This window comes from Ictidomys tridecemlineatus, chromosome 1 (assembly GCF_052094955.1).
Source record: "Ictidomys tridecemlineatus isolate mIctTri1 chromosome 1, mIctTri1.hap1, whole genome shotgun sequence".
NCBI lineage: Eukaryota > Metazoa > Chordata > Mammalia > Rodentia > Sciuridae > Ictidomys > Ictidomys tridecemlineatus.
In genome coordinates, this window is record NC_135477.1 from 1,659,486 (window position 1) to 1,942,310 (window position 282,825).

General features: G+C 55.5%; 1 protein-coding gene and 1 pseudogene across 6 annotated transcripts; both read left to right on the top strand.

Annotated features, from left to right (window-relative positions):
* Positions 1-5,842: 5,842 nt before the first annotated feature.
* Tcerg1l (transcription elongation regulator 1 like) lies at positions 5,843-173,778 on the top strand. 6 transcript variants are annotated; one of them, XM_078024099.1, is made up of 13 exons: positions 5,843-6,227; positions 8,166-8,312; positions 9,051-9,228; positions 43,107-43,304; positions 115,312-115,406; positions 118,373-118,461; positions 130,869-131,023; positions 141,406-141,475; positions 156,254-156,389; positions 164,631-164,720; positions 168,431-168,549; positions 169,255-169,349; positions 172,888-173,778. In XM_078024099.1, the coding sequence occupies exons 1-13, from the start codon at positions 5,901-5,903 to the stop codon at positions 172,989-172,991; spliced, it is 1,803 nt and encodes a 600-aa protein (XP_077880225.1). In that variant the 5' UTR covers positions 5,843-5,900; the 3' UTR covers positions 172,992-173,778. The 6 variants fall into 6 exon arrangements, with proteins under 6 accessions (XP_077880225.1, XP_021579066.3, XP_077880210.1 ...); XM_021723391.3 differs by lacking the exon at positions 169,255-169,349 and having other exon boundaries at positions 5,856-6,227; XM_078024084.1 differs by lacking the exon at positions 43,107-43,304 and having other exon boundaries at positions 5,856-6,227.
* A 54,183-nt stretch (positions 173,779-227,961) lies between these two features.
* LOC101968209 (thioredoxin, mitochondrial pseudogene) lies at positions 227,962-228,432 on the top strand (annotated as a pseudogene).
* Positions 228,433-282,825: the final 54,393 nt, after the last annotated feature.

Genomic DNA, 282,825 nt, shown 5'->3' on the forward strand with positions numbered 1-282,825 from the left:
GGCAATCTGAACTGGGTTGGAATTTGCCTCCTCTTTGCTTGAGGTTTGAGGGCGGAAAGGAAACTGAGCAAAGTGTAGCCCTGGACAGAGGGTGGTGGTTGGCCCAAGCTGCTGCCAAGGACTGGAACCTGCTCAAAGGAGGCACAGTGGGGCCTCTCCTTGGCTGCTCGTTATGCCTGGGAACAGGAAAACTGAGTTGGAACAGACTCATTAGTCTACACCTTCCCCCAGCTCAGACCAATCCACTTCTGAATTATTTCCACTTAGTGGGGTTGTTGTGAAGTATTTTCCAATTGTATCCCACAACTGCCAGCTGGTAGTACATGCCACTTGTCATTAAGCTGAGTGACAGTGGAATCCAAATGTGCCTCTCTACGGGGACTTGGGTGCTGGGAGGCCCCACCGCCTGCTCATCTCTAGTTAAGAAAGCGGGAAATCGTTCCTTTATGTCAGACAGATGGGAGCAGGGTTAACGCAGGTGCTTCCTTTGGTACGCCTCAACATGGTTTGGCATCAGGAAACTACATGTGAATATAAATGTTTGTGTCAAAATGGGAAGTTTCCCTGTTTGCTGACTGGCAAAAGGCCCACTTAACGGGAATCGTTATGGCTTCTAGTTGTTTGCTTGGGCTTTGAGGAGAAAATGCAGATCATTTTATGTCTCCCAAACCCACAAATCATGTCACCATATGTGTGCTGGGAACGAGGCGGAGAAATCACGCAGCCCGTGAGGACGGCAGCACCGTGTGCCCTTCTCTTCCTTCCCCGGTGTAAGTGCCCTGTAAATCATTGGATGATGAGATTAAGGACCCTTCCCCGTCCCCCGCAGCTGGTGCTGCCAGACAGTGGTGGGACCATAAAGGGCACAGGAGGCTGGGTGGCATGGGGGGGCGCTGTGAGCACCCTAGGTGCCAGGAGCCGTCGTCTGGACACCCCACACCTTTCCTCTTCTTACCTGCTTGACCACACTTCTCTGCCCAGATATTCCGGGTCTAAAGAAGCGAGTGAGTGGATGGGGGCAGGTGACGCTCAGCCAGGATCCTGGCACCCAGGCCCTGTGTGGATCTCAGGACAAAGCCCTGTGCCTGGCCTGTGGCTGGCAAATGGCCTTGCTGGGTCCCAGCCCCTTTCCCTCCTCACTGGACATCTTGTGGGGGTAGACAGATGGATAGATACGTGGGTGATAGACGAGCACAAGAACAGGAAAAGGATGGGAAAAGGAAAGTTGGGTTTTATGTTCAATCTGGGGAGAAGCGGCTCGGTTACTTCTCTGCCCTTTCTACAGAAGCATCAAGTTTACAGCCAGGTGAGAAATGAATGCAGTTTAGCTGGGCTGGGCAAGCCGGGGACCATGTCAGTGGTGCCTGGCCAGGGAAGGGGTCATTTTTATTTTCAGCACAAGGAAATTCAGGGTCTCTCTGCTCAACAGGAGCAGAAGTAGTTCTGGGGCCCCTTTCAGGACTGTCAAAGGAGGCGAAAGCAATGTGTTCAAAATGTCATGAGACTTGGGTGGCAGCATAAAGGAGCAGGCAGGGGTCTGAGACCCTGGCCAACGCTAGGGTCTGTCTGGGGAGCTGTCTTATCCAACCAGAATGGTCAGATGGGCCAGGGGTGGCCACAGGCAAAAGACTGACCAAGGGAAGAAAATCAGTCCCCTGTAGGACATACTCAGCTGCCTCCTCCTTCCTCAGTGCCGTAGATGCCCGCTGTTGACAGCTGGGAGGTGCTTGTGCTAAACCTCCGAGGGAAAATGAGATGTGCAGTTAGGTGTGGTACCTGCCGAAGGAAAGCTATTTACTAAACAGTGCAGTTTAATATAAAATGTGATATTACAAGATGCCATATGGATACACACACTGTATATATGGATACGTGTGTGGGGGGTATACATTCATTTCTACCTTATATGTAGAAAAAATATTGTGGAGAAAAGTCCTCCAAACGTTTCCATTACTTTTCCCTGAGTGCTTTTTTATATTTTCCCGATATTCTATACTAAGTGTTTATAATAATAATAACAATAATAATAATAATAATGCCCCTTATGAAACACGTAATGGGGTGCGAGGTGGCCCAAGGGCCTGGTGCATCTCCTCTTGCCCTGTGTGCTAGGGCGCCTCATCCCCGCTGCCTGACTCTGCGAACCGCCCCTCCTCTGCCCACGCTGTGCTTGCCTTGGGCACTGGATCCACATCTGTGATCTCCATGACTATGGACAGCTGTCACTCCTGATTCCAGCTCCATCCAAGCCCTCTCTCCTCAGCTTTGACTGGAGTTCCAGCCAGTGACCCAGAGCCTCCCAGGTGTCCAGGAGCCTTCAAAGTCAGCGTGGCTTGCTTCCTCCTCTCGGGGCAGGCTGGCTGGCACAGGCCCAGCCTCACGCCTCCTGGGACCTGTTTGGACCTCTCTCCACACCTCCCCTCCGTGTACCCCAGCTCAGGTGTCAACCTTCAGTCCCCTCCCAGGTCAGCCAGTCCCTGGTAGGGCACACTCAGCATCTTCCGTGGCTTTCACCCAGGGCCTCCTCCTGGTCAGTGGTGGGTCCTGTGGCGGGGGACTGGTCAGATCCCGGCTTGCTCTGGAAAGATGTCCTGGCATGTGGGTGGGCCAGGCAGGGCAGCTCAGAGGCCTCAGGTCTAGCCCTCCTCCTCCTGCCCTGGTGCTTGTTTTAACTCTGCAGGCTGGGGCGGAAGTGTTTCATCTTTCTCTTTTTTTTTAGATTCTTTCGATTTTACTTTGAAAAACAAAAGAAAATAAAATTTTAAAACTACCTTCTCCAGGCTACAAAATCTTATCCCACTGATCCTTCCCTAACATCCCCGTTATTTCTTCCCGAAAGGTGATACACAATTCAGAGCTCATTAGCAGGTGTAGATAATTCACATGTTCCCCCCTGCTGCGGATCGTCTGCCTAGGCGGTATTCTGTCTCACCTTAGCTGAAAATTTCTGCTGTTTTTCCTAAACCTAAGGACCGACTTCAGGTTGTTTTTTATCGGTTAGGATAGCTTGAGACTAAATTGTATATGAAACCCTTTATCAAGCAAATTTCTCACTGACTTTCACAGGGAGTGAAAGGGCCTATTTATGGGGTATCAGCCCTCCTCGTCCTGCCTAGGCAGGTGCCCTGGGGACACTGACCTATAAGATGTCCACTGGCAGCACACATCTCCAGACGGCAGCCTCAGCCCAGAGGTGGACTCCTGGTTTCTGGTGGGTGGGGAGGATGAGGCTCCTTGCTTTGTGAGGAGATGGTGACACCCACTTGTGCCACCTTTGCAGCTGCTCTGCCTTTGTCTTTGAAGCCACCCTCGTGATGCACAGTGACCTTTGCAGGACCGGGTCACCGAGATCATTCCTAAACAATCATCAAATGAGGATGTCTCCAAAGAAGGCACCTCTACCCAAGGGGAGCCGCTGGTCCTGGGTTCTGTGGGGCATAAGGCATGTCCTGCAGTGAATCCCACTGAGACAAAAGCCGGGAATAGAGAACGAGTCCTTTCCTGAATCCCCTCACAGCAAATAAACAGTGGACGTTGCTCTGTGTCATCTGGAATTTAGTATGGAGCATGGTACAGAAGGGGGCTCACAGCACTGTGATACAGGGACACAGCTGGCCTGTAGTAGGAGACAGCAAAAGCTTGTGGGCTACTTTGAGGCTCTTTGAAAGCCCAAATACCTGCGTTTCCAGCTTTTGTGCAAAGTTAAGAGTGGCCCAAGACATCAGGGCTTGGGACACATCTTTTGCCAAGCTGCCTATTACCAAGGATGGTGCGGGCAGCAGTGAAGCAAGACTCCCCTTGAAGGAAACAGGGAAGCACCCATACATCATGGCTTGCCCTCTCCCAGCCTGGGGCCCTACACAGAATGCTTTGCTTTTGCTGAGAGCTGCATGCAAGCTGGACATTGACACCAGGGGTCTTCTGTTTCCAGCCTCTAAAACAAAAAGGGACAAATAACTCCTACTCAAACATGATGATACCTTAGTGTGGCAGTGAGACTCAGGACCAAGATTGTCACGCTACATCACATGTGTGCACACAAATATATGCACATGAATTAAGGCTCAAGCCAATAGTACCAGCCTTCTAATCTGCAGAGCTTTCTGATTTTAGGTGAGGGAAAAAAATCTTGCCAGTACTTTTGCATCAAAGAGAGATATAAACTTGCTAATTGAAAAATGTTCACATGGAGGAAAATATGGAGATGCCAGCTATGTAAATTAGCATATGCCCAGATCCAAAAGAAATCATGCCAGGCCAGGAGGAAATTAAGCAGATCAGGGGAGTGAGGAAGCCACCTTAGAACAAGTGGAAAGCACTTGGGTGCTTTGGCTTAATCAGATGGGGCTGTCCAGAGCTGGAAGAGGGAGAACACTACAAGGAGACTCCGCCGGTCTGTGGGTGCGGGGGTGGGGGTGGGGTGGGGGCGTGTCCTCCCACCTGTCGGCTGGCTTTTCACGCTGAATCAGAAAGCATAGATCCTGAAGCCACCTTCTGCTTGATGCCCCTGGAAGGCCTTTCAGGGGCTCCCAGATAGTGCTGCTTCCGCGCCCTGGACTTCTCTGGTACCGGGATTTCCAGGGTTCATTTGCACATGGAAGTCTCTGCTCTGCTCTAGCAAGACTTGTCCCCGCTGCCGCCTTGTGCTGGAGGATCAGGAGGAGGAGACTGGGCATCCAAGGGACAGCGGTCCGCAGCAGGAGCAAGGACAGCCCAGCGGCTGGGATGGGCGCCTCCTGGCGGTGACTGCGTGTGACCAGAGCTCAGCTAGGCTCCCTTTGGCAGGCGCCCCGGGCTGTGTGAGCGCTGGGTGGAGTGAAGATACTTGGAGGAAGGGTCTGTTCTTGATTCCAGACAGTCGGGGGTGCAGAGGCAGCGGTCGCATGTGGCCAATATTGGAGGTGCACAGTCCTGTGACTGGGGGAATTCAGCAGGAGTTCACAGAGGATGATCCCTCCTGGCATGGGGAGGGTCTTGTGCAAAGGCCCTGAGGCCACCTGCCTGACATGTTGCACCATGGCGGGGGTGGGAGAGAGGAGTAGGGGGGCCGCCAAGGCAGAGGAGAGCCCTGAGGGCAGCAGACATCTGGATGCTAGATTTTAGACCTGGTGCTGAGAGCTCAATCTCTGAGTTACAAGAGGCTGATGGGGGCTTGGGAAAATGTTTGGCAGATTTGTCCCAGAGAGAGATCTACCTGTGCCCAATAGTGTCTGGTGTCCACCTGGCGTCCAGACCAGCAGTCCAGTATCTCCTAGGGCTGTGCACCCTAGACTAGAATGAAACCTGGTAGAGAGAGCCGGTGCCCCTAGCTCCGCCCGGGCGGTGGGACGTGCCGGCTCCGGCGCCACCACCTCAGCCTCTGTTCGCCATTGCATGCAGCGTCGGGAGCCTGGAGCCCGGAGCTGGTGCCCAGTCGTGCTTGCCTCTCCGGTGGTACGCACCGTCCGCGAGAGCCAGAGGCCACCAGCCGCTGCTCCGGAGCCCGCAGGAGGCGAAGGGTTGGGCTGGATCAGCGGGTCCCGGCCAGGCGCGCCCTCGGCCCTCGCCGCCCCGCGCGCCCTCGCCTCCCGGTGCCCACGACTCTCGCCGCTCCGCGCCTTCAGCGCTGGGCACCCTGCCGCTCTCCGCCGGTCCCCTCCTCCGGGTCCGCGTCTCCTCCCCGCGGCCTCGGGGTCCAGGGGTGCGGGGGCGGGGACTGGGGCCAGGCGGGCTGGGGGCGGCGGCGCAAGCGGCCAGCTCCGAGGGGAGGGCGCGGGCAGGGGGAGGGGCTCCCGGCGCGGGGCAGGGGCGGAGCGAGCGGCCGCGCCGCGGAACCAAGTGAGTTGGCTCCGGAGCCCGCGCCGCCGCCGGCCCGCACCTCGGCGCCCGCCGCCCCGCCGCCGCCCGCGCGGGGATGTAGGATGCGGGCGGGCGCCAGGCTCCCGCGGCGGCGGCAGCTGCAGCAGCCCCAGCAGCCCCGGCGGCGGCCGCCTCTCCTGTGGCCGATGAACGCGGACCCGCCGCCGCCCTGGGTCTGGATGGTTCCCGGCGCGGCCGGGCTGCTCCGGCTCGGCCCCGGGGTCGCGCCCCCGCCGCTGCTGATCGCCGCGGCCCAGCCCGCCGCGGCCCCGCTGCTGCCCGGGCTGCCCGGCTGGCCAGCCCCGGGCGAGCCCCTGCTGCCTCTGCTGCCTCTGCCCTCTGCGCCAGACCACGCCGCCGTGCACCACTATCCCCTGCTCCACGGACAGGTAAGACCCAGCCCGCTCGCTCCGCGGCCGCTCCCCCCGCCCCCGGGCGCGGCCCTCCCGGGCAGGGCGCTCTGGCCCCCGGCTCGCGCTCCCCCTGCCAGGGGTCTTCGCCTCCCGGACCCTCGGGACGCAGCCCGGCAGCCAGCATGGCCACAAAGTTCCAGCTCGACGTCCCGTTCCGCCGCTGGGCAGTTTCCCTGCTTTCTCCCGGGTCTCTGGGCCGAGCGGTTTAGACCCACACCCCAGGCCCGAGTCCGTCCGGCCACAACTTTCGCCCGGGCCCGGGTCGCTGTCCGGCGCGCGGTGCTGAAGCCGCCGCCGGAGCCCAGCGAGGCAGCCAGCGCCGGGCTGACGCCGCCTCCAAGTTGGTACTTTTACAGTCTCGGGCGGACTTGAAAGGCAGCTGAGGATCAATAGCCGATTCTGATTCTGGTCGGGTTCCCCCTTTCACATAGACCAGGGCAGCGCTGGGGAGAATCGGGACCGGGGGAAGCCAGCAGGGGAAGCCGGCTCGGGCGCCGCCAGCCCACGGCGGTTCCCCTCCTGCCCTAGGCCGGGTCCAGATTCCCTAAAGCCATATTTCACTTCAGGAGAGTTGGGCGTTTAAAGCTTGGAATCAAAAAGAAAAAGTGACTGTGCCTTTGATTAATGGTACAACAGACCAAGGCGGGCAGGTTTTGGCAGGGTCCGCTGTTTGCCATCTAACTATGCAGACGCATTTAAATCAGGGAACAACACGTATTTTATTCCAAAATCGACCTCATTAGCATATTCAAATGAGAGTTACGTTAGAATGCACCTTCTAATTAATTTGTCTTCAATAGTACCTTGTGAGCTTTCCTAAAAGCTGTGGTTAAACTCCTCCTAAATGGTCTTTAATGCTAACTGACACATCACATATGTGGTACTGGGCATGTATTTGATGTGTGATGCGGTTCATGCTGGGTTTTATTGGATAAATGCTGGTAGCTTTTGCCATATTTCGGAGGGTTGTTGTATCCGAATATCACCACTAGAGGTACATAATGTCAAGGAACTACAGTTTTTCCATATAGAAAACTGCATTTTTTTCTTTTATAAATTTAAAAAGAAAAATCCAGAAAAACTTAAATGTTTGTCTTTTAAATATTTTGTGCTATCCATATTCTGTCAAATAATATGTATTTGGAACGAGAGGGATATATTCGAATATCAGGAAAATAAAAATGCATGATGATTCTACAACAATAGATATTGAACCATTCCCCATCATTGAGCAGTGGAGGCTCTGTGGGTCCCCTGAGGAGGACTCCACTAGTTTGCTCCGGGAGACAGTCTCCTCTCCTGTCTGCTCTGTCAGTGTCTGCTGTTTTGTTCTGTGCACTGTGTTCTTCAGTTATGTGATGCTTACGTTTTCCTTACTGTAGGACCTATTTTTATTGACAAATCTTGGGAAACTTTGAGTCTTAAATCCTTAGCTATTTTCATTTTGAAAATATTTGCTAAGTGTTTTGTAAATGGTAGATATAATTAACATGACATGCACCGAGAGGAATGTCATAACATAGCTCTGTGCTTGCTTCTGAGACTAATTCAGGGACCCCAGTGGAACAGCCAGCAGCTCTGCCTTTCCCTGTGGCTCTTCCCTATCTCAGGGTGGGCACGTTTCTTACTGTGTCCTCCTGGTTTCCTACTTAGAAGTTCCCTTTCAGTATTGAAGAATGCAATGTTGGCAATGCCCTGTGGTGCTTCAGATATGAAAACTTGTATACGTTTCTATTTGATTTATAAACATCTACAATTTTTCTAGGCTGAGGAAAGAGGGGATTTTTCTTATACTCACATTATGTACATTTGAAAATTTCTTTTTTAAAGCAATTATTCTAACAACTTTTGGTACAAGTAGAGTTGGCCAGTGTGGGCTAATGAGTGGTCCCTTGTCTTTTGCTGTTGTTACAGTGGCTGATTGGTGGACATTCTCCACCGACAGGACTGTCCCCCTCTTCGACAGTGGAGTTGGTGCCCATTTTCCCACACGTCTGCCCTTCTGCTCTGCCAGCTCGTGTTGGGAGAAGTTGGATAGACAAAAGGATGCCTAACTGTAAGGTAAAAACGCAAGGGGTCTGCCTGGTCAGGTGGGCTTTTATTTGCTGAGTTGTTGCGTGTTGGTGTAGCAAAGGAAACACTATGTATTTTCTAATTCAATGATGGACCACGGAGGAATAGAGAGAAATCATTTCAGAATTAGATTGACCTGTTCAAAAAACATCACTGCAGGGGGGATGCGCATTTTACTGTAACTTGAAGTACTTGGATTTCACACCAAAAATGTGAGATGTTTTAATTGTCTGAATAATGATTTTTTAAAATCTAATTTTAAATTTTTTTCATTTTTAAAATCTATAACCATTGAATGAAATCTAGCATTAGGCATTATATGATGCAAGTTTAAATTGTAAGAGGGAGTTTTTCTTGTTATTACTGCTTTAAGTTTTCATCTTTCTGATGGCTTATTTTAGCTTTCAAATTCAAATTCACCCAATATGTTTTGCTGACCTGAATACTGACAAAGTGATGCATTGACTTGTTCTACACCACCAATTAGTAATCTCATTGGGGTGATTTTCCACCTGCAAACTAGCTGCTGGGTTGAACGGACCAGGCTAGCATTCGAGGACTAGCCCAGGACACTTCAGGCATCCGAGTCCTGCCCTTTAATTTTTAGAATGGTGATTTATAGTGTCCAATCAGAATGCCCAGTACTGACCAACATGAGACAACATGAATGTGTGGCCCTTCTCACATGCTTCGTGCTCAGTGTTCTGTTTGCATTGTTTCTGGCAGATTTTTGTGAATAACTCCTTTGCTCTGGACTCCACGTGGATACACCCTGGGGACTCGGGTCTGCTCCACCTGCTGGAGAAGCCTCCTGTGCTGGATCAAGTGGCTCTGACTCTGTCCAGGCCCATTGCTGCCTCCAGGCCTCGTCCTGCTGTGGTGCTAGGGCCTCAGCCAATGCCAGGTCGGTGCCCAAATCACAGTGGCAATGGGTTTCTGTTTGTTTCAGTCATGAGTTGGTATGGAAACGATATTTGTCATTCTAGTGACACACGTCTCTTAGTAAATCCTCTCATACTTCATTCATGGTGTGTGTATGTTTTTTAAAATTGATTGAGTCTTGAAAATGCCAGGAACTTTGATTGGGCAAAGGGAAGGGGAAGGGGTATGGGGGCAGGTAAGATGGTGGGAATAAATAAATAAAATTTTAAAAATTGATTGAATCTTGGGGAGCTCACCAAATTTTTTTTTTTTTAAGAACGTAGAGTTATTTTTAAGATGAAGAGATGATGGAGGGATTTGCACAGAGCGGTATTTGTGGTGCTCTGTTTTTAACATTGGACCATGTTGTCTGTTGAGAGCTCTTAATAGGGGCACTAATCCATCATCCCACGCATTGGAAAGTGTTGTCCTCTGGGCTGAGGCTGTGCACGGGTGCTTGCTGTCTGGGGGCTCGGGCATGTTCTCTGTAAGTTTTGTCTTCACATTGGGGTGATGGGGTGATGGGCTATAAATGCCCTGTTGGGAAGATGGATTTTGTTCTATCTTTGGAGTCTAGTGACCTGAAAGAACATTTGTCCCGCAACAGGCTCCATGAAACAATCCCTGGATGAAGGATTGTATAATAAACCCATATCATAACAGGAGAATAAAATCATCTTATGAATTTTTAAATTGATTTTTAAAATCACCTTAACATATGATCATATTATAAAAGCAAATGCTGCCAATGCCAGAATTGCCTTGCAGCCCCTTCCATTGTGGAATATTTTATGACTTCAGAATTACATTATCTTCCTGTAATTTCCTACCTACCAAGCTTATCTCAATATGTGTCTCTGAAATTTAGTAATAAGGAGATGTTCCTGTGGATAATGCAGTGCTGGTGTGGGAGATATATTTATTTTCTGCTCTGTTTGCCTACAAATTCATTCCAATTTGCGATGAATCTTGTTTAGCAGTGAGTCAGGAAGAACAATGCAACTCTGAGCTTCTCGCAGGACTTGAGGATTCCTGGCTGAACCTTGCCTTGCTCCTTGTGATTGAGCTTTGCTGATTAATCAAAGCCTGACTGAGCATCAAACACTTTGGAGCCCTTTACACTAAGATGATCGTGTTTCCTGTTTAATTTGATGGAGATGAAGGATGACTCAATGGCATGTGTGATACGAGGGTGTGCTGACTGTCAATCACTTTTCTAGCATATGAAGAATAATATTTTAATTTCCTAATGCATTGGCAATAACTGTCACCAAAACAACCAGCCAGCTTAGTTTAAAAAATGGAGCAAGTAAGATGAGTTCCCTGCGCCATTCTGAGTGGACTTCTGCACGCTACCCATCACTGAAGGTTACATAGACGCTTTCCCATGTGCTTGCTCCTCTCCCCAGGGACTGAGTCTGTGAATGTGCTGGCCATCCATCTGGTAGGAGCAGCCTATGGTAGCTTCCCACTGATTTTCTGTCATGTGGACTTTGACGCTTACTATCATGTAGCGAATATGTAATACTTGATTCAAATAGTATTCATTAATTTTACTTTTTAATTAATCTACTTTAAGGAATACAAAATATTTCTTACTACTGGGTACAGTGGTGCACCCCTATAATCCCAGCAGCTCCAGAGACTGAGGCAGGAGGATCCAGAGTTCAAAGCCAGCCTCAGTAAAAGTGAGGCGTTAAGCAACTCAGTGAGACCCTGTCTCTGAATCAAATACAAAATAGGGCTGGGGTCTATCTCCGTGGTCGAGTGGTCGAGTGCAATCCCTGATACCTCCCAAGAAATTGCTTACAAACACAATCGGTATTGGAATAACCTTGCATACCAACCTCATTCACCGTTTCTCAAACCCACGCTTTCCCCACTCCCATTTCTTGCTCTGCTTTAGACTTAAGAGCAATAACTGAACAGCACACTTATAGCTCTCCTTACCCTATGGGAAGGAGTGCACCTGTCCAAAGCATTTGTTTTGAGTTGAATATTTCAGAATTGCTTCACAATTTTCATTTTTTGATAAATTTCTGAATTCTTAGAAGTTATTTGCCTTTGAAGAGCATGGGTTAAATGTCCCTTCATCCAAAGGACATTTTTAAGGGGTTGTTTGTGTGCCATTAACTGCTTGACAAAGAGCTTGTATGGGAACCAAATAAAGATGGAAGTTAGGTTAAACTCTAAGCCAGTTAAAGAATCAAAGCACATCATTCCAATTTTACCATCCATAGAAATTACACCTCTATTAAATTTACATGTTAATTTTCAGACATTTTATCATTAAAATCCTATTAAATTTCTATATCCTATTGTAAATTGATAAATTTCTTTAATTATAAACAAATTATTATATAACTGTATAAATTAATAAATATATACATTTAAATCTAAAAGTAATATAAATAAAATATAAATATATTTAAAAATTTTTTTAGTTATATTTGGACACAGTACCTTTATTTTTTAAATTTATTTTTATGTGGTGCCTCGCATGTGCTAGGCGAGTGCTCTACCACTGAGCCAAAACCCCAGCCCCAAGATATAAATATATTTTATAATTGATATATGACATTCTTCAATCTTGTTATATACTTTTTTTTTTTTGGTACTAGGGATTGAACCTGGGGCACTCAGCCACTGAGCCACATCCCCAGCTCTTTTTATTTTTTATTTTGAGACAGGGTCTTGCTAAGTTGCTTAGGGCCTCCTTAAGTTGCTGAGGCTGGTTTGGACTTGCGATCCTCCTTCCTCGGCTGCCCGAGCCACCTGGGTGATCGGTGTGGGCCATGGTGGTGCCTGGGTTTGTTATACATTTTTATGTTCAGAAATAAGGGGCTTTAGAATCAGATGTATTTTATCGATCCCCTTTAAATTAAGAAGCATATTAAAAATTCCCAAGAACTGGGGAAGTAGTCAAGAGCCTTCATCTTAAACAGGCCTCGTGGGTAAGATCTTGTCTCGGTCCACAATAGTTTCTGTGTAATGGTTGTTTTGTAAGCGCTTTAGCACAATTTCAGGGATTGAGGCAGTTTAGACCACGGACTCAGCAGTGTACCCCTGGCCACTTGTGTCTGAGTAGGCACGCGCGACCGGAGTTGGAGGTGGCCTTGGGCAGACATGTTGAGTGATCTCTGGGGCTCAGATTACCATTGCGCCCCCTGGTGATGTTGAGTAAGGAGTAACTGCCCGGCATAGGGGCCAGAGGACGTGCGTGTGGCTTGAATGACCTTGGGAGCCATCTGAGATGGGTTAACTAGTACACAGGACTTCACTGTGCATGCCTACTGGGCTCATCCATGATGACAGTGATGATCATCTGCCTTAGCTCAGATCCAGGGGGGCTGCTGACCCCTGGGGAGAGCTGAGGAGTGACTAGTGGTCATTTTCTCTGTGTTCACCCAGCCCCCTGTCTTCTGGCATCTTCTTAGTGGTCATGGGGTGGGCAGCTGGACTGTCAAGGCTCCTCCCCTGCTCAGCTCGTGCTGCCGTGATGTGGAGGACAGAGCGGCCTGGGTTGCTTAGAGGACAGTTACGTCTCACGGTTCTGGAGTCTGGATGTCCTGGTGGGGCTCCGTGTGGCTGAGGCAGGAGGGTGGTCTTGCCTGGCCGACAGTGGCTGCCTTCTGTGTCCTGGTTTGTCAGAGGGGACAAGGGGCTCTCTGGGGCTCCTTGTCTAAAGAGTCCCGTCATGGACCATGCTCCTAGGCCTCCAGTCCCGAGGCCCTCTTCCTGGTGCCGTCACGGGGGTTGGATCTGGGGGCCACCTTCAGGTCTAGCCCTGCTCTGCTGAAGAGCTCAGCAGTAGGTAGCAGCACCTGGCCCATCCCTGCAGGGGTTTGGGGGAGGGCTCCTGGGCTAAGGCCCCTGAGGAGGAGGGGAGGGTGGAAGGCCAAGCCAAGGGAGTGCAACGTTCAGTCACAGAGGTGTGAGAGGGGAGCCACCAGGTGACCCGCAGCTGGGGTGGCACAGGGCGGAGAGGTGCAGCCAGGGCAGCTGAGCCTGGGTCTCTTCAGAGACGCTCTCCAGCTCCTCTGGGGCTGTCAAGGGATCCTCATGCCACCTTCCTGCTGAGGACCCACAGCCCTCCCAGGAAGTATGGAGAAGAGGGAGCCTTGTCACTGACCAGTGAATCCAAACATGCAAAAATACACAGTCTCAGCCACGTTAGGAACCAAGGTCTGCCATGACAACCTAGTGGCTTTTAAGGAATCCCTGTATTACGGCTGCCTCAGACACAGCCAGGCGGGAGGGAGGGAGCCAGCCTCTCAGGGCAGTGCCTGCTCCTGGAGAGCTCCACTTGCCTCTGGCTTCTGTCCCTCCTGCTCCCTGTGTGCATGTGGACACAGGCGGTGCTCCCAGGGGCTCTGTAGTCCACTCCCAGAACGAGAACTTCAGAGCCCTGTGTTCCTCAGAAATAGAGCTACTTAGGCGGAGAGTGTGGGGCGGGGAGGAGACCCCCCTCCACTCTGCCCAGTGAGACCCTGGAGCAGAGTCCCGCTGGAAACCAGGGACTCCTGGGAAAGCCGCCTGGGGGACACTGTGCGTCAGCTGAAGACCTAAGGGCTCACTGGGCTCAAAGATGAGTCAAGAGAGGCAGGGAGAAGGTGGAGCCGAGGAGGGCCACTGAGAGGCTCAGCCAGGCGCAGGGCATGCACTCCGCGAGGAGAGGAAGGCAGGTTTGAACAGGACCGAGGAGAGTTAGTATAAATCTACTTTTATCTGCCTTAACAGGCAAAAGGAAATGAATAAACAAAAGACCATAGAAAAGCAGTAAAAGATGACTGATCAGTAAAAATCAGTGATTAAGTGGGAGCTGCCCATCTGAAAAGATGATTTGAAGCAGTTGGAAAAGAATGCAAGGAAACTTCTGGAAACTAGCAATTAGAATATTCACAGAGAAGGACTAATTGTGACGTTAGTGAGAGAACACGGTACAGAAGCATTCATGAGCATAAATAGCTGTGGTTGTGAACATGAGATGATAATGGAAGGAGATAAATGTGTGAACCCAGAAGACGGGCGACAGAGCCACTTACCAGCAGAGTACTGGAGATGCCCAGGCGTCCGCTGGGAAATGGGGTTGATGGCCTGTGGCTTCAGCTCATCTCACAGAATTGGATGGGATCCGCTCCTGCAGAGAAGTTCAGAGGATCAGGACGAAGCAAGTTGGTCCGCAAAGAAATTCATGCCCCACAAAATGTGTGTGCAAATGCTCAGTCATGAATCCGTGTTGTCTAACACTGACAGTACCACCCCTCCATCTGCTCAGGAAAGGGTGTAAAAGCAGAATTGCTGTTTTTGCCTCTTAAAAATACAGCTTAGCTGTTTGACTTACTATCTTTTTAATTTTTCTGCCATTATTATATCCTGTTTTTATGTTCTCTGGTTTTTTCTTTGTTTTATTCTGTTTCTGCATTTGGGTGACATTTATATTTTGTTTACTTTTGTCTATATTATTATTTGGAATTTGTCCACACCGATCTTATTTTCTCAAGCAATTACCTGTAAGATTTTTTAAAAATAAACTGACTTGAGCATATGTTTTCTCAATTTTCAAATCATAACAACACTATTAGTTTAGAATTCGTTCATGAAACATGAGAAATTTGGGGAAATTTTTCATAGTAAAATTTTCTTTTTCTTTTTTATTTTTATTTATTCCTCAACTAAGACGTAAATCTAATACTAGAACTAAAAATGATGAAGTCACATTTCAAGCATCTGTAGTATCAGCAATTACTATTAATTGCTGAGAATATACGTAAATATTTGTTAATTTGATTACAGAAATAAGTGGAAAACTCCAAGCGATTTTCTTGGTGGAAAAGAGGTTGCTATAATAATTGTAATCTCAATAAACTCAGATTATGCTGGTAAAGGGAGGCAGGTGAGGGTGTAAACTCTCCCAAATCCCTCAGCTTTGTTGAAAGAAGGTGAAGCAGTCAGACACCCCAACCGGAGTCCAGGCTGATAAATAAGTCACCCAGGACTGAACCTGGGCCAGGTGTCTACCACCCAGCAGGGAAGGGGCGTAGGTTCATGGCCCATTGTGCAGGAATCGTGATGGCTGCAACTGGAGCGTGGATACCCAGAGAGTGTCAGACGCCCCAGAACTCGCCTTAAGCAAAAGCCATTGTTACAGGGATTTGAAGCCTGTGGGGCAGGGAATGCACCCATGATAACAAAAATCCCAATCCGGGGCAACTCCTGGATAGGCCAACTCAACTTCATGTACTTCATGTCATGCCTGACAGAAGAAAGAGTGGGCCTGATCCCTGGGGGGAGTCCTGCAATCACGTCCTCTATTGTCCCATTCTCAAGATCTGGCATTTGATAAAAAGTACAAGACACATGAGTCAAACGAGATGATAAACCACTGTCAAGATACAGAATCTGGACAGAACTAGACCCTAGGATGGTGCTGATATTGGCATTTAAGACCAGGACTTTAAATGAACTCTGATGAGTGCTAGATTGGTGTAATAGAAAGGAGAACATTTTGAACAAACAGTTGGGGAATCAGAGATAGAAATATGCAAAAGTCAAATTGCAATATTAGAAAAACAAGCATGCTTCCTCAGAATTGTGAGATAAGATCCAAAAGTTCAACACATACATAACTGAAGTCCCAGGAGGACAAGGAGAAAAACACTCAGAAAAAATATTTGAAGAGATAATTCAACAGGTGATAGGAATATAATCCATGTTGTCAAGCTACAGATCCAGGGCGCTCAGCAAACCCCATGAGGGAGATGTGGCAAAAACAGACAAAACATATGTTTTGACACGGAACACCAGACCAGCCATAGTCTAATCTGTGATTCAAAGATTAGAAGTAGATCTTGAAGGCAGACAAAGAGAAAGGACACATTAGGTATATAGAGACACAGGAGATTCATAGTGAGAACATGCACAAGCCGGGAGACCATGAAGTGACGGGTTCACCTACTGGAACAGAAGCTCTCCGTCCAGAACTCAACCAAGCAAAGATGCTAACGGCAGCAGTTACGGGACCAGCCCAGGTGCCCACCAACTGAGGAACGGATAAAGATGATGTGTGTGTGTGCACAGCGGAGTTCTACCCAGCTATGAAGAAGGAAACGATGGCATTCTCCAGCACAGGATGGACTTGGAGAACCTCAGCTACGTGAGCCAGACTCAGGGAGTCAAGGATTGAATATTCTCTCATGTGCAGAAGCTGGAACAAAATAAGGGTACAAAAAGGGGGGTGGGCACCTTGAACATGGAAGGGAGATGAGTGGAGTGCAGAAAGGGGTTGAGGGGAGGGAGGAGAGATGGAAAGGGAGGAGAGGCAGAAGGAAATTGGCCACCTTGGGCTGTGTGCATGTGTGAATGTACCGTGGTGAATCCCGCCTTTATGTATACCTAATCTTATAAGCCCAGTAAATAGTTGGGAAGCCAGTGGAGGAGAGGTAGGGAAGTCGGGAGGAGAGAACGGTAGGGAGAAGGAAAAGGAGAAGGGAGGAGGAAAACCGGCCAAGGTTTTCAGGTTTTCAGTCCCAGGCACAATATCAAGAAGATCCGACTCTCCCAGAGCCCATAACAGTGAACACAGGAGGCCTGGGCTGGAGGACATCCTACTCCATGCCTGTGTGATCCCGTCAGAGTGAGCCCCAGTACCATGTGTGGCCAGAGTGCATGAACAGAAACATAAAAATCCACAGTGAAGTGTTTTCCCCCAGAACTAAAACTGAATGGAATTTATTGCCTGGAGACCAGCAGTTCTAGAAATTACAGGAAGAAATGACATTATGGCAGAGAGAAACTTGCCTTGACTCAAGAAAACAGAGTGATAGAGATGGTGAAATATTTATTTTCCTTATTTGTGATTTCTCTAAGAATAATTGTATGAAGAACAAAGAACATGATGTAATCTGTGTGTGTACGTAAAACAGGAATGCATGTCAACAATTTCACAAAGCACTGGAGGGAAGGACTGAAGTATAGCACTGTGGCTATCACACCATGTGTGACGTGGGGTAGTGATATTCGAGGATCAATATCTTGATAGAGAGATGATATGCCTCATATATTTACATGAAAATACATGCATATGTATTTATAAAGACATATCTTTAGGCATAATATATATTACAATAAGACTTGCTATTATAATATTAATCTGGTGGAGCATAGAGCAGGCAGTTGGAATTGTGAAAGGAGTCATAATCGTGGAGATAAACATGGAATCATAACAGATACTCAGATCAGCTCCCAAACAGGCAGAAAACAAGAGCAAGAGATCAGGGCACAGATGGAACGACTATTTGTAGAACTGTAAAACGGCAGATTTAAATGGAAGGTCCACACTCCCTGCTTAACCGGCCAAGGTTTTCAGGTTTTCAGTCCCAGGCACAGCATCAAGGAGAACTGACTCTCACAGAGCCCATAACAGTGAACGCAAGGAGGACGAGAGATCCCTTGCCAATGCTCACCCAGAAAGAGCCGAGGGGCCGTGAGGCCACAGAGGAGTCAGAATTCAGGAGAGGTGACCTGGCGATGCGGCAGCACAGCTGGCCTGTGAGAAGCCAGGGCCCAGAGCTGCCAAGGGCAGGAAGCCAAGGCCGGCCCAGTGGCAGGAGGGAGGACCAGGGGCTTCAGCAGGAGACCAGCTCACCTGGGTGAGGGGCAGAGTGCAGAGCGCAGGGCTTTAGGGCCGGGAGGCCCTGACCCGCGTGGAGTGCTGACGGCTCCCACGGCCTCAGCTGTAACCAAGCCAACCCGTTTCGCAGGATTAGAAGCCTGCGCTGTTTGCTCTCAGGCCACCATAGGATTAGGTTAAAAATCAATAGTGAAAAAAATACCTAGCAGACCTTCAAATCTCTGAAATAGCCAATACGCTGAAGCCACAAATGATTCAAAGAGAGAAGATTCAAAAATGTTTTAAATTGAAGGAAAATGAAAACCAATATGAAATATCTCGTGGGATGTACCTTAAGCAATGCTAAATGGAAATTTATAGTATTAAAATGATGACATGGAAAAAGGATCTACGAAATTAGTTACCTAAGCTTCACCTTAGAAAACTAGAAAAGAGAAAGGCACAGAAATTAAAACATGGGCAGCAGAAATCAAAGAAATTAAAAACAGAAATATGAAACCATGACCCAGGGCGAGTGCTCTGTAGGACCAGCCCAGCTGCCACTCTCCTGCCCAGGCAGAGCGGGAGACCCAGGGACGTGGCCATCCACAGGGAGGGGCTCCCTGAGCGCTTGGTGGGAACGTGGTGGGAAGGCATCTGACACGCCGCGGCAGTGAGTCCCACGCTGCGGTGGGACCTAGGAACCCCGGGTGGGACCAGGTCTGCACAAGGCAGGCCCTCTGCGACCCTCCACCAGCCTTTCTAGAAGAAATCACACCCACATTTAGATAAACTGGTCCAGGAGAGGGAAGAAGATTCCCCAGCCATTTCCCGAGGTCAGTTCTTCCCTAAGACAGAAACCACGGGGATATGGTGGGGGTCACAGCCCCCGTGGGCTTCACTAGCAGAGACGCAAAGCTGCCCAGTGTGATCCTAACAAACCAGACCAGCGACCCAGAGAAACAATGGTCCATCTCGACCAAGTGGATCTTCTTTTTCTCTTGGAGTGTCATGCTGAATTGATATTAGAAAATCAATTGATCTTATTTATCAAAAGAACAAAGCAAAAAAAGAAGAAAAACGAAAGTATATATTTACCGAACTCAGCATCCATTCGGACAGAAAGCAAACACCCACCTGTATTCTGTATTCACGGCTGGACGACTCAATAAGGTTAAGATGCCAGTTGGCTCCAATTGATCTGTGTGTATTCAAGGGAACCCTAAACTAAACCCCAGTTTCAAAGAAATTGATAACTTAATTCAATAATCGATATGGAAAAGCAAAGAGTTTGAAGGAAGAAAACCAAATGTGAGCACTCCTGTGTGGCTGATGTGATCTCTTGATCAAGGACTGGGACGAGGCTCTTGTGGAATTGGAAAGGAGAACCCACGGATAAAGACCGACAGCACTCTGATGCAGACCATCAGAAGGGACAAGTTCTGGACGGCCAATCAATTTTTGAAAAGGTGCAAAGAAAATTCAGTCAATAGAAGGTTCTCTTTTCAACAAATGGTTTGGGGACAATTGAACATCCATCTTCAAAATAAACCTTGATCAATATCTTGTGCCACGGAAAAACTCAAAATGAAATACAGACTTATAGAAAACCCAAAGTCTAAAACTTCTGGAAGAAGACATAGAATGAAAATGTTGTGGTCTTGGTTCAGGCAAAGTTCCCTACATCTGGCACCAAAGACATGGACCACGAAAGAAATCACATCAATAAATTGGACTTCAGCAAAATTCCAAGCTGTCGTCCTTTCAAAGTGTCTTTACAAAATGAAAAGCTACATACTTGGAGGAAAGATTTGTAAAACAAAAATCTGATAAAGGGCCGGCATTCACATTATTCAGAGAACCCTTGTCAATGGGAAAACAAACAACCCAACAAAAATAAATAAGATTAGTGCAGACACATCAGCCACTACGAAGTACGGATTGGAAATAAGTACGTGGAAATGTGCTCCGCATCACGCATCACCAGGAAATGCAAACGCATGCGTTACATCGGGCCCCACATCCCTGTAGGAATGGCTGTAATTAAAAGAAGCCGGCAGGACGAGCTGTGGTTGGGACCAGAGCAGCTGGCATTTCCGTGACTTGCTGGAGGGGGTGCAGTGAACCAGGTGCTTTGCAGATGTGCTTGCAGAATCTTACCGACCCACCTCAGCCAGTATCTCACTCTTGTGTACTTACCCAAGAGCAGCCAAGAGACACCTCACCCTGTGGTGTGGATCTTGAGAGCCCCAGGGGCCTGCGGGCTGAAGGCTCCGTCCCTGAGCTGCGGCGCTGCGGGAGGTGGTGCAGCCTGCAGGAGGGGGCCCCTGGTGGAAGGGAGCTGGGTCCTGGGCGGGTGCCCTTGGAGGGGACGTTGGACCCAGCCCTTGCTCTTTCCCTGCTTCCTGGCCACAGCCTGTCGTTTGTGCTAGTGTTGAAATTTTTCATGATAAAATTTAAAAGAAGTATGAAAAAATGAAAGGGTGAAAGATGCACTCCCGAAACAATGAAGCCCCCCTCAGGAGGGGACAGCTGGAGCCCTGTGCACCCTACTGCAGACCACAGGCACTGCCCTGAGGTCTACCAGGCCGTTAAGGAGCGTCAGCAGCCCCGAAGGTGTGACGACCAAAATCAAAGGCAGCAAAAATCAGGGCTACAGAAACAACCGTCTCAAAGTAGCCCACTTCGAGCTGCACGCGTCAGAGACCCTATTTTTGCCTCCAAGATGGACTTAGGGGCAGCTCTGGAGCCCGAGAGGAGGAGGTGGCCTGATGCAGGAGCACAGCATGTCGGCCTGCGAGCCGAGACCTGGAAACTGGAGAAGAGAAACCAAGTGCAAAGGAGCAAGTGGTCAACAGGCTTCCACAGCAGGGAGCAGGGGACAGAGTGTGGAAGGTGCTGTCCCCAAACAGAGAACCTGAGGAGAAGAAGCTCGCTGTGGTCATCTCTGCCTGGCCTGTGTGGCCTCCCCTAACTGGAGGAGCTCTTCCCATGAGCCAGGCTGGGACAGGGGCAGGCGTCCACAGGCCTCCCGTCTCTCCTAACCGTAGCGCCACTCAGCGGCCTCCACCCTGTCCCTGCCCATGGTCAGGCCCTGCCCACCTGTGACTCTAGGGTGTTGCTAGTGAAATTGTCCAACTCCAAGGAGGCTCTCATGAGGGAGGGTTTGCTTCAGATCACAGGAAACAGTGAGACTCTGACAGATGTAAGGAAGGTAGCCACCCATTTTATCAACGATTTTTCAAAAACGAGAGAAAAATCAGCAGCAAATTATGTAGACACATCTCAGTTATAAATATAGTTGTGGAATTGTAAAAGTATTGAGGGTGTCCCGGGCAGCCATGACCGCTTCTGCTGGGCTCGATGGTGCATGGTTCGCAATAGCAGAGACTGTGTGGTAGACAGGTGTTTGTGACGACGTCATGGCCTGGTTTAATAAGATATGTCACGTCAACCAGGCCATGTGACAGGGCATCGTTTGATGGGATGCAAATCCAACAGCCATTTAGAAAAGCCAGAAAACTGAGGGGTCAGGTGGAACCTGATAGAATAGTGACCTAAAAGCTTCACGTGATGGCACAGCTTGGCATTTGTGGATCACCAGAATCACTCCTTATCACAGGCTTTAACTGTGTTCTGCAAGTTCTGGCCAGTGCAATAAGAATCCAAACAGAAATGAGAAATACCACCTCTCTGGGTGCAGGGGCTCATGACTGTAATCCCAGCAGCTCGAGTGGCTGAGGTAGGAGGATCACAAGTTCAAAGCCAGCCTCAACTTAGTGAGGCCATTAGCAACTTAGCAAGACCCTGTCTCAAAATAAAATATAAAACCAGCTGGGGGTGTGGCTCAGTGGTTAAGAGCCCCTGGGTCCAACCTGCCCCCCACAAAAAAGATAAGAAATACCACCTGAGGATTACATGCTTTTATATTTCAAAATCCACACTCTCAAAATTAGTTGCAATTCTGCAAAATGGGCTGATAAAATACCAAGAAGAGCACATTTCCTACACATTAACAATCACTTAGACATGTCACCAAAGAAGCTCTGTCACACAGCATGGGAAAGCGCACGGGTACCTGTGAACAGCCACCTGGGGTGTACGGGTTGTGACCTTTACCTGTCAAAGACAACTCTGAGCGCTATGGGGAGATGACACTCTCCAGGTGGTGAGGCTCCCTGGGGTCCTGGATGGGAAAGTGTACGTGAGAGGCCTCAGTGCTGCTGGGGTCACTCCATGACCACAGGCCTCTGTTCCCCATGAGTGTTTTGAAATGTGAGAAGAGTTGTGTGTTTGTGTATATGTGTGTACACCTACATATTTGTATATGCACATATACATACGTATACGCATGAGGGGCTGATTTATTAAAGTTACATCAGCTTATTTAGTGTGGTGCTGCTGCGGAAATCCACACAGAGGTCAGTAGAGGACATTTTAAAAGAATCCTTACATAGGACTATTTATTTTAATACCATAATAAAAAGAGATCAACAGGTGATTCAGAATGATTGTAAGTGGTCATATGAAATACACAGTATGCTCCCAAGTAATTCCAGGAATGCAGGTTTCAACCACCGGGTGCCTCTCCCTGTTGAAGGAGAACACACTCCACACTTTCAGAGGCACTGTCTGCCCCAGCGTCCGCCTCAGGGTGCCCTAGAGCTGCTGCGTCCTTGGGAGTCATGTGCAAGGGTCGTGCAGGGGACTTGCAGGCCTTTGGAAGAGTTCATATAATTTCACTGCCTCTGCAGCAGGTTAAACAGAGCACACGTGCACCACATCATGATGCAGTGTGTCGTCACTGTCACTAATGCCAGAAGGGAAAGTAAAGCCTCCGAGGTTTGTGGTCCATAATCAGGAGACCTATCAATACACCGGGTTGAAAACAGATGCTCTTCTGTGAAAATCACATTTAGGTTTCGGTCCTTTGGTTGCTGCTCCTGTATTTTGCAGGGCTGGGTGGAACCCGGGGGGCTCAGGCGTGCTAGGCAAGCGCTCTACCACTTCTGCTGCTCCATGGTAGAGCGCTTGCCTCTCGTTTTGTTCTAGGAGTCAGTTTTTAACAGTAGGTTGCAGACTCTGTGAGCAGTAGGGTCTTGATTTTGAGAGCACTCTGCCGAGTGTGTGCACACATACCCATTCACACAGGGGAATGTACACAACTCATACACACACACACTAAAGGAGCAGGGCCCACCCCGGCAGGGTGGGAGTGATCCATTCTGCGTGCCCTTGTTTCAGCTTGGTAGTATCCTTCATCTTCCACTCTTCATGAGCAGGCACTGCTTGTGTAATGAGAAAGTGCCACCAGCACATGGCCTTGACGATGAGAAGTCACTGCTGCCCAGCACAGGTGGGGAGCTGTCCTCCTGCTCCGCAAGGGCTGCCTGCGCTGGGCCTGCTTGACTTGTAAAGCCCGTCAAGCACGCTGCTGGCTCCCTGCTCTTGTTTCTATCTTGGTTTGCTTTTATCATGTAACTTGAGGAAACAGGCAGAGCTCTTTGGAGTTCAATACCCTGACTTCAGACATTCTGTCTCACCTTTGGTGTCCTCCAGGGTTTCCTAGGCCTGCTTACCTCAGGGCCACTGGCGGTGTGGTCCAGCTGGCAGTGTGGTCCAGCGGCAGACCTCTCGGCCTGGGGCTGGACGGTTGGAATCGAGGGCCTTCTGGAGCAGTGAGGGGATCCCCCGGCCCTCCTGGTTCCCCAGTCCCTGCAGTCCTGGGCGTTTTTTGGCCTGTGGACGTGTTGCTCTGAGGTCTGACTCCTCTGTCCCAGGGCCACCTCCCCTGGGGGTGTCTCTTTGCATCCCTGTTGAGAGCCACAGCCGAGTTGGGATGGCGCCTGGCATTTTGCCTGTACTTTTGAGTTCTTGCGGAGTTCCCGTTGAGTTCCGGTTGAGCTCTGGCGGGGATTCCTGGGGAGTTGGTGAAGTTAGTTGGTGAAGTTCCGGTGGAGGGAGTTCCCGGTGGTGTGTGGTGTGTCCCGGAGAAAGCCGCGTGGGTGGCGTTGGTGGGAGTTCGGAAATAAAGTTTGTTTCTGCTTGAGTGGCTCGTGATTTGTGCCCAGCCAGGTGGCGGCAGGTCCCTCTCTTTTGTGTAGTGAGGCAGCCTTTGGAGGCAGGGTGCACCTCATCCTGTGTGACTTCATCTTCACGATGGCATCCAAGGGCTGTGTCCACCTCAGGTCCCAGTCACAGACCCAGTCCCTGGAAGGACCTCAGGTGTGGCGGGTCCTGCACTTGCTCCATGGAGACACCACCCTGCTGGCCCTCAGGGGCCAGTGTGCACTGGGGCCCTGGCAGGTGGTGGCATCTGCCTTCCTGCGTGGGAGCATCTCCACTGAGCTGGCTTGGGCTCTGCCCTCACCCCTCTGAGATATTCACACTTGCCTTCAATTGCAGAGAAACTGTAGGGAAACAGATCCCAAAGTGAACCACACCATCTGGAGGAAGCAAAAAAATAAAATAAAACAATGTACTTGCATGTGAAAAATTTTGGCTCCTGAGTTGTGTGAGTGACGTTGTTTTTAGAAAAGCAGGTTGTTGCAGGAATTCGATGCATGACGATTGCAACATGAGTCGCGGACAGGAATGGCTCCTGCTCCCAGGCGTCTGTGATGCCATCCTCATCCCAAGCATCCCCAAGATGCTCCCTGAGCCAGGTGGGGCTGGAGTGAGCACTGTCCTGCCAGCCAGCCGCTCTTGGGTCTCTTTACCTGCACTCTCCCTGACTGTACTGCAAGGTGCCAGGCAGAGGAAACGTGGTTGGGCCCCCAGACCCAAAACATCAGCTAAAACTGAAGGAAGGAGGGCCTAGATAATTGAAATCAAATGCTATTTGTTTACAGTGGCAGAGTTTATGATTTTAAAGAACAATCTCCTGTTGATGGTTATTTTCCTTAACTTACAGGTCATCAATTCCACAGATTGAGTCAGGTTATCTAAAGAGGAGAGCCCGGCTCACAGATAGAATCAGTGTTGAGGGGCCCCCGAGAGAACAGCTGAGCAGAGGTCAGAAGTCGCCTGCAGGCTTCAGTCCCTAGACATTCTCACCCCCGCCTTTCTTCCCACCCGAGTTTCCAGACCCCTGTCCCCAGCCCCTATTCTGAAGCAGCATTTGCTGGTGGAAATAGAATACAAACTAGGTATGGAGTTAAAATGTTCGGCATTCATATTTTTTGAAAGTCTAGCAACAGCTAAAGTCTAATGATTTATTTTATTTGTCCAAAATATGTAGAGCATTATCTGAGCATGTAATCAATACAAAATCATTAATCTGTCTAATAATGGCTCGTTCTCTGGCATTTTCCCGGGAACGCAGGGTGTATTTCACACTTAGAACACACCCAGTTCAGACCAGCTACACTTCGAGTGCTCCAGAGCCACATGTGTCCCTGTGTCCCCTCAGGGACAAGACAGTACTGGAAGATGATACCCAAGTTCAATTGTGAAGGCCAAAACCCTATTGGTCAGTATATTTGAGAGAGACTTTCAGGAGGGTTCAAAGATATTCACTCTGTGAACAAATGAAACCCAGGTGTGACCTCTCTGTGTCCATGACTTTATGAGAAGGAAGGTCTCTTTTAATTCACACAAACAGCAGTTAAGTGGGGTAAGCTTGTACAATGGTCGTGTGCAAAAGTGATTCACTTTTTATTTTAACATATTTCACTTTTTTCCAATATAAGGATGATCCATATTTGTTAGATGTAAAATTTTGTAAATGAGTAAAATGTGGAAGGAAAGAATAAAATGGCCCACAGCTCGGGAAAGATTTACAAATATGGTGCATCACTATCAGGGCACAGCACGGTGCCCACAGTTTTGTGTTCTCCTCTGACAATGTGGTAATATTTATTCATCCATGATATTCAAATTTAGTTGACTTCACCTTTAACAGCTTTAACAAACCCAGCAGTAGATCAGAGTTCCCTTATCATAAACATTCCAGGGACCCCGCATACATGCTGCATAGGAATTGATCGTCACTTCTCTGTAATAACTTCCCCGTCTTCCTAAAGACCCCTCAATCCGAGTTGTCACAGTGTCTCCCCACCTGAAGGTCATCGGAAGGTGTCTGGCACGAGCTGAGTTCAGGGAACATCGGTTCTTCTTTCCATTCCCGTGCTTTGTGCGTTTAGATCTGCAAAGCCTGTTTTCACCTGTACGGCCTCACGTCTGAAGGCAGCGTCTCCGTTGAGGACAGGGACACCCCTGAGGGGTGGTCACACTCAGCGGCAGCCACCTGCCGGTCCTCTGATGCCCTCAGCCTTCCCCGCCCCCTGGCTCCCAGCTGCCGGTGTGTTGCTTCTGTCACCTTAATTCAGCGGGATTCTCCCTGCTCTGCTTTCTGTCTTCCTTCTAATTGGTCACTGCACAGCGTGGCATTTATGCGAACCGCGATGTGAAATCACTGCCGTTTCCGGTGGGCTCAGTCCCTCTCGTGAGTCGGGTGCTGGCTCCCTGCTGCCTGCTCGGGGTCTCTCCTCTGTGCTTGTGTGAAATTGCCCAATTTCGTCTTTCTTTTACTGTGCTCACCTGCATGGGGTGAAAATTACCCTGGCTTCCTAGAATACGTCGGGAAGGGACCCTCCTTTTTAACACTTTGAAGATCTTACAATACTAAAAGGAACATTCCTTGGAGATAATTTGTAGGATCTGCCTGTTACAATGTGAAAGCCTGGTCTTTGTTTTGTGGAAAGATGTCTAACCACTGACTTGATGCACTGAACTGTATGACTATCTGAACTTGGTGTTTTCATGCTGGTTGGGTTGGCAGGTTATACATACCTATTTTAGAATTCATACTTGCAACCCAGTTTGCAAACTGTCTTTGGAGCAAGATTGCTAAATATTTGCTCACCTTTTCAATATGTTATGTTAGTAGTTGTCTTGTTTAATGTATAGGAGTGTTTCCACCTCATCATTGAAAATATCTACTTGTTCAACATCATTGTAATTCTGTCCATTTTATCTGTTCTTCAAAGAGACAACTTTTGCAAACGTCCTAAGTCAGCAGGGAGTGGTGATGCACATCTGTAATCCTAGTGGCTTGGGAGGCTGAGGCTGGAGGATCATGTGTTCAAAGCCAGCCTCAGCAACTTAGGGAGACCTGTTTCAAAATAAAATATAAAAAAATAAGTAACAAGGGCTAGGGTTGTGGCTTAGTGATCAAATGCCACTATGTTCACCTTGGACACGCTCTCTCCTCCTCTTCCTCCCTCTCATTTGTTACTGAGGGCTGAACCCAGGGGTGCTTTACCACTGAGCCACATCCCCAGCCTTTTTATTTTTTATTTTGAGACAGGGCCTCACTAACTTGCTGAGGCAGACTTTAAATTTGCAATCCCTCTGCCTCAGCTTCCAGAGTCACTGGGATTGTAGGCGTGTGCCATTGTGCCTGGTTTCTGTCGTTTTGTTCTGATATATTTTTCTGGTACAGATTTAAAATTCTTTAAAATTTATGCCGCAAATATTTAACTTGAAAGTCTATAGAGTTAAATGTCATGCTGCTGCACCATCTTACTGAACAATACAAGGACATTGTCACAATATGATAGTGACAGCTGTTTCTTAAAAACATCCTTATTGTTATTCTATATTATTAGATATTTTATTTTCTCAGATGATTCTTCTGAAACCATTTTGTTATTAGATCCTTTAGAATTTCTCCTTATGAAGGTCAGCTACTATAAATCTATTTTTTTCTTTATCTAAAAATGCATATTTATTGTTGAGGTATAGATTTTTAGTTGGAAGTTACTTTTTAATCAGCTGTTTGATGACTTTTTCTTCATGTCTTAAGACGTCTGTTATTTTCTGCAGAGGTGTTCTACCAGTCAAAATGATTTTCCCATGTACGTCATCCATCTTTTCTCTATACATTCTTTAAAGAGTTCACCTTTGATTTTAGGATTTACAACTTCCTCGTGATGTATCTAGATGTGAGCCTTGTAAAAATCCACGTCTCTCGAGGGTTGTGCTTTTGTGGATGCGTGTCTTTCTTCATTTCCAGGGCATCTTTCAAATATTGCCTTTCTTTCTTTTGTTTTCCATTTGGCTTTCTAAAATGTTGGTAAGGGATTCATTAAAATTCATTATCCCAAATTTCGTTTCTCTTCCTTTCCCCTTCGTATTACTTATCTTTGTCCTCCATACTTACTTAGATGATTTCTTTAGTTGTATTTTTCATTTGCTAAATCTCTCTTCATGGATGTCTAATCTGCTATTTCAAGTCCCTAAGAAGTTTGTTATTCCAACAATTATGTTAATAATCTCTAGAAATTCCATGATTTTCTTTTTCAAATCTGCTCCATTCCTTACAGTGTCTTGATCTTGGCTCCTCTTGAAAACATTTCCCATGCAGTTGTTTCATATTCTGCACATGAGATTTTGATATCCCTGTTTTGGGTGCAGGTTTGCTGAGTGTTGACTTACCGGCTGTAGCTCATGGTGGCTTGCTCGTTGATTTATCTGGTGTTCTTATTTGGGAGCTTATCGTCGTACTTCTGTTTGTGAATCTTCTGCTGGCTAGGATGGTTATGCCTTCCTCTAAAGATCTACACCTGCACAGCTGAGGGGCACCATCAGCCCAGACCCATCCCCGGAACATCTCAGGTCCTGGAGTGGGCTACTGAAGACCTCTGCTGGCCTCTGCCTCTGCCCACGTGGGAGACCTGCCTTTCCTGTCTGCACCTGTGGGCCTAAGACACGAGTCTCCAGGGGAAGTGGAGAGAGGTGGACCTTGGAGACTGGCTCTCTCTTTGGCACAGACCTGCCTCCTACCCAGGGTTGGGGTCCCTCAAGGAAGTTGCTCGTAGCTCCTTTGAAAACCAAATTCAACTCAGCTGCTTTTGCTGAGAATACTGGTCAGCTCTGGGGTGTGCATGCACTTATTTTTTAAATTGTATAGTAAGAAATATTCTTCCAACAGAGGATACATTTTTGTCTCAAATTATACACCCTCAAATTATATACTCTGATAGCTGGGCAAAAAGCCAGATAAACTGGTGCACAGATTCCTCTGAATTACAGCTATCACCAGAGCTTTAATTCACCAGAAAGTTAGGTTCAAGACCTGCATGAAATGAACGTGTGGGAAGTGATGTTAGATAAAAATGGAATATTCCACTTAGCGGCCCATTATCGTCTTCCTTTGCAAACCAGGTGCGGAGTCTTGCAGGTAAGATCTGAGCTCCGGGAAGCAGAGCCCTGGGCTGTGTTGCCTCTCCTGAGTAGGCATAACCAGGGCTTGCAACGTCCTCTCCATACTCCACACCAGCGGGCCGAGCACCTGCCATGCACCCTGCTAGTGGAGGTGCCAGGGGCAGACCGTGAGCCAAACAGGGAGATGAAAGGGCTCTGCTCCGTGGGTCTTACAGACAAGTTTCTTTTCTCTTTGGGCAGATACTGCACTGTGTTAACTTGTGTTAGTAGATTAATAAACTTTGGGTGAAAGGTTCCCAGGTGGGGAGTCTGGTCTTCCTGCTGCTCTGGGAAGGCCGCCTTGGCCCGGCTCCGCGTGGAGAATCAGCTCCTTCTGCTCTCAGTGTGGCCCTCCACAGGTGCCTTTCAGGAACAGTGTGGGGTCCTTGAGGAGGTGGCCTCAGACAGGCTGCGAGGAATTTGAAAGGTTCGGGTGGGCAGACCTGGCTATGCTGTGCCCCTGGTGGAGATTGGGTCATTTCCTCCGTGGCTTAGTGGAAGCCGGGTGATCGTGGGGTGGTATCCATGGGCATGGGGTGGTCTTCACTTTAGGGCCGAAGGTGGGAGGCCAGGGCAGTCCAGGCTTGTGGACCCTGAATGTCTGTAGCTTCTGGGGAGGGTCTCTCTAGAACACACAGTGGAGACCTGAGCCTCTGGAGGTGCCTGGAGGTGGCGCCGCGGGAGCTTCTGGGGATCTGCCTTGGGGCCACAGAGAGGTGCCCTCCCCAGGGAGCCAGGGGGCGCCCCTTGTGCTCCTGAAGTGACAACCGGTGGCTTTGTCTTATCACAGCGGCCCTGTTCCTCAGGGGCACTAGAAATACCCTGGACACCAGCAGCGTTAGGCTCCCTCCTCTAAGGAAAGAAAGCCTCCCTCCAGGTAGCATGGTCTCAGACAGTGGATTTTTAAAACCTGGATTCACCTCGAATCTCCTTTGTTCTGATGAGCCTCTTTGCGTTCATTCTGCATGAGAGACGCAGCCAGATCCAGGCGAGCCTCGACCCACAGACCCACTCCCCTGCAAGGCCCAGACAGGATGGGCGTGCACAGACACCAGCGGCGTCTTGGGGGCGACCTGCTTCCTCTGGGCAGCAGAGGTGGGTTCTAGGATCTGCAGTAGACGTGGACATCAGTGGGGGTCAGTGGCGGCTGACTGAGATCGTGAAACAGAGGCACAGGAGAAAAAGAATTCTCACAGGGGCCCACAGCGATCACCTGAATAGTGACTTTTTAAAAAATGGCACGTGGAGAATGCTCCGAAGGTCAGGATTTGAATATGGACTCAGAAGGGGCAGGTGGGCCAGAGCCGGGCTCAGGCTTCCTGGAGAGCAAGACGTCTTACCTGGGGGTGAGCAGGCGGGTGGCTCCCAGGAGGGCCTGACTCAAGGATCCCCTGGCTGCCACTGGTGGGGTGGCTGGCACGTGGGCAGCAGGGCTCACCCTGCCCACCTGGAGCCCGTCATGGTGCCCCTCCAGGGGTGCCCACAAGTCTGTGTGGCTAAGCATGCACCACAAGGAGGATAGGTGTGTGGGCACCGTGCCTCTCCCCCACGCAGGTACAGATGCCCCTGAGCCTCAGAGGCAGCTAAGATGGCCTGGGGTGCCCGCTCGCTGGGCCAGGGCACAAGGAGAAGGCTGCCTACGACGCTCCCTGAGGGGGTCCCCCAGGGCAGCTGGCCTCAGCATCTGTCGTCTGAGACCTGCTCAGTCTCAGAACCCGTCCTCCATTCCTTCAGATTACTCAGGGGCCATTCCTTGGAGCTGTCTGGGGACAGGCGGGGAGTGGGTAAGGGAGAGAAAGAAGGCAGGGCGGGCGGGTGAAGGAGCCGAGAGGCTCAGCACCCAGGGCATGTCCCGCAGGTCCTTCCCGCCAGAGGGTTCTGGACATTGCTCAGCCTGGGTTCCCCAGGACTTGCGTGTCCCAGGAGGGGCCCCTGAAAACCCACCTCATTAGGAGCGAAGTGAGGGATCCCGGACAAAGTGACATTTGGCCAGACAGACTTACACCTTACCAGAAATGTGTCCAGATGGGAGAGAAGACCATGGGCCAAGTTAGCCTGGAACCCATGAAATTCCAGAGGAAGGAGAGAGAACTGAGCCTGGCCAGGGAATCAAGGCCCCCCAGCTGCCCTGCGAGAGTGGTCACACCTCAACAGACAGCCCCGACTGCTTCCTCCCTGTCAGTGCCCGCGCAGGAGACAGCAGGAGCCAACAGGCCCCGTGGCCACTCGGGAGGAGGCCCCAGCACCATGCAGAGGGGCGTGGGAGGACCCAGAGAGAGGGACCAGCTGCCTGGTCAGGTCGTGGTCCTGGGCAGGAAGCACGGCTCAGGCTGCATTTGAAAAGATGATGAGTCTTGAGAGTCGAGCTCAATGTGGTGGGGGACCCATGTGCTCTGGGGCAGGTTTGTCCCCATCTCACAGGTGAGAAACCCAAGGAGGGTCTAGGAGAGTGGCTCTGCCCCAGGCTGCTCGGCTCAGCTGGTCAGTGGTGGAGTCTGGCCAGGGCCTGCACTGGAGTGCTCAATCGGAGCTTTCCAGCTCCGGAAGGGACCATGAGCCCAGAGGACAGTGGGAGGCAGTGGTCACTGGTGAGCCCGCTGTGAACTCAGGTCCCCTGGGCTGCAATCTCAGCATCCTCCCACACCTTTCTCTGAGACTGACCAGACCCCCGTGTGGGCTGAAGCCCCCTGAGCCTCTGCTCTGTCCCTGAGCTTCCTGGGATCTGTTGGATTTCCCCTGGCTGGGAAGCTCCTGCCCCGTGGGCGTCTCCTGGAAAATGGAGATTCTCCAAGTGGCTACCTCAGGACCAGCGGTCCCTTGGGGATGTCCCTCCGCCCGGGACACTTTTACTCAGATGCTCATCCTGCTTTCTTAAGATCTCTGCTGAGCTGACCATGGGGGCTCACCTACCTGTGTCCCTTTACAAGGGGCACCTGGCCTCTGTGCTCCCACCACTTGTTCCAGCCATTGTCCCCTCGCCACCGACTGCTCCCCTGACTCCCCTGTTGGCTTGTCCACGGCTCCTCAGGCTGAACCTGAGCCCACACTTGGGAGGGCACCATGGCCACTTGTGAAGTGCCTGGGGATGGACGTTGGTGAGCCCTGGTGTGGCTGGGTCTGGCTGAGCCCCCCTCACTGGCCTGTAGGACGTTCTGTGACCGTCAGTCTGTGCAGATGCAGTGACTGGGCTCTTGCAGATTTGGAGCACGCAGCGCTGTGACCGGGAGGCCTTGGTGACTCAGGCTGGGCTTCCAACTGGGCTCAGACCCCCCTGTCCCTTCCAGTCTCTTCAGCGACTGGCCTGCCGGTGCTAAGCCCCTTTTGTCCACCGTGGTCCTTGCTCTCTCCTTGCACAGCTCTGTGCAAGGTCCTGGGACAGGTCTGCATGCACAAGGAGGGCTCTCCTGTCACGTGCAGCTGTGAGCTCAGCAAGGACACTCAGAGCCAGCCAGTGCCGCGATGCTGCCGGCTCAGGCTTCGGCTCGCTCATGGCTTCAGTGCTCAAGGACAGACCCCATCTAGCCCTGTCACGCCACACTGAAGCAGGAACTCAGTGAGACACAGCTCAGCAGCTGCAAACAATGAGAAATACTTTCTGACAACGTCGTTTTCGATTTTCGTTTTCAAACATTGTGTGTATTCGCTGGGGACAGGCGTGGAACCCTGGTCTGGAGGCTGTTTCCTGTGGAAGTGTTTGGGTTTGAGGAATGAAGTCACCCGAGTGGACACGTTCACCTGTGTCCTCCGTCCCCAAGTCTTGCCAGTGCCCAGCGCGTGCGCTCACCTGGGGCTCCGGCACCAGAGCCACTCAGGCAGGTGGCGAGGAGGAGAGCATGTCTGGTATCTCAATTACGAGGCGTTCAGTCATCTTAATTTCATAACGAAGATCGGCACAGCGAAGCAGCAACGTTCCTCAAAACCGTCAGCGGCTTGATTGCATCGCCGTCTGACTGCATCAGGAAGAGGAAGGCTGAGCATCATTTCCTGCACTTCATTACCGCCGTGGGGTATTAGGAGGCGGGTAAGAGGTGAGCGTGCAGCGTGTGAGTCGCACATGATGAAGGGGCTGGAAAGCAGCCCCCTGACGACGAGCCGCAGCACGGGGCTTCACGCATCAAGGAGCTCTCCACAGAACTTCTGTGTTGAGCAAAGGGGATCCTGTCGGGTTCAGGTCAATGAGAGCTAGCTTCCTGTTAGGAGTAGACTATGCCGGCTGCAGCTTTAGGGAGCAAGCACGGTTATTATTTAGGGCAAAGGGTTGACCTTCCTTAGTGCCACCGTGGTGCAGAGGTCGCTCTTCTTGGTGCCAGACTGGCCCGCTCTTTGCACCCTACGTGGAGGGTGCTGCTGGATCCCCGAGGGAAACCGTCTCAGGAGCACACTGAGAGGTCCAGGAGGCTTGGTCGGCCTCCTACCCCACTACAGCTTCTCACCGGGTGAGCACCATTCAGGAGACCATTGTTGTCTCCTCTTAACATGCATTTTAAGTGCCTTCTGTATGCACAGAATGGGTGTGGCTTTGAGCCCAGCACTGCCCCAGGGTATAGATGTGTGTGAGATGGATAGGCAAGTCTTGGGCTCTGGCAGGATGTGGTCTAGGGGACTCAGGGGCTCTTCCAAGCCAATACTGGTGTCCAGGTTGGCCAGGGTGCCCACACATTGCCATAGTCCTTGTCCCACCCAGGCACCTGAGCCTGGACTGCTGCACACTGGCTCCTTCCTTAGGGGCCTGATTCCTGGAAGCCTGGTCCTCTGCAGTGCTGGCCGGGTGACGGCGGGGCAGGCCGTGCGGGGCCAGGAGCTCCCGGAACCAGACTGTTTCTCCTGTGGGAAACTGCTTCCCTGCCTTCCTGCCCCTTGCCCCTGACTGGCTTCCTTGCAGCCATCAGGACGTCTGCTCTACCGAGTGTGCGGTGTGCGCGGCAATTGTTCTTTGGGGTAGTGTAATTAATCTCTAGTTTTAATAAAATGAATATTCAAACGATTGTGCAGTTACATGAAACCATAAAACTAACAGTGAATCAGCATTGCTAAGCTGACGAGCAGAGCAGAGTGCATCATCCCCCACCTTCCCAGCATGGGGAGCTCATGGGCCCTCGTCCTGTATCATCGACACCCGAAGGCTGGAGAGCAGGTCTCCATGTGGGCTCTCAGTCCCTGCCATGGACGTCACAGCTGCCATCCGTGTGGATGGGAGTGGGCACCTGTTCCTACTGGTGGGACCCCGGGGCCTCTGGGTCATGACATCAGGGTCCTGGCGAGACGAACGTCAGAACTGTGACTTTTAGCCTGTCAGCTCTGCAGAGGAGAGCTGGCTGAGAGCCCCCACACGCTGGGGAGAAGGGCAGGGATCCTGGCTGCACCACCCACGGTAGGGCTGGGCAGCAGAGCCCGTCCTCATGAGACAGGACAGGGACTGGGCAGGGAGCACCATTCACAGGTGGGGCCTCAGAGCTCCCCATGCGTCTCTCGGGCAGGCACCGCTCTGAGACCGCGAGCTCCACCGAGGCGGCAGTCCCGTCTGGGGAAACCTGGACTGTGGCTGGGGACAGGACTGAGCGGGTCCACACAGCACGGCCGGTGGGTGGCAAGCCCCACAGGTGGATCTCCCCTGGGAAAGCAGAGGGAGACAGGACATCCCGGGTCGGCGGGACCTCTAGTTCTGGGGCCTTGGGGAGCCTCGCCGTGACTGGAGCGAGCCAGCCGAACAGCGGGGCGTCAGGTGGAAAGCAAGACAGAGCCAGGTGTGGTGACGCACCTGTGGCCCCAGCTCCTGGGGACCTGAGGAAGGAGGACCCCTGGATTCCACAGGGTCAGGACCAGCCTGGGCCCACACTGGACCCCATCTCAGAGAGAGAGGAAGCCAGGTAGCCGCTCGCTGGGAGGAGCGGCCCTCCGAGGCCAGGAGCGTGGCAGGACTGACAGCAGCCCTGTGCAGATCATGTCCTGAGCACAGACAAGTGGCCCGCGAGTCAGTGAGGGCCAAGGGCTGCGCCCACCGCCCACAGGGCTTCAGAGAGGTCCAGCACCAGGACCAGCGAGTCCTCCCGTCTCAGCTTCATGGCGATGGGCTGCCTCGCGGAGCTGAGGCTTGCGGCGGGGACAGTGGACCACCTCACCCTGGGTGTCTCCGGGGGATGGCCGTCGCCTGGACTCCGTCAGTCCCTCTAGGCCCAGTTTTGGTACCATTTTGAAGAGACAGAGTGGTCTTTGCAGAAGGTAAACATGGGGCGATTCTCCACTTCTCCAGGCTCCTTCCTTCCCCGTGTCGGCTGTGTGGACCGGCTGCCTGCAGCTGCAGAACGGCAGCGGACACCCTCCTCACTGACCCTAGCAGAGGCCAGACAGTGGCCACTCTCCCAACACATGCCGGCAGGGGAGAGAAGGGGCTTTCTCCGGCACATTTATTGATGGACTGTTCCCTTTGTTCTGGGGGAGTTCCCCGGGGAGACACTTTCCTGGGTGGCACCTGACGTCACGTCCTTGTTTCCTGAAGGTCCTGAGCAGGGGCATTCCAGGCACTGCTGTGCCCAGGCCGTTGCTGGAAACCTGCTGCCTGAGCCTGAGGCTTCTCTGGGCCCTCTGTGGGGACGCACGGGGACTGGGAGCCGTGTTTAGAGGGAGGCTTGAATCTGCATCTTTGGGCTCACTGGGGTCTTGGGCTCAAAGGGCATCGACAGAGGTCCCCTGGGCAGCAGGCAGGGAGTGTGGGCTGCACCTTCGCTTTGTGGGACTCGGGAGCGTTTCGTGGGCATGGAGGAGAGTGGAGGTGCCTTCAGAAGGTGCTGCGAGGGAGCTGGTGTCCACTGTCTGGGAGCAGCTCCAGGAGGAGGGGCTGTCTTCCCTCATGGTTTATGGGAATGACTCGGGGCAGCTGGAGGCTGGAGGTCATGGACATGTGGTGAGCAGGTACCTGGGCTGGCAGTGACCAGGCTGTCACTGTGCGCCCCTGGTGGGGGGTCCCAGAGAGCAGGGACTCGGTTGTTCTCAGGTCTAGAGTCGGATCTGACCCCTGGTTCAGTGGGAAGCCAGTGTTAGGGTTTTTGATTCAAGGTCCCTGAAAGCTCATGATTAGATTGTGACAGTCACAGCCTAATCGGTGCCCGTGGTGTGTGCTCCATGTGCCTGAAGCCAGTGTCCTGTTCAAACAGTCTTCTGCAGAAATCATGACTGGTTGATAGAGGGAGGCCTGCAGGACTTCCCCTGGAGCCGGGCTCACTTGCTAAGCAGACACGGACAGCAGGCTGTCCATGTCCCTGTGCATGGAGAGTGTGATGGGGTGCTTGACAGATCCCGTTCTCTCCTCTGCGAGGACTCACCACATCCACTGTTTACCTGACTCTCTGCCACCTCGAGTCCTCGAGTCCTCCCCGACACGGTGTCCTCGCAGGCAGACGTGGCAAGCGGGGGGGGAGGGGGGCCCACGCAGTCTTCTGCAGATGTCCAGGCCCTAACCTCTCACCCGCTCTGCAACCTGCTGGGGGTGACTTTCCCAGCGTGGCGTCTGACGACTCCTCCAGGTGGTCCCAGGGCCCTGATGCTGGCATGCTCCTCCTGAGGCTGGTGGCTCTGGCAGTGACAGAGGCCTGGGTCATGTGAGTCCCGCCCGTCTTCTTCTGACACCTGCCTTCTTGCAGCAGAGAGCCAGGGGAGGCCTGGCTGCTCTCGGAGTGCCCAGAGAGGTGGGGAGCCCAGGATACTGCCCAGCACTCGGGGTGCCCTCAGTGGTGCAGTGCCAGCTTAGCTTGCTCAGCCTGACACTGAGGGTCTGGAGCGCCCACCCAGTTCTCTTGGACAGCGTCCCTCCCTTCCTTCCCTCTGCTGAATCCCATTCTAGATGGGTGGCAGGCTCCGGCAGCCGGTGCTGGAGCGGTCGGTGGCAGTGTGAATGGGTCAGAAGGTCCACTGCAGAGCCTGCTGCCCTCCGCACTGCTGAGGCCACAGGGTCTTAACCAGTCATACTGCCCGTGGCCAGACCCATCTGTGCATGCAGCCAGGGGGCTTTGGGGACACCAAGGAGCGTCTTTGAGAAGCACTTGTCTTCAGGTGTGTCAGACAGGGAAGGTGTGTCTTCAGACAGGGGGGCCAGCCGCAGGTCTGCAGAGGGGGACCTGGCCAGGTGGGCCTGACTAGGGGAGGCAGGTGCCACGGCTCACTGTGGCCTTTGTGTGGTTCTTGTGTCCCCAAGCCTCTCTCTCTCCCACTGCCAACAGGGTGGCTAGCAGCTGTCCTGCTCGCTGCTGGCTTACTGTAGATGAATGTGGATGGAGCTCCTTTGTCAGGTGGTAACTGGAGAAGCAGGTCGGTGGCAGCTACTCACATGGCCGAGGTGGCAGTGGTCGCCAAGGCTGGGCTGAGCGCAGGGTTCTGGAGCCCCGCCCCCGCCCTCTCCTCCAGCTCTCCACCGGGGACCTGCACGGTTAATGACTGTGTGGCTTTAAACATTGATTTCATAAGGGATGCTTATGGGGCGGCATTTCTGGTTTATCTCTTAGCTGGCTGAGCAGGGTTTTGGCTGGTCCTATCTTATCTCACTGTTTACCCAACTAAGGGGTTTTCTGCAGTCCTTTGGGGAAAGCAAGTTATTATCATTATTTATCAGTCGACCCAATTTATTGAGCTCTGCTGCTCCTCTTCCAAGTTGGCTTGAGACGCGCTCTCCCGGGAGCAGCTGGCGTGGGGCTCTCCTTGGCACCCTGCGCTTCCTGGCTGGTGTCTTCAGCAGCAGGTGCCCGAGGGCCTGGTGCCTCCTGCTCTGTGTCTCAGGCCCATCGCTGCCCAAGGCCTGGGGGCAGAAAGCCGGCTGCCTGACTAGCAGGTGCAGGAGGCAGAGGAAGGAAAGCAGGAGGGGGCCCCCCCGCCCTTCCTCCCTGCCGGCCCTGCCCGCCATGCAATGCTGTGCATTGTGAAAGTGCCCGAGCATCCAGGTGCACTGTGGCTTTAGGGTGCGTCTGGGGGCTCAGGGCCAGGCACCCTTGACCTTGACGGGCTGGGTGATGGCTTCAGGTTGAGGGTCCCCAAGACCAGAGCTCCAGGAAGCGTACAGTGAGACAGGACCTTGTCCTTCCTGCTCAGCCACCCGTCGGCTGACTTGGAGAGAATCAGGGAGTTCCATTCCATATGCAGCCCAGGGGCTCGGGCAGGTTAAGGGTGCTCCTTCCAAGCTTCGTGCCTGAGGGCGATTCAAAAGGTAGGCTTGCTTGTATGTTTAGTTGACAGAAGAGTTTTGGCAACAAAAATCACATAGTGATAAAAATATCTTCACACTTCCATCGACAAAACACTCTGACCTTAACATCTGTTTAAAACACTCTAGTTATTTTCCTGTTCATTGCTAAAGGTCATCTTCATTTTGAATGATGGATCAAATTTGTTTCAAAACATGCAAGGGTAGCGCATCACTGAGGTCCTGAGGCCGGGCCTGTCTTACAGCAGAAGCATGGAGCTCCGTGTCCACCCCAGGCCTGTCTCGTTGTAGCATGTTTTAAAAATTGTGTTCAAATAAGGTCTTGTTGGCTCAGTGCAGACCACGGCCAACCTCTGGGGAGTGGTTGGCAACGCAGGACGCAGGGGATGGAGCCCACCTGCAGGGCCTCCAGTCTCCCCTGCACCCTGGGGACTGGCCAACCATGTGGACACCTGGCCAATGGGAGGGGCTTCGAGTAGGAACTCAGCCCTTCAGGGGCTCCATGAGCCGTCAGAGGCGCCCATTGAAACACAAGCCCAGAGTGAAGGCCTGGCTTTACCCCGGGGGCGGGTGCAGGCCAGGGACCTGGAGGAGGCGCCCGCAGGCTCCCCACCTCCCTAGCCCATTCCCTCCCTCACGGAGCAGGGCAGGGTCCAGGCCACATGGACAGCACAGAGGTGGCCTCTCTTCTGAAGAGGGTCCTGCAGGTTTATGGACCTGCAGCAGGAGAGCCAAAGGGAAGAGCTCGGGAGGGCTCAGGTCCTGAGTCAGGGTGGGGTGTGTCCAGGTCCCCTGTCCCCATGAGGAGGAGGGTGGGGAGTGTCCAGGCCCCCGCCCCATGAGGAGGAGGGTGGGGAGTGTCCAGGTCCCCTGTCCCCATGAGGAGGAGGGTGGGGAGTGTCCAGGTCCCCCGCCCCATGAGGAGGAGTGTGGGGAGTGTCCAGGCCCCCGCCCCATGAGGAGGAGGGTGGGGAGTGTCCAGGTCCCCTGTCCCCATGAGGAGGAGGGTGGGGAGTGTCCAGGCCCCCGCCCCATGAGGAGGAGGGTGGGGAGTGTCCAGGTCCCCTGTCCCCATGAGGAGGAGGGTGGGGAGTGTCCAGGCCCCCGCCCCATGAGGAGGAGGGTGGGGAGTGTCCAGGTCCCCCGCCCCATGAGGAGGAGGGTGGGGTGTGTCCAGGTCCCCTGTCCCCATGAGGAGGAGGGTGGGGGGTGTGTCCAGGTCCCCCGCCCCGTGAGGACGCGTTGCAGAGTTGCCTGGATTTGCCCAGGGCCTGAGGCCTCTGGTGGACACCTAGGAGGGAAGGTGCCACCCCTGTTGGGTGCACTGCTGGGAGGGAGCCTGCCCCAGGCCCTGTCTGCTGCTGCTGTCTGGGAGCCCCCCAGGTGCCAGTCCTGCACCCCTCCTGGCATGGAGAGAAAGGGGTCCTGGCGGTTCGCCAGGCACAGCCCTTGCAATTGCCTGGTCAGGCCCCAGACATCACCTGGCTTTGGACTGGAGCTGCACCCTCCGGCCCCAGTCTGCACCCCGATCCCACCGGGCTGCTCTCTTAGCATGGTGACCTGCATTCGCCATGAAGACGTCAACCTCTCCTTGTGTGAGTGGGGGGCTTGCCGGCCCCTCCCCTGTCTGCAGCCCAGGTACCAGGCCTGGCGCCTCCCAGGCTCCCACAGCCTCAGTGCAGCTCTGAGCCTCCTGCAGAGAGGCAGGAAGAGAGGCCTGCTGCTGCTGGTCACTGCTGGGCCACACATGCGTCCTGCTGTGGGCCTGAGTCAGGTGTCCACACAGGGCCCGTCCCTAGGGCTGGTGCCTGGGGCTCTGGGCCGGGCAGGACATGGGTCCGGGGTGATGAAGGGCCAGCTCAGGGGGCCTGAGGGGCTTTGCTCTTGCTCCCACCCCTGGCCCTTCCTGGGGGCTTCCAGCAGCTCAGGACTGGGCGGTCCTCTGAGCCACCTCTTCCTGGGCAGCCCTTGAGGACTCCCCTTGCCATTGTCTCGGGAAGCACTGGGCAGGGCACCAGTGGCTAGAGCCAGCTGAGGAGAAGCAGTGGAGAAAGCACTTCTGGAGAGGGAGAAGCCACTTGGAATAAGAGACGCTCACATGGGACTTGGAAGTGTGGAGATTTTCCCCCAGTCAGTCATTCAACTGATGGCTGCAGGCCCCAGAGCTTGCAGAGGCTCCCCGCTGGCCTGGTCCTGGGTGAAACACGCAGGTGTCCACCTGGGGCCCAGTGGTCTCTGCCATGCTGCTCGCCTGGGCGTCATCTGGGACGCAGTGAGTGAGTGTGGCAGGTCCATGTGGCACTTGCACCCCCAGGAGCAGCGGGCCCTGGGCAGCAGCTGGCCTCTCAGTGGTAAAGGGGGTGTCTATCTGTGACATCTCATGGGAAAGCAGCCTGCAGTGTGACTGCGATGTGGTGCCAGCACAGAGGGGCCGTGCCAGCAGAGAACAGCAGCACAGTCAGGTGCTCAGGGGGGTCCGGGGGACGTTGACACTTATCTACGGGGTCTGCTGTGGGGTGGTCTGTTATTAAGCTGTAGGGTTTTGAGTGTTGCTTACGTTCTCTTTCGATCCCTGGTAATGATGGGATCCACTACACCCCAGTGGAACAGACGAGATCCAGAACTGGTCCAGCAAGTGTCACAAGCAGGACTCTGCGTGGCTGTTGGGAACAGAGCAGTCAGCCCCTCGGGAGGAGTCGGTGGTTTACAAAGCCACACCTACCTCTACTCTGTGATGCTGCAATTCCCCTCCTTGGTATTTACCCAGAGGAGTTGAAAACTCATGTCCACATTAGGATCTGGGCACAGCTGTTGTAGAAGTTTATTCATAGTCACCAACACTTGGAAGCTCCGGGGACGTCCTTCAGGGGGTGAGTGGGTAACTGCTGCATCCTTGGAGTGAAATACTACTCAGCCATAACCAGGAATGAGCTGTCGCTCAATGGAGACATGAAGGGAGCTCCCGTGCGCCTCGCTCAGTGGGGGATGGAGGGACGTTAAGTGCACATGGCCAAGGGCAGAAGCCAGTGGGTATGGCTGGGCAAGGCTTGGTTCTGATCACAGGGCATTCAGAGAAGACAAGGCCACAGTGGACAGGCCCGGGGCTGTGGGGGTGGGAGGAGGGGGGAAGTGCACTGTGGGCATTTCTGGGGCCACAGGACTCTGGGTGAGGCTGGGGTGGCAGAAACGTGTCAGTGTGCGTTTGTCAAAACCCGTAGGACATTCAGCACCAAGGACAACGAATCCTGCAGGAAACTGTGGGTCTTAGTGAGTCACTGTGTCCCCGAGAGCTCTCCCCTGTGGAGACACACCGCGGCAGAGCAAGGCGTCAGCAGGGACCTGGGGTGGCCCAGGAGGGAGCGCACCTTCTGCTGGTCTTTCTCCTGCCCAACACTGCTTGGTGAAAAGTCAGCTCAGTTTAGAATCCATGTCTGCCCGTCACAGGGACTTCAGAAACCCGGCAGACAGGAAGGAGAGGAGCCAGCTTACGTCCACATCCAAGACTGACTTCCAGTCCCCCACGGGCAGCTTCTTAAATACGTCTGACATCCTGGTGGAGGGCTCCCTGAGACGCAGAGTGGCAGGCACTGTCCCTGGGCCTGGGCTGAGCGAGCCCTGCCTGTCGTCCCCAAACAGACAAGATCGGGACATCCACACGGTGTCAGGGCAGGCCCTTCCCTGCTGCATGCCCCATTCCTCCATGCTGCCCACGCCAAGTGCAGACCAAGTCACCACACACCTGTGTCCACCTGCGTCCACCCGCACTGTCTGCTGTCCCCCAGCCAGCCCTGTTTCCTCATCGCCCACGTCCTTCCCCTTGCCCCCTCCACCTGCCTCCCATTCTCCTGGACACACAGGGCCTTTGCACTCCCTGCTGTTTGTCTGTGGCCCTCTCCTCCAGGGGCCAGTGGCTCCTCCCTGGGCCCCTCCCCGTAAGGACTTTCCTATCTCTTGACCCCCCTTCTCTGCCTTCTCCCTTGTTCCCATCAACCTATCACCGAAGGCACAGAAGTGAGAAAAATGTAGTCTGCATGTCCTCTGGGAGGCCGCGCCTGGAGGCAGCTGTGCACTGTGGGCCAGAGCAAGCCGCACCTGTCAGTGACTGTGGTGTAGGTATTTAAGTGCTTTTCTGGCCTGTTTTGTCACTCACCTGTCTTGTGAGTCCTTGCATAACTGTCCTTGATCCCTTTGGTGGCCAAGTCCTCACCAGGGACAACCTGATGTCAGGAGGCTGGCCGCATCCTGCAGCCACAGGCTGGGTCCTGTGAGCTCAGGACACCTGTCTGCCCTGACCCACAGCTGCCCCTTCCAGCAAGCCCTCCCCACCCCATGTGTGTGGCCTGGAGTGGCTCCAGTGACCACGCTCTCGTCACCGTGGCTTCCCTTTCCTTTCTTCCTGTTGTGCACTGAGGATCAGCCCAGGGACACTTTACCACTGAGCCACATCCCCAGCCTTTTTGATTTTATACCTGGACACAGGGTCTCACCAAGTTGCCCAGGCTGGCCTTGAACTCGCCATCCCTAGTTGCCGGGGTCACAGAGGTGCACCCTTCCCCGGCCTGTTGTGGCGATCTCTGATGTTGTGCACTATCCACGTGCATCGCAGCTGGGCTGCTTCTGTTAGGGTGCAGGGGTCTTCTCCTCTCCCGGGTGACCGCGGGCTCTGCAGTGCACTGGACATCTGCAGTTGCACAGTCCACCCTCAAGTGCTTCCTCTGGGGAGGGAGGCCCACAGTGTGGGCTTTCTCTGGAGGGAGCTGGTGTGGGGTTTGGGTGCTGGTGCCTGACATGGTGCGGAAGGCGTCTGTCACCATGGATGATGCACATCCCATTCTGACCTGTCCCTCTTCTGCAGGTGGTTGCCATAACAGCCTTAAGCCGATCAGCAACAGTCCCACTATCGCCATCGCAGCCGCCGCTGCAGCCGCTGCCGCCGCTATGGTCTCCGTGGACCCTGAGGGACTCCGGGGTCCATCCCCCGCCAGCGTGCAGCCCTGCCACTTCCTGACATTGGCGCCCATCAAAATACCGCTCCTGACGGCCCCCTTCTCAGGTAGGCACAGAGCCGCGCGCTGCTTGCCGACGGAATCCTCCATGGGTGAGGGGCAGGGACGCTGGCCTCCATGGCTCACAGCCTGTGGCTGCAGGATGTGGCCAGCCTCCTGACATCAGGTTGTCCCTGGTTTCTGGTCAGTGCCTGTGGCCAGGGGTGCCTGTGCTGCCGGACATTCTTCTGAGGTCACACAGGGTCTGCTCCACGTCTGACTGCCCAGACACACCTGGGTTCCACCAGGAGCCAGGCCTTGCTGTGCCACCCGGCATTTTCAGCCTGTGAGTGAAGAGCTGAGCCGTCTCCTAGGACTCTGCGGCGTAGCGCAGGAGCCTGGTGGTGCAGGGACCCAGACCTTTGTTCTTTCCTCGCGTGGGGCACACGAAATAGCAAGAGCAGCCCTGGCAACGAGCCCGCGTGGCACTAGAGCACAGTGCTGAGCCACTCGCCCCTCCCTGGCCAGGCTGGGGCTGGGGCAGGGCGAGTGATGGCCTGGAGCCCCTGAGCTGTCCTGGGGCGTCGGGCTGGCGGGCACTCGGGCTTTCTGGGAGGTGCTGGGGGTCGTGGATATGGGCCAAGGAGGGAGACCAGGCTGGTCGCGGACCCGTGCCTGCCCGTGCTCACTAAGCGTGGCTGCTGCAGTCGGCAGGCCTGGCGGCCGGGTGTCCCTGTGAAATGCGGGTTCCCTCAGGTGCCCGTTAGGGTAGCACAGTCCTGGGTGGGCCCTCCAGGAGTGTTCACCTGAATGGGGATTCTGAGAACGATGACACACACGGGGGGTGGGAATAGCATCCTGGATCCCAAAGTCCACCATAAGAAATGCTCCCAGTCCACCACTTTGGAGTGCTGGCAGGGTGTCCCGTGGAATTCCCACACCATAAAGATTTCTTTCTTGCACAAAATCATTTAAAAAATATCGTATAAAACCTTCAGGCCGTGTGTCCAATGGGTACGTGAAACATAAATCAACTTCCTTTTAGCTGGGGTCTCCTCCCCAAGATGTCTCATCACGGATGAGCAAAAATCTGAAAAAATCCCTAATCCCAAACCCTCGAGGTCCCCAGCAGTTAGGAGGAGGGACGCTCTGCCTGCGCCGCTGCCCGCGAGGCTGGGAAGTGTGTCCAGGCGTCACACGTCCAGGGTGAAGGGCGAGCTGGTGCCCTGGTTCCCAGTCTCTGTGGAGTTTCTGGCCTGGGGCCCTCTCCTCCTGCAAACCTAGAGTGGCCTTCTCCGTGCTGGGCATGGCCTTCTGTGGTTCCACATGGGTGTGTGTGACCAGTATCTGGTCAATGTACTCTCAAGAACCAGGCCCCGTTTGCGTTTCCACGTGCACGTGAACTCACACTTGGAGTTTGATGGGAAAATAAGCGAGTGTGCAGGTAACCCTGTATGGAGCCCGGCTCCCAGCTGTGTCAAGAGGCTGCCCGAGACCTGTCAATCACTGACATTTGATCAGCTGACACTAATCCCGGGAAATCCATCTGAGAACCAAGACCTGGGTGCCAGGGGGCTTCACTTTCTGTCTCTCAGGCATCATAAACACTAGCCCCCTTCTGTGTTGGCCTTTTCAAAGGTTCTGTAACCGAATCAGCCACACTGTGCGCTCGGTGGGAAAAGGTCAAGTCTCTCTGTTGTAGTCTCTGCCTCGATGGGAGTGTTGGCCTCGAACGTTTGATCTGAAAGCCCTGCTCGGGGGAGGGTGAGGTTGAAATGCGGTCGGGAGTGGACCAGGACCAAGGAGCTCACTGAGCTGCGGGCTGTGAGGCAGCCCCAGCACTGCAGGTCTTCCAGGGTGCCCGGCGAGGGTGTTGGAGGGGTGGCCACCTGCAGTACTGTCCAGGGCACCTCCTCTGGCCATCTCAGAAGTGAGAGAGGCAGCCAGGCCCGTGTGACACCAAGCTGGAGACCCTGGAGAGCCTCTTGGGAAGCGAGGCTTGCAGGAGATGCCGGGCAGCTCGCCGGCCAGGGCTGCTCAGGCAGGCCGTCTCCAGGCCGTCTCCACAGCCCGTGCAGGGAGCTGCTCCTGGAGTCAGCTGTTCTGACGAGCAGCTCGCTGGAGAATTCCTGACACCCCTTAAAATGGGTGGACGGCGAGGGGCAGGAGAAGGACAGAGTCCCTGGGAGGTCTCGGGGGACCCAGAGCAGAGGGGAGTCGTCAGTGGAGTCTGCTCCGTGAGAAGTGATGTCATGGACGCCGGTGCCTTGGGTGTGTCCAGAGGGGAGCCACCCGTGTGCACCCAAAGGTGACGAGCTGGATGCCCTCAGCTTGGTGACAAGAGCAGATGGCCTCAGGCCACACAGAGTGGGATCAATGGTTCTCATGGGGCACCTTGGTCCCCAGGGCGCAGTTGGCAGTGGCAGGAGATGACCTTTGGTTGTCAGAACATCAGGAGCTGCTGCTGGGATCTTTGGGGTAGAGGCTGGGGAAGTAGCCCGTGTCCCTGGCCCCAGGACAGTCCCTGTGATAACAGTGGTCCTTCAGCCAGCACCAGCGATGCTGCCGTCAGGAAATCCTGGCTCATGCCAAGAGGGTGCCAACCAGAAACTGAGGCCTTGGCAGGTGCGGAGTCACCTGGGAGTTCCTGTTCCTCTATCCTGAATCCCGAAGGAACCAGGCTCTCTGGGAGGAGGGAGCAGGAGAACCTCAGGATATTTGTCCTCAGGGGGAGCAGCTGGATGCTGGGGACTGGATCTGCCCGCAGCCCGAGCAGGTTCCCCTCCTGGGCTGCCACTCAGCACATCCCTGCACTGCCTCTCTGCTGCTGGGCCCCTCCGCCTCCTGCTGGTCCCCTTCCTGGGCCCCAGGTTACCTGATGCAGGGTTGGGTCTTTCTGTCCTGGCCCCTCTGCACAAGTGGTTGACTGAACTCAGCTGACTTCAGGGCCCTGCCTTCAGGGACCACTGTCCCCAGGGCTAGGCTGAGCAGAGCTGCTCTCTGCATTGAGTGCCGCTGCTCAGGTCTGCTAGAGCTAGTGGGGGCAGCATCGAGTGGAGGGCACAGTGCACTGCAGATGTGCTGTCTGATATTCAGATGGGCGTCCTGTGACCAAAGGACCCCACAAGAACAGCTTAGCAGAGGAAGGGTCTGTCTTGGCCCCCGGTTTCAGAGACGCCGTCCATGGCCAGCCAGCCCCACAGTCTGGGTCAGAGGTGAGGTGGACATCATGGCAGAAGGTCATGAGGAGGAAAGCAGCTCAGGATGGAGAATCAGGGGGAGAGGAACAGGCCCCAGGAAAACCAAGCCTTCCCTGTGACCTGCCACCTCCAGCCACGCCCACCTGCCTAGTCCCCACCCCTTCATTCCGACTCCCGGGGCTGATTCAGTCACCGCTCTCACAGTGCAACCCTTTCACCCCTGACTATGCCTGGTGAGCTCAGAGCCTTGGGGACAGCGCGTGTGCAGTCATAGCCTGCCCTTTCTGCTGACTGCTGGGCTGGGACGGCTGGAGGAGCCACCAGGGGTGACCTCTCCCCCAGGTCTCCACCACAGCTGCTGGCTCCTCCCTGCTCCTCAGGCCTCTGGCTCCCGACTGCAGAGGAGCTTCCGGGGGAGGCGACCTCGGTGTGTAAGGAGCTGTGTGTCAGGGCCAGTGAGAGACGGGATGAGGGGCTGGGGATGTCCCTGGAGCGCTCCAGACCTGCAGCCCCCAGACAGGGTCCTGCCCTGACCTCGTGCCAGGACCGGTGAGGTGGGCTCAGAGCTGACTGAGCTCGGCAGCTGCCGCACAGGACGGGATAAATGAGGTGGCTCTTCTTTTAAGAATAATCCTGCCTATTTTTACGACGTGACTTGCCATTTTCTTAAGCATGTGAGTGAGAAAGGTGCTGTGTGAGTGAGGAGTCGGTCTCTAGTAGCAAAAATCACCATCAAATACAAATATTAAAAGGTGCCATCTGCCTTGGAGATCGTTTGCCACCTGTTCTTTTGCTTCCAGAACTATTTAATGGTCTAGATTTAACGTGTTGTCCCGCCACAGAACAGCTGGGAGTGACTGTTTTTTTCTGCCGGTATCTTGCCAGCCAAGCCGCGTAACGAGTCCGAGAAGTCTCCAGGCCAGAGCCAGCGCGGCCTTTCAAGTCTCCCTCGTTAGGGAGCCTGCAGATGCTCAGGCAGGCCCCGCGACAGCCGCCGTCAGCCATGCGGCATGAAGGCTTTCATTTCTTTCTTTCTTTTTTTTTAATCCAGGAATTGTTTTCTCCTCCACTATAATCAAAAATGTCATAATACATATTAACATTTAGAGTTTTCCTGAGACAAAAATACAGTAACACGGTAACAACATAATCACTCACAGCCCAATATGCAGGAGCCCAGCTTCCTGTGGGGAAGGCGTGTGCGTCTTGGACGGAGGCCTCAAGCCACCGTTAGGAGAAAGCGTGGGGACCTGGACAAGGGCTTCGTGCGCTTTGCTACCCGTGACGACCCGGGTTGTGTCCAGAGGCCTGTGCAGGTCTGCAGGCTGGCGCTAGGACTGGGTGTGCGGCGGTCTCTCCTACGTGGAGAGTGTCCCTGGGACCCAAGGGCAGGACCCGTTTTCACACGAGTCTCCCCCTTCGGCCAGGTCTAGGTGGCGCACCCAGAAGGTGCTCCTGTGACCCGAGTCCCCCAGGGCTCTGGTCCCCGAGGAACCTGCGGCACTGTGTCTGCATTGGCCATCTCCACCGGTAGGTACGACCCACTCTTTCTCTGAAAGGAAAAATTGGAGCTGCTGCTGGCCAAGCCTGTGCATCGACGTCAGGAGTAAAGCGTGGAGTGCCCCAGACGCCACGTGGCCCTCCCGGGGAAGCAGCTGTGCCACACGCGTGCCAGGCACCCTCTGCTGCTCTTTCCACGGTTGTTCGCCACACCCTCCAGGGCCTGCGGCCTTGTCTCCTCTGGAGTTCACAGAGTACACCCTGGGTACGCACCTGGTGCAGCCGGTCTGGTCAGGGAGGGGTCTCTGGGCACTGCCCCCTGTGGCCAGAGGTTTCTGAGCGGGCACAGGAGGTGGCGCCCTTGGAGCTGCTCTGTGGAACAGCAGACACAGTGGTCACCTGTGTCCCTGGGACGCACTCGCCTTCCTGGTCTGACGCTCCTCTGCTGGGCTCCACCTGGGCCGAGCGCTCAGGAGCCCTGGGCCCTGCTCTGTGTCCCCTGAGCCTTCCTCCTGGGGAGTAAGGATGGCAGCAGGCCTCCTGCTCTCTGGGCTCTGGGCTGCAGGTTCTTGGTGTGCGCCCCACTTTCCCAAGGACATTTCGAGCTCCCCTTCTTGTACAGGAAGGGCTGACTCCCACCTCCGTCCCCAAGGTCTTCCAGCCACCCCAACCCTGTAGGCTCCAGTCAGGCAATGCCACCAGCATGTCCAGGAGCCGAGCCCAGCGACTGGAGGTCACCTGGATCCTCCTCCTTCTGGGTCCTCACGTCCCGCTGGTCAGTACCATTGTCCCTCCTATTTCCCAACACTGGGATGGTGGGGAGGGCCATGCCTCTGTGTCCTCTCCTCTTGTCCAAGCGGCACAGCCTTCACACGGAGGCGGCTGCACACTTCCTCTGCCTCCACAGCACCTGCACGAGCCACAGAGGAGCCAGGGTTCAGCTCCAGGAATCATGCACCAGCCCCCGCTCACCTCCCTGGCACTGCCTTCCAGGGGTTAGAGCAAGCCCCAGTCCCCCCGGGCCTTGGGCGCTCTCGTGCCTGGCCTGCACAAGCCACCCCCATTTGCCCCGCAGCCCTCACGTGCCGGCTGCTGCTGGCTCCTCTTCATATCAAGGAATAGCCTGGCTGCCTCAGGACCTTTGCTCTGCTATTTCCCCACTCAGAGACAAGCCCCGGCCACGTCCTCTGGAACGAGAGCCTCCTCATTGCTGGGCATTTACTTGGAGGTTTTCATCTTGGCTCAGAATCATCCTTGGTGTCTGTTTCGGCATATTTCCTCCGTCACTGGGAGTCAGGGCCACCGGCAGGGCCCCCATGCCTTCTTCACCACCGAGCAGAACACGTGGGGACGGTCTTCCCTCGGTAGGACCTTGCTCGTGGACACGTGGAGCCCAGCTCTGTCCTGCAGTGGTGCTTGGACTTCAGGGTGGGTCTCAGCAGACACAGCAGTGTCCATGCCAGCCTGTCCCATCCAAGGCGGTGACAAGGCACTGCCCTCCTCTGCACATGCAGGTCCCACACCCCTTGCCTACCTGAGCCCCGTAACTGAGCGAGGTCACCAACAGGAGGAGGCGCCTGCAGCCAGAAGCCTTCCTCAGCACTGTGAGCTTTGTGTCCCCTGTAGAGACGGCCCTCGGTGCAGGTCGGTCAGATCTCTAAACAGGAGCTCAGGCGCAGGACGAGGCTCTGCTGTGAAGGACTTCCAAGCAGTGGTCAAGCCCCAGTCCTACATTCTTGTAGGGTGAATTTTCTGGAATCCAAACTTTCAAGCCAGAAGGACTGTGGACCCCATGTGGCCAGTCCCATTAGATAAGGCTGGGAGACCATCGAAGGTCAATAGAGACTGGCTCCCCACTGGCTGGAGAAGGGCCAGTGAGCCAGAGTCATCCTGTTCAGTGAGGGCATCACTGTGCCAAAATCAGCACCCGACGTCCCGAAAGTGGCCACTGCGGTGCTGAAGGGCGGCCAGCCCAGGAGCAGCGGTGTGTGCACCCCACGCACACACAGTCGCACATGGTGCCAGGGTGGGTCTGTGGTCTCCATGCAGGGCCAGTTTAGGAGACCCTGGAAGGACTATGAGAAAACAGGTTGGTCTGCAGACGAGGGGACGGGGACCACTCATGGCTGCCTTAACTCCTTGTGCTCTGGAGGCGCGTGGTTGTGTTAGGCCCAGCTCTTAACCCTGCTGGATGTGCTTCTGGTCAGGGAGCAGCCGGCTCCTTCCAGCCTGGCCATTTGGCCTGATCTGAGGTCAGTGCCCTTAGAGAACTCCATGACTGATGGGCATCAGAGATGGCAGGGGTGATGTCCGATCAAGGGTGTGGCCCAGCCTCGGGGCCCGCTTGTTGCCAGGGCCTCACGCTCTGGAGTCTCTGGGTCTTGCCTCTCACACAGACCCCCATAGGACAGAAACACCATGAGTGTCACACAAGAGGGCTGTGGGTGAGCTGGGCATGCGGACCTGTGTCTACTGGAGGCCTGAGCGGGAGGGATCTGGCCCTTTGCTCTGGACACTTTAATTTCTAGGGGCTACGTGGGACTTGCTTTGAGAAAACACCCCCCAAAGTAGCACTGGTGCTTCTAAGTAGCTCCAGCTGTGGACAATGGATGGCAGGTCCTTGAAGGTGAGGCGTGAGGTCGCCGTCTGGTCCGGCACCTCCACCTTGGGTCTGCCTCCCAATGGACCTGAACAGGTCCCAGAAACACCTCTACGTCCGTGTTCACAGCCACATTATTCACCATAGCCGAGGGGTGGAAATGACTGTGACGACTGTCGACAGGAGACGGGGAGGACGAGGTGGAGCACGTGTGGACCACAGGAGACTCACCCGGGCTACAACATGGACCCGCTCGGGGACACCAGGCTCAGTGGCATCAGCCAAGCCTCAGGGTGCCATGTGCGTGTGTCTCTGGAGGCAACAGATGCTTGGGCGTCAGTGGAACAGTGGGTGCCGGGGCAGGGTGGGGCGGGAGCCAGGGTGCACAGTCTCAGCTTCAGAAGATGGACAAACGCTGGGGGTGGGGGGGGGACAGTTGCCCAGCACCGTGAATGGCCTGAGTGCCCTGAACCGCACACCCAGAAATGGTTATGACGGTGAATTTTATGGTGCATGAATTTTACTACAGTTTTTAAAAGTAGGTGCTGCCTGGAACAGGCCGTGGGGTCCTGCCCCGTGGGCTCTGTCTGAGAGAGAGGCCTTTGCACACACACGAATGGAACTTGTCATAGGAATTTGGAAAGTGCCAGAAGGAGAGCATTAGGTAGGAACCCTGTGAGGCTCCCACCTCCCTTGTGAGTTCGAGCTCCAGCCGTCTCTAGCCTCTGCGTCCCCTCTGTGTCCCCTCTTGTAACAGCCTCCGGCAGCCAGGGTCAGCCATCTGGAGCACAGTAGAAACCGAGGTGTGATGGGAAGAGGCCCCTGCCCAGCCGGAGCAGCTGGCACAGCCCCTGCACTCTTCTTGGGCAGCTGGGCAGACTTCAGTGGGGACCACAGGGAGCTGGCAGAGGCAGAGCCTGGCCCGGGGGTCTGTGCTGGGTGGGGGTGTGGTCCCGGAGCAGGGTGAAGTGCCGTCCTGAGTTGGGGTGGGTCTGGGGGCACAGAGGCTGGGAGGGGCCCAAGGGAGGGGGTAGACCTGCAGGGCTGGGGTAGGGGTCCAGGCAGCGGGGGACAGGGCGAGACCCAGAGCACCGAGGAGGGGGCAGGGTTGGCTTGGAACCTCGGCTCTCACAGTGTTTTCCTGGGACATTTGGCAGTTCACCCACTGCTTGAGGACACAGTGAGGTCCCATCGTCCCTCCTTCAGTGCCCCCGGCACGGCCTTCTGAGGCAGGGGTGGAAGTGAAGCCCCCTGGCCGAGAAGAGGCAGGACCTGGTGCAGGCCAAGTGCCCAGCATGCCATGCCCCCAGGTTGGCTAAGCGGGGGACGCAGGCGGGCAGAGGGTGGGTCAGCGTGCACGGTGTCTTACACGTGATGAGAGGCCGTGCGTGCTGACCGCAGTCTCCAGCTCCAGGAGGAGGTGAGGACATCGTGGTGGAGCAGCGCCTGTCCCCTCCGCCCCTGCGACAGGGTGAGGACGGCTGTGCTGGGCCTTGCTGTGGGTGACGTCCAGCAGCCCTTGCCACTCCCCACGTCTCCTGGGGACTCCCAGGGCTCCCGGGAGGAGGCTGCTGTGCTGGGACGTGCAGGCCGTCTTCCCTGGGAGGGCCTGCTGACCAGTGACACTGTGACGGGTACCGACGGCCCTTACCAAGACAAGTACGCGCCGAGGACCAGAGACTTCCAGGGCCATGGTGCCACCTCCTCCGCTCCTCTCCTGCTCCTTCCCGCCGTTTTCATGGCGGTTGTCACCTGACACGGCCCTGGACGGTGTGTCCTTTAGCATGCACGTGGATTCCAACGAGGTTTAGGGTCTATGTCAGTCACCTGGCCACCTTGGGAGGGAGCGGGCTGGGCAGGTCCAGGCCAAGTCAGCCCGTGTCATCGCTGTGGACGGATCTTTCTCAAATGACCAACACGTCTGCATGCAGAGCTGGGTAGACTCTGACCCGAAGGAGAAGGCAGCAGAGGACAGACATGACATGAAGGCACCACTCCAGCCACGGGGCATCTGCAGGACAGATGCAGAACCCGTGTTTTCAGCAAAAGCCACCAAACGTCCCTGCGCCCCCCTTTGGCACAGGCAGTGTGAGTAGCAGGCTGCTCCCTGCCTACGCTCTTGAAATTCCATTTACCTCTTTAAAATTACAAGCCACCAGGCAGGTGGGACACCCCATGCAGCCAGCCAGGCCGGGCTTCTTCGCCTGGAGGTCTCTGGAGGGATCTGTGCAGGCAAGGGGGGCTCTGCCAGCGCCTTAGGTCTGCAGGCCGCATCCCTGGCCTGCCTCGGCCTCTTTGTTAACACACCGTTCAAACCTCACTGCTTTCAAGGGGCCCTGGCCTGGCAGGACCAGGTTTGCTCGCGGTCTTTCTGGATGCTCGGCAGGGTGTGCTGCTTTCGTAAGCAGCGCCGTCTTGGCTAGGAGAGGACTGGGGTCTGGATTGTTCTCTGAGCACAGAGCGCTGTGTTCCGTCCTCAGGTTCTCATTTGCCAGGCTGAATGCTTTGAAATGGGGGAGGCCTTGCTGCTCAGCGTGTGTGTGTGTGTGTGCACGCGCGCGAGCGCCTGCCAGGAGGCTTGCAGGCTGAGCTCCCAGCCCAAGCAGAAGCCCAAGCAGGAGCTGAGCAAATCCACGGCAGGTCCATGGTGTGTGCACACAGCACTTTGCACAATTGGGAAGAAGGCTTACGTGTGAGGCTTTCAAGAAAGAACTGAAGTCACAGTGGACAGGAGCATGCTCTCGTGCAGGGAGGCCAGCAGAGCACCTGCAGCCCCCGAAGGGCGTCCTCCCGGGCTGTCAAAGGTCACTGTGAGCCCAGCATGCTGGCTCCGAGACCGTGGAAGTCCACGTGGTCCCTCAGGATGGCTTTCCAGAGGCTGCCCGCCTCCCTCCCTGCTCTTTCTTTCAGAGGGGACTGTGTCAGCTAAGGTGGCAGGAAAGACACTTCAGGTCCTGGGGTTCTCAGCAGCAAATGTACAGAGAAAGCCTGGGTTTTCTTAAGTGGACCACGTGGTTCTGTTGTTGTCGGCGTTCCCCCCACTACGGCCAAGAGGCCCGGCAAGAGCAATTAGAGGAGGGAAAGTTTATGTGGGGCTCACGGTTTCAGTGATCTCAGTTCCCAAATAGGTACCCCAAATACATACCCCAAAGTCAAGCCCCCAATACCCCTCCTCCTCCAGCCACACCTACTGCCTACAGTCACCACCCAGTCAGTCCCATGAGGACATTAATGTACCGATTGGGTTGAGACCCTCATATCCCAGTCATTTCACCTCTGAACTTTGGGGGGACACTGCATGTCTAACCATAACACCTGCCATCCCCCTCTACAAATGTCCACCCCACCTTCCCCAGCCCCTTCCAGGTGGTGCTCTAGAACTCAGCGGTGAGTGCAGAGAGGGCACCCTGCCCCACAGGAGGCCAGCACCCAGAGCAGAGGACAGGCTGCCCCTCCAGCTCCGCTCCTCTCAGGAATCAGTCTGTGGAGACTGGTCTGGGGCGCGGTCCAAGAGCTTGTGACTCGGAGGCAGAGCAGACTTGGCCTCCACAGGGCATTGCTTCCCTGGAGTGAGGCCATGGTCCAGGCGAGGCAGGGACGTATGCTGGATGGCCCACAGCTGGGCAGGACCACAGCTGGGCGGTCATGTGCAATCGCCCACAGATGTCCCCAAGGTGCAGTGCTCTTGAACCCCGTCTAGCCCTTCTGATACAAACATTTAAGGTGAATGATTTGGTTTCAGACAGTCAACCAGGCAGGGAGGCATTGAGGGACAATCTGGATCAGAGGTGCTGGAGGCTTGGACTAGGCAGGGAAGTGTGGGCATGGAGTAGTGGTCAGTCTAACTTAAAGCTGTAGACAGCAGGCTGGACAGCAGGGTGCTCGTGCATGTTAGAGAAATGCAGTCAAGGATGACTTCAAAGGCTTGGTGCTGAGCACATGGTGGATGGAATGCCACTGACCAGTGGACATCTGTGCCTTGCAGATGTAGGGGGCAGATCTCTGCTTTCCCCTGTTGCTACCAGCCTCTGCTCTCTTCCTTGGAGTTCCTCCAAATAAGAGGTGCACACCTACTTGCCGGGGCTCAACCCATCTCCGCCTACTTTCTTTTGAAGCTGACTTTGTTCCCTGGTCACCCCTGACGTGGCTCTTATCGAGGCCACCAATCACTCGCATTGTCCTAAATCCTAGCAGGCCATTCTCTGATACTGCACCAGCATTTGATAGTCTGTCACTTTCTCCTTGTTGAATGTTAGCTCATTGGTCTCCAGGTTAACCCCAGGCTAATCTGGGCTTCCTGGGGGACCTCTGCCGGTGAGCTGCTTGTCCTCCTTTCTGGGCTCACCTTTCCCCGTCCACAGTCTCTACTGCAGCACCACAGCCCGAGCTGCCGTGTCCTGCTGCTGCCCACACCGACTCCTGATTCCCTCCACACAGCCTGTGTGCCCCAAGTCTGCGCACATTCCCTCTTGCATGTTTAATGCCCACACTGCAATGAGCGGATCCTAAACTGAGCCCAGACATCCTTATAACTTTATTGAATAAGCTATGATTTTTATTATACTCATTTTTCTCAAGGCAGCACCTAGGGACAGAAATCACAGAAGTGAGGTGTCTGGGATGGAAATGGAGAAGGACACGCCGTGGAGAATGGAGGGGAGGGCACGGCGATCTGGTGGCCCACAGTCAGCCTGCCTCGCTCCCTGGCACAGAGATGTGCCCCAGTCCTGGATGTGGACGGGGGGCTTCGGGAAGGGAGGAGCTCGTGACCACACCTAAGCCGGGGAATTGCGTCAGGCCTGAGAGGGAGCTGCCTCCGCCCGGGAGTCGGAGAATCGTAGAGTCTGTGAAAGACTCCCGTGGGCTCGAGAAACCACAGGTGCAGGACACTCAACTAATAAACAGCCGTGGAGGGAGCACACCGTGGCCAGTGAGCACGCGGAAAGACACTCGGATCCATCGCCATCCCGAGATGCCACAGTGGTGCCACTGTGCACACTAAGTAGCTAAGATTAAAAGGGTGGGCAGTGACAAGCATTGTCCTCACACTCTCCAGGGGGCAATGACGGGCCTGGGTTTGAGGACGGAAACCCTCACGCTGCCGGCTGAACGCAGACTGGCACAGTCCTTGTGAAAAACAGCCTGGCAGTTCCTGGAACAGGTGACACAGGGGCCACCTGCCCTGCCCGTTCTGCTTCCAGGTATGTGCCCGAGAGCCATGGAAACACACGAGTGCCCATAGCAGGGTTCCCGCAGGAGCCACGGAGTGGACCCAGCTCAGATGTCTGCTGGCTGATGAAGGTCAGCTAGGTATGATCGTCCACCCGCACGATGCCTCGTTCTGCGAAAACATAAGGAAATGAGCTACGTGCTTCAACATGGGTGGGCACTGAACACCCTGCTAAGGAGAGCAGATCAGTTCTGAACACACGTCGGGAGCATGTTGGCGTGTGCTTTCCATCTGGTCTGTGTGAAGGTGCAGAGCAGGCACAGCTACAGAGAGAGGAAGCAAGCAGAGTCCTGGAGGCTGGGCTGGGGGCCGGGACAGGGAGGTGGCTGCTGGTGGGCACTGGGCTTCCCTCAGGAAGGAGGTGCTCTGAAATCGACTGCTGAAGGCTGCGCACCCCTGTGGAGCTGGTGAAAGTCACCAACGCGAGTGCTTTGAGTGAGTTGCAAGGTATGTGACTTGTGCCTTAATGTGCCCGCCTAAGTACCAGCTGCTTCCGTGCAGCTTGCCGGGAGGGTGCGCAGCTGCACGCTGCCACCTGTTCACACTTGTCTAAGAGAGGGAGGAGTGGGGACTGCCCCAGACCCCCACACTGCACGCCCCTCCTGTGACGGGGAGTGCAGGCCACTTTCAATGCTCCTCAATCTGAGTGTGTCTTCTGCTCACCTCATGTCTGTGCGGGTGGCTGTGAGGACCTGTGTGCCTGGCCTTCGTGATGGGAATGGCCTGGAGTCCATGTCCGGGTTCCCTTGGGATCTCTTCTCAGCAAGGCAGAGGGCGAGGATGCACTGAGAAGCCCCAGGGAGCCTGGCAGCCTGGACCTGGGCTGCTCACAGCGTGTGGGGTGCCTGCAGAGCATGTACGTGTGCCGTGCACGCAGCCTGTGTGGCATGTGTCACGTGTGCAGTGCACACGTGCAGCACATGTAGCATGTGCAGGTTCTCCTGCTCCTTCCAGGACACCTCCAGACCCTGGGGCTTGCAGGGTGGGCTCTGCTGGAAGGTGGTTTTCTGTTCTGCTGCACCTGTCTGACCAGTCTTGAGGTTCCTGGCCCCTCACCAAGACCAGGCAAGGGACTCTGGGATGGCTGGGAAGGGCTCCAGGGGTGTCTATCATTGTGGCCATCAACAACAGAGCAGGGAGGCCCTGCACGAAACATGAGAATGAGGGAAAAACCAAAGGACGGCACAGAGTCTGTCATGGGGTGGGCCTTGCAGACGGCAGCGGGCACAGGGCCTGGGAGTCATGTTTCTCTTCTGCGTGTGGAGTCCTGTCAGCACAGCAGCACCGTCTGGCCAGAGCACATGGCAGGTTGAGCCTGGAGGACCAGCAGACTTTGGTGGCAGGATGTGCCCATGAGCCCAGCACTGTGCCAGCTTGTCAGAAAGGTGTTCACCTCCTACTGGAGGGACCTCCCTCCAGCCCTGGGGGTGTGTGACAAGCTCCCAGGAGCTCCTTGTGTGCAGGGCGTGGGCGCAGCCTTCTGGGGTGATTCCATGCCCCTCAGATGCTGCACGCCACTGCTCAGCAAGTGCACAGGGCCCTGGGGCCTGGAGGCTTCTGAATGAGGAGCTGTGATCCTGGAGACCTGGTGTTGCAGTGCGGTGTGAAGGAGAAGTCGGGATCAGTCGCCACCAAGGCCCAGGGTGGAGCTGGGCTGGAGGGACCCAAGCAGGAGACACAGCCATGGATGCATGGAGGGGCTCAGGCTGAGAGTAGACGGGGCTAGCTGCAGAGGGATGGGGAGGCAGGAGAGATGACTGGATGAGCCCTGGGCCTTGGACCTGGGCAGCTGCAGGAGCAGGGCAGGACCCTCTGGGAAAGGACCTCTGGAGGTGGCGGCAGAGGAGGCATGAGAAGCAGCACTGAGAGGTTTGTTTTAGGGAAGTGAAGGGCCTTCCGGTCCTGCCCTGCCCCTCAGGTGTCACTGTGTGCTGCAGGGAAAGTGGCCCCTCTCTGACATCCCCTTGTCAGCCACCCTTACCCACTGCACAGCAGGAGAGTCGTCTGCAGTGTTGTGTGTGCATCTCAGGACGGCTGGAAGGCATGGCAGGGGTGAGGTGATGATGGTTACTTGATCATTACACGACACCTACATGTGTTGAGACGTCACACTGCACCCCAGAAACATGCACAATTATCAAGCACGAATTAAATAAGTAAATAGGGAAATAGGTGGAAACCCAGGGTGCTGCTGCAAGCAGATGCCCTACTGCGTGGCTCTGGGAACCCACCCGTCTCCCTGCGCATCCCTGCAGGTGCTCACACACATTAACTCACTGGCAAACCTGAGCTTTAACATTGATTTTCTTATTTTCTCAATGGCATATACAATTGTTTATGCCATTGAGAAAATAATATTTATGGTAGTGGCTTCTCAAGTCCCCTTCTCATGGCGACTCTGTCACAAGGTGATTTTATATTCTAGCTTCGTTTATGGATAAACTGCTTCTGGCTGAAACCTTGGAAGGGAGGACAAGGACCCACATGATTGCTCCCCATTCCTCATTTCTAGCCCCAAGAAAGGGACCGCTTTGTCTTGAGCATGGCAGGTTTCTATCACTGAAGGGCCTCCCACTCCTCCCTGCCCCTCCCTCCACCTGCAGCAAGGACAGAGCATCCACTTGTGGTGCTACTGCTGAACTGTTCACCTGGGGTGCTGCAGGAGCATTACTTGGGGTGCCTCTGCAAGAGCATTACTTGGGGTGCTGCTGCAGGAGCATTATTTGGGGTGCCTCTGCAGGAGCATTACTTGGGGTGCCTCTGCAAGATCATTACTTGGGGTGCTGCAGGAGCATTACTTGGGGAGCCACTGCAGGAGCATTACTTGGGGTGCCTCTGCAGGAGCATTACTTGGGGTGCTGCTGTTGGAGAATTAATTGTGGTGCTGCAGGAGCATTACTTGGGGAGCCACTGCAGGAGCATTACTTGGGGTGCCTCTGCAGGGGCATTACTTGGGGTGCCTCTGCAAGATCATTACTTGGGGTGCTGCAGGAGCATTACTTGGGGTGCCACTGCAGGAGCATTACTTGGGGTGCTGCTGCTGGAGCATTACTTGGGGTGCCTCTGCAGGAGCATTACTTGGGGTGCTGCAGGAGCATTACTTGGGGTGCCTCTGCAGGAGCATTACTTGGGGTGCTGCTGCTGGAGCATTACTTGGGGTGCCTCTGCAGGAGCATTACTTGGGGTGCTGCTGTTGGAGCATTACTTGGGGTGCCTCTGCAGGAGCATTACTTGGGGTGCTGCTGTTGGAGCATTAATTGTGGTGCTGTAGGAGCATTACTTGGGGTGCCACTGCAGGAGCATTACTTGGGGAGCCACTGCAGGAGCATTACTTGGGGTGCCTCTGCAGGAGCATTACTTGGGGTGCCTCTGCAAGATCATTACTTGGGGTGCTGCAGGAGCATTACTTGGGGTGCCACTGCAGGAGCATTACTTGGGGTGCCTCTGCAGGAGCATTACTTGGGGTGCTGCTGTTGGAGCATTAATTGTGGTGCTGTAGGAGCATTACTTGAGCAATTGGGGTGCTGCAGCCACTGCATGACACTCAGTAGCTCCCCTGCTCCCTGCACAATAGATGCTAGAAGGGTCCACCTATGCCTCTTCCATCAGGCATGAGGGGCATTAAGGGCCCTGGGTGCAGAGCCAGGAGCTCACTCTCCCACCTGCCCTCTCTGAGCTGTCCCTGTTGGGCCGTCCAGGATGTGGCCAGAGGGCCCCTTGGCAGAGCTCCATCAGTGGGAAAAGAGGAGTTGGGTGAGTTGGGGTAGGTCCCTCAGCTAGACGTTTCCCAGGAGAACAGCCTCACTCTCATCAACACGAGCTTTCTCGTGAGCCCCGACACGACGCCCTCATTCTTGTTGGTCATTGTAAAGACTAGCGGGGTCAGGAGAAGGAGTTCTACCCAGACTCATGCTCTTTGCTTTGGTTTTCTTGGGAGCTCGCTCATGCAAATGTGTTCAAGGACGTGTCTACGAGGCTATGGGCACGTGTGCATGCACCTGAGTCTGGTGGACCCAAGAGGGGTTTTTACTAGCATGTGTGTGGATGCAGGTGTGCATGGATGTAGGTGTGTGTGGATGCGGGTGTGCATGGTTGAGGGTGTGCGTGATTGAGGATGTGCATGGATTCGGGTGTGCGTGGTTGAGGGTGTGTGTGGATGTGGGTGTGCTTGGATGTGGGTGTGCGTGGTTGAGGGTGTGTGTGGATGTGGGTGTGCTTGGATGTGGGTGTGCGTGGTTGAGGGTGTGCATGGATGTGGGTGTGCATGGTTGAGTGTGTGCGTGGATGTGGGTGTGCGTGGATGCAGGTGTGTGTGGTTGAGGGTGTGCATGGTCGTGGGTGTGCGTGGATGCAGGTGTGCGTGGATGCAGGTGTGCGTGGATGCAGGTGTGTATGGTTACAGGTGTGGCTGCAGCCTGGTGGGAGAGATGGCAGGCGGGGATGGACAGGTAGCTCTGGTGTCAGATGTGGGGGCGGAGTGGAAAGCAGCCAGGGACCAGCTGCCACCTGGGGTGGGCAGTAGCAGGGAAGCCACCTGTTCTAAGTCCCTCTTAGGACGTGTCATGACTTTATTCGTTCACAGTTCTTTTCATCATTTCCGCCACACCTTTTCCTTAATAAGTGGTGACCTCTGTCGGGGCCCAAGCCTTTTTTACATCTGTGTGTCCCAGGCCCTGGCCAGCAGGGGCCTGGGGGGTCCAAGCATCATCCTGTAACTGCCCGAGTGGTTTAAGGGAGAAGCTCCGCTGTGCCTGCAGGTGACACTGACTCACAGACACACATTTTGCAATCTGATGCTGGTGAGAGAGAACAAGCAGAACTTGGAGATGACCGATGCTTGGCTGTTACTGTGCAGTGCAGAATGGGGATGTGTTCACGTCCCCCTGACGTCCCCTCTGTTCTCCGGTCCTCCCCTCTCCAGCTGGTTCAAGCCCCCAGGGTTCCCCAACCTGCTCTGCCCATCCTCTCCACGGCCAGCTGCCTGCTGTACTGTGCAGGCCCGCCCGGTGATCTCTGCTCTGCTGACCTTCTGCCCTTTGTCCCTGGGTCCAGCAGACCCCTCCAGGGTTCCTGCCACCTCCCTCTTCATGCTCAGCCTCTCCTGCGTCCCTGGGCCTACGCCTTCCTCCATCCACCAGTTTGCTCTGAGCTGGGTTCTCTGGGCCCAGCCCTGTGCACTGAAATCATCCATCATTCCAGACGCCCCGGGCTTGGGCTGGGCCCTGGCCTGTCCTGGCCCTGCCCCTCACCCCTGTGCTGCCTCTTCCTCATGCTTCACATCCTCTGCATGTTCTGGAAGGAGGGCTCACGGGCCAAGGCTTCAGTGGGTGTCAGCCAGAGCCTGCCACCTGCCTGTCTGTGGAATGACCCTGGAGAAGGCCTCCTGCAGCCTGTCTGGCCTTCTGTGGCCCCTGGGCCCTGCCTCCCTGAGGCCACATTCCCCACATTTGCTCAGGGGCCCCGCATGCCTGCTGCCAGCTGAGAACCTGGAGCTCCCTGTGAGGAGTGAATCTTGAACCTGGCCTGGAGCCCACCTCAGGCTCGGAGCTGGAGGTTCCCTCCGGAGCAGCCTGGCCTCCCTCTGGGCAGCTGCCTGGGAGGGCCCGGAGCCCGAGCTGTGAGCTTAGGGAGAGGACTTCAGGGAGAGGGGACGTAAGTGCAGGCACAGTGGCCGCACCCGCAGCATGGGGACACACCTTCAATCTCCTGGGTTTTGTTTTGGTTTTAGTTTATTATTTGTAACCTGTTAGCAAGCACTAGTGTTGGCTGCTATCCCTGAAAATAATTAGTCATAGACCAACTTGAAGAATTCCATGGTGGCTGAGCTGGGCGGCCTCCTGCTGGACCAGGGCGGTGATGGGTGTCGCTCCAGTGGCCTGCCCTCGTCTGACTCTTCCTCCAGCTCATGGCAGTCACGGGTCCTGTTCCGTGCACTGGTGCATTGATGCCAGGCCCTGGCAGGCTTCATCACGGCCAAGAAATCCTGTGTCCTCTCATGGGGGACGTCCCTCAAGCCAGGCTCATTTTTACAGAAACGGCATGATTGACAGGGACACTCCCACCTGCAGTCCCCTTCCTGGGGTCTCACCTGGCCTTGTAAAGGCCACTGCTCTGTGGGGGCCTCTTCCTCCTGTGCCACTGACCCCAACCTGGGTCCCTGAGCACCTGCTTCTTCCTTTGGTTGTCATCTTCTCCTGCCCCCCCCAGCCCTGGGGGCAGGACAGCAGGGTGTCACCTGGGACGCAGGAGTGGGCCTGCCCAGTGCCTGCAGGGCGGCATCGAGGCTCCAGGCCCTGGGCTGGGGCAGCTGTGCCCTTCGTCCACACAGTGACCCACTCCTCGGAGGGAAAGCACTCTCACTGCTCCATGAGCTTAGTGGCCACCGGCTGTCGGAAGCCTCCCCCAGGTCTTCCCTGACCCTTGGCCAGCGCTGGACCAGTCTGGGCACAGAGGGAGGGGGTTCCTGTAGCCACTCCACCCAGAGCACCCACCCAGCTCTGCAGGCTGCCAGGGTGCTGCCCTTGCACCCCCAGAAGTCCCGCCTCGGGAGCCCCCCCTAGGGTGCACCTGCAGCTTCACCTCCCGTCCCCCGGACAAGTTCCCCGAGCCCCCAGGACGGTGACAGGTGGGAGGGACTCTCAGCTGCGTGGTGTCTCTGGCTCAGTCCCCAAGGACAGAAGGCTGAGGGAGAGTGCTCCTGGGGACACCTTCCGGAGCAGCCCTCGGTCGGAGCCCCAGGCGTGTTGGGCACAGGCTTTCCCATGGTTGAACCTTCTCTTCTCCATCCTCAGCTTTCAACACCAGCTGTCGACCACTGAGTAACAGGAGAGTTGCACAGTTAGTTAGCTCCTGCTGAATACCAAGCTGTCCCAAGCAAGAGGGGCTTAAAGTAGTGGCCCAGTGCTGGCTGTTTGTGTGACTCACTTTCTCGGGTCAGCAGTGTGGCCTGGGATCGGGTGGGGTCCTGAGCCAGGTTGAGAGCTGTCGTGTGTTTTCATGCACTAGATCAACCAAGTCCAAGTGCATGTGTGAGAGCTGCCTCTTTTGGATAGGGAGCAGTTACAGGGCTGGGTTCTGTGGGGTCGCACCTGAGAGTCTCCAGGGCACCGTCTCCAGCTGCCAGACGCCACCTGCAGTTCCTGGAGGAGGAGCCCCAGCACCACTCCTCGGGGACCTCGGTCCAGGCCCCCGCCCACAGCAGGAGTTTGCCTTGCGGTGCCTGGGGGTCTCCTGTGGAGGCTTGGTCCTCTGCTGGTGTGTGGCAGGTGGGGGAACCTGAGCCGTGCAGCCCAGGCAGGCACCTGGGTCCGTGGGGGCACTGCCCTCAGGACTGACGCAGCTCCTACCTCCAGCTCTCACAGGAGGGTTGTGAGGCCTACTCCACCCCACCCTCTGGCCTCCTGGGTCACCTCATGAAATCTTCCTCTCTCAGTCCCACACCACGATGCCATCCTCCATGATGTGATGCAGCCCGGTGGGGAGCTGGACCATAGTGTTTGGACTCAGAGTCCAAACAGCTTTCAGTCCAACTTGGTGACCTAAACAAACCTTTTTCAAATAAAGTTCCCAGTCTCAGGTATTTTGTTATAGCAATGGAAAAAGCACTAAGTCAGGGAGATTGGGAATTAAACATTTTCTTCGCCTCACCCAGTAAGTCTTAACCCCTCTCAAGTCTTCCTGAAAGTGGGACAACTCTTTCTGCTTGCATCTTCTCATAGGCAGCCACAGGAGCCCGGAGACAGTCTCAGGATTTCCCTGGAACCTCTTCCTAGATCCCTGGGTGATGGGGTTGATTTCTATCCTTGGACTTGCCCCAAGGGGTCATGGCTAATGTCCCAGCAGCACCTCACGTGGGTCTGCTTCCCTGGATTGGGCTTTCTCACCCCTGTCGCAGCCTGGCCAAGTCTCCCTGCATTTTCTAGCTCGTGCCTCTTGCCTGGGCTGCAGGGAAGGCTGCAGGGACGTTTTCGTCACTTACACAGTGGCGTAGAGGGCTGCAGTGCAGTGACCCGGGCTCAGCACTTGGAGCCAGGCCTGGCTGGGTGCTCCTCTGTGGTCTCTGCTGTGTCCCTGCACCTCTTGCTGGCAGCTCCCCTTTGCCTGAGGACACTGCTCTGGGGTGGCACATTCCCAGGCTGTCCCCTGGCCCCTGTGTCTCATCATGACCATTTTCTCACGTGGGGCTGGGGGTGGTTCTGGAGCAGCAAGAGCGGGGGTCCCAGCTTCCCTTATGTGACGTTGTGACCGTCCAGTGGGTCGGGGCAGTCCACTGCTCACGCCTGGGCCAGGTGGGAGGAGGCCAGAGCAGGGTGCAGGGGGTCTGAGCACCCCGAGGCCGAATCCAGAGCCCCGTCCTCCACATTCAGCTCACGGCTTCCTGGTGGCACTTTATTCTAGACATTTAGAACCAAAGTCCTTTAAGTGACTCACAATGTGACCGTGACTCAGACCTCTCACTGCTCCTCCATCAAGGTCCCCCGCGGATACCCTGTCTGCTGAGCCCCGGTCCCCATGATCTCGCGGGCAGCGCTCTGCCCTCCCGCCCTCGGGTCACACTGTGCCTCCTGTCTGGAGGCTGTTGGTGACTGGAGGCTGCCCCAGGGACCCAGCAGACAGGGTTTGTTCACAGGCTGAGTCTGCGGGCTGGAAGGGGGAGCCGGTGCTGCTCACTGACACCCACGGGGTGGGTTCTGGGCCAGCCACACAGACGCCTGCACACATCTCTTGCCAGGTCTCAGCGGCCCTTGTTGGGGTGGAGACGGACGGTGATGGTGGGATCCTGGGGCGCTGGGCCTGCCGTCCTGATGCCCGTTACGGTTTGGATGTGAGGTGTCCCCGCGAGCTCATGTGTGAGCCAATGGAAGAAGATTTGGAGGAGGAGTGGCTGGATTGTGAGAGCCTTAATGTAATAAGTGAATTAATCACCTGATGGCATTAATTGAGTGGAAACTGAGGCAGGCAGGAGGGGCATTGGGGCATGGCTTTGGGGTATATATTTGTAACAGGTGAGTGGAGTCTCTCTGATCCCTCTACCACTCTGTGCCGTGATGTCCTGCCTCACCTCCATCCTGAGGAATGGAGTCTGCTGTCCATGCACTGAGACCTCTGAAACCGTGAGCCCCCAAATAAACTTTTCCTCCGCTGCAGTTGTCCTGGTCGGGTCCGTTAGTCACTGTGGCAAAACGCTGACTGACACGCTGCCCGCCTGCACTGACAGGTCTGTCCCAGCTCTGCCCCCGCCTCCGGCTGTGACCCCTCTTCCCTTTTGGGCCCCCTCCCCACGCCTCGCCCCAACTTTGAGGGCTGCTGCGTGGACCTCCCTGCCCTGCTCCACTGGCCTGGGCCCAGGGTCCCACGGACTTCTCCTTCACTGGGTCAAAACCTCGTTTGGCCCATGTGTCCTAAAATGGTGACAAAAGGTACTTCTGATCCTTTGGTGATTAAAATCCTGGCTTTGCCTTCAAACTCGATTGACAGAATGTCAGTTGGACAGTATTAACTTGAATTTTGTTTTCTCAAAAATTAAAAGGAATTGCTCCGTCTTCTAAAATGCAAACGTGAAAGAAGTCTCACTTGCGTTCGTCACATTGTGGGTGCCTCTAGGTCCCCCTTTGTGGCTGTGCCCTGGGGACGTTCCTGCTGTGGCTTGGGTGTGGTTTGAGTTGTCCCCAGAGGCTCCTGCGCTGTCCTCAGGCTGGGAGGCGGTGCCCATGTGGAACCTGGAGGTGGACCTGGAGGGAGGTCCTTGGCCATGGGGGACGCCCTCGAAGGCTGGAGTCATTCTTGTGGGACCCTGGGCTGGTCGCACTAGAGCAAGCTGTCCTCGGGCTGAGTGAGGCTTTGTCACTGAGCTCCCCCCGTGACATGAACTCCTGCTGCCATGATGCCCCTTCACAGGCCCCTCACAGAGGCCAGGCTGATGCCAGCACCATGCCCTTGAATCCCAGAAGGGCTAACTAGATAAATGTCTTTTTTGTGTGTGTAAAGTAGCCTGCCTCAGGTATTTTATTATGGTAATGAAAATGGAGTGAGACGGTATCTTTTTACCTTTGGTTTTCAGTGATTTTATAAGGATATTGAGACTTTTAAGAAAATATATTAATTCAGTGGGAAACTGTGGTCATTTTCCATCCAAAGATTCATAATCTTCTTGCCTCTGGGAGTTCTCTGCTGTCATTCGTGCCCACAGAGTTAACACCTGTGGTATACGTGTCTTTATCCCACCTCCTGTCACACTGCCCATCACAGGCCACATCACATGGTGCAGTCTAACACAGAGTCCACTTTCTGTGCACCTCCCCTCACAGGTGTCTCTGTCCTGGGCCCATCCAGGCTCAGGCACCGTGGATTGTCCCTCCTTGTCCCTTTGCCTCTGTGGCCTTTGCCCACGTCTGGATTTGAAAACCAGCCGCCCCTGTGGTGTGTGCTGTGTCTCGGGCAGGTGCTGGGGCTCCTGGGTGTGGTCTGCCCGTCCCGCCGGTGCCCTCTGGTTTCCACCCCTCGGCCCGGCCCTCACTCCCTTGGCACCTGGCTCTCCCGCCCTCTTGCTGCCAGTCCCCCTGCTTGCTCTGGGCTGGGAAGGCTCAGTGTGGGTGGGCCTCCTCTGCCTGGCAACGCCGTGGCCAGGCCTCTCAGCTTAGTCCACGGCCCCGATGTCCATGTGCCCCTGGGAGTGACCTGGGCAGCAGTTCTCCGTCATTGCTGGCTCCCTCTGATCCTCCCTCCTAGAGGCCTCTGGACTCCCGTCCTCGGCTCAGATGCCCCCTCACCCTCTTCACCTCTGGGTCCTTCTGCCTCTGGAGGGGCCACAGAGGGATGGCAGCACTCCACCTCCTTTGTGACCATGAAAGGTCCCCAAATGTGAGACCAGTCTCCCTGGGAGCCGTGAGCCTGGTGCGTGGGAGTGCTGGGCAGGGGCACTAGGGCCTGGGGAGGGGGTGCGAGGACGCTCTCCGACCCACGGGGTCATTCCCTCGCTCATTCTGCCAGGGCTGCTCCTGCCAGCGCCTGTGCCGGTGCCTGACGTGGCCACGTTAAGGAAAGTCCCTGCTCTCTAGGAGTGAGGGGAGCTGCAGGACAGCCAGCTCCACAAGTGTGTTCCGTGGGCGAATGGACGGGGCGTCCTGGGGTTGGGACGCCTCAGCAGACAACCGAGCTCCTCCTGCACAGAGGGCCGCGGTCTCTGCCCGTATTGCCTGGGCTCTGACACTCGGCCCCGGTGCCTGCTCCACGGCCCACACCGAGCCGGGCTGAGGAGGCACGCATCCTGTGCAGGACGTGTTTCTGAAATGCAGCCATGTGATTCTGCACAGAATTAATGACGGGGATGACAGGCTGCTGCTGGACTCCCAGTGTCCATGGCTGGGGTGTGACCCGTCATAGGGACCAGAGAGGTGTGGGGCAAGGCTCTTTCCCCAGCTCAGCCACCCCACTCCTGACACCACGTGCCGTGTCCTGGGTAGAGATAGCTCACTCTGTATTCGGGATGCTTTAAGAAGACACCCCACCCCATTCCAGGGGCAGGAGGGGCCTGGGAGGGTCTTGGCTCTGACCACAGGCCGGTGCTGCATCTGAAAACTAGGGACAAGACCCGGTTCTCTCTACGCAGGAGCCGGGCAGAAAGCCAAGCGGCAGGATTCTGCAGCCCAGGAGCAGCTCCTGCCTGGTGCACTGTGTCTGAGGCCCTCAAGGTCAACTCCGTAAAAACCCCTGTGCTGCCCGGCTCTGCTGACCCTCCTCACCCTTCCTCTTCAGCATGAGGGGCTCTGAGTGGCTGACACGTCTGACAGCCCCAGGAGCTCCACTCTTGAGTGCTGAGCTGGGGTTTGTGAAAGACATCTGATCATTGCCAAGCTTGCTTCCATTATTTGACCACTTGTCAAAATCTGCAAAAAGCTTTCTTTAGCGTTAATAAATAAATAAACAGATAACAAGGGAGCATATTCCTTTTTCTGCATGCCTTTATTTTTAGGAGATAAGCTCCATGTTGACATTTCATTCTCATTTTCATTCTGGGCATCGCTATGAATGCCTTCCACAGCCGCCTCTTTTCTGTCTGCATATCTTTGGTTCCGTATCAGCAAACAATTTACGGGCTGTTGTTTATTTATTTTTTAATAGCTGACTGAGGCTGCATCCAAGTGAAGGTATGGAATTGTATTCCAGAAAGGAAACTGCACAATTCCTTTTGCTCCAGGGCAGGAGAGCAGGGTCCTGTCCCAGGCTGGTCTGAGTGTGGCCACAGCCCAGCTCCTGGACACCAGCAGCCTGCCCAGCAGATCTTCTGGGAAGGGCGGCCTCTGGGTCTGCAGCAGAGGAAGGGTCTGCATGGACCTGGGGGCTTTGGCTCAGAGTCTCAGAGTGTGGCAGGCAGTGGGGCGAGAGAAGCCGTCCTGCTCACCCCTGAGGGGAGACATCAGCCTGTGGCCACACTTTGCAGGGAACACTCTACTGATCAAAGTAACGGCTCCGACTCCACTCAGCATGCTGTCTCCCTGCGCTGCCTGTGGAGAGAGGCTTCCAGACGCTGGGGTGCCGAGTCAGAGCTTCAGCAACATGATGGCAATTACCTTGGCCACCTGGGCACGGCTACGAGGCCCGTCTGCAGCATGCAGCTGTCCGCACTTGCACCAGTGGGCTTTCTGTGTCCCAGAGTCAGGGGACACGGTGCTCAACAGGGGTCACAAACAAGGAGGAGCTCCCGATGGGTGGGCATGAAGCCTCTGCGTCTCCTGGGCTTCGTGACGCTTACGTGTGAAGTGAACCCTCCTTGCTGAGTGGCCTGACCTCGTGCACCACCACATCCTGGGTCCTGTGCCAGGACCGTCGACAGTTGTTCCTGGGGGGGCTTGTGCAGGGCCTGGAGACCCTGCTGGGACCCTGCCTGCCCTCCGAGGGCCCACTTTTCCTCCAGCCCTTCTTCGGAGGAAGCTTCCTATCTCCTGCAGAAATGTGTCCTGATACCATTTCTGGCCATCAGCATTTTTACGTGGCTGTGGATTCCTTAATGAGATGGCTCTCCTCAGGGCAAGTGCCTGGCCTGGGACGGGAAACGGACCCCGAGAGACAAAGCCTGAGCTGGGAAGGATCCAGTCAGGCCCTGACCTCGCTGGTGGTCACGTTATTTTTTTTAAAACAAAGCAATGTTTTGATAAAAATAAGGTGATTTGTTGCACCGTGCTAGGATCTGGGCACTCTGAAGTAGGACAGTGAAGTGGGAGAGTCACCCAAGGGCCACCTCTGCCCCCGATGGTGTCTAAACAAGGAACCCAGGGGTCACCAGGGGGGATGGGGCTTGCAGACCACCAGGTGCACAGGTGGCAGCCCCCTCTGCCTGCGGATGGTAGGAAAGAAGCAGTTTTCCGGGCTGCCCCTGGCTGCCCCTCTGGCACTCACAGTGGGCTCTCCAAGCCACTGTAAATGGTGACGGTGGCATCATGGCCACTGGGCAGCCCAGCCTGCTTGGTGTCTTCCCCTTACTTCTCAGAGTAAGTCCATGAAGCTGCCCCCCTCAGTGTGTTTGCTGCAAGCCATGGGGAGTCGGAGGAGTGGGCGGCTACCCTCCGCATTCCGCTCTCTGCAGACTCTCTGGGTGAGCACGGCCCTCTCAGCCCTGGGCCTGGTCAGGTGTGACACGGCCAGTTTTATACCTCTGTTTGCTCCACGATATTTACTGCCCCTGCCTTGTGCTGGATGTGGGGGCTGGCAGCACTGCCCCTGGCTGTGCCCAGCACAGTCCCGACTCTGACGAGTACTTCCTTGTGGACTACCAGACCACCCCAGGACACCTGGGGAGCTTCTTCGTCTTGGGGTCATTGGAACTCATCTAGAGTACTACATAAATGATGGGATTTTATGTGTGTCCCGGAAATGATCCATCTGCAATTTTACATAATCAGCTTCAATGAAACTCGATTATTAAACAAGTAGATGCCTGAATTTATCTTCATTGGTTTGCGCGTTCGCTCACTTCAGTGAATGCTCATTAGCCCTGACTAAGTGTGAGGAATGGCTCTTGGAACTTGGAAACACTTGAGAAATGCAGTAAGACCTCTGTGCCTGGGGCCTGCACCCGAGTGAAAGAGCTCACACCCAGCGCCCGGCGGGGTGTGGGGTGAGCTCTACGTGAGCGAGAGGGCCCAGCGTTCTGCTGCGTGGGTCCCGAGACGAGATGCGGAAGCTAGGGCTGTGCTGGGCAGGGCAGGGCAGGCCCACCAGCAGATGACCCCCAGGCACGGCTTGGAGAGGTTCTCTGTGTGGCTCTGGGGAAGAGCTTCCATGGGGGGCGTGGTCGGTGCAAAGGCTGAGGAGCCAGTGAGCCATTGGAGAGGGAGCAGAGGAGGTGGGCAGGAGGCCAGGAGGAGGGGACACGGACGGATGCACAGGAGGGTTCTTTGCTCCCAGTGAAGTGCGGCTCCTGCAGGGCTCAGGGCAGCGGTGTGACATCTGAGAACAAGCGTGGGGCTCGGCATTTTGGGGCGTGTGTATTTGCTCTTACGTACTGGCCTGGGGGCTCGTCCTGAGTCTGAGCGGGTAGGCAGTCACCTGCACTCAGCTCCCCCTCCCGAGAGTCCACGCTGTGCTCCCAGGCGGGCGAGGGCTGATGAAGGACCCAGGCCCCCTACTCACCGGGGCATGGTCACTGAATAGGCGCCAACGGACCGCACAGGTCCAGCAGGAGGCCTGGGCTGCAGGGCGCAGAGACAGGGTGGGGACTCCACCTCCAGGACAACTCTGGGGCAGGGGCGACGGTGGCCGTGGCCTGGGAGGCCGACTGGGAGAAGCCCGCGTGTGGGACAAGGCAAGAAGGTGTAGCCGAAATGACAGTTTTGAGCACCTTAATCCAGCCAGTGAGCTGAGCCCTGTGGGCCTCGCTGGGTGGAAACTGAGACGGAGGCGGGTGTGGCTGGAGGGGTGGGCACTGGGCGTGGCTTTGGGTACATATTTGTGTCAGGTGGGTGGAGCCTGCTTCCCTCTGCCGCAATCTTCCACCAGGAGGTTCTGCCCCACCCTGAGCCCTGAGCAATGGAGCAGCTGTGACCTCTGAAAACGTGGGCCCACAGATCCACTTCCTCCTCTACGGCGTTCTGGTGATCTTCTAGTCACAGCAGCGTAAAAGCCGACTAAGGCAGATGCCGACATGGGCGCATCCTCTGGTCTGCTGCCACTTTGAGGCTCACCTTTCTTTCTTTTTGTTTTTTTGTTTCCTTCCCTGCCTGACCTGGCCCTGGGGATTGAAGCCAGGGGCACTAACTACTAAGCCACACTCAGCCCTTTTTATGTTTTATTTTAACAAGGGTCACTGAGTGGCAGAGGCTGGCCTTGAACTTGTGATCCTCCTGTCTTGGCCTCCTGAACCGCTGGGATTACAGGCGTGCTCCCCTGTGCCTGGCTTTGGGGCTGATTTCTGAAGCTGATGACCAGGTGACTTTTAATTAATTTGTTTGAAAAACTGGCAATTGTAACTAATTTACTGAGAGCATTGAGGGGTTTTCATAGTTGAATTTATGAGATGATAGGCACAGACTGAGAAACGGGGTCCTATGGAGGCCCAGCATCCCATGCAGGGATGGCAGGATGACGGGTCGGACGTGTGTCCTAGTGAGACACCAGGATCCTGCCTGACGTTTGGCGTTTTAACTGGCGATTTTGTGTGACTGCTGCTGGCACAGCTGTCCAGGTGAACCTCGCTGGCTGCGGTGGTGCCCTCTTTGCTCCCACCCAGGGGCCTAGTTTGCACCACCATCCTGTTACACCTACTGTAGAGTTCTTTGTTTCTATTTGGGATATTTGGGCTCTGTTAGACAAACAGGGAGTGCATTTCCTTTTATAAGGTCCGTACAGAGCAGGACACCCAACGCAAGGCACGCCAGCTGACCACCTCTAACCGTGCCAGTGTGGAGACCTGGCCTGCTGTCTGCCCGGCGTGTGCAGGTCTGTCTGCCTGGCTCACCTCCACAGGGGTCCTGCTATAAATGCTCTTCTACAGGCCGATTTCTTAAACTTAACTGTTGTGGGAACCTCTTCCCTGTAATGGCCTAAAAATCGACCTCATTCTGCTAAAGTGCACCAGAGTGTTGCAGAATTTTGAGCCACGAGGATTCCTTATTGCTCACCTATGGATGCTGGTGCTGGATTGGTCACTGCAGAGGGCGCGCCTGTCCTGTGGGAGCCCAGAGTGAAGCCCCTTCTCCCTCTTAGGGAGGTGGCTTTCCTGAAAGTGTCTGCCTGTCCTCTCCCACCAGCCAAGAAGAGCCACTTCCCTGGGGGTCCTTGTTTCTAGAGGGGTCTCTGCCTGCCCTCCCTGAGGTCCAGTGTCCCAGGCTCAGTCATGTGGTCATTGCTGAAACTGCCTTAGAAAGCTACTTTGTTGGGGCATCTCTAAAAGTGAGCCTGCTAGGCCTGGGGGGTTCTGTGGGAGATGATTCAGGGTCTCAACAGAAGCCAGGGCCACCTGAGGGATCCTCTTCAACATCCTGGGCTCCCTGCCATGGCTGTCCCCTTGCCCGTGGACCATGATGCTTCTACTAGTTCATTCTTGGATTATGTGTCATTCTTAAGGAAAGGGGGACAGTACAGCTCCATGTCCCTGAGATGAAGGAATGTTGGCAGAGATCTAGCCAAGTCCAGGGGCCTGAGAGCTGGGCCACAATGCCCAGCCACCTGTCATTAGAGACCCCAGCCCCGTGTGTGCTGAGAACCAGGGCAGGACATGCTGTCCACAGGAAGCTGCTCTAGGACACATGCGGGGCGGCTGCTCCCTGGGGCGCAGGTCAGACAGGATCCAAGGAAAACAGGCAAATCGCTGACTTAGTAAGCCCCTCTCCCTGCGGTGACTGGTGAGGGCCAGAGCTCCACGGACCCAAGGGCTCATCAGGTGGCCACTGCTGGACAGGAGGTCCTTGGGAATGGAGGCACCAGGACACAGATGCGCCATCCAGCGTGGCCTTTGGCGTGGGGAGTGTTGGCTCTCGGTTCTCCTGCTGAAAGTTGAGTTTGTGGACGGCCCAGACTGCTGCCGCCTGTCCACTCAGAGGAACCGTGTGTTTCAGCCCTGGGGAAGGCTGAGGAAGGCAGTGACAGCTGCTGCCCCATCCCCCTGAGATGTGGCGGAGGAAGGGCAGCTGCAGCGGGCAGAGCCACCGTGGTCAGACTCGCGCTCTGCTCCTCCCTCAGCTGCAGAGCTGCCCGCACTTCTTGGCTGTTTGGGGATCTCATCTACTCCTGGAGTCAAGAGTGGCCGCTGGCTGTCTTGGCACTCTGCCTTCTGAGCCTTCCATGGCTTTGGCCCTCACTGCTGGGTTGCTGTTGGACAGTTAATTCCATGGTGCTCGCCTGGCTGTCAGCAATTGGCTTGTGGTGGGAACGAAAACCTTGGTGTCCAGGGCACGGAGGCCAAGATGTGTGCTTCTTTAAGACCTTGACATTGTATGCAAAGGCACCCACCTTCTTCCCCAGCCATCCACTCAGAACTAAGAAATGGGAATGAAACTCTGCAGGGAGTATCAGTGCCAAAGACTTCGTCTTTGAACAATGTCGTGCTGGCCACGTGTGGCCCCAGTGTGAGCCCGCAGTGGAGGTTAAAGGGGCAGCTGATTCTCGCGGGCCCACAGCTGCCTTGCTGGACTGAGGCCTGTGAAGAGGGCCCCTGTGGTCCTGCCAGGATGCCATGAGGAAAGAAAGGATGGGAGGGGTGAGCAGATGGTGGCCTGGCACAGGAGAGGAGACCCGAGTCAGGCGCTGGGAGGCAGGAGGGGCCTGGACGGCAGCCTGGAGGTCCCCAAGCCACAGAAGCCTCTGCTGATGCTTCTAGACTGTCCAGATCATCAGCCCCAAGAGAAGCAGGCTCAATTAAGATTTAAATACGAGACAGGAGACCATGAGAAGAGTTTCCCTTTTCTGTCTGAAAAATGAGAAAAGAATATTATTCATAAGCGATCAATATTTTGATGAATGTGACAGTAATCTTTTTGTAACAATCAAAATGTGGCCTGTTTGCTCACATCTGTAGCTCGTTTATGTGCTTGGTCTATCATGGCCAGTCCAGAGGGACAGGCAGGGTGAGTCAAGCGCTCCAGTGGTCTGCTGGCTGGAGAGCTCTTGGGACAGTCCAAGGGGAAGCCACGGGTGCAAGAGGGCATGGATCCGACTGTCCCCTGGGTCACAGGGACTGCCCTGGCCGTGCCACTGTCTTGGGCTTGCCCTGGCTGTGGGCTGGGCTGAGGCTGGTGGTTGCTTTCATACTCAAGTCCCGGCAATGGGGAGTGTCCTGACTGGATGGAACCAGTCCTATCCAGAGGTCACTGTGCAGCCCACTCCGTCCACCTCACGGCCTTCCCAGTGTCCTCTGCTCTTCCAGTTTGCTGGCCCAAGCCCAGCCAGTAAGAGTGGGAACTGGGTCCACCTCTCCAAGGACTACCCATGGATAGGGTCAGAGCTGGGAGTTGCCCTGTGGTCAGTCTCTGGGCTGGGCTTAGATGGACCCTTGTCACTTCCAAGTATGTCAGGACAGGCCACGTCAAAGGGGCTTCTTCCTGCAGCCAGTGGCCAACTCCTGGAAAGATCTGCAGAACTGGTCCCTGGATGGGGCGTTTTTCTGTCCTGGGCCTGGGAGGCAGAGGGCCAGGCCAGTGTGTGGCCTTGCTGTTGTGAGGAGGCCAGCAGCAGGGACTGAGCCGGGTGGCCAGGTGGGCATGGGAAGGCTATCCTTCCTGGTCCCGGACAGCAGGACCCAGAGCTGTCAGGGCCACCAGGCACAGGAGCACCCACGCTCTGCTTCGTTTGGCTGCTGTGTTTCCATTTTGAAGGTCCCTCCAGATCCTCTGAGTTCCCACACGTGGGAATGCAGGGCTGGGCCTGTCCCTCTGTCCCAGTGAGACAGGACACCTTTTTGTTCAAAATGAGCCTTGTTTTGTTGCCTGGGCTTTTAAACTTCTAAACTATAATTATTTTTGATTACCTGTATTTACCATGTGGCTAATTTACCTTGAATGCCTTGAAATTGAATTTGTGGGATGTATTTTTCTCCCTTTCACACCAGCTGTTCTATTGATTACTTCTACTTCCTTTAGTTGTCTGCCTAATAAGAGCATGCTTCGCTTCTCTGCAGAGTGGAAACCCACTTCTATGGAATGTTGATTTCCATGGCTGTGATTCTGATGTTTACGGTTCTGAAGGAAAACCTGAAAGCCCGGTCATTTTTTGGATTCTGCATGATTCTGGAAGGTGGTCACCTGCCCCAGACACAGGCTAGAGTCCTGAGTGAAGAATTATTGGGAAAGTTAGGCTTCAAGGAAACCGATGCCTGGGTCCCAGTGTGCTGCTCCGAGATGCATTCTTCAAATCCCTGCGTCTCGTTAAGATGATATAAAGCTTGGCAGATCCTGTCTCAAGATAAAATAAATAAAGGATGGAGGATGTAGCTTAATGGTGGGCCCTGGGCTCCATCCCCAGTACTGCAAAGAAGACAGAGATTTCAAACAAATCACTGATTTTGGAACATGCTCGTGAGATGGATGGCATGTACCAGCAGCCTGAAGCTAGCCAGGTCACATGGGCTGTGCTGATGTCCCTTTCCCTTGCGCCCCACACAGCCCATCCTCAGGCCCTTCGAGGGGAGGGTGGCTGTATAGCTGGGAGGTGGGGTTCCCTTCCGCCTGTGGCTTTGCTCATCAGCATTCAGTGGTGAGTCTTGAAATCATCTAACATGCATCCTCCATCTGGAGCCAAGACAGAAATGGGTGTCGGGAAGGCAGCTCAGAGCTCGGGCTCGGGACTGACTGGTGTCCTGGAAGCCATTGTTTTTGGAAGATGAGGGCTACCTCGGATGCCTCCCTCTCTGCTCATGGATAGAGTGATGGGCTGGCAAACTGGACGTGATTGCCCTGTACCCTGTTGCTCCCGGGCCTCATGGGTGATGTGAGCTGCCCGCCTGGAGCTGCTCGGCTCTGTGTTGGAGGAGTTTCTCGTGCTCCGCGGCGGGCGGTCTTCACCGAGGAGACTTGAGCAGACACAGGTGCTTTCTCTCCACTCCATCCTCGAGCTCCAATGAGCTAAAGTCATGCCTGACCGGAAGGAAGGCCAAGCCCCGAGTCGGGTGGAATCCTGGGTCTCTAGGCCGGGGGCAGGGCCTGGCCCCCAGAACTCTACACCCAAGCTGACCTGTCCCTGGTGTCAATCAGCAGAAGTGCCCAGGTTAGTGCTTGGTGCACAGCAAGGAAACAAGAGGGTGCTCACTCGGTCACCCACGGCCATCTCCGGCAGTAGTGCCTGTTCCACGCCGGCCCAGAGTTCCTGGTGCTCAGGGGCATAGCGAGGGCTGGAAGGGGTTGCCACTGCCACTTCCTCAGTTGGTGTTTCCCCCGCGGTTTTCCTGGGAGAGTGTGGGAGACTCGGGGGCAGGGTGGTCTCTGTGAGCTTGGAGGGTGCTGGGCCAGGAGCCCTGCAGGGAACAGCCTGCAGGAAATGGCCTTCCTCCCGTCTCAAAGCTGTCGAGCAACTGGCCAAGTTGCTTCCCTGAGTGTGTCAGTGTGTGGGGGCCACTTCTCGGCAGTGGGCAGGGAGCAGCGCCTAGCATGAGGGAACTGTGCTGCCCACTGGGGAGCATGCAGAGGGTCACACGGAGGCCTGGGAGGCCGGAGGGGGGCACCAGCTGATGGCCTCTGTACCTGGGCTGTGGGAGCTCACGGCAGGGCTGACTGGAAGCAGATCAGAGGTTTCAGGCATGTTCTTTGGAAGTTGATGGAGAAGTAGCTGGACCCGGGTGTGCTCACACTGGGTGTGTGCATGTGCCTGTGTGGGTGGGTGTGAGTCATAGTGCAGGTGTGTTGGCGTGTGCACACCTACACACTTGGGCTTTGTTTTGCTTTGTGGTTGTACCTGTCAGACTTTTAGGTGTAAAATATTGGGATATGTTGATATCCATATTCCAGCTAGTAGAATGGGAGGGTGGACCTAAAGACCAAATCAGAGAGCTGCCGCTTTGCCTTCCTGGGGCAAGATATGGCCTGAGGAAGCCCCTGGGCTGGAGACTGGGCCAGGGCAGGGCAGGGCGGGCAGGACTCGGCCTCCCCTGGGAGCCTGTGGGGGTCTCCCCTGTGCACTGAGCAGGGCGGGAGAGCCCCTGGTTCCTGCCGGGATCCAGACATAGCTGAGGCCTTAACTGAGCCGTGAGACTCCTTGACTCGTGGACATGGGGCGTCCCCCGGCTCCGAGGACGTTCCCAGGCCCCAGGTCTGTGTTAGATCTCTGCTCCCCCAGAGCTGCAGCCTCCGGAGGGCCTACCCTCCTGGTGGGCTCAGAGGGTGGTCAGATCTGTCCCTGTGGTCAGGGGACTGAGGACAGGGGCTGGGCTGTCACCAACAAGCAGGGACGCTGCAGCGAGGGGGCTCTGGGGGCTGTCCTCACCAGGACCCGTGTGCCGTCCTGTGTGCTGATTTGGAGGGTGGAGCGCTCCTCTCGCCAGGGCTGAAAACTCGGCTTCTAGACTCCTCTCTTGACCTCCTCCAGAGGGACCACTGCACCCTCTAAGCCAACATGTCAGGGCCAGGGGTCAGCAGGGGCCATGCCCATATTAATGACCATATCGGTGGCTGCAGGAGCAGGGAGCTGTCCTGAGAAGGACCCCAGACAGCCAGGCCCTGCCACCAACTCCCAAGGAGACTCCTGTCTGTCAGGAGCCTCTGTGCACGTCCCCTAGCCGAGGAGGGGTCTGGACACCCAGGACGCTCTCCTTTCCCCTTGGGAGTCCTGTGTCCTCCAAGAGCTCTCAGCCACCCGAGGTGGCCTCTGTGAGCCCCACGCCTGTCAGGGAGGGTGTCTCCTCTCTGAGGAGGCTGAGTGTTGTTGGGCTGCTGACCCGTCTCTCAGATCAGGCCCGTCGCAGCAGCCCTGGTGCATACACGAATGGCCTGGTCAGCTGGTCCGGCATGCAGCCATCGCAGCCTCACCGAGCATCTTCTGTGGGTGATTTTGAAGCATCTGTCATACTTGGGGCATGTGCGATGCTCGAGTCTGCATGGATCTCTTGATGGATGGTTTGTTGGCCACGCTCACGCTGGCACACCCAGCCACGTGTGTCTTAATGGCCTGGAACGTGTAGGCCATCTTACACAGAAGGCCGGATGTGGACTAACCCACACGAGAGGTCGACTGTCCCTCCGTGCTTTCTGGAGACGTGGGAATTTAAAGCTCTGTGAACTACGGGAAATCGGGGAAACTGAAAAGGATCTGACCATGGTGTGCCTCCTCTGCTACCTGGAGGTCGAGGGCCTCCGCTGGGACCTTTGCACTACATGGACTCTATGCCGCACACGCCACTCAAGCAGGGGTCGCAGGACTCTGCCTTCCCTGTAGGATCAGAGCCCCTCCGCTGGGACATTTGCACTACATGGACTCTATGCCGCACACGCCACTCAAGCAGGGGTCGCAGGACTCTGCCTTCCCTGTAGGATCAGAGCCCCAGCAGGAGCTAATCCGAAGGCCTGCCTTTGGTTTCCGTGTGTCCAGCGGCCATCCAAGCCTGGGGCCTGGGGGACCCCCTGGGATGCAGTTGTCCTGGGAAGAGCTCCCATCTGTGTTTGGTGAGCCCCAGTGACCAGAGTGACTCGAGACGCAGGCCTGGTGGCTGAGAGGTGTGTCCCCTTCTGCAGGCCGCATCCGTTTGGTGCAAGGTGATGCCCCACTTGGATCCCGCCACAGTTCGGAGGCCCTGTCTGTGATCCATGCTGTCTTCCAACCTGCAGGGCCCTGGCCATCACCCGAGGGGTCCTTCGCCACTGCCCCTCCAGCCTTCCCGCCCAGCCCTCGGGGCGCCCCCCTGGCGGTTTCTGTAGCAAACTGATGAGAGAATCTGTTCTTTTTGGAGGTGTCACCCAGTCTCTGCAGCAGGCCCAACCTGCGCGTTTTTGTTAGGATGAGAACAATCTCTGCACATACACGACTAGCCTCGTTTAGCACAAAAGAAGAACCACGGTTAAATTTTAAAAATTATCAGGAAATGTATCCTTTGGGAATCTTTATAAATTAAAGGCATATAAATGTACGGTTGGCATTACCAATGAAATTCACCTCTGAAAAGGCGATCATTTCTTTGATAAATATTTTAGCTGCATTCTGCTCAAATCATGTCTAAAATGCAGGGATTGGGAACTCGGCATGTATTCTCTCTCCAAACTCAATGAGTGTGGAGTGGGCTGCAGATTCTAGAGAATTAGGTGAGACGTTTGGATCTCAGCCAGGAGAGAGGACCACTCTGAACTCACTCCTTCTCCTTGAGAAACCAGGGCCTCACCTGTTGCCTGGACACAGGTCAGGAAAGGAGCAGCTCTGAACCTGACTGAGCTCCAGGGTCAACAGTGCTCAGGATATTTGGGTCAGCTTTCCAGCGTCTGCAGAGTGGAGATGCTCACTCAGAAGGGCCCTGCTGCTTGTTCTGTGCCACCCGACTGCAGGCCGAGGCTTCTGATCAGGACCTTCTGGTTGGTTCTCAGAGGTCCTGGAGAGACAGGACAGCTAGAGTGCCCCCGAGAGAGCGCCAGCCACGTGCCGGGCAGCTTCGGTTCCACCTACCCGCCTGGTCTCCTGACAGGTGCTGGGACGAGCTCAGGTGGCTCTGCCGCAGGGAGGTCTGCACCCAGGGCGGGGAACGGGCGCGAGGTCGGGGGTTCCAGGTGGCGGATTCAGAACTGAGATGAAGGCTGTGTGGGCCTTGAGCCTGTGCCCTTGGCCTTCTCGTGCCCTTGGCCTTCAGTGCCCTGTGCAGAGGAGCTAGGGCTGCGAGGGCGTGGAGGAGCAGCCTGTGTTGCTGGGGATGTCCATTTTGCCAGTATCTCGGCAGGTTATGTCTCCCAGGTGACGCCACAGGGTTACTCCCAGCCATGTGCCACACAGCCTGGTGGAATCTAGCCAGGTCCCTGGGGGGGAGCAGGGCTGGGCTGGGGTGAGAGGGTGAGAGAAAACGCAGCAGGGGGCCACCCCAGGAGGTCTGGCCTGCGGATGGTTCTGGCCTCCTCTGAGCATCCCACGGGTCTCTCAGCCCCTGCTTGTTGGCTCCCTGAGCTCATCAGCGCAGTGCTGGGCTCCACCCCTGAGCACCACGACAAGCCACCGTGCACTCACTGTGCTTGCTCAGGCCTGCAGCTGACTCCTCGCTGTCCCTCGTCCCCATTTCCCAGCTCCCCAGGGAAGGTTTCCCTGCCCCAGGGTTTCTGATGGGGTGCTCCTAACAAAGCTCCTATATGCTGGTGCAGTAGCACATGCCTGGAATCCTGCTGACTAGGGAGGCTGAGGCAGGAGGATCACAGGGTTGAAGGCAGCCTCAGTAACTTGGCAAGACTCTGTCTCAAAAACAGAAAAGTCCAGCTAAGTGGCGAAGTGCCCCGGGTCCAGTCCCCAGCACCACAAGGCCCTGTTGCACACATGTGTGTTTACTGCCCAGAGGTGGACCGTAGCTGGTGGTCACTGCTGCTGTGGATGGTTCCCAGGGGCCTGCAGGAGTGGTGATCAGATTGGGCATCAGAGAAGGGGACGCTGTGTGGGGGTGGACGATGAGTCACAGCGGTGCAGGGATTCATGGTGGCCATCACTCAGCCCTGGCCAGTGGCCCACCGTGGCCTCAGGACAGAGAGAGCACCTGACTGTGAGGATCCCCCTGGTCTACCCATCAAGTCTGAGGTGGGGGCATGGGAGGAAACCCAGTTGCTTCTCTGTGAGGTGACCCTGTGTCTCAGTTCAGGGCTACTCCTTCTCGTCTCCTTGGCCTCCCCCTCACCTGTATGGGCAGGTGCTGTGTCTGGCCTCTCTGCCTCCCACCCATCCACCTGCCCACTGAGGGGTGAGCAGCCGCAGGTCAGAGGTGCTGGACGCTTCGGGCCAGCTTCTGGGTTCAGCCAGGTTGCTCGTGGCCAGCCTGGCCGCGTCTCCACTCACAGCAGTTTGCGGTTGCCTTAAATAAACACGGTAGGTCAACCAGTGGGTCCCTTTTGGGAATCAGCACAGGTGTGGTGGCCTGAGGGTTCAGGGGCTCAGCCTCAGCCTGCTCCAGGAAAGAGACACAGGACCCAGAGGGGCCAGGGCTGGCTGGGTCATGGCTCCCTGTGAGTGGACCTCAAGGGAAGTGGGCACCCAGGAAGCCTGAGCTGGCCAGAGCCCGGCCCAGAGGACCACCCCGTGCATTTTGGACTTGGCAGAACTCTCCTTCCGCAGGCTGGTCAGCTCAGCCCAGACGGTTCCTCCTGATCTGACCTCTTCTCCTGGGCCAGGTGAGCTCCCACGTTGGCCAGACCTAGCTGCCTCTGATGTGGGGGCCAGATAAGGAAACAAGCTTCCAAAATAACAGAAAAACCCCGTCTCCAGCTCTGAGAGGTGCCGTCTCCCGCTCTGGGGCGTATGGGAAGAGATGGACAGAGCGGGCCTGTGGCCACTTTTCCCCCAGATTCTCAACCCCGGGAAGAGGCAGACCACCATCATCCAAACGGAAGGCCTCAGGGCCAGGGACAGCAGACGGGGCCTATCAGTGCACTGCCTCACAGCACTGGCCACGGCTCCCTGAGACCCAGTTTCCCCGACTCCCCACCCTGTTGTCTCATGTCAGTCAAAACGCATTGGGGCAGAACTCAAGAAAAAGGGAGGGACATCATTTCATAAAAGAAAGGAAGGCGGGAGGGAGGGAGGGAGGGAGGGAGGAGTCTGCCAACTAGGAGACTTGGCCCCAGGTTCAGTAGTGCATTCTGAAGACTTCTACGGAGCAAGTGCCCACCAGTTGACCCCTCTGGACCCTGTTGCCACCGAGGGGTGCCGTGTGCAGCTCAGGGCCCCGGCAGGTTGGGGTGAAGACACCTTTCCACTGGCTGCTTCTCTTGGCGGCTGGAACAGGCTGGCACCTCAGCAGGGCTGCAGGCTCAGTTCCCGGTCCTTCCAGGACCAGAGAAAGTGCGGGACTCACAGCCACTGGCTGCCAGGCTCCGTTCTGGTGCTGGCCCAGGTGACCGCCCTGCCTGGAGATGTTCTTCGGGTTCAGGCCTGGACGCCCTCCTGCCTTGACCGCCAGTCCCAGGGCTTTGTGTGCCCTGGAGGACTGTTTCCCGGTTCCCTGTTGAAGGAGGCCAGAGTAAGCAAGGACCCATGTGCTCCTGTCACCAGCTAGGGACTTCCCGCTGCTGTGAGACAGGGCTGTCTGTCTGCTCCTCCCGCCTGAGAGGGCTCCTGGTGGAGGGCAGAATGGCCTCCAATTCCTGCTCCTGCACCAGTAGTGAATGGGCCACTTTGGCATCACATTTGGTGGCTGCTGTCCTTGGTCACATAAGTTCCCCGTGGACAGTGCTTTCATGCTTCCCTACAATACAATTAATTTGTCCTCTTCTTGGGCACTTTTCCAGTTTTTGATCCATCAGGGGTCCTAGTGGACCCTTGGCCCAGGACAGCCTTTGTCCCTGTCATTGCGGATCTCGGCTTCCCGACAGCCTGGCTGTGGCTGAGCACCCTCCCGGGCTGCACCAGGCACCCTCAGAGCCTGTGTCTCCCCTCTCAGTCCTCCAGGTGGCTGTCCCCTCAGCCTGGGCTTTGCCCCTCCAGCACCGACCTGCTCTCAGTGGTCAGATCCGTTCCTGCTGCCAACGGACACGGAGCCCTACAGAGAATTAGTCTTTCACCAGTTATTTTTATTCAATTTTAATCAAACATTTCCATTCATCTTTAAGTGTATGTTTTAAGGTAATTTTCTCTCCGCAGTTGATGTGTTTGTCTAGTGGTGAGTTCCCGATTTAAAATGCTACATTTGCCTTGAAACGGCTTCTCTCTCATTAGCTGTTCATTTCCGGCTCCTGTGGGGTGCTGTTGGTGTAGCGTGGACATCACAGGTGTGCAGGGTTGGAAAGGGCCTTCAATAACTTAGAGTCTGGAGGTTTTCAATGGTGAGAAATCGATGGCAGGTCAGGACCAGAGATGCTTTTAAATCAAGGAGCCCTGCCCGGGCCCTGCCAGAGCTGGGAAAGGTCAGCCCGGGTCTCGGTCTGGCCGCCTGGCCGCTCCCCTGACCTGTGACCTTGGACAAGCTGCTGGTGCCAGCTCTGAGCCCCGGCTTTTCTGGCTGTCAGTGGGGCAGTCTCCGTGCTCATGGGGAGGACTGTGGAAATTCAGGAGGGCGGTTCTCACGAAGGCCGTAGAGGAGGCCTCGGCCCGGGTAAGCGCTGAATGTGCTTGTTAAATAAATTAAATAAATTGATTGAGTATCAGCTGGTACTTGCTGGCTCTTGCTGTTAACTGTCTCTTCCTGGCACATGGTCAGTAGGCTTGATGATCCAGCACTGACTGGTCCAGCTGAGTGGACTCCACCTGCCTCCTGGGTACCAGCTCCACCTCCAAACATCATCAAAGTTGGAAACCCTCCTCTGAGCCGAACCGAAGCCCCCCACCCCTCCAAGCCAGCATTTGGCCCTTGCTGAGCGGGAAGCTGTGGGAGACACGTGTGTGCAAGGGGCTGCCTCCCAGCAGACTTGGTTACTTAGAGAAGAGCCTTCAACAAGGAGGGCGAGCCTCCTCACGAAGCCACAGGAGGCTCTGGATTCCCCAGAGGCGTTCCAGCCCCAGGAGGGACCCTGCTGACGGAGGGCAGAAGGCAGACACTGTGGGACTCACTGAGACACCAGCTCCAACCGCATTCTGTGAAGGAGTGAGATGGCCAGCCACAAGCCCATAAGCATGTATGGCCCTTCAGGTGCCCGCCTGGTCCAGTCTACCCTGTGCCTGGGGCCTGACATCTCCTGTGTGCAGGAGAAGAGGGGACTTGGGCTGCGCTGTTGACCTCGGCAGCCAAGGCTGCAGCTCTGGGAGCAGGGGCAGTGACGCTGCCCGGTTCTGCAGTCAGCGAAGTCCCTGAGCTCATCTCGTTTTGCTTGTTTGACATGGCCAGCCTGTCCCCACCCTTGCACAGGGAGGGCCATGCTGCCTGGGGAATGGCCTGGCCCTGAGCGTCCGAGCTGTCCTTGCTGCGAGCACCTCTCAGGACCTGGGGGAACCACATCCTCCTGGCCAAGCCCTGACCTCCTCTGGGGTGGGTCTTGTTTCCTTCCAGCGCTGACGGCCAGGGCAGTGAATCCTCACACGAGTGTGTCCTCTGCTCCTTCATGTAGGGTTCCTTCAGCAGACACCCGGACATTAGGAGTTGGGGGTCCTGGCACCACGTTGGCTCAAGGCTCACCTGGAGCCAGAGGCGGATGCAGGTGCCCTGCCCAGAGGAACTCATCAGACTCACCACAGCCCTGCTGACCACACTGTCATCTCCCTGCAGAGCGGGAACCTGAGGCCCAGCCGCCCAGGTGCCCAGATGCCCTGCCTGGGGGCTGGAGGCTGGACTAAGGCTGTGAGGCTCTGGAGCCTGAGAGTCTAGCTGCCCACCGATATTTCATGAAGACTTTGAAGAAGAGAACCATGTGTAAAGACCTTAGGGCGGTTACACGTATCTGGTCCTAATGAAGAATAATTTTGAAATATTGTTCCCAGTATATCTGCTTTCTCTGTTTGAATTTCTGTAGAAATTTCCAGTCAGTGAGCCCCTGGACATCCAGCCCTCCTGAGTTCGTTAGAGGTTGGGTGCAGTGTGGGTTCCACCGTGTCTGGGCTTCTCTTCCCCCTGCCCTGTGCGTCTCCCTGGTGCCCAGGCCTGAGGCTTGGTGGAGCCAGCTTCCCCCTGGTTGCCAGTCTGGCCCCAGGAGGGGGAACCCGTCTCATTGAGAGGGGGCTTTGGCCAGCCCTTGGCCCCTGGTGGCCAGGATCTGCACCCTCCTTGTGGATGCAGCCTGAGGAGGCTGACTCGGGAGCGGTTTCTGGGCTGCCTGCCTTGCAGAGGCAGGAGGGGCACTGAAGCTGATGAGTGAGGTCTCCAGAACCCGCGGAAGGCCAGCCCGTGGGTGTTGAGAGGAGAGCACCTTCTGACCTTCTGTAGGACGTGCTCCGGGGCGGCCCAGGCAGGGTGCCCTCGCTCTCCTACCACACACGTCCTGGGGCCTGGCTGGCACCCTCTGCCACTTCTCCACCTCCCAGGCCCTGTCTGCCTCCCTCTGTTGCAAACACCCGTCTAGCTGCATCTGTGGCTTCTCACTTGCACCCCCATGAACTAGATTTGTTAGTCACCCCTAAATCATCCTAACTTGGTGTTCTCCAGTGTCATTAAGAGTCTTAACAGCAGACTCATAAGTAGAAAACTGGAGGGGCACTCTCTGGAGGAGTCCACGACCGCACTAGCTGGGTGGACTTGTCCAATCACCTGGAGACTTATCTGCACTCCACTTTGGAAGGACGTTGGATTATACATGAAGCCTAGAGCTCAGGTCTGGAGGACGTCTCCCACGTGCTGGTGGGCCAGATGAGTCAGCCTCCCGTCATGCCTGTGGTTCAGGTGGACGAAGTTTCCCAACAGCCATTAAGGGATTGGACCTGGAAGGGACCCTAAGACCTTTTGTGGCAGGGGTGCAGAATGTACTGGGCCTGAGCCTGAAGCCAGTGGGCAGCTCCTTCTTGCCTCTTGTCTGAGTCAGAGTCAGGGTGATCCCACTGAGGAGGCGCGACCAGACAGGCACTCCACCTTAGCCACACACTTTTGCACAAGGTGCCTTCCCGCACCTGCACCCAGGGTGTGAGTGGCCTTTCTTATCCTCCTGGGGGCTCAGGGTGGCGAGCACTCTGCATGATCGAGGCACAGGGTCTTGGCACTTTGTGCCCGACCGTCCCTGGACTGAGCGTGGAACCGAGAGCTTACCTGAGCCGGCAGATGTTGGCAGGGCGAAGCTCTCAGCCTGGAGATAGAATTCACTCTGAGCCAATGGTGATTCCAAATTGTCCTTCCCACCCCCCGTTACGGTTTAGATGTGAGACGCCCCCAAAGCTCATGTGTGAGACTTCACAAGAAGGTCTGGAGAATGAGTGGATTGTGAGAGCCTTAACTTAACAAGCGGATTAATCCTCCGATAGGGGCGTGCAGGCAGGTCGGGCGTGGCTGGAGGAGGCGGGCCCCTGGGGGCGTGCCTTTGGGGTGTACATTTTGTCCTGTTGAGCAGGCCCGGTCCCTCTCTGCTTCCCGGTGTGCTGTCCTGAACTCTTCCCTCCCCCACACTCTTCGGTCGTGATGTTCGGCCTCACCTCGAGCCCCGAGGATTGGAGCAGCTGTCTATGGACTCTGAAACTGTGAACCCTAAGATAAACCTTCATCCTCTAAAATTGTTCTCATCAGGTCTCATAGTTACAGCAACGAACAAGCTGACTAAATCACACCAAAAATTTGGGTCCCCATGTATCCATTGTCTTCCGAGTAATGCCATGAGATAACAGGAACAGCAGTAGGAGGGCTCGGGTGAGGCGGGGCTCTGCACAGTTCCCCCTTGTTGCGGTTTGGACCTCCCAGAGGCCAGTGTGTCAGAGCTGGGTCCCCAGGTAGCAATGTCGAGGTGGAGGAGCCTTTAAGCGCGGGGCTATCGGGAAGCAGCTAGTTCCTGGGGCATCAGCCGCAGGACAGACGGATCTGCTTCTTGCAGGACCAGGCTGGTTTCCACAGCAAGTTGCTACAAGGGAGCCTGGCGCCTGCCCAGAGTCCTCCCCAGCACCTCTCACCCTCTTGTATGTGCTCCCACTACTCCGATGCCCTCGAGGATCCCACAGCAGGCCAGGCAGATGCTGGCACCACGCTCACAGCCACAGGAATGTGTTCTGATAAACCTGAAAAGGCAGAGTCCCGGCCTCATTTATTGTGTCATAGCAGCACAAAATGGCCTGCAGCATCTCTCATCCCCGGGGATGCATTTCAAGATCCCCTGCTACCTGAGTCAGCACCAGAGCCCCCACACTGTTCTCCCTACACATGCAGGTCCACGGCGGTGTTTAGTTCATGAATCAGAGCTAGCGAGAGATTGACGACGAGAACCAACAATGAAATGGAATAATTATGACCATACTCTGTAGTGAAGGCTATGCCCCCTAACATCCCACCCTGTGCTCACCCTTCCTGTGATGACGTGGGGGACACAGGGCTGGCGGGACACCATTGCTGAAGTCCTGCCCGGCTCCGTGCCTCTGGCACCGCCCGTTTCACCCTTTAGGCCACGTCTCCTGCTCCGTCTTGTACTCCACATTTCACGCCTCTCCCGCCTTCGCTAAGCACTGACGCACCGCGGCCGTGACTGCTGCAGTCCAAGGTGCAGCAGTGAAACTGACGGGTTGTCTTGTTCCTTCTTCAGAACTTTGTGACAGAAGACCCGTCGTGGCTGTCCATCTTGGCCACCCCGCAGGCAACTCTTTCTTTTCACGTTGAGAACTTTCACCGTCTCCCTCAGGGAAGCACACCACGGCTTCTCTGTGGCACCTCGGGTTTGCCAACACTGCTGCTCTGGCCCTCGGGGCCACGATTACGTAAAACGAGGGCCACTTGAACAGGAGCCCCGTGGTACCTCACAGTGGGTTTGACCCAGAATTGCTGCCGAGTGACCAGTGAGCAGGTGGCTACATGTCCTGGACGAAGGGGTGATGCACGTCCCAGTAGGACGGCTCAGGATCTCATCATGCCACTTGGCGCCATGTGCACTTGAAATCTTGAATTGCTTACTTCCGGAATTTTCCATCTGGTCTTCTCAGACCAAGGTCAGGAGACCTACACTGTGGATACAGGATTCATCTGCTCTCCTTGCAGCCCTGCGGGGGAGGACTGTGAGGTACTTTGTCATTCCCTCTCGCATGGAGGATCAGGAGCACAGAGAGCTTGTGCCTCTCTCCTGAGGCCACACAGCTGGAGGGTAGAGAGGTGGCTCTCTGAAGTCCTGTCCCTGGCTCCCACAGAGGGAAAGAGTGTCTACAAATGTATTTGGGAAAGTGTGAGCAAAACCTAAGGCTTGCCTCCTTTTATTATTCTCGTTGCCTCATAACCTGGAAAAGAAATAAATATCTGAAGATGGTCAAATTCATCCTCAGCAACAGGAAAGAGGATCTTACGGGATCGTGCTGTGGAGATTTCTGTTGATTGGGCACTTGGGCATTTTCCAAGTCTTTTTCATCTTTCACACTCTGTTCCTATTAGAGCAGTGGACGCTGCTGGCTGCAGGACATGGGGCGGGGGCTGCTGGCAGGTGGCCCTGCCCTCTGACACTCCTGGGGGAGCCCGTCCTCAGGCTCTGTGCCACCCAGTCTCTCCTCTCTGGGCGCTGATGGTGCCAGCCCTTTGCCTGACAATGCCTCGCGCACCGCCCACCTTCCCCTTGGCTGGCCCTGCTGTCCATCAGCTCACGATGTCCCTGCACAGGGGACACTGCTTCAGTGACAACTTATAAAATAGGAGTCCTAGCAGATCTAGTTCCTGCACAGCCTTGGTTCAGAACACAGGGACGGGTTTGGGGAGCCTCCACACCCGGGGCGATGTGCAGGGTAAGGCAGAACGGTGACTGGCCACACGCTGGCCACAGGTGACAAGGCTCACCCCACATGTCCTGATCTGAGGCATCTCATCTAGTTGTGGCTCCATGTGCTCGCCCTGAGGACCCAGCAAGGCCCAGGCCCCCTCCAGGATGGCCTCTATCCTCCACTTGTGGGTGGAGGCTGAGGCGCCTCCTGCAGGGAGGACAGGGTCCTGCAGCCCTGCCTGGCCCTCCCCCAGAGTGCCAGGGGCACCTGTCCACCTTCACTGCTGGCTGCAGAAGCGCAGGCCACAGACTTGTAGTTCAGAGGGCTTTGTGGGGTTGAGGCGGAAGGGGAGACTGAACAGCGTCTTTAGACGTTTTATTTTGATTAAAACATTAAAGTGCATGGCAGCACCTCATGGAAATTGTAAATCTTTACTGGAGGAAAATGAGAAAATAGTGAGGACGTGAAATAAGGCCTCCGTTTGGGTGGATTGCAAGGCCTGCTAGGTTTACAGGGGAGGCTGTGTGTTGTTGCCTTCAAATTAATTTTTGGAAAATGAGTTATCGACTCAGGTATAATTTATTACTAATAGGTACAATCTGTGTGTAACTGGGCTGATGGAGTAGTCAGCAAGCAGGAAGAGGATGTGGGGTTGGAGGGGGGACGAGGGCTGAACCTCAGGGCCTGCCGGGGGCTGCGGGTGGACCCTGTGGCCCTGCACCACCAGCCCTACCCCTCAGTGTCCATCCTGCACAGTCTAGAGGCTTCAATAACCCAGCAAAGCTGCCCACATGACACGGAGAGGCCAAGTGCTCACCAGGGGAGCTTCCTCAGGCAGTTGTGGCCCTCTTCCCCCTTATGTTGGCCTGGTCCTTAGGGATCCCCTTGCTGGGGGTGCTCTGGAGGGAGGGTACAGCCAAAGCTGGCTTCAGTTCCAGTGGGAACTAAATTGAGAAGTGTGATGTGATGGCTGGGGCATGGGTGGTGTGTGGGAGGAGGTGCCAGGGGTGTGTGGTGTGATCTGTCGGCGGCACTACCTGCCTAGCCGCACGTCAGGGTGATTGTGCCCCCGTTAGTCTCCTCCTCTGTGCAGTGGGCACAGTGGTGGCCCCGATGGCTCTTCTAGACATGTGATAATAACAAAAGAGAGAAAGGAAGAGGTCAGATGCTTGAGAATCCCGTGTGATGAGGAATTTCCCGTCGGGCGTGTTCTTTCCCCCAGGCGATCTGCATCTCACTTGTGTTCCTCGCGCAGCGAAAATACATTTTTTTTGTAAACTAGGAAAATGTCCTCTAGGTTTATAATTCTCACGTCTTTGGAAGGACCGGCCCTGTGAAATTACAGTGGCATCACGATGCAGTAGAAAAAGTGGATGGAAAGTATATTTATCATCTTGCTATTTTGGGTGTTGTATCATTAAAATTCTGATATATTAACTGATGGCATTTTGAAGGCGCTTAGATTTGGAAATTAATATTTGAAACATAAAAACTTCTATAAGCTTAAAATCATTTAAATAATTATATGTATTCGGATAATTACAAAATGGTTTATTTTATCACTTATTTTAGTGACTACTTAAATAATTATAAAATGTAGTTACTGCCCAGCTGTGACACACTGTGTGTCACTGTGGTGGGAAGACAGGGAGGCCCTGTCCCTGCAGTCCAGGGGGGCTGGAGGAGGCTGGCAGGCTCGGGAATGGCTCTGGCAGCATATTTCACACCCGTGAGTTCACTTGTCTACACTGCAGTGATGATTTCCCCAACCATCCCACGTGCACATGCAAGGTCTGTTCTTTGAAGTTGTGAGGGTGATTCCCTCATGCTTTCAAAACAGAGCTATTTACAATCGTAATCAGCGCAGGCAAGTGTCCGCTTTCTCCTTAGTGGAACTAGGAGTTCTCAGCAAACCTAGTGCACATTTCTGTTGAAAGTGTTCCCAGCTTTCCAGATTCCCACTTGTTAAAGCTGCACTGAAAGGAAGACCATGACCTTTTCCCCTCCCTGGGTCAGGTGGGCCAGGGGCAGATTGCTGGGCGCCAGTGTGCCAGCTCTGCTCTGTCCTGTGACAGACAGTGAGCAGGGACCCGAGGGCGTGAGCCCTGAGTGACACTGGGAAGGCGTGGCGGCTGCAGGGGGCCGTCGCCAGCATCACACGACCCTGGGCTGCAGCAGGCAGGATCCATCCAGCTCTGGACGTGTCCTGGCCAAGCTGAGGGACAGCAGGCTGCGCAGCCCCTCTGAGGCACTGTGTCATGTAGCCAGAGGGGACAGACGGAGGTACCATGGTGGCTGGGAGGAGAGTGAGCTTTTCCCAGGTCACATAATCAGGAAACCCCTTTGGGAGGAGCATTTGGATTTGGGGGGATTTCTTCTGGAGGAAAGGGCCTGGGGTTGGGAAGCAAAAGAGGTCAGAGCAGGCCTGGGAGGTTCACACTGACCGTGTCCAGTCCTGCCCTCTCGGCACCTTCAGGGTGGTCTTAGGGTCCCTGCTGGGGCGGTCTGTCTGTGGTTGCGTTCGTCCCTAGGGTCCCTGGATGTGCTACTTGGTGGCCTGACTGCAGCAGGGGCTCTTCCTGAGCTCGCCTGCCTGCAGCTGGACGCAGACAGGACCCTGCTCAAGTTAGACGTCCTGTCCTCTTTCCTCGGATCCTGCCACCCTGTGAAAGATCGCCCAGGGGGAGCTTAGCCGCTGGGCATTCCAAAGATGGCCAGGAGTGGGACGTGCTCAGGCAGGACCCAGCTCCCGGGCCTGGCCAGTTTGAAGTCTGAGCTCTGGTTGGCCAGGCGGACACCCTCAGGCTGAGGGTCAGGGGTGGCTGACGCAGGGTGAGGGTGCACAGTGCTTCATGCCGATCGAGAGAGCTGTTCCCATTTGAAGAGCATGCTCCACGGATGCTCCAAAACCTGCCTCGGCTCCTTGCCTGGTGAGAACCGGGGGATCACAGGGTGGTGGCAGCTGGTGCCAGATGAAGTGCAGGCAGAGGCCCACAGCCAGCTTGAGGGCGCGTCTGTCTTCACATGGAGCTGTTGTGCCACAGGCTGACAGTGGACTCGACCCCTGCCCTGTGCTGTGCAGGGCCCGTCCTGCAGGGCCTCCACGCTGCACCGTGGTGGCCGACCCTCTCCTCTCCATGAGGCCTGAGTGGATCCCATGGTCACAGGTAGGGCTAGAGCACACTTCCTGGAAGACCTGAGGGAGAGTTTTAAAGGACACCTGTCCCCCTGCCGCAGGCCCTCACTTACCCACAGGGACCACTTCATCTTCCCTGGGGTGGGCCCAGTGGCCTCGACCCCTTCACGGTGACCTCAGGCCTGAGCCAGGAGGCTGGCTTGCCAAGGGAGTGCCTCTGGCCCCTTCCCCCTCACTTGCTCAGCTTTGCCCCCGGGCTCCTGAGTGCCCTGTGCTTGTCCCCTGGGCTCCGAGGGGACCCTGTGCTCTCCTCTTGCTGTGCTGCTCCTCACCAGAGTGCTGCTTCTGCCCTCCTGCAGGTGCCTGCCCCTGAGCCCTGCCTGGCTCGGGTGGCCCTCGGGGGTGCCCACCAGACGAATGTCAGGGAGCTGCTCTCCTGTGGCTCCCTGCGTGGCATCTGCCCTTCTCTCTGAGGCTTGTGGCTTCTCAGAGGGCTAGTGTCCTGTGGATGGACTCTGTCCTTCCTGGTGGCCTGGGGATTGGCAATGGCTGATTTGAATTGTCAACTTGATTGGATTAGGAGATGCCAATGATCAAGAGGCTTCTGGGTGTTCCAATGAGGGTGTGTCTAGGAATGATTGGCATGTGGGAGAGCCACTGAAATGGAGACCCTCCCTAAGTGTGGGCAGCACCGACCAATAGGATGATGCTTGGGTGGAGTCAAGTTGGAAGAACAAGCTGCGTCAGGTGCAAGCTGGATTCTTCCTGAAGGGGGTCTTGGTTGCTGCTGGGATCCTTGAGGATTTGGTCTCTGGCTTCTTCACCCTTCCAAAGGGGACTCTGCCAGTGATTCCCCAGAAGCCTTCCTCTTGGACTAGGGTAGCACCTTGATCCCCCTTGTTCTGGGCTCAGCCTCTTGGACTGCACAGATACTGGTTTCTCCAGCTCCAGCCTGCAGACGGCCATGGTGGACTGTCCCCCTGCTGGTCAGGGAAGCCAGCCTGATAAATCCCCTTTTTATAATCAGACTTTCTGTTGACTCTGATCCTCTGGAGAACCCGGTCAACACAGGACTGGGGCCCTCGGAGGCCCTCAGGGCTGCTGAGCCCGTCTTCTCCCCCAGCCCCAGGTCTGTGTGGCCCTCCAGGCTGCTCTCCTGGAGCCTCACTGAGTGGAGCCCTCCTGGCTGAGAGCCTGCCTGCAGACAGACACTCCTGGTGCCCCTCAGGCCTGCCTTGTGAGGCTTCTGCTCTAGACGGTGGCCACACTGTGGGCAGCTCAGGGGTCCCCCAGGCGCCCTTTAATTTCCCACGGTGGTTCTTCTCCAGGTACAGAAGCACGGGCTGGTTCTCAGGCCTGGGGAGTCCCGAGGGCTGTGTCTGCACCCTGCACTGCTGCCCACACAGACCCCCAGGGCTCTGCAGACCCCTGTGGAGACCTCAGGTGGGCTGGGGGTGGAAGCTGTGTCCTTGGCCTGGTCACTAGCCACCTCCTGGACTCGGCTCCACCCTGGGGCACCCAAGGCCTCTCGCCTCCTGTGGGCTGCCACCTGGGAAGGACAAGCTCTCTGTGACGCTGAGCCTGTAGGACCAGGTGTTCTTGGCAATACCTCCAAGAACTGCTGCCTTCCTGGCAAAGGGACTTGGAGGGTCAGAGTGCCCTGTGGCCCCAGGCTGGGGACACACGTGGAGAAGGCCACCTCGGCTCTGACAGGGCTCAGCGGGAGCCACTTAGGAGGGATTTTCTTTAATAAAAGTTGAGCCATTGAAGAGTTTGCTGGCATGAGATGGAGGCTGGAGCGAGGCTATTCCGTGGAGAAATCAGTGTGGGGACAGTTCTCATCTCATGTGGTTTCCGGAGAGAAGCTGCATCCAGAGCCCACTTCCTCTTGGCTTCTCTCACTTTTTAGTTTTATTGCCATTTTTTGACATCAGGAGAAATTGGAAACCTGGTTAGATTTCACAGCTTCACGTTTCAGAGGAGAGGACACAGCCATTGGCCAGAAGTGTCTAGTGTGATTCACAATGAGACCTGGGCTTCGCTTTTTAATGAGGTGGCTTTCCACAGAGGAAAAGTGTTGGGATGAGGGATAAATTGCTAAGATTAACATTTTCTTTCCCTTTTTAAGGTGCCACTTATCAGTCACAAAAGGTAATAAAGCCAGGCTCGATGAGATGAGAGCGGGAGAGAGGATGGGTGTGACTTTGTGAGATGGGCCCTTGGTCTACTCCACTGGATCCTTGGAGCAGCCCACAGGAGCAGGGCGGGGGCTGGGGCTCAGACCCAGAGACAGGCCTGAGCTCAGATCCTGGACAACAGACAGGACCCTTATTCTCTGTCGCAATCAGACGTCTCCAGGTATCCACTGTCCACCACTCTCTTGTGTGGACTTGCTGATAGCTGAGGTGGAAGCAGGAAGTGTACTGTGTGGCAGCTTCTGAACTGAATCCATTCCACGGTGTCTTAGGCTGAATGGAGCCCCCATTCAGTCTACCCCAAACCTCAGTCTCTCACTTTATTTTGAAGTAGTGGGTATAATAGTTAAGGATCTGAGATGGAATCATCCAGAGTTTAGGGCAGGCCATTAGTCCATCGTCTTGGTCTTTGTAAGGAGAGGAGGGGACACAGAGAGGGACCACGGCCATGTGGGATGGAGACTGGAGTGACGTGGTCAGGGCCCACTGAGGGCTGTAAGAGGAGAGGAGCATCCTCCCCAGAGCCTGCCCAGGGTCAGCTGCCCAGGGACAGCTGCCCAGCCCGCACTGTGACGTCAGGCCTCCAGGCCCCAGAACTGCCAGCCAAAGTTTTTGAGGCTTTAAGATGTCAAATTTGTGGTGATTTGTTCTGAAAGTCCCAGGAAACTGACAAACCTCAGGGAACAGCACAGGGCCCCTTGGTGACCCACCTGTGTCTCAGCCCCCGGCACGTGGGCCAGGCCACCTCCCCTGCATAGCTACAGGGCTGGTCTCCGACTCACTCGCCTGGGCCCAGGCTGGGAGGGGGCAGTGGGCAGTCTCCTACCAAGGGGGCTCTCCCTTAAGGGAGTCTCTGTCCCCCAGAAAACAATCCCTGGGCTCATTGCTTTATTGGACACACATTCCCTGTGCTTGGAGGGCCTTGCCCCCCAGGGATCCGAGCTGCCCTGTGCCCACCCTTCCTCCAGCAGGGGCTTCGCCAGTGAATAACCATCGTCACCCAGTTTCCACTGTGCAGGAGCAGGCTGAGAGCACGCTGCCAGGAGTGGGTCTGGCCCGGGGCCGGCCTCTTCCCTGGACCCAGGCGCCGCCCTCCCTTCCGGGATCCAGAGCACACTCGGTTTCCCGTGGAGAGGGCTTTTCTAGACAGGAAGGAGCTGACCCCGGAGGCCATGCTGACAGCCCCCCCCTGCCCCTGCCTGGAGCAGGCTCCCCCAGGGTGAAGGCCTGGTTCTGCTGGGCACTGGACAGCAAAGGCAGAGGCAGACGAGGTGAGAAAATAACAGCAAAAGAGATGGAATCCACCAGAGAGGAGCGGGGGGCCGAGACGTCCTCGGCAGCTACAGGCCGACACAGACGTGGCCAGACACTCTACTTACCCCTGCGATGACTAGAACCGACTCCTGGTGGGCACACCCGGAGGCCAAGTGTCCCAATTAACATGACTATAATTAGGAACAGACTTGTAATTAATTCTCTTCTACAAGAATCACCTTCCATAATAGACAAACCTGTCCTCGTAGAGCAAAGATGTGTGCTGAGAGAACATTAGCCAGTTCCAAACCCTCTCCTGGACTCTCCAGGGGCTGCTGGACTCTTACGGGAGCCCGGCAAAGGTGCCTGAGGTGTGGTGACCAGGAACCTGAGGAGCTGTGGACCACAGCAGGTGCCATGGTCACGGCAGCCCCTGGCCATCCTTTGCCATGTCCCTTCCCGTCTCCCAGTCCAAGCTGAGCTGGAGATGGCCAGCTATCCCCTTGAAATGCACTGCCCCCAAAGTGCAGGGCCATGCCTGGAAAGTGGGTCTGGGTCAGCAGCCACGCTGCCCATCCTCCCGAGAATGAGGAGATCCCAGAGTTCCACCTGCCTCAGGGGCCGCAGGGGCGTGGCGCCAGAGGGCAAGCCAAGGGAGGCTCTCACCCGCTCTGTGCTCTGCCAGCCTCTGCCTTCTGACCCTCCAGGCTGGGAGGTGGCAGAGTCCCAGGAGTCACTGCTGCTGGCCCTCTTGTGAGGCCAGGTCTCCAAACCCAGCGATGTAACCAGTTGGAATGTTTTCCCGTCGGCACCTAGCAAGGCCGGCAAGCACTTCCTAAAGACAGAAATGTCCACACGAGCTTGGGACCAACCCAGAGTCTCCTAGAAGCGGTTTGTCCCTTCTCTCCACTGACCTCATTAGCCAGGGTCCTTCCCTGGAGCCAGCTGGTGGGAGGCGGTGAGTGGCGAGCTGACTGCTCAGGGTCCTGAGAGGACCACCCGCCGCACAGCTGCAGTGATGGGGCTGGAGCACCCCTGGGAGCGCAGCTGGTCCTCGGGGGCTTGGCTCCGCGGGGGCTGCGGCTGGATTTACAAGCAGCGCTCCTGGCAGCTGCGTGGCAAATGGAGCATGCCGGACTCGGCGCAGCGTGACTCCCTGCCCTTCATCTGTGAACCAGAATCAGCCTCTCCGCCCCGAACTTCCACGTAGGAGGGCATTTGATCCAATAAATCACCAGGCAACCAGAGCCTGGGCTGCAAGTTTCTGCAGAGATTGAATCATCTAGATGCTTTCTAATTAAGTTATAAAATGGAAAGCATTCTCTTTAACAAAATGGAAGCAGTTTAGAAGCACATGGACTCCACCTCGGCCTCCCCATCCTTCCTGCAGAGGAACCTTCTGGTAACAGTTCCCTGCCATCACCGCGTCGGGTGCCTGCGTCGCGTTCCGAGTGCTTCCTGGGCGGGCGCGAGCTGCGCTGTGGTGGTGGTGGTGGGTGTGTGGGTGCTCTGTGGGTTCATCGCCAGGCTTCCACTTGCAGCCAGGGGCCTCCTGGGCAGCTGCTGCGACGTGGTTTAGCACGTGTCCAGAGGGAAATGGGAAGCACGGCTCAAGACTCTAGTTTTCCTGTACGCCCGGACCCAGCTGTCCCAGTCCTGTGGCTCGGTCCCAGAAGCACTGCCATCAGGTCTGCCCCTGGACCGGGACCCTCTAGACCTGGCTGGACCAGCTGTGTCCTGTCCCCTGCCCCACGTGGCCCTGGGACTTGGGCGTCTCTCTAGAGCCTTTCATGTGGCCAGGGGAAGTGATGGGTGTCCTGTCAGCACAGGGCACTGTGGACGTGGAGGAGAACGGGGGACAGATGTAGCTGGGTGGCCAGTAGATCTTGGAGCTCAGTGACGGCTGGGCACCAGGACAATTGCAGGCCCACAGAGAATGATGTGCGAGGACCCCGCACAGAACACAAGTTAAACAGGGAGCTAAGAACGACGGCCTCCTAGTGCCCACCGCAGGGAGGGGCTGGGAGCCTTGCAGCCGGGCTTCCGCAGAAGTCACACTGCAGGGACTTTGCACAACAGGGGGATCGGATGTGAAAATACTAAGTAAGAGTCCTGCGTTTCCGGTGGTGGGTGCACCATGACACCAGGGAGGCCCACTTCCTGGCCTCCCCCGGCTCTTCCCAGGCCCAGGGTGTTCCCAGAAACACGGTTCAGGAGCGTACACTCTCGTACACCTGGTGAGCGTGTCCCATCCTGTCCAAGTCTGTGGTGTTTGTGAGCATGGCGGGATCTGGCTGGGGATGAGTTGGGGTCATGTAGTGGTGCAGTGGGTGTGCCCTGGGCTCACTATCACTTTCCCTGAATTGGAGGCAGGGGTGCCAGGTTGGGTGTGACTCCCGGGGATTCCTCACCTGCCTCCTGACCTTTTGGTGCAGGGCCCAGGTTCTGTCTTGCCGTGAACACACCCCATCACCCCTGGGGAGAAGGTGGGTTCCAGGTCATCCACGGGGAACTCTTCCTGTCGCTGGGGTGTGAACTTGTGAGATGAGCACTCACTTTCAACATCAAAGGCGTAAGGATTAGAAAGGGCGTCTGCGAACTCCTCCCGGGCTGCTGGGATGGGTGTGGGACAGTGTCATGCCCTTCAGACACTGAAACACTGGGAGATGTTTAGTTTAGATTTGGAACCGCTTCACCTTAGTTCCTTGAAGACACAGTGACATGAGTGGTACCCCACCTGGAGAAGGCCTCATTCCTGCGTCTCTTACCTGGAATGCGTGACATAAGTAACCGGTGCGGGCAAGCGTCCCGCGCTGCTCTTGCTCACGGGTGTTCTCAACTTCCCGCTCGCTCCTCCTGCTCAACCGTGAGCCGAGGCCGTCAGGCACCATCTTGGGAGCACTTACTCTGGGCCCCTGGATCTCAGGCTTCTCCCGGGTGCCACCCCTCCCTCGGTTAGGCCCTTAGTAACTGTTCTCCCAATTGGCAGGTGTGCCTCAGCTCTCCTTCCAGGTGGCAGCACCAGCTGGCCACATTCGGGTTCTCTCTGTCCAGATCACCTGATCCTGCAGCACGTGCAGCACCAACGGCCCCCGGAACCTCCAGGCAACCCCAGGTAGACTCACAGAGCTCCCGGGCCTGGCACACACAGGCCTGTCCCCCGAGACCTGGGACACTTAAGGGTGAGCCATGAAGCTGTAGCCGAGACCTCATGTATGTTTCCTCGTAGAGAAAGGAATGCTGTAAAATCTATTTTATATGACTAGGGGATTGGCAAGAATTCAGTCCAAAAATGTAGGAGCAAAAAGCAACTTGGCAATATAGTGGGCCTTTGTAACAATTCTTAGGATGCTTTTCTGGCTTTTGTGATGTTTGTGATATTTGATTTTTTTAAAAAGAGTTTGGGATGCGTTGTGGTTTCTTTCCCCACTCTAGATGAAGATTCCCATTTGGATCTGATTTTGTTTTTGTAATTTGAGTGTTTTTCTGGAAAAGGCTCCTTGGCTGTGTGAGCGCTGGGCAGCATGCCTGGCCATCTGCGAGGTGTTTTCTGTTCTGGGTCATCTCACTGGGCAGCCCTGTGCATTGGTAAAGATCAGAATCTGATGAAATGTCCCCAGGGTTTACATCGCTGTGTCCTGATACTAACTTGGGACTAATTTATTTTTTGCTTCATTTTGCAATTTGTTCCTTTACAAACCCCTGTTGCTTGTGTCAGGAAAAAACAAGGGAAGGAAACCCTTTGGCCATATTCAGTAGCAGGACATAAGCTGGGCCTCCCACTGAGAGCTGAGATGAAACTTCTGGTCCCTGGTGCTGATGGACAGCTGGGGAAGGACCGTACCTAGAGGGCTGGAGAGGCGGGGCCGGGTCCTTCGGCTTGGCTGGGACTTGTGCTGTGGCAACCTCTCTGTCTTCCACTTCCCTGAGGGCTCTCTCCTCCTCCAATGTCCTTATCTCCGGGACACTCATGTGCCTCTCATTTTAGAGCAGGTCAGTTGCCCTCTCTAAATGCCTGTTCTCTAGAAGGTTCTCCCTCTTAGTACACCTGGGATTAACTGCCGTTCTTGCCAATCCTCCACTGAGCGGGGACGGCTACCAGCCGATCACAATAGCAGAGGTGCAGACTTTTCCCCCTAGAGTGCTCATCAGTTGTAACAAATTGCTCCGCAGTGGCAGCCCAGCCGGTCCAGCCAGGTGAAGCGCGTCCATTCAGACAGCAGAATGGAGACTCTGGGCGGTGGTTCCAGGTCCTGGAAGTTGGGCTGCCCAGCCCTTACTCTAGGCCCCCTGGGTGAAAGCCCAGGTCACGTCCCCAGCAGTGCTTGGGACATGGAGACTGGATACCCAGTTTGGAAGAGTAGGGGAGTTGCCTGTGTGTGGAGGCTGTCTCTGGAGAACATTCTTGGGTGTGAGCAGGCCACAGCCCAAGTATAAGGAGCTCCTGAAAGAGGCCTGGGCAGTGACACCCTCTGTGGTCACCTGGGTTGTTCAGCCCACACTCCCACTGCCATGCTGCGGGCAGCATCCTGGGACCAACAGAGTCTTGCCCCGTCACAGCCTCAGTTAATGGCATGGTGGAAACTTGGCTGGATTCAGTCACATGCGAGTATCAGCAGCCAAACTTTACCATCAACTTCCCTTGCTTTGGTCTTCAAATAGCATGTGTGCCTACATGCTCACAGATGTGTGGCCATCGTGAACATGAGCATGTGTGTCCAGGAGAAACTGAGACATCCCCAGACCCTTAGGACTCAGAAAGAAGGGCATTTCAGATCAAGGGGGAGATGGACGGTCCAGGCATGGTGCTCAGCAAACAGCAGCCTTGGTGAAAGGCAAGGCGGGTTCCACCTTGCACCTTCCCTGGACGACATCGACGAAGCTGAGAATGTCTGCAGAAAACAGAATCATGCACCTGGTGGAGGAAAGCAAGGGACAGCCACCATGAGATGCCAGAGCCAGGACAGCGCCCTCAGGACAGCAGCAACCCACAGGCCCCGACCAAGACAGGAGGTCCCATCTTCCTGCAGGGCCATGCTCGGAAAGAAAGAGTCGGGCAGGGCCAGAGCACAGAGCCCGGGTACATGATCAAAGGCTGCTGTCACTGTTGTCTGTAAAGTCACAGGGACAGGGAGTGCTTCTGCTGGTCCCCTCCTGCACTCCCCAGCCAGGGACACCAACAGGCCTGGCCCCAGCGAGTTCTCGAGACACTTGCTGAATGGAGGAGAGAAAAGCCAAGGGAGCCTCTATGAAGACATGGAGCCTGCAGACTGGCCCGGGCAAGAGCCCAGTGCTGCGTCCATGGCCTGGGAGCAGAAGCCAGCGCTCCCGCTAGGGGAGAAGTGTGGTGGGGACCCGCTCCCTCTCTGGAAGGTCCACTTGGCAACACCCGTGGAATCACGGGGGTGTGTTCAGGTCACAGTCTGGACCCAGCTGGTCCTCTTCCAGGGCTCCTGTCACAGAGTGCCCTGGGGTGCGAGGAGAGGTGTGCACAGGGCTGCTCTTGGCAAGGAGGTCTGTAGCACCAGGGGCACCGGCACGTCCATCCCTCCAGGAAGGCCACACAAGCGTGGGCACCTCCAGCTGTGGGTGTTGTGAGCCTCTGGAAAGCACGATGCCCCTGAGTTCAGCCAGATCTCAAAGTCAGAAGGTCACGTTCTTTGAAAGATGCAAAACCAGTCTCTGCGTTGCTGTGTATTTATGTACAGGAGGAAGGATAGAAAGGACGCGGACTCCTATTTGTCTGTAAATGCATGGCTATGGACAGGAACTCATAAGAGGGTGGTGACATTCCTGTGAATCATGTGGCTGGACTTAGGGGTGGAAGGGGATATTACATACTCTGCCCATCTCTACCTTTTGAAATTTAAATCGTGACTATAAAATCAGTGGTAGTTTAAATAGATTTTTAAAATACAGTCATATCCCATGTATATAAATGATTTATGCATATTAAAAGAATTCAGTCAAAACTATTGACACATTTGTGTGAAAAATCTTTGCGTGTCCTGTAACAATTTTTTTCCTGACTCAATGCTAATTATATGCATGTCATTGAAAGTAGGAGCCACTGAAATAGAGAAATTCAGTGTTGTTTCCGCCATTCTAACTAGACATTGGGGATTTCCTAAAAGTAAAGATTTTTGTGGGCTCTGTCTTTTGTTTCAGAAGTCATTTCTCTCGACCACGGTCTGTGCATTTCCCGAGTGGATTAGGCAATTGTGCAGGCAAGAGGGATCTTTTATCTCCCTGGAAAAACTTTGAAGCCCGTTTTCTAACTGTTCTGCGAAGCACACCCATTTTGATTGTGTTCTATTGTATTAGGCTGCACTTTAATTCCCACTATTTCAACTCATAAACCTTGCCATCGATGAGACTAATTGCATCAGGAGCAGCCAGGGAACTTCACGAGCATTCTAAACACATAAATAACACCGCCAATTAGCTGCCAGCGCGCCCAAGCTCTCCATCTTCTTGTCAGAAGTGGGCGCGTGCTGCTCTAATTGCACCCAGCAGGGAATGGCGATGTCCCCCACCTGCCTCTTGCCTGGGATGTGTGCTGGGGACAAGGAGAGGAGAGGCCGTCCTGTGGGAGGCCGAGTGCAGCTTAAGAGCAGGCTGAGCGCTGAGCTCACGTCTGTGTGGACCCCTTCCCTCCAGCATGGGGCTCAGCACAGGAGCAGCGACTGGGAACTGGGGCCAGTGCCTGGAGCACTCACCTGGGACAGGCTTGTTCCTTCTCCTCTGTTACCTGTTAACAACCGAGTCCTCCGCACTGAGGGCTGCAGCAGCCTGGCGTGGAAGCTCCAAGGAGAACACAAATGCAGCTGCATTTGAGATGGTTTTGTGGCTAATGGACAATGAAGGAGGCAGCAGGGAGGAGGGGGTGCCCTGCTACCCAAAAGGGGCAGGTGGTGTTGGTCTTGGGTTTCGCTCCTGCAGTTGCAGGATGAAGTTGCTGGAGAGAGCCGTGGCGGCGTGCGGATGCCCTAAGCCTGAGGCCTTTGACAAGTGCAGGAGGACAGCCCTCAGCCAGGCCCGCTGGGTCAGCGCCCAGGAGCCAGGCGGCAGGCAGGATCCTCCCTGCTGGGTCCTGTGGACCCATCCTTGTGTCCAGAACAACTGGGGGTGTGGAGGGCAGACCTCATGCCCCTTGGCAGTGGCAGGGCTCCGATGAGGTGGCACCCTGAGAGACATAGTGTGTTCAACTACAGTAAGATTCAGTACTTGCACACGGATGCAGCTTTCTTGAGCTTATCACACTTTCTAACTGGGTTGGTAGTAGTGCTGTGCTTAGGCAATTGCCGCATGGACAGGTACCTTCTGCACTCGCTTGGGGGACACTGCTCACTGCACAGCCTCTGAGCAGACCATGGTCAGGGGAGGTAGGTTTTCCTCTCTCTTCCGTGAGGCCCACTGTCACCTGCTGACCGTGATGAGCAGCTCTGGGCACCGGTGGTGCTCCCTTGCCTGCTCACACTGTGGAAGGACAGTGTCCAGGTCCACCGTAGCTCTGCAGACCTGCTGGAGCCAGTTTGTCCTCGAGGTTGGGTGCACAGGAGCCATCATTTGGTCGTGGGGTTCTTGAGTGACTGGGCAGAGGCTTCCTTCCAGCATGGAGAACCCTGGGCCGCCTGCTGGCCTCTTGTCAAGGGCTGCACTGCCCTCTTGTTTGTTTGCTGACTTGCTTCTCTCTCGTTTGATTGCTCTGCACGTGGGAAGTGCAGGTGACAGCCACACTGCGACCCGTGGACAGCGGTTCTTCGTTTCGCTCTACACCTACTCAGCCGTGCAGTGTTTATTAAGCATCTATTTTGTGTCAATCACACAGTTGATTTAAAGTAGCTTCAGAGATTAAAAGACATGACTTCCATTTGCAGAAAGCTTGCAGACATGAAATGGGTCATTTAAATATGACGTGCTAGGATGGAAACCAGCATTACACATTGTAAGTCTCAGGACCATGAGGTCCTGGCCCGGGGGAGCAGGCGCAGTGCAGGCTTTGCAGGGGAAGTGTTTGGAGCTCTCTCTTGAGAAGAGGAGAAAGTCTTGGGTAGAAAGGGAAGCAAATTCCAGGCACTAGAGGGTATGGAGGCAAAGAGGCCGAGAGTGGGGAGAGTAAGTCCCAGGGGCCTCCCACACTGGACCCGTCCTGATGCAGACATGTTGGGGAAGGGGCTGTTCTTAGGAGTGGGGGGAGTCAAGTGCTGCCTGTGTAGTTAGTTGGTGAACCGAGTACTGCAGACGAGGTCCCTGTCTTCCAAGGACGCAGACACAGGAGCTTGTAGCTTTAGTGGGATCTGTGTAGAGGTGCAGGCTGATGTGGAGCAGGGTGCCACCCACAGCGCCCCTGGGAGGCGGAGCCTGAGCCCAGCCTGCAGAGGAGGAGAGCCCATCAGTGACGGGGGAGTACTTGTCCTGGTGAGGGTGGTGAGGGGCTCCTGGAAATGAGGTGCCCAGCGGGGAGGGGGAGGGTCAGGCACACAAGGAGGATGAGAGCCACCGGGGGATGCGGGAAGCCCAAGGTCGGCTTGCTGGCTCGCGGACCCCGATTCTGATGCTGGTTGGTGGTGCGCTGGCCGGAGGGGGAAGCAGCCCAACAGAACTGGGGAAAGGCCCGTCCCAGATAGAAACCCTCCTTGTGTTTCCCACACAAAGGATCTCTTCACCAGATGCTTTGCAGAGGTAGAGGATTGATGGTTTTAAATTTTTAATAGCTCTAAAAGAAAGGGTCATTAAAAATGCAAGCTCCCTGGAAAACATACCGTGCACCCTGGCAGAGCCAACCCCGACGTGGCAAGTGGCAGATGGTCACCTGGGTCTCTTCCTTCCCACCCCTTGAAAAATGAACCTGCCCTTGCCACAAACAGGCAGCTGTGTGTATTTGGGGACAGGCTGGCTTTCTGATGGCCTTGGCAGAGGAGTCACTGTCTCCGATGCTGGGTGGGCTGCTCTGATGCCAACCCTAGTGGGACTGTGCCGCCGACGTCACAGGTCACTTGGGAGACGCAGACCTGAGCTCCAAGCCTGGATTCACTAAAGGTTATGTTTGCCTTCAGCTAATTAAAGCCATTTGTATCCAATGACTGGAATAACTTCCCTTTTGAAAATAAAGAAAATAACTGAAAGAAGTTGGTTAAAAAAGAAAGTCTGAGTTAATTTCATCAGCAAAGATGAGAACTGCACTATTAATTTTATTACATCTAAATGTGAAAATAAACCCGTTTGGTAAGGATTGCCTCTTCATGCAGATTAGGCGGCAGGAGTCAGTGGACTCACTCTGAGCTCTGAGGAGCAGAGTGGCCGGCCTTTGCTGAAGCCGGCGTGTGAATCAAGCTGCCCCAGCCCAGGGTGCAGTGGGACCCCCCACAGTCCCTCAAGGTCACCTTGCTCTTTAGTCCTATAGGGTTACCAGACTCATGAGTACTCCTTTGTGTAGTGGGCTCACACCCCCCTAAGTGTGTGTTCATTTAAATCTTGCAAATGGACCATTTGCAAGTTGTGGTTACAGCTAAGAGATGTTTCACGAGTTTACGTGATGCACTTCCCAAGCCCTGTAGTGCTAGGCCCACAGCTAGCAGCAGCGGACACAAAGACGCTGAGTGTGGCTTTGATAGGACTTAAATGAGAATCTTCCTCTTGCCACATGACAATGTGGGAGGCATTTAGCAAGAGGCAAGAGAAGGCTCTTCAGTGGTTTCTCCCGTGCTCACTCACACGGGAAACCTGAGAAAGGAGCTTGAGTCCTCGGCACACACACGTGCACACACACCCGCACGCCCTGTGCCTGTGCACACGCACAGGTGTACCCTGCGTCAGAATGGCATGGGTGTCGTGTCCTGATTCACAGCCGCATCTTAACAGGGGCAATGCCGCCTTGGGGGAATGAGCTGTCTTTCCCCGTGTGTTTACACAGAACGTTCGTCAGCGATTTCCCTTAAATGTTCTGATAATCACTACTACAGTTTTTCAGAAGACCTAGGAGATGGACACTTGAGTTTTCCTAAGAAGAGACATGGTCCTGAGGGGCTAAGTTTGCACATGAGTTGAGTGGGGACTAGGAGCCCTTGATGCTCCTGACCCATGGGCTGACCCCCTCTCCCTGTGGGCGGGCTCCCTGCTTGTCCAGCCGCAGGCAGACCTGGGTGGTGGCTGAGCCTGGGTCCTGTGGATTTTGCCTCACCCCTTGCTGGGCTGCCGAGGCAGAGGGAGCACCCCGCTGAGCAGACATTGTACACAGCATTGAATAATTAGTATCCTGTCCATAGCCAGAATCCTCCACGTGGCATTGTCTCCCCTGTTCTGTAGATGGAGAAGTTAGAACTCACAGACGGCAGCTGGCTGTCCCCAACGTCATGCCCAGTGAGTAGCCTGGTCCCGGCCCTCCCAGCAGCCGTGCTGAGATGTGCCTAGCGCAGCTCTCTGCTTCCTGCCCGTGCCTCTCCCAGCTCCAGGCCCTGGTGACCACGGCAGCAGAGCTCTCCCCGAATCCAGGGGGCATAGCCAGGGGCTGCGCCCTCGTGACCTGAGACTGAACTTCCCGGTCCTGAGAAGCAGTCTCAGGCAGTGGCTCCTCCTGAACAGAGCACCAAACCCAGAGGCCCAGGGCCACCTTCCCTTGGGAGCAATAGAGGCCCCTGATAGCAGGATTTGCTCAGTGATCATCGTAATTCCTATTCTAGCAACATGGCCTTCACAGATCTCCCTGTTACATTACAATTGCTCTAATATGGAATCTTTCCTTAACAAAATGTTCCCATTTGATAAAATTTAATGATGCAATTTAGAAAATGAATATATTCAATCATACATTTCTACATTTAACTGAAGGTCATATAGAAAGGTACTTTAAGATTTAAAACATGAAGTTATAAGTGCTCCTGCTAAAGTGACTCAGGTGTCATGCACAGCACTGAACTTTAGGACTGCAACACTTGAGTAATATTGTCAAACACACCTAAGTCACGCACAGCCCCCGCTTGAAGTCCCCCTTCTACAGAATCACAGTGACAGCAGACCGTAGCCTTAAAAAGTCTTCACTGTGAGAATCAAACGTGAATGGTTCTGGTTTTGTATTTATATGGTGTCACACAACACACCACGTGTCACACTCTAGGCACATGTCGCATTAGCATCATGTCCGCAATCCAGCCAGCCAGTGTGTGTGTGTGTGTGTGTGTGTGTGTGTGTGTGTGTGTGTGTGTGTGTTGCGTATTTTTGGCTTTCAGTGCTCCTGGTGATGGGTGGGGGTTGGGGAGGTTGGTCTGAAGGTTGACCCTGAGCTGGCCTCGTCCCTCTCTGTCACCACCCTGTCCCTGTGCCCTGTCACGGCAGCCTCAGCTATGGGACCTGCTGGTCCCCACATCACTACCCATATGTAGAGAGAATGCACCTCTATTTTTCTGTGTCTGATTCCTTCCCATCCTCAGGGTCTTTGTTTAAGGTTTTGTCCCCAGAGTCTCTCCACATGGGGCATATGCAGGAGTGACCTAGAGGGTTGGTGGTCACTAAGTGGCCCCGAGACGACTGAGGCTGGGACTTGTTTTCCCTTGGACCCCCTTGGGCCTCGAGCCCAGGCTTGGAGCGGGTATTGCCTGGCGTGTGCTTCTAACCGAGAAGGGAAGACCGTGTGTGGAAGGGAAGAGCGTGTGAGGAAGGGAAGTCCGTGTGAGGAAGGGAAGACCGTGTGAGGAAGGGAAGACCGTGTGAGGAAGGGAAGTCCGTGTGAGGAAGGGAAGTCCGTGTGAGGAAGAGAAGAGCGTGTGTGGAAGGGAAGTCCGTGTGAGGAAGGGAAGTCCGTGTGAGGAAGGGAAGACCGTGTGAGGAAGGGAAGTCCGTGTGAGGAAGGGAAGTCATGTGAGGAAGGGAAGTCCGTGTGAGGAAGGGAAGTCATGTGAGGAAGGGAAGTCCGTGTGAGGAAGGAAGAGCGTGTGTGGAAGGGAAGTCCGTGTGAGGAAGGAAGTCCGTGTGAGGAAGGAAGAGCGTGTGAGGAAGGGAAGACCGTGTGTGGAAGGGAAGTCCGTGTGAGGAAGGGAAGTCCATGTGAGGAAGGGAAGACCGTGTGTGGAAGGGAAGTCCGTGTGAGGAAGGGAAGTCCGTGTGAGGAAGGGAAGTCCGTGTGAGGAAGGGAAGTCCGTGTGTGGAAGGGAAGTCCGTGTGTGGGTGCCGGGGCAGAGGTGGGGACTCCGGGCTTCTGAGCTGTGGTGGTCCCCTCTCTGGGTCGGCCTGGAGGTGGGCTGGGGAAGCGAGGTGGAGGTGCAGGGCCTCGACAGATGGGGCTGTCGGTGGTGGTCACCACCATCGCCTCCTTGAAGGACGGGGCGGGGGTGCTGCTTGTCCCCGTGGAACGGCAAGGGCCTCACTGACTTCAAGGTCAAGGTCACAAGTTCTGGAAAGTCGCCAGCCCCGGGTGGTGTCGGGTGGACAGGCTGCCTGACCTGGCCAGGTCTCGTCTGCCTGGCTCTGCCTCCCTGCTACTGACCGGTCGGTACTGGAGAGCTGCCCAGGGCTGCCCATGGCCTCTTGGAAGGGCAGGGATGACGTCCTCAGACCTTCCCCAGGGGCACACAGGTCCTTCCCCCAGGGGCACACACCACTGTGCGGCTCAAACCTGACGTCACGCCTCCTCCTCAGCCAGCCTTCCAAGGTCCCAACTGCCTTAGCTTCTCAGTCACTCCAGGGAAGTGACCCATGGCCCACACGCCACTCTGTCCAGTGGCAACACAGATCCTCCTAAGCAAGCACACTGGACACAGGCCAGGTCAAGGGCAGAGTCCTGTGACGTGCCACAGGGTGGAGTCCCGCTGTTGAGGTGGGGTCACACTACAGGGGTGGGGTCACCCTACAGGGTGGGGTCACACTATGAGGTGGGGTCACACTACAGGGGTGGGGTCGCACTACAGGGGTGGGGTCACACTATGAGGTGGGGTCACACTACAGGGGTGGGTCACCCTACAGGGTGGGGTCACACTATGAGGTGGGGTCACACTATGAGGTGGGGTCACACTATGAGGTGGGGTCACACTACAGGGGTGGGGTCACCCTACAGGGGTGGGGTCACACTACAGGGGTGGGTCACCCTACAGGGTGGGGTCACACTATGAGGTGGGGTCACACTACAGGGGTGGGGTCGCACTACAGGGGTGGGGTCGCACTACAGGGGTGGGTCACCCTACAGGGTGGGGTCACACTACAGGGGTGGGGTCACACTACAGGGGTGGGTCACACTACAGGGGTGGGGTCGCACTACAGGGGTGGGGTCGTCTTACTAGAGTCCCCCTCCTAGGTGTGAGTGTGCTAGTAGCTTGTTGTCACTGTGGCCTAAATGGCTGACAGGAGCAGCATGGAGGAGGAAAGGTGTGTTTGGGCTCATGGTTTCTGAGGTTTGGGTGCCAGTGGGTTCCAGGAGAAAGCTTCAGGTGCAGGGGTGTAGTGGACGAAGGCCGCTCTGATCCCGGCAGCCAGGAAGCAGAGAGAGGGAGAGGAGGGTCCAGGCAGAGATGAACCTTCTGGGCGACTCCCAGGGACCTGCTTCTGCAGCCGGGTCTCGGCACCCTGCCGTCCACGCAGCTGTCGATGGACGATGGACTCGTACACCACAAGGCCCGCAAGGTCCGAGCCCTCCTGATCAGATCACTGCGGAAGCCCCACCCGTACGCAGGAGGCTTTGGGACAGTCCAGATCTGAGCCCTGGCGGTGGGTGGCCTCACAGTCCGGATCTGAGCCCTGGCCGTGGGTGGCCTGCAGGAGCAGCACAGCAGCATGCCTCCATGAAGGACCTAGGGCAGCCAGGCCCGGCCCCCTGTCGCAGTGCTTTACAGTCTTTGATGACACGGGGGAGATCCAGGGTCTTAAAAATGGGTGGGAAATTAATCCTCTCTGCCGCTTGTCCTGCTGTGGAATCGCTACCTGTGCGGAATTTAGGAGGACTCAGAAGTGATTTGCGTTTCTATGAAAACAACCTTCAGCAGGGTTCAGCACACACACTCCCAGGTGTGCTGGGGAGAAGTGGCAGTGGGGGCCACCTGTTCTGCAGGTGGCTGTCAAGGAGCCAGGGTTCCTGCACACGGTGTCCTGGCAGATGTGGCTGTGACCTCTGCCCCGTGCCCAGGCCAGCGCTGGGGCTATGCCTTCTGTAGCTGGGCTTCTCCACGGGTTGGTAAGCTCATTGCCCTGTGCCCAGGAGTTGTGCACCAGAGGGACAGTCCTGTCCCCTGCTGACACCCACTCCTGCCTGCTCTCCTTGGCTTGTGCCTGCATGCTTTGGTGACCTCAATGTGGTGACTGGCACTGAGCCCCCACAGGGAAGAGGGGAGACGTCCTGCACCTCAGGGCCCCTGGGGCCACCTGCCACTCCTCTGCAGCACCCGGCCTCTAGGATTCCCCCTCCTCTCTCCAGACCCTGAGCTGCTGCCTGAGGATCCAAGGCCAGCTGCTCCACGGACCGCTCCACAGCTCCCACCAGCCTGGTTTTGCCGCAGTGGCCTTGCGCATGCTGAGGGCTGAGCAGCACTCTGTGCACCTGGGTCTTTGTTGGGAGTGGGGAGCACCCCTGGGCCAGCAGCAGCCAAGTCTCTCCAGCCCTGCACCATTCCAGCCCCTTCCAGCCCTGGGCTTCCCTCGTCTTTGTTTTGAATCCCTGACCTCTGTGTCCCTCCCTCCTGGCTCCTGCTAATGACACTGGGCAGTCCTGAGACTGGGCTCAGCTGAGCCTTCCCAAGGAGGACTCTCCTTTGACCATGCAGGTCTCAATGTGGAGGTGGACTGTGAATCAGGTCACTCACCAGGCCTCCTGGCCACAGGCAGTGGACCCCCCAGTGGTCATTTTTACTCTCTTAGGCATACATTGCTTTTCCCCTTCTGTTATTATGGGATGTTCAGTGTTGCCGACGAGCAACACAAGCCCTCCCTCCTGGTTCCTTTGTACCTTAGAAGCAGTGCACCCTGTCTGCCCGCCTGGGGTGCACTGAGAACTCTGGGCCTGCTTCGAGCATCACAGACCCTGTTTTAGAAGGGTGCTCGAGGGGAGATGGCCTGCAGGATCAGGCGTCGTCACTGTCCTGAGTCGGCTCCTCCGTGTGGATGGCCCTCTAGTCTGTGCAAACACAGGAAAAGAGCTTCACGGGCTCTGGTTGCCTCCTGCCACTGACACATCTGGCACAGGCCGGGGTGTCCTGCAGGGAGGAGGTTGCTGAAGGGACACACAGATCTCCCCTTTTGGAGGACCAAGTCTTCATTTCTTTGTACGACCTGCCTGCTAAGGACAGTATGTGCTGGACAGGCCAATGCTATGAGTTTTCTCTGTTGACCCTTCCCAGAGTGGCCACTGTCCAAGGAGGTCATCTTGCTGTTCCCCTACCTCTTGGGCACCTCAAGGAAGTCACTGTCAGAGTCACATGGTGGCAGCTGTTTGTGGACCTGGGGTCCCCCCAGAAGATTTCTTACCTAATCCCAAGCTCATTAGAAGAGGTTTGTTCCAAAGAACAGAAGCTCCGTGGTGGCCATCAAGCTGCAGTAGAAGGGCTGACTGCATCCCGTCCCCGGTCCCTGATGGGAAGCCAGGGAGACATCCTTGGAGCCTTCTGGGTAACAGTCAGCTGTGGGATGGACCTCGCCTGATGGCTGACGTTTGGAATCCAGAATCGGAAGACTCCAGAAACCAGTCCATGGCATGGATGAGGACTCAGAGGCCAGAGAGGTCAATGTTTAAAAGGCATTGAAACTAGATGGGCTTCTCACCTCTTGAATCGGGAGGTCTGATACATTTCTGTGTCTTCTGACAAGTGAGACAACTCCTGTTGCCTGCAGTAGTTTTCATTTTAATAATTAAAGACATATTCACTGCTGGCTCTCTGTTCGGTCTAAGCATGGCTTGCTCAAGTCAGGCTGTGGTTTCTCAGTGCGTTCTGCCTGACGGCCCTGCCACCAGCCCTATCTCTGATCCATAGTCCAATACCAGATGATGACGGAGACCTTTGTCTCAGAGACTCTAGGGAACTTAGACTCAGGTGGCTTAGTTCTGGACTTCATGACCAGGGTGCAAATACCAGAGCCCTGACCTTGGGTCGGGAGGCCAGCCAGTTGCCCACTGTCATGGAGAGGGTGGACGGCTGCACTCTGGGAACTGGGAGGGAGCCAGGCTTCCCTGTGCTCTCCTTGGGGAGAGGTTTTGCCACGCTGCACCCAGGGGCTCTGGGCTCTCCCCTCTTGATTCCTGCAGCCCAGGAGGAGCTGACCACTCACGCGGTTTCCCTCAGCTCTTCCCCGGTGCAGGCTGTGCAGGCTGTGCAGGATCACAGGGGCAGTACACAGACCAGCCACCTGGACTATTGCAGCTCAGGCTCCTGTCCCCAACCGCTGTGTGACCTTCCCATCTCTCTTTGTCACTCACCACTGCCAGGAGGAAAATCAAAGTGAAGGCCGACGGGGAGCACTGAGACCGCAGAGCAGGGCTGGATCGATGGTGAACCGCAGGGAGGTGTTTCCACTGCACCTCGCTCCGAGGGCAGAGATGTATCCTGTGCTCCCCGAGGTGCGTTGGGGGCCACAGTCTTGCAACTTGTGGAGTTTCCTCCATAAACTAGTTCTCCTCGCCTCTCCAGGGAGCCCTTCACTACCCCATCATCAGAGTCTGTGGGCAGGCCCAAAGCAAGGAGCACTTCAGCAGGCCAGAGTGGACCCCCAAGTGGCCCGCAGAGAGCCGTCCAGCAAGCGCTTCCACGGTGAAACAGCCAGGAACAGACCCAATTAGAGTGTGCGCGGCGGGGCCTCCCCCACCTCCCGGGGCCTGCGAAATCAATGGCTGTTAAAAAGTGCCGGCCATTAAGGAGCGACGGGGGACACGGGGCAGCATTTGTCATTGGTATTCTGGGGCGAGCAGCTGTGATTAGGGGCTTGGAGACGATCATCAGCGTCATCCTCTCTGAGAAGCACTCACGGGGAGCAACATCAATCCGCTTATCTCAAAGCTGGGTTTTAAGATCTGATTTTCACAAAGATCAACTGTTTTCAATAAAAGAAAGACTTCAGTAGGTTTCCTGAAGATAATGGGGGATAAGCCCAAGCGGCCCTCGATCCTGAGAGCATCTGCCTATTAACATGGCTCTGTGTTCTGCAGGTGACACTGGGTGACAACAGGGTGTGTGCACAGAATCAAGGATGAGGCACATCCTGCCCTGTGGGCCTGACCAGTCCCACTCTGTGGGATTACTCCTTGCCCCACTTTGGGTGAAATTCAAACCAAATGACTTTCGGCTCATTCTTGAGCAGTAAAAATCCATCCACTCGTTTTCAGTCATAAAAGAGGTTTCGGATCAGCAGTTAAGTCTGAGGAGTCCGGGGCCATCATGGGAACTCCTGACCCCATTGAGAGTTCAGCGGGGCCTGCCCTGGTGTGTCGAGGTCACTGCTCATTTTTAGTCCCCTCCTCCTCACCCTAAGCCACAGGATGGAGGCACAGGGGCAGGATCCCAGGGCCCCGCCTGGCCAGTTCTGATGCTCCGTTGACACAGTTTTCAGGGTGGCAGTGCTGGGGAGCCCCCTCTCTGTCACCAAAGCTGCCCCGAGGCTCCTCCAGACGCCCCCCCAACACTTATCCCAGTTCTCTGGACAGCAACCTGCCACCCCCAGACTTCACTTCACCTGTGGCCACCCATGGTGCCCTCTCCCCATCCCCCTCCCTGGGCTGCAGGTGGGAGAAGAGCTAAGGTGGACATGTCCACCCTTCAGAGCCCCCTGGGCAGAGGCTGTGCCCTGGCCCACTGTTGGCACTGGCTGAGCTCCCACGTGCCCTATGGGGAGTGAGATGGGCGAGGGTGGCAAGGTGGCCTGATCTATGTGACGTCACTGAATGGCCTCACACCTGCTTTTTGCCTCTTCTCAAGGAAGGGACTGTTGTGGGCAAGGAGTGGTAGGACTCAGTACCGTTAAGTCCTTCAAGCAAAGAAAGGAGGCCGCCAGATGGAGACATGTGCCTGGGGTGGCTCGGACCTGCGGGAGCTGAGGACAGGTGTCCCCGGGTGTAGCATGGGGATTTGAGGATGTGTGCATGTGTGCCCAGGAGGCGGCTCTCTGCAGTCTCTGCCTGACTGCCACGCTGGTCTCTTGGCCTTTGTTCCTTCGAACGGCCCTTGGGTTTCTGCAGCACTTTCCCTTGGAGTCATGTGTCGAAGGACCACGCCTAGAGGCTTCCGTCTCTTAGCACCTGTCTGTGATGAGACCTTAGTGACTGCCGATCTGTTTTGTGGAGAAAGACAGGAATGAGGTTGGGGACAGAACCGCCCAGCGTGGACTCAGTGCCCCAGGGTCAAGGTCAAGTGCACCTGGACAAGGAGTGGGCTTTGGGGAGCAGCTCTGCAGAGTTGTGGAAATCTCGCTGCAACCCGGTGGCTCTGCCTATTGTCCTGAGTGATGATAAAATCTCTCCACTGCTCTTGGACTTACTGTCTTTACTCAGGCTTGGGCTTCCGCCCCCTTCCATGGAGACATGGAAAGGTGACAGTTCCTCCCAAGGACAATCTTTTCTTTTTTTTTTTGGCCTGGCAAGTGCTCTACCACTGCACCCCCAAGTCCATTCTTGAAATGGGACCTTCTCTGGCCTTGGCAGGCCTGGGTGTCTCCTGTTGGTGGTCACGGCTGCCCTAGAGCCCTGTGTTGGCAGAGCTGGCCTCTGTGTGGCAGGAGACGTGCCAGGAGAGGCTCAGCCTGGATGAGTTGTAGTGCTGGAGGCAGGGAGGCCATGGCACCAGGGACTCTGCTCTGCTTACTCTCCAGGGCTGGGGCTGAGGCCGCTGCTCCTTTAATAGCAAGAACCAGCCCTCTGCCATGGAGAGCCTGTAGGACAGCACCCGCTTCAGGGTGACGGCTGTGGACAGGGCTTGCTGTGTCCATGGTGTCCTGTGGCCTCATCCATCCATTCCCAGCTGGGGTGAGGAGTCAAGGGCATGTGCTTCTGCCCGGTCTGGACGCAGGGCCGCTGGGTCCTGGCCCAGTGTTGCCTGGGCTGCCGCTGCGGGTCAGAGCACAACCGCTGCCTGAGCACCACTCAGTGAGGGCTTCTCGCCCCGTAGCTCTGGGAGGGACGCAGCTGGCCTCCCCGCTCTCCAGCCCCACCCTCCAGCCGCAGAGGCCCACTGTGGGCGTGGCTGCAGCCCCTGAGGCGTTGGGCTTCTGGCCCCTGCACACCTGTGTGCAGCAGGCAGTGGGGCCGCGGGGTAGGCAGCTGGCTGGAGGGAAGCCTGGAAGGCGAGGGAGGATTTGGCCTCCAACTCTGCAGCTGCTCCCCCTGCTCGCCCCCGCTCCACGCAGATGCATGGCTCCAGGGGGGCCACAGGCACCAGTCCGCGTGCCTGTTTGCTTTTCTGTGCCTGTGTGTGCATGTGTGTGCCTGTGTGCACACACACGTGAGGCGACTCTGTCCCCCGATGCTCTTCTGTGGAGTGCCCCCTCTGGGCTACAAGGACTCGAGGCTAAGCAGTTTGCTGTCCCAAGTGGGCTGACCTTTGAGTCCAGGGACGCCTGCCAGGGCCTTCCCTCAGGAATGTTCCTCCTGGCGATGTGGGCAGGTGGTGGCCTGTTTTCCTTTTTAATCTTAGTGTGATCCGTCAGGCTGTCTGCACGATTTTGAGAGTAGGGTAGGAAGTTGGGGAGGTGAGATTTTGCATTTTTTTTTTTTGGTACTTGGAGGTCTCGGCTTCCCTCCCTGCTTCCCTCACAGCAACCAGCTAGTTTTCACCGTGTGGTGCGTCCAGCTCATGGGAAGGTGTCAGTGCCCACCTGGTGGTGAGCAATTGGAGCTCTCCTGTGCCCCTGGCAGGGCAAGGCCTCATCTGGCTCCTGGTGGCTGCGCTCCCTGGAGAAGCCCCATCTCACGTTCTCCTGCCTCAGTGTGGGGCCTGGGTCCTGACCATCCTCAGCTCACATTGCCTGGCCACCCGTGTGGTCAGCAGTGATTAGGATGGTCCTGGAGTCTTGAGGCAGCTTTGAGGAAGCTCCCGGCTGCCCAGGACATGGGCACCTCTGGGAATTCAAGACAGCAGCCTGGTTGGCCCACACGCCCTGGCATGGCACCTTTGCTCTGGGCCCACTGAGCCTGTGAGCCATGGGCAGTGGCTGCCATTTGCTGGGAGTGACCTCATGGCCTCCCCTTGCCTGCTAAATCACCAGAACAACTGCCCCTGTCCTCGATGGTTCCTGTGGGGACAAGCTGACTCCAGGGCCTCTGCCTAGGGCTTACTCACCAAGCTTTCCAGTGGGAGGAAAGTGGGAGGCCGTGGATCCCGGTCAGCAGCAGCAGAGACACGCACAGGAGAGGGCTGCTCGGGGGTGGGCCTGGGTGTCAAGGTGCATGCCCAGCTGTGGCAGAAAGTGGCCAGCTGTGCAGGCCTGGCCTGTGACCTCTGCACACGCGGGGTCAGGACAGAGCCCCGTCACGGGGCACAGTGGGAACCCAGGCCTGCACAACGGCAGCAGACTGCAGAGTGTGTCCACAGACCTGAGCTCTCAGGGACCCTTTTATCTTTGGTGGCTTGAGTTTCAGAACCACTGTGGCAGTTGGGATGTTGATGACGGTTGCTCTGGTCCCACAGATAGAAGCAAAGAGCTCAGCCGAGCGCCCTGCCCCCCAGCCCTGATGCTGCACAGCGCAGAGAGCAAGAGCCCGGCCGGAGTCGAGGAGGACAAGGTGGGTCTGGCTGTGTGTGTGTGTGTGTGTGTGTGTGTGTGTGTGTGTGTGTGTGTCAGAGGCACCAAGCCCAGGGTCAGAGGACAGGCCCAGGGTGCCTACACCCACCTGTTTCCCAGGAGGCACTTATGGACTGGTTCTGTGAGCAGCAGCTGATGCAGCCCAGCATTTCAAGGGGAGTGTCTGGGAAGGGGCCTCTGTCTCTCCAGCTGGGCTCCTGGCTCCTGGCAGCACAGCCTGATGGGAGGGACTCGCTTCCTGCTCTCACCTTGTCCATTTCCGGAATGAAGGGGGATGCGCGAGGTGGTCCGTCCGTGTCAAGACGGGCTGCTGCAGCCCGGGTGCTGGTCAGAGTTAGATTTTAGCATCAGAGAAAAAAGAGCCCGAGGCACATGGATCGTTGTGAGATTGTTCTGATTGTAGGTCTTTCTCCTTGCCTGCTTGCCAAGTGGCCCTTGAACGACTCACCAGGATGGTGCCTTGGGTGTGTTTAAGGCTCCCAGTCACATGGCCTTTCCTCTGGATGACCCAAGGAACTCACTTTTGTCCCTGCATTTGAAAATACCAAATGGCACTGTGTATTTCCTCATCTGTCTGACGTCCTGGAGCCTCCAGTCCAACTTAGTATCTCGCTCACCTTCTCTCTTGCTTTGTTGTCAGTCTTTCTGCCCCACAGCTCCCTGGGAGCTTTCCTTCCTCCAGGTCTCTGTGCCAGCTCCCTGTGGGCCCCAGCTGGGGACCTAATCAGCCTGTGCCCACCCCTGCTCACCGTTGTCAGTGTGGTTAGGGGGAACATTCACCACAGATGTTAGCCTGAATTACGTGTTTGCCCCGACCCGTGGCTCTTCTATAAGGGACTAGCATCGGAGCCAGAGTTCCATATTAATTACCAAGATGGCCTTGCTGGTGCCGCTCATAAATACCCGCTCTATCTCCAGTTCCTGAGTCTGGCTCACTCTCATTACTTCAGTGCGGAGCAGGAGTTTTATGCCATGATTAGCCATTTTTATCACCAACAGGAAATCATAACCAGCATGCGCCTCGTGGAGAAGACCTTGGTAATTAGTGAAGAGAATCCCAGCATCGCCCAATTTAAGTGTTCTTCTCCAACACAAATTACACCCTTCCATATTTACTTGAATAATTAGTGGAGGTAATCTAGTACTCAGAGACTCCTCGTTGAGTTCTATTGTTCAATTAACTTCATAATGAAAATCCCCTCCAGTTTCCCTAATTGGATTAGTAATATAAACTCTGGTCTTCATATATATTTTTTGAGACAAGTGTTTCTGAATACTCCTTGTTAAGCTAATTATTTATCCTGACCTTATTTTCTCATAGGAAAAAAAGATATTTTCTACTACACAAAGTTCTGAGGGGAAAAAAAAACCCACAATGATCTTAAGGATGGTTGCCTAAGTGACAAACCATTTGTCCAGTGCACTTATCAATCACGATGCAGCCGAGCGCAGAGGGACACGGGGAGGAGTGGGGCTGAGGGAGGCTCCTCTGGGTTCCCAGACCGCCTCGGCCCTTCGTGTCCTGCCCTCGCGGTGGGTCTCCTGGACGGGCTGTTCTTGCTAACGTGGTCAGCAACAGGTTTACCTCTGTGGGCATGTTTTGCTGTTGGCTCTCCCGGCTCTTTGGGGATCTTTTACTTCTTGTTGAAATGTGATGCTTTTGTGCTTCTGTAACTTAGATCTTCTTTCCTAGCAGCATGAGCACGGAGTCCATCTGGTTTTGTTGGCCAGGTGGTCGGCCGTCTGTCTCATCTGACTCTCCCAAGTAGCCATGTCACTGCTGTCAGAAACACGGATTCCAAATGTGAAGATGGCAACCAGTTTGTTAAAACTCTGAGCTCAGAACTGAAGTGTGGCTGGGTGATGCAAGCAAGGTACCTGTTAAGCCAGCAGAGAGGACACCACCTGGGCCACAGTAGGTCTAGATCAGAGGTCAAAGCTATGCAAATCTCTGGGGAGGCCAAAAGTCCCTCACCCCTAGAGTGGACTTGACTCTGTGGTTTGTTTGTTAGTCAATCTGAAGCTGCAGGGGGCTTCTTTTTCCTTACTTCCTCCTTGTGCTTCTCAGCTCCAGGTGGAGACGGTGCAGTAGCTATCTGAACAGAGAGCTCACGTCTGGAGCTCCCACACAGAGAGGCACAGCGTCTGTGCCTTGGCACTGCATTCCTGTTGCAGTTAGGACTGTCACATTTCCTTATTTCAAACAAGTGATTTCCTCTCCAGATTTTCCCAATCATAGTTGTATTTTTCTTTTTTAATTTTAGGGAGTAAGTTTTCCTTGTCTTCCAGGTGGTGTAATGCTCAAACATTCCTCGCTTTCCAAGTGGGGTAGAGACAGAGTGAGGCTTTTCACCCCTGGTGGGCCATCAGTACCCCTGGGGTCCCGCCCCAGCAGACACACCCCGGGGGCAGGTGTTACCCAGGAGCCACCCCATGCTGAAGGGCCCAGCTGTCATCTGAGAACGGGGGCTTGTTCTCTTCCTGCCATAGCAGACCTGAACTGCCAGGTCCATCTGAGTCTGGGGTCCTAGTAGCTGGAGATACCGCCACCTTATACAGGCTTTTGGTGACATGGTGACTCCAGACACTGGGACAGCTCATTCCCAGAGATGAATCCTTTGGGATTTCTGTGCCACAGACGTTGGGGATTGGAAGCCTCCTCGGGGCTCTCTGTATGTCTCTGATTGATTCTGGAACGGCATCTCTGGATGGTTAGGGGCACCTGTGCTGAGTTATTGTTTACGGTCAACTGTGTTCTTAATTCTGTCCTTGGTGCCACTGCCCAGCCCTGATTTTCTGCTCTAGCTGCACTGAGAAGGTCATTATCCAGTGGCTACTGAGGGCAGACTCTCAGCGGGAGACGTTGTAGTTCTTCACTCGGATGCTGAAACTGAGGGTGAGTGTTTACAATTACGACAGTGCTCTCTCCTTCTCTTTCTGTTGAAGGAGCCTCCATCCATGCTGGAGAGTGGGGAGGACAGCACCCCAAAAGGCAACAGACCTGTGGCCTCCACCCCGGTGCCTGGATCCCCCTGGTAAGATGCCCCCAAACCCCAGAGCAATGAGAAATACTATCCTGTCGCCCTGGCTTTGGTTGGTGCAGCCAAAGAGGAAACGAGAGCCTCCCAGGTATATTGTGTTTTAATATATGAATCTGCAACTCATGGCAGGTATAATCTACACCATTGTCACATCCTGCAGAAAGAAAAACGGCACTTAAGCGATAAGTTCTCCTGCTCTGATGTGTTTGTGAATGTGTATAAAACAGTAATGCTGCTGCATATAGATCAGGGGGAGCAGCAGCCTGACGTGGGTGCAGCTTGCTGAAGCTTCAGAGGGTTTTCTCCCCTCTCCTCCAAGAAAAAGAACACGAGCTACTGTTAATTAAAGATGCGCCAGGCTCCCTCCATGGCCTGTGAGGATTCCTGATCTTTGAGTGTGCGATACTCAAAAATACCCTCCACCGGGGAGCCACAGTCTTTGGTTTTTAAAAGTGCCCTTTTGTAATGGAGTAATTTGGAACCAGGATAAAAAGGTTATTATAGAAAAAATTAAGTTTTAAAACCTGAAGATGAGAGCGTAGTGCACAGCTGAGAGGAACAGATCAGGGAGAGACCAGAAATGGCCCCAGCCGGAGTCAGTTTACATGCCATCCAGGCTCAGAGAAGAGACCTGCTGGCCACCCGCGGGACTCCCCAACTCCGCACACTGCGTGGGAGTGCCCCTGTGACTGGCCTCTCTGCCTGTGGCTGTGCCAAGGCCACCCGTTGATGATGCAGACCCGCCTGCCTGGAGAGTCCACACCCCCTCCTTGTTGGTGGCCGTGGTCAGGCCTGCAACAAGGTGACCTTGGCTCTCTGCCCTCAGCGGAAACTGCCCTGTGCCAGGAGCACCCTGGGGAGCAGCTTCCCAAGACCCCGGGTCCTAGGGCCCTGGTGTCTGCAGTTCAATCTGAGTGTACCACAAGGAGTATGGAGGTGGCCTCAAACCCACAGCTCAGGGCCCTCACAGGCCACTGACAGCAGATGCTGGCTGCAAGTGGCCCTAGCAGGCCACCTACACTTCCATTCAGGTGACCACAGATTCAGGGGCTCCCCCCACAAGCCTCAGCTTTGATGATGATTCTCTAGAGTGGCTGGCAGAGCTCAGGAGAGCGCCATGGTGACGATCACGGCTGACCACCAGGGACATCGCAGCCAGATGGAAGAGATGCACAGGCAGGGACCTAAAGCTGGTGTCACCGCCCTGCGCACAGGCACCTCAACATGTGCACAGCCCAGGAGGACCCCCAGATCCCCAAATGGGTGGCGTGTCCTTAATAGGCATGATTTGAAAAGTCGCTAACCAAGTGGCTACTCAGCCTCAGCCCCTCTGACTCCCCTGGGAGACTGGGGAGGGGCTTGATCCAGGGCTGATCTCTGGACACCAGCCCCCAACCTGTACTCTCCAGGCCTTCAAGTTAGCAAAACTCAGGTGTGGTCAGGGGGGCCTGTTGGGAGCTGCGAAGGACCCTCCTCCCTCAGCAAGCCCGGCAGTCATAGGAGCTCTGGGCCAGGGGCCTGGGGGACGGACCGTGCACGTGGACCGAGTGTATCCCCTCACACACGACACTCATGCTCTGTGGGATCTTGGATACCAAGCTCTGCCAATGGGAGCCTCAGGGGCAGGTGCACTGCAGCCCATCACACTGACACCCTCTGGACCTGTCACAGTTCTGGCAGAGCTCCCGGGGGATGGTAACTACAGGAGTGACCTTGCACTCTGGGACATTCCAACGGTGAAAACTGCGGTTTTCCCTCATCTGTGGTGTGGTGCTACACTGCAGGATGCTAAGCAGGACCCTGGAAGTCAGCAGGGCCCCTGATCTAGCCCAGCCCCCTCCTGGGGCCCTCAGTCTGTGAATCAGAGATCCCTGTGTGAGCCTTCTTGCCTTGGGTGTCCCAGGATCATGACAGGAAGGCGCCCAGTTCTGTGTCAGCAGCTGTTTGGGGTCAGGAGTAGAGTGGGGGCTGGACACACTGGGAGGGAAGACCCTGACCCTGGGAAAGACTTCTGAGAGGGGAACAAACAAGCACAAGTACCTCCGGTGGTGGAGTGAACAAGCACTTGGTGCTGGTACTGAGAACTCCCGGGTTAGCAGAGTGGCTGGGTCAGGGCCATGTGCCTGGGGTGGCCTGGAGAAAACAGGAGGAGCTGTGGAGGCCAGACCCGCAGACTGCTGGTCTTCTCACCGGTGATGTGTTCTCTCTGACCAGCGGTTCTGATGGAGAAAGGGACTCTGCAACAGAGCCCAGCGGACAGTGGACGTGTCCTCCTGCTCCGGGAGAAGAGCTAGACACCCACACGTGCCAGGAGGAGCTTCAATCTGTGGAGTGCACTGTGCGAATCAGAACCAGGCCACTTGCTGGGCCTGGGCAGTGTCACAGGGGTGACCGTCAAGCTGCCAGTGCCTCTCCAGGGCCCTTCATTGTTCCCTCTATCTCAGGAAGCCCGAACCCGAGCCTCTGGCTTGGCTGAGCAGCCCTCCAGCTAAAGGAAGAGCGCACCTTCCTGAGGCCAGGTCTGCACTTCCCCTGCCAGGTGCAGGGCCTTGCTATGTGGGGCGAGGGGCAGCCAGAGCCCGCTTCTCCTGCTGTGGCCAGGTGTGTGGAAATGACAGCCTCATTCGTGTTGGCATGAGGTACCCTGCCTGTTCCCCACGCCGCCATCTGCCACCAGGAGCAGAGTTTTGTCACTCTATATTGTCACTCACACTCTCCACTGTGAGTCTCTCCTGGGCTTTGCTGATGTGAGGCTTGGCCCAGCCAGGTGCTGAGGCACAGGGGGACAGGCAGGTGTGGCTCCATCACTGGCCTTCTTTCCTGCTGTCCATCTGGAAGAGCCCTGGCTGCAGAAGGCTGCCCTCATCCTGAGGAGCATGCTCCAGGGTGGCCCTTGGACAAGTAAGAGCACAGGAGGTCCCAGTAGGGTGGCTGACAGCCCACCAGAACTGGGGAGGCATTTGGGATGAGCAGGGCCCCCATCGACGGCTCCAGCCAGAGACACAGCTGCCCGTTACTGCCCAACTGAGGGTGCTCTCGGCCTTCATCTTGGCAACGGAAGCTCAGGCCAAGAATCTGACCTGTGTGGCTCTAAAGTCTGGCCTGGCTGTCAGCAGGCTGCAGTCTGCCTGTCCACCCAGAGCTGCCCTCAGACGGTCACTGTAGCTGCTGGTGGGCAGGAAAATATCTCATACTTGAGGATGAGTGGGCAGGGGATAGGGGAAGGGACAGGTCCCTGGAAGTGGAGCTCCAGGACACCAGGGAGTCCCTGGAGTACTGTCCGGTGGCAGGTGGCAGGACGGCTGGCAGGAGCTCTGACTAGCCTCTTGCATCTCGGGGAATCTTGTTTGTATTCGTCCATGGTAGGGGATGCCCTCTCGAAGGCTCTCCATGCCAGTCAAGTGCCAGCTGGCTCAGCAGGCCGGGGGGGGGTCCAGGCAGCCCCCTCAGGTCAGATCCCGGGAGGAGGCTGGCAGCAGAGCTTCCCATTCAATCTCCCACCTCCTGAGGAGGCCTTGGCTCCTGAAGGGTCCACGTGAGCAGGGCTGGTGTGGCTCAGAGAGGACCATCCTCCGCTCAGAGCTGTCCAGGAACAATTGCAGTCCCAGGAGGGAAGAAGACTTGGAACCCACGGGAGTGAACATGCAGTGTTTCTCGTTCTGGGCTGACATCGTGGTGGCTTCAGAGGACACCAGGTCAGCCGGGCGCTAAGCCCAGGCGTGTTTGTGGGAAGGAAAGCGCTTTTGAGGGAAATGCCACCCAGTTCCTCTTCTGTTTTCATCCAGCCTGTGGAACCCACCCTAGAAGGGGATGAGGTTGTAAAACTGACTGACAAGTGGTGAGGGGAGAAGGGGCATTTGTCCTCCTTCTCCGATGGGGGCTCTGTCTGTGCCAGAGAGCCACCTGAGGAGGCTATGGAGAGCCACCTATGGAGGGCCACAGCAAGCGGTCTGCGCTTAGTCATTCCTCCTGTGTGGGACTCCCTCTGACACCCCAGCTGCAGGAGAGATGGCCAGATGCACAGGCTCCCTGGACATATTATGTAATGCTGAGCCCTGAGAAACGCACATCAGTGCCTGTCGGTGGATCACGATGGAGTGGGAGCCATCTACTCACTCTCCCCTTGCTGCCTGTGCCAGTTAACCATTAGAAATGGTTTCAGAGTCCAGAATAACTTCCTCAGCCAGCTCTGCAATTCAGAAAGGCATTTAGCCTAACACTGTTGGATGGTTCCCAGGGAGAGGCAGGAAGTGCAGGGTGTCCCCCCACTTCTGTGCAGAGCGGCCAAGAGACCCTGAGGAGAAGGCTGAGATTCTGGAGTGGAATTTGAATGACTTTTTCGGATCTGCTCTGTCTTTAGGTATGTCCATAGCAGAATAGCACTGTTTCAATCTCTTAGGAGATTTCTATTTCTCTCCCCCTGCTCCTCCTCCTCCTCCTCCTCTTTATAATTTGGCATTTGCTCCCCATGGTAATTTTGAAGGAATTAGACCACTCTTTCATTGGAGGTCATTAAAATGTTTTTCTTGGTGGTGTTGATGTCACAGGGAGGTTGCAGAGGTAATTGTTAAACAAGGGTAAAATCCATGAGCTTTGGGCTTAAATGACAATAAATGTCAGCAAGGATGATTAAATAGCACCTTAAAAATTATCTTAAAAATTATGGATGTACAAATAATTAGCTGGCCTCATAAAACTGAAGCTATATATTGAGCTTTGGTTTTAGCATCATAGCCTTTTCTGAAAAATTCAAATTGTAGTGCTCAGTTAGCCTGATCTATTAATAGCACAGCATAGAGTATTTTTTAAAGTGAAGAGGGCCAGTGCGCTCCCAGGACCAGCAACCCCCCCCCCCCCCCCCCCCCCGCGGCCGTGGGGAAGGTGGTGTCTGAGAAGTTGCCTCTCCTGGCAGAACCGATTCAGGTTTCTGGCCTAAGAAGCGGAGGCAGCTGGACTTCTCGAGGCTGGTAGCAAAGCCGACAGGTGCGTTCCCAGGTGTCATGGCCCAGAGGCCCCTGGCTGATTCACACTTCTGCCAGGGAGAAGTAAGCAGGTCACAGACACTGATGATGTGAGAGGCCAGCTTTGGTGGATCACTGCAGACATCAGGCCGGTGACAATCCTCTGACAGCTGAGCCATGTTGAAATCCCAGGCACATCCTTGCCATGTGAAGAGCAGGGCTTTAATTCTGACCTTCCGAGACTTGATATTTCAACACCTGTTATTGATATCTTTCAAATAATTTATAACTACTAATTTAATGGGTATGAGATGTTAAAAATGGTTCTCTGCATTTTAAAAAGCACAAGCATTGAATCATTTCACTTGAAAAGGGCTGGCATGAAAGTCTGCACTTGGGTGCAGTTGGAGGAAGGCGTCTGACAAAGCAAGGTCCTTAGGAGTCATTGTCAGTAAGAGAGGTGGTGGCCGGGCTGCCACTAAGCACGTCATTTCTCACAGTCACTTGATGTGCCACCAGGCTTACAAAGCTTGGCAACAACACACTCTGCTCTGAGTACATACCACTGAAGGGAAACCAAATGTCACTTTGTCCCCTTTGCATAATTGAGTCTTTCCGTATGTCAGGAAGGGACAGCTGAGGTGTTATTTGCTGGGGAGGGGAGTCTGCTGCTGAATTAAATGTCAGAGTGCTCAGTTACGGCAGACTGAGGCAGAAACGTGCCGAAGCCCGTCACCTGGACCAAAACTGACTCCCTGAAGGCTTTGGTTCCCTGCAGACCTTGAGGACAGGCTCCAGAGGGTTCTGCGTCCACTCTCTGCAGGACTAGGTGGACAGCTGGCCAGGGCTCCACAGCATCTGCTGATCGCAGACCTGTAGTCTTTACTGCTCTAGACTTGACAAAGAAAATGGCTAAGGATGGATAACTACCGCCTGCCAGGACTTCTGCAGGGAAGCTGAACAGGAAGACCCCAGGAGCAGGGCCTGTGAGCCACAGTGGTGCGTCTGAGCAGGGGCAGGATGCACTCCCACTCTCTGCCAGGCTTCTTTCCTCCCCCGTCTGCATGGAAAACTTGATGCATGTGCTTAGCCTCAGAAGGAAGAAGCGGAGGAAAGAGGGCAACAGGAAAGGGGCCAAGCCATTGCTTTTGGGAGTTGAGGCCCTGGACCTCCTGGACTTCAGCCTCAAGGGCCCTGCGCATCCCAAGCCTCTGCCACCAACTGGAGCACCTTCACTCTGTGGTGTCTTTCACCTGACAACCTTCACGTCCTGGAGTGGGAGATGTGCACGCGCACACACACACACACACACACACACACACACACACACACACACGCAGCAGGTCTTGCGCGTAGAGTTGCTGCCAATCAGGGAACAGCCCATTTCCATGTTGGTCTTTATCCTTGTCCAGCGTCAGACCCGCCAGACACTTGTGCACTCTTCCTGAATCATGGTGGTGGAAGCCATGGCCAGAGAACACACTTACTCTGTCCTTCTTGAATCTTAATGTCCTTGCTCTCTCTTGGCCTGGGAAGTGGATGCGGGGGCAGGGGGAACCCTCATCCCTGCCCAGGTCAGCCCCTGCCAGAGATGAGACCCAGTGTGCACCAGGCTCTGTCCAGTATACAGAATACTCCTGGGACAGGGCACACAGCGGTACAATCCATAGCAAGGGCCTCTGCTGGGCTTCCATGTGGGAGGCGTGGAGGCCAGAGGCCATCCACTGAAGCACCAAATTTAAAACCAAGACTGATCTGGGATTGGGGAGAACTTGGACGAATAAATATGAATCCCTGAGGCCAGGCACCAGTTCCCCAGTGGGCTGAGGCGAGGTTTGGGAGAGAAACAGCGATGGATGTCCACCCTTAGAACTTACAGACGTGGAGTTTGCTGTTGAAGGGTGATCCTGGTAAGTCTTCTCTGCAACAAAGTGACGTCTCCAATTTCATCTGATACAATTCAGATCCTCTTATATTCAGCGGCTCAGTGTGGGTATCCTGTACCAGACTTAAATAACGGACGCACTAATTACATCCTCCGGGATATGGGGACAGTTAAAGAGAAGAGGGATGTGGCGGCCAGCCAGGAGTTATGCAGCATGATTAAAGAAGGGGAGCTCTCCATGTTACTTAAAATGGGCATAAAATGATACATAAAATTAATTTTGCATGTTACAGCTGGCTCCGTCTAGTTGAAACCAACCGTAACAAGCGGAGGGGCAGATTTCTCTCGGGAACCACATTTATTTACCTGCCACCAGCTCTGTGATTCAATTCCACACACTTTCCCCAGCACAGGAGCTGATTCTTGTAGCTGAATATTTTTTTTAATACTGTTTAGTTGTACGTGGACATAATATCTTTTTTATTTATCTTTATGTGGTGCTGGGGATCGAACCCAGGGCCTCACACATGCCAGGCGAGCGCTCTACCGCTGCGCCACAACTCCAGCCCTTGTATCTGGATATTAATGTGCATGGTGTTAATTGCTGCCATTTCCCCCTCCTGGACCACACTCCCCCATTAGTCCCTAATTAGCTCCACTCCTTATGGCATTAGAAGCTCAAGTTCGCTGGTGCAAGTAGGGTGTTGGTGATGCTTCCTGCACGGTCGTGTTCCAGGATTCCAGGGCATTAGATGGTCTGTGGGCATCTCTGCTCCGGACACCAGGAGCCAGCACCAGTGCATCCACTGAAGCACCAAATTTAAAACCAAGACTGATCTGGAATCGGGGAGAATTTGGACAAATAAATATGAATCCCTGAATGTGAAGCCCCTGTCTTGAGTTAGCTGTGAGAAGGCAAAATAGCTCAGGACTCGATGAGGAAATGACTGGAGCCCATTAGAAGGGCCTGAGGATTCACGTTCTCAGGGACACCACACCTCTGACCCCTCGGGAGGCATGCCAGGTGGAGGCCAGCAGCCCCAGCAGGGAGCCCGAGGGCCTGGCTCCCTTGGGTTGCTCTGGTCTGGGGACTGGTTTCCCGTGGAAATGGGAGGATCCCAGGTGCCGCCCCAGGGCCCAGCCTGATTTGGGCAGCCCTGCCCTTCCCTCCCTCCTCTAGAGGAGGCCAGGTGCCCAGCACCTCCCCATGCAGCCGTACCCTGGGGAAGCTTCCATGTGGCTGACCCTCCACTGTGGCTTCCCAAACCACCAGTCCGCCTGCCCAGATCCTCTGCCTTGACCACAGCCTGGGGTCCAGGTGGCAGGACATCTGTGAGTGGCTGTTGGGGCCCCCAGTTGAAACCCCCCATGGTTAGCGTCCACCACAGGGTCCCGTGCATTCCTGGCCTGCTCATGGAGGTCTTCACTTACCTGCTTCTCAGCCCCTCGTCCCTTGTCCTCGTCCTCTCCTCTAACCAGAGCCTGCTCAGAACCCAGGAGGCCCTCACCTTCAGGAGAGCCAGCAGGTACTACAGAACACCTGGGGAGCCCATCTGCCCCACACTGGGAAAGCCTGCGGAGCCCTTGGAGGCTGGGGTAGCTGGCACCCACCTTGCCCTCTGCCTGGAGGCTGACTCTCCAAGGCCTCCAGCTTCTTAGTAGTTGGGACAGAAATGCCCTGTCCACGGTGGCACTGATTAAATGACCCGATGCATTCTCCAAGCACCAGGTCTTAATGAACCGCTGCGCCTCAGTGAGCGCTTCTCATTACCTCCTGGGTCCCGCAAAGGCTGTGCCATGCTGGGAGGCCTCGGGTTTCTCTCCGAAAACCCGGAGTGCGGGTGTTTTAGGAAGGTGAGGTTTGTGAGTGCCTCCCAACTAGTCTACTGGGAAGCTTCCCGAGAACACCCAGTTCTTCCCTACCTGTGGGGCTGGTCCTGAGCAGGGCTCCTGGATGCAGCGCCCATGCCTGAAAGTTAAGGGGGACGTCAGCCAGAGAGGAGGACAGGAGGCCGGGCGGGGGCTCTGAGGACAGGGGGTCTTGGTCGGAGCCCAGCCATGCTTCAGACTGTGACTTGCACCAGAGAGACTTGGCCACACTTTTACCCCGACCCAGACAGTCGGGGCCTGCAGGCCTCCCAAGGGCACAGCCCGTGCTCACGTGATCAGAGTGGGCGTCCTGCCAGTGAGATGGGTTGGCAGGGAGGGGCCCCAACGATGGCTGTGACCAGGTCCTGGTTCCAAGTTGGAAGAATAAGAGGAAAGGAGTCCAGGAGTTAGGACTGAGGTTGGAGACTGAGGGTGGAAGGAAGCCTTCTTCTGGGAATGAGGACTTGGAGGCCGGCAGCCAGGGACCTGTGCTCTAAGGTGTTCAGACAGAGAAGCAAAGCCCACCCTGGACTCCCAGCCAGGGCTCGAGAGGAGGGAACAGTCTGTTATCTCCTTGCTAAGGCCCTGGGGCCTTACCTTGGGGTGTGGTGCCCAGGTCACAGGTGCTGGTGGGACCTCAGGGCAGGATGACCTTCTGACCTGATGGCCATGCCAGTCAGTCTGTCTGCTGTGGCTAGACCACAGGAAGCAGTCCTTCTTCTAGGGAGACATTATGAGTGGACAGATGGTTATAGAGAACAAGGGAGACTTTCCTACCCAAGCCAAGTCTGTCAAAGGTCCTGAAGGAGAGAGAACTCGAGCAACACTGTTGCAAATGGACTGTCAGCTCCCGGGGCTCCTCTCAGAGCTGTTTCCCATCACAGCCCAAATGGGAGGGCGTTTGAAGCCAGTGTGGGGGACTGGAGCTGGAGCTGGCCTGACTCTCAGCAGGCTCCCTCCCCTGCACAGTAGTCCCCAAGGGTGCAGTCCAGTGGGGGGGTCTAATGGGGTCCTGGCAAGCTATGCACATGGCCAGCCCTCCCCAGCCCTGCGTCCAGGGGAAGGAGCATGGCTCCTGTGAGGGGTTTGTGCTCCCTGCTGGCCATGGTCTAGGGAGTCCATGCAGCAGATGAACCCCGCATGATGTTCAGCACTGCGTCACCACCTCCAGCTCTGCACTCAGCAAAGCCCTCAGTGCCAGCTGGTCCCCCTGTGGAGGCCTGCAGCCTCCCTCCAGGCCCCACGGGGCTCCACTTCTCCTGACCGTCTCCCAGGGCAGAGACCTGCCTGGCCTGCGAACAGGAAAGGGACCTGACCCCTTGGGTAGGGGTCCTGGTTCAGTTCATGGATCTTGTCTTCATCTTCTAGCCCCCGGCACAGGTCTGGTCAGTGGGAGGCGGGTCCTGGCCTGGAGCACCAGGCTCTTCGGCCCTAGTTCCATCTCCCCTAATGAGGTGGACCTCCCCCTCACCAACAGGGAAGAGGGAGTGAGGTCCTCTCAGGGTCCCCAGGAGGTCGAGGACATGCTGGCTAGGAAGGGGAGCTGCAGTCTTCTTTGGGTGTCATGAGCTGGCCTACCATGGCCAGTGTTTCTGGGTGCACTGCTCAGGGCCTGGGTGCTGCATGTTCGGGCTGGGCCTCTGGGGACAGAGCCACACGTTGGTCTGCGCGCCTGGGCTCCTCCAGTTCTGGAGGCCAGAAGCCACTAGCATTGGCTGATGAGAGTGTGTGCTTGGTTTCTGCTGCTGGAGGGTGGGTGTGGCCTTGGGCCTGTCTCCATGGACAGGCAGTGCTTAGCTGGGAGGGCTAGGGAAGCCCACTCCAGACCCATCCATCTCTGGCTCAGGCCCGAGGCACCCAGAGCACCCAGTGCCTGCACTGGAGGGTCCTTGTTAGGACAGGGAAGGGAGGGCCTGGAAGATGGTGCCCGGCTGCCCAGGGTGGGCTCCTCCAGCTGCCTTTCCAGCTTCCAGTGGGCATCTGGGTTCCTGGGCTCTGGCCTCTCACTCCACCTTCAAGGCGGGTCGCTGGCTTCTTCCTGTCTCTCTGCCTCTGTGTGTGGTAGGTGCCACCTCTGCTTCTGTCCTCAAGCCTCCCCTCCTGTGTCACTCTTGCAAGGACAGCTGTGATTACATTTGGGCCCACCTGGATCATCCAGAACTCTTCCCACTCACGATCTCACCACATCTGCAGAGCCCCTTTGCTGAGTCGGTGATTCATGCCTGGGTTCTGGGGAAAGCCCCTTCCTAAAGATCACGGCACCACCAGGTGATGCACAGCGGAGTCTGGGTTCCGACCTCTATGAGTCCTGCAAATGTGGCCAGTTGAGGCCAGCTAGGGTGGCCCTGGCCATGAGCTGCTCCCAACTGCTCTAGGGGTGCTGCAGAGTGAGCTCCGTACTTGTTGGTCTGCACACCTGGACCAACAAGTAAGGAGATGTGGACATCTTTGGGACCATCGTTCTGTCCACCACACCCTGGAACCCTGCTTGGTCAGGATGGGAGTCCAGTAGATTTTCTCAGGGTTATTTCTTGGAGGTGCCCAGAGGTCATCACATGTGGGCTGGGTCCCCGAGCCCTCTGTGCAGCCCACGAGCATGGCTAGCCAACAAGGGTGAGCATGGGAGGTTTTCTCAGTGCAGGACAGAGAGACCCATGCTGGCACCGACCCAGGCCGGCTGCAGACACTGTGTGAGGCTGCAGGGTGAGGTGTGAGCGGGAAGCTGGGGCCTGGGCAGTGTCGGCGCTCCCCTTTGGTCAGGGGTCCTTTCTTGAGGGAACTTTAGCCAGATGGTTGCACATGTGGCTGACCCCTGCCCATCGCCCCAGCAGCTGAGAGGTGGACAGAAAATCACAGCACCAGGCCACTCAGAGGCTAAGGAAGCCGGGGCCCAGGGACACCTGGTCCAAGAGAACCTCACAGAGGCCCAGACGAGAAACAGGACTGGGCCAGTAAGGAGCTCACTCTGCAGCACCCCTAGAGCAGTTGGGGGCAGCTCATGGCCAGGGCCACCCTAGCTGGCCTCAACTGGCCGCATTTGCAGGACTCATAGAGGTCGGAACCCAGACTCCGCTGTGCATCACCTGGTGGTGCCGTGATCTTTGGGAAGGGGCTTTTCTCCTCTCTCTCTCCTCTTCTTAAATTCTTCATCTTTTCTGATAACTCTCCGCGAGTCAGGGGTTTGATGACTGCAGATGATGCCTTTCAGATTATTGAGATTTCCACACCCGAAAATCCCATTTCAGGGGAGTCTTTGTTCTCCTGAAGGTGAGCAGGAGCCGGGCTCAGACACTGGTGGAGTGGCCCTCGGGAGAGTGAGCTGCGACTTGGGGGCTCCTCCATGGCCCTGGGGTGCCAAACCAGGGGGGTTTAGGGAAGCCATCTCCAGGTTACTCCCTCCCCCGAGAGGTGCCCCAGAGCACCCAGTCTGAGCGGGAATGAGATTAAACAGAGCCCCACCTGGGGTGGCCTCGGGAGCTGCTTGCCTGCCCTGAGCTTTGGGGACCCTGGCTGGGAGGAGAGCAGGCCTGGGGACATTCACCTGCTAGTGAGACTGTTCATGCTTCACATGAATGACCTCACCCCCTGTGGCTTCCGGTCATGACGGGCACTAGGAGTCAGGGCACACGCTAGTGGCTTTGGTCTTCGTGTCTTGAGAGTGACTGAGGTGAGTCTCGGCTCCACAGGTGCGTGGTCTGGACGGGCGATGACCGGGTCTTCTTCTTCAACCCCACGATGCAGCTGTCCGTCTGGGAGAAGCCCGTGGACCTGAAGGACCGCGGGGACCTCAAGAGGATCATCGAGGACCCCCCCCACAAGCGCAAGCTGGAGGCCTCAGCAAGTAACTAAGGGGTGCTGCGTCTCTGCGTGCCGGAGCCGTGTGTCAGGGGCGTGCGGTGGCAGTGTGCTTTTCCTGGTTAGCTGGGGACTGGTTACGAGGGGTCACGTTCCCGGCATGGGGCGCAGTTGTTGACATTTTCAGGGCAGAAACTTGTCCCTTCTAGGTGCTCGGCTCCGGCTTCTCTGTGCACTGGGTGTGGTGAGTGGGGGGAGGCCACCCACTGCACCCACATTCCTGTCTAATGTTCTGTTCCAGAGGCCTGCTGAGCGTCACTGCAGACAGTGCCCTTCGTCTGCCGCGGGCTCCCTGAGTCTGGCGCTCAGTCCCTACAGGGCGGCAAGGGCAGCCCATGTCAGGAGGGGCCAGGACCCTCTTCCCTTAGAGACTGGGCTGCTGGGCGGGAGGCGGCTGATTGTGAGGAGGCCCTTGTAAATCTTGTCTCACCAAGACTCAGAGAAGAACGCTCAGCATTTTCAGAAGGCTGCTTTCCGGTTAGAGCTGATACATTTTTTATGAACTGCCGTGCTGGGGAAGCCCTGCTTGCTGAGCGCGTGGCTTAAATTAGCAGCGCTCCACCAGAGAGGTGCCTGAGAGGAGCTCCCTGCCACCCCGAGGCGGGCATGCATGGCTGAAAGGCCAGGCCAGTGGACATGGGGTCTTGATCCCCTGAAAGAGGGTCTTTGATTAATTCTGGGAGTTATTTTATGGGGTTTGTAATGCTATTTTTCATTTCACATTATATGGGGCTAACACAGCGTGACACCAGCCTGCACCTGTCAAATCCAGAGGCCTTTAGAAAATGGTGTTACTAAAGTTTTCTTTACCAGTGCCAAGAGGTGTGGACATGTGCTCTTGCCAGGTAGTATTATCCTTCTAAGATTTGAGAGACGACAGGTTTACTATGTATTTCACTTAAGATGCTGAGAACATCCTCCAGACAGCTTGAGTCAAAGATGTCCTAGGTACACGTTTAACTGTAAGATACGTAAAAATGGCCCTGGGTTCAGGGACGATAGCAACAGATTTGGTGATTCTCTTTCCTCCTTTGATCAAGTGGCATCCAGTATTAAAAGAGATGTTTTGTGTCCTGAAAGAGGCTCAAAAACCATTATAGAAATCAGTCTCTCAAGGTTCTTCCTCGTGGACAGAACAGTGCATAGCTTAGGAAGATTGTGAGGACTTCCAGGCCTAGGAGAAGCCTTAAGGCCCAGTTTATCCTAAAGGTGATTTATCCCCTGGCAGAGGGTGAGTGAGCGGGCAGACTCCCTGCTCTCTTCTCAGCTTGCATGCTTCCAGATAATTGGATGTGATTTCATTTTTTCCCCAAAGAATTAGTAGAAATAAGAAAGAAATGAACTTGTTAAAGGCCATGCATGATGGCTCTCCCTTTTCTATCATCTGGACATCAGCCGGGTCTGAGCAAAAGCAGGGTTCTCTGCCATCTCCAGGCCTGGGGGCCTGGGAGTGAAGGACAGGATCCTGCATTGCCTGCCGGAGGTCCATGCTCCCTTTCCCTCTGTTAACAGGACCCTCATTTCATGCTTATAATAGAGAGCTGAGCCTTAAATCGGCCCAACCCCACTGGAAAGGCCTCATTAGTTTAAATTTATGCCCATGATATTCTATCTCCCACCAACTTTACCCTGGTGGACCTTGGACTATTCTCTGCAGATAGACGAGAGAATACAAAATTGTATGTAGTTGTAAAAACATTTTTTTGTCCACAAATTAATTTTATTCTATAATTTGCAAACTGGTTATTGTTTTTCTCCTCCAGTACCCATATTTTCCCTCCCTTCTTCCCTCCCTCTATTCCCCTTTCTCTATTCTACTGGTCTGCCTTTCACTTATTTTTCTATTTTTACTGTTTTGGGAGGGGGTACCAGGGATTATACTCAGGAATACTTGACCACTGAGCCACATCCCCAGCCCTATTTTGAATTTTATTTAGAGACAGGGTCTTGCTGAGTTGCTTAGTGCCTCACTTGTGCTAAGGCTGGCTTTGAACTTGTGATCCTCCTGCCTCAGCCTCCTGCACTGCTGGGATTACACCTGTAATCTGTTTATTTCTACTTGGTGCCTTATAGATATCCATAAAGGTGGAGGTCGTGGTATGCTATGCCATACACACAGTATGATTTTGTCATGTTCATTGGCATTACCCCCTTTCCTGTCTCTCTCACCTTGAACTCCTTCGACTCCACTGATTTCCCTCTGACTTCTTGATATCTGACCGCCCTTTCCACACCTTATTTTGCTCTAGTTCCAGCATATGAGAGAGAACATCCAACCCTGGGTTTTCTGAGTCTGGCTTCTTTCACTCAGCAGGATGTTCTCTCATTCCGTCAATCTACTAGCAAATGCCACAACTGCATTCTTCTCGTGGCTAAGTGAAACTCCATGTGAATATATACAAACATTTTCTTGATCCATTCATCTGCTGGCCCCTGGGCTGGATCCACAACTTGGCTACTGTGAATTGCACTGCTAAATCATTAATGGGGCTGCCTCACTATAGTATGCTGATTTTAATTCTTTGTGGATAAATACTGAAGAGTGGGACAGCTGGGTCATTTGGTTTGATTCCTAGCTTTTAGCGGAATCTCCGTACTGCTTTCCAGAGTGGTTGGACTAATTTGCAGTCTCACCAACCTTGTACCTTTCCCCCATATTCTCACCAGCATTCATTATTAATTGCATTCTTGACCTTGCCATTCTGACTGGAGTGAGATGGAATTTCAATGTAGTTTTAATTTGAACTTCCCTGATGGCTAGAGATGTCAAACATTTTTCATATATTTTTGGCCATTTGTGTTTCTTCTTTTGAAAAGTGTCTGTTTAGTTCTTCTGCCCATTTATTAATTGGGCCATTTGTTTTTTGGTGTTAAAATTTTTGACTTCGTTACATATTGTGGATATTCGTCTTCTATGGAGGAACAGGCAAAGATCTCCCATTCTGCAGGCTCTCTCTCTACACTCTGTTTCCTTTGTTGTGTAGATGTGTTTTTAGTCTGATGGCCTTCCACTTGTTGATTTTTTAAAATTTTATTTCTTGAGCTTTAGGGGTCTTGTTAAGGAAGCCAGTGCCTATACCAATATGTTGAAGTGTTGACCCTGAGTTTTTCTTCTACCAGTTGCAAAGTTTCTGTTCTAACTCCTACAACTTCCATCCACTTTAATTTGTCTTTCATGCAGGATGAAAAAAAAGGATCTAGTTTCTCCTTTTACATAAGGATATCCAGTTTTCCCAGCACCATTTGTTAAAATGATCATCTTTTCCCTTGCATATCAGATGACTGTCCCAACATGGGGCTTGTCTCTACATTTCTATTCTAGTCCCTTGGTTTCATGTCTGCATGGTGTTGCTGTTTTTGCTACTATATCTCCGTAATAGAATTTAAGATATATCGTGCTGTGTCCTGCATTGTTCTTCTTGCTAAATAGGGTTGCTTTGGCTCTTCTGGATCTGTTATTCTTCCAAATTAATTGTATAACTGTTTTTTTTTCCTAGTACTGTGAAGAATGTCATTGGTATTCAGAAAGGGGATTGCACTGAGTCTGTATATACCTCTTTTGGTATTATGAACATTTTGACAATATTAATTCTGCTGTACAACAACATGGGAGGTCTTTCCATCTTCTAAGGTCTTCTTCAATTTATTTCTTCAGTGTTTCATAATATTCATTGTGGGGGTCTTTACCTCTTTTCTTATATTAATTCCCAAGTATTTTATTAGGTCATTGTGAATGGGATAGTTTTCCTAATTTACTTTTCAGAAGATTCATTATAGGGGTATTATATTCATAAGTTATTGATTCATTAATGTTGATATTGCATTCTGCTACTTTCCTGCAAAGTCTTCTGGTGGAATTTTTTGCATCTTGTAGACATAGGATCATATCACCAATAGACAGAGGTAATTTGACCTCTTCTTTTCCTTTTTGGATCCCTTGACCTTCCTTCTTTTGCCTGATTGTTCTGAGTCGAGTTTCAAGGGCTATGTTGAAGAGGAGTGGCGAGAGTGGACATCCTTGTCTTGTTCCTGAGTTTAAAGGAAATGTTTCAGGTTTTCTCTGTTCAGTATGATGTTGGCCTTGGGTCTGTTTTCTACCACCTGGTTATAAAACTATTTTTAATATTACCTCCTCTTATAAATAGAGGAAGAGATGGTCTTAAAGCATTATTTTTTGTTTAGATGATTCTTAAAGATATGCAAATGACCATGACCTCAACTTTCAATGTCCAGTTGCCAGGGTAGAATTGGTCCTGAAGAGCATAATTTCTATTTCCTAAAATTCATCTGGAGAGTTTTGCAGCCAAACAATTAGGGCAGAAGTTGTTTCTGGAGGATTAATTAATGATGAGGGAGCTGAGTGGATGACCTCCAGCCAGTGTGGCACCATCCTGACGGTCATTCATCACGACTCATCGAGTGCTTTGACCCTCATTATTGCAACACGCTCTGAGGAGACTGTGATAAGCTCTTGGTGGAGAATTTTGCTTTCACATTTTGTTCATCTATGAATCATTCCAGATTTCAGGCTATTAATTCTGGTTTCTAGTCTGAAATGCCGCAATTAAGCATTCCAGTTGACCCCCATTATTTTTCAAGAGACAAATGGAATAAGTGGATTTTATAGATGTCCACTAAATGGACTGCTGTTGGGTTTGCACAGTGTGTGGATGGGCAGCACATGGTATTAGGAAGTCTATGGGTGGGATCCAGAACTGCCCAGAGCACTAAGCTGCTCATCACCCAGCAGATTAGGGAAGAAGCCACTTGTTCATTCTGTTAGCATTGCTGAGGGATTCAAGGGAAGGCCTGAATTATTTTCTAATTACCTTGCAATGCATCCAGATTTTTTATGGCTCTGTAGCTTTGCTGTTAGTTGAGAATAAATGCCTGTTGAACTAAAGTGAAATGAGAAGCACCAGGCTTCACCCCAAGCCCATCCATTACATGCCCTGCCATTCTTGGGGAGATTACCAGCTCTTCACTGTGGTGGTCCTGGCCTTGGTCTTCCCACCAGCTCTACTCCTGAAACCTCTCCGAGGTCCTCCGCCTTCCCAGGCAGCTGCGGAGCCTCTCTCCCTGCAGTCTGGCTGGGGTACCGCGGCCTCAGCGTCTTGCAGCCCTGCCTGCCCTGTCCACCGAGTGCATACCAACTCTGTGCTGGGAGCCCCTACAGCCAGTGGGAAACAGCAGAGGCGATTGGATATTGGGAGCTGGGCTCTTCCTCTGGGGGACAAGAAGAAGCAGGGAGAAATGGGCAGTGGAAGCCCCACCCCTGCATTTTCAGTACCTCTGATGGCTTGGCCAAGTAGGGTAGAGGATTGGGAAGAGAACTGAAGAAGTGAGTGTCCTCTGGCCAGGAGAGTGGAGGGACACGGACAGCAAGGAGCTCCCATGTGTGGCTGCAGGTGAGTGCCATGGTATTGGATACCAATTGCTGCCATAACAAATCATCTCCAAAAAGGAGGTTTCAAACGAGACACACGGCCAGCTTCCAGGTAGAGAGGGTGGAGTCCATGGGAGTCCCCGGGCCTGGGCAGGCCGTGCTCCTAGGCTCTGGGGAGGATCCCCACCCCACTCTTCCTGCTTCTAGAGGCACCTCCTCCAGCTTCAGCTTAGCACCCTGGCATCTCATGTCTGACTTGCATCCTCTCCTATTCTCCCACGGGTCCACCTGGGTGGTGGGGAGGGTCTCCCATCCTAAGGCGAGCTGGAGCAAACTGGACTCCCCCTACCAAACACTGGACAGATCAGGTTCCAGGTTGGGACGCCCATGTTCTGAGAGGCACTATTCTGTGCCCCACGGTCTTTATGCCCATTGTAAAGAAGACAGAATTGAGGAACAGGGATTAATCAAGTTGCCAAGGTCAGGCCTCTATCCCTGTGAACTGGGCTTTTCACCCCAAATCGGTCTGAGAAGGAGGCCTGGCCAGGCCTGCTGTGGGCTGCCCCATGCCCCCTCCCCTCCTCCCCTGCCTGAGGTACAGTCAGGAGGCTCCTGAGCTTTGATTGTTCGGCAAACATTTCAGTTGTTGATATTCAGGACGAATGTGGTTCATGATGACGTTTATTCCACCAAGCAGGGTATACAACTGGCCTGTGGGTAAACACAGCTGCGGTTAGTGAATGGTCATTTGTCCAAGTATTAATTGGTCCAGACAGCATGCACTGGGTCTGCACATCATAATGGGACCAGGTGGCCCTGGCGCCGAGCCGGACCCAGAGCCACCGAGATACACATGTTGAGCTTTCATAAGCCAAGGTGCTTCCTGGAGTCCAGGGACTCAGGTGGGTGTGGGAGGTGCTCCCCCCACACAGCACGATCACCCCACCCTGAGGGAGGCGTCCTTTGAGAGGGAGCTGCAGTCAGTATGGTCACCTCCTGCCACCCAGGGTCAAGCCTGCTCTTGGCACAGTGAGCGCCTTGTTTACCAAGTTGCATTTCGGTGGCCGCATTGGTCAGCCTCTCTATGTGACATGCCAGGTGAATGGCAAGGGGCAGGTGATCCCTGGGAGGCTCCCCGTTGACAGAGGCAGGAAGCAGAGGGTGGTGCTCTTGTTGAACTCCTGTGGGATCCTCCAGGCAGCTCCTGTTAGGGAAGGGACGAGCCTGGGTGCTGGGCGCTGCTGGGCCTTAGCTTGCACCCCTGTCACGAGCCTGTCAGCTGTTTGGCCTCCACAAGGGAGGCTGATGGACAGGGCAGGGGCTGAGCCAGGCTCTAGCACTGCACTTTCTCACCTCCTGGAGGCCTCGTCACCCTCTGTGCCTTGGGCCCCTGACTGTCACACAGGAGGGCTGGAGCAGCACTTTCCAGAGGAAAGAAGTGGGGAGGGGGGACACAGTTCCCTCCTAAGTCCTAGGGACTCTGGTGACCTGCCCTGGGCCTAGCACAGGCCTCCAGCTAAGAGCATTTGTGGGCAGGAAGCCACGTGCCCTGGGGCCATGGCACTCCGGCAGGCCCTCCCAGCAGTGCTCAGCCACCCCATGGGACTGCCCCAGGTCGGGAGGGGATGGGAGAAGGCCTGATGTCTTGTTCCTCTGAGCGACCTGATGCTGCTCTGGTTGAAGTCGCTTGGCCAAAGTCTCTCCCTGCTGGTCTCTGCAGTCAGCCCCAGAGCTCCCAGCAGTTCACATCCTGCAGCCAGCTCGCTCCAGGGTGCGCCTCTGCGGGGGACAGCTGCTTCCTGAAGCCAAGGCAGGGACTGAAGTGGGGTGTGAGCATGCCTGGCAGGCCCGTGTGGGTGCTGGGCAGCGTTGCCACCTCCTGGAACACCCACCCTGAAGGGAGGGACTGGAGGTTCTGTCCAATGCCTGGGTGAGAGTGCTGCGCTCCAGGCAGGTGGTGCCAGGACAGACTCCCTTGTCCTCACCACGTGGTGGTCACCTGGTCCCTTGGGTTAGGGTTAGGGTCAGAGGCCTCACCCACAACTCCTGAGACTTAAGTCAGTTTTAGCAGGGATTCCCACCCCACCTTAAGGCCAGACATGACAGGTGTCCACACTTCTCCTCCCAGCAGGGAAGACCCGGGCTCACAGGCTGGGGACTTCCCCATCAACCTCACTCCATGAACTCGGTGACTTAGAAGCACACGCACTTATACTCACGTTTTGTAAGTGCATCTATTGTGTGATTGGGCCTTACTGGCGTTGCCGAATCAAAAGGTACATGCATCTTACACGTCTGTGACAAGTAGCAGCACATCTTCCTTCGAAGGGACGATCTGTTCCCACTCCCACGGACTCGTTCTGTGTCAGTGCCGTCAGTCATCAAAACTTAATTCCAAAAGACATTCTTTGTTTCAATTGGCCTTTCTTTAATTTTGAGCAAAATGGAATCGTTTTTCCCAGGTTTGCGACCCTCGTCTGTTCTGTCTTCCTGGGAAGCACTTCAGCTATCGTCTTCCTTATTGAGTTATGTGGGCTCTTGTAAATCAAGGTGTCAGTGGGCTTCGGCTGGAATAGTCTTCTAATATTTGCCCTTGTCTTTTCATTTTCTTTTGGCATAAGATGAGTCATTCCTGTGTTTCTCTTATTATGGTAAAAATTCCCAACATGAATCTCACCATTTGGCCAGTTTTAAGTGTATTCTTCAGTGGCATCAAGTATGTCCACGATGTGGTCTGTCATCACATGGTGACAGACCAGAGTCTCCCGAGGACTGGGCGTGAGCTCCCTGTGCCCCACTCCTCTGGGCCCTGGCAGCCCTGTGTCTGGGACCCACCGATATTTTCTTGGTGTGTCTTCCTCGCTGTGTTGACGGGGTCTTTTGAGAGGTGACTTTTTCATTTTGGTCAAGTCCAGTGCATCGGTGTCTTGTTGGCTGTTACGGCGTCACATTTAGGAAATCGTCTGCCCAGGGTGGGGCAGCTTCCCCTTCTCTTGGAGGAGGCGTGACGTCTCAGCCCCTTGCTTCTGAGCGCGGGCTCCCTCTGGGGGGTCTCTGTTAAACCCTCCTCAGGCCCTGGCTGATTGGCTGGTCTGTACTGTTCAGAGGACCTTCTTCTCGTGGCCTGGTCACACTCTTCCTGTCCCTCCCTGTGGTCAGCAGGACACCACCTCCTCCGCTCTCTTCACTGTGCAGAGGCCACCTGAGGGCTCCTCTCGCCTGACGCCCATTGGTCTTCTGCTTTTAAATGTAGACAAGCTGCAGATACTTTCCTTTATGGTTTCTGAATTGTGTGTCCAGAGGCAAAGCCCCCCACCCGCGCTGAGATCATTCCATCTCAACCCGACCACAGTACGCACAGTCCTCTTGATAACAGCGGTGTGAGTGTGCGGCTCCGTTCTTCCCAGTTTAAGGATTTCTGTGTTTCCCATCTGCCTTCCCTGGAGCACAGTCCGGCTTAGGATTATTGAGTCATGTGGGCCCTTGTAAACCAAGGTGTCAGTGGGCTCTGTGTCCCTCCCACAGTTGACCTTTCCATTCGCCTTCATCTCCCTCCTCATCTGCCTGGAAGATGAATGGATAAGCCCCTCCCCCCCCAAATCTGATCATTCTTCAGAATCGAGCCAGGATTTCACACCTCTGGCACCTAGGCAGGACGCAGGCCTGGGGAAAGGTCTGCACAGCATGAAGTGTGGACACAGCCGGGGGCAGAGTCAGGTCACACTGCTCCAGGTGAGAGGGACAGAGGGCCACCAAGAGCCTGGGAAGGCCTGTGGGCTCTGCTGGGGCCCGAGCGCCGTCCTCACCTGCTGCCCTGTAAGAAGCCTGGGTCCTGAGCCAGCTGCATTTGGAAGGACCACCCTCCCTGTGCGGGTCCCTGTCCTAGTGGAGACTGCACACCAGGAAACGTACAACTGCTGGCCTTGCTGGAGGAGGAGGGCTGGCTGGCCCACAGCCAGGTTTTGCTTGGGAAGCAGTTGGGGTCCCCTGGGAGGGTGACCATGTGGCTGTGTGCATGGCAGGAAGGAGGGGGTGTGGGCAGGCTGTTGGTGAAACGAGGCCACTGAAGGGTAAGCAGCCAGGGCTCAGGTAGGCCATGAGCCCCCAGAGCCCGACCCCGCTCTCACCCACAGCCCTGTACACCCCACAGCAGAGCACAGCTCTCATGAGCCGAGCCTAGAATGGGTCACTGTTGAGAGCCACAGCCGAGCTGGGATGGCGCCTGGCATTTTGCCTGTACTTTTGAGTTCTCGCGGAGTTCCCGTTGAGTTCCGGTTGAGCTCTGGCAGGGATTCCTGGGGAGTTGGCGTTGGTTGGTGAAGTTCCGGTGGAGGGAGTTCCCGGTGGTGGGTGGTGTGTCCTGGAGAAAGCCGCGTGGGTGGCGTTCGGGGGAGTTTGGAAATAAAGTTTGTTCCTGCTCGAGTGGCTCGTGATTTGTGCCGGGCCAGAGGGCGGCAGGTCACAGTAGGATTTGGTGGGAAGTGAGTGGTCGGGGTGTCAGAGAAGACGCGCAGGTCAGGCAGCACGGAGTCACCCCTCCCAAGGGTGCACTCATGTGAGCTTCCCGGGAAGGAGGTCGGAGCTCTGGGGCACCACGAGGCAGCTGCTGAGTGTCCTTCATTAGCCAGTGGACGGGAGGTGGCTGGGCTGGCGGTTCCCTTACCACCTGGACAGGAGACAGAGGAGTGGGAGGGAGGCTCCTCCTGGGGCCGGGCCCAGGGTCAGGTGTTGTCCACCCTGGACATGCCACCCCCCTGGAAAGTGCAGCAGCCTCTAAATGGAACCAGCTGAAAAGGGCCTCTCTTCGGTCGGCAGAGTGAGGCTCCTCTTCTGCTGAGACATGGCAATGTGCCCCTGGGAGGAGAAGGCTAGCTGCTGGGTCGGAGTCCGCCTCTGTCTGTTTCCTCGGTTTCCAGAGGAGCTGCTGGTGTGCCGAGCACTGAGTCTGAGCCTCCAGCCTCATTGATTTGATTTTCTTTCAGCTGATAGCAGCGATGGATCCAGTTCGGAAGATGGCAGGGAATACCAAAGTGTGAAAACCAAGAGGAATCGGTAGGTGGCAGTGTCCTTTCCTAGTGGGGCTTCCCTAATGGGGACTTGGGTGGTGTGCAGAGAGATCTCTTTGACTGCAAATGAAGGATGGCAAGAGAGTTTGGGGTCTGTCCTGGAGCCTGCTCTGGGCACCTCACAGAGGCTCTGGCTTCTGAGACACTGTGGGCAGTCTTGGTCCATCCCGTCCTCCCAGGGCCACTTCCAACCCCGCCTGTGCTTCAGGAGTGGAGGGAGTGGTCAGGGTGGGCCAGGCGCTGAGCAGCAGGCGAGGCTCTGGTGGGCATCGTGGAATGACACTCCAGCCCCGTGCCTTACCGGCTGAGTGACTCTGGGCAGTTGGTCCAGCCTGGTCCCAGGGGCCCCATCTGTAATGGGACTGCAGGGTTGAGAAATGCCGGTGGCACTCGGTGACGGGATCCATCCCAGCTGGCCCGTTGTCCATAGCTGTAGGACCGGTCTTTCCTCCCAGCAGGCGTGGCTCTTCCTGGCCCCTCCTACAGGGCAGCTGGCCAGCCTTTCTTCGTACAGTGAGCTCCACATCAAAGGCGAAGTTGGGGAAGTTGGGGAGCACGTGTCTAAGCTCCCCGTGTGGCCCACAGAGGGAGGCGGCTGTGGCCTGCACGACGTCCTGGTGACTCCAGAAGGTGCCTCGGGGCGCCCTCATAGGCTGCTTGGTCATGGGTGGCCGCGGAGCCTGGGTCTCCTGCAGTGGACGCGTCCACACGAGCACTGTTCCTCTACCCGCCCCCTTCATGAGAACCACCGCCCAGGCCTGCAGCGCGGATCCTGAGGCAGTGGCCGAGCGTGGCACTGTGGCACTTCCTTCTCTTAGAAGTGTGCTTCGGAAGCTGCTCTTTGCTGTGACCAACACTTGTGCTAGCCAAGGAAGCAGGGGATGCTGTCCGTGCCTCTGCCACCTCCTCGGCCCTTCCTCCTGGGAGGTTCTAGTAGAGGATGGAGGACACTAATGTGACCAAGTGCCGCTGCTCTGACAAGTGGGGGTTCAAGGTACTCAAGGGTACCCCAGGTTGGATAGGAACAAGACCTGCATTCTGTGATAAGCAGACACCACAGACTTTCTAGAACAAAGAAGGGCAGGATAAGCACAGTCCTCCCCAACTCAAGGAGGGGTCTGGCAGGAGGTGGGAACCTCCTCTTCTCCCTGGACTCCTGCTGCCTCACCTTCAGCAGCCTGGAGCCAGCGACTGCGGTCGGGAGGATACCAGGGCAGCCATGCAGCAGAAACCAGTCCACGTGGCCCCAGGGTGGGCCTTCTGCCCACCTCAGGGCCTATTTTCCTGCTGCCCCAAATCTCCTTAGAAGGCTGCTTCTAGGGGTCAACGTTGGGTGGCCACCGGTAGTGGACACATGGGGTCTCTGATGGTGGCAAAGGTCCGGGAAGCGGGGGGTGGGGGGGTTGCCTCTTGGCCCCAGGGCCACACTGTGGACACTGGCCAAGCCAGCCCTGCTGTCTGTGCACACGCATGCTGAGTTTGAAAGGCGTTGGTTGTGTTCCGTGTTGGGCAAGCTGACCTGTCCATCAAGGAACGTGCCTGTGGAGTCTGCTGGAATCAGTCTGTTTGGCCCTTTTGGTATAAATAATAGAATTTTCCTCATCAAAAAGCGCTTAAAATCTCCTTCAAGGTGGGACTATTCAGCAGCTATTTTATGATATTTGAGGGAAAAAAAGGAGTAAATCTGAGGAGAGGGCTCTGGAAGTAGTCTGCCCCCTGGTTTCTTAGGAACCCTGGCACAACCTGGGCATGTTCAGGGCCTTCGTATGCAAATGAGCAGAGTGGATTGGGCCAGTAATTGAGGCCCAAATGGCACTTTTCCTGAACTTCCCTTGGAGAGGAGAGTGTCACAATGACAAGCTGTCCACTCCCTGGCCAGGGCCATGAGGGAAAGCGCCTGCTCACTGCTGGGCAGATGTGCTCATGGCAGGGCCACCCCCTCCCTGCCACCAGAAAGGTGGCTGATTGTTGCTGGTCCCCTTTCTGTGGGTGCCGGGAGGTCCTGGAGGTTCTGATGTGCACCTCTTCATAGCTTGTTTCTGCTTCTCGAGTTTATTTTAAGGAGTTGGGATTTTTTTTCAAATAGTCGGATTGTCTTAGGGATTCAGCTAAAGTATGTCATGTGTTTAAAAAACCAGAATGAAAGCATCCACAGACAGACACCCTGGAGAATTCCCAGGATGTGCGTGTCTTCTAGCCCCCCACCCCTGGAGGCAGGGTGGCCTCAGGAGCTGGATTCCTGCTCTGCTGGAGAGTTGAATGGCTCTGATGTGTCCTCAGTTATCATGGCCCAATGACTGAAGTGTTCTTACATTTTCATGGCATTTGGTGTGGATTTCTTGCACTGCAGGAGGCCCGAGGAAACCTCTGGGCTTGGCCTATTGTTTACTCTGGTGGTTGGAGGGGTTTGGCAAAGTCCATCAACGGCTCTGGACGTGCATGGCCAGTGGACTTACCATAGCACGGGTGTCACACTGGTGCTCTCCTGAGGCTGTGCTCAGTTCTGGCTGAAGATCTGAGGGCCTGGGATGGCATCATGTGCCCCTTGTGCCCATGTTCCTGCACTCTCCACATCCCTCTCTATGATCCTACTCTCAGGAAAACAAGTGGCCACAGGACACCTGAAGCTTCTCCTCTGGAAGGATCTGGGACCTAGGGGACGTTCAGGCCACCCTCAAGAGGCAATTCCCACAAGGACTCCCCACCCTCATGCCCAGGCATGACCTTGAGATGCCCTCTAAGGAGCTGTGTGACTGTGATGGAGCTCCCTGTGTTCTGCCCTTCACCTGCATGTGACCTGGGGCAGGGTGGGTCCTTTCAGAGCAAAAGAAGCACATCACATCTAAAGGGCAAATGTGAGAACTTGACGGTAGCTTCCAGTCCTTGTTATGCAAGGCCAAGTCTGGAGACCTGCCACCACCCTGGACGGTCTTGGAGCCAAGCCCACAGCTGCACAGTTCACTGTGGGAGGAGACGCTCCTGTACAGCCAGACCCCTGCTGTCGAGGCAGAGGTGAACAGAGGTCAGCTAGCGTGTCCAGCAGGCAGGAGGCCAGCACACCAGGCCTCTGTTCTCATAGTGAGACGGAGCCTCTCTCCTCCCTGTGTCCTTGATATCTGGAATCCCAGGAAAGTTAACTATTGAGAAAGTGGGAACGTTTGGAAATCCTATAAAGTAAGTGCACTCTAAATGAAGATCGTTATAAACTTATGTCTCTAACTTGTGGCTGGATAACGGCAGAGTTACTGGTATCCCAATCTTTGCACAGGGGTCTGGTTGAATTCTCTGGGGACCCCTGCACTAAGACCGGGATACGAGATAGGAGGGTGCACCGGGTCTTCCTGGTCCTTAACGCGCATGGAGAAAAGCATGAAGCTCCACTTGCCTCCTAGGTCATCCTGGGTAGTCAAATCAGTTCTGTAAAGAAACCTGTGGTTGTCTACGTGGTATGGAGCCTGGCCATATGTCATCAGGGCATGTTGTATGGGGCCTTCCTTTGATCTGTCTGTGGGAAGACTGAGTGGAAGCAGCCATTTGTCAGGGGGTTGGATGTGTCTTCTTAGGCTGAAATGTGGAAGACATTCCCAGGTGCTTATTCTCTGCAAAAAGGACCCTGAACCTTAGCATTTCTGAGAGGGGAGACCCGAAGTCAGCAAGCGGGTCTTAAGCTGGGGACGAGGACTCGGCACACATCTAGCAGACGCTGCAGAAAAGGGCCCAACGTGACGACAAGGGAATGGGTGGCCAACGAAGGAGCAGTGGTCGCTTTGCCTATCGTTGAGTGTTTATTAAGGGAGAGTTCACTGGGAACCTGGCGCCATATGCTTCCCTCTCCCGCCCGCCTCTCAGCCTCAACCACTGGAGAGGCAGGTGCTGTCCACTGTCCCCCAAACTGTCTTAAACCGATCGCAGATATCATGTGAGTACCACTTGTAAATATCTTAGGATAATGACTGAAATATAAGGATTGAAAAACGTAAGCGTGGTAAAACCGTGATTCTCAGATGTGCCCCTTGCTCCCATTTCCTGGAAGGCTCCGTTTCTCTGGATTCTGTATCTCAAGCCAGTTTCCACACGAGGTCCGTGGCTGCCCTCTGCAGATTTTCCTCCCTCCATCCACGCGTTTCTTCATTTGTTCTGTAACAAGTGGTTTCTTCTCCTGTGGAGTTTTTCCAGTTTGGAGCTTATCATTGTCCCCGTCTCTGGCTTGCTCACCGTGTTCTTGGGTCCCTGTTGTTCCTCCCTGGTAAACAAAGCTTGGCTCTTGTTTTGGCGAGAACGCTTGGCAGTGGTGCGGCGATCCCTCCGTCCTGCCTGTCGCCTCTTGGCCATCTGTCTTTTTGTGTTGTGAGCAGGTGACTTGTCTGATCCATTATTTCCCTAGGGGCTGCTAACTGGAACCTCTCCGTTCTTCATTTCGTTGACACAGAGGAGCATGAACACTTCCACAGAGAGACTTCTCCCCGCAGACCGTCTGCTGCCCCTGGCGGTGGCTTGAGCAGAACACGGGACACATGTTCAACTCTCCCTGTGCCATCGACTTAAGAGCAGGGTACTGGCTCCCGAGCCTCCTGGGGCAGTGACCATCCACGGACTCCACAGGGTGCTGCGTGGCCACGGTGGTCCCCAGCTCTCCCTCACCACCCCGTGGTCAGCTGTCATCTGCTGTTTTAAAAGACAGTAACAGAGCACGTGCCACTCTTGGTGGTGGATGGCCAAGGCACAGGAGCGACGTGTTCCTTGTCATAGCGTAGCGGGTGTCTCCTGATAGGAGGACAGTTGTCAGGGTGTTGTCCACTGCTCTGCTCCCAGGTGGCCGCTCCTCTCCGCGGGATTCCAGGCCGCCTGGCTCTTCCCTCCTATGGCGCCACTCTCTGTGCCCCTGGTCACATGTCCCTTCCTGCGTCCTTGTTGCCCTGCTCCTCCTCTCCAGGGGCACCATGACATTCACTCCCTCTTGCTCCTCTTGCTTCACTTTCATTTCTTATTCGTCCCTTTTTTTCTAATTATGTCCTGGATTTTCTCACACCTTTTTTTCCCCTCTCTCATCCTTGTTTGTATCTAATATCTTTTTCTCTCTCAGTTTTTCTGTTCTGTATATGCTCTTATTTTATGTCATTTGTCATTTGTTTTAAGATTTAGCTCATTCTCAAACAGTTAAAACTTCCACCAGACTTCGTCACGTCTTTTTGCCTTGAGGCCACTGCCGTGGACACAGCCCTGTGTCCCCTGGTCTCCTTAAGCTCAGCGTGGTTGTAGGTGGTGTTGGACCGCGGTCCTTTGCTGACCCGTGCTGAAGTGAGATGCTGATGAGGCAGGGGCCTGGCAGGGTGCTCCTGGATTCTTGGCTCTGCACAGCCCCTGGCCTGGGGCGAGGTGCTGTCTGGAGCTAGGTCCTCTCTGCTGCACAGCCTCACCTGGCCTGGTCATTTCTGTGTAATTCAGGTTGTGCTCACCCCAGTTTCTCTGTAGTGCCAGTTATCACCTGAAGGGAGCGCTCAAGGGCCCAGATCCCATGCTTCATCCTCCCTGGCCCCCTGGCTGCCCTGCCGTTTGGATCCTGGAAGGCATCGCGATGAGCTGCTCCGTGGCCGAGGCCCAAGGGCTACCTGTAACCTGGGGACTGCACCTACCCACGCTGCAGGCTCCCTGTGCTTGGGGCCACAGGAGGTGCCCCTGCCCTCTCCAGCTCCTTGGTGGTTGCCAGCGCCTGCTGGTCCCTGGTGGCCCGTGGTCTGGCTGCACCTGCTCAGAGTCCGAGTTCTTGGGGACGCCTCCCTCAGTCCTCAGTTTGTGCAGATGTCCTCCAAGGGCCTTTGGTCTTACAGCGCCATCTGTTTTTGTGTGTGGGTCTGGGGAGATGGGACCCTTCCCTCGGCCTTTGCTTCACTTAGTGTCACAAGTTTTGTTGTTGAGTTTTAGAATTCCCAGAGCCTGTGTCCTGAGATGCACATGACTGTGCTAATCTCTTTTCTCTCGGAAAGTATGCTTGCTGCTGCTGCTGCTGCTACTGCTGCTGCTGCCGCTGGCTTTGTTTTAAGTGATCAATCAGCTGCTGTCAGCCCTGCCCCAGACGCTCAAGCCAGAGGCAGCTCCCACTCCCCCTGGCCAAGACTCCCCCCGGGCTGGGGGCTGTGGTGTTCTGAGCATGCTCTGGAACCCTTGCAGAAGAAGAAGGCTGGCGGCCAGCCCACATCCCTGTGCTGTGGGTGGGTGGCAGGTGACAGGAGATAGCTCCCTGGATCTACCCCTGTGTGTTCCCAGGTGAGGAGCTGCAGGGGTCACAGGTGCAAAAATACATCCCTGGGCGGTGCTGGAAGACCTCCCAACTCCTGGGCAAACACTCCAGATTGGCCAAGCCAAGCCCTGAAGCAAGGCAGACCAGCTCCTGGAAGAGACGCGCTGTGAAGCAGGTGCTGGAGCCAGGGCCACTGCCCCAAGAGCACCAGAGCCGACCTCTCCTCGTGGCTCAGGGAGCACGGGGCGGGCTCCCTGCTCGCTGGGTTCTACCCAGTCTGAAAGGGGCCACCTGCCACCAGTAGCAGAGCACCGTGCGTCACGCCAGGGCACCCTGAGAGCAGGTGAAGTGACAAGAGCCTCCAGAGCCTTTGCTAGCTGGGCCACAGAGCCCAGGACAGCAGTGGCTCCTGACCGTGGTGGTGCCCCCATTCTGTGCCCTCTGCCTAGCGTGGCCCGTGGCACATCTTAGTTTCCATCAGCATGTGGGGAACGAGGCAGAGGGAGGGATGAGGATGACCAATGACGCATGGGGAGTCATCCACCCACAAGGGCCTGCCTGACCTGGCAGAGCTGAGAAGGGGTTTGGTGACCACTGAGGACCATCTTGGCAAGTGCTTTCAGTGCCAGAGGACCACCCATATCGAGGTCCAGGGGCTGGGATCACTGCAGAGCTACAGTGGGTGGGGAGAGCAGGGGGTGGTGGATGGCCCTCAGTCAGTTGAGCAGGGTAGGCCACTGTGAGGCTGAGGCCAGGGGACAAGCACCTGGCACCAGTGGAGGCTCAGCCCAGGCCTACTCCTCTGGGTGGCCGGAGTCCCTGCTCCCCGCAGCCTGTACACAGGCAGCCTTGCCTCTGAGTATGGTCAGGGGATGGCCATTCCTGCCGAGCTCAGAGGACTCTTTGCACCATCCCCTCTTGGGGCCCGTGCCAAGGCCCCACAGTCAGGTCTTGCCCAAGGCCATGATCCAACCTGGGAGACATCTGTCCTGGTGCGGTCCTTGGCTTTAGACCCCACCTGAGCAGGACAGTGTGGGAGGGCTGACACTCCTGTGCTCACTGCTGCCCAGGGTCCCAGTGTCCCTGACTGGTGTGACAGCCTGTTTATAGCTGCCAGGCACATGCTTCTGCACCACAGTGTTGAGCCGAGAACCAGAGAACGCAGATCTTTCAGAGTGTGTTGCATCTTAAGATCATTTTTTATAACACATGGTAGGATGTCTGAGGCCCCGTGGCAAAAAGATTCATAGAAATTTTGATTCCTGTAGAATTGTGTATTACGTCTAACACCAGACATAACACCAGAGTCACAGGAGGTGCTGTTTCGATGATGAATTCCCAGTCCTATTTGCTGGAAGGCATCCATTAAATCAAATAAAAGATGAGACGTCCCCCAGATGAACAGAGGGCTGGAGCCCAGCCTGGGAGGAGCTAGTATGGATGGTCAGAAGCCTCCAGAGACAACGAGGGTGAAGAATCAGCAGCAGCGTCTCTGTTACCATCTCCACCATGGCATCACACCACCACCACCCCCAGCAGCATCATCACCACAATCTCACCACCTCCACCACCAACATCACTACCACCAGCATCACCATGTTACCATCATCCCCACCACCGCCAGAGCAGCAGCATCAACACCATCATCACCCCCACCTCCACCAGCAGCAGTATCACCACAATCTCACCACCTCCACCACCAACATCACTACCACCAACATCACCATGTTACCATCATCCCCACCACTGCCACAGCAACATCATCAACACCATCATTACCCCCACCACCCCCAGCAGCATCATCACCACAATCTCACCACCTCCACCACCAACATCACTACCACCAGCATCACCATGTTACCATCATCCCCACCACCCCCAGCAACATCATCAACACCATCATCACCTCCACCTCCACCAGCAGCATCATCACCACAATCTCACCACCTCCACCACCAACATCACTACCACCAGCATCACCATGTTACCACCATCCCCACCACCGCCAGAGCAGCAGCATCAACACCATCATCACCCCCACCTCCACCAGCAGCAGTATCACCACAATCTCACCACCTCCACCACCAACATCACTACCACCAGCATCACCATGTTACCATCATCCCCACCACCCCCAGCAACATCATCAACACCATCATTACCCCCACCACCCCCAGCAGCATCATCACCACAATCTCACCACCTCCACCACCAACATCACTACCACCAGCATCACCATGTTACCATCATCCCCACCACCGCCAGAGCAGCAGCATCAACACCATCATCACCTCCACCACCCCCAGCAGCATCATCAACACCATCATTACCCCCACCACCCCCAGCAGCATCATCACCACAATCTCACCACCTCCACCACCAACATCACTGCCACCAGCATCACCATGTTACCATCATCCCCACCACCGCCAGAGCAGCAGCATCAACACCATCATCACCCCCACCACCCCCAGCAGCATCATCACCACAATCTCACCACCTCCACCATCACCATCACTACCACCAGCATCACCATGTTACCATCATCCCCACCACCCCCAGAGCAGCAGCATCAACACCATCATCACCCCCACCTCCACCAGCAGCATCATCACCACAATCTCACCACCTCCACCACCAACATCACTACCACCAGCATCACCATGTTACCATCATCCCCACCACCCCCAGAGCAGCAGCATCAACACCATCATCACCCCCACCTCCACCAGCAGCATCATCACCACAATCTCACCACCTCCACCACCAACATCACTACCACCAGCATCACCATGTTACCACCATCCCCACCACCGCCAGAGCAGCAGCATCAACACCATCATCACCCCCACCTCCACCACTGGCCTCATTGTCGTCCCCTGGCCTCAGCACCACCACCCTCACCAGTGCCACTTACAGACCAGCCTCCTGCTAAATAAATTAAATGCAAAATCTCAGTTCAGTGTGTTTGCCAAAAATTGCAAACAAGTATCAGGTGTCCTTATTTCATTTAATTTTTACAAACAAGTCCTAAGTGGTAGGTACTATTAGTATTTCAACTTTCTAGATGAAAAGTACCTGGACAGTGAGTGAAATGAGAAGCCTTGTGTGAGATCTCAGCATCTCCGTGGGAAGGGCAGGCCTGTGGGCTGGAGTCCTCCATTAGCTCCCCGCAGTCGGCCCCCTCCCGTCCCTTCAGAGCAGACCCTTTCTTGTTGTTGTGCCACCGTGGGGGGTGCAGAAGGTGGGCGTGGGAGAGGTCCGTGCACTCGCCCTAGGAGACCTGTTAGGGCTTCCAGCCTGTGCGAGTCCACAGTCCTGCTCTCAGCTCCTGCCTGGTGGGAAGCAGTGGGTGTCAGAGAAGAGAACTCAGGAGTCACATGTCACTTACCTAAATGTGACAACACTTGGGACCTGGAGCTCAGCGGTGTCTAAAATGTCTCTGTGGAAGTTACAAGAAACAAATCAACCACAAAATCTAATCCAACAAGCACCTGTCACGGCTTGTTGGGCACCAAAGACAAAGCCTAGAGCTGTTGATGGCAACCAAACAAGCACTTTGTTGCCCTCAGGGATCTGGCCCTGCGTTACAGGAGGTGGACAGGGGAGAATCTAAGGGAGACCTGGAGGGACACCCTGCTGCAGGAAGACCGTGCCCTGGGAGCTCAGGGGAAAGAATGGCTCAGCCACTGGAAGGGAGGTGCCACCCCCAGGGGAGACAGGCAGGTGGCCAGCTACAAGCTGAGCCAGGGCTTGTGGTGGACAGGGGCAGGAAGAGCACCTGGGGAGAGAGATCCTCGTGACAAAGCACAGAGATGCCCAGAGCTGGGGGAGGAGGGACGAGGGTCCTGTGGATGGGTGAGGATGAGGACAGGAGGAGCCTGTGGCCCTTCTGCCAGGGCTGTGCTGGGAAAACCCAGATGAGGAGTCACAGCTGGGTGCTCGTGGCCTGGACCACTGGGCACCCTGGCCCTATGGCCATGCAAGGGTGCCATACACGGAAGGGAGGCCCCGAGGAGCTGAGGTGAGCAGGGGCATGCAGCAGAGCAACTGGGACTGTAGGCACGTTCCCAAGGAAACCCTGAGGCGGGGTGGCTGCTGGAGTGTGGGGAGGTGACCGTGCCCCTAGACTGGGCTGGAAGGGTCCCATCTTGTGCCTCACACCCAGAAAACCTGGGGCTCCTAGCTTTTGGCCCAGCACCTCCACCTGGACCACAGAAGACACTCAGGGACAACCCTGGTGGGCACCCCACTCTCTCGTCCAAGAGGAAAGAACTTTTCTAAGTTAAACTGCGTCACTCCAAAACCTCTGGGTTGAAGCAGGGGCGGAAGGAATAGCAAAATGAATGACCAGGACACTAATCAGTCACAGATGGACTTCCACAGCTCACAGTCTGATAACAGGGCCCCAAGATTCAGCCTTGTTGCTACCTCAGAAGTCAAAGCACAAACAGGACGGCCAGGCACTGACCTGTGTGGCCTTGCATTGACCTTACAGCATCAGCAGGTCAAAGAAACAAGTGCAGTGACAGAAAACCGCGTCCCTTGCACCCAGCAGAGGCGTCACCTGGGCTGGCGCATGCACCGGCTCTTCAGGGGGTGCTGTCCTTGCCCTGGGCAGCAGCCATCAGTGCACATCCACCAGGTAATGGAGGACTTGAAAACACATCAAGGAGCCTCATCAGGAACCAGCCAGGCCTGAAACGTGTCTGAGAAGACGTCGGCAGACCTCAGCTCCAGGGTCTCAGCCGCAAGGAGCCTTGCGTCCCAGGGCACCTCGGGGCCACTGTGGTGGGACCTGCCGGAGGCGTCTGTCTTTGGCATTTCCTGCTGAACACTTTTATGAACAAGTTGGAAGAAGATTCCAGAGGCCCGTCTATCACATTTATCCAAACTGCAAAGGTCGGGAGGCAGAGCTGAGCGCGTGGAGAGCCAAGACGTGGGAACACTTCTACAGGGTGAACTTCACAGGCTCACACCTGGTCAGAGCCGTGGCGCAGCTAGGCGCTTCAGACCCTATTGTCTGACCGTGAATTTTACTGTGAATAAGGTCTAGAGAGTGGCCGTCGTCAGGCCCAGGTTGTCCTGCAAGTGAGCCTCCCCACAAGGTTCAGGAGCCCTGGGGAGTGGGCCCATGGGGACCTCTGCAGACCTCTCCCCAGAGGCAGGGCTGTCTGCACAAGACGGTGGCATCCCAGCTGTTCTGTCGCAGGCTCAGCCCGAGGCAGACTTTTTCCTCACGTGCCTCTGGGGCAACTCGAACGCCCTCGATTCCTGCGAAGCCTGTCAAATGGTAGTACTGGCGGGAATGCCAACCTAATGCCACATTGGAAACCCTTGCACCCAGCCCCTGAACATGGGGACTTCAGCCCTGGCTCTTGGTGGTGGCTATTTGCTATGGCACGCCACGGCTCAGTCCAGGCCCACCAGACTGCACTCCGGGGGCAGGGCACCCCTGGTTTGGCCAAACCGTCCTTGTGCCCAGCACAGCACAGATGGATGCCACGTACTTGCAGGGAACGCTGAGTGACAAAAGCTGTTGCTTGCGTCTCCAGGGGTGGCTGGTGGCGCTGTCATCTCTTTACCAGGTCAACTATATGGCCCCAGGACACTCTGCAGAAGAATCCAGGGGAAGAGGCCGGGGTGGGGGTTCAGGGGAGATGCCGGTGTCAGTGGTGTGCACACGGGGGCTGAGGGACAGAGTCGGGAGGAACAGACCCTCCGTCTGGGTGGAGACCATCACCATCGTGTCCACACTGAGTGTGGGAAAGAGGGCAAGGAACGTGTGGCTCTGGAGCGAGGAACCCCCGGGGTGTGGTGCCCAGATTTGGGGAACACCTGCATGGGTGGAAGGTCAGCCCAGGCCAACCCTGGACGCGGAGCGTTCCGCTAAGCAGGGTGTGACGTCCTCGCCGCCATCCCCGTGCTGCTGTCAGACCTCCCCCAGGGTCAGCCAGTCCTAGCGGGGCCGTCAGGGAGCCAGACCTGTGCTCAGCGCCTCTCACCCTCCGAGACGCTCGGGGCCCACCCAGCTTTACTTCCAACAAAAAGTATCAGAACTCACTTTTGGCTAAATGTACAAGAATCATTCAGTCCCAGGAATATAAAAACTACGTTCCGCTCATTTGCATTTGCCTCTGCCCTCTTCTAATGGAGCTGGTGGCTGGGCACTCTGGACGCGCCCCGTGGTTCCGCACAGAGTATTTTGTTGAACAAGTGATAATGTGCGATCATTTTTGCACTCACAATGCTCCTCTTAATCTTATTTCAAGTTACAACAATATGAGCCTTGTTTCCACTCTTCTGTTTTTAACTAATGAAAATTTATTACAAAGAAATCCTAATTATACCCTTTTGGAGTGTAGTACAATCGCAAATGCTGGAAATTTCTATTTCAAAATTTCATATCATTGCAGAAGCAGGGCAGGATGTGAGCACTGGGTCTATAAATAAAATCCCCAATGGGCCAGCAACCCTCTGTCTCCCTGTACACTCACTTTGGTTTGATAGGACAAACCAGTAGTCGGTATGACAGCCCTCATACTGTGTGGAGACCCCTCGCTGGACAGAGCTGGGCATTCTCAGCAAACACATTCTCTAAGTACCTGGGTCAGTCGGTGCAGGGAAGAAGCACACTTGGCAGGCTGGGCAACCTGGATCAGCCTGGCCTGGCAGCTGAATGACCATGGGTCCCTGTCCTGCACCCCAGAAGGAAGTGGTGCAGGCTCCACCTGATGCCCATGGCCTGGAGGAGGCCTACCTGGGCCACCTAATCTCATGATGGGGACTGCTCTGTGCATCGCAGGGTGGTCAACATCATCTCCTTCTACATGCCAGAGGCGTTCCTCAGCTGTCTGCAGACATGGCCCCGTCTTTCCAGAGCAGATCCCCCACTGACGGCGCTGTACGAATGTCAGAGAAAACCAGAGCCAGGCAGTGAAGTGGTGATGACGCTGCACTCAGGGCTGCCACGATGGGGGAGATCCCAGCACAGAACAGGGATCAGTTCCAAATCAGCAGGAGCAGCAGGAAATTACAGCCAGGGAGGAGGGTGGAGGTCATGGGCAGAAAACTACCAAGAAGATGCGTCAGTGGTGGGCGGGGTCTGGCAAAGCTAACAGCAGGATAGCTGCTGAAGGCAGGACGGAGTGTCCATACAGCCCCTGGGTGCATCAGTGCACATCCACCCGGGTAATGGAGGACTTGCATCAAGGAACCTCATCGGGAACCATCGAACATTAGGAAACCAGGCCTGAAACATGTCAGGTGGGGAGGACCCTGAAGGACAGCGGGATCGGATGTTGTCCACTTGCACTCAGATTGCACAGTGCAGAGCACGTGGAGGCCAGATTCCAGACTACTGGAAAGCACAGGAGCTGAGTGGGGTGTGGTCCAGGAGAGAAGCCTTGTCCCCAGCCCAGGATCAGAGCAATGGCCTGTGGCTGGAGCTGTCCAGGGAGCCTCCACACCTGCTGCTTCGAACAGTGGCTGCCAGAGGCTGGGCATGGACAGGTGTGCAGCAGGGTCATGTTGCACAGAGGCCCTGCCAGGGTCAGTGTGGCTGCCATGAGGTTGTGCGGGAAGCCAGTGTGGGCTGAGCCTCCGTGACAGGCAGGTGCAGGCTGCAGCCACGAGGACGGGGATGGCGGCTGGTCAGAAGCTGCTCCCAGGCTGGGCCAGGCTGGGGAGGAGGGGAAGCCCGGCCTGAAGGGAGCAGTGTCTGCACTTTGCCCACCGTTTTCTCCCACTCAGCAAGGTTTTCTGGAAGGAGCTGGCAGATTCTTCTAGCATAAGGCACGGAGCCCTGCAGAGGTCTGCCAAGGGCCAGTGGTGCTGAGGCAGCACCTGCTTGTGCAGGGTGGGTGTCTCCCTTCCTTCCAGGACAAGGAGGGCCCCCTGTGAGAGCCTGGGGAAGCTGTGGTGAGCTCCTTGCCTGGTGAGATAGGCCCCCGTGGCAGCCAGCCTCCGGGGCCTTGGCTGCAGCCACCCCTCTCTGCTGGGGACTTCACCAGGGACCCGGCAACGCCCAGCCTCCCTCCTTGTCACTAAGTCTCCCCTTTGGTCCATCTCAGGGCAGAGACTTCTGTTCCAGAAACTCTTTCACTCATCTGTTCAATAAAGAAGGGAACCGGTGGTGAGTGGCAGGTCTCCCCCTCCCCCGTGGTTGAGAGCATCTATGCAGTGACACGGGCACCTCAGCCTCTGTCCTGTGTAGGTGGCAGTCACAGGGACCTGAAGTGAGGGTCTCACTCACAGGCACCCTGTCGGCAGCTCCTGCAGCTCCACTAGCACGCGCCCACCATCCCCCACTGGCGCCCTGGGCTGGGCTTCAGTCTCCATCTCCTGCCCAGAGCAGCCAAGCAGTCTGCAGCCAAGGGCAGAGATCCCCACTCACCTGCTGCCTGCACCAGGCTTTATTGAAAGAGTTTCCAAAGATTCTTTGTTTCAGAGAAGTTTTAAAGCTGCAGTGAAAACCGGCTGGGCCTCCCAGGGCCTGTGTCATTTTTTGCTCTTGTTTCCCTGAAGGACTGAAGGCTGCGGGAGTCCCGGGCCTGAGGAGCCACAGCCAGAGGACAGAGGCACACGGACACCGCCCCCCCAGATTCTGCTGCCCCTGGAGGAGCGCGCGACCCACTTCCGAGACATGCTCCTGGAGAGAGGGGTAAGGACCTGCAGGGCGGGTGCGGGGCCTCAGCCTGGGAGGCTCCTCAGGGACAGCAGCCAGGACCTTGTCCTTGCAGAGCCCATGATTGAGCAGAGTGGCACCTGGGTACTAGATCATTGGAGAATACTGGGGAAAACTGACATGGAGAAAGCCCCTGCTTCTTGTCTTAAAGGAGAAAAGAGGCAGCCATGAGGTGTGGGGTGCCCCCGTGCGAAACTCCCACAGGGCCAGGCGGAGAGGCCCCTGTAGGAACAGGTCCCCAGGAAGACAGAAGGAGGCTCCTGCCCTGTGAGGAAAATTGCTGCTGTAGCCGGGCCAGGCCCTGGCGCCCCACCACAGGGATGCCCCCCTGGGGGTACCTTACCCACCAGGGACTCCCACGCCTTCGGATTAATACGACTATTTGTGAATAAAATTAGAATATCCTAATTGCAGCCAATTTCTGGATCTCATTTTGAATGGAGGGGGTTATATTAGAATCCTTTCCAACAACTTTTAATTTCTTGCCTTGGCTTTCGGGTATAAAATGAGCCAGATACAATATTGTAACCCAGTTGGATTTCCTTAGAAAATGAGGCTGAACACAGAAGGTAGCAGTGGAACCTTCGAGTGAAGATAATTATAATGAGCACTGGAATGGCCTCCTGAATGCAAGGCAAATTCCCTCCACGGTCCACCTGCCCCCAGGCTGCTTCCTGCCTGGGCCCTCCGCAGCAGGTGCAGCTGGAGCCTGGTGCAGGGCGCTGGGAAGAACTGCTCTGGACCCCCCGGGGCAGCCCAGTCTGAGCGCTCACCCCACCTGAGACCCAAAGAGCCCAGGAGGCTCCAGCCTTTCTGGATTCAGCAGGAAGGAAGGCCTCCCGCCCGCTGCCTGGGCCCTCTCCCTGGCGTTGTGGATGCCAAGGTGTGCATCTCCATGCAGCCATGCCCCTGACGGGAAGGTGCAGGCCTTGGCATCAGGAGCTGGAGAAAGGAGGTGGGCCACAAGTGCCCTTGAATAAAAACAAAACAAAACCCATGTCGGGTCTGGAAGGGCATCCAGGCTGCAGCTGTCACACAAATCTGTCTCAGGGTCCCTTCTCTGGGAGGCCCTCCCTCAGCTGCTGATGACCTGCCATGCGGGGTCCTGTCCCTGCCCCAGTACCCGTCCCTTTGCCAGGCCATGCTCCTGGAGGGTAGAGGAATCCCAGTGTGTGCTCCAGGGATTTCCCAAGGATTTCTCCTTTGTGTGTGGAGGCTGCTCCAGGTGGGCCTGGTGTCCCCTTCCTCACTCCTGGACAGGCACCGCAGTGGTCCCTAACGAGTCCTGGGGAGCTTTTCAGCCTTCCACAAGGGCTGCTGCTTGCTTCATCGCACTCCTGTTCCCGCAGAGCAGCTGAAGCACAGGGTCCCGGAAGCACCCTGTGAACAGGACGCACACCACCCTCTGCCCAGAGCTGTGGGTCCTGGGCCTGCAGGAGGCCGGATGCTCTGTGAGCCCTCAGGGCTGTGGCTGGCTGTCAGACCCGCCCAGAGCCTCTTGCCCTTACGCCCACCCTGTCTCCCACTGCGGGGACGTTGCAGAAGTGCCCTAACCCGTGTTTCTGAGTGGCCCTAGCCAGGCTGGTCCAAGGGCATGACCTGGAAGGAGAAGGGATCTCCCTCCCTGGGACACGTTGGCATTATGAACTGTTGAGAAATAGGAGCAACACACCTCACTTCATCTTACAGTCAAGTGTTCCCTCTCTTTAGTTTGGAAACCAGCAAACCCAATTTACCAACAGAGTTTTACACAACCAGGGGCCGAGAGGCTGGAGGGCTGGGTTCACACAGGCTCTTGAGTTTGTCCAAAGGGCCTTGCTGAGGGATTTCACCAATGACTCTGCAGTGTATTCTTTTTTCTCTTTCCTCCTTTTTTTTTTTTTTTTGGTACCCAGGATTGAACTTAGGAGCACTCAACCACTGAGCACATCCCCAGCCATTTTTTTGTATTTAATTTAGAGACAGGTTCTCATTGAGTTGCTTAGCGCCTCGCGAAGTTGCTAAGGCTGGCTTTGAACTCGCGATCCTCCTGCCTCAGCCTCCTGAGCCACTGGGATTACAGGCCTGCACCACTGTGCCCAGCTGCAGTGCATTTTTGACCTGCATTTTGACCTGAGCAGCTCATTTCAGTCTCTGATTCTGAGATTCTTAAGTGAAAATAAGCATGAGGAAAAGGAAGCCAGTGCCGTGCTGTGTTTTCCTGGGAGAGGCAGGAGCTGTGCCGCGTCCTGCAGGGTGTTCGGGAGCCCACGCTCACTCAGATAGAAAGACCAGTCCGATTTACAGCCCATGCCATAAAGCACTGCCACCATTTACGATTTGGGACTTTATAAACTATGCCAGCAGATTTCTTAAGTTGCTCCTGCTCATGAGAATTCTAGAGCTGAGCCTTGTAAGAGTTGTAGTTGCTTAAAGAATGAGGCCTAAAAGGTCACTTTTTTCATGGCTAAGTGATTAATAAGACTTTTATTGCCTTTGCTCAATACTTCAGCTCAGAGGCTCCTGCGCTCACGGAATGATGAGGCCAGGCCCCGGGGTTTCTTAGTGGTTAACCAAGGGCAGAGCTGGAGCTATTCCCTGGGCCTCCTGGGCAGGGGCTCTGGTTACCTGCCCCTGCCCCAGGTCAGCGGTGGCTCCTGGAGGTTAGTAGGCTCCATTTCTATTTTGGTACAAATCGCAATGGAGCTTTCTCTGAGAACTTGGTCTATCGAGGAGCACATCTGACTGAGCGGCAAGTTTTAACGGCCTGTCCAGGGAGTCCAGCGGGACATTTTCCTTGGGAACGTTTTCATTTGCAGCCTCCTTTGGAAATAGGCAGTTCCTAGGCAGGGGCCAGGAGACAAAGGCCCTTAGAGACCCTAGAACCCGACTTGGTCTCAGAGTGCCCCCAGAGTCCTCTCATGTCCCTCTGTGAGCGACCGTTGGCCCGCTTTCCAGCAGTGGGGTCAGCCTTGGGGACCCTGGATGACCCTGGCCAGCTTGAATGAGAGCCCCTGGGGCTGGGCCCACGTCCCGTCACAGTGAGGAAGGAACTCACAGGCCCACCCTGGCCTGGCCTAGTGGCCTGTAGCTGCCCTGAGATGGCCTTCCAGCACAGGGAGTGGAGCCAGGCTGGTGTAGGCAAGACAGCGGCTCCTTCTCAGGTCCTGGGCTAACAGGGCAGAGGGTAGCTTTCCCAGGCAGCAAGAAGGGCAGCCTGGTTCCCAACTCTGTGCCCCACTGTCAGCCATGTCTGGGCCCCTCCCTGCCCCGGGCACATGAGCACACTGCCAGTCAGAGCTGTGACAGACACCAGGCCAGGGCACCTGCTCGTCCTCACGGGGAGTGGCTGAGCTGTGCAGAGGAGGCTCCAGTGCCGTGTTCTCTGCGCCTGAGTCGAGGCTGGAGAAGCTGATCACACTCCTGCGGCAGCTCCGGCAGCTCCTCTGAGCCTCACAGGCACTTCACACATTGCTAATGAGACTAGACGGTGAAGAAAAGAGACTCAGAGTGTGAATGACACCATGCTGCATGCCATAAATACACAAATGACATTGCACTAGTAAAGTGGTCAATCAAGAAAAGAATATCAAGGAAAAAATCCACCTAAATCCTTCCCTTAGAGGTGACTGTTACTACCAATGGGGTCTATCTTCCTTCAAACTTTTTATTCCTCTAAAAATAGATTTTTAAGGGCTGGAAATACAAGTTGGTGGTAGAACTCTGGTCTTGCATGCACTAAGCCCTGGATTCCATCTCTAGCACTGAAAAACTAAATTAAGATGAAAACAGAGTTTGAAAAATCAAAACAAAATGTCTTTACCTTCCAGCATAACCAATATGGAACTGCGGTTGAGCACAGCTGAGCAGTGGCTTGTTTAGCCGTCGATTTCACAGGGTTGAACCTGATTCATACTCGATATCACCCTCTTCCCTCTTCATCAGTGTAAACTCTCAGAGAACACTTCTGATGTGCTCATATTACCCCATTCATTGTCAGTTCAAAAATCCTGCATTTTAATTTATTAAGTAGACTTCCCAATTTTTGTTACTTTAAATAATGCTTGGCTGATCATATAGATAAGTAGTCGTGTGTGTGAGTGTGTGTACGCTCATGCACATGAGTGGAATATGTTTCCTCTGGGCTGTAAACATTTGATCTCTGTTACCCAATTGTTTTGAGAAGGTTGTTGAAATTCAGCTTATCCTCCCAGCAGCGATGTTTGAGGTTCCTGGAGAACGTGTTTGGCCACACTGAATACTAAGGGATGTAAATATTTACCATGTGTCCTTTTAAAAATCACTCTCTTCTTCCTTCCTTCCTGCTTCCTCTGGGCTTCGGTGGCCTGCGTCCCCTTCTCAATGGACATTGAGCTCTGGCTGTCGGCTCAGGCTTTGGGATGGACGCCTCACTCATAGCAGTTGAATCAGCTCTAATGACAGAGCTGCCCCCTTGGGCTTGTGACCTGCCCACTGCAGCTTCTAGATGGGATTTTAACTGTCCCTAATGTGAAAGTAATCCTCAAAAGCAAATGACGTGGACTGAGTACATTATGGAATAAGAGTGAAATTTTACCTATTAAAACAGGAGAAAATGTTGAAATTGGTAAAATTTGGCCATTCCTGCTGAAGGCCCCTCTGCCCACGTCTGCATTTACCTGAAGTTCACCTGGGCTCACGGGGCTTTCGGCATGCTGACCCCTCCAAGGGCACCTGTATCCAAGAAGGGATGGGAGTCCTACGCAGGATGCTGTTGGCCCCTCCTGGTCACACAGGTCTCTGTCAGTGTGGGCGTGTTCTCTGAGTCACCCACCTAGTGGGGTCTACTCGGGCCACCTGCTCCTCTATGCAGGGCTGCTCTTGGCAGAGCTGAGGCAGTGACCAGGGGCCCACCTTCTAGGACGAGGCAGGGCTTGGCCCCTTGCCCCAAGCCTGGTCCCTTTATCCTGGGGCAGTCACCTTTAATCACTGGGACACTAGAGCCAGAAAGAGAAGACCCAGCAACATGCTCCAGAAAATGGGGTACAGCACGCTGGCATTAAAGGACAGGCTCTGTTCCCAGTCTGAGTGTGCAGGTGGAGTCCAGAGGTGGGCGGAGAGGCTGGACAGCGACAGAGCAGGACGCCCTCCTGCCTCCACCCCCGGTGCCTGGACCCAGATGCTCCTGGGCTCAGGCCTGAGGGAGTCTGGAGAACCCACTTCTGTGGCTGGGTGTCACTTCCACCTGCCCCCAGGGGTCTCGGTGACACTCCAGAACCCCATGCACATTCCAGGAGGAAGGACTGCTGCATCCCTGGCTGAGGGTTTTGGCCAATTCCCTGAGAGCCAGGCACAAGAAGGCACAGGAGAGACAAGTGCCGGAAAGGGAAGAAGGCCCCCGCCGTTGTCAAGGGCCCAGCATGAGCTGGGCAGAGGCTCAGGGGAGGGGACCGTCAATGACCAGGGACTGGGGCTCTCTTGGCAGCTGCAAGGAGAGACCACTGCACACAAGGCAAGAAGGGGCACCGTCTGTGCCTCTTTCCCTTCTGTCTTTAACACCACGTCACAAGGCGTGTCACATGGGCGCCTCCCTCCTTTGTTCACCTCAATAGGCTCTGAAGGCAACAGTGTCACCGCTCAAGTGCTGTCCCCACTGGGGCACAAGCTGGGGGAAAGGGCCAGCCCTGGAGGGGCCGGAGCCTGGACCAGAGATGAGCGCCCTTGAGACTGGTCACTTCTTCTGCAGGACATTCACACCTGGACAAGGAAACACGACCTTGACCTTGGCCAACAGTTGACGTCCCAGTTTCACTATCACCATTTTAATATGCCAAGGAAGTGAGAGACCCAATGTGTGTGTCTTGCTGATCACACTTGGTGAGGGACAGTGTCTGAAGTAACTGGGTCTGCATCTAGGGTGGAAATCAGCCCTGTTCTCCATGACGTGGCTGGACAGCCGCTGCTCCCCCGGGACATGCATGGGGGCCAGTGCAGACAGACGATGGCACTGCTTCTGTGCATGCACAGGAACCATGGTGTCCCCAGGTGCTGGCCTTAGGTGGGAGCCAGGTGCCCAGTGACAGCGAGGGGGGCCCTGGGGAGACCCATACACTCTCCAACACACAACCCGTGACACTCACCCTCTCCTCTGGCCATTGGGATCACTGGCCCTTTGTGATCCAAGGACTGAAACATACTCGACAGGCTCTTTAGGGGAGAAGACTGAAAGCCCAGTGCTTGCCGTGGAGGCTGCTCCCCTGCTGAGGCCTGACCGCGTCCTCACCCCGAGATGCCTGGCTGGCACCGGGCCTGACAGGACCTCTGTCTTCACACGTTTCAGCCTGCTCTGAACTCTCCCGGCCACTTTACTTAAATGGAAGCCATTTGTCTTGAAGCTGAATTGTCCCCAGGAGCAACGCAAAATCCTTTTACCCCTTTCTGGAGAGGCTTTGCTGGCGCTCGGTGGAGGCCAGAGCAATTTTCTCTGGCTGTCTTCTGCGCGGTCTCCACCAAACCTCAGTCACCTTCCAGTGGGTGTGACAGAGGCTCCGCTCATCCGTCCCCAGTGGGGGTGCCAGGCAGCCATCGCTGGGCATGACAGAGCTCTTTCCCTGCAGAGTCCCCGGCCTGCCGTGAGTGCTCGGGGGAACATGGGGAGCACGCCACAGTAGCTGGTTCTCTGGATCCCTGCAGGCTGCTCAGCATGCCCTGGGTCCCTGGCATCCAGGCCTGTCTGCTGCGGTGCCAGTCCCCTATTGGAAGTCTTTTAGTTCCCCCATCTGCCTTCTCCTACAGCAGGGCTTCCTGATATCATGGGGCCTTGAATTGTTTTCTCTGAATTCTCAGCACCCAGCACAGGACGGAGGCAGACTTTATCCTAAGCCCGTGTTTCTGAAAATGAATCGTTTTTAAATGACTCAGGCAGCCTTCCCTTGCTTTCTCTGCTGAGTCCCATGCAGCAAACCTGTCTGGATGTGGTTCCTATCACAGCTCGCTGGGACAGAGGAGCCAAGGCTTCCTGCAGGAATGACTGGCTTGGGGCTCAGGCGGGCACATCTCAGCTAAGCCTGGAGCCCTGTGCAGAGCTGCAGAGCATGGGGGCTGGCAGAGCAGACTCGGGAGCACACGTCAGGCATGCAGAAGCCAACGGAGGACTCCCGGGGCTGACGCTAGAGCAGTGTGAGCAGCAAGATGCATGCAGCGGAATTGGATCCTGAGAGTATGTGCTACATACCATGTGTCCTCACAGATGAAAGAAACTGCTGAATAAAGGTGCGAATGTGGAAGAATCCAAATCTCTTATGTAGCCACTGCCCTCGGTTAGCAGAGCTTGCTAAGTGTGGGCTGAAGTGTCCACCTTCATCAGGCTGCAGTGGGCAAAGGGCAGAGTAACCTGGAGGTGGGGACACGGACACACCTCAGCCAGGTGGTTGGGTCCAGGCCCCAGTGCTGAGAGCCGGGCCTGGTGGGGATCCCTGATGTCGTGCATGACACATCACACAACAGCCCTGTGGTCTTCTTCCCAATCCCACAGCCCCAGATGATCCCAGCCCCGGGGGATCCTTCAACATACCTGTCAGCACCCCAAACAGCAAGGCCATCAAGAACCAGGGAGTCTGAGAAACTCCCCAGTGTCGAGGAAATGTCAGGAGGGGTCCTGAGAAGAAAAGAGAAAGTCCTGCAGCAACCGCAGGATGAGTGGCTTTGTTAACCGCGGTGGGAGGGTGACGCCGTGACCAGCCTGGCCCACTGGCAGAGTTGGGGGCAGAGGAGCCTCCTGCAAGGTTCTAGCAAATTTTCAGTAATGCTAAAACTACTGTAAAATAAAATACGTGGCTTTTAACAATAACCCATCTAACAGATGCTTGATGATTAAAATACCAACCAAAGTTCTGCTGACCCAGCCTGTTTGCAAGACATAGCCCTCTGTTGTGACCTGCAGGTTGTGAGACTTTTGCAAATATCCTCTCTGCTCTCAAGACTTGGCTGCAGTGCTTTCTCCATGGAGCCCGGGGCCTGCAGACCAGGGCTGAGCCCTGGAGACTCCCAAGGAAGGAACAGTGTCACGAGTCTAGAAATTAAATTTCCTAATGTTCTAAGCATTGATTTTCTCGAAATGTTCGCACGGGTTTCATACAATGCCGCGTCGCTGATCTGTTGTACTCCGATGTTGCATTTTTTTTAACCATTGATCATTTCAGCGCAACCCCAGCTCAGAATCTGATGTTAATACCAACTCCATTGAATATCTTTCTCCAGGTGTCAGCGTTTTCTACTTGGGAGAAAGAATTGCACAAAATTGTGTTTGACCCGCGCTATCTCCTGCTAAACTCTGAGGAGCGGAAACAGGTACGGTGGCGTCCAGCAGGAAGACACTGCAGACACAGGACTAAGCGGCGGCTCTGGGCTTGTCACTGCTGGTGGACAGCTGCCTGCTGACTGCCCGTGCAGCGGGGAGGGGGAGCGTGTGGTGCGTGTGGAGCTTCGAGTTGTGAACGGGGGTCAGCAGTGCAGTGGGGTCTCTGCTGGGAATCCTTCTTACCTGACCGTCCAGACTTGACCAGAGGTAAAAATGCAAATTGGGGGACATAAGCCATGTTCCTGTGACTGTACTCAGAGTGTAAAGTCACCGGGCATGTCAGGTGCCATGTGATGTGAGTGACCGGGAGAGGTCCAAGGCACACTCCTGGAATAAGCAAAGGGTGGTGTTCTGGAAAGCAGGTCCAGGACAGCAGGGCTGGCTTGGAGTCAGGAGTCTGGAAGCTCTTTTGAAGACAGACTGGCCAGGGCTCTGTTGTGGTGAGGTCACTGAGCCTTCTGTTTCCAGGCTGACCAGGCAGATGGGAGAGGGCACTGAGATGACTGGGCTTCGGGAGAGGTGTGTCATCGCCAGGGTTAGGGTTAGGGAACCACAGCTTTAGCTGGACCTGTGGGGTCCACGGGGCCTGAGAATGGCCGGGCTTTCTCAACCCGAGTCCTCACATGAGGCCACGTCCTCCCTCTCACCGTACCCCGGGCAGTGAGTCACCTAGAACCAAGACTGACCGCAGAGGAGCCTTGGGTCATCCCAGAGAAGAAGGTCCATTGCCGTGGGCCCACGGGCTCTCCTCTGGGGTTCTCAGATGGCAGTTTGTGGTCAAGACCCAGGGGGAGCGTGGAGACTGCCTTTCTATTTTCAGTTCAGTCACCAGCTCATGAAGTCCCTGTGAGCAGATGCCGGAGACGATGGCAGGGAGCAGCCCAGGCAGAGTCTCAGCTGGTTGCCACCCCTGGAGCCGTAAAGTCCAGGAGCAGACACGGGTGGCCTTGGAAGTGGGAGGCTCCTGAGATGGCCACAGTCCTGTAGGAACCGGGAACTGATTACCTTTAGCAGAGTTTCAGTTTTGAGAAAGAAGCATCATTGACCACGAGAGGTGTGAGCATGACTCCGGATAACCCTGCCATTGAGGGGGCTGGTTTGGGAGACCACAGAGTTTAATCGCTGACACCGTCTCACCCCTTTGCTGCATCATGAGATGGGAAGGTCCGAGCGTCCACCACAGCGGCACAGAGCAGGGAGCCTGTGTCCACGTGGCAGCCACACCCTGCGCCCTGGAAGCCACCAGCGGCTGGAGTCTGACCGCCACCTGCGGGGAGGCTCCTGCTGCCATCTGTTGCCGTCCTTTCTCTAAGTCACAGATATTTCTAGTGGCCACCACTCTCTCAAGAGGAAGTTGAAGAAGGAAGACCTCCCACCCCCAAGAGAAAGGCCGGCAGAGAAGAGGCCCCTTGAACACTTCCGGCTCGATGCTCGAGCTGCGTCTCCAGGGAGGACCTGAGGCAGGGCCTGGCCGCCGCAGCTGGAGACCACTGCCCTCCATGCTAGAGACAGCTGTCCTGTGCACCGCTGGCAGGGAGCGGGGGGCTGCACGTGGGCAGGCCAGGCAGAGGGCGCAGACCGCCCAGGGCCGTGCCTTCCCACGCCGACTGGTGGGGAGTCCTGCCCTCGTCCATGGCCTGCAGACAGATCCAGTGGGAATGTCAGCCCACACCTGGAGTCATTATTGGGGGAAACCTTCAAATGTCCCTGTGGAGTCTCCTAGAGGAAGCTGTGGTCCCCAAAAGGCCCAGTGAAGAGAATGCAGCCACCAGCGGGCAGACTGCAGCAGCGGGGGCCACGTCAGCTCAGGGGCTGCAGCTGCACCGGCACAGAAGCTCCACAGCTTGTGTGAGCAGGGCACCAAGCTGGACTGGGAAAAGACACAGTGTTCGGGCCTAATGCAAAAAGCAGAGCCCTATTGACAAATAAATAGCGCAAGCAAGCGTGTGCTGAGGCCCTGCGTCCCCAGTGCCTCCGTGGAGAGGCCAAGGCTCTGCGGTGAATGATGCCACCCTCCCTCCACCTGGGGCTGCAGAGGAGGAGAGAGCGTGAGCCAAAACAGAGAACAGGGCCAGGGAGTGCAAACTGGGCCTGTTTCCATGGCAACGAGTACTGTTTGGCTTCATCACAGCAGAGCTCACAGTAACGAGATAATGGCCAACGTTATCTCTTTTAAAAAGTCATGCCCCACTTTGGAAAAAAAATGGTATGATTGTTAGGAGGAAAAAATCCTGCTCTATTAAATCATAGCATCATAAATAAAGCAACTGAGAAAAAGGAGAGACGAGAGAGAAAAATCTGATTCGATGGATAAATGGTTCCAGGCAGAGAGGTGCAGGTATTCCACGGGAGCTCTGACCCCACAGCCAGCCAGCCTTTCTACCCAGATTTAAAATTAATAGAGCAAAACTCTGGCTAATGAGGGAGCCACATGCTTTTATTTGGATAATAACCTTGCATTCACCTCTTTTATTAGTTTAAATTATAAGATGACTAGACTCCATACCTTATTATTTGCCTTAAAAGTGGAATTAGCCAGTCAGATTCTTAAATAGACAGGCACCTGCTCTAAGGCTCAGCCATAGGCACTGCTGCATCCTCGGGTGGTAAGTGACACTTTGTGTTTATGATCCCATAAATGTTTGCCATTAAAGAGGGACCTGAAACAGGAAGACAAGGTCAAAGAAGGCCAGGGCCAGCTGGCTCCTGCCGGTTCCCACCTCCCCCCACAGCGGGCTGCTGCTGCTGCTGGAGACCTGCAGCCGCCCTGCACTTGGGTGCGACCCCCAGGCCTGCATGGGTTGGTACAGAGGTGGCACCACGTGTGGGCTTTTTACTGTTGCTTTATTTATATTTGCATAAGAATTTAAATTACCTCCAGTCTATTTTTTAAATATTCTTGAGGTTTTGTCAGCATTAGGAATGAAATGACTTTGTCCCCTCCCTGCCAACTTCGTAGTCTGTAAGTGACAATTTTTCAGGTGTTAGAACGATGAGCAATCTTCTTCTAATAAAAAGCATGAGGCTTCTGTGGACCGTGGCAGAGAGGTTTCAGCATTTGATGTGGCTCTGGTTTCTGAGAGGAAGATCCTGGAGTCTCGGGGGGATTTCCCTGCCGACGGGACAGAGGAGGTTTCCTTGGTCACATCTGAACACCTTTCTGGCCCAGCGAGGGTCTGGCAAGCCCAGCGGGGGCTCCTTGTGCTCATCCAGCCTGGACGCCCCCTGCCCCCCGCTGCAGGGTGGGGTTCTCAGGAACTGGAGGTCGGGAGTCCTCTGTTCACAGGTTAATGTCATTTTTGGAGGCTCGAAGGCCAATGACCTTGCCTTGGGAGGAGACTAGAGAAAGCTCAGAACCCAGTGTCACTGTGCCCATCGGCGATGGGAAACTTGACAGGCCAGGGACTGCTCAGAAGCTACTCAGGGTCCAGACGAGAAGCACACCTGAGGGGCTCAGAGAGGGCCACCCCGCAGCTCCTGGGACTCCGGCTGCAGGCCACGGTGTGGCCCAGAGGTGGGGCCTGTGTGTGGACCAGCACTGGGCCTCGGGGTGGGGTCCACTCTGTGGACTAATTGGTGCCCTTGAGAGCGCAGCAGAAGGGCCACGGCTCACAGGCCGGGCCACGGGGAGTGGGTGGCTCACCCAGGGGTTCCATTTCTCCTGTGTCATCCCATAATGCTTGTGTCTGTGTGTTTCAAGATATTTGAACAGTTTGTCAAGACGAGGATAAAAGAAGAATACAAGGAAAAAAAGAGTAAGTTGCTGCTCGCCAAAGAAGAGTTCAGAAAGCTCCTGGAGGAGTCTAAAGTGTCACCCAGGTAAGGCGGGGGCACTCAGGGTGTTTTCCGGGGCCAGCAGGTTGTCAGCGGTCACAGGAGGCCTGAGGTTCCCCCTGTAGAGTCAGGTGACCTAACATGCCGGGGACCCTGAGAGGGCTGACTGTAAAGACGGGACCGTTCCCCCCTCTGGGGAGGAAAGCGGCTTTCCTATCACACCGTGGTGTGTCAACCCTCTGTCACCACCTGTGTCCTCCCCACACGCATGAAGGGCCAGGACCTGGGCTGCCCACAGCAGTCCCGAGACCCAGGCCCACAGGACACAGCAGCTCCCACCACCCTCCCCCCGTCTGACCACTCAGCAGAGCCGTGTGAGGGTCAACCAAGGCCACCAGGGCGAGTGACCTGTGTTGACTTGGTCACCAAGGCTGCTAAGATAACAAGGAGGGCAAAGAAAGCCGTAGGACAGGGTGGCAGCAAGCAGAGGCGCCCCTCAGCTTAGTTCTTTAAAGTCACCTGAGCTGACTCTCTTTTAGAAAAGTGAACATGTGCTCCTTCTAGAACCAGGAGATAAGGCATTTGTAGGCATAAATGATGGGTTCTGATGCATTTCATTTTAGATCGCTTGGCATCGGTCCTCTCAATGGAGATGTAGGCTTCCACGTCTGGTGTGTGACCCTCGTGGTCGATGGCTGGGTGGCCAAGTTATGTAGCTCACACAACCTGGTAAAGCGTCTTGCCTTCCAGATGGGGAGAAACTGAGCACAAATCATCCCCATCACGGAACGCTCATCTGGAAGAGTCTGCAGCCTGGGTTTCCTGTGGCCCCGCAGCTGTGAGAAGTGGGTTCTAGACTCGTCTCTGTCCCCATGAGTGGCTGAGGGAGGGGAGACGGGGGAGGTGGCCCTGACACCATGCAGCTCCTGGCCTGGCCCAGCCAGTGGGCAGGTGCTGGACCTTCATCTGCTTCTGCATCCTCACAGGAATGGGGGTGACCACACCAACCTCAGAGACCCCCAGAGGATGGCATGTGGTGCTGCAGGGTCCACCAGTGCTGGGCAGCAGATGCTCAGGACACAGCAGGTGCCACAGGAATAGCCCTGCTGCTGTCCTCACTAGAGGTGGTCAGCAAATGTTAGCCACAAGCCACACATGAGTCTCTGGGGCTGCTGCACAGTGAAGGGGGGACCACACAGCACACACAGCATATACACACACACACATACATACACTACACACACCATACACACACCATGATCCACACACACACACACACACACACACACACACACACACCATGGTCCACACACACACATACACTACACACACCATACACACAACATGGTCCACACACACATACACACACACACACACACACACACACACCATGGTCCACACACACGCCTTTAAAATGTGCACTTGGCATATATTACTGTATTGACTTTAAAATCTATGTTTCGACTTTAAAAGCAGCCAAGTCCTCAGCGTCCCCAAAGCCCTTCCGGGGTCTCCTCTCCCTGTCTGCAGCTGGGTCACAGCCATCTCAGTGACACACACAGGTGGTGGCGCTCTAGAAAGCCAGGCAACCAAGCCCAGGCCTCGGGGGCAGCATCTGGGGCTCTGTCTCATCCTGTGGTCATCCAGGCTGATCCCCGTGGCCCACCTCAGGTCGCTCCTGAGAAGCTGTGGGAACGGCTGCCTCAGGGATAGTCCCGGGCACTCCAGGTCTTGGGCAGCAGGATTGATGCCTGGCCCTACAGCCCCACCTCCTGCAGTGGCCAACAGGCAAGAGGCCTTGTTTACCAGAGACCCTGTTTACAGAGGTGCATTGCAGACCCAGATGGCCTCACAAGCTTGGTGACAGCTTGGCAGATCTGCAGAAAGCCAGCGCTGTCCCTCTGCACAGCCCAAGAGCACAGAGCTGGAATTCCCCATCCTCTTCAGGGCCTCTTCCTTGCAGGGATGTCAGTAGGGCTGAGTGGGAGTGGCCCTGTGCAGGCCTCCCGGGCATGCCTCGATCCTGTGCAGGCCTCCTGGGCATGTATGACCCCTGTGCAGACCTCCTGGGTATGCCTCAACCCTGGGCAGGCCTCCTGGGCAGGCCTTAGCCCCTGTGCAGGCCTTAGCCCCTGTGCAGGCCTCCTGGGCATGCCTGTCTCCTTTGTAGGCCTCCTGAGAATGCCTGACCCCTGTGCAGGCCTCCTGGGCATGCCTCGACCCTGTGCAGACCTCTTGGGCATGCCTCGACCCTGTGCAGGCCCCCTGGGCAGGCCTCAGCCCCTGTGCAGGCCTCCTGGGCATGCCTGACCCTGTGCAGGCTCCTGGGCATGCCTCGACCCTGTGCAGGCCCCCTGGGCATGCCTCGACCCTGTGCAGGCCCCCTGGGCGTGCCTTGACCCTGTGCAGGCCTCCTGGGCATGCCCTGACCCTGTGCAGGCTTCTGGGCAGGCCTGTACCCAGCAGACAGGCAGAGGAGTGGCAGCCCTCACAATGGCAGCCCTCTCCTGTCAGGTGCAGGAAGTGGAGAAGCACAAGAGCATGCTAGTTTTGTGGCCCACAATTGTTAAACATTAGAGGACATAGGAGAGAGAGAAGGGGTAAAGGGGAGCCACAGGGAAGAGGAAAGCGGGAAGGAAGGAGGCCTCGGCGCCTGGCAGCTGCCGAGGAGGGCGCAGGCCCCTCTGGGTGCCTGAAGAGGACAGGTGTGAGCAGCGTGGCAGTGGTCCTGTCCGGGTGTGAGAAGCTGTGCAGTTGCAGCTACATTTCATACAGTGGTTAAACGCCTGCAGGAAACGTGAAACCTTCTGCAGAGAGAAAGGAGGGCATGGGGAGAAACCCTTGACAGGGCCTGAGCCGATCCCCACTGCCGTGGGCACTTCCCCAGGAGCCCCACCTGGTGAGGGCCAGGCGGCCGGCGGGTTGAGCCCTGTCTGTGGCTGGGAGGAGGGCCGTGGCTCACGCAGCCCACCAGAGCCTCCGCCCTCTGCTGTCACTGTCCCCGGCTTCAAGTTCAAGGTGACAGGACAGACCCATGGCCCACCCGCATCCCCCTCGCCACCATGAGCCTGGCCTCGCTGGCCCAGGCTGGCCTCCTGACGTTTCCACCAAAGGACTCGGTGCCTAGCAGGTGGGTTACCCCTGACCTTGGGTGCTCTACCCCAGCGTGCTGCATCCTCAGCGTGTCCAGTGGGGGGTCACAGAGCTCCACTGCAGTGGACAAGGTCCAACCCACCGCCCATTAAGGTGGAACAAGATCTCAGCTGTGACCAGGGCCAGGGGGAATGGGTCCCAGCTACTGGGGCCTCTAGAGAGGGCGTGTCCCCAGAAGGCATGCTGGCCCTGGATTCTAATGAGGTGTGGGCAGAAGAAAAGAGGGAAGGGTGTGCAGAAGGAACAGCATATGCCAAGTCCAGCGGCAGGTAGGAGCCTGGCAGGAGCAGCGGGGAGAAGACTCTAGGGGTGCAGAGTGATGGGGGTGTCGGGACAGGCCTGGAGCCATGTCTGCAGGGATGACGCCCAGCGTGGGCAGCAGGTGCAGGAGGCCAGTGCTTCCCTGCCAGCCTGCTGGTTTGCAGCACCCTGTCCCTTGGGGCTTTCTCTGTCTCAAGGCAGGCTGCCTGTCCTGGTCATGGTCAGGGAGCCAAGGTTTGCTCTCAGGGAAGACTTCTCAGAGCTCTCTCTTGCGGAGCACAGTGGTGCTTGCCTATAATCCCAGAGTCTTGGAGAGAAGCAGACCAGAAACCCCCACCCAAAAGGCTCTGCCATGACGTAGCTTGTCCTCTTCTCAGATCAGCAGGATGTCTGCAGGGGTCACTGAGGCCGGAAGTTCCTCTTTCTGGTAAATGCCATGTTTGTGCACAAAAGGTGTGACAGGGTTAGGGTCCCTAAGCCTGTTGTACAAAAGATACTATCTCTCTTTTTTTCTTGGTAAAGACTTACAAAACGTCTGGTCTAAAAAGCACTTTCTGAGAACTCAAAGAAAGAAAAAGGTTACTTTTATATAGACTCCTCCTGTAGGGAAACTCCAAGCCCCCACCCCTCCATGCTGGGTCTAAAGTTTAAACAATTTCTAGACTCATGGTCCAGAGAATGTTTTAGAGTGTCCAGTAGCACTGTGGACTGGCTGCAGCCAATAAACCTGCTCCCTGAAACCCCTCAGGTAGCCAGTTCCTTCTGTGCTGCTTCAGGAGGCTGAGGCAGGAGGATGGGAAGTTTGAGTCCAGCCCCAGCGACTTAGTTAGCGAGGTCCTAAGGACTTGGGGAGACCTTGTCTCAAAAGATAACTTAAAAAATGAGCTGGGCATGTGTCTCAGTGGTGAAGCCACCCTGGATTGAATCCCCGTTCCAAAAAAATAAAAAGAGAACTCTTTCTTTTTTCAGGACCACATTTAAGGAGTTTGCTGAGAAGTATGGTCGGGATCAGAGGTTTCGACTTGTTCAGAAAAGAAAGGATCAGGAGCATTTCTTCAACCAATTTATACTGATCCTTAAGAAACGGGACAAAGAAAACAGACTAAGGCTACGGAAAATGAGATGAGTCTGTGGAAAATTCCGTAAGACCGCGGGCAGCTGAGAGCGTGGTGAGGGGCCAGGCATGGAGCACGGCCGGCGGGGGCCTCCGCGTGGCTGGGGACCGAGGCCTGGGGCTCCTTCTCAGAGGATTACTGTTTCATATTGAAGCTCTCTTTTGTACCACATTCCGAGTTTGACGCATTTCTAATTGCCATGATGCTGTTGATTCCTTCATTGTTTTAATTATGCAAATTTACTTGTAATAGACACAGCTTATAAGCCCACTGCAGGTTTGTAACAAGGAGAAACCATCTATAATAATCTTGGGGTGTTTTCTTCATGGAAAAGATTACCTGGGACTTCCGGGCACCTTGGCAAGTTGCTCCGCCCTGTGGGGGGTCTCTGTGGCAGGAAGTCCCCTCGCTCCAGCGCACCGTGGTCTCTGTCTCATTTCTGAGTAGTAGAATAGGGTCTCATCGCTCATCATAGTGACAAGAGAACATTCCACACGTGGGCCCCGCACCGCCTGCGGTGGCCACAGGCGACTGCCCATTCTTCCCTGAGGGGGTCCAGGCCAGAGGCAAGGAGCCACGCTGGCCGTCCGTCAGAGGTCCTACGACAGAGAATTATTTTGTACAAAATCATCATATTAATATTTGAGTTATTTTTATTGTATGCCCAGAGTTTGCATGAGATTTTTCTCATCATCTTTGTATAAAAATTTTAAATTTTTTTTAATCAATAAATATTTTAAGCCAGTGTGTTTTTGTGGCAGAGATTTCTACCATAAGCAGTAAAATTGTGTGGACTAGAGACGCAGGTCTCAGAAGACTCGGGTGGGGACTGTGACTCGCGGGAGGTGAGGGCCCTGAACCTCACAGGCCCCTGGCAGGCTCCGGCCCTGAGCGGGGCAAAGACGCGCGAGGGCTCTTCACGTCTGCAGGTCCCTTATTGCCTGTCCCTCAGGGAGCAGTGGGGGCCTCCTGGCTCCTGCTCCTCCGCACGCACAAGAGCACTTTCTGCCACGTGTACCAGAATGTCGCTGGGACCTTCCCGGGACGTGCCCTGGCCTTCACAGCTGAGTGGTTGGTGTGTCACCGCCGATGTCAGCGACTCCAGCTGCCTGCGCCTGGGCTTCGGATCAGGCCACGGCTCAGGCAGCACGGCAGGACCAGACTTCCAAGGACCCAGTGCCAGTCCAGGACCAGTCGAGTCCAGGTGGGAGCTAGAGACCGCCCGTCACCCCAACAGGGGCCTTCCTGATGGGGAGAGTGTGACCCTCTGGTGCAGGAGCCGGGGCTGGTGAGCTCAGATAGCCGTGGGCAATGCAGGACTGACAGACAGACAGAGCAGACCCCGCAGGGCTCAGCGAGCCCAGGGAGAGGGCCCCGGCCTGACCAAACTGAGCAGCTGCCCTGCTGGAGAGGGCCCAGCGGTTCTGTGCTGCGAGTTGCTGGTGCCTGGTGGGAGGCCCACCTCGTGGGGCACTCCAGTGGGTGCACCCAGCCCAGGCAGGGTGGCCAGGTGCGGCAGGGGGTGGGTGGGAGGAGCTGCTGGGCCCCTGGGTTTGCATGGAGGGAGGCCCTCTCCCACCCACCAGGGAGAGGTGCCCCTTGAGGGCCACTGCTGGCCAGCCCACGCCTGGCAGGGGCCGCAACCTGATGGGCCACGTTGAGCTGGAGCTCACCCACGAGCCTCACGTGGGGTTTGCTCCGAGGGTTTCACAGGGAGGGAAAGGCCTGGACCAGGTGCCCTGAGCAGCTCCCGCATCCCCTGGGGCTGTTCCCGGTGTGTGGCCTCTGCCTGGGGTTGGGCTCCCTGGCACCTCCCCACAGAGGAGGGGTGTGCAGGCGGATCTCGCCGAACCTCTCTAGTGCTGCCCCATCAAGAGCGTCCTGCATCTGTAGAGAGGTCTGTGCAGGGAACCGAAGCTGTAGAGGAAGGCGGTTCTGTGGACTGAGTCCTCCTCCTCCTCCTCCTCCTCCTCCTCCTCCTCCTCCTCCTCCTCCTCCTCCTCCTCGCTGTGAAAGGCCCTGAGGTGTGGGCAGGGCTTGAAGAGGCTGCTGGGGATCTGGAGAGTATGAGATCTGAAGGTCAGTGGTGAAGGGCTAAAACAAAATACCTGAGGCTGGGCAATCTTTACAGTGAAGAGATTTATTTAGCTCATGGTTCTGGAAGTCTGAGAGCTTTGGTGAAGGCTTCATGGCAGATGGCATCACAGTGGCAGAAGAGAAAGGGACAAGGAGCAGTGACATGGTGAGGCAGGAGGTCAGAGGGTGAGGAGAGGTCTGTTGTGCCTCTTGGAGGAACCAGTCAGCAGACTACCTGGGTCCCCATGTGAACTGCACTGACCCTATTTGTGGACAGGCCCTCAATGACTGATTGCCATCAATTGGATCATGAATGTCCCCAAAGTCCCCTGGGTTAAAGGCACGGTCCCCAGACCAAGGCACTTTGAGGAGGCACGGGAAGCTGGGTCACTGGAAGGGAACTTTTGGGGGGATGTTGGGTGCCCGCCCTCTGATGTCTCTTTGCTTGCTGGCTGCCATGAGGTGAAGTCGCCTCCTCTGCCACAAGCCTCTGCCCTGAAGTGCCACCTTGCCCCAGGACCAAAAAACCAGCCGACCAACAGGGACTGAAACTGCAAACTGAGCCCAACCAACCTTTCCTCTTTTGGCCTGTGCTTACGTTGGGTATTCCGTCACAGTGGTGGAACCCTCCCAGTGCACCTGGACCTCGCCTCTCAGGGGCCTCCCAGCAGAGACCAGGCTCCCAGCAGGTGCAGCCGGTGGGACCACTCAGCCAGTGGGATGGCGCAGGGTGTGGAGATGCTCCTGTCCCTGCAGTGAGGGGTCAAATGCAGGGTGCACATGGGAGTGATCCTAGTGCCTTGGCCCATGTCTTTCCCTGGATTCCTTGAGGATAGCTTACTGACCAACACCAAAGCCACCCTGGTGCCCAGGGTGCAGGGACACCTGAGCTGGACAGCTGTGCTCATCAAGGCTGGCGTGGCTGTGGCCACTGGGCAGCCTCTGCAGGCCAGTCCTGTGGGATCCTCTCTGTTGGTGGGACAGCCTGTTCTCCTAACTAAGCACCCCTCAGGTGCTGGACCTGCTTCTCCCATCTCCACAGTCTCCACAGTGGAGGTGGAACGAGCCCTCTGTTGCCATGTTTCTCAGCAGGGTCTTCTTCAACCCAGGACCTTATTTAGGAGGACGTGGTGCAGTGATGGGCTCATGGCCAGGGATATCCCCAAGCACCCTCCTCCCAGATGCAGCCGGCTCCGGGGTCTGGAAGGGCTGAGAAGCCCGAATCCAGGAGGCAGGGTGCTGTCCCGGGGTCATGGCACAGGCCTTAGGCCAGTGCCCACGTGAGCAGCTGACCCCCTGGAGTCATGTTGCGTGGCCCTGGTCACCACGAAGTACAGAGACATGGCCCTCTCGTTGGTGATGAAGCCCGCCCTCCCACAGCCCGGGGCTCGGGGACACCTTGGTTCCCTCGAGGTCTGTGCTTGCTTCCTGGCCCCTCAGGCTCCTCCTGTCCTGAGCACTGGGTGGAGCACATGGCTGCTGGCTGCCAGGACGAGGCCTGCCAGCTGGTTCACCGGGAGGACGCGTCTGGTCGGGGCTCGCCAGGCTCTGTGGGCAGGGCTCTGGGGCTTAGCGCTGGCCAACAGGAGCTCACGGACTCCTAGAGTCAGAGGCAGGGAGATCTAGAGGACGGTCACTGCTCTGCAGGGCAGGGGAGTGACGAGGAGCTCTGGGCCGCTGGTAGAGCTGAGATCTCTGGCACAGCATCCGAGTCTGTCCCTGGCTCTGGAAGAGGGGGCCGGGGCGACATTTCCACGGCCTTCTTCTTTGCCCCTGCTCCCACCCGTCCCCATTACTTCTCAGGGTCCTGTGGATGGCTGGGCTGTCGGAGCTGACCTCACCTTAGAGTGACTTGGCCAGGGTCCCAGGGGCCCCAGGACTTGTCTTCCAAGGAGGGGGCCATGCCAGAGGGCCGTTTGTCTCCCAGTTCCTCTCCCAGCATTTCCTACCTGCTGGGGCTGTGAGTCACCACACATGGGCTCTGTGGCTTTCCCTTGGCCTGGCAATGAGGGAGCGGCAGGCAGGGGGTGGACAGTGGTTCCCACAGAGGAGAGGGTGTTGGACACAGCATGGAACCGCTGGCCACCATCATCAGCATTACGGTCATCACCCTCGATGGTGGCCACCAATGCCATACTGCACACAGCCATGCCCAGGCTGGCATCGGCAGTGGGATGTGGGGGTCCTGTGACTCCCAGGACCACACAGCGCCGGGCCTGCAGAAAGCCACCAGAGTATGTTTTTATTCACAAAATCACAATTGTGGTCCCGAGTATTCAAAGCTATAGAAAGGAGCTGACAGGAAGTCCCTGTATTTCCATCTCCATCTCCATGATGCCTGTCTGTGAATCCACCGACATGCTGAGAGGGAAGGCAAGCTTGGGTACAAACACAGAAGCCCTCGCCTGGAAGCCAAGCTTCAACACGTGATGAGTGCGTCTGAGGGCGAGGCGTCAATCACGTCCTCTTCAGGGCTGCAGATGGGATCACACATTTTGACTTCTGTACATACACAGGCATTGTAGAGAGACAACAGACCACTTGGTAGAACTCAAAGTCACGATTTTCTTTCATTTTTGCACACTATGTCTTAATTGCGTGGTGTAACGAGGATGTACTCAGCAGTGATCTCCAAGCTGGTAAAGAATGAATAATAGTAAATAATAAATACCTTCCCGAGAGTCAATCAGCTAGGACCACACCCAGGCACAGGGCCAGCGAGTGTTGGAAGGGGATGGCATGCTGTCCTTGACACTGCCTCAGCTGGGAGCCCCAGGATGTGGCCTGGGGCTGGGTCCTGCCTGTGACCTGGACCTCGCGGTGGCCTGTGGCTTTGTCTCACTGACCCTGACCTTATTTCTGCCCTTCCCCTGGACTCAGCTGCTCTCACATCTGCACTGGGCCTCTGTGGGGGCTCCCTGCCCATGGTACCCCCTCTTCACATTCAGCTGTGCTGCCAGCACTGTCCCTTCCCGGGCACCTGGAGCTTCCGCACAGCACAGGTGCCCCTTGGGGAACCTCAGCTCAGGGTCCAGAGAGGACACAGGCCCTGGGCCCTATGGCCGTGAGTGACGGCCGTAGAGTGGGCCTGGGAGACGGCCACAGCACTCTGGGACAGGACCCCAGCAGGTCCGCTCCGGCCGTCTCTGGCCAAGCGGTTCTCTCCTCCTTGCTGCTTGGGGCCCCGCTCTTAACCGTCCTGGTGTGGCTTCATCGTGTGATGTGCTCCAGAATTCATCAACATAAGGGAAACTCGCTCAGTTGCATTTTCTGAACACTTAGACTCTGCTCTGCTTTCCTTTCCCCATCAGGTGAGGAAAGTGGGACCGGTTGAGGCTCCTGGTGGCTCAGCAGGTGCTGTCGGGACCCCTGTGGAGTGTGCCGGGAGGCCGGTGCTCACAGCCACTGGGCTCCCCTTGCACAGTAGGCAGGGCCCGATGCCCACCTGGGAGAGCCCGCCCATGACTGGGTGGTGTGGAGGAGGATGGCCCCGGGAGGAGAGGGATTGGACACTGCCCAGGACAGCAGAACCTGAGCAAGCATTTCCACGAGTGCTGAGTCTCCCCTCCTGTGGCGGGAGCCCCCCGCTTCCTCTGTTCCCCAGCATCACACTGACGGCAGTTTGTGGTCATCGGAGCAACACGTGGGTTTGGAATGGGGGAGCCGGGCCGGGATGGTCCTCCAGGACGCCAGGGCTCTGCCCAGGGACAGGCCAGGCAGAGCTGAAGTCACCCTCTGTGCCACCTGCACATGTGGCTCTGTGCCTCTGGCCTGGTCTGATGGGGGGTCTGCTCCCCTGAACCTTCTCCACAGTGGGGGACGGGCACTGAGCTGCATGGCGTGCCAGGCCAGGCCCTGCTCCTCACTCAGGGCACCTCCCTTGGGGCTGCCACCCTGTGAGGAGGCCCAGCTGACCGGCTGGCCATGTGTCACCACCCGTCTCCAGGTGGCATCAATAGGTGAGCAAGGGAGTGAGCCGTGGGGGATTCTAGCCCAGCCTTTGAGAGACGCCAGCCGACAGCCAGGGCAGCTGACGTCCGCCTTGTCCAGTCACAGCCATGAGCAGACCAAGAGCTGCTGCTGCTGTAAGCCATTGCGTCTCAGGGGAATTTGGTGTGCCACCTCTGTGACTGAAGCCCACCCTGTTTCAAATGACGGTGACCCTTGATCTGTGAAGAACTCAGAAACTAACCTTAGTGGGTAATTCAGCAAGACAGCTCCTCCAGCAGACTGGGCTGGGCACCTTGCCCCTGCCTCATGGGGTCCCTCAGCTGTCCTCTGCCCTCTCTACCCAGAAGACCCTGGGGTTTAGGAGACAGGCGCCCACCACAGCCACCTGATCCAAAGACCAACACCCAGCGGGCTCGCCCAGGGCAGGGGCGCACGTGGGTGGCACGTGGGTGGCAGGGGTACACCAGCTCTGCATCTCTTTCCCACGGGGATGGCCTTTCACACAAGCCCTTGGCCCCCGGGGCCAGGTAGCCCGTTGAGAGCTCTGCAGGACTTTCCCTGTCCACCCCCATCCTTCCACACCCGAGTGTCCCTGCTCACACTGGTGTATCTGTCGGCAGAAGCGTGGCCCTGTCACAGTAAAGCCGAGTTGGACAGCTTGCTGGACATTCTCAGCGTGACTCTGGGCATCTCTTGTCCCCGATCAGTTACCTGTAAGTTTTTTCATGTCTAATTTGGGAGCAGTCATGGGGGCATCTCCACATTCATCCCCGTGTGGCCTTCCATCCCACAGGACCAGGTCCCGGTGGCTGAGGCCGGGGAAGCCCACAGGTGACTTGGGCGGCTGGAGGCTCTGGCAGTGTGAGGGCCGAGCTGGGAACGCGCACTGCAGCTCTGTTCCTGCTCTGAAGCCCGGGCCCCAGATAGGAGGTGTCAGGCGGGAGAGCGGCTGCCCCCGTTGACTTAGCACCCGCTGCTGGGTCTCCAGTACGGTTTGAGCCGGGCGGTGTGTGAACTTGCAGTGCTGGCCGAGGCCATCCTGGAGTGATGAACGACGTCCAGCAAAGGCACTCGCTGGGCGCTCTCAACCCACCGCGACCTCGGTTTGCAAACCACGATGAGAAGAGCTGCTGCGGGCTCCGAGGCCTGCTCCTCCGTGTGTTAAAGTTTGTGACCAAGTGACCCTCACCAAAGCCCTGCGTAGGCATTTTGCTCTGGGCACTGAGGGTTAAGCCAGAGTCAGAGACTGCGCTGAGACGGACACTCTCTGCAGGCGAGCAGCTGAGCCAGCTCCTTCTCCCTTCGCCCCAGCCGCCAGGCCGCTGCCCGCACACATCAAGAGGTCCTGCTGCACCCTTGCCCCAGGGCTTCCGCAGCCACTGTTCTTTGACACCAAAGGGGCAAAAGGGACACTTTCAGGGACACTTTCAGGAATGGTTGTGGTCAGGAGTTTTCTCTGGGCTCCTGGAGTTGGGGGAGAAGCAGGGGGAGCTTTGGGGGTGAGGTGGGGGTTCCCCATTGGCACACAGCGAAGCCATTTTTCCCTCGGGAGCTGAGGCCGGTTGATGTGGAAGTCCAAGTTGGCTCCAGGGTGGCAACAGGACTCCTCTGTACAGCTCAGTCCTCGGTGTGCAGGCGTCCCCGCTGCTCCCGCGTGGGACAGGATTCTGGCCAGGACCCACAGACGGTCCCTGAGGACACCAGCTCCCATTCCTCATGGTCCAAACAGCCTCCCTGGGAGCTTGGGGCTCCCCTTCTTGAGAGTGCTGCACCCAGGTGGCGAGGCCTACACCAGCCTCAGTGCCCCACGCACCGCCAGCCAGTGCTCAGCTCCCCACACTCAGCGCCCTCCACCCGGGCAGCTCGCAGAAGGCTCCCTTCTGACGGGAGGCTGCACGCACCGCCAGCCAGTGCTCAGCTCCCCACACTCAGCGCCCCTCCACCCGGGCAGCTCGCAGAAGGCTCCCTTCTGACGGGAGGCTGCACGCACCGCCAGCCAGTGCTCAGCTCCCCACACTCAGCGCCCCTCCACCCGGGCAGCTCGCAGAAGGCTCCCTTCTGACGGGAGGCTGCACGCACCGCCAGCCAGTGCTCAGCTCCCCACACTCAGCGCCCTCCACCCGGGCAGCTCGCAGAAGGCTCCCTTCTGACGGGAGGCTGAGGCAGGAGGATCGCCAGTTTAAAGCCAGCCCCAGAAATTTAGTAAGGCCCTAAAGACAGCAAGACACTGTCTCTAAATAAAAGAAAATATTATAAAGAAAATGGCTTGGGGTGTGGTTTAGTGGTTAAGCGCCCCTGGGTTCAATCCCTGGTACCAAAAAAAAGAAAAAGAAAAAGAAATACATTCCCTCCCGGGGTGCCCCTGTCCAGAGGTCCAGCACACTCAGTGGGCCCAGCAGCCTTGCTCACCTGGTGGGGATGTCCCAGACTGTATTCTCCAGCTAGTGTCAAAAACCAGCCCATCTGGGGACAGTGGCGGGGACTCTCATGAACATGTAACTTTGCCATTTGCTGTTGTTATATCTGGGCAGAGCTGGGAGGGAGGGAGCAGGAACAGCCCTGGTGCCCTGGTGCTCCACGGTGGCCAGGGACACTGTGTCCACTTCATGTACACTCACTGGAGGCCAAGAGACTTGGACCCCATACCCTGGACTGCTGAGCGCCGTCTGACAACAGCCTCATGCTGCCTCTCCCTGTGGCAGGGCTGCTGGGCGGGTGTCCTTGTGTGGAAGCCCATGTGTGGCCAGATGACCGCTGGACACTCCGTGGGTCAACAGGCCACAGGACATTCGCTGAAGGTCACGGGGGAGGAAAAGTCTTAACACTGGCCTCTGCCTCCTCCTTAACACCCCTGTGCCCAAATCCCTCCTCTGCCAATGCCAACCCGGCCTCCTCCAGGGCTCCCGTCTGCTGGGAGGGCTGGGAGCAGAGTGCTGGCCCAGGCCCCGGCTCAGTTCACGTGGCACACAGCAGCTTCCGTCCTGGCGTGTTGCACGTAAGGCCGTGTCCCTGCTGCTGGGCACAGCGGTGTCCCCCACCATTCCTGCCCACGAAGCAGGCGCCTGCTCACCATGGCTCGGTCAGTGCCGGGTACAGACGGGCCCGCAGTGCCCACGCAGAAGGCTCTCTTGTTTTATGACTCGTGCCTTTTGATTTCCCCTGCGTTTTGTGACCTGCCACATTTCCTGGCAGGTATTTGTGTTAAGAGTGAAGATCACTGGACCCAGCATATGTCATTCCTGTACCTGCTGCCATAGCCTGTCCCTCTTCTATCACAGAGTGGCCTGTCCACGCTCACCCATCCCAACAAGCAGGGATTGTGCAAGGAACAGGCTGAGTTGGGATTTAAGTTGGCCAATTGGAGCAAGAAGGTGTTCTACGTGAAATTTTCCAATATTGGAAGCCTTCTTGGGTTATCAAAAACAGAAACCCCAGGGCTGGGGATGTGGCTCAAGCAGTAGCGCGCTCGCCTGGCATGCGTGCGGCCTGGGTTCGATCCTCAGCACCACATTCAAATAAAGATGTTGTGTCTGCCGAAAACTAAAAACAAATATTAGAAAAAAAATCCCCCCCCTCTTAAAAAAAAAAAAACACAAAAAAACAGATACCCTTGGGGGTTGTGTGCTCTGGAGAGCGGGGCCTGGGGTCTAGCTGTCCTGACTTGGTACCACTTACCCTGGGTTGAGCCAGCAGAGGCAAGCTAGGCCCCACTGCTGTGGATACAGGTATATATGTGGGGCTGGTGCCTGGGTGTGTGTGCACACCTGTGAATGTGTGTGTGTGTGAACACCCAAGGGTCCAATATAGTTTGACTCTGTGTTATGGCTTACATGTGAGGTGTCCCCCAAAAGCTCCTGTGTGAGCCAGTGCAAGAAGGTCCAGATGGGGTTACGAGAGGCTTGACCTAAGCAGTGGGTCGCTGGGTGGTGACTGCTGGCTGGTGGGGTGTGTGGAGGAGGCGGGTCCCTGGGGCCTGCCTTTGGGGTACATATTTTGTCCCTGGTGAGTCTCTCTTCCTGTTGCCCTGTCCTGAGCTGCTGTCCCCCTCCACCCGCTCCACCTGACGGCCTGCCTCACCTCAGGCCCAGAGCAATGGAGTCAGCTGCCTGTGGGCTGAGACCTGGGAAACCAGGGACGCCAAGCACAAGTTGCCTCCTCTCAACTAGCTCCTGTGGGGTCTGTTGGTCACAGGGTGAACCAGCAGACTAACACGCCCCGCTGCCTCCCACCTCTCTCTAAGGTTCAGGGGCTCTCCCCCCAGAGGGGCACAGCTCACAAAGGGAACACGGAGGCATCCGCGTCTCGGCCTCGGGCAGCGCTGCCCGGAGCTGTCGGTTCCGCAAACTCCTCTCGATGGAGGCCTCCCCTGGGACCGGCCTTGGCCGTGCCATCGCTGTTGGAGAGATAAACTCTGCCAGGGCAGATAGAAGTCGGGGAAATGAAAACAAACAGGAAGCTCCTTCCCGAGAGAGAGCAAATTACCTCTCCATACTTTCAGAGAGTGCGGCATCGGCTTCGGCCGGGATCTCACTTGATTCATCTGCACGTCCATCCAAGACGGATCTCTCCATTTTCGTCCCCTAATTCCTCCTGTGAAGTCCCCAAATGTGGGCGTGCCATATGTTCTCTACAATAAATCACCTCCTGGCGAAGTGTGCTGAGGAATGAATCATTTTTACTACCATCCCCGCTTCCTGCACTCCTCCAACACTCGCACTTAATAACAGAGTCAGAGATCTGCGCCCTCATTTTTTGGTAGCTCAGGCTGACAGAATTGAAAGGCTCTGGATTCAAATGTGCTTGACTGTGTCCTCCCTCGCAGGGATGAAAAGACCAATAGTGATCTGCTCCTGGTACCGAGTGAGGATGTGCATGTCACAGGAAGAAGTCACCTGCCTGCTGGACAGCAGCTACCCCCTGGCATTCCAGTGCACCTCTGCGTGGGGCTCCTCCAGGACTGTGCTCCCTCCAGGACCGTGATCCTCCAGGACCATGCTCCCTCCAGGACACAGGGATCACCTGCTGAATGCTGTTCATGGGGGCTCTGTGCGGGGCCGGCCACTATAGCTCATGTTCACTGCCATTAAATTTTGGTTAAATCACGGGCCCAGGACCATAATGGCAAGACATAAAAGAGGCCCACAAAATATTCTGAATTTTTAGGTTTTATTTAGGATATAAAAGAAGTATTTATTATGGTCCTACACATAATAAATACTTCTTGCCATCTGCATCATTGCTGCGACCTAGCCCACACTTTAGGGATGGAAATGGTCCATAAAGCCCTCAGCTGCTCTGCTGTGAGTGCACGGACACGGCTCAGTGCCCTGGAAGCAGATGAAGTTTTCCCGGCCCTTGCTCGCAGCCGCGGGCGTCAGCAGCAGCAGTAAATTGCTCCTTGTGCTGATTCATCGGGTCTGGCCGCCTTGGCCAGCCAGCACTCTGGCACTGTGGCGTCTTCTCAGGAAGTCAGGCCAGTAAACTCTGGGGTGACAGCCGAGGGTGCCTGCCCATGGGGTCCCCACCTTCTCCCCAGCTGTGGACCACAGAGATCTGAGTCACGTGGGGTCACTTCCAAACACTGGGTGCCACCAAGTGCCAGAGCCTATGTGTCCCGGGACAGAAACACTCAAACCATCCTCTGCTCTTGGAAGACTCAGAGAGCAAGAGGCAGAAGGAGCATGTCACATCTGCAGTGAGAGGGAGCCACGATGCTGCATGACCCTCTGGGCGGCTTCCTGTGAGAGCGTCCAGGGCCACTTGTGCGGTCCTCACGTGGAGTCCCCAAGGCGACCGCTCCCATTTCATGCTGGGCAAACTGAGTCGTGGTGAGGCAGTGAGGACTCAGGCTGGGCCCAGAGCATGTCCAGGCGGACAGGGATGCCTAAGTGCCCAGCCAATCCTCTGCAAGGCCTCCAGCAGCAGGTGGGAGGTGAGACCCACAGAGCTTCTGCTCTCATCCCTGAGCCGTGTCCACACACTGGGTCTCCCCACGGTGCCCGCAGAGCCCTCAGGGCTGCGCTATGCCCCTTGGAAGCTCAGCAGAAGCAACTTGCCCAGCGCAATCCATCTGCTGCCCACAGACCTCGGTTTCCCTCCTGGGCCTGCAGACGGTCAGAGAGCCCAGGTTTGCCGACGGGCGTGGCCAGGTGTTTAAACCACAGCCTGAGCTTCTCCCGCCAGGTAGCACTTCCCGTGTGGTGGGGGCTGCAAGGTGAGCGGTCGCTGGGTTTCAGAGTGGCTCCAGTGCTGCAGGCATGGCCTTGGAGACGTCCTTGTCCCCCAGGGAGGGCTATGGGCCGGCTGCCCTGGACCTGGAGGAGCTGGGGGTGGGGCAGCTGGGGAGCTGGCAGGTGCGGGAAGGGAGTCAGCCTCCACCAGCCTGAGCGGGGAGGACACCGGCCCTGACGGGATGGCTGTGTTTAATTGCCCCTGCAGAGGTATTATTACCATCCCATCCTCTTATTTTTCAGGCTGAGATAGGAGAGAGGATATATAACCTGATTATGCACCATATAATGTATTAAGCCAGGAAGGCCTTAAAATTAAAACATTTAAAAAGAACTATCTAGGGAGGTAGTTAAAATCCATTTAAATCCTTATCAAATAATGAAAATATCTTCAGAAAAAAACGTCAGCCTCTTAGCTGTGTGTTTACCTCCAGGACCATTTGTAATTTTAGCATGAGCCTAAAGATGAATGTGTGTGAAAACATTAAGAATTTAGAAGCCACATGTCGGAGGCGAGTGCAGGGTGGGTCCCTTAAAGAGCCTTGAACCTTGCAGTGGGTTAGTGGCCGTGGAGCACCTCTGCCTCGGGTTCCAGAGTCCTTCTGGGGTCCCGTCCCAGCTCGTCCTCCAGCACACCTGAGGCATTGCTTTTCCCAGAAGGACGGGTCCTGCCTGGCTGGTGGGCAGCAGCTGTCCATGGTGCACACTGCCTGGGCCGTTCTCTTCTCCCTGGGATTGGGAGTTTGGGTCCCTGAGTTCCTGAGCTGCCTTCTGCTCTGCATTCCAGGCTGTCTCTGGCACAGAAAGAGTGGGTGGTTTGGGTGGGTACTGCACCAGCAGTGCTGAGATGCAGTGGCTGTTCCCAGGACCCCAGGAGAAGGGACATGGTACCTGGTGCAGCCTCCACTCAGTACCTTGTGCCTCGCCCTGTGGGCAGGTGCTGCAGCCCAGCCTGGCCGGCCCAGCCTGGCTCCATCCCTCAGGTGTCCCTGTGCTTGGTGCTATTGCCAGTGGGTCCCCAACCCAGGGAATCTGTTCTGTTCTTCTCACTATCTGGACACCAGTATTCAGTGGCCTGGACACATGGACAGCAACAGTCTGGGCTGTGCTGAGCTGGGGGGCTGAGGGAGAAGCCGGGCGAGCTGAGTTCCCACACCCTCAAAGGCATGGAGGATGGCCTGCTGGGAGCACAGCCCGGGGCAGGATGCTCTTCTCTTGCTCTCCAGGCACAGACGTTGCAGGGACGTGGCCCATGAGTGCACAGCCCAAGTGGAACGAGCCACAGGGAGGAGGAGAGCTGGGCAGCAAGGACGTGTGTGTGCCTGTGCACGTGTGTGTTCACACGTGTGAGTTCTGGGAAGAAAGAGGGCAGGATCCAGGCCCTGCCCGGCGGGACCCCAGGCTTCCTTTCAGCGGGAAGCAGCTTCTCCCCCAGCAAGAGCCGTACTGTGCCTGCTTCTACTCTGAAAGATGCAAGTGTTCCCTAACTTGGGCCCTGGAATTATGAAATCATATTATCTTTTTTAAATATTAATTTTATTTTGCCATAAAAGTCTTTTGTTTAATGAGTGCATAAACAGGAACATCTTGCAGCTATTGTACAAGGGGATCTCAAGCGGGTGCGCTGGTGTGGGCAACACTGCAGACATCTCCAGAGGAGGGTGGTCAGGGCAGGGACAGTTCTGAAGCACTCTCCTGGGCCTGAAGACCAGCCAGGGCCGGCAGCAGGAAGTCAGCTGGCAGAGGGCAGGCTGGGCGGGGCAGGACCTGCTTGCCTCCAGGAGGGCTCGACCACCAGGGAACCTCTGCCCCACCTTTAGGGCCTCCCAAACCTGAGTCCAGGCCCGCCTCGGCCTCTGCACTGCCCCTGAGGGTCTGGTTTTCCAACCTCTGCCCTCCTCACATGAGGGTAAACAAGTGGCTCTCTCTGCACACCATCATGGTTGCCCAATTTCTACTTTGGAAAAGCCCTAAAACTACAGAAAGGTTGAAAAACAACACCACGTGCCCTCCCACACTTGCGGTTTCTCAGCATTCTGCCAAGCTGTGCTCTTGCTCTGTCTGTGTCGGCTATCTGGTGTCCAGATAGTGAAAAGAACAGAACAGACTCCCTGGGTTGGGGACCCACTGGCAATAGCACCGAGCACAGGGTCTCTGAGGGATGGAGCCAGGCTGGGCCGGCCAGGCTGGGCTGCAGCACCTGCCCACAGGGCAAGGCACAAGGTACTGAGTGGAGGCTGCACCAGGTACCATGTCCCTTCTCCTGGGGTCTGGGAACAGCCACTGCATCTCAGCACTGCTGGTGCAGCACCCACCCAAACCACCCACAAAAACACTTCCATTTTTTTCTAGAGCATTTAAAAGTGAATTTAAAACCTCTTTTACCCTTGAACCCTTAGCAAGTCATCCACCGGATGACACGTCTGAGAGCCACATGTGGGTTCCACCCATTTAAATAAATGTTCTCTGTTAGAGTCTGTAAACAAGTCAGGATGGCGCCTGGCATTTTGCCAGGGGGAGTGGTTTATGAGGTGGCGCCAGCGAGCCATTAAGTGTGGAGATTCCTTATTGGTTGACTGCTGTATCTAGTTTATGTTAATTAAGATAAGCTGTGTGGAATGTATATATACCCCTCCTGTGCTACAATAAACGGCTCCCACTCCTGCTGTATCAATCTACACAAGTTGCTCGTCACCCCACCACACACCCCGCTGTTATTTTGCTGCAGCCGGACTGCAGCAGTTCTCATGCTTTTTCTCCTCCACAATCCAATCAAGCCTTACTCCCTCCATATGCTGCCAGGTCTCTTTGGACACTAAGATCCAGAGCTCCCACTTCCACGTCACCAGCACCAAACTGGTCACCAGTAGTTTCTCCATGGAGCCTGGCTCCTGTCATAGACAGACAGGAGATGATGTACGTGTGTCTGTCCCCATACCCACACCCCTCATACATGTACCATGCACACGTCATGCCTACACACAGCACACAGCATGCACACATCCACGGACATCATACCTACACACAATGCACATGTATGACATCCATGCATCCACACACATCCTTTCTACACATGTCATGTCTACAGGAAACATACATCACAGTTATGTGCAAACATACCTACATATGTGCACACCATGCATACTTAAAATACACACCTACAACATCACACATACATACACAACAGGCTTACACACAAACATACACATCATACTTGCAAAGACATACATAACTCCATAAACTCACCCCATGTATGCCTACACACACACACAAACACACACACACATCATGTGTACTACATTATGCACACATACACATATCATTATTGGGTTTTGTCTACTTGCATTATATTTTATTTTTTGTTTATTATTATTTTTATTTTGGTACCGGGGATTGAACCTATGGCACTTAACCACTGAGCCACATTCCCAGACTCCCTTTTTAAAAATATTTTACTTAGAGGACAGGTTTTTCTGAGTTGCTTAGGTCCTCACTAACTGCTGAGACTGACTTTGAACTTGCAATTCTCCTGCCTCAACCTCCCAAGTCGTTGGGATTACAGGCATGTGCCACCACGCCCAGCTTATTTATATTTTATAAAACACTGAGACCTTTAAAGCCATGGGATCCTACTAATACCTCTGATCGAAGCCAGTGACTCAGATGCCTCACACACCTCCTTCCTTCCTGAATTTGTGTCTGTCTTCTCTCAAAGTAAGAACCTTTTTATCAACTAAGATCCCACAACATACAAGGAAAAGTTTCAGAATCACTTTGTCATTACCACTATCAACAGAAATCCTAATTAAAATTCAAGACCTTTTGTGGGTGTCCTCAGAATATATCCCATTAAGTTAAAAAAATATCCTGAAAGGTATATCAATTATTTTTGTGCTATAAATTTGATGTATACTTTGGTTCAAGTATTACGGTTTGAATTTAATTTTGTGGCTTCCTTTCGTCCTCATCCTTTCTTAGCTAATTTTTAAATGTGAAATATCTATGTGGTTGGGATCACGGCTAACAGGCCAGCCAGAGGTCTGCCTCCTGCCTCCCGACCGGCTCTGGGCTCCAGGCTCCTCCACCTGGGCCCTTCCTTTTTCTCACTAAAGAGCAAGGCCTGGTCACCTCCCCTGTTGGAGGAGCCCTCCGTTCCTCCAGCGACAGCCTGGCCCTATGAGCAGGGCAGCTGAGGCCTCTGGGCTCCCTCCAGCCCTGCTGACCTGGAGGGTGATGGGCGGGGCCAACGGGGGGAACGATGCTTGCCATGGGAGGAGGCCCCCCAACCCCAGGACAGTGTGGGCCTGCACCAGCCTGAGGCTACGTGACAGTGACGCCTGCCCCTGGAGCAGCGGCGGTATGATGTGAGTGGGGCCGGGTGTGAGTGTGGGAGGAGCCCAGAGGTGTCCTGATGCGTCACCATCCATCACAGTGGAGCCACACGAATCTCTCTCAGTTCCCCGCTGTCTGAACGCGCCTGCTGTGAGCTGCACGGTGCGCCTAGGAGGGCCTGCCACTCCACTTACCCCTCTGCCATTTGATGGCTTCTAAATCTTGAGATCAGTTCAGATGAGCTTTCCCCATCCAGGTCAAGGGAGGATGCTGACATTGGCAGAAGCCACAAACAAAGCACCAACGTTCGGTCAGGGCTGAAGACGACCTCAAAGCTGCTTGCTCGGAAACCTGCTCCAGCTGCAGCCTGGGCTGAGAAAGCCCCGCGGAGTAGCCTGAGACCGTATAGTCACATGCTGGTGGCAGGCCACCGAGCAGAAAGGAACCCACACATGTCAGCTTTTGTCCATGGCTGCTGGACAGGCTCAGGTACAGGTGGGAGTCCAGGACACCTGTTCCTATGTTCCAATGAGAATTCCCCATGGGCAGAAGGCCCTGTGAGTGCTGTCCCCTGCCCTGGGCCCTTCCACAATGCTGAGAAAATGAGGTTTTAGATTATCGTCCGTCTACTCTGCCCACTCAGTTGAATGCCACCTGAACTCATCGACGTGCTGGGCTCAAGGCCTGTACAAATATCTGCTGTTAATGTCCAGAGTCAGTGATCTGCCATGAATGTCCAGAGCCAGTGCCGCGCACTGTCTTTCTGTGACAAGGTCTTCTGTTTGGGACTCCAAGGTTCTAAAAGTAAAGTGGGGTGAGACCGGTTTGGGAGAACACTGATGGGTTCCCCGCTGGGGTATTGTACCTGCTGCTCAGGGGCTGTGTGGTTCTGGGGGAGCCGCCACAGAGCAGCACTCTGCCCCTGAACTTCATCCCCACTGGGCAGCCTGCAGTGGAAGGGCTCCTCGAGCACCCAGAGGCCCTGTTGGACAATACAGCCGCCCACGAGTGGGACCAGCTCTGCCCAGGACTGACTGTGTGCCTACTGTTCAGGGCCTGGCCTTGGGGAAGCCCAGGGATGGGCTGAGGCTCTCCAGGGTCTAAGCCAGAATTGCAGACCCGGGGACCATTCTTCCCAACTGACCCCACAAAGCACACTGTGCACTGATTGTCCCCGGGGAACAGGCCTTCCGGGGAGTGGCTTCCTACCTCCCAGGCCTCTCCTGTTGTGAGGGTGTCCAACCTGCCCCGAGAAGCAACCTTGGCGAGCGTGTTTGTCACAGGGGCTCTGGGAAGGCTGTCACGGAGCTGCTGTGGTGGCTGGCCTCTTCTTGGTGACCTACTTGGGGTAATGAGGCTCCTCCCACCTCACTGCAGGAGAACAAAGGAGATGGTGGGCCTGAGCATCACTCATGAACAGCAAGGGTCCGAGTTGGAAAGGAGCTCGGCTGTTTCCCCCCAGAGTGTTTGCATGTGCAGGATGGGGGCCCAAAGCTCACGGAGAGCCAGGGTCCCTGCCTCACACAGCTCTGAGTCAGCCCTCATTTAGTTTCTGCTTATACCTAAGGGTATAGGACCATGCTTACTGATTTCTGTTTCCCTGAGACTGATTGCATTTAAAATTCTCAACAGAATCTGTTGCATTGGATTATCACTGGCCAACCCTGAGTTTTCCTTCTGTGGACTGCACTAAGCATGTATGCAGAATACAGTAACTTACTCCTTCTTTTTTGAAAACAGACATCTGTCGTTTTATATTTCCATTAGTCATTGATTCTCATTGTGTCCCTGTTGTTGGAAGACAGCGCACAGATGGACTGTGTCACCCACGTGGACTTAGGGGTGTCCCAGATGGACTTAGAGGAGTGTCCCAGTCTCCTGATGGGAAACAGCACTGGGAGCTTTCTCAGGAATGGTTTCCTTGCCGTCCTATCATGAAAGAAAACCAAGTGATTAAAGCCAAGGCTTTCTAAAGTAGAGTTGGCTGCAAGCAGAGTGTGCTAGACCCGCAGAGTCCAACCACGAGTGTCCGGCAGGCCTGGATGGACACCCAAGTCAGTATCCCTGCCCGTTTACTCAGCATTCTCCAGAGGAACAGGACCAGGTGTAGCTGTATATGCCCATATGTATATAATTATAAGGGGAGTGATTAGATTGGCTCAGGGTCAGAGGCTGGAGAGCCCCACAATGCCGTCTGCAGGCTGCAGAGCTGAGAAGACCAGCAGCTAATTATCCCAAGAAGCTGGAGCCTCAAAACAGGAGGGATTAGCCTGGTGCAGTGGCTCACGCCTGTAATTCCAGCAGCTCCGGAGGCTGAGGCAGGAGGATTGTGAGTTCAAACCAGCCTCAGCAAAAGTGAGATGTTAAGCAACTCAGTGAGACTGGATCTCTAAACAAAATACAAAATAAGGCTGGGGATGTGGCTCAGTGGTTTGATCCCTGGTACCAAAAACAAAACAAAACAAAACAAAACAAAACAAACAGGAGGGGCAGTGGTGACGCAGCCGAGGCGGAGGGCCTGGGAGCTCCCTGGAGGGTCTCTGGAGTGAGCCCAGGTCCAGGTGCTGAAGCCGCTGAGTCTGAGGTCCATGGTGGCAGCAGCCCCGAGACGCACCTGCTGGAGGAGAGTGGAGCTGGCACGCCCTTCCTCCTGCCCTCCGCGCAGGCTCCAGCCCACAGGATGGTGCTGGCTCCGTTCACCGCCCACGCTCCAGTCATCTCTGGAACACTCACGGGCACACCCAGAGTGTGCTGTACCAGGTCCTGGGCCTCTCCAGCCAAAGGATCCGTCAAGGTCAACCATCACCCTGACCTTTGACACCTCTTAGCTGAGAGAATCCTAGTTAATTAGTCAAGGGGATGGGTTTGTGATTCAGGGTTTCCATACAAACAGTGAACAACCTCCAAAGTCACCCTACAGACCCCCTCTCCTGCATCTTCCTTAGGGGACAATATTCAGAATTGCCCTGATTCTGTGTGCCCAAATTGCAATGTTCTTATTTCCCAAATAGTGGTTTTCCTTTGACCTCTGTGTTAACGTTTATATTGTAAGTCAGCTCTGTGTTTACTCTAGTTACTTTCTGATATCAGAAATGACGTCTTCCCAGCCCAATTTGCTCTTCTGGACACCCTGGTGCGTTGCTGGACAGAGACTCTGTACTTAGGGTTCTGGTCCCTGAGACCCATTTCCTGTGTGGTCTTGGAGCAGGAGAAGTCCCCAGAACACGTGGTTCTTGCACTCAAACGTGACCTGTCCTGCACACTGTGGTATTCACACTTGGCTCCCCAGACCTTGAGACGTGTTCCCATGGAGCGGGCTCCTCTCGCCCCTGTGGCTCTGTGGGGCACAAGCTGGATGGGTGTGAGGGGGCTTAGCATAGCCCAGAGAGCTGCGGTGCCAGAGGACATTGCTCAGTGGGCAGAGGGGCCTCAGGTCCACTTGCTGCCACTGTTCCGCTCCCATGGGGTGGCAAGGCTAGGGCAAAAGGCATTTGCAGTTAAGAGGGGTGATGCTGTCTCCATTCCTGGAGGTCTAGAGGACCACTGCTTCCACTCGGATATTTGTAGAATGTGAATTTGAATAATAAACAGCTCAGAACAGCTGAGATAATTATGAAAAAAGTCTTAAAATGCTATAATCCTCGAATAGCTAGAATCATGTAATACTATTGAAGGAACAGAGAGATCAGTGGAGCGGAAAAGAAAATCGAGAAATACCCCCAACTGGATACAGGCTTAATATTCAATAGGGAGCTACACGAGGATTAGGAAGGGAGGCACTGGTTCCTGCTGCCTATTCGGAAATTTGATTATTTGGGGGAAAAAAAGAGGGGCTCAGGGTCCTCACATCACACTATTATCCTAAAACAAAGCCCCAGGGGGTCAAATACAAAAGCAGGCACCAGAGGAGAAGAAAGAACAAAACAGCAACAGAAGAAGGAAATCTGGGAGAGTCTCACCTGCTCCCTGGGTAGGAGGGAGGGTTTGTCTGGTTGCTGTGGTGTGTCTGAGGTATATAAGCAGGAAGATAAATCACAGGAAGTCTACTGTCTGCTGAATGTGACTAAAGGGATAGTGAACACGGTATTCCAAAAGCACATTAAATGATTTGTGACCCCAGAACTGAGGTTAGGGAAGAGGATGTACATGAATATGCCAAGAGAACATTATCTGGCATAAATAAAAGCTAATTTTCAGAAGTCTAAAAACTCGGGAGAAAGCAATAAATAATTTTGTTTTGCTTAACAGAAAAGGAAAGGAAATGAGTACGTTATTTACAGAGGTTATTGACAAATTAACATGAAATTATTCAAATTTTCTGGTAATTAAGTAGATAATTTATCACAACATAAGATACTTGTTACTTATTAAATTAGGAAAAAAATTTAGATAAAGAGACTCATCATTTCCCACCAGGGAAAAGGAAGCCAGCAAGCTACGTCTCTGCTGGACGATCAAGTGGCTCATAGCTTCTTGACATTTGCAATTTGATTCAAAAATCACATTTCTTTAGAATCTATTTTAAGAAAACAGCCATATTAACCATCAAAGACTTCTAGCAAAGATACTCATGACAGTATTATCCATAATAGTGAAAAAATGCAAAAATCTTGTGTTCAACAATGGGGAGTAATTAAATAGTACTATATCACATAATAGATAATTACAGAGCCATTAAGATGCTTCTCTCAAATCATCAACGACTGGTAGAAAATTTTACAACACTATATTAAGTGAAAAAAGTCAGGATATAAAATTGCACATGCAGTATAATCTCAATTATGTAAATCTATGTGCATAGACTATAGGAAAATGCAGATGGATCTAACCGCACTTACCCCTGGGTTCCACCAGCGCAGTCTGATACAATGTTTCTTCTTTATATTTTCACATGAGTATGCATCACTCTCCAAAAATAATAGTAATGACAAGAAAAACCAACAAGAGTCCTATAAAATGCAGAGCTGAACTGGGCCATGCACACTGACTTGGAGGCAGGTGCATCAAACCCGTATCACGATGTCAACCAGATTCACCGTCTGCATCCCCTTCTGCAAAATCCTGTGTTTCTAGACATTGATGGACTTTTTTCAGCCTGATGTTTTTTCCTTTCTTGGTTTATTGTTACTCAGTTGTTTTTATACTTTGATGGAATCACAATTTAGGTTTCTTTAGTTTTCTCCTTAGAAATTAAACCTATCTGCCACTGGAGCTCATGTAGTCTGCAGCCTCTCCACAAGCAGCAAGGGACAACTACGTCCCTTCCAGAGCTTTTTCTCTGTCCCTCTCTGGGGCTAGGTTGTGTTCTCCAAGGCTTGGGGATACTGGTCACCTTAGGAGGAGGGGTGCCCTGGGCCTCCCTAAGTGTCCCCTCCGAGCAGTTACCTCGTAGCCCCCGGAGGGAGAAGAAGATGGGCAGAAGCCAGGCACCTCAGCAACAGATCTGGATCCAGGGCTCACCAGCTGGGTGGCCGGGCCAGCAGCCTGCAATCTCACTGTCGGCATCTTTCAAATGGACAGGTCACCACAGGTTAACTCAGGCCCTGTGCAGGGCTCCAGGGTGTTGTCCTGGGACAACAGAGGGTGGCCTTGCAACTCCAGCAGAGAATGAAGTGAGGCCACTGCGCCCACGCCTGACCCCACCCGCAGCACTGCCACACAGGAGGGATGGAAGTGCAGACCCCGCATCCCTGTCCTGGTCCACAACACAACGGCCCCCGCAGACGTGTTCCCGGTCTCCGTGGTGCACTCTCCGCATGCTAACACGGAGGCCTCCCTGACCGAGCTGCTCTCGGAAAAGAAGCTTCCACGATTTCAAAGATACGAGCGTCCTTTAAAGTTAGAAGAAAGCAGGAGGACGAGAGGGGCCGGGAGTGCAGGCTCTGGGATGGAGGAGCCAGGGCGACGGGAAGCAGCCACGGCCGTGTGAGGAGATGGCCAGAGTGAGCTGGGCTCACAGGCACAACCCCGCCTGGGGGTGCCCGTGGTCCTGGGTCCTGGACAGGCCTTCGCCCTGCACAGAGCTCTCCCTGACCTCTGCCCAGGCCACACACCTGGTGCCTCCTCCTAGGACCCAGGACCCAGGAGGCGCCCGGCTTGCAGGACATCTCCAAGAGAGGTGTGGCCTTGGCCTGCAGGCCGGTCTGAGTGCTGCTTAAACCCCAGTCTTCAGAAAGGGCAAAAGGAGCCACGCTCTGCCACCGGACTCCTGCAGGGAAGGAGTGCGCCAGCGAACCATTGAGATGATGATTTGAGTTAAGCTATACATGATTGCTGTGATGCTGGATTGATTGTATTGTATATTTGACCTTTACTGTCAGGCAATGGGGCAGCTCTTGCTGCCTGGGTGCCCGCTACTTTGGAGTTCTCGCGGGGATTCCCGGAGAGTTCCCATTGGTTGGGGGGGGTGCCGGAGGAGGGATTTCCGGCTGGTGTGTGGTGTGTCCTGGGAGAAGGCCGCGTGGGTGGCATTGGTGGAAAAGCGCGCGTGCAGTGCTGGTGAGAGTTGAAATAAAGTAGTTGCTGTTTGAACTTACAAGGCTTTGTGGCGGCCCAGTTATTCGTGCCCAGCCAGACTGTGGCACTCTGGGCCAAGATCAAGTTGAACGACCCTCCCACCCGTGTGAGTCTGTCCTGGTGCACCTCAGGTATGTTGCAGGTGGTCATCAGTGAGGGCAAAGCAGCTTCCTTTAATTCCTACCCCAGGGCCAAAGATTACAGAGGTGGCAACGTGACAGTAATGGCTTTTTCACCCAGTTTTTTCAGGAGGGTCCTGTGTGTGGAAATGACACCACATGTTAGTGAGATTGTGTGACACCGTGCTGTGTAGAAACTCCAGCTGCAACGGTGCCTGTAACCTAGGGGACCTCAGAGGAAGAGCTACCGATTTCCTGTTTGAATATCGTTCATCAAGAGAAACTTCCTTAGAATGAAACCCAAGTGAACCGGAGCCTCGAGAACCTGACCTGTTTATTTTCTTTCAAATGCCAAAATCACCATATTTTGAAATTCAACTTTCCATCCTAACAGCAAAACTTGCTGCAGTGGTTCTGAGGGGAAAAGCCTGAGACTCCTGGGTCTGCGTCCCTCCTCACCCCTCGGGGCAACGTGGCTCGGGAAATGAAAAGCTGACAGGCCACATGACAAACATCCTCCCCACTAACTTGGGGACAGCAATCTGTGGCTCACTCTCTGGATGTTGACTGGAACAATTGTGGAAAACGATTATCTTTAGGCTCAAAAGCAAGCCCACCACCAGAATGCTCTTCATCCACCGCCCTTCTGTGTGAAGAGCTGTAATATCATTCTCCTTGGTGGCCTTCTGGGGACCCATCTTTCCAAGTGACTTTGGGGTTATTACTTTCAACAGCAAACAATAAAACGTGTGTGCTGTGTTCCACTTTTCCTTCATAATCTTAGAATGAGGACTTGATATTTCTTGGTGTGCTGGCGGTGACAGTGAACATGAACCAACTTCCTACACGTCCTGAATAACCAACTGCTGCATAACAAACAATGGACTGGTTTTATTCTTGTTTCCTGCAGGGAACATCAACCGCTGGCTTCCTGATTGTTGGGGTTTAGATGTCCCCCCAGAGTTCATGTGTGGGACAGTGTAAGCACGCACAGAGGTGCAGTGATTGGATGAGAGCTGTAACCTAATTGGTGGCTCAATCCACCTGAATGGACTAACGGGTGGTAAGTAGGCAGGTGGGTGTGGCTGGAGGAGGCTGGGCACTGGGGTGGGCCTTGGGCTTTGTCAGTGGTGAGGGAAGCGCTTCCTGGCCATCCTGACCTGAGCTGCTTTCCTCTACTATGTCCATCACCATGATGCTCTGCCTCACCCTGGGCCCAGGGCTACAGAGTTGGCTGACTATGGACCGAACCTTGGAAACCATGAATCCAAATAAACTTTCCTCCGCCATGTTGTTCTTGTCGGGACTTTGACCACAATGATGCAGTCTGACCACAACACCGATGGAGGCTGACACTTTGGGTTTTCGGGGTGCGTCCGCAGGTTCACCTCTGAGTTCATGCCAACTGGTGAGGTGTGGAGACACTGCTAGACTCACTGTGGGGGCTGGCACCGCTGTGGAGACCAGTGGTGTGATTTTATGGTTGGGCTTTGAGTCAAGCAGTGTCCACCTGGCTGGTGGGAAGGAAAGGAGAAGTGGAGATGGAGCTCAGCTCTTCGTGCCTGATGATGAATTAATGACCCAACTAATCCGGTGTGTGCAATGAGACTCAATAAACACCTGGACATGGGGCCTCACACAGATGTCGCGGTTGGAGAACGCAGCAGTGGCGGGAGGCAGGCACGTCCTGTCTCCACGGCAGGAAGCAAGCTCGCCGTCTGGGATCCCAGCTCTCACCATCTATGTCTCTCCATTTGGCTGGTCTCCGTTCATACCCTGAAGAGTTGAGCTGTAATCCCAAGCATGGTATTCACCTGAATTCTCTGAGACATTCTGTGGATTCTCAAACCTCATACCCTGAAGAGTTGAGCTATAATCCCAAGCATGGTATTTACCTGGATTCTCTGAGACATTCTGTGGATTCTCAAACCTCAGAGGGTGGCGAAACCCTCAGATTCACAGCCCTCGCTTGCCCCACTTCCTGCTCCTCATGCTGTTGTCTCAGGTCCGTCCTGGACGTCTGCTCCCTCAGGACATGGCCCGCCTGACTCCCCCTGTGACCGGCCTCCAGCCAGCACCAGGATGGCACCCTGCAGGGCGGTGGTCCTAAATGGAGGCGGGGCCCCCTGTGTGGTTCTGGGCTAGCCCGGTCTCTCTGGGTGCCCGCCAGACGCCCTGCCCTCTACAGGTTATTCCCTGAAGGGCCAGGTGATCCGAGGGTTGAAGGCGCACCCCGTGGCTCCAGGGCCTTCCTGGGCCTCTTCAGGGCACCTCAGTGCTGTGTGGGTTTGCATGTCCAGCACTCGGCCTGTTCGCCCCGACACTGGCTCCGCAGCATCTGCAGGAGGACTGGGGCCCTCGGTCAGTAACTGCTGGAGGAGGAGGTGACAGGTAAGGGTGTATCCATGGGGACGCCCTCTACACAGCCTAAGCCTGGGGCGGCGGGTCCTGACTCCTGTGCTGGGGCCCAGCCTCCGCAGTCCTCCCGCCCCCAGCCAGGTGCCCACCATGGGAGAGGCCAGACTAAACCTCAACCAGCTGAAGAAGAGACCAGCAGGGCTGTTGTCTTCACAGGACGCCGGCACATGCGGCTCTCCTGCTGCTGAGCACGGTGGGTTGACAGAATGACAGGCTGCGAGGTGCAGCTCCTTCCCAGGAGGTGTGCTGGGGGACCCTGAAGCAGGAGGACATGCGGAGGGGCAGGAGGTACCCCCTGGGGAGGTGACCTGCCGGGTGGTGTTCCAGCCCCTGCAGCCTGGCAGCTTGGAGCCGAAGGCCACACCCTCCCTGGTTTGTGATGAAGTGGAGCCCTGCAGGCCCAGGCGGCCGGTCCTCAGTGCTGCCCCACGCCTCCCCTTCCGCAGCGTCCCTCGGCACCGTGCTGCTCTCTTGCCTCCCTGTTTCTGCTGCCAGGTCCTGGGCAGGCCCGTCTCCTCTGGTTTCTCCCCTGGACAGAGGCCTGTGCTGGCTTCATATCGACCCAGCTACAGTGTGCTGGGGACACTCAGGCCCTGCGCCAGGAGGCACCGAGGGCCTCTGCTCTGCTACCTCTGCCCCACAGGAGTGACAAGGCTTTGGGAGAGCCAGGGTTCACCTGGGTCACCTGCCTGCTCCAGGTCACCACAGGTCCCCTCAGGGCAGTGCCTGAAGAGTGCTCTGCTGAGCTCCTGCCCAGCACTTCCTCCTGAGCCTAGGAGTCCAGGAAGGGTCATTATGGCAGTGACAGCAGAGCCAACTCGTATCCAAGGTGTCCACATGGGAGCCGAAGGTCTAAAGGTCAGAAGGGAAGTGGGGAGAAAGGGCAGGTGGAGCTAGCTTCCTTCCTTCCTTTCTTTCTCTCTTTCTTCTTTGTGGGAGGCTGCCCATATTGGGGGATTTGGGGAACCTAACAGCCAAGAGCACAGAGGGGCTTGGCTATGCTGCATGATGCGACCCCTCACAAGCCCTGGGAGGCTGCAGGTGGACACCCATTGGCCTGGGGGGCTCTGGGCATCAAACTTACTTTCCTTGGACACATAACGGGGCTGCGATGGGCCTTGCAGCGAGGAGAAAAACTACGCACATGTGCTTGGGTTCCACAATAACTTGAGACCTTTCTTGCTGTTTAGCAGGAAAAAATTGAGTAGGCAAAGGAAGAGTTAGAGAGGGTGGGGCCCTTCGCACAAGCCCAGGAGGTGGCAGATCAGTTTAATGAGCTCAGAGGGGAGGGGAGGCTGCGCCTGGAGGCCAGCCCTGCTGGGCACTCTCCGCCCAGTCTGCACACAGGCCCGGCAGGCACAGCTCTCACCCACTAAAAAACAGGAAAGCGGGTCTGCTCTCCAGATGCTGGTGAAGTTACGGATCCTCCCATTTTCCTCATTTCCTCAGCCATCTACAAATCTTCCATGTGGAAGAAGTTTCCATCTCAAGGAATAGGACCAGGTGCCCAGGGAGCAAGGCCCCGGCCCCAGGGAGTCTCCTCCTCCCCTCTGGCTCCCTCCCTTGCCCCTCCCTCCTCTCCCTCCTTTCTTCCCTTCTCTCTCTGCTCCCGTCCTGCTTCTCTCTCTTTAAAGGGACCCCACAGGAGGAAGGTGGTGGCCTTTGTCTGCTAAGCTCTGGGCAGTTGTGGGCAGCATTGCCTCTGCCCACAGCACACCCTGGCCTGGGGTGAGCCCTGGTCAGTGCGGTCAACCCACGTGCTTCTCCAAGCTGGTGCCTGGCCTGCTGGGGACTCAGGCTGTCTCCTAGGGCCTGCTCACTGGGTGTGGATCCACACGTCAGGGGTCCCCAGCACGAGGTGGTGGCCGGGTTCACAGCCCAGGTTGGCTTTCCCTGGTCCTGAGCCCCTTTCCCGTGGTTATACATAATCAATAAGAGCTTAAGGATCAGTGCTCAAAAGATGGTCAACCCCACCCTCACAAGTGCTCCAACAGGGCAGAGGAGGGGGTGCCACATCTGCTCTGCTGTCACGGCAATAGCGAGAGCCAGAGAGAGAAGAGGGACAGGGAGAACCCAGCTGTGCCTATGAGTGTCCCATGTAACCAGGAACATGCTTGTGGCTACCTGACCTGGGGGAGGGCAGGGACAGGTGCAGGTCTGCATGGCCCCTTTCCTGCACCAGCAGAAGCCCTAAAGCCTACAGGTAATGGGTGCAGGGGGCCACTGCTGACCACCCCACTGCCCCTTCCTTGCTCCTAGTGACATCTGTCTCCTCCCAAAGAGGTGAACACCCAGAGATCAGTGCAAGGGCCTTTGTGCAGCGTCTGGACCTGGGAATGTCCAGGTGAGTGCAGGGCCCAGCACCTCTCCTGCAAGCTCCTGAACACTGTGACACTGCGCAGCAGGTGGTGACAGGCCCCAGGATCAGGTTGACAAGCTACGGCATGTGGGAGCCACAGGATCCCCTCCAGGGTTCTGCCTTCAGCTTGGCATGGTGTGTCAGAACTGGGGCAGGAGCGAGGTTTGCCCCTGGCCTCCCGAAACCAGCCCCCTGGGGTGATGCTGTGAGCACCCAGGGCCCTTCCCCTCTGGGCGGCAGGGTGGGGACGATCCCTCTGCTCCAGCAGCCACTGTGACACTCAGAGCCAGAGCAGAATCTAGCCCCTTCCACCGGAGGAGCCTCACCAGATGGAGGGGTGGAGCTGGCTTCCCTGAGACCCAGCGGCGGGACCTCCTCCTCCCCCGCGCGTCCCATGGCCACAGGGAAGAAGAAAGGGTGATGCAGAGGCTGGAGTTCACCCGTGTCCTTGCTCCCAGAGGTCTCGCTCGGCTCCAGTGGAGATGTCTGTTGGCCTGGACAGAGGGCACTGTCCTCAGAACACCTGAGGGGCCTCCGCTTCAAGGCCCAGATGGAGGCTGTGGCCCTCCACGGTGCCCACCGTGGCAGCCCACACCAGAATGCTGCTGGCCTCCATCGCCAATCCTGAGGACTGCTGAGGCCCCCTTCCACCCTGCCCAGCCTGATGTGGCACTCAGATGGCACTTCAATCAGAATTCCTCGGTAGCTCCTGGGGAAGTAGATACGCTCAGGAAAATAGGCTTCCGTCCACCTGTCCTGCCTGCGCGAGGGGCATTGCCCCTGGAAGGATGTGACAGGAGACCCTGGTAGGAAAGGTGCTTTGGGGATAGGAGGATGGCCACTGCCCAGGTTCTGCCTGCCCAGTCCATCTGCACAGAGCCTGGCTCTGGGCCTCCACCCAGCACCCTCAGCTTGCCTGTGCCCTGCCCTGCTCGCCTCCTCTCTGACCTGCAAGCCCACACTCCTCCAAGGCCTCAGGTATAGGATACCTCCTTCCCCGGGCCATGGGGCCCTGGTGCTCTGCCCCCAGGGAGGACGTGAGCAGAGGAGATGCTCTTCTCCCATCTCTCGCCTGCTGTGAAGGAGGGTCCCCAGGCAGCAATGGGGCAGTGGCTTTTTCACAGCTGGTCCTGCAGGGAGAGGGCCTTCATGCTCCCTGGGGGCCTAAATAGCTCTGCCCCACAGCCCCTCTTCTTCCTCTGCTAAACAGGGTCCTCATTCTCAGTCCCGCCTTTTCTCCCCGACCTCTCTGCCCATTGCCCACACAGCGAGTAGCTCCCCCACCCTCTGCGGCAGCTGATCCGCTGTGCAGAAGAGCACCACCATGTTTCAGCCCTCCGTAGGGTTAGGTGGGGTTCCACTCCTGGCTGTGGCCCCCAGAGCCTGTAATGGAGACAGAGAAAAGTGTGGACACTCAGGTGAGTCCCTGGCTGCCCCATACCCCATTGTGACCCTAAGGGCACCTCAGAGCCTGTGTCCCAGGGACATGGTAATGCGAGGCTCTGAGCCTTCAGGGATGGAGTTAGTGACCTCACCGGACAAGCCACAGGGACCAGAAGAAGTGCCAGCCAAGAAGACAAGTGGTGACGAGGGAGGTGAGGAGCTGCTAAGGCCTCTGGTCAGCCATAGCTGCAGGAACCTGACCTCTGCTGCACAGAGTGGATGGGCTGTAAGGAGCAAGTGGCCGGGGCAGCGCAAGGCATTGGCTCTGTGGGGGCTTGCACAGGTGCCCCCAAGTGCCATTCCTGGCTGCTGCCTCTGCATCCAGATGCTGGGAGCTGGCTCCAGGAAGCTCACCTGCGCTCAGCCCCCTGCCTCATCCTTCTTGCTCCGCCCCCACTTCTTGGGAGTGCTCCCCACAACGCATCAGCAGAACATGCACCCTTCTCCCAGCTCTGCTTCTAGGGATAACACCGGGTAGCTAAGCAGATTTTGCAAACTCTGGCTCTTCGGGGATTTGTTAGACTGCTTCTTTCACATTTCAGGCTCTTACATCCTAATACTCACACAAAGCCCTCCGGATGCCAGCAGAGGTGAACAGCTGAGCTATTAGCCTCCTGCCAGGATGGTTTCCAAGGCTCTCCAACCTGCTCCTTCAGAGACACACCACTGGGTCTATATTTAGGAGAGAGGAGTCTGATTACAAACCTTTGACACCATTAACATTAATATTCAAAATTTATTTCCATCCAATCTGCGAAGCAGCCTCAATTGCTCTGTGAAAGCAGGCCCTAGTCTTTGGATGACGGCCATGCTGAGCTGAAGTCCCAGGGCACCGTCCCCGGGCAGCTTTGCTATCTGCATAAATACTGGCATATGTCCACTACTTTCCTGTTCGCCACAGTTAACCACTCAGCAGACTCAGATCTGTATCTCCAGAGCTGCAGCCTGACTGGAGTTCATGCTGGAACCTTTTAAAACCCCTTATAATCGTGCAAAAAGAGGGACTCGTGGGCTCCTGCAGTGGTCTCCTGCAGTGGCCTCCTCTGGAAGTTGTTCCACAGAAGCAGCCCTGCTGGATGTCTGTCAGCCTTGGCCAAACTCAGCCCCGAGCACAACCTGAAACACCTAAGGAGCTCACATTGTGATAGAACAGGGGCTCTTGGGCAGGGGCCGGCCCACCTTGAGCTGTGGGCCTTCACCTCGTTGCACACAGCCCGGGCCGGCTGCTCCTCTCACCTCAGCTGCGTTTTGTTGGGAAACGCACGAGAGAAGTTCCTCTTTCCCAGTTGGGTTTGTGAACCTGGACTCTTGGATGGACAGTGTGTCCAGCACCTCCTAGGTCAGCATGGCCTCTGAGTAGGCACTGACCTGAAGGAGGAGGAACCCCCAGGAGTGTCCCAAATCACACAGCCCTTGACACTTAGCAGGAGGCCTGCAGGTCCCGGGCCTCGGGAGGCGTGGTGATCCCTTTTCACGCCATGAGTCTTGTCATGTTTCTCACGAGATTCTGCCGTAGGGGCAGCTGGCGAGGGTACTCAGGAAGTCCTGCACCAGTGGGCAACTCTTGGGAATCTTGAGCAATTTAAAATATGAATGCATTTCTGTATCACTGCATAATGTAAACACGTAACAGGATGTATATTTAATATAGTTTACAAAATACCCGCTGACTTCTCTTCTTCTCTGTCAAAGCTGGGTCGTGGCTGCCCCAGGCCCAACGCAGGGAGGAGGAGCAGCTCAGCCCTCCGTGTGCCTGCTCTGATTCTTTCTCCCGGGCTGGGCATGTTGCTGACCAAACCCAAGCAGGATGTACTGGCCATGGGGAGGGGCCGTGGCAGGCAGCCCCAGCGTCTGCAGTGCCAGCGTGGACTCCTGAGAGGGTCTGAGTCCTGGACGTAAAACTGAGACTGAGATTGAAGTGGGAAGGCCAGAGTCCAGGGCTGGTCAGGGGAGCCCTGAGCATGGCCGCTTGTTCCTTTGGCACAAGGTCCGCACTGTGCGGAGCCATGATCCTCCGTGTGGGGGTGGCTGGATGTGTTTGAGGCTTGCCTCGCAGCAGTACAAACCCAGGCACCCTGCATCACCCGGCACCCTGAGCTGCAAGTGCCGGACCTTCCAGATGGGAGAAAGTCCACTGACCCGGGGCCCCTCTGACCCAGGCTCACGGCCCACCCAGAGTTCATCTGGCCTCGCTCCTGACTGCAGCCTCGCAGGTGCTGTGGTGGGGGCCAGAGGCAGGTGGTGAGCTTCCTCTCTGGCAGAGAGCAGCCGGAGAGCAGGAGTAAAACCTGAGGTGCCGGGGCTCCGTGGGTCTGAGCTGTAGGAAGGGCGAGGGAAGCCTCGGCTGGGAAGAGGACCTCTGAGAGGCCTGCATGGAGGGAGGGGGCATCCATGCGAGGGACAGCAGACCCCCAGTGGCCACCACAGGGGTACTATGAAATTTAAAGATTCAAATTCACCAGTGCTGGAAGAGGTCACGGGAGCTGTCCAGGGCCTGAGGGCTGGGCGGCACCTGAGTTTGCATCTGAGCGAAGGTCACCATTGAGTCTACGGGGTGCCTCCCGCCTGGCCGTTCCTGTCTCCTGAGCTAACCTGTGAGAGAACCAGAGCACTCGTGGGTGAGAGCTCAGAGAAAGCATGTGGGCTGGACGAAGCGGCCCTTGCTCTGCCAGCGGCCGTATCTCTCCTGCCGTTCCTGGGCACAGCCAGGGTGGCCACGTCCTGTGTGCAGGCACAGACGTCCTTCGGTGGAGGCCCCACTGCGTGTCTGCAATGAGCGGTGCCCGGGTCGGAGCTCAGGAAATAGCCTGAGGACTGGCAGGGGTCCAGTGTGCCCAAGCCAGGAAGAGGGCAAGTCGCAGCAGCACTGCAGGAGAGCCCGGGGCAGCAGCTTCCTCAGCCCCCACCCTGTGCCCGCTTTTGTGCCAGGAGCTTCATGTTCAAGAGGCGACTGCTGAGGACAGAGGAATTGCACAGTGAGTCCTGAGTCCCCAAAGAGCCCCCAAGGCCCAGCAAGAGAAGGTGGGGACACTAGGAGACTAGCTGGAGGGCGCAGCACCCCACCCCTGAGCACACCGCTGGGGGCATGCACCCCGACAGACTCCGAGCTGCCTCTGCCGACCTTGAAAATGAGAGTAGAGGTCGGGGCCCTGAGCTTTGAGTTGGGCTCCTTGTAGAGGCCAAGGGCAGCCCTCCTCTGCCTCCCCTCCTCACTGGCCACAGAGAGCCCGTGTCCTCCCACCCACTTCCAGGGCTGAGGCCGAACAGGAGGAGCTGCAGGCTGGCGACCGGCTGCACTCCATTAGCTCCACGTGCGGATCAATGGCACATAAAATAGAGAGAGAGGAAGCCTCGGGAACGCAGCAGGCACAAACATAACTCTAAGATGCTTCTGTGTGTCAGAAATGAACCCAAAGAAAGAAGTGAAAGACAGGTTTTCAAAGGCTCAGAATTGATTTTTACGAGTGTATCTTTGACTGGGGGGGTGGGGAGATTTCCTAGCAGAGAATATAAAGAAAACATCAGAGAAGACGAGGGAAGGCTGCAGACGGAGAGTCTCACGTTCCCAACAACAAAGGATCCTGGGGCCCAATGAACACAGGGAACACACGGACCTCGCAGCGCCTGCCTGATGTCGAAGGCCACAGACGGCCACCGGTCAGCGCGAAGACAGGACCCGTGCAGATGGGCAGCCACACGGAGCTCACCTCAGGCCTGATTTCCAGCCCTCCCCAGTCCCCAGGGAAAAGCACAGGGCAGAGGAGCCTCTCCACGCAGCCCGTCAGTCACATTCAATGAGGGAGGGCAGTGACAGGAGCCACATTCAGGGACAGAGGGGAGCCAAGCATTCAACCACTCCTGAGAACAGTCTGGAAAAGCTCGGGGACTGCCATCCCCGGCTGTGTTCCTAAGCTCTGAGAAGGAGGCTCTCCAAAGGCCCTGGGACACAGGTCAGCCCCTGGGCTGCAGCAGGATTTGTGAGGAGGGAAACAGAGTCGGATCTCTGAGTAGGAGAACGTGTGGATGAAGCTTGGCCACCCCAGGACTCACCTCTACACACTCCAGAGAGATGCCTGTCTCCACGCAGAGTCTCTGGAGCAAGGGAGCCGCCAGAGCCTGGGGGCCTTCCCGTAAATGCTAGAACCTGCAGTCGTGGAGGGGTTTGTCCAGCTCCCCCTGGACACTGCAGCAGCATGGTTAACAGGGCCAGGGGCCCCTCTGGGCAGACACCCGAGGACAGTGTGTTCAGCCTTCTGTGGCCCCTCGGGCCTGGCCAGGCGCCTTGTGCAGGACCTGGGCTGCTGATCCCTGGGGGCAGCCCTGGCAGGACACTGGCCCCTGGCCATGCAGGGGCAGAGGATCTCTGTGGAGGGTTCAGAGAGGAGCCAGGGGACTCTCTCAAATTGATGTCAGTTTACACCTAAAACCTGCAGGACTGTGGCCAGAGTGTTGACTGTTGAGGCAGCTGAGGGGCCTGTGTGTGTTCTGACGACACTGTCCACGGCCGGTGGTGATTAAAATCTTGCGTAGCTGAATGCCAACATCAAAGCATGAGCGCGGCGACCTCGCAGACAGGAGCCTCCTCCCGAGGCCTCCTGCTCTGCCTGTCCATCTGTGTCTCACCACCATGCCCCCAGCACAGGGCCAGGGTCCCCTGGCACTGCTCTCCCTGGAGCCCACCCTCCCAGCCTGGCCGCCTGGGTGAGCACTGGCCTCCCGGCACTGCCTGTGTCCTTGGAGGACATATAAAGGGGCCGAGTGTGGGCGCCCCCCCATGGTCACTGCCGCAGGCTGCCGTGGCTCCACCTGCCCGTGTACCTTTGCCAGGTGGGGAACCCTGCTGTGTGCAGTGCAGGGGTCCCTGGGGGGAGCGTTTCTGCCTTTGCTGTCCTGAAGATGATCGGCTGCCCTCTGTCCTGGGAGGATGTCAGGGAGCAGAGAAACAGCGGTCACCTGCCCCCCAGCTTCTCCACACCCCTCAGGTGCACAGGATAGCTGGCCTTTCAGGGGACTCACCTGAACCAGTGCCTGCAGAGCCCTTGCTCTGTCCCTCTCCCAGACCCCTGCTGGAGAGTCAGCCTGTCCCTCTCCTGTCACTCCCTGGCTCTGGCACACTCTGCCTGTTAGACATGCCCCACGTGTTCCCAGGAGAGCGTGACCGCTGCCCTCATGGACCACCTACTCCCCATCATCAGTGGGACCTCGGCCCTGTGCCCTCTGTGGGACCACCGTCTCCCGTCCCTGACGGGGCAGGTGCCCTCCCTCAGCGTTCAGAGCCAGGCAGGGCTCAGAGGTGTGAAGCACACCTCCTGGCTTCGTCCTGGCGCACAAGCTGCTCTTGCTAGTTGGTCGTGTCTCTCTGGAAAGATCCCAATCTTCTTGGCATGACTCTACTCCCTCCCTCTGTGGCTGCCAGGTGTAGATGCAGGGCCCACCCAGCACAGGACCCTCTCTCCAGCCCTGCAGGACAGTGCACCTCTATGGGCAGGCAGGGCTGGATGCCCCTGGGTTTCTTCCATCTCTGACGACAGGTGGCTCTGGGGCCCCGGGAGGGAGGAGAGTCCACCCAGGTGAAGCCACGTGCCAGGTTGGGCCATGAAGGGAAAGGCTTGGGTCTGGGGCCCTCAGCCCCGTTTCAGTGTCTGACCTGCAAATACCAGGTGAGTGCCCTTGGGTAAGTTGCCATTGTCCCTCTGTCCATTCAAAAGGGGACGAGGACTTACCTCCAAGGGTACTTTGAGAGGCAAATGAGGTGCTATGGAATCAAGGACATTCCAAAGCATTTGGTGTCTTCATACATAACAGCCAGGAAGAAGCCAGGCGCCGTCCGCTGGACGAGCCGGGAGGAGGGGCCGCAGGCTGGCGAAGCCCGCGTCAGGTCAGCTCTGATGGCTTTCAGATTGTGGCTTTGTCAGTGATGATGAACCAGCACGAAGCAAATTGCCACTGCAGCACCGGTGGGGATGGCTGGAGGGGGCTCCTGTCCCCCACACCTGGGCTCTCTCCTTGCTCCCCCCACCAGCTCCTGGACTGACTTGGTGTCCGTGTGATATGTGAAGCTGGTCAGGAGAGAAGCAGAGCTACCGTGCTCCACTAGAGAAGAGACAGGGACATTTGGGTACGACTACAAACACTTGTTTCTATTGAATAAGAATTAATATTTTTAAAACAATAGGACTGCAGGTACCGTGTGGTCTCCAGTGTGAAGAGTGAGAGCGCCACCCTGCCACACTCCCGCAGTGTCCACCCCGTCCTCCTGGTAGGTGATAACCAGGACACGCACAGCGCTCATTCCTCTCAGTGACCAGGTCAGCTTCAGGCCTGGGGCAAGGACCGGGGGCTGGACACTCCAGTGCTACTCCTCTGCTACCCCCTGCCCTGAGTCCACCTCCAGGGTGGCCAAATGGCCTGACTGGTCACCTAGTGAGCTATAGGCACAAACAACAGAGGCTGGAGTGGAGGTGCTCAGGTGGCTCATGAACACAGGAGGCACTCGGTTTCCTGTGGTGAGGGCTTGACTCAAGTGGCCCCGGCTGTGCCTCTAGGCGTGCCCCCAGCCGCAGAACCAGTCAGCCAGCGATCAGCTTGGGTCTCATCCCTCTGTTTAAGGACGTCCCACAAGCGCTTCTCATGCCTCCTGATGGCTATCATTTCAGATGTGACTAACTGGAACAATCCCAATGTCCAGGGGCAGGCTAACCCTTCATGGGGACACCCACAAGCCACCTGTGCAGATCAGTCATGAGTCCTCATGATGAGTCCCCACTCACGGCCAAACTCAGATCAAGGTTCAAGATCACATTTACTTCATGGCGTGTTTGGAGCTCATCTGCGAGTGTGTGCATGCACGTGTGCATGCGTGTGTGAGTCAACCTCAGGGCTGTGAGCGCCAGCTCCTTCCCCATTTTCTCTGCCAGAGGGCAGCTCACGTCTCACTGGCCCGTCTGCTCTGTCTCCTATTTGAGGATGAGGGTAGTGACCACAAAATTCTGGGTCCCAAATGGTGAAGGAGCACCAGGCATGCAATCCTGGGGAACTGAGCATCGCTGGGCTCAGTGGTGAGGTTCCAGGAGAAACATGGCTGGCCTGGCGCAGAGATGCAGGGGCTGGACGAGAGCTTGCCGAAGCCAGCCCAGGAGGACCTGCGCCTCGTCCTCATAAAGCCAGCGCAAGGGCTTGGCTCACCCCGGTGCTGTACCATGATCTCTCAAGGGCTGGTCACAGGTAGCCAAGGCCACTGGCTCAGCCTTTCCGAGTCTCCCCATGCACAGTGCCCTCACGACATCCAACCAGCAGCGAGTTGTCCTTTATTAACAGGCTCACTTTCCACGGGGCACTTGATTTCATTATTCACTCTGATGACAACCCAAAGCATGCATTTCTCTTTTAATAAAGTGAATTCAAATCTCTTTTCCACCACAACTTAAGTCTTTCAGAGTGTGTCTCCACTCTGGGGCCCCAGGGCCTGTAGCCTGATGGCCACCACACACCTGCGGAAACCCGGGTGGGCCAGCAGCCTCCTTGTGCTTGGTGCCAGGCACTCCCAGAGTCCCCGAGACACGCCATGGCACTGGGCTACGGCATATGATTGTCCCTGTTTGGTCTTTCTGCCGTGCCCTCCTTGCTTGGGTGGCCTCATGACCCCACACGCTGCTGACCTGTGTGCAGACCTCATCTGAGGTCAGGTGAGAGGACAACCTCATTGCAGCCTCAGACTGACCGGAGCAGACCTGTGCTTTGCTGGTTGTCCAAACGCCTGTCACTTCTGCACAGTGCTGACGATCTTTCCGAGCCCTTCAGGGTGGGCAGCCTTGTCGGAGAGGTGCTTTTTCTGCTTTGTGGTCTCAACCACCAGGAAAAGTGGCAGGTAGAAGGCCCACGGGGCCAGCCCTCCCCAGAGGCCGCTGCACACCTGAGAGAGGAACCTGAGCCCTGGCAGGAGGCCATGAGAAAGAACTGGTGGTCAATCAGTGGGTGGAGGGTGCTCACCCACCCTCCTTCCAGGAAGGAATGGCGAGTCCTGCGCCCAGCCAGCAGATCTTCTCCAGGGCCGCTGGGGACTCTCTGACCCCGCAGAGGCAGAGAAAAGCCTCATTTTTCTCAAGGTGGTCATATCCTAGCTCTGCACGTCACGGAGGACATGAGGCCTGGTGTGGAGGATGCTCTGGCCCTGTGGACTCGGACACGTGGTCAGCCTGAGCTTGTGCAATGAGGAACTCAGCGTCACATGAAGGGTGGCCTTGGCTCCAGGGTCAGCACTGGCAGCACTGGCATGAAGAGAAGCCTGTCCACCTGAGGGTCACCAGGGGTCCTGCCTCTGCCAGCCTGAGCCGGGACAGCCAAGGAGGGGTCCACCTCACGAGCAGCCCCAGGTTCAGCCCCGGCTGAAGGTAGAAAATGATTCTTGCTCCTCGGGTTCCATTTCCTTTCGTAGTGATTGGAGATGGTCACTCTTGTCCTCTCGTGGCTTGGACCTGTGCTGAAGGCTCGGCCGCCAGCCTGTGGCTACGGGCGGAGGTGGAGACTTCAGAGGAGGGGCTCCTCCTGGGAGGAAGAAGGCCGAGTGGTCACGTCCTGAAGGGGGCCTCTTCCTCTGATTCCACCTTCCCTTCTGCCTCCCAGCCTCCCTCTGGGAGCAGCTCTGTCACCACGTGCCCCATGTCACTCTGCCTCACCTAAGGCTCCGAGTGAGGGGCCAAGTGCCTATGGACGGAGATCACGGAAACTGTGGCCCCACAGAAGCCTCTCCTCCTGCATTTTGTCCCAGTGACAGGGGAAAGCTGAACCCGGCCTCTCCACCTGTGGCTGGACCCGCCTCCCCAGCTGTCTGTCCCCATGGGCTGCATGACCAGGCGAGCACGGCACCGGGCAGCTCTCCCAAGGCGGCTGGCCCGTGGACAGCCTCCTTCACACTGGACCTGTGCTGCCCTCCCCTGCTCCTCTGCTGCCCCCCGCCCACTGTCCTGCCAGGGTCAGGTGTTTCTGCAGCTGCTCCAGGCCACGTGCCTCCCCAGCCCCCGCAGTGTCTGCCCTGCTCCCAGAGGCTTTAAGACCTTCTTAGGTTTGCACTGGACGGGAAACCACTCAATCATCCAAGTGCAAGTCCCCGGGGCCTCAGGCAGCCAGAGCGTTGTGTATATGGGAAGCTGAAAGGTAAGGAGGTAGATAATAGAGAGGGATGTGTGCAGGTTTATTTTAAATTCCCCTCAATTCCATGCATAAGGGAAGCTCTAAGAAAATGTCGACCCATTGATTACGTTGAATATTTCAAGGATAAAAAGAACTGCGCTCAGACAACCTTCTTAGGTACATTTTCACAAAATTCATCTCCTAACTTCTAAACATTATCCTGAATTTTCATAATTTTTCTTCTAATCTAAGTGCCAGATTACCCAGTTGACAATTTAGGGGTGCAGATGAGAATAGAACTTGATCCACCCACTAAGAAACCTGCCCTCCCAAGGCGAGTTCTGTTCTAATGTGCAAAAAGGCGGTTCTGCTCCCGTACCCTGACCTGCCATCGATTGCTTGTCTGAAGCTGGTGGAGCACTGCGTGCTTGGAGTCCGGCCGGGCACTCCTGACCACCGAAGGACCTGCCCTAGGGGCCACTGCTGGCTGCCCCTGCCCAGGACCCTGCCCTTCTCCCTGCAGTAGTGGGTCTCTGGCTTCCTCTGGAGACTGTCCTGGCCAACCCCTGAGGTCTGTGGGCCCAGGCCCAGGCCCACAGCCATGGCACAGGGGTGGCCTGGGTCAGGCCAATCTAGCAGCCAGGCCCCTTGCCCTGGGGATGAAGCTGGAAAGTGATGTCCCCTGAGCAGGTCCCGGGCCTCAGCCCTCCAGTGGGTGAGCGCCAGTCTCTTCTGTACACTTCTCCTTTTCCAAACGGACTAAAGAATTTTCCCATTATTTTTCCTCAAGGAAACCACAGCTCACCAACAGCATTCGCCACCACCCATGTTCCCTTGAGCCAAGGCGAAGGGGTCCCTGTCTCAGTACACTGCTGTTCAGTCTTGGCCGTAGGCCTGGTAAGGTAAGAAGCGTGTCCATGGGCCCTGTCCCTGTACACTCGCAAATCATGAACTCCTCATCCGTTCATTGATGAGTAATTTTAGAGTTGAAATAACTTTAGAATTTTTTTTTGTCAAGTAATCACTACACATAAAATAAAATTGTCTGAGGTGGAGGCTGGAGAATCACAAGTTTGGGGTCAGTGTGGGCAACTTAACAAGACCCTGTCTTAAAATAAAAAGATAAAAAGAGCTAGGGGTGTAGCTGGGTTGTAAAGCACCCTGTGTTCAATTCCTAGTAGCATAAAATGAAAGAGAAAGCAAATAAGAAAATGAATGAATGAATAAAATCGCCTGCGATCAATTCATAGAATTTAGGTGATTGCACCATTTAAGATTATATCTTTTGTGTGTGGAATAAATTAGATCAAATAATCACGCTCCAACCTGCTCAAAGCAGCCACTGACCCAGGTTAGCCATAGCAATGGCCACTCTGGGGATAGTGACTCTCTAAGAGTGGCTGAGAGCCATGTGTGGCTCCCAGACCCAGGATCAGCCCTGTGCCGAGTCACAGGGAAATGAGAGGTAGGAGTGGGGCAGCTTGGGAACCTGTGGCTGAGAGGCAGGCAGAGCCTGTCAGAGACCTCAGGTGGGCAGGGTCCAGGGATGGATGGGCTGGACTGGGCCCCAGGGGATGTGCACCAGGGGTAGGGTAGATCCCAGAGGTCAGGGCTGCAGATGACTGTTAGGACAAGTCCCAGAGACAGCAGCCGCAGGTGGCTTGCCACCTGGGACCCCAGGGTGCAGACAGAGCCTGGTGGCATCCTGGCCAGGTGCACAGGCAGCTTGGCCAGTCGGCTGAGCCACTGTCCATGTTCTGAGCATGGCCAGGGAGCTGCTGCAGGTACAGGCTGATGCTGGTGGTGCCGCAGCCCCCAGCAGGCTGTCCAGGCAGAGAGCCTCGCCTGAGGAACAAAGGGGCCAGGCCCAGGACAAGGCTGGGATTCATGAGCTGGCCTGGGGAGCACCCAGCCAGGCCTCTTCCCACAGGACTGCAGCCGAGAAGGGGCAAGCAGTGGCTTCGAAATGCTCTGGACTTGCGCTGCTTCCTGAGTCCCAGAGAGGGAGGCTGAGCCCAGGGCATGCTGTGGGGTGCCTCCTGCTACCTTAGGTAAAGGAGGGACAGCTCCAGGATTAGGAACAACAGCTGGGGAGCTCATCAGCCAGCTCCTTGTGACCCCACAGCCCCCAGATGACAGTCCTTCCACAACCCTCCCCTTCGGCAGGCCACACCTGGTGGACACCAGGCAAATAGAAGATCTGCTCAGCACAGCGCTGGCAGCCCCCAGAAGTCCCCGCAGGGGAGCAGGAGCCGCAGCACACAAGTGCCTGACAGCCTCTGTCCCCCGGGGACCTCGGGTACAGGGCCAACCTGAGGCGGGGCCGGCTGGGAGCCTGTTTCTTGAAGCCAGGAGCTGGAAGGGCAATGCTCTCGGGGACAAAGGCCCGCCCTAAAGGAGGGAACATGGGAAGCCGTGCCCCTGGGCCTCTCCTCTGAACATCTGCAGCCACATCTTACCCACGAGTTACCGTCCTGAATTTACACTCCACACGGGTTCCAGAAGAATCTCAAGCTTAGAGTTGGACATTAGTAGCAGGATAATTCATCCCCAAGTGCCTGTCAAAAACACATGATTCCCCCAGAGCAGAGTGCCTTCCACCAGGCCTCCCAAGTCCTCCCAAGTGGAGCTCCCTCAGACGCGAGCTTGCAGCCAACGATCGAATTAAATAATGCGAAAGCCCCAAGTGGCAAGAGGAAACAGGATACCAGGAGTAAAAGCTAGCAACTATCAAAGACAGGAGAATTGGGTTTGCATAGCTCGCACCTATTAGAACGACAGAAAGCAGAATATAAAACTATGTTTCGTGTTTGGCATAAAAAAGGGAATAGGGTGTTGGGCATGGGAGCAGGGCCTTGGGAGTCGGATGGCGCGGCACCCACCACACTTGCCCTCTCTGCCATTTAGGCAGCAGTCCCAGCAGGACCAAGGCGTCCCCTGTCTGACCGCTCCCCTCTGACGGTCAGTGATGCTGAGCCCCTTTCCACAGCCTGCTGGTCTCTACGCATCTCTGGAAACATCAGTTCTGGCTTTCACCCCTTTATCAATTGTTTCCCGGCTACTTCTCCCGCCCACAGGCCTTTTCCTCTCATTGATTGCTGTGCAGGACTTTCAGTTTAATGCAGTTCTATCACTGGAGGGGGTGGAGGTGGGACCTACTACACCCCCAGCTTCACCTGCCCTTAACTGACTCACAGCCGCTAACTTTGGAGGTCGCGGCCGGGCAATGCATTACTAATCAGCCTCCCCTGGCTCTGCTGTAGATCCCACCTCTGACGTGAGGGCCATGATGACACCAGTGGCCTGGGTTACCCTCCAGGGACCGAAAACCCCGACACTCCCTTGGGCCGGCAGATGTCCCTGGTGGCTGGACTCAGGTGACGAGGCTTGGCCCTCGGCCTTCACATCCTGCCTATCTCTCTGCTGCCTTAACCTCTGGGGCAGGTTCTACTCAGTGCTGCCTAGACGGCTGGGCACCTGAGAAGTGCCCAACCGTCAGAACTACGACATGGGTGGACTGGACCTGGGCCTGCCTAGTCTCTCTCCCCGCCTGAAGGCCAAAGACCTCGCCAGCCACCATGACGGGACATCAGAGGGAGGAAGGAGTGAGAAGAGGGGCAGCCGCATTCTTGGGAGAGCGCTCCTTTCCCAGGACAGACTTGCCCTCCCTGCCCTGTCACCTCGGCCCTCCTGGTTGTCCTCCGCTGTGCCCCAGCCCTCCGCCCTGCAGTGGAGAGGATGATTTGTGAGTGGCCCTGCTTCTCCATTCTTTGTCCCAGCTCTCGGCTCCAGGACACTGGTTCTTCGTGGAATGAGCCTCCACCAGGGCCCAGCTGGAATTCCCTCTGTCCATGTCCACTTCTTTGGCTTGTGCCTTTGGGTCAAATCTACACTCTTTGGCCAGACCAACGTCTGGGAGATCTTCCTTGCTTCCTTCTGGCTGTACTCCAAGTCACCCCCGCCCCGTGGTCATTTCATCCACCCCAGTTTACTGAGCCTGGTGCAGAGCAGGGTCCAGCTCCTCCTTGGCATGAGGGTGCCCAGCTTTCCCATCACCATGTACGGCAGAGACCACCCTCCCCCATTTGGCTTCTTGGCACTTTTGTAGATTGGTTGACACAGTTCCACGGAGCCTTCCGCCCCCTGTTCTGCTGTGCTGTCCTGGGGGACTGCTCCCCTTTGGGATGTGATCCCAGACTAGGAAGGGGTGCTCCAGCTTGGCTGTTCCTACTCAAGATTGCTTGGCTCTTTGGGGTCTTTGGAGGCTCCATATGAATTCTGGGGTTTTCCTTTTCTAATTCTATGAATCATGACTCTGGAATTTTGATAAGAGTTGGATGAAATCTGTAGACTGGTCTGGGTACAGCAAGCATTGTAGTAACCGAAAGAACTTTGACTGGTTTAAAATAAACTGAGTTTCAAAACCTCAGCAAGTAAATGAATTAAAGTTAAAAGTGAGAACTGTAGAAGAGGAAATTCAGGGAACTAGAAAACAAATCTTAAAAATTACCAACAATGTGCCTGGGAAAGAAAGAACTGGAAAGTAAGAGGAGAGGGAAGGAAACGGGGAGGGCGGAGTGAGGAGCCCTGACCAGGACCCTCGTGGGGCGGAGGGGAGACCTGAGGGAGAGGAGGAGGTGCACCTGTGGACGAGAGCCAGCCACTCCCTGGTTTATCAAGGAATAGTAACTGTTAATAACAGCAAGGCAGACACCTAAACACAGCATGACACCGTCCCCATGGAACCGCAGGGTAGTTAAGACCACAGCACGTGAAGAAAAGAGCAATCCTAGAGCAGCCAGGAGGACCACCCTGGGGAGCAGCAGCCGTGGGGGCGCGTGGCAGGTTTCAGGGGCACTTAGCACCCTGGGGCCTCACCATGGGGATTCTGGACTGCAGGGCTGTGGGGACAGAGTCTCCAAAGGTCTGAGATGCAAGGGACATGCTGTGTGACAAGAGGGGAAAGTGGCCAAACCTATGCAGGTGAAGCAGGCCACAACAGCAGCCTTGATTTCTGGTGGTCATTTAGCAAAACCAGGGTCAGGCAGTAGCCTGTGGCCAGGGAGGTGGAGCCAGCTGGACTCCTCAAGGTCTCATGCTATTCTGGCAGAAGATGATCAGCTGCTGAGCTTCAGTCTTTGCTCAGCGTCAAGTTCAAATTTCCAGGATAACCATGAAAATTAGTGCAGGGGTCCTGGGGAGGGGAAGGGCAGAGTGGCAGGAGGCCCAGGGCCCTGTGGACCCTGCCCACCAGGCTCTGGGGGGAACGGCGACAGTCCAGGAGAGCCCACAGCCCTGTGCACACAGCTCGCACGGAGCGCGCACCTTGCCCACAGACCCACCTTGGTCACCTCTCACAGTGCTCTTTTTCTTGTCTCGATACTCTACCTGGATTTTCTTTTCTAATATAACAGAAATGCATTTACATTATTCTGTAGCCCCTCACTGTCCCTAGGCTGTTAGACAAAACGCTCTGAAATCTGGTTTCTGCTCTCACCCCAGACGCATGCAGGGTGAATCCGTTTCACCTCTGTGTTGGTTATTGACAGTAAGGAAGATGGAGCAGGCTTTGCAGCCCAAGAGTTGGTAAACTTCAAGGGCAAATTCTCTCCTTTGTTCTCTGCTAGAATTGTCAGTAGTAGATAAAGAAGTTTGACATAATAATAGTCTTTCACAGACCCTTGGTGGTGACTCTGAAGAGGATCTGTGTGTGTGTATGTGTGTGTGTGTGTGTGTGTGTGTGTTATTCATATCGTTGCACTTGGTCTTCTCTAGCTTTTCAGGCCCTGAGGTGGAATGTCAAACCCTCAGGTTGACATTCTGCAGAAACTAAACCTCTTTTGTACTCAACCAGGAGCTAATCATCTTTAATTATTTTCAAAATTAATTTTCTCCCTAGAAATGTATTATTTCTTAATACATCAAGCTGTCAATACAAGGGATTTGTAAACTGGAGGATTTCACGAGTCTTAGCTTGGGGGAAAAGAGATGGTATAATATGAATACAGACTGATTTTTCTGTTGGAGTTATAAGCCTCATCGAGACTGCAGACAAATGTGGGTGGATTTCTAGGGTACATCTCCATGTCCAGGATATTCTCTGCCCTCTTTTATCTCTGACCAGGCAGAAGCTAACCATAGGAACTTTGTATTTTTGAGAACATATTCCTGTCAGGGAAAAGGGAGTGATACTGGCAATATCAGAAGATTGTTATTGAGCTCAAGAAAGCTAATGTAGAGGGGAAATGTGCCTAATTTAATTCTAAGCATCTAGTGGCACTTACAAATCAATTTATTTTGACAATTTTTAACAAGATCATTTTTGGTATCCAAACTGGAGCCAATTAAGTCTTTTATTTTAATCACTCCTACCATTAAACCATCATGTGGTCCTCAGTAGTGTCTGACTTCTTAACACCAGAGCGACGTCTCCCAGGCAGACACCGCAGAGTCCTGGTGCTCCGGAGGACCCTCGGGTGCAGCTAGCAGCCATCCCTGTAAAGGAGTGGCCTCCCAAATGGGCTGAGGCTATGGGCTCCTGCAGCCTCCAGGGCAGCCTAGAGAAGCCAAGCTGCAGAGTCACTTGCTCACGGAGGACAGAGACCCTGCAAGAGAGTCGGGATGGGGCAGCCGGGCACTGAGTGAGCCAGCTGACCCCAGCACAGGGTAGCAATCCTGACGGCCCAGGCTCTACAGAGCAGCAGGAGCTGAGGTGCCAAGGCCAGACAGGTCTTCCAAACCCAGCCACCATGGCCAAGGATGGAGGTGGCCAGTGGGGTACAGGACAGAGGGTGGGGCAGCAGCTGCCGTGCTCAGGCTGAGGCTGGCTACGGCCATCTCTGTATCAGTGGGTCAGAATCGGGGGTCTGCGGACACCTGTGTGTCTGTGTGGGAGCTCTCCTTCCTCCACCACCTTGCCAGGGAAGAGCTTTGGGAGCATCCAACCACCAACAGAAGGATGAGTGAAAGGCCCAAGCCCAGGCGGCTGGCGGGGCCTGGGGGTAGTCATGCGTGAATGGTTGGGTGGGAGGCCATAGGACATGTGAATACCCGACTCCTCCACTTGCAAGTCCCTAGATGGAGCCACCCCAGGTCTGGAATGCAGCCTCTCTGCGTGGAGCTTCACCTGGAGGATGGTCTGGGGTCCTGGGCCCCTCAGGATGCGCTTCCTGGGTAGGCAGCAGCCCCGGGTGGACGTTGGCCAGGAGAGAAGTCGACAGGAGGACACGGAGCCGAGCGCTGGGTCTGCCTTTTCCTGCCCCTGGGTCTGCTTGGCCGCACACTGTCTTTCATGTTCTTCTCTCCCTGACCCATGTCCTTTGGTCCTGGGCTTGCTGCCCTGGGGTCACATCCTCTTTCAGTCACCATCACAGGTCACCCTCACACTTCCCACAGCCTGGGGACTTTGAGGAGTGGACGAGTTCTCACAGTCCTGGAGGCAGGGAGTCTGAGGTCAGGTGCCAGCGGTCAGTTCTGCTAAGGGCCCTTCCTGGCCTGCAGACGTGGACAGGGAGGGCTCTTCCTCTTCCTCCTAAGGCTGCCAATCTTACTGGCCTGGGACCCCTCCCTGACCTCACGTCAGCTTCATGACCTGCTTTTGCCTGGTCACCTGACACAGTCACATGGGATCCCGGGCTTCAACATGCCCAGGGCCAGGGGACGATTCTGGTCACAGCAATGAACATAGTATCAGAACATGATTTTCCTTTTAGCTCTATTTATGCTTGGTTCTTTTTATTACAAGTGGATCCATCATCCCAAACAAAAATTAGGAATCTGACCAAAAATACCAACTTCTGGCCTGTGCTGGCCCTAACTACTCCTTCCCCTGATTTCCCTTGTCAAAGTGGGCATTGTCAAGTTCATCATTCTTGTGTTTTTCTAGGTATATATTTTACATATTTTTCCTAAAGTCATATATTCTCTAACTTTATGAAAATGGCGCCCTCCTGCCTGTGCCCTTGGGGACTGGGCTGTTCTCCACTCTGAGCTCCGCGGGGAGGGCCTGGTGCTGGTTCACTTGGCTGCTCTAGGACACTGCGCTGAGCGCCTGGGTCATCCTTTCTTGACCCACTCCACGCTGGCCGCCGTTTGGCTGATCTCCGGGTTTTAGCTGCTGCTAGCTGTGCTGCTAAGGACTAATGCATCTCTGATTGTTCATGTGCAAGAATTTCCTTGGGCGTCTACCCAGGACGGGCGTCTGTGGAGTGGAACAGGAGTGTCGGGCCTCAGGAACCCATGTGGGACTGTTTTCCAAAGCCGTTGTAGTATCACCACCCTACAGCCGCGGGCACCAGCATGTGGAGTTCCCCGGCCACCACCGTCCACGTGTCCACCAGGCAGGCAGGCCTCCCATGGCGGGGCACTTTCCAGAGATCAAGGCCCCTCTCTCTCTCTTGCTAAACAGTCCCCAGGGTCATCGGGATGCTCAGGAGGAAGCTGAGCACCAGGCAAACACAGAGGGTTTTTACTGTGGTCTGAGCAATGCACAGAGTGGGTATTTGTTAGAATTTTTGGACAAAGCCTTATGTTAGGGTCCAGCATGTACAGATGAACAGAATAGGCCCTTGGGGAGCCACCGTCTAGTTCAAATTCACTGTCGGTGTAAGACAGGAATCCACTCTCAGGACTTAGCACAATTCCTCAGGCCCTCCCCTGGGTCTTGGGAAACGTGGGGCAGGTCCAGGTCTACCTCCCTGAGATCTTGAGCAGCCCCCTGAATGGCCTGAGCCTTGGCTTCTCCTCTCCACCATGTGGACCACTCTGCGGAGCTCCCTAGGGAACTGGGCCAGGCCACAGCAGAGGACACTTGTAAGCCAGCTCCCGCCTGGCCACGCCCTCTATGTCAGCTGGGACGGACTGGTTTTCAGGGCGCGGTTAACAGCACTTCCTAGACACACCTCTGTATAGCTGGAGTGACGACCAGTGGGGTGAGTGAGTGGCCACCCCCTTGCCGTGAAAAAGCCTCACCACCTGCCACAGGTGTCCTATGCCTTTGGGGTAGAGCAAACACGCCCGAGGCAGGGCTCCAGGGGCCATTGCCCCCTGCATCTGTCCATCTCCTGATGCGGGGAGCAGAACACACCATCTCTTAGGGCTCCACGGAGGCTCAATTCTTTTTCTCATGATCATAAACCTGATCCCCCCCACCCTGCCGCCTTGTGACTGGCAACAAAGAACAGACTCGTAATAGCAATAATATCAAATTAAGTTTGCTGTACTCATTTATCACAGATTTGATTTAGGTGTGTCGCTTTGTGGGCCCCTGTGTTTCCTTTCCAGCATGTACAAACCACTCTGCATTTTAGCACCTCAAGGTCAGTGGACATGTAATTTAACATCCTAACATAATAACATATTGATTAATGCAAAGAAAACAATCCTTCTCAGAAGAGGTTCTTATTTCATCTTGTATGAATGTTCAAACGCATCGAATTGCCGGGTAGACTAGCTGGGACTGGGTTTGTGGGGAGCTGCTGGGGGGAAGCATTAACTAACGATCTCAGACAGCACATTTACCAGCCAGGAGTCTCCGTGGTTGGAGGGGAATGACAGACGCGTGCATGCCCTTTAGTAACCTCAGGGACCGGAACGTGCCGAGAAGCAGGGGCTTCCATCAGCAGGTAGGTCCAGTGTCTTTACTGACCATTCTCAGAGCCAGGGCCAGCCAGACATGAAAAGACAGAGAGCACTTTAAGAACCAAGATGGTAGCTCTGAGAGAATCCTATGAAGCCATTCCAGGTGGTGTAAGCTGCACCTCACATCCTTGGGTGTTCTGCAACCAGCCAGGATGGGCAAGGCCGCTTTGTAGGCATCTGTGGAGGCTCTTTCTCACCACATTGCTCAGAGTCTCCTGCAGCCTCCTACGAGCAGCAAATGGGGTCAGGAGAAACCCAGAGCTTGTGTGCATGTGCCTCAGCTAGATAGCAGCCCAAGGTGCAGGTCCACAAGAGGGATCTGCAGCACTGGCCACTTTGAGCATTCCCCAGACAAAAGATTTGCAATTCAATCTGCTTCCTAGAGACTGGACAGTGAGCCCAGATTATATTTGTATATAGAGCCAGGATGTATGGTCTGCGGGTGCCAGGCCAGCCGGGGGACATCCAAAGGCATTTGGTGAGAGGGCAAGAAGTCAGCGTTAGAATTTCTTGGACTCAAATAGCTCAACAGGTGGAGAATGTATTTCTACCAAATGCTTGGCCAGAATGCACTCCCTGCTGGTGCCTGTCTTGTGCCTGGTAAGTGACAACAAGAGTGTTTGCATGGCTCTCCTCGCTGTTCTGACAGAGCTGGCAAGGGTACTGCTGATACAGTGAGTGCTGAGGAGAGCTTCCCCAGGACAGCCCAGGAGCAGGCCTCCCCGCAGCCATCCTGCGGCTCCACCAGGGCCTCCCGCCACCCTCTGAGAACGAGCCGACAGGAGGAGGGTGCCTTGTCCCTCCCCACCCACACAGACCCCTCTGGCAGGTTCTGAGCCATCGTCCTGAGCCTGCAGAATGACTGCAGATCAGAGGTGGCTGCGGCAGCAGTCAGACACCAGAGGCTCAGAGGAGGAGATGTGCACTGGACTTTCCTGGAGCCTATCACTGCAGGGGGACCTCAACTGTGCTGGTGTTCAAAGCTGTGGCCCTATCCCTTTGCCTCAACTATGGTGGGTATGGGACACTGGCGTTTTGTAACGATCCTGGTGATCACCATAGCTGTCGAGACCCAGAAGCCAGGGCTGAAGCAGATTCTGTTCTCAGCCACAGCATGGATGAGGTGGCTCAAGAGCAGCTGTCCTGGGATTGAGGGTAAGTGGAGGCACAGAGGCCTCAGCAGGTGCAGTGAGAGATTTCAGGTGTCACTCTGACTGGCCTAAAGGGGTACTCGGCATCTTGCTTATTTTGTGTTACTATAACAAAGTATCTGAGACAGGTAACTTACAAAGTAGAGAAGTTTATTTGTTGATTCTTATGGCTAGAGGGCGTAAGTAGCATGGTGCCGGTGATCTGGTAAGGGCCCTTGGCTGTGTCACACATGGTAGAGAACTGGCTCCGTGCACCAGAAGCAAACATGGTGTAGATTGCTCTATAACCACTGGCCTGCATGAGAACTCACGGATTCCCATGAGACCGGTCATCCCTCCAAGCCTATGCACCTCCCACTGGACCTGTCCCCTCAATATCTCCACCCTGGGGACCCAGGCTCCAGCACACGAGTCACTGGGGGACACGCTCAAACCACATCAGAGCTGCAGCGTTGGAGATCAGGCAAGGCATGACTCCTGCGTGTCTGGGGCGCTCGGGAGAGGCGGGGGTTCCAACAGTGGCTGAGGTCTACCCTCCAATGTGGGCGGCATTGCTCAGTCCCCTGAAGGTCAGCACAGGACAGAGAGGTGGAGGGTGAGTCCTCATGTGTCCTCCCGAGCGAGGACGTCCACCTTCTCCTGCACGTGGCCCAGAGCTCCTGCTTCTCAGCCTCTGACTCAGATCAGAATCTATGGCACTGGCTCCCCAGTCATCAGGCCTGGGACTCACGGAGCCACTACACCAGCACTTTTGGTCACAGACATCACATTGTGAAATGTCTTGGCCTCCAAAACCACGTGAGCTGATTTTCATAATGAAGTCCCGTGTGTGTGGACATGTCTTTCCCGTCGGTTCTGCAGCTCAGGAGAACCTGTCTGATGCAGTGCTTCAGGACGAGCTTGACCCAGGGAGAAGACCCTCAAGCAACACAAGCCACCTCACCAGGTCCCCAGGCCAAGTCCCAGACGTCCCTGGCTGTGATCCAGTCAGGGCTCTGCACTTTATGATTGATTCAGTTGCCTGAGTGCAGTGCCTTGTGGAGGGACCCACAGGGGGAGATGGTGGCCCATCCTCAGGGACCCCATGGGAGGGGACAGTGGAAGGATTACTTTCTGGACACATCTTATTGCTTCTCACTCAGGCACAACATGGTGGCCGGGCATCAAGGTGCTGGTCACAGCACTTGTGGGTCTTGGTAAAAGTTTCCATTTCTGGCTGGGCATTGAAGAGTCTGCGGATGTGCCAGGAAGGCATGATGGCTGAGGCCTTGTGCCACGGAGCTCCCTGCAGGTTTGCTGCCCACGCCCCTCCAGGTACCCCTGGCTGGATGTCATTCAGCTCACTCCCGGGAAAGCAGCCCCAGGTCAGTGCCAGCATGGCCCAGGACCGTCGCACACTCACGCCACATCCCGGTGTCCACAGGCTGGGCTGTGTCTTCTTCACTTCCGTCTCTTTGTCCTCATTGTATGATGAGGGAAGCTTCCCGGCTCGACTCACACCTCCCTGATGGCTGTTCAGCCGTGTCCTAACTGCCATGTAGTGCCACCCACCTGGAGGCGGGGCTTGCTGCTCCGTGTGCAATTCACACCTCGCCTCCTCCGTAGGTCCCTGATTTCCTCCTTTCAAATTGGAAGCAGTTCCTTGGTTTTTTCTAATTTTGTTTCAAAGGTCTGATCTTTTCCCCATTGTCTCATGGAGGGTTGGACAGTTTCTTAAGCCAGTTTCAGGTGGTCCACGATTTTGTGAGGTTTGGTGTGGCCTGAGCTTCCAGGGTGTTCTCCTTCCTTCCTTCCCTGGGGCTTGGGTGACTCCTGAAGGGCTGTGCTTCTGGTGGTGCTGGGGCTTGCTGGCCTCGGTCATTCTCAAGCGCGGGCCTGGGGGAGGCAGTGCGCACACCCTGCCCCTCTGCTCCTCTTCCGGGCCACACCCAGGTGATGGCAGAAGTGCACAGCTCCCAGCTGAGCCCCGTTTCTACGCCAACAGACTCTGATCCAGGACGGCTCCTGGGGCAGGAGGTGCCTCCTCCTCTGCTCATGCCACTGCCTGATCCCCCCACACAGAGCTCATGCTGTAAGGGCCCCTTCAGAAGGTCCTGGACATGGGCCACCTCCTCCCCGTCTCGGCACTTGGTTTGGGGAAGCCATCTACCCGCGGGCAGTGCCCTTCCCAGCCACCCGTCCTCGCTTCTTTTCCCAGGGTTGACCGTGGGTCGTTCCAATTCAAGGAGTTTGGGGCGATGGGGAAACAAATCCCCAGGGAACACACCCAAACATGGCACAGCACTCCTGGGCAGCGTCTTCCTTGATCAGACCTTGGTTTCTGGACCAGGAAACTGGAAGAGGCTGCAGGTACCCGGGGGTGGAGAGGGGATGTGTTCCGACTAAAGGGCATTTATGGTTTTTGGTGTTTTTCCCCACTAGTCGGAATTGACAGCCATGCAATTTAAGCCTTGCTGACAGCTTCATTTTCAGAGTGAGTTTCAGATGAACCTCTCGCAAGTGCCCCTCATTCTGGATTTCTTGAGCCTGTGCACTGGCTCAAGTACTTGGCCAGACTTGGGTCAGGAAAGCAGCGGGCCTCCTGTAAGGTTGCCTGCTGTGGTTGGAGGTGCTGCACATCACTCAGCATCACCCAAGACACGTGGCTTCTCCCACAGGCCAGGGGCAGGGCCTGGGGTGCCAGATCCTGTGTGCACAGACGACCGTCTGACCTGTGCCTGGTGCCTCTTGGGCTCTGCCCTGCATCTGGGTTTCTCAGTGGGACCAGGAAGGCCTCCTTGGTGTCTGGCCACAGCCCTGAGCCTGGCAGGGCCCCTCAAAGACATGGCAGCCCTGCCTGTGAGGGTGCTGGGCTACGGCGTGGTGTGACAGCCAGAGTGAGATGCCAGGCTGAGTCCTGGGTGACAGCAAGTCTGAGATGGGGTGCAGCTGGGGGATCTGGAGCCCCAGAGGCTAAGAGGGGTCAGAGCCCTGGAGAAAGGCTGAGTGTGGCCTGCAAACAGAAGGGCAGTGCAGACCGGGAGAGCAGGCCAGGCCAGGGTGGGTCCTCGTTACCTCCGTGCAGCCGTGAAGCGACCGGGGTGTGGCGTGGGAAGGACAGCAGGAGCCCGACCCTCTGCACCCACGGAAGGTGTGTTCCCAGAACAGAGACGTGGCACCACCTGGAAGCAGCCTCCCAGAGCTGCCGTCCGAGCTCGGCCCACAGTGGCCATCTCCCTGCTCAGGCAGACCCAGGCCCACCGAGGGCAGGGCAGGCTCTGCTGCTTCCCCTCACAGCCAGGTGCCCAGGCTCCACGAGCTCCTCCTCACAGCCCCAGAGTCTGGCTCTTTGACCCCACGGCCTCCCGGGCCCGAGTGCTGTCACGTCCAGTGTCCCTCATGGTGTCTCTGAGCACAGTGATGTCTCCCGTACTTCCACCCCAAAGAGGAAGAGAAGACGATAATTTCTGTCTCTCTGCGGAGAACACTGCTCTAAAGAACGGGGAGAGTTGGCCTGTTGGCTCCTGGGTCTTACCTTCCCTCCCTTTCACTTCTGCCAAGGAAAGGGGTGTTCACCCCACCCCCAGGCTCAGCTTGCACCCGCCCCCCCAGGCCAGCCCAGCGCTCCTCCTCTACATCCTCCTTGTTAGAGTCTCTTCTCATGCTCTCCTTCTCCTCCGCACGAGAAGAAGTGTCTCTTCCATCTTTCAAAGAACCAACTCAGAAAGGTCAAAAACAATCCATCAAACCCCAACTCCCAGCACCTTCTGCTCCTGGCTGCCATCAACTGCTGGATCTCAGTGCTGTCAGCACAAGAGCCAGCTCCTGGGCTGCAGCAGAGCACGCCTGTGATCCCAAGGACACAGGAGACCGAGGCAGGAGGACTGCGAGTTCTGAGCCTCCTCATCAACTAGTGAGGCTCTGACTCAAAACCATAAAAGGCCTGGGAGGCAGCTCAGGGTGCAGGGCCCTGGGTTCTGTCCCCAGGACCACCAAGACCAGACCCCAGCCTCAGCTGGCTCACACACCTGGCCCTCCACTCTGGTCCATTCTTGCCCCTCACCCTGGTGGTTGTGTTGACAGACCTGGTGTCCGTGAGCGGGGACAGCAGGTTTGCCAAGGGGCTCTCCACGCTCAGCATGGCCCTGCTCCATGCTCAGTGAGGTTTCACAGTGTGGGCCAGCAGCACAGGCAGCGCGTCAGGGAGTGTGAGCGCAACAATGACTGACGAGGGGTCGCTGACGGAAGCCTGGGAGCTCCACAGAAACTGTTCCCACTGTCCTTGGGGATCAGAATCACACGCGGATGTTGGTGCCTGTGATTTAGCCACAGAATGTTTGGTTTTTCTTAAGGTGACAAGTGCAGTGAGTGATCAAGGCTGCTTACTGTCTTCATCAGGTTGAATTCTTAGCTTTTGCATAGGCTGAGAATATGGCCTTCAAAAATTCTTTCTTAAGAAACCAGAATCAGTTTGTTTACCCAGTCTCCAGCAAAAGCTAAAAAATAGAGGTTAATGGTAGACAATTTGGAAAAACGAACTCTCACAGATAACAGACAAACGTTAGTCTAAAAATGTTGATTTTTAACCCAACTCTCCCAGGCACCGGAGGAAAACCCACACAGGCAAAACCTGGCAGGGACAAGACCGCGATGGCGGGAGCCTGGGAATTTGTGGGGTTTAGCTGGGAGGTGCCAGGTGCTGCACTGGGTGGAAGTGTGGCCACTCGGCCAGCAAGACTGCAACCAAAGGGCAGAATGTGGAAGGGCACCCGTTCAGCGAGAGGTCGGGGAGTCAGGGCAGGAGGGGTCACAGTGGGCATGGGCCTGAGCTGGGCAAGGGACCTGGGAAGCCCCGGGCTGGTCGGGGAGCTGGCGAGCTTTAGGGGAGCAGGAAGCAGGAAAGCAGGGGACAGGCCCACAATGAGGTGAGGTGTCCACTGCCCCCGCCCCCAGCAGACACAGCCTGTTGGGTTCCAGGGAACTGAATTGTCTTATGAAACAAAAAACCACTTTTTATAGTAACAGCAAAGGCCGGGGACTCTGCAGCATGTAGCTCATGATGCCCAGCGTCCAGTTGTCATCACAGCCATGAAGAGGAAACGGCGGCTCAAACCCAGGAAACAGAGAACCGAGGGTCCTGGTGGGCACCCACTGAGCGCATCCTGGCACTTAGAGGGAAGCGTGAATCTCAGGTGTAAATAGACAGAGAACCCGCAGAGGTGTCTGCAGAGGTGCCCACAGGGTGAGAGACCCAGGTGGCCAGCTGAGAGCTGCACAACATAACTGAGTGACCACTCGCCAGGTGGGCTTCGCAGAAGGCTGGAGACAGAAGCAGAGCCAGCGGACTGGAGGGCGCATCAGCAGCCACGGCCTTAATACAGACCTGCAAAAGGGAGAATTCTCTATCACTCTCACCTCTTTGGCGTTCCTCACTAACCTCTACCCCAGAAATCTTACATATTTCCTTGCATCTTGTATCCAGCCCCCGTATCTTCCTATCCCCCGTAATTCTCCCAAATCCCTTTGTTTTCTTGGTGTGTTGACCTCCTGTTGTGTCCCAGACCCTCCTGTCCCTTCCCCTTACAGATGGCTCAGCGACTTCTCAGGAGGAGGCTCCTGGCCTCTACAGTCTCCAGGGAGTTCCCTCAGGGCCAGTGGGCACCCCTCACCTACAAGTCTCTGCAGACCCCCAAAGTGCTGTTCTGGTGGCCTGACAGTAACATCCGGCCCAGCTCAGACAATGTATTGCAGCAGAGTCTAGTCAATGACCCTTGATGTCCGGGATGGACCTGACCCTGAAGACCAAGTGATCAACAATAAGACACCAGTGGCTGTGGGTTTCCATGCACTGTGGAGTGGCCCCCGCAGGATCCTGGGGCCGCGGTTAGAAAAGATGGTGGCCAAGGTGGACGCTGATGACAACCCAGACCTCGCCATCAAGTAAGAGGTGTCAGCTGCGCCTACTGTGCTGGCCATCAAGATGGGGACATGGTGGACAAGTGTGTAGGCATCAAAGATGAGGCCCAGCAGGCCTTCCTGAAGAAGTCGATTGGCTGACGAGCAAGGAAGTGTTCTGACCGCCCCTGCCCGCCTAGATGCCCATCCTGGGAGGGATTCCAGTAGAACTCAGCTCTCCCCTTCATCCCCTGGGTCCACCCCATGGGCCTCTGTAGATGTGACGGACACACGTTCAAAGCAAGCAGCAGTGAGCACGGTGCCGTCTGTAGATGTGACCACCAGGAGCACGTGCAGCCGCAGAGCGGCCCTGCCCACGTCCACAGCACACAGCGCAGACCCCGGAAAGCACAATCAGCTCCAGGTAAAGGCAGGTTTCACGACCGTGCGGAGGCCGTGACAGGGAGACTGACAATTCTAAGCGCGTGTGCCTAGGAGAGCTTCCCGTGCTCACAGCCAAGACACGGCGGAGCTGAAGGGAGAAGGAGGCAAATGGCAAACAGCTATTAGCTAAAGCAAGTGTGTAGCAAACCTAGGGACAGGAACACCCGCTGAAACCCGCTGGGCAGACCTAGCGTGGGGGGTGCTGGCGTGGGGGGGTGCTGGTGTGGGGGGGTGCTGGCGTGGGGGGGTCCCCACCCACACTGAGCCTGCCCCCTCCTGCAAGGCAGAAGCCTGCTCCTCCTGAGCACCCCAGCTGCTGGATGCTTCTGCTCACTCCCCAGACTCCCCTCCCGGGGCTGGCCCCAGCTTTCTTGATGGCAGCTGAGGTCCTAGGTGTCCCTGGCTGCACCCAGTGCCCTGGCCTGGCTGCCCCAAGTTCCTAACTAGAAACCGCCACGTACTCCCAATGCCTACTACTCCTCACGCTGGGCTTTTAATATTCTGGGTTTATTTTTCTTCCTAGATGTTTAATTCTGAACCCTATAACCTGCACTGCATTATTTGATTTTTCAACGTAATAACATATTCTACTTTAATAATGAAGCGACACAGAGGAATGCAAATTTATGATTAGAATAAGGGAATTGACTCATTTCTGGTGTTATGTTCTCATTTTAAAATTTAACAAATGGAGCCCTGAATAGAATGCTGAGACTCTGCAGGGTGAATTATTGACTCGGCTCCCTCGTTCAGCTAAAGCGATGTGCGGTTGGCTCCGGGGGCTAGTCCGGAGACTGAGTGCCTCCACAGTGAGGACTGCCTATGCCACACCGACGCAGAGCGGCCCCCACAGGACCCAGCCTCCTTGCCTTGCCTCCCCCTGTCCACGTGCACAGCAGGCGCGGCCACCTTTCCGACACAGGGTTTAAGCATCTTCCTCTCTAGCAACACTTCTGGTCTGTGTCCACATTTGAGGCCTCCTCTGCCCACGCCCTGAAGGACAGAGGGCCAGTCCTCTCCCTCACAGCACCAGCATTTCAGGAACCAAAGTGCCCAGGTACTAAAGTGCATTGTCCGTGTCCTAATGCCCAGGCTCCGAGTGCAGCCTTATTTGGAAACAGACTCTGTGCGTTGCAATAAGTGAGAGGCCTAGAGACAAGATGGGCCCAGATTTGGAGTGATCCTAGATCTGAGGACTCCTGTCCTTCGAAGAGGAATGAGAGGGAGATTCAAGACTTGGAGACCCAGAGACCTCGCGAAGGCAGAGGAGATCAGGGCAAAGCTGCGTCTCCACACGGGGGGAGGGGATGCGAGGGTTGCCGGAGGCCATCAGAAGCCAGAGGCACGGAGCAGGCTCCCCCTCAGCTCCCAGAGGCACAAGTTTGCCAGCGCCTTGGTTTTGGATTTCTCGACTCCAAAATCATGAGCAAATGAACTTCTGGATTCTAACCAAGCACGTGGTCCTTTGTCATGTGGTCACAGGAGACCCCTGCAGGTTCCAGTGCTGTCCTGTGAGGAGGCTTTGGTCGCTGGGTCTCTCCTGGGAAAGCACTGGCCCATGGTGCCCCGAATACTTGTCACACTCCTAACACTGCTTGGTTCCTGGCAGTAACGAGCACCCTGCTCGAGCAAACCGACACTCAGGGACAGACAACCACCTCGCCCCTGTCGTCCTCCTCTGCTGCCGGTGATCACCTGGGAGGAATGGGGTGCAGGCTGGACCCGGGTGGCCCCCTGTGGGGCTTCGGCCAGAGACTGTGCTGAGATGCTGCTAAGTCCAGGTGGGTGGTGGGCTCGCAACCCCTGCCCAGAGCTGGGTGGGGCATCCTGGCCTGGGGGCTGCTCCTGGCTCGGTGCCTGATCCTGTTGGATCCGTCTGCCAGCCTCTTGCTCCTTTTTTTCTTGAGGGTTACACACAGGGGTTGGGCTTATCCACCCAGGAGGGTGTGGTCCTCCTGTGGCCTGTGCCCACTGCCCTGGCAGTCCACTGAGAAAGCTCTTCAGGACCAGGCGAGCAGTAAGCACTAGCAGTGAGAGATGCCTTCCAGCAGGGTGCCCCCCACTAGGAGTGGACACTCATGCCTGCAAGAGCGGAGCCATGCTCCAGGGAGAGTGAGGAGAGGAGCCCATGTAGGGCATCCCACATGGACAGAGGTGCAGTGTGACAAGGCCCCGGTGAGGGTCTCCGAGGCCAGAGACTGAGGCCCCCAGGCCCTTCCCACAGAAGAAGGCAGCACCCACTGCCACCTGCTCAGGGGTTCACAGGCTCAGCCCAGGCTGGAGGAGCATGCCCAGGACCAGGCCAACAGTGGGCAGCCCAGGGGCAGGGTATTGCAGCTGGCTCCAGGGAGAATGTGTGCACAGAGGAGCCTTGGCCTGCCACTGGCCACCTTCCACTCCCAGCACTGACTGGGGTCACTCAGGAGGCCAGGGAACTGTTGCCTCAGTTTCCCCTGCAGATGTCTGCCTGACCTGACGCTCACGGAGCCAGACAGCACAGAGCAGAAGCCTCGCTGGCCGCTGGAGGACACTGTACAGTGCCGTGTGGTCTCGGTGGCGGCAGCTGCATCGCTGGCCCCCTCACTCAATAACAAAACACTCCAAGCTCACCCCGTGTCCCCAAATGCCACCAGTGCCATTGAAAAGAAGGACAATTGAAGACAGAGGATGGGGCACCCATGGCCCACCCGTAATTCCCACGCTCAGGGTCTGGGTCGAGGTGCCCGTGGCTGCAGCTTTGCCTCAAGTTTTCAGCCTGACTTGCTCACTGACAGGGGCAGCCGTGGCCCACTGAGCTGAGGGCGTGGAGCCGACAGTCCTGGCCTGGCACCTCCCATGTGGGAGGTGGGAGAGTGAGCTGTGCTTCATAGTTGCCACGTCCTCTCTCTCTGCATCAAATAGACAATTAATACAGAAGCAAATATCACACAAAAACACAATATTCCCCCCACATGTACAAGGAGAGGAATCGTCTCACTGAAGTTTACCTTGAAACCTTGGTGAACATCACCTGTGGAGACCCAGCGGTCACCAAGCTCATGGCCACCTCTCACGTGGGCGGGGCAAGAGGTGCTTGGGAAAGAGGGAGTCGTTGATTCCCCTTAGTTTGTCTTCTGCCTGTTGAGCATGAGATAACCAGGGGTGGGGATGCTTGTCTCTGCTTGTATCAAGAGAACCCATCCCTTTGTCCAGCTACGATTATTTGCTGACCATGTGTGATGGTCCATCCTGGGCAATGCTGACCAGCTCTGGAGAGCACCCTTTGTCTCTGGCAGGTGTAATCGATGCAGTTCGATGTTCCCTGTATTCATCTCTATTTGGATGACAGAAATCTTTACCCCCTGGGTGAGTGTGGAACAGAGCGGTCTTCTTGGTGAGATGTGGAGAGTGGCCAATTCATCACACGCCCTTCCTGAGGGCTGGAGCCCACTCACTCTGGCCCTTCCTTGGACAACCCACCCACAGGCTAATTCTCTTGCCATGTTGAGATTTCTTTTTCACCTCAAGGAGTTTTTGATTGTGATTTTTTTCCTGCGAACTTCTCTGTGTTCACCAGGAAAGTGTGATTCTGGAACATTCTCCTAAATTGGCAAAGTTTTGAAGGTAGCTGCCATTGAGTGTAAACAAATCTGAGTAAGCAGCTGCTCTGGAATCACGCTGGACCACAGGATAACGAGCTCGCCTCATCCTCAAGGCCAAATGCGCGAACATTTGCAGGCTCTTTGCTGGTCTGTTTATGAGCCAGCGAGAGGGCACGGAGCTGTCGGCAGAAAACAGGGACTGCTGGGATTCCTTCAAACGTGTCCTGAATTAAGCAGCATGTGTGTTGGCCAGCACTGGGTCCTGATGGACACAGCAAGGCACAGCATTGAGAGGGGCCCACAGTGCCCTCTGGACAGAGCAGGAAGGCTCTCTTGACTTCAAGGGTCAGTGCAGCCGAATCTCCCATCAAACTTGAATCCGGTCCTACCTGGAGAGTTCCAAAGAAGACTGCGTCCCAGTTACGCCTGGCTGATGTCCTTGGTTATTGTTTGGAGATGGGAGTTTTGTGGGGATCCTTGGGTGGCTTACAAATGTCTCTAATTATAGCCCAGGGAGTGTGGGACACAGGCCTGCACATCAACAGCTGGCCTTGTGGAAGGACATGGCCTTCGTTGAAGTAAGAGTCGGCTTAGTAGGAGGGGAAGAGGGGAGAAGCGGTGGGCGAAAGGGACAGAGGGGAGAGGGCGGACAGGGCGGGGACGGCAGCCTGGGGCTGGCAGAGATGTGGCTGCTCTGAGCCCTGCTGTCCCACCTGCCGCCTGGGCTCTGTCACTTCCTGTCAGCCCCGTGGAGGTGGCCAGCACAGGCAGCAGCCTGTGGCTCCCTTCTCTTCCAGATCCAGGACCTAGAAGCAATGGCCTTGCTGCTCACCCAGTGAGTCCGGGGCAGCTGGCACCTGCCTGTCCGTCTGGAGAACAGCTTGCTGTTTGGGTCCCGCTGGGCCAGAGCCCAGTCTGTGGGGAGAGGTTGAGGCAGGGATGTTGCCGGCCCCAGGGCCACAGGCACGGTCCTGATGAAGATGTCAAGCTCACTCTTGGCTGGCCCAGGGCGGTGGCAAGTCACCCTCCATGTCTGTCCTGGTATCTATTCTTCTCTTGGCTGGAGCCCTGCTCAGGGGACCCTGTCATCTGCCCAGCACCTGCCAGTTCTCCACTGTGCATGAGAAGAGGGCCAGTGGCTGATGGGAGTATCACCTCCACCTGGCCTAGGTGCAGCAGGTGGCTTCCGGGTAGGCTGCGTCTCAGCTCGTACTCAGCCCACTGCAACTCTCTGGCCTTGAAGGGGGCAGAGGGGCAGGACATGCAGATGGAGGGAAGCCAGGCTCCCACTGCCAGCTCGGGCAGCTGCCGGGGCCGTCCTGATGCGTCTCACTAGTGCGTCTCTCCTGCCCGCCCCAGACGCCTGGCGAGCTCCAGGGTCTCCCTTGCCCTCCCACGTCTGAACCGTGTCCCTCACCAGATGTGCCATTGGAGAAGCACCAGGAAACCTTGTTCTTGGATGCTGATGAGCATGTAGTCCCTCCCTTCCAGGTCTCCCTTTCCAGAAACAAGGCACCTCTGCCCACCTTTGGCCCAGGTCCCGGGACACAGTGGGGCTCAGCACAGGCACACAGCACGCACATCCTCCCTCCAGGGCAGCACACCTGGCTGTGCCTACAGATAGACAGTGGGCAGACAGTGGGCAGGTGGTGGAGCCGCAGGAGGAACGCGGTCTGGCTGCAGGGGGCACTTCCTGCTCACACTGCATTGCCACCTCAGACCCCTTCCTGCTGTGGGGCTGTTTTCTGATTCATGTGTGCTGGTGAGCTTCGGTCATTAGAGAGAGATAAGATCAAGAGCAGAGCGGAGAGCCCCTGCCCAGCACTGATGTCGGGCGGGGCACAGTCTGCACACACACATCTCACCTCGGCGGAGGCTCTGTCCTGCTCACCAACCAGGTGTGTAATGGGCCCTGTCTGTGGCATCGGGAGGCTGGGAGGCCGCTCCGAGGGAGGCAGGCCACAGGGCCTGTGGCTGGCTCTGTCACCACTGTCCTGCCTCAGAGGAGCTTGCCCTCTCAGAGGTCACAGGGCTGCGGGCCCCTCATCGTAGGAGGTGAAGAGAGGTGATGCTCTGGAGCTTGAGGCAGCCCCACCGGGCAAGGAGTGGGGGCTGCTGTGGGCAGCACAGCATGGTGGTCCCCCTCTGTGGCAGGAAAGGAAGGTCAGAGAGAAGAGAAGTGCTCTTGCCTGAGCAGGTGAGGAGCCGGTGGCATGTGACCAGCCCCAGAGGCGGCCTGGCCCTGCAGCCAGAGAAGATCTCTGCCTGTAATGGTCAGATGCTGCCAGACAGGTGCCCAGACGCTGGGATCAGAGGGACACCAGAGGGATGCTCAGGTGCCCGCTCCAGGGGCAGTCGGGAAGCGAGTAGCCCCTGCCTTCCAGGAGCTCTCTGGGGGCAAAGCACCAACCTGCCAACTCCCAGAGCCCTGGCCAGGATGCTGGACAGGCCTGGATCTGTGTCCCTGGACCATGGAGACCAATCTGTGCGCCCAGCCCACTGGTGGCTTCCTGGGTGGTCAGCCGGCCTCACAGATCAGGGGCTGCCCGGGTACCCATGGTGCCGTGGGAGCATCCTGAAGGACAGGCCTGGAGGGAGGTGAGTGTGGGGTTCGGAAGGTGCATCCACCAGTACCTCCCAGGCCACAGCATTTGTGGGCACTGCAGAGAAAGGACACTGGGGTGAGCTGAGCGCCAGGGCACCCACGTGCGCCAGGCCCTGGCGGAGCCGGCGAGCAACAGGCCTGTGGTCAGAGGAGGAGCCCTCTGGCTGTGCTCACAGGCAGCTCTGGGCTCTGGGCTGGGAAGCAGCCTCCCCTGGGCCTCAGAGCAGTGAGCTGTGCCCACCCTGCCCGCTGTGCCTGTCGCCTATGAGATGGCGCGCCTGTGGGTAACCTTAGGAGTGGCCAGCAGGTCCCTAGTTTCCATGGTGACTTCAGTTAAAGGAGAAAAGCAGACGGGGAAGAGAGGAGAGGGAGCAGCACCTGCTGGAAGAGCTGGCCATCTCCTCAGGCCGCCACCCTGCCCTGCACCACCGCGCCCTGGGAGCTCCAGGCCAGCAGCACGCCCCAGGCCCTCGCCAGAGGCCTCTGCTGCCCTCTGAAGGGCCGGGGCATCCCACCAGCAATCCCTGGACGTGCAAGTCATTCCATACTGATGTCTATGCATATTTCCATACTGAAAATTAGAGGAGTGGGAGGAGCAAGGAGGAACAGGGCCAGCGAACAGAGTTCAGGTGTCGCCCCTTTTGAAGCAAAGAAGACAGACAGGGGGTGTCAGGAGAGACCACCAGTAGCCCAAGAGGACAGTCGAGGTTGGCCTGTGGACAGCTGCCTCAGCCACTCATAACAGCCCTCTGCAGATGCCCTCAGATCTGCTGCCAGCGCCTGCCACTCCTCAGCCACAGAGCTGAGCGCCAGAGGGAAGACAGCTAGGGCACAGAGGGCTCCTGCCTCAGGCCCAAAGCAGAGCCAGTCGTCCAGGTAGGAGGGGGGCCCCGTCTGACCTCCTGTGAGGAGGAGGAGGAGGTGGAACCTGTCACCTCCTGTGAGGAGGAGGAGGAGGTGGACCCTGTCACCTCACCTCCTGTGAGGAGGAGGAGGAGGTGGACCCTGTCATCTCACCTCCTGTGAGGAGGAGGAGGTGGACCCTGTCACCTCCTGTGAGGAGGAGGTGGACCCTGTCACCTCACCTCCTGTGAGGAGGAGGAGGAGGTGGGCCCTGTCACCTCCTGTGAGGAGGAGGAGGAGGTGGACCCTGTCATCTCACCTCCTGTGAGGAGGAGGAGGAGGTGGACCCTGTCATCTCACCTCCTGTGAGGAGGAGGAGGAGGAGGACCCTGTCATCTCACCTCCTGTGAGGAGGAGGAGGAGGAGGAGGGCCCTGTCATCTCACCTCCTGTGAGGAGGAGGAGGAGGAGGAGGGCCCTGTCATCTCACCTCCTGTGAGGAGGAGGAGGAGGAGGTGGACCCTGTCATCTCACCTCCTGTGAGGAGGAGGAGGAGGAGGACCCTGTCATCTCACCTCCTGTGAGGAGGAGGAGGAGGAGGACCCTGTCATCTCACCTCCTGTGAGGAGGAGGAGGAGGAGGACCCTGTCATCTCACCTCCTGTGAGGAGGAGGAGGAGGAGGACCCTGTCATCTCACCTCCTGTGAGGAGGAGGAGGAGGAGGACCCTGTCACCTCACCTCCTGTGAGGAGGAAGAGGAGGAGGTGGACCCTGTCACCTCCTGTGAGGAGGAGGAGGAGGTGGACCCTGTCATCTCACCTCCTGTGAGGAGGAGGAGGAGGTGGACCCTGTCATCTCACCTCCTGTGAGGAGGAGGAGGAGGAGGACCCTGTCATCTCACCTCCTGTGAGGAGGAGGAGGAGGAGGTGGACCCTGTCACCTCACCTCCTGTGAGGAGGAGGAGGAGGGGGGCCCTGTCACCTCCTGTGAGGAGGAGGAGGAGGTGGACCCTGTCATCTCACCTCTTGTGAGGAGGAGGAGGAGGAGGTGGACCCTGTCATCTCACCTCCTGTGAGGAAGAGGAGGAGGTGGATCCTGTCCTGTGAGGAGGAGGAGGAGGAGAACCCTGTCACCTCACCTCCTGTGAGGAGGAAGAGGAGGTGGACCCTGTCACCTCACCTCCTGTGAGGAGGAGGAGGAGGTGGACCCTGTCACCTCACCTCCTGTGAGGAGGAGGAGGAGGAGGACCCTGTCACCTCACCTCCTGTGAGGAGGAGGAGGAGGAGGACCCTGTCACCTCACCTCCTGTGAGGAGGAGGAGGAGGAGGAGGACCCTGTCATCTCACCTCCTGTGAGGAGGAGGAGGAGGTGGAACCTGTCATCTCACCACCTGTGAGGAGGAGGAGGTGGACCCTGTCACCTCACCTCCTGTGAGGAGGAGGAGGAGGAGGACCCTGTCATCTCACCTCCTGTGAGGAGGAGGAGGAGGTGGACCCTGTCATCTCACCTCCTGTGAGGAGGAGGAGGAGGAGGTGGACCCTGTCATCTCATCTCCTGTGAGGAGGAGGAGGAGGAGGTGGACCCTGTCATCTCACCTCCTGTGAGGAGGAGGAGGAGGAGGACCCTGTCACCTCACCTCCTGTGAGGAGGAGGAGGAGGAGGTGGACCCTGTCATCTCACCTCCTGTGAGGAGGAGGAGGAGGAGGACCCTGTCATCTCACCTCCTGTGAGGAGGAGGAGGAGGAGGACCCTGTCACCTCACCTCCTGTGAGGAGGAGGAGGAGGAGGACCCTGTCACCTCACCTCCTGTGAGGAGGAGGAGGAGGAGGAGTACCCTGTCACCTCACCTCCTGTGAGGAGGAGGAGGAGGAGGACCCTGTCACCTCACCTCCTGTGAGGAGGAGGAGGACCCTTTCATCTCACCTCCTGTGAGGAGGAGGAGGAGGAGGACCCTGTCACCTCACCTCCTGTGAGGAGGAAGAGGAGGAGGTGGGCCCTGTCACCTCACCTCCTGTGAGGAGGAGGAGGAGGAGGACCCTGTCATCTCACCTCCTGTGAGGAGGAGGAGGAGGAGGACCCTGTCATCTCACCTCCTGTGAGGAGGAGGAGGAGGAGGACCCTGTCATCTCACCTCCTGTGAGGAGGAGGAGGAGGAGGACCCTGTCACCTCACCTCCTGTGAGGAGGAGGAGGAGGAGGACCCTGTCACCTCACCTCCTGTGAGGAGGAGGAGGAGGAGGACCTTGTCATCTCACCTCCTGTGAGGAGGAGGAGGTGGACCCTGTCACCTCACCTCCTGTGAGGAGGAGGAGGAGGAGGACCCTGTCATCTCACCTCCTGTGAGGAGGAGGAGGAGGTGGACCCTGTCACCTCACCTCCTGTGAGGAAGAGGAGGTGGACCCTGTCACCTCACCTCCTGTGAGGAAGAGGAGGAGGTGGGCCCTGTCATCTCACCTCCTGTGAGGAGGAGGAGGAGGTGGACCCTGTCATCTCACCTCCTGTGAGGAGGAGGAGGAGGGGGGCCCTGTCATCTCACCTCCTGTGAGGAGGAAGAGGAGGAGGAGGACCCTGTCACCTCACCTCCTGTGAGGAGGAGGAGGAGGTGGACCCTGTCATCTCATCTCCTGTGAGGAGGAGGAGGAGGAGGTGGACCCTGTCACCTCACCTCCTGTGAGGAGGAGGAGGAGGGCAGGCCCCTGTCACCTCACCTCCTGTGAGGAGGAGGAGGAGGAGGTGGACCCTGTCACCTCACCTCCTGTGAGGAGGAGGAGGAGGAGGACCCTGTCACCTCATCTCCTGTGAGGAGGAGGAGGAGGAGGACCCTGTCACCTCACCTCCTGTGAGGAGGAGGAGGAGGAGGACCCTGTCATCTCACCTCCTGTGAGGAGGAGGAGGAGGTGGACCTTGTCACCTCATCTCCTGTGAGGAGGAGGAGGTGGAGGACCCTGTCATCTCACCTCCTGTGAGGAGGAGGAGGAGGTGGACCCTGTCATCTCACCTCCCTGTGAGGAGGAGGAGGAGGAGGAGGTGGACCCTGTCACCTCACCTCCTGTGAGGAGGAGGAGGAGGAGGACCCTGTCACCTCACCTCCTGTGAGGAGGAGGAGGAGGAGGACCTTGTCATCTCACCTCCTGTGAGGAGGAGGAGGTGGACCCTGTCACCTCACCTCCTGTGAGGAGGAGGAGGAGGAGGACCCTGTCATCTCACCTCCTGTGAGGAGGAGGAGGAGGTGGACCCTGTCACCTCACCTCCTGTGAGGAAGAGGAGGTGGACCCTGTCACCTCACCTCCTGTGAGGAAGAGGAGGAGGTGGGCCCTGTCATCTCACCTCCTGTGAGGAAGAGGAGGAGGTGGACCCCTGTCATCTCACCTCCTGTGAGGAGGAGGAGGAGGGGGGCCCTGTCATCTCACCTCCTGTGAGGAGGAAGAGGAGGAGGAGGACCCTGTCACCTCACCTCCTGTGAGGAGGAGGAGGAGGTGGACCCTGTCATCTCATCTCCTGTGAGGAGGAGGAGGAGGAGGTGGACCCTGTCACCTCACCTCCTGTGAGGAGGAGGAGGAGGGCAGGCCCCTGTCACCTCACCTCCTGTGAGGAGGAGGAGGAGGAGGACCCTGTCATCTCACCTCCTGTGAGGAGGAGGAGGAGGAGGACCCTGTCACCTCACCTCCTGTGAGGAGGAAGAGGAGGAGGTGGACCCTGTCACCTCCTGTGAGGAGGAGGAGGAGGTGGACCCTGTCATCTCACCTCCTGTGAGGAGGAGGAGGAGGTGGACCCTGTCATCTCACCTCCTGTGAGGAGGAGGAGGAGGAGGACCCTGTCATCTCACCTCCTGTGAGGAGGAGGAGGAGGAGGTGGACCCTGTCACCTCACCTCCTGTGAGGAGGAGGAGGAGGGGGGCCCTGTCACCTCCTGTGAGGAGGAGGAGGAGGTGGACCCTGTCATCTCACCTCTTGTGAGGAGGAGGAGGAGGAGGTGGACCCTGTCATCTCACCTCCTGTGAGGAAGAGGAGGAGGTGGATCCTGTCCTGTGAGGAGGAGGAGGAGGAGAACCCTGTCACCTCACCTCCTGTGAGGAGGAAGAGGAGGTGGACCCTGTCACCTCACCTCCTGTGAGGAGGAGGAGGAGGTGGACCCTGTCACCTCACCTCCTGTGAGGAGGAGGAGGAGGAGGAGGACCCTGTCACCTCACCTCCTGTGAGGAGGAGGAGGAGGAGGACCCTGTCACCTCACCTCCTGTGAGGAGGAGGAGGAGGAGGAGGACCCTGTCATCTCACCTCCTGTGAGGAGGAGGAGGAGGTGGAACCTGTCATCTCACCACCTGTGAGGAGGAGGAGGTGGACCCTGTCACCTCACCTCCTGTGAGGAGGAGGAGGAGGAGGACCCTGTCATCTCACCTCCTGTGAGGAGGAGGAGGAGGTGGACCCTGTCATCTCACCTCCTGTGAGGAGGAGGAGGAGGAGGTGGACCCTGTCATCTCATCTCCTGTGAGGAGGAGGAGGAGGAGGTGGACCCTGTCATCTCACCTCCTGTGAGGAGGAGGAGGAGGAGGACCCTGTCACCTCACCTCCTGTGAGGAGGAGGAGGAGGAGGTGGACCCTGTCATCTCACCTCCTGTGAGGAGGAGGAGGAGGAGGACCCTGTCATCTCACCTCCTGTGAGGAGGAGGAGGAGGAGGACCCTGTCACCTCACCTCCTGTGAGGAGGAGGAGGAGGAGGACCCTGTCACCTCACCTCCTGTGAGGAGGAGGAGGAGGAGGAGTACCCTGTCACCTCACCTCCTGTGAGGAGGAGGAGGAGGAGGACCCTGTCACCTCACCTCCTGTGAGGAGGAGGAGGACCCTTTCATCTCACCTCCTGTGAGGAGGAGGAGGAGGAGGACCCTGTCACCTCACCTCCTGTGAGGAGGAAGAGGAGGAGGTGGGCCCTGTCACCTCACCTCCTGTGAGGAGGAGGAGGAGGAGGACCCTGTCATCTCACCTCCTGTGAGGAGGAGGAGGAGGAGGACCCTGTCATCTCACCTCCTGTGAGGAGGAGGAGGAGGAGGACCCTGTCATCTCACCTCCTGTGAGGAGGAGGAGGAGGAGGACCCTGTCACCTCACCTCCTGTGAGGAGGAGGAGGAGGAGGACCCTGTCACCTCACCTCCTGTGAGGAGGAGGAGGAGGAGGACCTTGTCATCTCACCTCCTGTGAGGAGGAGGAGGTGGACCCTGTCACCTCACCTCCTGTGAGGAGGAGGAGGAGGAGGACCCTGTCATCTCACCTCCTGTGAGGAGGAGGAGGAGGTGGACCCTGTCACCTCACCTCCTATGAGGAAGAGGAGGTGGACCCTGTCACCTCACCTCCTGTGAGGAAGAGGAGGAGGTGGGCCCTGTCATCTCACCTCCTGTGAGGAGGAGGAGGAGGTGGACCCTGTCATCTCACCTCCTGTGAGGAGGAGGAGGAGGGGGGCCCTGTCATCTCACCTCCTGTGAGGAGGAAGAGGAGGAGGAGGACCCTGTCACCTCACCTCCTGTGAGGAGGAGGAGGAGGTGGACCCTGTCATCTCATCTCCTGTGAGGAGGAGGAGGAGGAGGTGGACCCTGTCACCTCACCTCCTGTGAGGAGGAGGAGGAGGGCAGGCCCCTGTCACCTCACCTCCTGTGAGGAGGAGGAGGAGGAGGTGGACCCTGTCACCTCACCTCCTGTGAGGAGGAGGAGGAGGAGGACCCTGTCACCTCATCTCCTGTGAGGAGGAGGAGGAGGAGGACCCTGTCACCTCACCTCCTGTGAGGAGGAGGAGGAGGAGGACCCTGTCATCTCACCTCTTGTGAGGAGGAGGAGGAGGTGGACCTTGTCACCTCATCTCCTGTGAGGAGGAGGAGGTGGAGGACCCTGTCATCTCACCTCCTGTGAGGAGGAGGAGGAGGTGGACCCTGTCATCTCACCTCCCTGTGAGGAGGAGGAGGAGGAGGAGGTGGACCCTGTCACCTCACCTCCTGTGAGGAGGAGGAGGAGGAGGTGGACCCTGTCACCTCACATCCTGTGAGGAGGAGGAGGAGGACCCTGTCATCTCACCTCCTGTGAGGAGGAGGAGGAGGAGGACCCTGTCACCTCACCTCCTGTGCGGAGGAGGAGGAGGAGGACCCTGTCATCTCACCTCCTGTGAGGAGGAGGAGGAGGAGGACCCTGTCACCTCATCTCCTGTGAGGAGGAGGAGGCGGGCAGGCCCCTGTCATCTCACCTCCTGTGAGGAGGAGGAGGAGGAGGGCCCTGTCATCTCACCTCCTGTGAGGAGGAAGAGGAGGAGGGCAGGCCCCTGTCATCTCACCTCCTGTGAGGAGGAGGAGGAGGTGGACCCTGTCATCTCACCTCCTGTGAGGAGGAGGAGGAGGTGGACCCTGTCATCTCACCTCCTGTGAGGAGGAGGAGGAGGAGGGCAGGCCCCTGTCATCTCACCTCCTGTGAGGAGGAGGAGGACGTGGACCCTGTCACCTCACCTCCTGTGAGGAGGAGGAGGAGGAGGACCCTGTCATCTCACCTCCTGTGAGGAGGAGGAGGAGGTGGGCCCTGTCATCTCACCTCCTGTGAGGAGGAGGAGGAGGAGGACCCTGTCATCTCACCTCCTGTGAGGAGGAGGAGGAGGTGGACCCTGTCACCTCACCTCCTGTGAGGAGGAGGAGGAGTTGGACCCTGTCACCTCACCTCCTGTGAGGAGGAGGAGGAGGAGGAGGAGGGCAGGCCCCTGTCATGGCACTTTAGTGAGGAGGAGGGTAGGCCTGGCAGTGGCTGAGGAAAGCAGGTCTCCTGGGTCAGGAGAGGTCTGCCTGGTGTTCCTCACCCCACGTCTTGGTTCAGGGCCTGCAGGGAAGCATGGTGGCCTCGTTGTCTTGGGGGGGGGGTCCGTCCTGTCCTTGAGCAGTGGGGGTCTTCTACCTGAAGAAGCCTGGAGGGGCTTTGCCGGTTCCAGGCATGAACTGGTCCCCACACGAGGGAAGCAGGACCTGCTCTGGGTTCAGAGTCTGGACAGTAAGCTGCAAAAAGCCCATGACCTTGGCGTGGTGACCCTGACCCTTGGGGTGAAGGATCTGACTCAGCTTGTCCTCACTGTGGTACCAAACCAGAGAGTCCCCACGGCCTAGTGTCCAGAGGAGACGCCCCTGCCCCGTCAGTGCCAGCCCTGAAGGACAGAAGACATTGGTTACAAACATAAAATTGATGCCAGGTGCAGAGGAAACCGACCCGAGATTTAGGGCTGTGCCTCTGGCACCATCACTCACACTCGCGGGCCTGCTGCCTCGGCATTCTCCAGGGGGGAGAGGAGAGACTTCACTTTGCAAATATCATGCCGTAAGATTTTTTATTGAGCAATCTTTTGCTTCTCACGGTATCACAGGCCTGAAGACAGCTAAAAAGTGATGTTCAGGAACGACTAAAATAACAGATTGATTTTTTTATCATGCTTGATTCCATACTACTGTGAGTCATATTTTCTCCAGGTGTCCTGTAAATGACAAAATATGATCACCCTTCTTCCCCAACGGACGCTAACACAGCCATCCGTCACCGGGACGGAGGTTGGAATAGCATTAGAAACCCATCTCTGGGCTCTGCTGCCCCACTCTGTGGTCTTATGGGGCCCAAACAACTTAGAAAGACCTTCTCCAAAATAAGATAATTCAGCTGAGCATGCTAACAGCCCGTCCATCATTTCAGGACAGAGAGATGGGAGTTCACTGATTAACGCCTGAACGCCTTCACTTTCCATCCGTGCTGCAATGTGGACCGGCAAGCAGGTGAGAAAGCAGGTACAGATTCTAGAAACGCTACAAAGACAAGCCTGTGGGCTGTCCACTCAGTTCTGCAGCTCTGTCAAGTCTTGCTGGCCAGCAGTGGGGTGGGCATGAGTAGAAAGGCACTCAGTGGGCTCCCCAGGTAAGCCACATGCAGACGGAGCTCCGAAAACAGGGTGGGAGGTTTCCTGGGGAAGTCCTCACCCAGCGACTGCAGAGAGGGCTGTCATAGCCTGGGACATGTGGCCCAATGCAGAACACCCCTGGGGGGCATTTCTCCCCTGGGCCACCATGCCAGGCTGGCTGACCCTTCTTTACAGGTCGTGACCCCTGATAGACACTTCACCCAAGGTGCTGTCTTAGCACCTATTCCAAGACCTCAACCTGTGACACAACTAATGAAGCATGACATCTCTCAAAGCCACATGGTGTTTGCATTCTGTAGAGATCAGAAGTGTTCTCCTTTAGGTCAGGAGTAAAATGAGAGAGGCTTGTTCACTGAATGCTAACACTACTCAGAGTTTCCAGGGAGAGAGTAAAATGAGAAAAATTAAATGAGAAGCCGTGAAAAGAATGGAATAAAATTGTCAACATAACAGATAAAAGAGCTTCTATGGGTAAATTCTGCAAATGAATCGGAAAGTTCACCGAGGTTGCTAGATACAAGATAAGACACAAAGATTCAAAGCTCTCCCAGGCACAGCAACATCAATTAGGAACAGTTTCAGAAGAGGTCATGCCACATAGCAACACGCAAAGCAAAGTCTAGTGACAAGTCTCACAAAAAGAACTTTTTTTGGAAAAACATTTAGTCTTTTTTAATAATATAAAACTCAGCTTTAATACCAGAGATGCCAATCTGGGCCAACTAATACTGAACATTCATATTCAAGTTTGAGAGGGCAGAAGTTGCCTGAACAACTTAAAATAATGAACTCTGTCAGCTATCAGGGCTCATTATAAAGTAGCAGTAATTAAAATCACAGGGCGAAGACAACAGGTACATAGACCACAGCTACACATCTGAGGTCTAAAACAGTGTGGCCAAGAAGGATTTTAAATTCAATGAAGAAAAAAAAAATGCACTCTTCAGTTAATGGTGCAGAAAAACAATTGGTAAGATAATTTCTAGGGAAGTTAAAAACCAAATATGAAAACACAATTTTAAAAGTTTTGCTATAAAATGTAGAATACCATTAAAAAAATTTGCTAAAAAATATAGAATACCATTAATAATTTTGGGGTAATGATTTTTTTAAAAATAAAGTCCAAGGTCAAAAAAAATTTCAAAAACCTTAACTTAATTCAGCCAAAAGTTTTAAATCTTGCATTGGAAGAAATGATATATAAAACATATTTACAACACATATGATAATACTGAATGCATGTAACCCGTAACTTATACAAAACAATAATTGTTTACAAAAGTAAACAAACCAAACAGGAAAAAAGGACAAAAATATGTAGAGAAGATTAATATGAAAGGAAATCCAAAGTCCCAGGTATGTGAGAAGATTCTCAATATTTAGCAGCAATCAAAGAAGAGAACTAAACCCCCAAAATAGTAGATTGTCCTCAGATTGCAGACTTGAGGCCTGAGCACATGGGGTGCTGATAAAGCTGAGCAGCAGGGCTGGCCTTGGAGCTGGTGCTGGGGAAACTGGCTGGGCAGCGCCTAACAGGGTTGCCACCGTGCCCACAAAACATTGTCACTCCCATAAGTTCAGACCTGTATTCACCAGCCACACATGGGGACACTCACAACACCGTGGCATGAAGAAGTGGCATGTTTCAGTGTTGCTCAGAGAGGCCAAGTGTGTCTGAAAGGGTAGACAATGTGGTCAGAAGGAGCTGGGCTGCACATGGACTCTGAGGAGGAGGAGGATCCATCTTCTGGCCAGCAGCCTGCCGTCTGCATGGGAGCCTCTCCAGCACAAAGCAACCATGTAGCTGAAGACAAGGAGAAACAAGACAAAACAGCAATGTTAACACTGTAGGTGGAGAAACGTCATCAGGGCGACCCACCAAGTCTCAGGAAGAAAGTGGGTCCTGCCACATAAGACAGGCTGGCCTCTGTGGCTTCCCTCTCTGCCCCTACTGAGCATGTCTGAAGCTCTGCTTGGTGTGTGTGTAAGCAAGGAGACACGGGAATGGATACCACTAGACCTCCCACCACTAAAAAGGATGATAGGAGAACTCAAAACTGTGTGTCAACAGACTACATGACGTGGATCAGCCGGGCACTTTCCTTAAGGACACAGACTAGTGAGACTGACCAGGGCAGAAAGAGAAAATTGTTTATAACAAGGTCAGCAATTGAATCAGTGCCAAGAACTTGCTACAAACAAAAGCACGGGCCCTCGTGACCTCGATGCTGATTTATGTCCATCCATTAAGAGTTGTTGTCAATCCTTCACAAACTCTTCCAAAAACTGGAAAATAGGAACCACTTCCCAAGTCATTATTGAAGCCAATATTATCCTAAATCCAAAACCAGACAATAATTTGCCAAGAAATAAAATATACTGAGTACCATGCCTATGGACAATGATTCAAAAAACCTCAATAAAGTAATAGAAATAAAAACCCCAAACTAGTCCATAGCAAGGACTATATACCATGACTAAGTGGGATTGACCTCTAGAATTTAAGGTTAGTTTAACATTATAACCAATCATCCTAATACTCCATATAGAAAGAATAAAAAACAAAATCCACATTATTATTATTCAATGATGCATTGAAAGTATTTGCTGAAATCTAATACCCATTCTTGATGAAAACACTCAACAAAGTGGGAATAGAAGAGAATTTTCTTAACATGATAAAAAAAAACATAAAAGCAAGAACAAATTAATTCCCAAATCAGTAGAAGACAGGAAATAATTATGATCACAGCAAAATTAATAAATTTGAGGCTAAAGATATACAAAGAAGCAATGCAACAAAGAGTTTGTTCTTTGAAAAGATAGGTGAGACTGGTAAACCCTTAGTCAAACTAAACAAAAGAAAGAGAGCAAAGACCCAAATTAACAAAAGTCCAGGTGAAAAGGAGGTATTATCACAGACATTTCTGAAAGCCAGAGGATCATTAGAAACTATTTTGAAAATGTATACCCAACACACTGGAAAATCTAGACACTATTGACAAGTTTGTAGATAAGTATGATCTTTCAAAATTGAACCAAGAGGATATAGAAAAACTTAAGCAGAGCAATATTAAGCATTGAGATTGAAGCAGCAATTAAAAGCCTTCCAACAAAGAAAGCCCAGGAACAGATGGATTCTCATTTGAGTTCTACCAGATCTTTAAAGAACTAATGTCAATCTTCCTCAAATTATTCCAGGAAATAGAAGGGAAACTGCCAGACTGACTCTATGAAGCCAGTATCACTCTGATACCAAAACAGACAAAGACACATCAAGAAGAGAAAACCACAGACCAATATCTCTGATGAGAATAGACTCAAAATCCTTAAAAAATATTAACTAACCACATTCAAAAACATGTTAAAACTGCACCAGGATCAAACATGTTAAAACTATACCATGATCAAGGGGGTTTCATCACAGGGTTACAAGTTTGTTTCAACATACATAAATCAGTAAATGTGATTCACCACATAAATAGCATTAAGGACAAGAATTAAATTGCCATCTCTATATATGCAGAACCAGCCTTCACCAAAAATCCAGCACCCTTTCATGTTAAAAATGGAAGAAACTTGGGATAGAAGAAACTTACCTCAATATTATAAAAGCTATATATGACAAACCCAAAGCCAACATCATATGGAACTGAGAAAAATGGAAAGTATTTCTTCTAGAGTTAGGAATAAGACAAGAATGTCCATTCTCAGTATCCTTTTCAACATGGTTCTTGAAACTATAGCCAAAGCATTCAGGTAAGAAAAGGAAATTAAAGGTTTACAAATAGGAAAAGAAGAAGTCAAATTTATCTTTGTTTGCTGACAGCATGATTCTATTAAAGATCTCTACGATTAAAACTATAGGACATTGAAGAAAGAAATTTAAGAAGAACTTAGAAGATGGAAAGAACTCCCATGTTCTTGGATAGACAGAATTAACTTTGTTAAAATAGCCTTGTTACCAAAAGTGACATATAGATTTAAGGCAATCCCCACCAAAATACCAATGGCATGCTTTACAGATCTAAAAAACAAAAAGAGTCCTAAAATTCATATGGAAGAATCAAAGACCTGGAATAGACAAAGTAAAGCTGAGCAAGAAGGGCAATGCTGGAGGCAGCAGAATACCTGATCTCAAATTAGACTACAGAATTATAGTAACAAGAACATTGTTGTGCAGGCATCAAAACAGACATGAACGCCAATGGAGCAGACCAACGGAATAGAATGGAAGACACAGAGACAAACTCACATAGACAGAATCATCTGACATTCCATAAAGGTGTGAAAAAGAGGTTGGAGTAAAGGTAGCACAAATGCTGGGAAAACTGGATTCCATATACAGAAGACGAAAATTGATCCCAATTTCTCACCCTGCACAAAAGTCAACTCAAAGACGATCAAAGACCTAGGAATTAGACCAGAAACTGTGCTACTGCTAGAAAAAAAATATAAGCTCAACCCTCTAACGCATTGGCACAGATACCAACAGCCTTAACAAGACTCCTAAAGAACAAGAAATAAAACTGAGAATCAATAGTGGTATGGCATCAAATTCAAAAGCTTCTGCACATCAAAAGAAATAATTAAGAGAGTGAGGAGAGAGTCTACAGGTGGGAGAAGAGCTTTGCCATTTGATCCTCAGACAGGGACTCATATCCAGAATACATAAAGAACTCAAAAAGCTTAACCCTGAACAGAAAAACAACCAAACCCCCAAATAACCCAATTAACAAATGGGCAAAAGTAACTAAACAGACACCTCCCAAAAGAAGAGATGTAAATGACAAAACGCATGAAAATACCATCACATGGAAATCAGAACTGCACTGAGACTCCAGTCAGAATGGCAACCAGGAAGAAGACAAAGATACTCAAGGCTGGCAGGGTAGGGGGAACATCTATACCCAGACATCGTAGGTGGGACTGCAAAGTGGTACAAAGACTCCGGAGAGCCTCAGTCACTATGGGGATGCCTCACAAAAACTAGGAAGGGAACCACCCCCCAGCTATCCCGCTCCTCAGTATTTATGTCAAAAAATACTACAACCATCATGCTGGAGTGATACGGCCACATCATCAACTATAGCAGGACAACTCACGATGACCAAGTTATGGAACCAGCCCAGGGGCCCTTCAACAGATAATGTAATACAGACTCACAACGAAGGTTTCCTCAGCCATAAAGAAGGATACTGAGGAGGAGGGAGGAAGGACCAGAAGAGAGGAACCGGTGAGTGAGCTGGTCCCAGTGATGGTGCACACACACGTGGGTACCCCACGGTGAACTCCACCTTCCTGCATAGCTGTAAAGCTCCAATGGACAGCGGTCAGTAAACAGAAGGGAGGGCAGGGGATAGAGGGAGGGGAGCAGGTGGTGGATGAGGGAGGTGCCAGCGACTGAAGCAGAGCGAGCCACATTGCCACATGTCTGAGTGTGTCAAAGGAGCCCCCCTCAGGGGTAACGATGACACACTGACCAGACGTGTTAAAAATCCAATCTTACAGAGTTCTCCATTATTTATTTATTATTTCTATTTCTCTGCATTTGTGCCCGATTTTTAACTGAACATGAGGTACAACATATTTCAGTAAATCCAGATACTGAGCACCAAAATAATAGCTACAGCTAACATCTTAATTTACAGATTAAATGCTTTCCCCCTAAGTTATAGGACAAAGCAGGGGGTCTGCTTCTGCCACTTCTAAGCTGCCTTTGGTACTGGAGTTTCCATCCAGGGCAAGGATGTGAGAGAGAGAAATAAAGCCCTTCCATATTGGAAATGAAATAAAACTGACTTTATAGCATATAGGCTGATGACTATTGAAAAGTCAAGGAATTCACAAATAAAATCTAGTAGAACTAATAGAACATTGCAGGATATAGGATCAATACACAAAACCCATATATCTTGTCAGTATTATCAGGTCATTAAAATGAATTTAATAAAACAATTCCATTTGTAATAGCATTAAAAGCAATAAAATGCTTACAGGAACAAGTTTAATAAAAAGACGTGCAGTACTTATACAGTGAAAACCGTGAAATATGCTGAAGTGAATTGGAGGTCTCAGTAAGTAGAGAGACATCTGAGTCCTGGTGGGAGGACTGAGAGGTGTCAATAAGGCCACCGTCCCACCCGTGACCTGCGGATGAGGAGGCTCTGCCAAGGACCTGCTGTTTCGTTTTTCTTTTGTGATTTTCAGAAATTGAACAAGTTCTTTTCTATGAAAATCTGTATACAAATGCTAGAGACCCAGAGCACACACCCCTAAGGAAAAATAGTCAAACTGCACTTTATCAAAATCAAAAACTTCTGAAGATTATATCCTCAGGAAAATGAAGTGACAATTCATGAAATGGGAGGGAATTTCTGAATTATACCTCTGATAAAAGATCTACAACCCAATAATAAGAAAGAAATAGGGGCCGGGTTGTAGCCCAGTGGTAGAGCACTGGGAGGCACTGGGCTCAATCCTCAGCACCACATAAAAATTAAAAAAAAAAAAAAGGTATTGTGTTCATCTACAACTAAAAAAAATATTTTTTAAAAAAGGAATAGATGACACAATTTAAAAATCGGCTCATAATTGAAATAAATAATTTCCAAACCACACAAAGAAAAGGCTAATAAGCAATTAAAAGTTCCTCAACGACATGCGTCATTATGAAAGTGCAGATGCGAACCTCGATGAGACAGCACTCTGTCCCTTCCAGAGTAGCTACACAGGAAGAGCCGTCAGGGCCAGCACTGGGAGGGTCGGGGGACGCAGAGCCTGAGCTCTTGCTGCTGGCCATGAACTGCCCCCACTGCTTTGGAAACAGTTTGGCATTTGTGGCCAGCAACGCCGATAGAGCACAAACACACAGCTTGGCAGAGCATATCGCATGGCAGAGCAGGGCAGCCTGGGTGGCAGGAGTGAAGGAGAGGGGGTCAGGACACGTTCCCAGGAGCCTGAGAGACCCACAGAGGGGAGAAGCAGGATAGCACCCGATCGAATCCCTGGTGCCCGCAGAATCCCTGGCACACGCAGGTGTCTAGCAAGCCCAGGTGGGAATGGTGCATGAGAGGGGAACACCTGAATGGTGGCCTGGGGACATGCTGCCGTGCTCCCTCCAGGGTGAGTTCACGAGCAGGGAGGCTGCTGAGTCCCGGACGCTGGCAGAGCTGGCACATGAACGTTGGTGTGCAGAGCTTAAGCGTTGCCGTTCTCTGACACAGGTCTTAATCTCTCGCACTGAATGGGGAACTGTTAAACAAAGGTGGTTAAATAGCACTTGAGCTGCCCAGGGTTAGGTACACACTTTATTCAGAATGGAAACGGCTTAGTCTCCTGGCTTCTTGTTTGAGGAAGCTTAGCATGTGCTTTTGCAAAAATGAAAACTACTACCGTGGTTAAAACGTCAAATCTGTTTGATCAATTCTATTTTATCTAGAAGCAAATGTATAAATATAATCATCACTTTATTCTTGGATGAGTATTTTATCAGGATTCTGTTTGCACAGATGTTCTGGTGCCAGAAGCCTTCGCAGCAGGGAAGAGCGTGTGTGCACCTTCCTCAGTCACCATGTTACACAGCCCCAAGGCAGGGCCCCCAAGGCAGGACCTGGTCTCAGGAGGCAGGTAAGCCTGTCAGGGCATCATCACTGTGCCATCTGTCCCTCCATGTCCAAAACATGGAGCACTGCTCTCTGATACATAAGCCAGCAATGTGCCTCCTGTCTCATTTCAAAAAAAGACAGGATTCAGATCTTCCAAATGCATGAGCCTAAGGGCTAGGTGGCCAGAGACGGTACTTTATCATAGAAAGAAATAACTTCATGGGTGAGTTGTGACTGCCATTATGTGTCCGGCAGCATCTGGGGGAGTCTGCAAGCAGGATCAAGGCTTAGTATGTCTTCCTGAGCAGCTGCACACGCGTGACTAGTCGATCATCCCTGTAAGGTGGCTTTTTATCCCACCCCTGTCTGTCACCTGCACAGGTCTCAGCTGCACATGGGCATCCATAAAACTCTCCCCTCTGCCTCTAGGCTGCTCTATCGCCCTTGATCCTCACTTTGTACTGATTTAAGGAACTTGACTGAAACCATGATGTCATGCATCCTGTCTTCAAAGGGTCACCATGAAGATGGGCCCTCGGCTTTCTCAGCAGCAACCTGAAGGTGTGCAGAGGTGGTTAATGCAGGGGTGGCTCCCCAGCTCTGGTCAGCTGGGGTACCTCTAAGGTTCACACTGAAGCTTCTCACTGCACGGAGGGGAAGACCATCTGGCTGCTGCACCCCTATAGCAAGCTGGACCCTGAGAGTAGGAGGGAGGCATCCCCTGCCCAGTCACCGTCAGTCAGAGACCTGGCCAGCTGCCGGCTGTGCCACAGCCTGAGCCTCCCAGCACAGCAAGGACCGTGTCCCAGGGCAGTGCGGGCTGGGCAGGCTGGCCAGAATGCCCTGGTGGAAATGCTCAGCAGCTTCAATCCCACCCTAGGAAGACCCGCAGGGGAGGGGGTAATTCAAACCAGGCCCCTCTGAGAGAGCAAGGGCTCCCAGTATCCAAGCTGGGAAGCAGCGTCAGCCGGGCCAAGGAACAGAGGCCCCCTGCCCAGAAGGGCCTGGACAGGCCCCCTTCTGCCTCCACCCTGACCACATGTGTGCAGAGGACACAGGGGAACATAGTGTCTGTGTTCCAAGTGACGATCACAGCGTCACAAAGTACCCTCAAAGCACAGTTGCCCAAAGCACCCTGCCTTCCTGGATTTTGAGGTTGGGAGTCCAGATGGGCTCTGCTTTCCGCAGGGGTCTCTTCTCCTGGGACCACCATGGGTGCTCGACAGCACTGGCTCATGGGATGGCTTCCTTTGCATGACCCGCCTCAGCAGGGTGGCATGGACAGCCTCTGCTGGACTTTTGACCAGATACCAGACACTTGGGAGTCTCAGGGCACAAGAACTTTGGGCACACCCCACAGACCCCAGGAAGAATGTTCTGAGAAACAGGAAGCGGAAGCCAACACAGCCTCGTGTCTGCCATAGGAGGCCCACCAGCCTCTCTGGTTGCAGCCCAGGGGATCTGTCCATCTCAGTTGTGGAGTGAGCAGGCCAAGAGCTCTGAAGCACTGCCACTCAGCTGTAGTGTCCCATGTTTGAAGTCAGGTTGACCGAGGTCAGTTTGCACACAGCACGATTCCTGCTTTGGAAGACTGTTGCCTGCCGCATTTGAACATAGCAAGCAGTAGCTCAGCCACCACCACGAGCAAGATGCAGAATGTCCCCAAGTCCCTGGAGCCCTGTACCCTTCACTATCTGGACCCTACCCAGCCCAGTTCTGGTGATGGCTGATCTGACTGCGATGTCAGTGTGTCTTGTTCAGAATACTTTAAATGGCACCCATGCGGCGTGGCTGTGCTGGGATCCCGTCAGCTGGTGGCTTCCTGAGGCTTACTCACCTCTCGACACAGGCTGCCAGTTTGTTCCTTTTTATGGCAGAACAGAACTCTACCCTGTGGCTATGTTGCCCTCGCTCATCCCTTTGCCAGTTGGTGCCATTTGTGCTTTTCCAATTTTTTGGCAATTGTCAAAAACAAAACAAAACCTTTCACAAGCGTTTAGAAATAGTTCTTGTGTGAACATCCCTTTTTACTTCCTCTGGAGAAGCACATTGGAGCCAGATGGAGGGACTGTGTGTATAACAGGTTTACTAGGTATCTGTCACCTATAGTAAAATGCACCTAATGTATGAATGCAATTCAACTACATGTTATTTGAATTTTCGGAGTCGTGCAACCATCACCACGACCGGGATTTAGCATATTTTCACCCCAGTAAGCTCCGTCCTGCCCCTTTGTAGCCTGTAACAGCCCCGTTCCTGTGCCTAGCCTTGGCACACCCTGCTCTGCCTCGCGTTTATAAAGTCCCCCTTTCTGGACATTCCTTTCAAGAAGCGGTGTGTGGCCATTTGCTGCTGGCTCCTCTCACTTAGCCCGCCCCGAGGCTGTCCACGCTGCAGCACGTGCCGGAGCTTGAGCAGGGCTCCACCCGACCCCGTGGTCACTCCGGCTCTCAGGCTCCGGCTGAAGGACGTGTGGTTTTCTCCAGGACGGAGCACTAGTGACCAAGGCTGCTGTGGTGTCTCGTGCTTGATTTGACGTGGATGACCTGCTCACAGCTCGGCTGGTTCGGTGGCAGAATAAGGCTCCGATCTCTAATGACGTGTCCCCAGGGAGAAGGGAGCAGTGTCTCAGGAGACCTTTCCTGCTGCAGAGACCAGAGCCCTGGTAGATTTGGGGGGACGGGGGTCCTGCCTGTGCTCCAGGTCCCGGGGGGAATTCACTGGGCATTTCTGGGCAGCCCACCCTACGCCTTGGCCTCAGGCCTCTCACAGGGACTTGTGGGGCCCAGACACAGCCTCGGGGCAAAGGCCTCACTCCTCTCCCCTGGCCTGCCAGGGGCTTGTCAAAACCCCTTCCCTCCGCCTGTGTCCCCCTTGCACATCCGGCCCTCAGTGCCACAGAGAAACTCACGGTGTGGGAGGCCTGCTACACTGCACTTGGAGCTATGTTTGAAGAGGACACACACCAGTGAGGGGCCAGCTCTGCAGCGCCTGGGCACTGTCACTTCAGACACCCACACGTGCACTGGGCATGGATCCTTTCACTCAGCAAATGACAGCCACCGAGGGCCGGCACTGGGATGAGCAGGAGCCCTCTGGGGTACAACTGGGTGGGCGCCATGTCTTCAGAGAGGAGAGCCCAGGCAGCCTGCTGCGGACCTGGAGTGGGAATGAGGAGAGCATCTTTGTCCCAGCCACCAAGATTTGGGGAGTGTTGGGGACTACGATCCGACACAGCCTTCCCTGGCTGGTCCCCACGCTGTTTGCCATTGCTCTAAAAAACAAAAAGTTAGCCAAGGAAGTGAATCGCTGCTAGAGAAAATCACTGGGCTTCACTGAAAGACGGCAGACAATGCATCAGTGAGAGAGAGGCCAAGTTCACAGACAAGGAGAGGGCTGTGGCGAAGTCTGAGCGTGCTCCCTCGCTGCTCCACTTCAACGAATTCCAACCAAGGCCTCAACAGGGTTTCATATGAATCTAAAATTTATATGAAAAATCAAAGGGCTGAGAATAGCTGAGCCCCCTTGGGTGAAGAGCCAGGCATAGGAAAGGCCCCAGCTCCACATAGAGGATGGGAGCCCTCGCTATGCACAGTGGGGGTCTGAGCAGAAGGGCCGCACACCCACCGAGGGAGCATTCCAAACCGACCCCACGTGCATGGCACTCCCTGCAGCAGAAAGGGGACAAGGGCCCTCTCATGCAGTGCTCCTGAGGCATAGATCCCACATTTAGAAGAAAAACAGAACTGGCTGTCAGCCCTTCTATGTCTTTACTCAGTGCTGTGATTTTAACCGTTGAGTTATCAATAGCGTTTTACTTATGTAGCGAAAGCCAAGGGCAGAATGAGAAACTCCAGAGGCCGGGACCAGGAGGGAGGGAGCCTGCCAGGACAGGTCCCCGACTGCACGAGGTTTCTGACCCATAAGCCAGGTGGCAGGCGCGTGGCTGTTGGTCGTGATGTTGTTTACATCTCAGGTGCGTCAGCTCCACCTTCTTGCATGTGTGAAGTACTTAAAATTAAATTTTAAAGGACCATCATCTCCCTAGGCTCCTGGCTTTTGGACTGCTGGGTGTCTGCTGCGGTTCCTCCTGGAAGAAGAAGGGGCACTTCAGGGACATGGGAGGTGGCCTGCAGTTCTCGCCTTCCTTCCGCTCTTCAGAGAACACTGGCAATGCCGAGGACGGGAGGAAGTACTGTTAGCCAGCGTCTGTTTACCTGCAGTTGTAGTTCTGAAATTAGCAGATTCAACATTGCATTTGAGCGTCACTGAACGACACGGAGCCTCCTGCCACTGGAGGTGCCTGCCTGGGCCCTGGGCCTCTGACCATGGCTGCTGTCCCTTGGTTTCTGTGATCTGAAGCGCTCCTCCTTGGGGACTGAGCCCTGCTGATGGTGGGTGCTGGAGAGGCTCTGAGGGCCACGAACCTCCCATCTGATAGGTTCAGGGTTCCAGCAGCACTCAAAGGCTGTCGTGTGGTCACTGCGACATGGAGCTGGAGGTGAGCCAACCAGGTGAAGGGAACAGTCGAAAGAAGGGCAAGACACAGTGGGCTACTCTTTAGTCCAGAAGAACAACAATAAAACACAAAATAATTGAGTAGCCCAGCAGCCCCGGTGGAAGGCCCAGGAGAGTCAGGGCATGTGGACATGGATGCTGGGAGTCACTTTTCTAGCTATTAAGTGACTTCAACTGTGGGGATGAGAGCAAGATATTAAATGCAATATCATGTAGAAGATCCTTCAACCCAACAAACAAAGACAATGCCTTCATTGTTTGCAGGGATGTGGTCAAACTCTGCACCTTGATCCCTTCTCTAACTTCAGGTCTGACAGGAGAGACGGGCCAGCCACCCTAGCCAGTAAACACTGAGCCAGGACCTCACCAGTCAGCTGGTCTCTGGTTTCCAGGGTCTGGTGGGCATCTTGCTGCCTATGTCTGAGCAGCCACCCAGGAAGGTGCCGGCCCCTTCAAAGGAGACACATTTCACTCAGGAAGAGCCGAATCAAGACAACGTGTACCTGCGGGTGCAGAGAAGGCCATGCATAGAACTGGTTTACAGGGAGGGAAGGTAAGAGGCTGGACCCTGGAGGTGGGCCATGAGACTGGACACAGCTGGGGTGCGAAGGTGGGGAGCACCAGTGGGCTCCAAGGTCCAGAGATATCATGCCTCGTTGTGGCCTGAGCTGCAGGGCCACTCCCTCAGGAGTGCTTCAGGACGGGGACCAAGGAACGGTGGGAAAGGTGCTCCTTGGCTGGAACCAGGACCAGGAGGACATCTCCCCCTGTCCTGCTCCTCTCGGGGACGCAGGACCTGCACTCATAATCCTGCTGCTTGGAACAAAGTGGAGTCAGTCAGTCCCCTGCCTCCTCTGCCATGGGGACACCGCTTGACACTGTAGCAAACACATACTGTCCTGTTGATTTACTTCTGTCTCCCCCAGGGCCTGGCCAGCACGGGGAAGCAGAGATGAGCCCATTCAAATGACAAACACAGCCCCAAGACTACACATCACCACATCACCACGGCGGCATTTCCCGCGTCCCAGAGCACCGGCTGCGCTTCTGAAATAAATCCTGCCTTGAGGTCATGCTGGCTCCTTGTAGCCATGTGGCTCTTGTCCCCAAGAGTGTGTGGGCACAGGTCTCCTTCCCCCTTGCAGGCTGACACTGACCGACGCCCCACTGGTGCACGGAGCAGCAGGGAAGGACAGATGGCGGTTCACTGGGGTGAGGGCTCCAGTCTTCCCTGCTCCTGGCGTGGGTCAGCGGGGGCAGTGCAGGAACCTTGCTGCCTCCAACGTGCCCCTCCTGCTCCTCCTCCTGCAGCCTCCAACCTTCCCAGCCTCCCTCTGCAGCTCTCCTCCTCAGCACTGGGAGAGCCCGAGCACCATCAGGTGGCTCCTCATGTGCAAATACCCTCCCCACCTGGGGCCCTGTGCCACCTTTTCTGTCCTCAAAGCTTCCAACTGAGCAGCTACAGCTAAGTCCCCCTGCCTGCACGTCTGCAGGACCGTGACCCTGTGGGGCTCCTCTGCAGGAGCATGGCAGGCACGGGGCAAGGGCTGGAGGAAGATGAGCACAAAGTCAACCCTGAGCTGAGGAACGGGAGCCAGGGAGGGCGTGGAGCGCAGGTGTGCTGGGTGGGGGGCTGCAGAAAGAAGAGGCGCAGCTGAGGGAGGTGGGGAAGGTGGCTTTGCACCAGGGTCGAGACAGGGACCTGGCCCGGCCACCCAGCTTGACCACCTCTATGGAGAAAAGCAGAGGCACAGACGGCAACTCAGCCTCCCATCTGCTGAGTGAAATGCACAGAGGAGTGAGACAAACCAGGTGCCATATGGGTAGCTGTCTGGGTCCCCAGGAAAGTACAGAGTGCATCCTGACTTCGCGAACGTTCAAATATTTACAAAATTCATCATGCGTTCCCCTACAAATGGCAGGCTGCAGGGAGAGGCGACCCCATTTGAAAGATTCTGGGGACAGACAGACAGTCTTGTGTGAAGTGCCCAGAGATGAAGGCCCAGGTGAGGGTCCTGAGGAGAAGGTGGTGTTGGCAGGAGCTTGGGTCAGACAGTGCTGCCATGAGGCCACAGCTCGGGTTCAGATGCACGAGGTCTGCTCCCACGTCCTGGAAGAAGTTGGGTGTGAGACCCCCAGTGCACCTGTCAGTGCAGGGACAGCCCCTCCCTCTCTGCTCCCTGACCCACCACCAGCCGAGCAGCTCCTCCTCCATGCCCTTCAGCGAAGATGTGCCCTCACCTTGGACCCAGAGCAGTGGAGGCAGCCATCTATGGACTGTGATCTCTGAAACCATGAGCCCCGAATGAACTTTTCCTCCTCTGAGTTGCTCCTGCCAGGTGTTTTGGTCACAGCAATACAAGTGCTAACTAAAACAATACATCGATTCCTCCCACCCCCAGCCCCACAAAGCCTGCGCCCTGCACAGAACCCAAGGACCCAGCGTCCAGGACGTCCTCACAGCAGGGCTCCCAGCCTCAGGGGAAGCAAGCTGGTCTACTCACCTCAGGCCATGCCTTTCAACCTACCTACCCTTGTGCGGTCACACGGTGGCTCCTCCTCCCCAGCGCCTCCCTGGGGGAGGGTGGCCAGCCACAGGCACCGTAGGCCGTCACACCCAGATGGTCTGTGCAAACACACGCACTAAGAAAAAGAAGTGTTCTGAAGCAGGACGTGGGGGTTCCCCTCGCTGCCACGCCCAGCAGCCCCCTGACGTACATGGGCTTTCACAGGGGACTTCATGAAGCCCAGGTTTTGTCACCACCATTTATCACGTTCCAGCATCTACTGCCAGTTGACCTCTGATAAGAAATAAACAAAGGGTAAGGCACAGTGGGGCTCTCCTGGTCCACACGCCCGAACGCGCAGGGGGCAGACGGGAGCCCACTTACAGTGCCATGGAGAAAACAGGGGACCACGGAAGGCTTCTGTGAGAGGCGGGAGCCTGGCGGGACACGAAGGGTAAACGTGAGTCCTCCAAACAAATGGGGGCCAGGAAAACAGAGCGCTGCAGACCAAGGCTCCAGGCCAGGCGTGGGGCATGGAGTGGGCAGGAAAGGGCTGAGGCTGGAGGAGGGGAGCCGTGGGGGGCTGTGTGGTGGGAGGACAGGCTGTGGGTCCAACAGGGGGCGTCCGTGGGGTGCACTGACCTCCCTAAACCTTAGGCTCCTGACCTGCAAACAGGACCCACTGTCATCCACCTAGTGTTACCAGGGACACTGTCCCTCTCCTTATCCCCAAGAGGTGGACACACAGGGTGGTCTCCTACACATCTTCAGCTGCTGTGGCCTCCAGGAGCCCACGTGCGACACTTGGAGGCCCCCTGGAGGGTCCCAAGACCAGAGTCATGTTGTGGTGTGATCCTGCTGGTTCTCACGTGAATAAGCCAGGGCCTTGGGACTGAGGGGTGACTGGGAACAGGGAGATGATTCTGGTTCCAGCGGGACAGAACTTGGCAAGTGGATAGCTTGAGAGGATGAGGGAAGGGACTAGCCAAAGCGCACATCAATGACGTGGTGGGTGGTGGGAGCCCCCAGATGAGGAGCTCTGGGAGGGAGGGGAGCCGCAGCAGTGCTGGGGAAGGTGGAGCTTCGTGGGGACAGCGGGAGGACAGAGGGCAGAACAGGCGATGGCCTCAGCTCCACCTTGGTGGCTACGGTGCTGGCAGGCTGGCAGTGAGGGTCACCAGCTCTCCCGGGGAGTGAGATCTGTCCTGGACACGTTGCTCATCAGCATTCCCAGCAGCAGGTGCCTGGGGACGGACAGCAGTGAGGCTCACTGGCCACAGCGTCTGCCCAGGGCCCACACTGACAGCATGCACATGCCACGAGCTCACTCAAACCCTGCTGCCCATGGCCACATCAGGCCTTCATGCGCAGGAGCCCTGCCCGACAGCGTCTACCTCGGACCTGCCCCACCACCAGGAGTGCAGAGCCAGGGGTCTCTCCGTGCCCTTGTGGCAGGTTTGAGGGGGGAGGTGCACCACATACCCATATGTGCATGTACCGCACATCTTCTGGAGTCCACGGCCATCGCAGCAATGGCATTTCCCTGTCCCCACTTTAATTAGGTCGTAGCTGCGATCACCGTCCTTCATTCTCAGCCCGCAGCATGACTGACTCCTGGAGCACCATTTGCTGGAAGCCCCCAATAACTGTGAGGGCTCGGGCTACATCCATCTCCAAAGAAAATCACTAAGTGCTTATTTATTGTCAGCCCAGACAGGCCCACAAGATATCATCCCCAGAGCATGCCCCAGGAAGGAAGATGAGCCCCGGGGAGGGCTTCTATCCATCACTCCCAGCCCTCCGCTTCTGATCTGGCTGGGGAGCCGGCAGGCGCAGGCTGGTGGGAGCTGCGTGTCCCCTGCTAATGACCTCGTTAGCAGCTCAATGAAGAAATGGAGGGCTTGAATCAGAGGGAGGGATCCTTGCCTGGTGCATTTGGCTGTTCCCTGGATTGATGGGGCTGGAATTATCAACCTTTTGTGAAACAGTCATTGTTCTTATTACAGAAAACAGTCTATTTTTAAAAGCTGCAGAAGGCTCTTTGAATACAAAGCAGCGATGGCAAATCTTTTGACTGCTTTATTTATAATGGAGTAAAATTTTTCTTCTGTTGTTTTGCTGAGAACTGCAAGACTAAGCCCTGGCTGCTGAGCGTCCTTGCAGCTCTGGGAAGCTGACCTGCTACGTGGCAGGGCCTGCAGCCTAGAGTCCAGCGAAGATCTCCAAACTGACACAGTGTTTCAAAGAAACAGCACATGACACTGCATTGTGTGATGTTTATTTCATAACATCAAATAGCTAGAGCAACTTAAGGAAAAAAAAATCGCAAGTATGCTGGTCCTTTCTGCTCTATGACTAAATTACAGCTTGAAATCCCAAGGCCTAGGGCCACTAGAGTGGAGAGTGGAGGTGGCACTATGCCCAGAGTCCCCAGGACCCTTCTCTGACCCCACCTCCACAGAGCTCCAGCCTTGCTCTTTGTGTCCCGGAGCTGTCCGCCCCTCAGTGCTGAAAGTGGCCCTGTTCAGTGACCCCTCCCACCTCCTGCAGGGGAAGGCCCAGCGGCACCTTCGCAGGACAATGGTTATGTACTAATCCCGCAGCCCACATCCTGGCCCAGTCCTGGCCCAGCTGGCTTGGTCATGTTGCTCAAAAGCCTAGAAACACTTGGGCCCCCGAGAACACCCTGGAATGTTTCTAATGAGGGACTGCTGGCCACGTTGTCAGAAATGCTCGGCTTGACCTTTTTTGTTTGGGTGATTTTTCAGTTTTATTTGGCTAGACAAAGTGGTAATTATAGAAAAGTAAGTTTAAAATATGTGAGAGCTCTAAGAGAAGTTGTCTGTATCTGAGTGACTCAGGGTTAATTCCCAAAAACTCCACGTGAACTGTCGAAGCTCTGGGCTTCACCTTGCTCTTACACTTTTTAAAAATGTAAATAATGGAGACCAAAACGAGATACCACACACCCACCAGAAGATGACATCGAAGAGATTGACAGTAGCAAGTGTTGTAAGTGACATGGAGCAATTAGAACTCAGGTGTCACAGCTTGGGACACAAAACGGCTCCATCACTTAGGAAATCATCGTCAGTCTGCTCCAAGTTAGGAGCGCGTCCCACCTGACCTAGCAGATCTACCCATATTTGCCAACAAGAAATAAAAACATGAGCCCAGGCCAACACCTGCATGCGGATGGTCATGGCAACTGAACCAGGAATTCCTGACAGTCTCATCTCAGAGACAAGACCACCCAAGACACAGCTTTGTTACAGATCACACATTTTTCATTGAATATATTTCTATGATTTGTTGTCAGGTGTTTATTTTTAATTCTTAGCTTTATAAATAAGAATTTTATCAATATCTTGAAAAACCAAAAACAAAAAAACTCTCTCTTGAGAGTGTCCCTGCTCTGCAGATAGATGTCTTTGATGGAAAGCTCCTGTCAGGCTGCAGCCTCTTTTCTTTATTCTTCCTCCAAGTGTGGAGGCAGGTCCTTCCCCGTGCCTGGCACAGTAGCAGGTTCTTTACCACGATGAGAGCCCCAGACGGGTGGTGGCTCCTGGCGGTGCTGTGCTCACAAGCCTGGGAGGAACCTGCTGGGCTGCCTTCCTCGTCACTGCTGTGTGAGCCTGCTCCTCCGCCTGCCGTGTGGGCTGTCCTGTGTGCGTGCCTGGGCTGTCCTGTGTGTGTGCCTGGGCTGTCCTGTGTGTGTGCCTGGGCTGTCTGTGTGTGTGCCTGGGCTGTCCTGGGTGTGTGCCTGGGCTGTCCTGTGTGTGTGCCTGGGCTGTCCTGGGTGTGTGCCTGGGCTGTCCTGGGTGTGTGCCTGGGCTGTCCTGTGTGTGTGCCTGGGCTGTCCTGGGTGTGTGCCTGGGCTGTCCTGTGTGTGTGCCTGGGCTGGGCTGTCCTGTGTGTGTGCCTGGGCTGTCCTGGGTGTGTGCCTGGGCTGTCCTGGGTGTGTGCCTGGGCTGGGCTGTCCTGTGTGTGTGCCTGGGCTGTCCTGTGTGTGTGCCTGGGCTGTCCTGTGTGTGTGCCGGGGCTGTCCTGGGTGTGTGCCTGGGCTGTCCTGTGTGTGTGCCTGGGCTGTCCTGTGTGTGTGCCTGGGCTGTCCTGTGTGTGTGCCTGGGCTGTGTGTGTGCCTGGGCTGTCCTGTGTGTGTGCCTGGGCTGTGTGTGTGCCTGGGCTGTCCTGTGTGTGTGCCTGGGCTGGGCTGTGTGTGTGCCTGGGCTGGGCTGTGTGTGTGCCTGGGCTGGGCTGTCCTGTGTGTGTGCCTGGGCTGGGCTGTCCTGCGTGTTTGCCTGGGCTGTCCTGCATGTGTGCCTGGGCTGGGCTGTCCTTTGTGTGTGCCTGGGCTGCAGAAGTAACTATAGCAGACAGAAGCACTGCCTCCCAGCCCATAGCAAAAAAATGCAGAGGTTAAAATATACAGTTCTCAGAAAGTGTTCTTGGTGATGTGGATGTAAAAGTTCAATTTTAAATACCATTTATTTTACTTTTACAGCTATTAGTCACTTGACAGCCTTTGAAGCAAAATATGAACATTTTTTATCTAACAAAAAAACAGTGAGCTCCAGTAGTACTTAGTGGTCCTGACCCGCAGCATCTATGCGTGAGTGCTCTCCCAGGAGACCTTCAAGTGGCATTGAAGAGCGCCATGCTAAGGCAGCGCTTGCAGCCTGACGTGTCGGGGAACCTCACCTTGGGTCCTGTCCAGAAGCCGGGGACAGGCTGGGGAGCCCCAGGTGAGGGCTGCAGCGTGGGCTGGGCTTTGTCCCCTTCCCTCCTCCCCTCCAGCACCACGTCCTCCTCGGTCGGTTGTCAGGTGTCAAGTCCAGTGGTCCCAGGCATGTCCCCTGTCTCGCGTTACCCCCGCCATTCCACCCGGACATTCCCAAGATTATTCCATCAAGTGAAGGCTGCAGAGACTGGCGTGGCGCGGCTGAAGCCCGCTCCCTCTGATGTCGCCCAGCCTGGCTTCCCCTTGCAGGAACAGCAGAGCCGGCCTCACGGCTCTGGCTTGGTTTGGCACCACTGAGTTGTTAAATACGCTATGATTGTGCATTGGGCGAAGCGTTCTAAGATGTAATTTTCTTATCATGGGCTCAAGCTGGCCACCCAGCTGCTCATTAGCCAGAGGGTCCCTCTGTGCAGGCGTGACAGTCCCCGTTAAGTGCTTCGTGTTGGCTGGGAGTGGAGGACGGTGTCCAACCAGCAGGATCCCAGCCTGCACACATCTCCAACATGCTTTCTGCACCTGCCTCGGCCCCCCAGGGAGCATGCTCAGACTCACGTGGAGACGCAGGCACAGAAACGTGGAGGAGCCAACACCACTCTTGGAGCATGAGGCATGGTCTCTCGGCCTCCTCTTGGGGTCTCCACAGTGGCATCACAGCCAGGGGAGCCCTGCGAGATGGGTTGGGCCACTGTTCTGGGGCCAGAGCTGCTCACTCAAGCCAGTGCCCGTGGGGAGCAAGGCACAAGCCCTCAGTGACACGAGGGCCTCTGGTCTCCCCAACTCCTTGGGTCCTTTTGGAAGTAGAGCATGCAGGCCCTGGGCTTGCGGATCCAGGTAATGCGCATGCCCCGTCTGAGAAGCACGTCCTTCCATCTTGGAGTCAATCCTCGGATGGCACAGCAGTATTTAATTCTCATTCTTGGAACTCTGGAGAGGTTTTGATCCTGTCACAGGGATCAGCCACTGGGTTTTTAGAGTCCTGTAGTGTGCAGCCAGGGGTGAGAGACCACTGCCTCCCTGCAGCTGTCCCTAGGGCCTATCAACACCCCTTGAAACACGCCCGAGTCAAGGGAAGTGAGGCCTCTGAACAGTGAGTCCAGAGCACCCCGCGAGAAGCGTGTGAGCGACTGCACTGGTGGCCGGCAGCAGGGGGAAGAAACGTGTGGGTTCTGGCATAGGTACGAAATGGGGCCATTTAATTTCCCTATTACTGGTGGTAAAATAGAACCAACAAACGTGGCTCGTCCCCTCCCTGACACTCTGTCTTGCAGTGTGGGTAAATTTAACGTCATGGTGCTTTCAAGCTCTGATAGGGTTTATAACTATGATAAAATTCTGACATGAAATAAATTTCCATCCAGGTTTGGTTTTATTTGGAGGTTATAACTGAGAGCACCTTTAATGCCGGGGCCGTGGCCTAATAGAGTGTGGGGGTGGCATCAGATGCAGCTGTCTGCAATTCTGCCCAAGACGGTGTTGTGAGAGCTGGTGGCCAGACGGGACCCACCCGAGTGCACCCCATGGAGCATGGCTTGTCCAGGAGATACTGCCCGGCTTCCCACAGCACCATGAGGAGGCTGGGGACACGGGAGTGGCGTTCCACAAGGCCATCGCGTGCATTTCCATTACAAGTTAGTTTGTATCTTCATAATTGCAACCAGCACTAACGGTCCAGGAGTCTCGGTGCCATGCTTGGCCCTCAGGAAGTAGACTCTGGACTGACTCCCCTCCTCAAGTTAGCAGCCTGGTTTGTTGGTTTAAGCAGTGCAGTGCTTGAGGTCACTGGTCAAGGTCAGTATCATTGCAGACTGTGTCGGATTCACACAGCAGTTAGCTCATCTGTCAGCAAAACAGGATTTATTATTTCCTTTTAAAGTGTGTTTAACTTGTGTTTAGACCATTGTCGTGGTGTGGATCTTCAATGTACGCCAAGGTCTGGTCCTTGCCTGTGTCTGGGAGGAGGTGCTAGAACCTTCAGGAGGTGGGAGTCCCACTCCCTTCCTCTCTGCTTCTTGCAACCTCCTATGCCACCTGCTTCCTGCCACATTGCTCTGTTCCCCAAAGGCCCAATGCAACATGAGCATGGACTGAAACCTCTGATCCAAACTACACTCTTTCTCCATTTAAGTTGATTTGGTCAGGTATTTCGTTACAGTGACTAACTAATGGTGACTAACACAGTAACCGACTCAGGGTCCCCAAAGTCAGAACACAGAAGGATAAATAGGTTGAGTATTCCTTATCCAAGCTACTAGGGAACAGAAGTATTCTGTTTTCAAGTATGTTTAGATTTTTGAATATTTGCATACGCTTGATGAGATATGTTGGGGATATTTTGTTAACACAAATCTGTTTATGTTTCCTATTCACCTAATACACATGGCTTAACGGTAATTTTATACAATGTTCTGATTGTGCCTGCATTTGGTCTGTGACCTATCACATGAGATCGGGGTCTGATTCTCCACTGTGGTGTACACCAGGCTGAAAATGTTTCAGATTCCGTAGCATTTTGGATTTTGGATTTTGGATTTTCATATTGGGAAATGATCAACCCATTGATGAGATGTCTCCTCCCAAACCCTGTCCCTGGCCTTAGATCTCCCCCTGTCTCCTCTGCAGGTACTACTATTATGAAATCTTAATCTTGAGAACATTTCCAGGAGTCTCATGTACATTCAAGAAAATATTAAAATACCACCCTCTGTTTACAAACTAGAGGTGCATCACACCCACATGTATGCACTTGGCCCTCCTGAGGAGCACAGTCCGTCAGTTAGTTGATTGGGCACCTACTGTGTTCCAAGGCCAGCTGTAGGCACAGGGGACACAATTAACAAAGCAGCGGAGGCCACATTCAGGTCTCCTGGGCTGTACCCTGATAAGCCCAGGAAGAGAGTGGAGAAAATTGCTGGCCAGAGGCAGGGTCAGGGTCAGGCTGGGCACAGAGGGTCTCAGAGGCTCTGGGAGCAGCCAGGCAGAGCTCAGGGGACAGTCAAGTCTGGCAGGATGGCCAGGAGAGGACAAGTCCAGGAAGACCTTTTTACCTATGATGGGGAGAAGAGGGCCCAGGACACTGGCAACACTGGACAAGAGGCTACCAACACTGGCCCAGGGCTCCAGCTTGGGCTCTTCTCTGCTCACTTGGGTGAGTCCTGCCTCGGCTCCCCTTGTCCGGCTGGCAGTGTTGGGCCTGTGGGTACCAGGTGTCACCTGGGGAAGCCTTCGTTTGTTGTTTGAGGATTCATAGAATCTTTGAAGTCAGAAAATTGCTATTGATCCACCAAATTGCATAGTGACTATTCTAGCAGACCAGATGCTCCTGGGCAGTAAGGGAAGATTGGGGGGAAGAAAGAGGTTCCAGCTCATAGTTCGTCAGACAGCAGGCAAACTCTTCTCCAGCCGGGCACCGTGTGCCCACAAGGCCAATCCTCCCAGAGATGGCTCTGCTCAGGCTGATAGATGCATCTACTGCAGCCCTCGAGAGCTCTGGAAGTGACGAGATTCCCTTTCTGAGCCACACAGTCTGTGCACAGGGAACAGTAGACCTTGGGCAGGGGTTATTGTCAGATAGAGATGGGTGACCACCTCTGTCCTCATCATCATGCCAGGTACAGGGTGGATAAGCCCAGCTCACTCAGCTGATGGGTGGCAAGGGCATGGATAACTTGATTCTGTTTTAAAAAGACATTTGTTTAAGTTTTATTGATTTTACGTGAGGTTTGCAGGATGCTGTTTTGATACACACATACGGAGTGAAATAAACATGAGAGTCAAGCAAATTGGCACATCTACCCCTTCACAAAGTAATTTCAAAAGTAATTTCTTTTTGTGTGAATCCCCATTTGGAAAGCACTTCAGAGGTTGGTTAGACTGTCTTCCCAAGCTTTGACTCCCTCATGAGCACCCCTCATAGTCCAAGGTCTTCATGCCAGTGACGGCAGGCATCTCCACGCTGACATTTGCCAGAAAACGCATCCTTAGATGAAGCAGAAATCTGTGTCCCTGTCATTTCCACCATTAGTTGTTAGAGTCTGTAAACAAGTCAGGATGGCGCCTGGCATTTTGCAGAGGAAGTGGTTTGTGAAGTAAGGCCAGCAAGCCATTGAGTGTGGAGATTCCTTATTGGTTGACTGCTGTATCTAGTTTATGCTAATTAAGATAAGCTGTGTGGAATGTATAAATACTCCTCCCGTCCTACAATAAACGGCTCCCACTCCTGCTGTATCAATGTACACAAGTTGCTCGTCGTCACCCCCCGGTTATTTTGCTGCAGCTGGACTCGGCCATTAGTCATCTGGCTTTGAGCTCTGACTCCATCAACTCCCCACTGATGGCCCCCCGGGCGTCTGGAGTCAGGTCTTGGCTTTCCTCCATGTCCCTTTGCCGAGCTCATGTCTTGGTCCCTTGGCTGCTTCTCAGAGGAATGAGGTTCTGGTCATCCTGGGGCTCCATGCCTGGCCAGTGGAGGAGGACTTCGTGGCACCCTTGGGGACCCAGGGTTTCAATGGCTGTTTCCTCAATGAAGCGAATCACATCTGTTTGGCTTGTGCCTCGGGGACCCCTTCTGCCCCATTCTATAAGGAGCAACAGGTCCACTTTCAGGAGAGTCGCCGTGGGGTCAGGCCCAGCACGGACGCTGGCAGGCCTGAGAGAGGGGCAGCACTGGCCCCACCAGCTCCCCGGCACAGCCCCTTCTTGCCAGGAGCTCCCCCAGGTTCCTGCTGGCGACAAGGTCTCCCCACTGCTGAGGTGGGCGCTCACTGGGAAGAGCTGCGTCCTCCCCTCACTCATCTTGGCTTCTGGTTTCTTCCGAGCTCTGTGGTTTCCTGATTGTCATCCACCCAGTGTCATCCACCTACGTGTCCCTCTGTGCCAGCCGGACACCCCTTTGGTGGAGGTTTCTGCAGTCCCCACATGGGGTGCCCAGAGCCTGGGCAGGGGCAGGGACTGGCCATGCCCTTCAGGCTGGCCTCCACTCGCTCCTTGTTGGAATGAAGGGCAAGGGGGGTGCCCACACACCCACCCTGCCTGCTCTCGCTGCAGCACCCACTCACACCACAGGTCAGGAGTCCAGCAGAGACTGAGGGACAAGAACAGTGCCGCCCGGTGCAGGGACTCACCTGGCCCCCTGCAGGAGGAGCCGCTGAGCTGCAGAGGGGCAGACCCTGTGCAGGCTTCTGCCACTCAGCGCCCACACTCACGGGTGCGAGGGACCCTCGGTTAGGAGTTGCCTTCAACAGGGACACGGGAGGCCCTGCTCACGCCAGGCTCTTAAACGTAAATAAGGCATTTTTCTTCCTAAGAAACAGTGTAGAGATGAAAGCGGCGAGGCCTGAGCTGTGGACTGAACTCGCCGTTACTCACCCATTGGGCTCCCCTCGCCCCCCACCCCCGTACCTTCCCATAAATGAAGCACCGCCAACAGATGCAGCTGCAGCACAGGGCCTGCGGTTCCTCAGACTTTCAATTTTGGTGTCAAGGGAGTTTGTTAAAAGACCTTTTGATTGAAAAGTGCCCGGTGCAAGAGAATGCTTTTTCTCAAATATCCTGACAAAGCCCGGGTATCAGCAGGGCAGCCCCGGGAGGAAGCCCAGCAAGATCAGCTCAGGTCAGCAGGGCAGCCAGAGCCAGGCTCCTCCCTCACCGGCCTCCACACATGTCTTCTGCTTGTATCCACCCTTGGCCCTGAGGCTTCTGCTTCCTCTGAAACAGGGATTGCGCCCCCAACACCACGCGCAGGCCACAGGGCCCTCCAGGATGCTGCTGTGCCCACAGACGGCCCAGAGGGGACCGTGTCCCCGGCTGCATCCTCTGGAAACCAAGGCTTGGGCTGCTGCTTCTGGCTGAGCTCTGCTCTGGAGTCTCACTGGCCATCTGTGCTGCTGATGGCATGCTGGGTGGACAGTGGGCACTCCTGAGGCCAGGTGGAGAGCGAGCACTCTGAGATGGTTGATCATAAGGTTGCTCATGCGGCTCGCTATTTTCCAAATATCTGGTTGAGGGAAGTGGACAGCCCAAACATCCTCACGTTGGAGAAGCTCTGCGTTCGGCAGCAGGATCCTGCACGGCCAAAGCTCATGGGAAACAACTTTGGCTGGGATCAGGGATGCCCCAGATCCTGCCAGCTCCCCCACCCCGGGCATGGTGGGCCAAGCAGACAGGGAGAGAAGAGCGTCTCCCTCCCTCCCTTGCTCTCGCAGGTGTTGGAGGAGCAGGGGATTCCAAAGCTGGAAGCACGCGTGACGGAAACAGCTTCCCCCTTATTTGCGAGGGCAGAGCCAGTGTCTGGAGAGTTTCAACCATTCCCTCTCATGGTTGACTAGGTGCAGCAGCCGCACTGGGGCTGGTCCCCCGGCCCCAGGTCCCCCGAGGCCCTTCTATGTTCCACCCCCACTGCTTCCCCTGGGGCGCTGGGAGCTCTGGTGCCAGAACACAAGACAGAGTCTGCTGCCTAGACAGCCCCATGGAGCACCCACCGTGGAGGCAGGTTAATTGCTCCTTTTGTAGAAGGATGATAGTCAGTGGTTACCAGGCAACTAGTTGTAATTGCAGTGGCTTTTTCCATGATCCCACAGAATTCAAGGAAATATTAAGAGGTAATTTACCAAATAGCCTTCCCGCATGCATACCCACACCGCGTGCGCCAGCTCCACATGTCCTATGAAGGAGCACATCTCCAAAATGCTGTAAGATTTTAAAAAGGAGCCGTGGACAGGAGTCCCTGATCAAAGCCTGGGGACTGCACTTGACTGTTTATTCCAGAGCACGGGAGCCATGGACTGAGGCTGGCAGGAGGCTTCCCGCCCACCTGCCCTGCTGCTGGTGGCTGGGCCTGTCTGGAGAGGAGGCAACAGCTCCCGCTGCCTGGGCCAGGGGCAGGGGAGAAGCGCACCTTCGCTGAGTGTCCCCCACCCCGCTCTTCTCTGATAAAACCTGTGCCCGGGCTTTATCCCCCACCCCCAGCAATTCCCACCTGAGTCCGCAGTGCACAGCGCTGTGTGATGAGGTTTTAATCCCACTCTGTTCTGTACCCAGAAGCTAGTGGCCTTGTGGGAAGATCTTACCCTCCCTCCCCAAGTGTCACTCAGGACTCACTGTGTCCTTCAGGCTCCCTCCTGTCCAGCTGTGGGGGTCCGCGTCACCCTTGCTCACATGGTCCCCAGCCTCCAGGTTCCGAGCCCCTCCTTCCGACCTGGCGTCTCCCCCCCTGACCACATGGAGAGTCCTCTTCTCTGCAGAGCCCCTGTCCTTCCAGGATCACAGTGGCCAGGCCTCCATACCTTCGACCTCTGGCTCCTGGCCTGGGTACCTGCAGCCCCCTCTTCCCACACAGACCCCTGACTCCCAGCAGCTCACCCAGGGTCTCTGCCCTAGAGCTCCTGCATCCCACCACCTCCAGCCACAAAGCTTCCCAGAGAGGCTCAGGATTTCCTGGCAGATATTTTTTTTTTAAATTTACATTATTATTAATTAACAAATAATAATTGTAGGGTATAATGTGATTTTCAACACGCGTATCCATTGTGCAATGGTCAAGTCACATTGATCCCTGTACACATGCAAGCACGCGTATCCATTGTGCAATGGTCAAGTCACATTGATCCCTGTACACATGCAAGCAAGTGATAAATATTTGAGACAATGAGTATCCAGGCATCCTCGGTGTCTTAAATATTTATCATTTATTCATGATGAAAACATTTAAAATACCCTCTTTTAGGTATGTTGAAGCACATTATTATTGACTGTAGTCATCTCTTCTGGTCACCAGAACTCCCTGCCCTAACTGTAAGTTCGTGGGTCAGTGCCCCCTCTTTTCCCGTCCACCTCCCAGCCCCAGGTAACTCTGCATTAGCACCCATCCCTTCCGGGGCGAGTGGTCCGAGTTCTGTCCCCCGGGCTATTTCAGTGACACACCTCATCTGTGGGTCAGTGTCAGTCTGCTGGGAGGTGAACCCATGTGCTGCGGATGGCACTCAGTCCCCACTCCTCGAGCACATGATTAATATATTTCTGAACGTAAAATGTCGCCATGATTCAAGAGTCTTAATCATGTGTGAAGAGAACACACGGAGACGTGACTCCTCTCCAGCCCTGACCCTCCGCAGGAGGCCACTTTCTGCAGACTAATTCTTCCAGTGCCTCCTGAGGCTGTGCCCTGGGTTGACCCGCCAGCCTGCCACGGGTGGCTCCTGGGGTCTTCACCTGCAGGGGGGTTTGCGTAGGTGAATGTTGGGGTGAACTTCTTAAGAGGACATCTGGGTCCCAGGGGGGTGCCTGTGTGGCGGAGCAGCCCCACTGTCCCTCGGGGCAGCTGTAGCCTTTGAGACTGTGGCAACTTGCAAGGGGCCGTCTCCCTTGCCTCTCCCTGACCCTGGATCCCGCCACCCTGGGGACACCAGAGGAGCTGCGGGCACGTCTGTCTGCACTTGGGGGGTCAGCAGTGTGGGCCTGTGCCCCGAGGCAGCCCTCATTTGCCTGTTCGTGTCTTTTTGGATCTTTGGTCTTTCACTCAAGCACAGCACTTTGCACTGACTTCACTTCAGGCCTGGCTGGGCCCCGACTGCTGCCTTCTACGAAGCCCCGGGGGGCCGAGGGTCGGGTTCTCTGTGGTTGAGTGGTAGGTGAGGAGGGGCAGGAGCCCTCCTTACAGACTGCCCTTCTCAGGCTCTCTCCCTGCGCTGAGAACCACACAGCAGAGCTCCTCCGTGGACCTTTGCCCCGGCCTCTCAGGCATCTGTATTTTTAAGACGGTGGACGCCAACTCGGTCACAGCTCCACTGTGATCACAGCCTTCACATGACGGTGTTCTTCATGACATTTAATTGGGGTCTTGTGTGGCCACAATGCCTGCTCCTGTGACCCTCCCCTAGACAGAAGCTCTGGTCATTGCTTTATTCTTACTATCGTTGTTTTGGCTTTTTTGAATCACGATGGTTTTTTTGTGCCACCTGGAGTGGGTGGCTCCTCTGGGGGCAAGCCTCCCTGTGGGAGTGACGTGCTCCTGGCCATGCTGTTGAAATGGCCAGGAGTCTGGTCTCTGGGATGCTCTAGTGTGCAACGGCGGGCTGGGAGTCCTCCTGCCGTGGTCAGCCTGCTCCTTCATGCACACACATGCTTTGGTGTTGAGGACGGTGCGGGTATCTGCTACGACCCCACTGCCCACCCCACTTTGCCTTGCCAGGCTGCAGATGCCTGGTCAGCAATTCCCAAAGCCTTCTCCTTTGACCTCCGCCGCCTGCCTGCCTGACGATCGATGAGCTGTTTGACTCTTTCCTCTTCTTTCTCCTTCCTCTCTTTCTAACTGTTCCAGGACTCACGCCAGCCACATGGCAGCCTCCAGGTCACCTCCAGGCCTCTTGCATGGGAAGTTCTTCTTCCAAGGTGATTGGTAAGAACTGTGCATCCCAGGTCCTTGCTGGAGGGCACAGGCTTTGTGGGGTGGGCACCTGAAGTGAAGCTTGGCTGGCTGGGGACGTGGCCCCTACTGTTTCCACATGCATGGTGAAGTCAGCCGTCCCGGGCCGTCTGGTTGCCAGGGTGCCTCGTGCCGCCCTGGTTACTTTAAATTTTAAGAGCCTCGTGTTCTTTTCTGGGGGTTTGGAGGATTTTTCTTCCCACCCTCTTTATCTCCAGTCTCCTTCATTTTATTTTCTATTGTCAAGACTTTGCTCATTGCTCCTTATTATGTCTTCAAACAGATCCTGTCTTGGGAGCCCTGTGGCATCCCTGACCTGGGAAAGACTGCGTCTGTTTCTCTCCTGTCTTAAGCCAGGGCTCCTTTCACACCTTTCCAGGTTTGTGTTTGTTTCTGTTCTGAGGTTTGGGAAGCCAACTCCACGCTTTTCCTGTTTGAAGACACCCCATTCCGGCTGCGGGTGACGGCCTCTCCTGCACGTGTCCATTGGGTAGAGCAGGACATGTGCCGTCTGCCCTGCATTGGGTTCCGAGCTGACACTGTGGGTGACAGGAAGCAGGGCTGGGTGGGGCCTGCCACTTGGTCCCAGCTCCCACTCTCTATGAATACTGAAGTCCATTTCCTTGAATCCCATTCTCCTGGGGACTCAGGACGCCACTGGTGCTTGGTGTGTCTCTCAGTTTGAAAAGGGATTTCACCACCGGCTTTTCTCCGTCCATAGCAGGCTACAGGCCGGTCCCTCGTGGCCTCCTCTCCTCCCACCCTGGACTCCTGCAGGACTGTCCTCCCTCCCTGGGCATCAGCTCCTCCTAAGCTGGACCTGCGGAGCCCTGGCCACCCTTGCCCTGGCCGCAGTGCCCTGGCACACCAGCCCTGGGGCCTTCCTGGCACCTCCCAGCAGGGCGCTCGTCCTCCTGGAGCTGATTCTGCCTGCTCCCCCAGCTCTGCAGGACGGGCGCCTGCTCCCCCCAGCTCTGCAGGACGCGGTGTTCTCACAGGCTCACTCTCCAGGGAGCTCTACAGGCCAGTGACCAGCGTCCTGGCCCTGGGTGTAGCTCTCAGGGCCTGGGCTGTGGGTGAGGGGTGCACATCCCTGCTGCCGTCCTTTCAGAGCCCGGGTGCCTCTCTCTCTCTTAATGACCCTTTCTACAGAGTCAGTGCATGCCACGGGTGGGGTGCCACGGGTGGGGTGCCACGGGTGGGGTGCCACAGATGACGTGCCGTATGCTGCTGCACCCCACAGCAGGGGACTTTCAGAGCTGGCTGCAGTGTGCAGATGTTCTCAAAGCCTTCCGGGCATCTCCTTCGCGACACACGATCACTCACTCACTCACCTGCCCCGTCTGTACGGCACACTAGGGAAACTGTCTTCAGTGGACGTCCCCTCCTTCACCCAGATGCCCCATAGTGTGACCAGCCGGTAACGTGTTGTGAAGTGGTTGAGGTTCTTTGCAGTTTCAAGTCACTTTCCAACCCTCTCGCCCATTCAAACTGCCCCGTCTGTCTGACGACCTGGGGGTGCCCCTCAGCGTGCTTGACCACGTGGGCCTCGGCCTGAGTCGGCTCTGCAGTTCCGTCCTAGGACTGCCTTCCCCGGTTGGTTCAGGGCAAGGGTCAGCTGTAGGAGGGGCCTACAGGGGGGAAGCTGGCCTTCGTGCTGTATCAGGGGAGGGTCCCTAACCTGCTTCTCCCCTTGCTGCATGTGGGGGGATCTCCTTCAGCTTCTCAGGAGCTTGTGGCACCTGGGCATCTCCGTGACAAAGGGCTCCTGCCCCTCCCAGGGTCCTGAGGTTGGAGATGGTGAGGTGAGTCTGCAGTGGGGTCCAGTGGGGCCTGGCTCCTCCACGTGTGCCCACTTCAGTCAGGCTCCCTTCTCACGCTGGGCCAGTGACTGAGGCTCCAAACCAGGTCCAGAAGCACCTGCCTTGAGCAGGTTCCCACCAGGTCCAGTTCTGCTCATGCGACCACATCCGGCTGTCCCAGCAGCCCATCAAGGGTGGAGGTAACACAAGGCCCGGCGTCAGGAGTCCTCGTGACGGTGGTGCCGGGGTTGGCGGGAGTCGGCAGGAAGTAGTGGGCCTGGGAAAATGAGGGCAGGACTCCAGTCGAGCGGCCACCCCACTCCACTCTCCACCATGAAAACACAAGCTCACTCCCGGGGACCACGTCTGTCCCACACCAGCCAGTTCCTAGAGACCTGGGGACAGCAGCTGCAGGTTCAGTATCCACTCTTTCTGCCTCAACCTCCCCTTGCTCACTCCAGAGTTACCCTGAGGCCTACGGATGATCGATGCTTGCTTTGAATTGCGCAAAGAATGGCCCCCATAACTGGGCTTTCACTATAACCAAACACCTGTGTGGCCCATCCCAGCAGGGACCCTGACGGGGAGCTTATAATGCCCCCCGTGCGTCACCATAAAGTCAGCACCACTGCAGACTCTCGAGCGTCGTTCCCAGCTGGGCGTGCCTCTGGCCGGGGAACACAAGTGAACGGGGTACTTCATTTGAGTGGTGGTGCGCACCGAGGCTGAGTGTGTGAGCTTCCTGTGCTGCAGCTGCGGGCTGAACCATCTACTTCCGTTCCTGGGCCCCTGAGTTGGGCGATGTTACTGCACCTCAGTCAGTGTTCACCTGCCCCCTAGGAGGGAGTCTTCTCCCCTTCCACACACTCGGGTAGAACCAGTGACTTGCTCCAGTCTACACAGCTCAAAGTCACTGTTTTTTGACTTGTGTAAGGAAGCACCAATCTGCTCTGGGCAGTGGGGCAGGTCCAGGGGCAGAGCACAGTCCGACTGGCTCTGGGCTGTTTCCTCAGGTGTCCTCTGCTCCTCTGCAGAGGTCAGCAGAGAGGAGAGCTTGGAAGGCTTTGTCCAGGGCCTCTGGTGCCTGGGAGAGCAGACAGCTGGTCTTCCTTCTCTCCCCAGGGAGCAGGACCCTGTGCTCCGAGGCAGAGGCCGGGAAGGGAAGGGAATGGATGGACTTGGGTCAGCCAGGCCTGGTAAGGGAGCTCTGGATGAGGCAGACTTGGGTTAAGTCCCGCATCTCTCCATGTGAGACCTTAGACCAGCCATGTGACCCCAGGCTTCAGCCTTCTCACCTGCAGGCTGCGTGGGTCCCCAGTGCGTGGGGGTGGAGCTCCAGGGGTGAGGCCCACAGCCCAGGTGGGCACATGAGGGTGGGGCTCTGGGTGCCGTTCCTCCAGGGATGGCCACCACAACCAGGTGAGCGTGCAGTGTGGGGGCTCCAGGTGCTGCTCCAGAGGAGGAAGGAGAGTTGGGAAGGGGCCTGTGGCGGCTTGGTGCTTAGCAGCGTTCTCACCCACTACGTGACCTCTTCATATTCCTAAGGTGTTTAAAACCCATCTGCTTGTTTGGCCTCTGGAAGAAATCTGTTTTTTATAGTTAATATCAATATACGGAAGTGATGCAGGCAGAGAAAATGATTTCCACACTTCAATCACATGAGAAGCGAGGCCTGCACCAGGAGCTGCCTCCCTGGAGGCCCAGCACTCTACACAGCAAGCACTCACCTGCTTGGCTTGTGCGCATTTGTCCAGGTGCTGGAGGACCTCCCTGCTGAGCCTCGTGGCCGCTGACCACAGCACTCTGCAGCCTCCAGCCAGGGCGCATCCGTCCTGGCCACGGTCACCGCCTCCTTGGGGCCTTCTTCCCAACAGACCCCAGGCCAAGCCTCCGACCGGAGTCTTGGAGTCCGCTTGTGCTTCACCCTACACACCCTTGGCTGCTGCTGTGGTTTGTTCCTAAGGATCCACAGGCGGGAGACCCTGCCCAGGCTGGTGATGTGACAGGTGGTGGGCCCTTTAAGAGGTGGGCCTCGAGGGAGGCTAGGTGTCTTCGGGCACCACCTCAGAAGGGAGCTCTGCTCAGCCCTCAGGAGTGGGTTAGGTCCTGCAGGACTGGATCAGGACCCAGGAAGCAGGATGTCACAGAGCAAGGCTGGCCTCCATGTGCCTCTTGCCTCCCTCCTTCCTGTGGCCTCTCCTCCTGTGCTTCCTTCTACTGTGTGACAAAACCCTCACCAGACACTGACCAGATGGGGCCAGTTGATCTCGGCTTTGAACTTGCAAAACCGTGAGCTACAAAAGTCTCTTTTATGGATGAAGCTTCCAGCCTCCATCTTCTGTTCCAGCAGCACAGAACCAGCTAGACACCCCTTCAGCGAGAATCCCCTACCTTAAAGCTTACTCTGGGTCATTTTGCAAACTGAGCCCCTCTGATCCTTGCTGCCTTGGCTGCGGTGTTTTTGAGCTCATTTCCCTGAAGCCTCTCTCCGCTCTTACACGGTGCTCAATCAAATCTGTCTTCTCCCCCTTTGACAGGTGTTGGCTCTATTTCTCTCTAACGTCCATCTCTGCCTTCCACCTGTGACATCCTGAGGACACCACCTCTTTGGCACTGCACATTGCAGAACCCTTGGCCCTGACCCCGTGCCCAAGGCTCTAGGACAGCCCTGGCCCCAGGAGAACCAAGGAGAGGAGAGCTCGGCGGCTCAGGGCTGCAGTGGCCCTGGGCGGCTCTTTCCCACGGAGTACTCATGTTTCACCTGTCAATCACACAGGCCCAGCACAGTGACAAGTATCCCCTACTGATGTCACTATCCAGTGGGTGACACAGAGGCCTTGCCACCCCCAGAGCCTCAGTGCCCACCAGCAAGGTCAGGGAGAAAGTGCACACAGTGTCCCTACGCTGATCTCCTCCGTGCAGATGAGACCTCCCCTGTTCCACCTGGGCTTCCAGGGAGAGCCAGTCCTGCGGGGCGAGGGCCCAGCTCTGCTCTCAGGAGGAAGGGCAGAGGTCATGGTCACCGTGGGCCTCCCAGCTCTGCTAGGACAGCCCCAGCACACAGGAAGTGCTCAAGTGGGGAGACCTGGCTCATACTCCTGGGAGACTGGGATCGCTCTCTGCTTCAAGGTCAGGGTCTTCCAGCCCACTAACCTCCCGGCCTGGGGGGTGTGGGACCACGGCCCCACAGGCTCCCTCTGGGATCAGCACATGCCCTTTGAGGTGCACACCAGCCTCCTGCCTTGGTCTGTGCCCCAGCTTGTTCCCCCTCGCAGCTGTCCTGCTGTTCAATCCAGGGCCAGCTTCATCCACTCGGTGCCCCCCCACCCCCCGGGACCCGTCACTGCAGCTGTGGCAATCGACACTCCAATAGGACCCCACATCGTTCACTAGATTTCAAGGTAGAACTCTGTGCCTTGCTTTAAGCACCGGCATGGCTGAACTGAAGTGCGCCACCCAGGCAGCCACGCGCTTCTCTGGCCTTGTGGGCTGCAACATGCTGGTCGTGCTGAGCCCCACCTGATTCTCCTGGGAAGGCCACGTGGAGGACAGGACAGCACCTGAGAGCCGAGAGCACACCTTGGACACGGCTGCCTTCTCTCACCTGGTCACTTGGCGCTGGGTTCCTCTGTCAGGACCCAGGACTCCAGACGGGAGCCGGTGGTCATGGTTTTGGTTGTGAGTTGACTCCTGCCTGAGTTGACAGCCGCTAGCTGCCCCTGGCTGGCTTTCCGGGTGTAGAGAAGCCTGCACTGACCCTTCACAGTGGACAGGTGTGCACTGGAGCCCACAGGGTGGACTCGAAGCCCACTGCGTCTTGTGGAGAGCACTAGAGAAGTGCAGCACCGTGAGGCCCAGGTGAGCAGGCTGAGCTGTGGTCTGAGCAGCAGGGCTGGCCATGAGGAGCCAGACTTGGGAGAGGTGCTGTGACTGCCGGGGCAGGAAAGCCATAAGAGAACGAGGCGGCCCAGCGTGCCTTTCTCCTCTGACACCCTCGGGGCCTTGCACACGGTGTCTTTCCTGGTTTCTAAACAGCACATGAGCGCATTGGAAGTTGCTTTTTTACAACAAAAAGTACTCCTTTTATCTTCTATGGGGCTTTGCCTTCTCAAAGCGGTTTCACACGCCAAGCTATAAAAACAAATGCAAACTTATCAAAATAACACCATAAAGATGCCTGGAATTATGAATGTGCCGTGAGTGAAATTAAATCCTCGTGATGGTGGGAGCATTATTTTTATGCCTAGAGAACCTTAGTTACAGATTAACTATAGACAGCACAACGATCCTCAGACTCTAACACTCTGTCTGAAGCAGCCATCAGCTCAGCTCGCCTCCCCGAGGCGCCCAGGAGGAAGCTGGCCCAGGTTCTGGGTGGCCTTGGGTGCCCGAGGCTCCTCAGAGTGCTCGTCCCCCCTCCATCGCCAAGGCCCCCACCTGTCCGGGGCTTTCGTGCCCAGGTTTCCCCTCTGGGCTGTGAGTGACCACTGGACCCAGAGCAGAGGCTGGGCTCTGGCCGTGGAACTGACCTGGCCCAGCAGGGAGCCTGGACCTGCCGGGCAGGACAGCACCTCCGCGGCCCTCCGGAGGCTGTTGGGAAGCTCACAGCCGCCCCTGCTCTGGCGATGCTGAGGGAGCCCGCCGTGGCGTTGGCCAGCCTTGTCCTGAGGGCGTCTGTCCCTGGTGCCTCTCGTCTCTCGGGTTGTCGGCTCTCAGAGCCACGTCCCAGCTTCCTCCTCACCTGGGGCAGGACCCACCACACCCCTCCACTGCCCCCCAGTGCAGGCGTGGCCAGCCCCTTGACGGCAGAGCCGGCACGGACTTCCAGAAAGGTGCCTCCTCTGTACTGTCCCCAGAGCCACCTCGTCACTGGGGCTGGAGCCATGGACACTGTCTTCACCGCCTCCAGTTGTTCCAGTCTTTTCCATCTTTCGTCAGAGTTCAGAAGTGAACCCCTGTGCCCCCTATTTCAGGGACAGTTATGGCCAACTTCGTCCCACCCCAGCAGAGCCCCCTGGGTGTGGGAGTTCTGGTTAGGACCTGGCCTTGCTCTCAAGGACCACCCTCCAGGGGTGGACACTAGGGTGGCCCTGTCCCTGACAAGGTCCATGGCTCCTCTGTTCCCTGAGAGAGTCCAGCCTGGCACTCCCAGACCCTGCTGGCCATGAGGGGAACAACTTTAGGCAGGGGAGCATCTTCTCACCTGGGCACACGGTCCCGCACAAGCCTCGTGTCCACAGCCTGCTCAGTAGAGCAGCAAAGAGGAGCCACGTTGGCAGAGCCCCTGCCAGGACCGGCGCCCAGCCCCTCCCTGTGTGCTTCATCTGCTGACGCCACACGTCGGCCCTGAGAGGGCTTCTGCCTGCCTGGGCAGGTGCGGGGACTCAGCACTGAGCCACTTCAGTGGAGGGGTCCGTCTGTGGACCTCTGCTTCCAGGGACGTGGAACAGGTCTCCATGTCCCGTGGGCAAGGATGGCCCCATCCACACATGCAGAAACCACCCAGGGGTCAAGCACTGGCCCCTCTGGAAGCCAACAGGCATCTGTCCTGTGTCACAGAGCTGCCACTGTCTGCAAGAACGCACGTCAGGTGCTGGTGCCACCGGGAGCAGTGACTACCAGGCCCTGGGACCAACCACAGAGCAGCCTGCCACCTGTGGCCTTGGGGGGATCCCCAGGTCGGCCAATCCAGCCCTCCCCTTAGCACAGGTTGGGCCAGGACACGCCTCTCTGCAGCCTGCCCAGAACAGAGCAGCCACCAGGCCTGGGCACGACTGTCCCACCCAGGACACCTGACAGCAGGCACCCCCCATGGGGAAGGCTCAGAGCACCTCAGTGCTGTGCCAGGGGCAGGGGCTCCTGCTGGAACAGGAAGCTCAGTTCCCCTGGGGAAGGTGTGGCCAGGCCCCTCCTCAGGCCCGTGTCACGGAGAGGCCCAGGAAGGTCCCCAGGCCTGTCTCCTAGAATCCATCCAAGGCTCCACTTCATGCCTGCCCACCAGGGAAGAGCGTGGCCTGGACTGAGCAAAGGAAGTGTGAGGTGCACTCACACACTCCTGCACACACTCACACACTCACAAGCTCTCACGCACCCCAAACTCACGTGTCCTGCCTTCCACGTGGACACACAAAGGCACTCCCCTCTCACACCCTCACTGACACCCTCCAAACCAGGACCAGTTGAAGAAGCTCAGCTCCTTTGATCTGGGTGGGGATGGGGAGAGATACCCCAGGCTCACCGGCCCACCCCAGGTCAGGGTGGCTGCCCTGGCAGTGACCTCTGTCTCCTGCCTCATGACCCCTTGGTGTTCTCCTGAGGCTGACCCCTTCGCTGCCCAGAGGGGCAGAGCAGAGCCAGCTCAGGGCCCAAAGGCTGACGCCCTCCCGTGCTTGTCCGGGGAGTAAGTGTGGCCAATGCACTACACAGAGCCGCGCCTGGGCTGGGCAGAGCCCCTGACTCTTAGGAGTACCTTTATGAGGACTCGGGGCCCTTGTGTGGCCCCCAACTGGCTTCTCAGACTCTTCAATGGCCGACGAAGCTGCAAGCCCAGGCCAGGGAAGCTTCTCTTAGTAGGTGGACCCACCAGCATGGGCCTCCGCAGGTGGCTGTCCATGGTGCTGGACCAGCTGCGTTTCCAGTAAGCACAGCTTCCACGGCACAGGAGGGAGGGGCCGGAGGACAGACCCCAGCATAGCTCTGTCTGGAAGGAACAGGGAGGCAGAAGAGCAGCTTGGAGCAGGGTAGGGACTGCAGAGCTCCCTGAGAAGCAGCAGGGAAGGGCCCCAGGTGGCTGGGGTGTCACACACAGGAGACCCAGGGAGGAGGCTGGACCCAGCCGGGAGCAGGGGCTCTGACGATCCCAACCCTGCATCTTCCAGCAGCTCTCCATGAGGTCCGAGAGAGATTCCACCCCCCCCGAGAGGTTCTCAGGGGGCACCTGCCTATGAGCACCAGTGTGGAAACAGAGGGACAGGGAGTGTGTGTTCAGTGTTCAAGGGCCTTGCCTGGGCTCCTTTCTGCCCCTACGTTGGCACCTGGGTCCCTGCTCCAACCCTGGGGTGTGACAACCCATCGTGGTATTGGCAAGCATGAGCAGTATCTGGCACCAGGTCGGGGCTCCTGCAGCACAGTCCCACCACAGTATCTCAGGCTTCCAGGGCTCAGAGCTCATTTTAAATGTGCTACGTCTTGGTCCCTATGTGTCACACACATGTGTAAGCTCTCACATGTGTGCGTGTGGGCAGCCAGAGGCTGGCGTGATGGGCCCATTCTGCTGAACCCATTGGTGAGCAGGCCCGCCCTCACTGCTGACACAGGAGAGCCTCCCTGACATGGAGACTACCCAGCCGCTGTTCCTGGAATGTCTGCACCGACTGAGCCTCAGCTCCTGTCACACTCTGAGCTGGAGGGAGACAGCGGGATGGGCCTTCAGTGGCCCCTCCACAGGGACTGCAAACACCTTACAGCTTTCCAGGGTCCACACCCGGTCCACATTCCACCTTGAAGGCGGACCTGCCCAGCCGGTGTCTCTGGGGCCAGGGCCGAGACCTTGCAGCCGTGAGCCTGCGCAGCTAGACCACGGGTATCGAGGGCAGGAGAACTTCTCTCTAAGAACTTGGTCAGCTTTGTCCCGAATTCCAGGTATTATGCTATTGATATCATTGATTCAGTTTTCAACACTTTGCAGCCAGGTTGAATGGGAAAAAAACCCCACATGTTACCATATTTTACCAAAAACGAAACAAAATCAACAAAAAGGGATAGATTCACAACCAAAGGAACATTTTCTCTTTCTTTAGGAAAATGCTAGTAATTTCTAAGAACAATAAGAAAAAAAATCACTGCTTCTTCAGAAAATAAAATGGTCTCATAGTTTGGATAACCCCATAGACTCTGCCTGTGATGTACTTAGCTTTTAGTAAGAATTTTCAGAGGGAAATTCTTGCCAGTAAAGACGGATCTTCTCATAGCATGTGAGAGGCACAGTCCAGCACTTGCCCTGTGGAGCAGGTCATGGGTAGCAGAGCTGCCCTCTCCACCTGCACAGGTCCAGCCTGGCTTCCTGTCTGTGGCGTCTCTTCTTGTAAGTGCTATCTGTGCTTTTTAGCAGGGGCCATCTGGAGACAGAGCCAGGAGCACTAGTGTGGAGCTGGGTCCCTTGTACATGAGGCCTCACAGCCACCACTTCCACAGAGTTGTGCTCATTTGCAAAAAGAAGCCAATAACCACCTGAATTCCTCACGATCCCTCTGCACAGTGCCAGGTTTGAGCGTCCAGGTAGAAACGCTGGCCAGACGTCCTCACGATGCACTCAAGGAAGGGCATCTTCCTGCAAGGCGGCTGTGGCCAGGCCGTGGGCATCTCTGTGGCTCTCAGCTGCCCTGGTGGTTGGCTCTCCTGTACTTCCTCTTTGGGGTCCTGCAGCCTGCGATGGGGGCAGGAGTTCCCAGAGGCTCTTGAGATTGGCAGAGGGCGAATTAAAACTCTCCACAAGGTGCCACATGTCCCTGGGGACAGGGAAATGGACATGACAAAGTCACTCTTCCAAAGTGCCCAGGACTGTCATTTAGATGGA

Bases quoted from the DNA above. Each gene is read 5' to 3' on its own strand.
- Tcerg1l (XM_078024099.1), top strand. From the start codon at position 5,901: ATGCGGGCGGGCGCCAGGCTCCCGCGGCGGCGGCAGCTGCAGCAGCCC. The intron at 131,024-141,405 runs GTAACTAAGGGG...ATTTTCTTTCAG, and splicing joins CAAGCTGGAGGCCTCAGCAA to CTGATAGCAGCGATGGATCC. The intron at 141,476-156,253 runs GTAGGTGGCAGT...GTTTCCCTGAAG, and splicing joins GTGAAAACCAAGAGGAATCG to GACTGAAGGCTGCGGGAGTC.